We start from the raw sequence: 288358 nt of genomic DNA on the forward strand, positions 1-288358 counted from the left end.
AGAGGGCACTTGACTTTAGATTTCTGGGTTTCATATCTACATCTTTTTTATTCTAATTCAGCAACCACTATTTAGTATCCATACCATGTCTCATGAGAAACAGAATAACAGAAACAGTATTAATTCTCTAAGTTGTCTCTGTTGGTTCCTCTAATTAAGATGTGGCCAATAAAGCAAGAGACTCTGTGCACACTCTGATAGAGGTTCTCAGAGCAACAACAATACCAAATATGTTTGATTTATTATTATTTGTATTCAACTAGTTCCTAGAGGCTCAACCAAGACTGAGTACCCATTGTGCAAGGTGCTGTGTACACACATCATAGGAGACAATCCTTGCTCTGCAGAGCTTACAGTCTAAATACACGAGACAATGTAGGAGAGAAAAAATAGAGGCAAAGAGGATGAAGTGACTTGCCCCAAGTCACATAGTAAATCAGTGGCAAAATTGAGAATAAAACCTCAGTGTTCTGATTCCCAGTCTAATACCCTAGCGACTATATCATCCTGTTTTCACTTTGTAATTATTCCTTTATCCTTGGATTTTAATTAAGCGTAAGCTTTGTTACATATTAGTAGCCAGTAGCAAGGAAATAGAGATAAATTAAAATACAGGAAATACAAACAGTTAAGATCTGGATGGGTCACTCTAAGTAAAACAAGTAGAACACAGGCTGGGTTGCGGGGTGGAATAAGATCAGAGAAACATTAAAGCCTAAAAACAAGTAGGCAGAGGACTGCTGGACACTTGAGCATGAAGCAGAAGAGACTTTGCAGATGTGCATGATGATAACCCTAATGACTGAAATGAATTACACCCAGTTACAAGAATGGCTGGATCTCCCTTGAAGAAATACAGACTAGCCTGCAAAAAGGAATGCCATAAGACATTAGGGAACCACGTCTCAAGGAAAAACTATTCTTGAATTAATACAACCAGAACCACACACTCTAGGACTGTTGCTGTTGCCTATTAATTGGCAAAGCAAGCAGCACAAGTGGCTAGAGACTGAATTGCACTGATAAATGTTGCCTACGGTAGGAAACAAAGATTAGCTTTTCAGCCCCAGTGCTACAAGGGTGAAAACTGTAGTGTAGATAGTGCACAGGCATTTTTACCACTGGATCATCTAATCCCCTTCTAAGCCTCCGGAAGAACTAAAACAAAATGTAAAATGTTTTCTGTAACCAGTTTCCCAATGCAATAGCGTTGCTGGAACTGAGGATTAATTCAGAGCCTAAAAGCCCGGGAAGGAAGGAAACAGAGAGTACATTAGTATTTATCTGTCATCAGCACACACAGAAAGTTGTTGAAACTAGAATATTTTTATGAAGACCTTTGGTTAATTCTTTGATTGCTGATATATCAATGGCTAAGTGTAATTTATATTTATGGCAGCAGCATTTCTACAGTGCTAGCAGTGGGGATATTAATCTTTCTTCAGTGGTAGATTGGCCAACAGTAACTTGATGCTTTTATGGTTGCTCTCTCTTGCTTTCAGTTCTAGATAAATACTTCCTGCTAGATAGTCTCTCTTAGCTTGTCTTTCTGTAGCACCTTTCTTTGAAGAAAGCCCTTTATAAACATTAAGCCCCAGAACCTTCCTGCGAGCTAGGTAAGGGGAAATATAGGGATAGTGTCTTCTGTCACTGACATGATGCTGCCACTTCTGGGTTAAATGCATCAGTAGTCCAGCAATTCACCTCAATGCTACACAACAGGTTAGGACCAAAAATGAAGAATAGTATATGTAATAGAAACTGTAGCAGCAATTATAAGTAGGCAAAGTATAGTTTTTTGGAATTTAAAATCTACCTAACTTATGAAATTCCAGAGTGGGGGAGTGATGAGGAAGACACCAAAACTCTTATGAAAATGCCATGGAAACTGTAAAGACCAAAAATAGTCCTAAAAATATCATCACTAGTAGCACAGGGCCCCTAACACCAACATCACCAGAGGTTCCTTAGAGGTTGTCTAAGTACTGACTTGGGCTGACACTGTTTAGCTTTACTGCTTTAACAGGATCACAGCACCATGGGCCAGATGTTTAAAGGTCTTTAGGCGTGTACAAAATGTAGTGAGGTGCCATGGGGATTTTCAGTGTGAGTTAGGCACCTAAGTGCTTTTGAAAATCCCACTAGGTGTCTATCTGCATCTTTGGGCAACTAAATACCTTGAAAAAATCTGGCCCATTAACTTAGTTTTAAGATGGAGTTGGAGCCTAAGCTTTTGCTGCCCTGTGTTCTTCATAACACTAGTTAGCGTGTTCCATTGTTTTGTATGTTAATGCTTGCTCAAGATTCCACACCGACAGAATCAAGAATGGTTTGTATGTCTCAGAATGCTGTTCATGCTGTGCAGAGCTCACGGCTCGATTGGCATGGCACACCTGCAGAATCCAGGCTTTTTCCTTAGATCTTCTTTTCCTATTTACAATTCTGCCCAATGTATCCATTCACTCCCTGCCCCACAGTTGAGAGGAAGCTGCTCAAACTCATTTGTAATTGTTAACAGTCTAGAAACTACCACCAGCATGTTGCCACATTATAAAATATGTATTATTTTAAAACCATGGAATACTGTGGAATTGAAAACCAAGTAAAGTGCCTGAGCAGATTGAGGCAAACATGAAACATGATGAGAATTCAAGGGGGACAAAATGTGATTTGTTAACTCCTGCAGTAGCTGAGCATAGAAGAAATCCGTCAGTCAGTATCTCTTATATAGGATGCCAGCAGAACCCCTCTCTCAGAAGAATCATTTGAGAATAGGTTTATCACAGGCTATAGAGATTATTCAGTTTCACAGCAAGGTTTCAAAGCCCATTAAATTAAGGCTTTATTTAGAAAAACAGCAGACGGTATTTTCAGCAAGCAATGATGGGTGTGCATCCTTGATGCAGAGTTAGTAGGTGGAATAATGTATCTTCATATTTTGTCTGGCACCCAAAAACAATTATTTTCCATTGTCCATTCTAAATGGCAAAGAATTGTTTCCATGTTATTTATGTGACTGCTAATACATTAGAAATGCTCAATATCTGCCGCTTGAGATGACAGCAAATTATTCTCAAAGTGATTCTCAATAGCTGGCTAAGAATCTTAATAAAAATTCAAATTCTTTTTTGGGAACATTATTGGATTTAATGATTTCATCTTTTAGAACTCTATGCATGTTTGATAAGGGCTTCTTGGCTTCAGCTGGCTAATAGATTTAGGACTAGCCAGTTTGTTCAATCCATATTCTTAGCTGAAATACTGAGCTTTGCTATTGCCTATGGCTGGCTAATGAGAATACCATAATACAGGAAGAATAATTGTTAGAAGTGGGGTAAATTGTTTTCGCTGTGCTTTATGCTACCATTATTGTTTTGAGTTTTGTATCAAACAAAGTTACCTAAACTGCCTGTGAAAGCCTTATTGCAATGTGATGGATTCCTACAATTTACCTGACAGAACAGATTGCTTTGTGGTTGTAACATAATGCTGTACATTTTGCCCCATTCCATTCAACAGCCTTTGTCTTTTAGTTTCCGAGTACAAGTTACACTTGCATTACTTCACCTTCACTGCAATGCCATGACTGGAAGCTGAGCACTTCAAGCAGACTTAAGTTGTTTTTTTTTCCCAGGAGAAAACTCAGTTCATGCAGATTTTATTGTAGTTATTGCAAACTAAGTTCTAGAGAGCAGAGACCTTTATGAAGAGGGAGACTGGCCCTAGTTGAATGAAAATACAAGTAAATTGAGCTCTGAATTAAGTCTTACAGTTAAAACAAAGTGCTACTCTGAAAAGTGATTGTTTAAAAGTGGCCCCCTACTTGCACAACAGAACAGATCTATCATGGGGCATTTGCCCCTTATGAGGAGTTAGGATCCAGTCTGCCCATGCCTGTCTTGTGAAGGCACTACCTGGTGGTAATTGAGGGTATGTCTACACTGCTATGTAAGGCCAAGTTTTTGAATGGCTCCCTTCTGTCTACGCACAAATTGTGCTAACCTAAGGCTTGAACCTAGGGTCCTAGGATACCATGGAGGTGGAGGATCCAAGCCTGAATCAAGCTGGGACCCAGGCTTCAACCCTTATTGCTTTGCACTGTAGACACAGCCCCACTGGGCTCCTACTCTGGGAGGTCACCAAAAATATCCCACAGGCTGACTTTCTTTGTCCTCTGTTCAGTCAAATTTGGTGGAAAGTCAAGTTTTCCCATACTGCACCACAAACAAAGGGCTAGAAGGTGATAGGAAGTCTGGGATATTGGTAGTTGGATTCAGGCCCACATCATGCACAGTGGATACTGGAGACCCAGCTTGTGATCTGGGTGTCAAAAATTCCTAACTTGGGGTTACAAATGAGTGTAGACTCTCAAGACCAAGGTTAACAAACCCTGGGTCTGCTAACTTGAGTTCTACTAACGTGAGGCTTACACTGCAATATAGACATATCCTGACTTCCCCAGGTGGCTGATCAGTAAATGAGCCCCAGGATCACCTGCTGTCCCTGAAGAAGAGACAAAGTGGATGGACCTCTCTGGACCCCTGACTCCAGTGAAGAATCTTACTCCAGTAGAGGCAAGAGGCCCAACACCAGTGTCATAAACTGGAACTGAGAGAACCCCTGGGGAAGAGTGTCGGTCGTAGTGAGCACTAGACTCAGGTGGGGGGAAGATGGGCTAGGAATGAACAAGTCATCCAGCTGAGATGTTGGTGTGAAAGCTTTTGTTTGTTGTGCATTGGCTTTTCTGTTAATAAATGAGACTCACCACACGGAGATGCTCTTTAGCATCTAAAGACAGGTTTCAGAGTAGCAGCCGTGTTAGTCTGTATCCGCAAAAAGAACAGGAGTACTTGTGGCACCTTAGAGACTAACAAATTTATTAGAGGATAAGCTTTCGTGGACTACAGCCCACTTCTTCGGGGCTGTAGTCCACGAAAGCTTATGCATCCGAAGAAGTGGGCTGTAGTCCACAAAAGCTTATGCTCTAATAAATGTGTTAGTCTCTAAGGTGCCACAAGTACTCCTGTTCTTTTAGCATCTAACAGTCTGTTTCGACTTGCTGGGTGAGGAAAAATCAAGTAAGAACTCACCTGCAAGACAATGTCTGCCTGCAAGGGGGAGCACCGGAGCAGCCTGGAATGATGACCTGTTTTGTGTGTGTGTGTGTGTGTGTGTGTGTGTGTGTGTGTGGAGTCACATCTGCTTAGTTCAAAAGACAGAAATAAGTTTTTATTGGCTCTTACCCTTGAGACACAATAAATATGGAATTCCACAATGCCATTTAAAAGTCCTTTCAGAGCAAAACCCCATTTTAAAGCTATGGGGGTGGGGAGAATCTCTGAAAAGACCATCTTTAATATGTTTTGTAGTGAAATTTGTAATTTCTCTGATATAGCCAATGAGGTAAAAATCTCTCAATCACCACTCTAGATATAAGAAACTACATGATCTAAAAAAAAGTATTTTTGCTGAATATGGTGTCTAGACATGGAACATAAGGACAGTTTTTCAGCCATAACCTTGAAATTACTAGCTTTAACATGGATTTAACATAGACCCTTAACGCTAGTGTAATACATTTCTTTTAGTAATGACATACAGTATTACTCTGTTACGTCTTAAGGAAGTGTGACCCAGGGACCTCCTGGTTCCAACTGGCAGAGGAGTGCATAAGGATAACAGGGATTCCCGGCTCTGGTATCTACATAATAGTTTGCCAGAGTAAGATCTCTGCTGAGAGCCTCTCTCACACTGGTCCTCAGAATCATTGAAAAATGTATGCACAGATAATATGTACAGAGTTATGTATCGATACTGAAAACTGTTCTTAAGGTCTGTGAGTTGGGACTGGTTACCAGAAGTGATAAACAAGTGAATTTCATGCAGTGTGGTTGTAGTCAGGGTGAAAATAAAATTGAACTCTTACTGGTATGGGGGCCGGCTCCGCCCCTCCCCCACCCAATGGAAGGGGGGGCCTCAGGCAGAAGGGGCAGGGCTAGGGGGTCAGTGTCCCCCAGCCAGTCCATCCACGCTGGCTGGCCCATGCCACCCGGGGCTCCAGTGGCTATTTAAAGAGCCTGGGGCTCCAGCTGCCGCCGCGGTAGCAGCAGTGGTGGCCGGAGTCCCGGGCCCTTTTAAATTGCCGGACTGGGGGCAGCTGCTCCTTTTGTCCCCCGCACTGGTGGCGACCTGGGGGGAGCAAAAGGGGCAATGACATGGCAGCGCTTTAAAGTCAGCTGTATGGGCCAGTAACGGCGGCCACTTTTTACCGGTACGCCGTACCAGCCTGTACCGCCTTACTTTCACCCCTAGTGGTAGCTGTGTTAAGCCAAGAATATTGGAGAGAAAAGGTGGGTGAGGTAATATCTTTTATTGGACCAGCATCTGCTGGTGAGAGACTCAAGCTTACACAGAGTATCCATTAAAAGATATTATCTCACCCACCTTGTCTCTCTAATATTCTGGGACCAACACTGTATACAACAAAGGAAGATATCAAATTTTGCCATCTGAAATAGAAGCTCCACGATATGAAGAAAGAGGAAGGAAAACGCAGCCATGAAGAAGAGCTCTGTGTAAGCTCAAAAGCTTGCCTCTCTCACCAATAGAAGATGGTCCAAAAAAGGTATTTCACCCAGCTTCTCTCTCTTTTTCTTTCAGGCAGGAGATGCTTATCTACCTGTCTGGCTACATGTAGACTGAGTATTATATATTTCACAATAATTGCCTATTTACAGTCTGAGCAAAATGCTAATCAAGTGATTGCAAAGTCTCCAGGGGAAATTCTAGACAGGAAAAAACAAGCAGCAGGTCTTGCCCTTTTACAAGTGAAAGCAATATATTGTTGGAACTATATCTGGGGGTGCAAAGGTATATCTAGTTATCCTTCACTGAGGGGACAAATTGCCAGCTGGCTTGTCTTATGAACAGAGGATCACAGTCTGTCTGGCTGTTTAATGCTGGGTGAGACACCTTGGGTGAGCTAAACTTTATGAAAGGGGAATGTCTTGTTAATTAAGATTAGGCTCTAGGAAGCGTATTATTTTATCTGTAACCATTTATTTCCATTAATTCTACTTGCATTGTCTCAAATCTCTGTTAAATAAATGTATAGGTTTTACTATAAACATATCTAAGTGCTGTGTCCTAAGTGCAGCTGTGATCTAAAGTGTAATTGGTAAGCTGGGATGATTTGTTACTTTGGGAGCAGAGGAGATGGGAATTCTGTGAGTGTCTAGTGGATCATGTGCTGGGCACATCAGGGGATGCTTGGAGTGTACCTATCATTAACCAGTAAAGACAGAGCAGGATCTGTGGAGGCCTGAAAGGCAGTGCTTGTGTTGCCAGAGGCTGATGGCGTTGGAGAACTGACCCATAGCAGGCTCAGACAAGGGTCCCTCATCACTAAGGGCAAGTGATGGCAAGGTGCCCCACAACCCTGGGTACTCCCGGGAAACATCACTGCAGGGTCTTGGAGTAAATGAAAATCGCATTCATTGCCTAGAGAATAATACTGTTGCCTTTCTAGAGAGTATAAAAATGAAAGCTGGGTCAAAATATAGGCATGGTTGAATGAGCTAACAGCAATGGAGTTGTGCTGTTTTGTACATTTTTTTTTGAGGATTTAGAAATTAATATATTTGAAGTGACAGTTTAAGTGCAATTGTTTACATGATTTGAGTATTTCTGTGATGAAACGAAGGACTCATCAATGTATGAACTTGAATGAAGAGTTGAAAAGGTGCCTTTTATTTTAGATGTCCAGTGAAAAAAATTTCTTAAACCATAAAATTTGGTTTCTAAACACACACACAATAAATCAGTTTGTTGTTGTGGGCTTGAGCCTGTTCCCTCTGCTATCTGGGTGAAGAAGACCAGGTCTTATATGGTCAGGGCTATGGTAAAGTTATCTGTTAGTATTATGAAGTAAAAGATAGCTATAAAATACTATTGGTTGATTGAGGTCCTATCAGGGCAATTTGCCTGAGGAAGGTGTTGTGGATGACAGCCTCTGCTTGGAAAGGCACTGAATGTCTGATGAGAAGAATCAATGTATGAAATATAGTAAGAAAAATAAAACTATTCATTAACTATGGACTGACTTGTATTGACCAACTCCAGGAAGTGCCTGAAGGGGAGTGTGGGTGAGGAGAATGTGGGTAACGATGAGCAATAGTGAGGATTTGTCTGCAATGAGAGAGAGAATAGAAATGAAATATTTGGTGAGTAGCAGAGCGCCATGGGATATTTGTCAGCCTAGAACAGTTTCCAAATACATATTTGGAAATTGACGAGTTGGAGGAATTGAGGTTTAAATATCACCCAGATTGTTTACTTACAGGTCTTTTAATCACGTTTTCAAAGCTGTGTTTAAACTGGAAGAGGAATATTTTTGTGTAACAGAGCTGAGAGCGCCTTGCTAGAATAATTACACGTGGATTGAAAAGAGATAAACTAAGTGACAATACAAATTTATCAATTGAATTATTTGATTTATTCCTTATCTAACAACCTCCTAATGTAATTAAGTGATGATTGTGAGCAAGGATGGGTAATCAGTGTGAAAATTAGCTTTTTTGTTGAATTAATCATCTGTTTACTCTGCTTCCAATCTAGTTTTTAGCTATTATTTATACTCTACTTAAGAAGATTGCAACTCTTCAGCAAAACCACTGTCTTCAGTAAAACCACAGTCAGAAAGAGCAGCTTTTCAAACTGAAATATGTGTCATTTCTCGTAGCAGTTGGATGTGCTATCCTTACTTAGTTTTGGCTTGGAAAGGAAATCATTATATTCAGATAATACTTTTCCCAGCCAAAATTATGCACTCATATGGAAAAGATTGACTGTTTAACTCCAGTAAGATCCTGTAATTTATGCATTGTGAATTTATAATAGAAGCCTATTGTAAGAAAAGGTGGTTTTCTTGGGAGAAAAACACACTCTTGAGAAAACAGATGATCTAGTGGTATGAACAAAAACTAAAGTCCTAAATTCTAATCTCAGTTCTGGCAGTGACTCACTTGAATGGTATTCTGGGCAAGTCATTTAACCTCTCCCTGGGCAATGTCCCCATCTGTAAAACCTATCCCTTACAAGGCTGTTGTGTGGATTAGTTAACATAAGTGCTAATTTATTATTATTACCAAATTATCTGGGATTCACTAAATTAGATTGAGGTAAAGGACCTGGCTGCTGCCTGGACCGGAGTCACTGTGCAAATGATTCATTCTCTCCATGTTTCTCGATTCAGAGGACACTGCAGTCAGGCACTAGCCACACAACTTTGGCTTGTGCTAGAGCTCTAGTGAGGTTTCACCAAAGTTACATCTTCAGGAAACACAAATTGGAGATGGAAAATACCTACTTATAGCTCATCCCTGCCCCTTCTCTCCACCACTCTGTGATTATAGTGTGCAGCCTTCCCTAGGGCTTGCTACAGTTAAGTTTTAAATGACTCAGATGATGGCTGCTGTTGCTTTCTTTGACAGACTATTCTACAGTTTAACACAAGGAAAAATACTGAGACACACACTTCATGGGGGTAATTCCTATATTACATTCTGTCAATAGGAGAATACCAGAGTAGTTTTTAAATTAGAAATGAGTGATTCTAAAGTAGCCTTATTAACCAGATTGATACTTCATGCTTTAGAAGTAGCAGTTCGGGCCCTGGCTAACAAATGTAGACTTTTGTTTATGGTCAGTTAGAAAACATTGTTTATTCCTCTAATCAGATTTATTAAAGAATTATACATTTTTTCAGTAATGACTTAACAAAGAAGCCAATTGTGACAGGCAGAATACAGCAGATTCTAAAATTAATTTGAAGAGACCTAGGACCACCAGGCAGTTGAGTCACAGGATGAACACGAGCCACTGCCCCGTTTCCATGTAGCCTCAGCACATTTTTTGTTACTAACATTTTTGTTCCATTGAGAAAATAAAGCTAGTACAAGCCTTTACTTCATATGGTACATGTTGATCAAACGGGTGAAGCGCCTAGAGATGCTACGTTTAGGACCATAGACTTTAGCTGGTGTTAGTTCATTGTGCAACTGCAGGGAGCATGGGTATGTCTATACCTCAAGCTGGGGGAGTAATTCCAGCTGGAGGAGACTTACTCGCCCTAGGTCCGACAGAGATCACATGCTAAAAATGTGTAGCTATTTCAGCATAGCAGCTGGAAGGGCTAACTGCCCAGACACTGTGACTATCACCTCATGAGATTATTTATCCCTCTCACTGCTCATGCTGCACTCTATATTCAGTCAGAGCTAGTGAGAGTATCTCCCCTCCCCAGCTCAGACTGCCGATATGCGTGATAGATAGGGAGAAAAAGGACTCTTGCTGCAGCCACCATGTAGCTGGTGACAGCTGATTTCCAGACTTCTGCAGAATGCTTTAAATTAAAAAGAAACACCCTTTTCTGTGCTCTCCAGAGCAAGCACAGTGAAGATGAAAGAGCCTTGGGCTTTGTAAAAACTTCATTATAAAACCTTAATGGGGGGCCAGATTTGACCTGACAGCATGTCTTGCAATGAACCCATAGTGTATCTAGTCCAGAACGTATTTATCTTTCCCCAATGGGCGGGCATGTGTCCACATCTCTCCATGTGGTTTTGCAACTATAACCTCTATTTCATGTGAGGGAGCAGTTCCATACAGTATGCATCTGCTTATAGCTGTTGGCTTCACAGTTGCTGTTTAGTCATAATTCTTCTGCTTTGCCTTGGGTTTCTAAGACTGTAGATGATTCCCCTTGACACGTATCTCAGGAGCAGCTTTTTTCCAAGGGCCTGCTGTGAAGAGTTAAGTTTTGGCTGGAGATAGTTAAAACTAAAGATACTCTTATAGAAGTAAGAGAATTTTGCATTCTTTTGCCATCTCTCTATTAGCTGAGATGCCCTGTATTTGAGTCCATGAACTCTTAGACATTAGATGGCTATTCAAGGGCAAGACTAATAGCATGGCATAAAAAAGACAAATTGATAAGTATTATAGGTCATGTAGCTTTTCTCACCATTACCATTCCTTTTTGTGGATTAGAAAAATTTCCTTGTTCTGCAGTGTTTAGATTACTGAAAGACATTACAAGCCTGCACTTGTTTAATTGCAGGTCATTAGGGAGTGATCTGGGTTCAACAAGCAAGCCTGAAGTTGAAAGCTGACTTCTCTTCCCCACCCCGACCCCAGATAAAATTTATTATGTATGCTTGGAAACATTTGCAGTCTCACTGTCTTCTAAGCACACATATTCTTTAACCTCTTGCCAAACTGAGTATCACATTGAAAAAGTGCACAGCAGTAAAGCCCTGTCCTATATCAATCCACTAGTTCATGGCTAAACTCTCTTGATACTTCTTTTGATATCAGTCCTCCTAGAAAGCCATGCATTTAGCTCAGAAACATTCTTCACATTGCTGTGAGCCAAAAGAGAACATTTTATAAAAATCTGTCCTTTGGTTTTTGTGGGTCTGTGTTTGCAGTTCTGGCTAGGAATGAATGGGTCTGGATCCACAAAGGGACTTAAAGATTGCAATACTCAGCCTCGCAATTGCTAACTTTTAGGTGACTTGAAAAATCACTGGAATCCACAAACCTTGAGTTAGATGCCCAGCCTCCCTATACAATACATGGGGAGAGAAAGGCACCCAAAAATGGGGCCCACAAAAGCCAGCACATTAGGTAGGGAGCTGCCTAAACTAGCCACTGGGCGATGCCAAGAAGGGGGCTGTGGTGGCTAGTCTACACCGGCAACGCTAAAGCGCTACCGCGGCAGCACTTTAAAGTGGCTTGTATAGTCATGGCAGAGCGCTAGGAGCCAGCGCTCTAAAAAACCCACCTCCACGAGGGGTGTAGTGCCCAGCCCTCGGGTACTGTTTGCACTGGTGCTTTACAGCCCTGCAACTTGCTGCACTCAGGGGTGTGTTTTTTCACACCCCTAAGTGAGAAAGTTGCAGCGCTGTTAATTGCCAGCATAGACAAGCCATCCAAACTCTGTGAGGAGGGCAGGGTTTATCTCTGCCTGTGATCCACAGCCCTGAACCCCTCTCCTGGAGTCAGGTGGTTGAGATGTCCAAGCTCCTGTGATGGAAAAAAAATCAATAAATGGAAAAAATGATATTAATAAACTTCTTATAGCTTATTCTTATGCCAGGTCATGATAAACCTTCCTGTGTCTTTACTGACGCTTAAGAGCTATTTATCATCTTTCATACATACGATGAAAAGTACCTCACATGCATACATTTTTGTTTAATTATATGAAATATTCAAGCTATTCAAGGGAATTCCAGAAGGCTTCTGCTTTCTTTTACCCTAGGGACAAGCAACTGTCAGGAAGAAAACCCCTCCTTAGCCATAAAGGCATGTTTATTACCTCTAAGAGTGTTATACAAAGTCAGAAGAGCTGCATTCTAAACCTTACCTTGCTTTAACTTTCTATGCCAATTTCTCTTATACTACATTTTGAAAAAAGGATGTAAGCTTGGTTGCGACTGGGGTGTTGTACAGAATGTTTGATAGTTTTAGTTAGAAAGACTGAACCTGGTAAACATGATTTGGTCTAAAGGACTTCAAAGAAGTAGCACTGAAGATCCGTATCAAACCATAAAACCTATGGGTAAAGTGAGCCCTGTCCTCCCCCTCTTTGCAAAGAAAAGTCTCTAAGAAAAACATATGTAATTGGAAATTTGTATATGAGAGATCCCCTTTATCCTTAGAGCCTAGGCAATTCCCTGCTTCCATCCCCCGGGCAGCATCAACTTCTCTATTCTTACAGATTTGTATTTCTAGTATTTCCATTTTGGCAGTTCTGGCTCCAATTCTCCCCTCTACACCCTGGGATTTCCAATGAGAAACCTCAGATGGCATTAATGCTGTTTCAGCTACTTTAACACTCATAGAATTGCTTCTGCAGTTGCTACTGTGCAACTTTGGCAGTGAGTTTACTTATTTTTCCCCCTTCAGGAACAGAGGGAGTGGGGTTGCAGGATCTCTGTGCATCTTGGAAGACCCACTAGTTAGTTTTGGGTGCCAAGTCCTCTTCTCCTATCAGAATAATAAGCAGGAAACTCTGCACGTCAATATTCAGTTTGCTGCCACTCCTGAGGAAAAGCCCACACAGGAGAATTTGGCATTTAGTGTGGGGTGTGTTTTAAGATTCCCTAGGCTTTCCTCTGATTCTGCAGATAACATATGGAGTAGTGAAGCCTACCATACAGCAGGTCAGCTGTTTATTCTGTGATTGTGTTGTGAATCTGACAGACAATCAATGTTCATATGGAATCTATGAAAAAATTATCATTACAGTGTGTGGCTGAGAACAGTCATTAGAGGTTAAGTGATTTATGCTTCTCTAAACTCGTACAAAAAGCCACAATTTTTTTGTGTTGTAAACATCAAGCTGGAACTGAAAGCAACATTCCATAATTCCTCTGCCAGTGACACATTTATGCAGCAGAGCAGTATCATAAAGGATGAGAAGTTTGTTCTCAAGACAGATTTTCAACTTTACAGATGATTAAAATGGTCAGTAACTCACTCCAAGGCCATTGAGAACAGAGGTATTGCTATACTCAAACAGGTAGTCAGGCTGTTAAAAGAAATATTTAGTTCACCTACATACACAGGACGAGTGGTAGTAGCCCACAAACTGTTCCCTGCACTAATCTCAGTGATTGTCAGATTCAGGTTAGCAGCAGGGAACTCCTCCGCAGTTATTCTCTTAACAATCCCTACAGCAAGCAGAGAATATCATAGGTCAGGACTGTGCTAGTTACATAGAAAGTGCACCTCCTCTTGCATTTGCACAAGGACTAACACAATAGGTGGGACCTGGCTGAGGCCTCTGGGCAATACTGAAATATACATTTGAAAAGAGATACAGGGTAAAAATGTCAGTACTGGCTAAGTGATTTGGGAACCTACGTGCCATTTTCCCAAATGAACTGGGTCCTTCTGAGTTTTTCAAAAGCACCTAAATGCCATTGAAATCAGCAACTTTCTAGAGGAGTTAGTCACTTAACTCAATATGGCACTTTTCTAAATCTCACTAGGACCTAGCAGCTGTGATACACATAGCTGGTTCAGGTGGCCCCTTGAACAAGCCAACAATGGTTCAAGTCAAATCAGCAAGAAAAGAGCTGAGTCTGTACACATAACAGTCAGAAGGCCCCGAATCCTCAGGACATTCAGCTCTGTTTACCTCTCTTGCCCCTTCCATGCAGTTACTAGCAATCCAGTGCTAAGGATGTAGTGTGACTCCAGATTCCCAGGGGTGTCACTGAGACCAGAATCAGGCATCTCTATCCTAATTTCTGTGGTACTGACCTGAAGTACAATGGAACTATTTGGCACTGTTGCACACTTTGTCCTGTTTATATGCACAGGAGGAGTAGGGTTCTAGGCAGCAGCCCATAAACTGTTCTCGTCTCTGGGATTAGCATATGCAGGTGGTGGGGGTTTGGACGATCAGCAGGGAACTCCCCTGGAACACGTTACTCCTTTAAAAACAAACTACTTTTAAATTATATAAACGATTTTTAGTCAAACTAAAGCAGACATATTAATCACAGCTGTTTGAGCTGCATTCACTTCTGTTGCGTGTCTCAAGTTTCCAGAGTCAAACTGTAACTGCTCTGAGGAGAGAAACTGGTGACTTTTCTAAGCGGAATAGTGGAACAATGGAATAGAAAAATTTGGCTTCTTTCTTATCAACGGTGTCAATCAAAATTTTGTCTCTGGTGATGCAGTCAGCCTGAAACTAAACATGAAGCTTCAGGGCTTAGCAAAAAGAGCGAAGAAATGAGAATTCCAGGGCCTTTTAGGTTCACTTCTAACATTGATTTTTAAATGTCCTAAAATGAATTAAAAAGGAAGGGTTTAGAACACTTGTGGATGCTGTGAAGTCACATGCAGAATTTGAGGCTGGCAACTGCTCTAAAAGATACTGTAAATCTTAACAGGCTCATGACCAAGAATTTGCAGTAGTGATCCTTCATGACTCCCATTCGAGCAGTTATGTACTTGTTGTTGCCCTTCTTGCCTCAGTGCCCTGCAGCTCTTGTGAAGAGTTTAAGAAACTTGGGGTTGTCATTATGCAAATCACAGCATAACCCAATTGTTAGCTGTCTTTTGTAGCTCAACATCTTAACAATGATCAAGATGCCTGGTAAAATGTAAAGGGGAAAGTTATTTCATCTTAGAATATTTATGCAGTGTTTAAGGTTAAATGAATGTTCCAAAAATCTGTGCATCTGACAAGATGATGAAGACTTGTTTTTTCCATTAAGAACACAACTACTTTGAGATGTTGTACAGTAATTTTTGCCAGTGGCCAATGCAGAAATGCTAGCTAGGACTGCCCTCCTGTGGCAATAGAATGCTCAACCTTGTTTGCTTATAACAAGTGAACAGGACTAAGCACAGGGGTAGTCAATAGGCAAACCACAGGCCAAATCTGGACCAGCAGATGCTCTTGAATGGACCCCAAAATTTTTATGTATTTATTATTATTTTCATCTCTGGAGTCTGGACCTTGACCAAGAAATTTGGACCTTGACAAAAAATAATAGACTACCCTGACTAGTATGTACACAAAACTATTAATAAGTAAGGCCGGGGGCCATTGTGATTATCAATTCTGATCTGCATAACAGGTAATTCCCCTGAATTAATTTGTTTCTGAACAGGTTTTTGAGAAACACATCCAATCCTGCTTTTAAAAATTGCCAGTGATGGAGAATCCAATACATTAATTACCATCACCATCACCTGAGCCCTTTTGACTGCAGTGTGGCAATGGGAGCTCAAGTTCAGCTGATGATCTGCCCCAACTCATTTTCAGTCATTGCTTTCCAGGATAGAGTCCCACCCGTGTGTAAGTCTGACTTATATTCTTTGTTTCTACATGTATAATTTTACATTTTGCTTTATTAAAATTCATATTGTTTGCTCAAGCAAATTTACCAAGTAATCCAGATTGCTCAGTATCAGTGATCCATCCTCTTCCTTATTTACCACTCCTCCAATCGTTGGATGAGCTGCACATTATCACTGATGATTTTGTTTTCTTCCAGGTAATTGATAAATTAGATAGTGTAAGCTTAAGAACCAATTCTTGTGGGACCCCACTAGACACCCCCCCCATGACAATTCCCCATTTACAATTGCATTTTGAGATTTATAAATTAGCAAGTTTTTAGTCCATGTAATCCACCATGTTAACAGAATTATTTAGATAGCAAAGTCAAGCACACAAATGTTTGGAAATGCCAGATTTATGGCTTTCTGTGTAATCTTAATTCTGCCTCGTCTACACTGAATTAGGCAGGGGTTCTGTAGTAAATGTGATCATGTGATTAAAGATATCAGAATGTACACACAGGTTGCATGGGCAGCAGTAAATCTGACACTTAACATTTGAGTGCTTGACTTGGCAACCTAAATAGTGTTAAGGTTTTTTATTTTGCAGGACGGGGCGCGGTCTTTTAAAAAGAAAAAGCTTAAATATTCTTTTATGTGCAAGTGGCAATCCCCCATCAGATAGCAGCCGCACCTTTAACACTACAGCACAGACTGCTATCACTTATTACGTTATAATATAAAAAATAATAGCTTGCAGAAGCTGTTATCCCAAAGAGGGATTGGATGTTGAATCCTAGGTGTGGTCACCTGAAAGGATGGGTAGGAGAGCCCAGCCTGGCTTGTTTGTCTTCCTCTCCTACCCCTGAAGTTAAGGATGTGCCTGCCCTCTTTGTAGGGCCCTACCAAATTCACAGCCATGAAAAACATGTCACAGACCATGAAATCTGGTTTCCCCCTGTGAAATCTTTTTTCTGTGCGTGTTTTTACCCTATACTACACAGATTTCACAGGGGAGACCAGCGTTTCTCAAATTGGGGGTCCTGACCCAAAAGAGAGGTTATTTTAGGGGAGGGGAGGTCACAGTATTGCCACCCTTCTGCGCTGCCTTCAGAGCCTGGTTGTCAGAGAATGGCAGCTGTGGTCGAGCACCCTGGCAGCAGCAGCGCAGAAATAAAGGTAGCAGTACCACAACTCCTCTTACAATAACCTTGTGACCTCCCCCCCCCCACCACACACACAATTCCTTTTTGGGTCAGGACTCCTACAGTTACAATACCGTGACATTTCAGATTTAAATAGCTGAAATCATGAAATTTGTTATTTTTAAAATCCTATGACCGTGAAATTGACCAAAATGGACCATGAATTTAGTAGGGCCTTACATATGTGATATACTGGGGAGGTGGATGGGGTCAGAAGACTGGACGATTGGGATCAGGGGTGTTTGGTGGAGGGAGCTTAGCCCTGTCCCTGCCCCATTAGGGTTCCCAGAGAGGGTGTGGATACTGGGGCCATGTGCCAAGTCCAAGGGAAGCACAGCCTGGATTTTTTCCCCTCTCCACTTCCCCACTACAGCTACTCTGGCAGCTCCGAGTCCAGCCCAGCTGCATAAGCCCAGCTTTAGAATGTTTGTGATTAGTTATTTCGGCACCGTGCCAAAACTTCCCGGACAAATTCAAGTGAGAGAGGGGCTAATAATTTCTCTCTCAGCAAAAGCTGATTTCAGTTGGTGGTACAACTTGTTGCCAGTCAAGCTCTAAATGTAGGGGTTGCCAGCAGCTTGCATCATTCCATCGGAAAAGACTGGAGGCTTTGCCATAGCTTCAAATAACCTGTTTTACTTTTTTTTTTTTTTAAACTGAATTGAATACATGGAATACCCCTCATTTCATAGTAAATTAAATTTTAATCACTACTTTAAAACTTATAGTGTACTGCATAATTTAGTATTTAAAATGCATAATTATAATAGAAGCTACAAGAGGGAAGCTGGAGGTTTTGGGGACTGAGCACCTAGGGAAGATGTAAAATGCAATTTGTATTTGAGCAGGTGGATGTTAAAAGAGCCAGTAGTGTAATATTTAATGTTGATAGTAAAGTTGACATTATTCAGTTTCAAAATCTACACTCCCCTGAGATGAATGGGGCAGTTCGCACATCTTACAGCTATTATTTCAGGTTGTCTCCAGACTCAGGAAAATATCACTGCATTAAGTCTTAGGCTTGGTCTACATTTGGAAAGTTTTTCATCACAACGATAAAGGCCAGAAGCAATTTTATAATTGAAAGTTAGAAACGAACAGCTGCAATTCAACAGGCACCATATCACAGCATTCACAGTGCACTGACTTCATCAAAGGAAGTTCACAAATGTCTCTATTCCCAGAGAGTGAGAATAAAGAAAATATTTAATTTGGTCTCTTTACTAAATATCTAATAAAAAGTGAAACAATCTTAAAATGGCAGTAGAGAAAAAAATTGCCTTATAAAGTCTATTTTGCAAAATGAGTGATCAGAACTGTCTGCTGGGAGTCCCAGGGCTAGCTTAGAGTCATAGCATTTAAGGCCAGAAGATAGAACCAGATCATCTAATCTGACTTCCTATGTATCACAGGCCACTAAACACCACCCAGCCACTGCCACATCAAGCCTAACCAACAAAATTAGACCAAGTACTATAACCCTCAGGAGAATTAATTAGTATGTGCCACAGGGAGTGAGGTACACCAATGCCTGAGGCCTCTGCAATGCCAGGGAAATTATATGAGATATACCCAGATGATCCTAGGAAGCGATCCGTACCCTATGTTGCAAAGAAAGGTGGGCGAAAAAATCCAAGATGACTGCCAATTCCTTCTTGACACTGAATTTATAAGCAAGACCCACCTGCCAAGTATCTGAGGACCAGCTCACTGCATTGATTGTCATCTCTCCAGCTGGGCCATCTTTGATGCTCCAGAGGAAGGAGACAAAACCAATACATTGTGGGAATAATACATATCATCATGAAACTTCCTGATAAGCAGCCTCCTGACTTTTTTGTACAAAAATACATTTATAAATTTTTTATGAGTTTTCTGGTCCCCCATTTATGCTTAGAAGCATCTTTTGGATAGGTTTTTGGACCCCATCGTCCAATATACTCAGGTCCAACCCTTCTGGACTGGCTGAAAGTCTCCCGGAATTGATCTCCTGGTGGCTACTGAAATCAGTCTGGGAGATTTTAATAGGCCGCTAAGTCCGATTGGTGGCACAGCAGGGCTAAGGCAGACTCCCTACCTGTCCTGGCTCTGCATGGCTCCCAGAAGCAGCCAGCACGTCCCTCTGGCTCCTAGACACAGGGGCAGCCAGGAGGTCTCTGCACGTTTTTCCCCACTCCAAGCACTGACTTCACAGCTCCCATTGGCCATGAACCGCGGCCAATGGCAGCTGCGGGGGCAGTGACTTCAGGCACAGGTAGTGCACAGAACTGCCTGGCTGCCCGAGCCTAGGAGCCCGACATGCCAGTCGCTTCTGGGAGCCGCCCGGCCAGAGCCCACACCCCAACCCTCTGCCTGAACCCCCTCTCGCACCCCAACCCCCTTCCTGCACCCAAATTCCCTTCCAGAGCCTGCATCTCTGCCCCAGCCCTGAGCCCCATCCCACAGCCCACACCCCGTCCTGCACTCCAACCCCCTGCCTCAGCCCAGTTAAAGTGCATGAGGGTGAGGGAGAGTGAGCAACAGAGGGAGGGGGGATGGAGTGAATGCAGGCGGGGCCTTGGAGAAGGGGCAGGAGGCAGGGCCAGGGTGTTAGAGTTGCCAAGTGTCTAATCGCACAAACCCAAACCCTTCCATATTTGTGTGCACATTTGCCTGCTCCTTGCTGTTCATTGTCACTTTCAGTTCTGCTCTGGCTGCTGCTGTTACTGGTACACACCATCTGTGGAGCTTATTGGAGGGCATACATCAAACAAAAAATGAAACTAATATACCCAAATTGCTGTCAAATGCACAGAAACTAAACTGTTCTAACAGTACTATGCACCGAATTTTCAGACAATATGTTTGTCAGATGGGGAACATCCTTTCTGAATAGAGTAACTGGGTACTATACAATACAACGAAACAAGATGTACAGATCACATTCAGTAGAAAACAATTAACCACTAATTTAAAAAAGAGTCAGTTTGATCTCTTTCAGGAGAAATTTGAGTAGTTTATTTTGCCCAATCAGAGCCCTTCAGCATAATGAGACATTCATATACACATATATGAACATTTTTCTGACACATTCATGTATAATACATCTTTCATTTAAAATACCAGCTGCACAGGTATTTTTTATTTACAAAAATATTCCATACTTAATTTTAACTGTTTTGTTATGATGACAGTTGAATTCAAGTACAAGTAAAATAACTCTACACAATCTAACATGTGTTTGTAACAGTACAATTTGCAGTTCATATGAAACTATATTTGTAGACAGATGGATTTGCAACCCTATCTAAAATGCATTTCCCAGTAATAACCCTCAAGAGCTAGGGGGGCTCAGCAAGACTTAACTGAAAAATAAATTGCAATGAACAAAAAACCAGACCAAAACAAAATAAAAAAACCACCATACACATGTACAAAGATATACATAAAGCAAGAACTGTACCACAAGCATGCTTACCCAAAAAGTGGGCAATATTAGAAAAAATTACCGATGTTTTTCATTTTTCCATTGTGCTGGTACAATGAAGCAGTAGCATAACTAGAAAGCAGCATGTTTCTTCTAGTTCTAACCACTGAACCATAATGGAGCTCAGGTCTACAGTAACTTAGTACAGTTTATTTACATTTTTAAAAAGGGAATATTTAAAATATGTTCCCCCCTCTTGCATTGCCTGTTGCTGAATATTATTGGTGCTCCATATACACCTCCTTACATGTTTTAAACAAACAAAGTTTAATGTCTATGAATCACTCTTGCCTGGTACTATATAATAAGTATTAATAAAAGGCATGCAACTGTCAAAAGAAATTACTACAGTTGCATAACAAAATTAAAATAGTTTTTAGTGCTTTAACTTGAAAAATTAAAAGTAATACTGATTTAGTCACATCTTGTAGTTGATTTTCTGATTACATCTCTACCGTTAACTGCTATCTGGATCTCTGGGCCTGGAATTCATTACTCTTTCCTGAAGTGTAAAATATTCCAGAAATACACTGCTATCTTGAAACACTATAACCAAATATAAGGTTTACAGTACATTTATACAAGACACATGATGATTAGAAACGGGCATAATTTAAACAGCTTTGCTTTTCAATGTAAGTTAAACTGTCAAAATGGAAATAAAGTTAAATCAGTTACTTCAGCAGATCCACATACATTTTTCACTTTATCTTCACCCCTTCCCCGTCCCAAAAGTTAATTTCTGTCTACAAAGTATTTAAATTTTTTGAAGTGGCAGCAAAGTCGTTAAAATCCACAGGAAAAGATTCACATAAGACTATATAGGAAACTGGTTAGAATGAGGAAAAAGTGCAACTGAGAAATTACTCTGTAAAGGAAGGCAATCATTGCACACGATTCCAACACCACACATCAACACAGCACTGCAATTGCAATCCAATTTCCACCCAGGTAAATCAAACCATGAATAGAAAGAGGAAGGCACTTCAGCCACAGACAATATGCTTTTTAAAACATTCTGAAAACAAATAATATTGATCAGCAGGTACAAAACTGATGAAGAACCAAAATTAGTGAACTAGAAAAGGAAAACTTTAATGACAAAAATACATAACTCCCTTTTAATATTTGGAAATTTATTAAAAAAGCTGAAAAAAATACCTGAAAAACTAGTAGTTTGTTATATATAGATATATCTATATATATCTATATATATATCTCTTAAAACAAAAAAATTATGGTAAACATCCAACAGCAATCTGCAGCTATTGAGAGAGGTTTTACAGTTAGGTTTTGTTTTTTGAAAATAATACTTTCCCTTCCCTTTATTTTGAAATGTTCCAAAAGGGAGGTTACAGTAAGAAAGAATGATTAGTTTCTGCAGAATATTTCTAAAGAAGAAAATGGGCTTTTTTTTGTTTAGTAATTGTATCTCTATATGAGATATGAATGTATTTTCTTATTATAAGCTTAAAACATAACTTTTTGTATGGATAATATACATACTTTTTAAGTACTTTGACTTAAATTTTAACACAAGTTTTTTAAATTAAAGGTAAAAGTGTACATATATAAAATCTTCTTTTAAAACTAAAAGTATTTTATAACAGTATGTATAAATATAACAGATTGCCACTGTATGATCTTGAAACAAATCTGAAAGTGTTGTTGTAATTTAAAAACCACAGATGCTGACACAGGGTAAGTGCCTTTCATTAGATTCTATATTGTATATATTTATATACACAATGTTTGCTGACTTAAAAAAGCACACATTTTCTAAGCTATATTCTAAACTGTAATTATCAGTTGTGAAGACTAGTCTGTTCTAAGCATTGTGTATTATATGAGTGTTTATATACAAATAATGAATCAGAACTACAGAAATATGGAAAGTAAAATTGAGGAATAAAATACCAAGCTTTTAAAGTGCAGGAAATAATTTCAAGTTTAAAGTTCAGGTCAGATCAGTGCTATTTATTAAGCCAGGAAAAAAAATTCACTGCCAAAAAAATCACCTTTGGATATAGCTTTCTAATGTAATTGTCATGCAAGGAGTATCTCAAGCAAAACATATATATAAAAACAGACAAAAATAGACTTGTAAATTAGTGTAAAACTTTCCAATTGACCATTTCCAAAGAACAAACCTCTCTGGAGATGTGGGTGGTGTAATAGTTTCAGACTTATTTGGAATATGCTTATGTTTATATGAAATAACATTCAGAAAAAATTACAACTTGGCAGGATTTCTAAACTCAAGAAACGCTTCTTCAGTTTAAGATAATTAAATTAAATGTGATACACAACATTTAACACAAGTAGCAGCAGTTTCTTGCACTTCCATAAAAAAAAGAGAAAAGTGTAATAGTTCAGTTGTATTCTGATATTTTTCCAAACACAGAAAAGCTAATCAACAGGATAAAAGGTGATGTCTCCCCTCTGTTTGAAATGTGTATAAAATTTGTCCAATAATAGCAAATAAAATGCCACATAGCTTCTGTATCACAAACTTCCTTCCAAGGAAAAACACTGACAAGCAACATTTTAGATTAAAAAGCAATTAAAATTGGCTATGTAGTCCCTATAATTGACTAAAGAGCCATTGTGCGTTCATTTTGTAAGCAACGATCATTTCACTAATTTTTCAAACTAAGTTTTATATACCATGACACATGAGAAACAAACTATGCTAAAGAAAATATGAGACTCTTCAGTGCCTAAGAAACAGACATCTTCCCTGTTCTAGTATATGCTCTCTCATTCCTTCCTATTTTGCTTTGCTTGCTGATGGATGTCAAATGCTTCATTCTGGGAAGACTAAGCAAGACTTCCCTCTTAATCCGATGGGAGCGTCCATGGATCTGACATCACAACTTAGAGCATCTCTCCCAAAGACTGATCAGAGTATCTTCTTGGATAGATTCCTGTTGCCCTGAAATGCAGTTCCACTGGGCGAAAGTAACAGGGTGAATTTAAGGGTGAGGGAAAAATTAAACAACCACTTCAGAATTTCTTTTTAAATTGATCTAATGTAAGTTTATCTGGTTTTCTGCTGCTGGATTGCAAGCAAATACAAAATTAATTTATATTTAATATACAGTAGGCAAACTGACTGCAAAAATGAAACAGGTAACATATAGAAGAGATGAAACAAATATGTGGCCAAAATAACTGGAGCTAATATAACCCTTATCTATATGGAGAACTATCAAGAATTTAGGATGCTGCTGCTTTGCATTTTCATGTCCACATCAGTAACTGCTTTCTTTGATGCATCATTTTTTTCCTAACAAAAATTTAAATACATAGTCAGACTTGTTATTTTGTGTGATACAGCACAGAATGGCAGGATGTGTGGTACACCCTCAAGTGCTGATAAATCAAAAGGCAGTCAGTGAATTCCATTAACTTCCTCACCCCAAAATAAAATTAAGTTATTTCACCAAAGCATACAAATTCTGAACACATTTTCTGGGACAAAACTTACAATCTTTTGAACTGTATTAAGAATAATTAACCCTTCACATCTTGCATCTCTCAAATAATAAGCCAAATTTACTGTAAACTTGTATACCCATGACAGCATTTTTCAATTAGATATAAACATAACAAATTTTGCCCTGCGAATACCTAAAGAGGAGTGCATGACAAACAGATAGAGCTCTGGTGCTAGAAGGACTTTATCTTAATGATTCAATATGGAAAACTTTTCAGAAAACTTCTCCGCTGTTATTTTCTAACTATGCCCCTTGCAAAACACAATTAGTCACTATTTCTAATTTGAGATTAAAATAATGAAATCACTCAGTTTTTACAATGCAAACATTTTCTTCTAAGGAATTTTTTTTCTTTCTTTCCAACTCTGTTCATCCTTACAGTTATGGCTTTGGTGCAACAGTCATATGCTAACAAAATATGCTGCTTTGATTTAGCACAAATGCTTAAATTTTTTCCTGCCCAAATTTAAAGAGTGGTCCTCCACTCCATGAAATACTGAGAACCTCTTAATTGTTCATTTTTAGTATCACACTCATTTACTGAAAAGATGGTTTTGCAGACTAACTCCAATTTTTAAGTAGGTCTTGAATGTTTGAAGCTACTAAAATACAGACTTGTACAGTAGCTCTACAAACAGGATTTAAGAAATAAACTAAAAGACTTATAGCTACTTAACATTAGATGCTTGCCCTTATCCTTGAAACAGCATTTTCACTGAGTTTAAAACTGTTTCAAACCTGAGTCCAAGGTTATTTGATTTGGTAATGAAGAACTAAAAGGGGATATAAGTTAGCTACAGTTTTTGCTTAGAACCATCTCAACAAATTTAATTAAATGGCTGTAAAGATATTCTGTTAAACATTTATAAAAATTCACAGGATGAATGAAACCGATCGCCAATGCCAAACATTTTACAAACTGACCCAATAACTAGTTGGTTATTTTTTGGGTGGGTGGTTGAGGGTAGTGGGAGGGGAAGTGGGGAAGATTTAGCTGAATGAAAGAAGACACATAAGAGACACTGAAGTATTCTTCTCACTACAATGGAGATGTTTTCACTTTTCACTTCGCACAGCCATAACACAAATGAAAACTCCCAGCATGAAACACAATTCAGTCATGTTATTCACTTGATTTTTGTTTAATGCAAAAATGTTTTATCCTTTTGTTTTGTACTTGACAGAGTATGATGTGAATACAAGAATACTAGATCAGGGGTCCTAGAAGAGACTATGAACAGGTCAACTGTATATACATTTTCAATATGGATCTTTCAGACTTCCAGCTTGTCTGATCAAAGAGATGGTAGCAAACAGAGTATAACTCTTCTTCAGTAATAATGGAAGGGAGGGTAGGTGAAGTCAGCTATTTATAGTTCAGTAAGACAAACACAACTTTATTTCAGCTCTTGGACCCCTGATTTATTGCCTCTCCTCACAGGAGGGTGAAACATTGGCAGCAGTTACAACAGAAACTTTTGGCATATGACATATTAACACAGGCTTGATCCTGCATTGCCACTGCCCATCTTGCATCTTTTTCCCTTTGCCTCTCTTCTCCAAGTGTCCCGTGTCACCTGCTCTGTTCCCAAGCTCTGAGCAAACCCACAGCTACGACAAACACTCAAGTTTTTGTGTCTGTCTGTTTTAAATATAATGCTCCTCAGTTAAAGCCATATGACTGAGGTAAAACTGTGTATGATTTGTGCTAGGAAACAACACCATCCAATAGACAGTGAATACTCCTCCAACTCCAATGGTCCTGCAGAAATTAATTAAAAGAAAAAAAGGACATTTTTCCTCCTCAAGAGAAAGTTAAATTGATCTATTTGGATGTAGGTTGTCAGAACTGGTACCACTTCTTATCTTTGTGCTTCATCATCATCTAAAAATAAACAAAAAAGTAAAGATATAAATACGATTAACATTTCCATACAGTGCCACAGACATGCAGATACACAATTACAAAAAAGATAATCAGTTCTTTATTTTTCATTATCTCACAAAGCTTTTTAACATTGAGATGAATTTCTTCAACAATAACATCAGCAGATTCCATCACAAATCTGCTAAGCGTGCATATGCTGCTGCCTTTCTGGCTCCTGATTGTGAGGGTAACAACTCAACAAGGACCGGAAAGTTGAGTGGCAGGTAGCAAGACAGACAGAGATCTGGAGGGCCAGCAATGAGGATATCTGTTCCTGGTGGCTGCTCAGAATGATCAAACTGGGATTTCTGCAATTGTTTGTATGCAGTTGGTCTATCTGCAGCTAAGGTCCTCGGGGCTCATGTGCATAGTGTAAATAGAACATGTACATAACGTAAATAAAGTACAGTTAAGAGACTCGACTCCATGACATGAATTCCTTTAACAATGGAAACTAACCTGCAGTATCCACCATGACACATGCCAGATAGGCACAGTTCAGCTCTGTAAAAAATTCCTATATGGTGAGGCTGGTTACTTTAATAGCAGACATTGTCAGCTTAACCATTAGGGGGAAACGTGATGCGCCATAGGAAGACAAAGGAAGTGTTAAGTATTAATCATATTGATTCCCATTTCTTGCACATTTCTCTTTTTCAGTGAATATAAAGTTACTTGCACATCTTACACAACTCTGATATAGTAACATGTTGATGCACTAAAAGGACTCACCTCATGAGCATGTTTGGAGAAAGAATCAGCACTACTTAGCATAGCAGCTGTTCTTTCGTCCAATTCTCCTAGTTTCTGCCCTCTTTCATCTAGTGCAATCCTGGCTCGTGCTAGTTCACCGATTACTCCAGATGCTGATCCTTTAACACCTTCAATACCACCAGGCCCTGGGATATGCTGAGCAAGACTTCTTGATGCCTTTCCAGATGCTGATTCTCCAACTATATATATTCAAGGAACAAGATACCCAAAACAGAAAAATAAGGCTTCCTATAAACTGATTAACTTTTCAGTGGTAACATTAGACACTGTTTAACTCCAACTTCAAAGCAGAAAAAACTAGGAATTTAACTCAAAATGATCATCCATTTAGTCGTTCTGTTTGCCTAAAACAATACTACTGTTTAAAAAATTCTATTAACCTCACATCATATGCTACTGTAAAATTACTTTTTTCATTAGCCAAAAGAGGGGCCAAATTATTTTTCACTTAGAACACCAAATAACTAATGGCAGACCTGACTAAAAATTATACTGATTATTTGATATTTGTGAGGTCAATTAATCAGAGAAAAATAATTTTTTATAGTAATCTGTTTAAGTCTTAGCTTAAGAAAACAAAATGGTGTCAGATATCAAAAAGAAAAAAAATTACTTGTCATTTCTGGAGCATTATTTTTTAAAATTTCCATTTCAGTTTATTCTTACTGCGATCGAAATATGCACATTTCAGGTTGAAAGGGTTCAGGGCCGGCTCCAGGCACCAGCCCACCAAGCTTGTGCTTGGGGCGGCACCTGGAGGGGGGCGGCGCGGCGCTCCGGCTCCCTGGCCCCCGGGGAGAGCGGGGCCACGGCCGGGCTCGCCGCCCTCCCCCCCCGGCGCCCTCCCCCCGGCCGCCGGGGGGAGAGCGGCGAGCCCTGGCTGGGGCTCGCCGCCCTCTCGCCGCCCTGCCCCCTGTACTCTGGCCGCCGGGGGGGAGAGCGGAGCTCCGGCCGCCCTCCCCCGCCCCCCCCCCCCCACGGGAGGGAGGGGGGGGCAGCCGGCGGCTTTTTTGCCTGGGGCAGCAAAAAAGCCAGAGCTGGCCCTGAAAGGGTTGTTGCAATATCTTGAGATCTTCTGGTCAGATTTTATATCTCCATACAGAATGGTTCTCATTCCATTTAACAATATAGAATTATATTACTGAGTGCTTATCAAAAGAATGGCATCAATGAATTGTTTCATTTAGATTACAAGTGGAACCTGTAGTGAGGCCTATAGTTAAAAACTACTATTCTGGAGACATTTTCAGATACTTCTATATTTTTGTCAAACTTTTACGTCTCATTCAGAAATTTGAGCCAAGACAGGTTTGCTGTTTTTGAAAAAAGCGCGAGTGAAAACACAAACGTTTGCAGTTATAAAATAACAAAACAAAACAAACTTGTGAACATTTTTATAGATAGGTTTAGAGTAGAGGTGGGCAAACTACGGCCCACAGGCCACATCCAGCCTGCGGGACCCTCCTGCCCGGCTCCTGAGCTCCTGCCCCAGGAGACTAGCCCCCGGCCCCTCCCCTGCTGTTCCCCCTCCCCCACAGCTTGCCCTGCCACCGGTGCAATCCTCTGGGTGGCAGGGCGGCGAGCTCCTGGGGCAATGCAGCTGCAGAGCCCGGCCTGTCCTGGTGCTCTGTGCTGCGCAGTGCGTGGCTGTAGCGCCGCTAGCCACTGGTGCTCCAGGAAGCGCAGTAAGGGGACAGGGAGGTTGGATAGAGGGCAGGGGAATTCCGGGTGGTGGTCAGGGGATGGGGGTGTGGATAGGGGTCAGGGTGGTCAGAAGGCAGGGAACAGGGGGGTTGAATTATGGTTACCATATGTCAAATAAAAAAAAAAGGAGGACCCTCCATGGGTCCTGGCCCCGCCCATTTCCCCACCCCTAGCCCCGCCCCAACTCCACCCCTTCCACACCCTAACTCCGCCCCCTCCTCCCTCCCATTCCCAGCCAGGGGGAAAGGGCTGCCCGAGCGCTACCGGCTTCACAGTTTGCTGGGCAGCCCCCAGACCCTGCGCCCCCGGCCGGCGCTTCCCCAGTGCAGCTGGAGCCCGGGAGGGGAAGCGCCCAGCCGGGGGCGCAGGGTCTGGAGGCTGCCCAGCAAACCGTGAAGCGGTAGCGCTCGGGCTTTGGGCAGCCCCCTTACCTCCGGACCCTGCGCCCCCAGCCGGGCACCTCCCCTCCGGGGCTCCGGCGGCTCTGCGTAACTTACACTGTGTAAGTTACACAGAGCCGAAGAGGAGCAGAGCTACCGCGGCTGGAGGCTCTGCTCCTCTTCGGCTCTGTTTAAGAGCCAGGCTGCCCCAGCGCTACCAGCTTCGGGCAGCCCCCGGGCCTCCAGACCCTGCGCCGCCGGAGCCCGGGAGGGGAAGTGCCCGGCTGGGGGCGCAGGGTCCGGAGGCACGGGGGCTGCCCGAAGCCGGTAGCTCTCGGGCAGCCCGGCTCTTAATCAGAGGCGAAGAGGAGCAAAGCCTCCAGCCATGGGGGCTCTGTGTAACTGACACTGTGTCAGTTACACAGAGCCGAAGAGGAGCAGAGCCAACAGCCGCGGCGGCTCTGCTCCTCCCCGACTCTTCGGCTCTGTTTAAGAGCCGGGTTGCCCGAGAGCTACCGGATTCGGGCAGCCCCCCTGCCTCCAGACCCTGCGCCCCCAGCCGGGCACTTCCCCTCCCGGGCTCCGGCGGCGCAGGGTCTGGAGGCATGGGGGCTGCCCGAAGCTGGTAGCGCTCGGGCAGCCCGGCTCTTAAACAGAGCTGAAGAGTTGGGGAGGAGCAGAGCCGCCATTTTCCCGGACATGTTCGGCTTTTTGGCAATTCCCCCCGGACGGGGGTTTGACTGCCGAAAAGCCGGACATGTCCGGGAAAAAGAGGACGTATGGTAACCCTAGGTTGAATGGGGCAGCAGGGGTTCCGGGGGCAGTCAGGGGATAGGGAAAAGGGGTAGTTGGATGGGGCAGAGGTCCGGGGGGTGGGGGGAGTTGGATGGGGTGGCAGGGGGCAGTCAGGGGCAGGGGTTCCAGGGTCGGTCAGGGGACAGGGAGTGGGGGAGTTGGATGGAGCAGGGGTCCCGGGGATGGGCCGTCAGGGGGCGAGAAGCGGGGAGGGGGACGCCCCCTCCCCTAACTGGTCCTCCATACAATTTCCAAAACCCAATGTGGCCCTCAGGCCAAAAAGTTTGCCCGCCCCAGTCTACAGTTTCAGTGGAAAATTGAAAAGACTTGAAATATGGCAATGATGTAATCCCTATCTTACAAATATGCTCTTCTGTGGCCTGGTGAAAATTGTTTTCCTTAGTTGTGTTACAATGGTTTAATAAACATTCATTATGAAAATACTGTTTTTTGTTATGTGATAAATGATCTGCAAACATTCTACTGGGACTATGCATAAGTATGAATGGAAATGTCAACCCAAAAGATGGTCTCTCAACATTCAATACATGAAATATGTTCATGCGTGGATGAGAAAGTTAAGATGAATTTAGTTTTTAAGATATAGATCCATGTGATAATGGACTTCGATAATGCATAAAAAAAGTAGGAATCCCAAAGAGCCTTGATTCAATACAATAAGTAACAGTGCATATGGAAAGAGACAAACACTCCTACCTCTGATTGCATATCCATCTTAAAGAGTTTTACAGTGCTGCCTAGTAAGTAGTTGTACATGATGGAATTAGATTTTCTTCAAGCAACTACAAACAATCCCTCCCCTCTTAAAAGTCTAGATAAAAATTGCAGTAAAAGACTAGTAAGGTTGAAAATTGAAGTACTGGGGGGGGAAATTTGAAACAAAAAAAATAATTTGTCCCGCACATTCTTAATTATATATCCTTGTACATGTGTATCACAATACAGTTTTTAATTACATGGTCATGGCTCCCCCCCACTGCCCCACACCATCTTTGCCTCTTTCAGTGAACAAGTTGAGTGGTGAGACAGAGATATGTAATGAATGAAGCACAGAGAACTCCTGCCTCATTCACTGTAGTAGAAGTTAGATGGTGTGAATGAATAAAGAGATGGTCCTGACCTCAGCCTCATTCACAGATTATAAAGCCAGAAGGAAGCACTGTGATCATCTAGTCTGATGCCCTGTACAACAGTGGTTCTCAACCATGGCTCTGGGGCCTCTGGGGGGCTGTGAGCGGGTTTCAGGGTGGCTGCCAAGCATGGCCGGCATTAAACTTGCTAGGCCCAGGGTAGAAAGCCTAAGCCCTACTACACGGGACCACAGCCTGGGTCCCCCAGCCCCACCACCCAGGGCTGAAGCCAAAGCCTGAACAACTTAGCTTTGCAGTGCTCCCTGTGGTGTGGGACCCTGGGAAATTGCTCTGCTTGCTACCCCCTAATGCCGCCCTGGCTTTCATATGCAGAAAAACTTGTTATGGCACAGCTGGGCCATGGAGTTTTTATAGCATGTTTGCGGGGGGGAGGGAAAGGGGGGATGGCTCAGAAAGAAAAAGGTGTACAACACAGTCCATAGGACTTTGTGAATTAGTTACTGTTTGAAATACAGCAGATCTTTTAGAGAAACATCCAATCTTGATTTAAAAATTTCCAGTGATGGAGAATCACCAAGACCCTTGGGTCAATTGTTTCAATGGATATTGTCCTCACTGTTAAAAAATTATGCCTTATTTCTACCTGAATTTGTATAGTTTCAATTTCCAGTCATTGGATATTGTTACATTTTTGACTGCTAGACTGAACAGCTCATTATCAAATTTCTGTTCCCCATGAAGGTACTTACAGAATGTAATAAATTCTCAGCTTAACCTTCTCTGTTAAGCTAAATAATTTGAACTCCCTGAGTCTATCACTATAAAGTCTGTCTTCTAAACCTTTAATCATTCTTGTGGTTCTTCTCTGAATTCTAATATCCAAATTCTGAAATCTAATAATCAGCATCCCTTGAATTATAAAACATTACAACTAGACACAGTATTCCAGTAGTGATGGCATTAGTGCCAAACAGATGTGACTATATCATTCCCTACTCCTACTCATTGTTCCCCTGTTTATATATCTAAGGATCACATTAGCCCTTGTGATCAGCATTGCATCGGGAACTCATGTTCAGCTGATTCACCACTAGGATCCCAAGGTGGTTGGTTTTTTTCCCCCACCAGAGTCACTGCTTCCCAGGATAAAGTTGCCTATTTTATAAGTATGGTTTACAGTCTTTGTTTTTAGATTTATAACTTACCATTTGGCCATATTAAAATGTGATCCAGATCTTTCTGTATTACTGACCTATCCGCTTCATTATTTACAACTTCCCTCCCATATTTGAGTATTCAGTACAGTGGGTGGATGGTGCTCAGTGAATCAGGTATGAGGCCACATATGAATGGCGATGATGAATATAATTATGTATCAGCTGTTTTATTTATTGCACCATTCAACCCCTGCATAAATGAGGCAGAAGATTCAGTGAAAAACAATATGTGGTCTTGTACTTAAGGATTTCATTATGTTGCATATAAATAAGAGAGTCATGTTTGCACAGGAAATCTTATTTCCTAGTTTCTGAGCGCTTCTCTTTACAACTTTATCTTCTTTTAATGTAAAATTTGTACAGAATATTTAAATACATTCTGCATGGTTCACCACTTTCCTCAGGTGGAAATACTTTTCAGAATAAAAGAAATGAACTTACAGAGTTCTTCTCTGTCGAGTGACTGTGCACCACCTCCAAACAGGCCTTTAAAGAAACCCCTATTTGGGGCTTCTGGTGTTTCTACTGGAGTGAAGAGCTCACCCAACATTTCCTTTGTAATGAAAAAAAAAAAATTATTGCTAGCAACAACGTATTTCCTTTTTAAGACTCTTATAAGAACACAAGATTACTGTAGTCCATTTTCACTTTAACCAACTACCTTTAGGGTTTGCAATTTCATAATACAACATATTCACACTAGGACAGAACTTTTCAGCAAATATTCAGAACAATTTTATCTTCTATTCAGGCATATTGCCAAACATAGAAGTCAAAAACAGATCAGGAAACTCTTCAAAGTCATCTGCTAAATAATAATTTGAGCTTGTAATACAGGAGTACTTGAAAAGTAATATTTGAGAATAGCCATGTCTTCCCTCAACTAAAAAATTGGGCAACACTAACTATTTTCCTGCTGAAACTACATTTACCACATTTGGAACATTAACATGTCCTGTTTATGTCCCAACTTATGTGTAGTTCATATTATTCTGCCTAATTTTTAAATATTGGATAATTTCAAGACATCAAGTCATTTCCATAGCTTCTGATACACAAGTCTGTGGCTATCTAATATTTCATTGTGGCACCATGTCTTCATTATATAACGAGTTGCCTTTACGATTTTTTTTCCTGACTTCTAATATGCAAAACATACAAATTCAAGAACATGTAAATCAGATTCAATTAAAACAAACACTCAGCTTCTTTTCTTTTGACTTACAGCTGTGGCTGAAAAGCTGTCTTACTTCTGGAATCTTTAAAATGAGAGAACATTAGGATGGACTGCGATTGGATACTCGTGGATTCACTTTTTGGAATTCTAGGATGAAATCCTGGCCTCACTAAAGTGAATGGGAGTTTTGTCATTGACTTCAATAAGGCCAAGGTTTTACCCCTATTGTGTTACTTGAAAACGCCTGCAAAATGTTATCCTTTCAGGGACATTTTTCTCATTTGGCTCTATTTCATCCAGAGACTCAGGAGCATGGAAAAAAACTAATCCAACAGCAAGGGAGCAACACTTCTCATGAACTTAACTATAAAATAGATAGGTATGTAATAGTAGAAGAAGATGTACAGTGCACACATTCCTGATGGATGTCAGAGGCTAGATTTCTTGTGGTTTCTATCCCAGAATTTCTGTTTCTACAGTGATATTAAAATTTGCACTTAGTGGCATAAAGGTATATGGAAACACCCTTACCTTTGATTGAAGTTCTGAGATGCCGGGTCCTCTCTAGATCCCCACTCTTTGGTCCGATCCCTTTTGTGGGAAGTAGACATAATGGCGGAATTTTCAGGAACACTTGGTGCTCCTTAACTATTCTCCCATTGAAATTAGCAGTTAAACTTCCACTAACTTCAATAGGAGCAGAGTCAGGACAATGCTGACTGCTTTTGAAAATCTCACCCAAGATGCTTACATGATATTCACAAGGCAGCCAACACACACACTGAAGCATACACAGTATACAACACATCCTGGTATTTAATGGTCAGTTCCATTTTATCTAAATTATTCTTATGAGAGTTATAAACCCAGAACAGATGACTAAGTGGACTAAGAATCAGGCTCGTATGCTTACATGCTTCCAACTATGCACTGATGTTGAAGATCCCACAGTACTTTTCCAAAAAAAAAAAAAAAAAAAAGATAATGACCTAATCCTGCAACATGTTGCTTGTTGCATGTGCATCTCCCAACACTGTGGGAATTCTTCCTCATCCAAAACTGGCACTTGTGGAGTCCCTTTATGCTGGTCTGGGCCTTTTATTTGTCATGAGGCCAAAAGAAGAGATGAGAATCTCATTCGTTGTCTCTGAAATTTCTGCAACATAATGCGTCAATCAAAATGCCTTGAGTTTGTGCTCCCTGCCTCTGACAGCATGCATCTTTGATTACTACCATTTTGCCTGGAGGAATTTTGAAGTCCTTAACTGCAAGAATTATCAAGGAAGTTTCACATGGAACATGACTGACAAAAAAAGGAAAAGACTGCCCCACAGATGTACAAGGGATGTTTCACACCACCATTTGAGAGAAAGGGAACTGAAGCACGAGAGATCATGATGTGTTATATACTGTAAAGCCCTCCAGTGCACCATAGCTTCTTTAGAAGGGGTTTTAATCTACCATGTGATTATCAAGAATTAAGATCAGGGACCTGTAGAGGATACCTACTTATGAAAAACAACAGTATTAAGAGTATAATCTTTACCTGTAGGTTTTCACAAGTTTCTTGACTGTATGTGATTCTCTGGATTTCTGTAGGTGAGACAAGATACGACGCCTGTCCATTGTTGGTGAAGCAGAATGTTCTGGCTATCCGCATGTTGGTAAGTGGCAGGTAATATACATCCAACAATGGCCTTAAACTTGGCAAACTTGAGAAGAGAATTAAAAGATCATTTACATTAAGGAGGACTACCTTTATTATTATTGTTCAGTTTCTCAACTTATATTAACAAACTATAGTACACTATTCTTCTTCTTCTTCTTTTCCTTTTTAATCACATTACTAACAGTACTGCAGTAGACTGGTAAGTATAATTCAGTGGGGACATGCAACCTCAGTGATAAACACAACATGTAGTGAACCAGGTAGCTCCTTGATTTTAGACATAACTCCCCCCCCCACCCCCCCGAGTAGTACAAAAGTTTATTGCCTAAAATTTAAAGTAGCATTGAACAATTAATTTCTAGCACAAAATTTTACTGCCCTTCCATATTAATACAGACACACACACACTTTTAAACGTACACTATAAATTCAAAATAGGTCACTTTTGGAAGAATTAGAGTTTCACTAGAAGAGACTTTATTTCATTGTGTAATTTTTTTTTTAGAGCATCTATTCTATTCAGAGGGAAATGGGCATGGAAAGTACTCTCAAAAAGAAAAAGATTTCTACCATCTTGGTGTGAACTAGTCTCCCCTTTTCCCTAATTTGGTTGCATTTCAAGAGAAAACAAAACTTACCTACCTTGTACTTTTTTTTTATATATTTTTTTTAAATATATAACCTTGCAGGATTCTCACTTCTTGGCCTCACTAGAACAAAGTTAACAATAATGGGCTAGACCATAAACCATGCCCTGTACTGATGATCACATACAATCTCTGGGCTGTAAACATCATCCTTGGAACTTTTCAGTCAGCTTTTTGTGTTATTGGGAAGCATTGCTTTCCTGCAACCCCACCCCCTGAAATAAGTTAGCCAGTCATAAATAAAATGACTGAAAGGATTAATTACTCAACGCAAAAAAAGACAGGCCACCATCTTAAAGTTAGAAACTTGGGTGAGAGAGCAAAAGTCATGCAAGAGATTATCTTCAGAGTTGAAGAATTACATGCCAAGTAGTTTCCTCCTACTCTAAAGATACCTGCTGTGTAGGATTCTAACTCCTGGAGATCAAAAAAAAAAATGTAAGGCAAAAATGAAACTATAACTAGCAGCAAACAAGAAAAAGGGTAATAGCAACAACATGTACAAGTAGGTTTTTTCTTCATATGAGATCTCTCTTCAAAATATCAAGCTTATCAAGCCTGATAGCCTGTTGAAAACACAATTTCAAAAGCATAGCCAACTAAAGGAACATATCTTAAGAAACATATCAAGGAGGTGGAGAGTTTGGGCTGCCCTGCTTCAGAAATAGGTTCTGCAGGAGAGAGACCAGAGCAGGATTCCTCCGTAGGGGCTGAATTCAAGCAGCATTGCTTTGTAAATATGTGGTGCAGGGTTGAAGTGGCTGGCCTGCATGCATCTGAAACAGAAATAACTAAAGACAAAGAGGAAGTTGCTCTAAGGTTAACTGAGCCAACATGTTTTTCCAGCTTCAAGCTAGGTCAATCACAGATATCTTAGTGATAGATATCAAACAAAGCAATACATTGGGGGGACTTTGTGTGAGGTATTTAGCCTGCTCCATTAGAATGGAAGGAATTTATAACATTATGGACCTAGAAAGGGCTTCACCAGGGCATGTGAATATGAGAAAAACGATGTCCTGTCAATATGCTCAGTAAGGTGGAGCTCCACAGGGCCGGCTCCAAGCACCAGCTTGCCAAGCAGGTGCTTGGGGCAGCCACTCCGGAGAGGGGCGGCAGGTCCAGCTGTTCGGCAGCAATTCGGTGGACGGTCCCTCACTCTCGCTGGGAGCGAAGGACCTTCTGCTGAATTGCCGCCGCAGATCGTGATTGCGGCTTTTTTTTTTTTTCATTTTTGCGCCACTTGGGGCGGCAAAAACCCTGGAGCCGGCCCTGGAGCTCCATCACTACTTTGAAGATGACTCTGCACCACCAACTTATCCTAGTAAAGCTTGGTCTAGGAAGATCAGTTACTAGAGTCTGAAGTTCATGCACTCTGCAAGCTCAAGTCTCTGCCATGAGGAAAATAATCACTGAGTGTTTTAAAAGGAACATAATAATTTGTCAGGACAATATTAACATTCCATGACACAGGAGGCATTTTAATTGGAAAGGGTGGTAAAATGTGTCAAGCCCTGGGCCCCTGCATAAACCTGATGATGAGGGGCTGTGGAAGCACTGATCTATCTCTGACCAATGAATGAATAAGTCAAAGCAGCTACCCAACGAATGTAGATGGAGCTAGACTTTAGATTTGACTCAGATAGGTGAAGGTGGTTGTTCAAGCAGTTTCTGCAATATAGTGTGAACAGGTGGCATTTGGAAATCTATTCCCTAAAGAAGATTGTGCCTGGTCTGCTACCAGGCCACTGAGGCCAGAATATCATACTGTGTCATACTAATGGGATGTGAAAGGCCATGTGTTGCATGCTTCAAGGTCCACTGCAGCTGCCTCACAAGGCCAAACATTTGTAGCATCATCCAAGATGTGACTTGCTGGCTCTTGCATATCCTTTCTGCCAGACCAGCGGTCCCAGATCCTGCCAATCTATTTTAAATATTTCAAGTTAAATGACATATTTATGATCACTTTCTTTGACATTTTAATTAGCCATCATTTTGGATGAATTTGTTAATTTAGAAATAGTTATATCTTGTGACTGGGAGAAGACTGGATGATAAGATGAACAGAATAAACTTCTCCTTAGTAATTCTCTTCTTGCAAAATGACCAGCACTTTTATTTTGAAATCATGTAGGACTAGTGATATTCTGTTCTTATGGTTCTGTAGGCTAGGAGTTAAGGATTTTTGACAGAGTATATCTACCTTAATCTTATTTTAACAAGTCCTTGAAGAAATATCTGCCTCACACTAGAGAGTCCTAGAAGGACTTATGAGAACTGTTTGGCTGTATGTTGTAATTATAGGCAGGGCTGGTTGCCTGACACTTCCCATTATAAGACCCTATTTTCAGTTGCGTGTATTAGTGGTTCTTAACTTTTCCAGACTGCTGTGCCCCTTTCAGGAGTCTGATTGGTCTTGCGTACCCCAAGTTTCACCTCACTTAAACTACTTGCTTACAAAATCAGGCATAAAAATACAAAAAAAGTGTCACAGCACTTTTTAAAATAAATTCATTGGAATATAAATATTGTGCTTACATTTCAGTGTTATACTTGAGCTGTTTTTTCATTTGTGAGCCTTGTCTGAAGCCCAAGCGCCAGGTGGCGGGGCTGAAGCATGTAACTTAGCTTTGCGGAGACTCTGTGGGGCCCCAGGCAATTGCTGTGCTTGCCACCCCCTAATGCCGGTCCTGCACTTGTGATCCCTCTAAACCCATGCTGTGACTCCCCAGGGGGCTGCAATCCCCAGGTTTAGAAACACTGATCTAGATTAATTGAATACCCCCTGGAAGACCACTGCCTACACTCAGGGTACATGTACCCTTGGCTGAGGATCCACTGACTTATATCTTTGCTAAACTTTAACCATTTCAGCTGAAATTTTCTATGCCAAGTGTCTGCCTCAGGCCATGTGTTTTTTTGTTTTTTTTTTTTTAGTTCCGCCAAAATGGTTCAACAGTTTCTGAGAATGAGGCTAAGAGAAAACGTATTCTTTCCCCATGTTAAAATAGTCTGGCAGCCATCTCTTTGAGTATGTCTATATTGGAGCTGGACGTGTAATTTCCAGCTTGGGCAGACATACCCATGCAAGTTCTGATGGAGCTACCACTAAAAATAGTAGTGGAGCCATGGCTGCACAGCTACTTCAAGTACATACCTAGGGTCTTGGACGGGACTGTACTCAGAGCAGCTAACCCATCCTGTTGCCTATGCAGCTGCGCATACCCTGTTAATTTTAGTATGCTAGCTCAATTGGAACTAGCATGGGTATGTCTAGCTGAGATGGAAATTACACTTCCAGATCCACTGTAGATGTACCCTTTGAGACGCACTAGTGCCTAGCACAGAGTTTAGAACAATGGGCCCCGCTCTTCGTTGGTCTTTATGCACTCCTGTAATAAATGTTATTAATCACAGAATCATAGAATATCAGGGTTGGAAGGGACCTCAGGAGGTCATCTAGTCCAACCCCCAATCAAAGCAGGACCTAATCCCAACTAAATCATCCCAGCCAGGGCTTTGTCAAGCCTGACCTTAAAAACCTCTAAGGAAGGAGATTCTACCACCTCCCTAGGTAACCCATTTCAGTGCTTCACCACCCTTCTAGTGAAAACGTTTTTCCTAATATCCAACCTAAACCTCCCCCACTGCAACTTGAGACCATTACTCCTTGTTCTATCATCTGCTACCACTGAGAACAGTCTAGATCCATCCTCTTTGGAACCCCCTTTCAGATAGTTGAAAGCAGCTATCAAATCCCCCCTCATTCTTCTCTTCTGCAGACTAAACAATCCCAGTTCCCTCAGCCTCTCCTCAGAAGTCATGTGCTCCAGCCCCCTAATCATTTTTGTTGCCCTTCGCTGGACTCTTTCCAATTTTTCCACATCCTTCTTGTAGTGTGGGGCCCAAAACCGGACACAGTACTCCAGGTGAGGCCTCACCAATGTCGAATAGAGGGGAACGATCATGTCCCTCGATCTGCTGGCAATGCCCCTACTTATACAGCCCAAAATGCCATTAGCCTTCTTGGCAACAAGGGCACACTGTTGACTCATATCCAGCTTCTCCTCCACTGTAACCCCTAAGTCCTTTTCTGCAGAACTGCTGCCTAGCCCCTCAGTCCCTAGTCTGTAACAGTGAATGGGATTCTTCCATCCTAAGTGCAGGACTCTGCACTTGTCCTTGTTGGACCTCATCAGGTTTCTTTTGGCCCAATCATCTAATTTGTCTAGGTCCCTCTGTATCCTATCCTTACCCTCCAGCATATCTACCACTCCTCCCAGTTTAGTGTCATCTGCAAACTTGCTGAGTGTGCAGTCCACGCCATCCTCCAGATCATTAATGAAGATATTGACAAAACCGTCCCCAGGACGGACCCTTGGGACACTCCGCTTGAAACTGGCTGCCAACTAGACATGGAGCCGTTGATCACTACCCGTTGAGCCCGACAATCTAGCCAGCTTTCTATCCACCTTATAATCCATTCATCCAGCCCATACTTCTTTAACTTGCTGGCAAGAATACTGTGGGAGACCGTATCAAAAGCTTTGCTAAGGTCAAGGAATAACACATCCACTGCTTTCCCCTCATCCACAGAGCCAGTTAGGTTAATAATTATTAAAAATCTACCCCAAATCAGCCAATTTATAAGCCTTTAAAAATTTGTGTCACATGCTTAGCAGAGACTTACTAGACCTTTGCACTAAGATCTAAGAAGATTTTATCTGCACTGAGCAGGACTTTCCCCATAACTGTATCTTGAGCTGCTGGTGGCTGGGTGGTATACTGGGTCAGGGCACCAGAATTGAAAACAGGGAGCCTGTCTCTCTTGTGCGCTCAATGCTCCTCCTGCAGGGCCCAGGCAGGTGGATGAAGTTTCCTGATTTGAATGCTGAGGAGGGCAAGGGCCAGATCCAGGGGAGGGTAAATGTGGTCAGTAGATTGGGACAAGGAGCTTAGGGGAGGGGAAGAGTAGAACTGTAGGATAGTGGGAGTAAGGAAACTGGGATTGGGAGTTGGGATTGTGAGAAGAGACTGGGGCTGTCTAGGCAAGAAGACTGGGAGCTGGGGTATGAGAACTGGGGCTGGGAGTCCTTGAGGAAAAAAAAGAAAGGGATTGTGAGTGACTTGCTGTGTGTTCACAGACATGCTGAGATAAATAATGTCATCAAAGATGTGATTAAAGACTGCATCATAATGCATACATACACAGGGGACTAAATTAAAGTAACAAGAGCAACCTTAATTCTGGCATTTCCTAACTTGAGTGCTTGACTTTGCAATCTTAATAATGTTCTTTTGGCTTTTCTTTTCTTTTCTGTGCAATACTTTAGACAGATAAATAGTCCAGGTTTCATGTTGTGCAGCAGGTCAGACTACACTATCATAATGGTCCCTTCTGACCTTAAAGTTTATGACTCTATGACAAGCACTGTTGGGAAGAAAGTAATTCCTGAGAATATTAAAGAAAAAAAATCAATCAATACATAAATGAACAAACTGAGGGAAAAAGATAAATTTAAAATAAACCAAAACAAGGGATAGGAATAAGGAAAAGCAGGTTTTGGCTTTCAATATGTAATGTTTTTACACAAGTTTTGTAACAAATCATGAAATCAGTAAACTATGGATTTCATTTGAGAAAACTTAAATAATACAAGTTTATATTTTAGTTTAGAGGAGTTTAGCCTATGTTATTTGTTAACAATTCATCTGAACTATAGCTTGAACCTAATTCATATAGGAATAAATTTCAAGTTCAATATTATCCAGCTGCCAAATTACCCCCACCCCCAAGACGTTACTATTCCTACAGGTTTATCATCATCATTGAATATATATTTTTTGTTTTTTCTGTGGATTGAGGAAACAGGGTGCATTGGGGGACAGGGTAGGAGGTGGCAGGGAACTATAATTTATCTCTTTTTAATGTTTAAATCATGATTAAATAGATCTTACCTAAAAGTCATAATGTGTCCATTGGCACAGAAACATGCAAGGCAGCTACTATTACTCAATGCTACTATATCTCCACGAAGAACAAAAGAAGTCTCTGTTATGTTTTGTTTATGAATACAGTTCTGTGATGGCAGTGAGATAACTTTTGCTTGCTTGTCAGAACAGATCACTGCATATTGGTTTTCACTGATTTCCTGAGAAGAGGAGGAGGGGGACACTGAGACAGGCCGCCGTTTTTTCAATTTGTCCTTTTCATCTTTGTCTTCAGAAACATTGTGTTCTCTCCACGGTTCATATGCTGGTGGAACTATAGATCCTGTGGTGTCCAGAAAAGCCATTCTCAGGATTGCCCCTTTTAGCCTCAAAATGGTTCCTAGGATATAGAATTTGACATGATATCTAAAATAATTCTCCTGAATTGTCTTCCAAACTACATACTAATTGTCTTTGCCAATTTTTTTAAACATAAAAGAGATCCTTCCAAACAAAACCTTCAGATTTGCCTTCTGTCTCTTCTACAGTAAAACTCAAATTGGCCAAAATGTTCGTTAATTTAATTAAAAAAAAAAACATTTAAACTTGTGCTTAAGACCATCCCTATTCAGGAAAGCATTTAAGCATGGACTTAAGTTTAAGTGTGTGTATATGTCCCATTGACTACAATGGAAATTACGCATATACTTGAAATTAAGCACATCGACCTTCCTAAACAGGGATGTTTTCCTGAATCAGAGAGACTGACAAGAAAGTGCTAAGAAATAGCTGAGGCTTTTAAAGGAGGACCAAGCTGGAACCCATGTGTTTTAAACTTAGATGTTAAAAATAAACAGCTTTCACTCTTTTCCTCATAGGCATTAATGCTTTCCTAAACACAGCATCAATAAATTGTACTGTGTGTTTAATATCATCTATGATGAATACTATTAACTGTCAGAAGTGTCAACCTGTGTTTCCTTCTTTGAATTAGACATGCTTAGGTATAAGCGAGCAGGCTCTCTTGCATCTTCCCTCGTTGGCTTTGTGATAAGGGGAATTACAAAATAAGGTCTGTTTAGCAGGGAAGAGGATTTTCACCCACCATTGTTATTAACTGAATTGCTGTCTCCTGCATGTGTTAAAACTGAGGCATCTTTGTGCTGTGCTGCTTCTTTTGTCTAATGTCATTTTTATTTACATATAGTTAGATCCATTTTGATTTGCCATCTACAGAGGAAAGCTTACTTAGGTCAAAATTCTCCTCTTAGATCCACACTGCAGATCTAGTGACTGACATTGTATTCAGTCTACAGCCTGGTCTATATTACAGAATTTTACTTTGTCTGAATATAGTTGCCAACAATCATGTTAGCTGAACAGCAGATGAATGCAATGTAGCAGTCAACAAAGGCCAGCCACATTCAGCATTGCACATGATAAACCATATTCACCCTAACATGCTTGTTGGCAGAAGTCCTCAGGCACATCTGTGTGTAACTACCATTAAATCAACTGGATTTCTATAGAGAAAGGACTATATAAACTTGAAATGGTATGATAGGAGATGGTGTTATAGGATAAGTGTTGCTTGTGTACCTATATGATGGGGTATGTTGTCGGACAAAGACCAAAAGAACATATGCCAGGGGGTGCCCAAGACACAGAAGTTCGGACTCCTGGACAGAAGTTCCAACCAGACTGCTCCTTCAGAACTTTGGGATTCTGAATTTGAAGAGTGGTGTGTTGGCTCGTGATGGGGGGAGAGAGCAGGATTACAGAGAAGGCCAGGGAGCAAGACTGATCAGGAAGGGGAGCACTTCCGGGCTCTTATAAAATTAGGTTTTCCTTCTGGGAGTAAGTACTATAATGGTTACTGAAAGCTATTATTATGTTATGTTTACTCAGATTAAATATAAGTTTTTGTTTTTTCCAACCTGTAAATCGAAGGCATAATCAATCAGGATTTTTTTTGAAGAGATGTAGAGGGCCCTTGAAATAGAGGTAAGAAAAGCAGTCAGGCCAGATATTCACAGGCAAGTGTTCTGAGAGGATGCTGAGACAGGCAAAAGGGCTATACTAGTGACCCGAAGACACTGGTGTTGAACAAGGTGTGTGCCCAGGAAGGAGCAGGTCATGATAGTTTCTATGCATTGGGGGAAGGCAGAATATTAGAGCTGAAATCTTCCACATGGGTCTGAGAAAAGAATTTTGTCCTTAGCACATAGTACCAGCCGGTCCAATCTATGTAGTCATAATCAACTTTTATTCTTTTTTGTAGTGGGAAACCCTAATATGAACTTCATGAGAGCTAGGTGAATAAAAGATTGTGGCTTCTAACAATATTCTTCTCTTGCTGTCTCCCTCTAGTTATACTGTTAACACTGTGTGAGTTGCAGTAGAGCTACTCAAATGTCATTCTTTCTACACAAACAGTAGTCCATTTACCTGATATTCCTATACCAGGTTGTAAACTTACAGTTCAGACTTAACTGATATGCAAAATTGCTAATCAGGTTATCTCTAACGCACAAGTGACATAGAAACTTTCTAGAATACCAAAACACTACACTGTCCTGACCTAAACAGTGAGCATTGTATAATTATTTATGGAATTACAGACACTCCCCAGGCTATGCAAGACCTGACTTACGCAAATTCGCACTTACGGAAAAAGTTCCATAAGCCAGAAATAGGATTTTTGAGTAGCGGAAATTTTTGTGTAACGTACGGGTATACATTTCCGACTTAGGCAAAATGTGAGTTATGCAAGGCTTTCCAGAACGGAATGATTGCGTAAGTCGGGGGGGGGGGCATCTGTATTACATAATTGAGAAAAAACAAAACCACATTAAAAATCCCTCAAGAATAATAATGCAGAATACCAGCTACGTTATGCAGCAAATCTCCTGTCTTGTACATACCACTGGGAGAAACAATTACTGGCTGAATTAGTCTTTGTTCTCCTCCTGGGGGTAGGTTCAGTACAATGACTAGCACTGTACCCAGAGTAGTCCCGACCCATAAACATGGAGAAGGGGATGTATCTGCTTTCCGCGTGAAAGTCTCACAGAAATGAAGAGCAGAAATTGCTTCTCGGGATTCCTTATCGATGCTAGTTACACTGGAACTCCGGGATCGACTGAAGGAGTTGTCTCTGACATCTGAAACAAATTAATTTTTACATTAATTAAAAAGCATTGCAAAATACAGTATAAAGTTTCAAAATAAACTATAGTTAGGTTTTGTTTAGCATATTTTGTAAAGATAGTTCTTTAAAAATCAAGCATGTAGTAACTTTCACTCCATAGATTACTTCCTTTTGCTAAATATTTCCCTAATTACATTTCCTCTCCTGCCCACTGACCCCATTTTCTATGCTGTATTCTAATTGCAACAATCTCTTCAACTGCAGAGTACACCACTATATAATTGTTCTGGATGGTCATTGTGTGTGTTCATCTTGTGTGTGGGACAAAAGACAGCAGTCATTTATCAAACAGTAGAAGCCTTTTATTATCTTACTAAGAGACAAACGTCTCCGTTTAAGCTTGTAAAGGGACCCACATACCATGGCGATAAATAGCTTGTCATGTTTTCCGACTTTAGGAGATTGATGGAAGTAGAGCTCATTGGCTATTCACATAAGCCTGAACTTCTGGCATAGGTCACTTAAAAAACCTAAGGTTCTTTGATGGTGATGTTCAAAAACAAAGAAACTGGGCAGTTGAAGAGTTTTTTCTGGAGTGCTATAGAAAGTGACATTGATAAGCTTTTCCGGCAGTCATCCCTGGACTAAAAGAAGGTTGAACACAAAGTAGCTCCACAAATGGGAATTCAAATCATAAGCACAAAGTAATTTTGTTTTAATTTAATTCAAATTTACTGTGCAACTCCTTAAAAATAGGATATTACAATGGAAATGCTACCAACATCTGCGTCTGCATGTTATCAGCTGCACACATTGTAAATACCAGAGGGGTCAACATTTTTAGAGATTCTCTTCTGTACTCAAGCATCAATGTGATTTTTAAATTCCTGACAAATCATTCTCTTTCAGCTTGCATCTCCCAATGCTTTTACTAAAAGGCAAACCAAGTTTATCCCTTTTAAAAATATGGTGTAATTTACACTATGGCTTTGTTTAGGCCTCGAGTATGCTGGTTTCAAGCCCTCACTGGTGCATAGATACAGTTGGCAACTCTATGCACTAGCAGAATTGAGATTTAACCAACAGAATTTACTTATGTAAATTATTCATAAAGGCATTACAGCACAGCATAATGTGCCATTTCATTAATGGGCTGCATTGTTTTCCCCACTGAGAAAATCTCCTAGGGCTTTATTTGAAAAATTACTACTTTCTGCATTATAGTAAGAAAATATGGTAGAGTCAGATAGCCAGTGAAAATAAGGTGTAATGCACTATGAATCATTTGTTCTGCTAACTTCAGCTACTGATCATAGCACCCTCTTCAAAAAGATGCTTCTTCAGATTTTAATATTTACTGGGGAAGAAAACAAATCTAAGGGTTTTTCCATTTAAATACCTGTAACACCCAAATTAATAATTTGTAAACGTGATTAGCTACAGATTAATTTTTTCTGTCATTAACAAGATTTTTTGAAAATCAGGAAAATCAGCTTAAAAGCCATCAGAATTTTTTTTTTTTATAGAAGTGCCTTAATTATACTGTCTCCAACTGAGCTGCATATTGAAGATAAAATTGAATTGACCCATTACCAAGCGTAAGAGAAGCTAACCAAAATTCTGGTAACTCACTGAAGAGTTGGTAAGACAACTCCCACCTGTTTATGCTCTCTGTATGTGTGTATATATATCTCCTCATTATATGTTCCATTCTATATGCATCCGAAGAAGTGGGCTGTAGTCCACGAAAGCTTATGCTCTAATAAATTTGTTAGTCTCTAAGGTGCCACAAGTACTCCTGTTCTTCTTTTCACTGAAACTGGGGGTTGCAAATGACTTCTTGAATTCTGTCCCTTTGACTTTTGATTTGCATGTACCTTTCTTGTGTGCATTATATAAGAATTCTCCAGTTTCTTTTTCTGAGCAAAATAGGATTGTTGTGACAGATATAAAATTAAACCTATATTTGTGGATTTAACATTCAAGTAAGATGTAACAATGTGCTGAAAAAAAATGCTTATTTTAAGCTGATTTAATTATGCAATGGAATGATCATTTGTGTTTCTAAACTTTAATATGCAAGCAGTACAACTAGAATGTTTACTGTGAAATTACTGTACTATGTCTCAAGACACAAAATCGTAAAATAACATTTTCTTATAACAGTTATACATCAACTTAGCTCTACACATTAGCTTTAAACTTGTAGTCAACTACAAGTTTAACTGTTTGCAGAATGGGATCTTAATTAAAATCTCCTGTGAGGTCTGTAAAACTTCATGTTCCAATTTTTTCCATGTTATGTGGTTCCAAAAAGACATGAAATTTTTCTGGTAATATTCCTCTTGTAATATTCCTGACATCACAAGGTAACTGACATAACAAGAATTACAGCAGCCTCAGAAAATTCAGATAAAAATTTAACAACTACACACAAATCTGTGTGCTGACATTAGGATGTCAACAACTGAGATTTTACATGTCTACTTAAACACAAATTTAGGATTCTTACTTTATGGAAATTTACTCTTCCTATAAAACACAGTTGCAATATGGGTCAACCTTTATTTTTGAACTTACCTAAATCAGGCTTTAGCTCAGTTGGCAAACTTAACTTTCTGGACATCTTTGCTGAAAAATAAAATATATCTTTAAAAGAAATATGATAGTGCTGGCCTTCTTATTAACAGATGCCATTTTCCAAATGTTTAATACATCACAATTTATTACATCCAATTTCAGTACTAAGCAATTAATCCAAATTCTGTATGACTGAAACCTTGCGTTAAGCAGTGTTTCCACTAGAGTTGAGCCTGACTCAAAATCCCCACATCCAAAATCCCATTAACTTTTGGGGAGGAGAGAACTGAAATTCAGACTCAAATTTTTAAGCTTATGCCATCCTTAAGATCTTGCCTGAAACTTGACAAAACTTATGGATTTTGTTTGCATTTTTGGCTTTGTTCAAACCCCAAGTTTAGACCAAAACTGATGTGGGGAGAGGTTGTACAAAGCCCTGGCAACAAACACCGTTCACACAAAGTCCTGTACATGCAAACAGCTGAGTTTTACACAACTTTAGTGTACACCACTTTTTCTCAATGTCATCATAATCTTGACATATATAAAAGGCAGAAGATGTAATTTATAATTATGCCACATTAAGATAAAAGATTTTACAATTTGTATAGATTTTTTTTAAATAAGCCATCTTAAATATTCTGAAATTTAGGGGAACAAACATATGAAAATACGGAAACAACAAGCAATATATTGTCTATATACAATATGCACAATGTTTTCTGAGGTAAAATATAGTAGAACTTTGATAATTTGCACCAATGGGGGGATCATTGTGAAATATTGAGTTTTGCAAATTAGTATGTTAAAAAGGAAAACACGATGCAGTACTATGTAATTTGTTCATGTATTTCAATCATTTATTTTAATCTTAATTATATAATAGGTAGTCTTGGCTACTTTAATCCTTTTCTGCTCTTTGGGGTGAAGAGGAATTCCTGTAGGATAAGAGGAATTCCAAGTGACTAGGGCTACAGCAGCACACACATTATTTTGTTTAAAAAAAAAAAAAAAAAAACTAAGTAATTAAGTCCTAGTAAAAGAAGATTTCACTACAGCACCTTGTATATAAAATGGTGTTTTCCCCACATAAGAGCAAAGATTGGAATGAATTATAAGAGTAATCTATTAGCAAGGGTCTACTGTGAGAGTGACAGGTACAGCTGGATAATTTGTCAGTCATTCAAATTTTGATATATTTTATGCTAGTCACATAAAATGCAGATTTGAAAATATTATGCCAGTCACATTAACTACAGATTTAAATACTGTAAATTTAAGGAAAACCTAAAAGTAGTCCTAAAGAAATGCCTTTTAGAGAGTTCTTTAAATTACTTCAGTTGTTAAGATGCTTTTCTAACTCAAGCATAGCTAACATCTAGGATCCAACCGTAGGTTACCTTACAGGAGACAAGGTACCAGTAACTTTTTTTAATATAAAAACAACTTTTAAAAAAAGCAAGCCTTATTAAAAATTAATTTCTGGAACAATTAGGTTGATATTGCTAGATGTCACAGTAAGTGGTGCACTACCAATACGTAGACAGAAAATTGCCCTTTTTATGGACACTGAAACATTGCAAAATTAAGGTACCAGGAGTGTGAAACAAAGTAATAAAAAGGTGAAACCATTTGTAACAGGTGAACTGTCCAATTCCTCAACTTGTCTCAAATTCTGACAGTCATTCACACACACTGTCTTCATACGTAACAAAATTTAAAAGCCTACAACTGTAAAGAATGTAAATCCTTAAACACAACACAGAGCAACTAAAGAGTCTGCCGTTCCATACACAGTAAATAAATTTCTCTTCGCAAAAAGTTTCTTCTAAAGAAATAAGACAACCATTAATTCTCTCTTATCACCACAAGCAATACTACTGATAGATTTTTAAAACCACTCATTCAGGGATTCATAGAGCTGCATAACAAAACCTGATTTTTTATACATCTCTACCCCGATATAATGCAACCCGATAGAACATGAATTCGGATATAATGCGGTCAAGCAGTGCTCTGGGTGGGGTGGGGTGGGGACTGCGCACTCTGGTGGATCAAATCAAGTTCGATATAACGCGGTTTCACCTATAACGTGGTAAGATTTTTTGGCTCCAGAGGACAGCGTTCTATCGAGGTAGAGGTGGACTATAATTGTTCTAATATTGTTCAGAACTATCAGTCTTGTAATGAAGAAATGAAATTAAGAACATGGTGAAAATTTATTTATAGAAAAAAGTAATTACATACAGCCTATTTATAAAGCAAGTATACAACTAAAATACTCAAGTTATAACTAACTGCTACTAGAACAATTAATTATCACACTTTTGTCTTTCTTATTATCCGAAAGGTGCTGTGTCTTAGGCACAGGACTGGAACTCAGGGGATTTGGATTTAATTCCCAGCTTCATGTGTTACCTTGGGTAAATCACTTAAGGCTTGTCTGCACTAGCTGGCATGTAAATTCTAATACACACTAGCATGTCATGCACTAACTGGCATGTGTGTACTCTGCTGGTGGGCACTAAAAGTTTCCTAGTGTGCATTAATGTGTGTACTGGGGAACTTTTAGTGCATGTCAGTAGGGTCCACATGGACCAGTTAGTGCACATCATGCTATTGCACATTATAATTTATACTCCAGTTACTGCAGACTATTACACCAGGTAGACAAGCCGTTAATAGGGATACTACTTCCCTACCTAAAAAATGTTTAGAATACCCAGATACTATTATGATAGACTACGCAGATAGACAGACTCTTTCCTCTCAATTCCCCGACTTCCCTTTGCTGAAAAACAGCTCATTCTGACTTGTCATCTTTGTTGAAATTAAATAAGTGTTCATTTTTTGCACCCACACCGATGACACGTGTGAGCTCCCTACTTTTGTAGGGTACAATACCACTCAGTCTTATCCTTCTGAATTTTCTTTCGACAAGGAAAAAAGTCTCAGATTTAACAATTAAGTATATTCTAGTATAAGTCCCAATCATTAAAGTACATTGAGGCAATTGTTTCACCATGTTGCAAAATAAATCTAACTCAAATCTCTTGAATCTATTCTTTGAAATATTAGTTAATTGTAGGTTTGTAAGCAGAGACTTATTTCCTGGTATACCTATATACGCTATTAATCAGAATCTTATTTTTAAAAACAAAGCGAATTATAGCCAGAAAACTACAGTAAAGAAGTGTTTTTCAGCTTTTCTCAGCCTTTAGGCTGCATAAATTACTCCTACTCTTTGGTCAAAGGCAATTCAATTTAACTTCTTCAAAGACATGAAAATCTTCACACATGGGAGTTGTGGACTTTCCATAACAGAAACCCAGAAATTCTGGAAAACATCTGCACAAGAGGAGTGGTGTTATGTATTCTGTCCCTCATTGACTCAATAGGGATAATATTTCCCTATCCGAAGAGATGTTTAAAATACTCTGATACTACTATGAAACAGGCCATATAAACACACAGATAGACACTCCCTCCCCTTCTTCCTGCAACTTCCCTTTGCTGCAAAAGAGCTCATTCTAACTTTTCTTCAGCTAAACAAAAAACATTGGGTCTATGTATCTTAACTCCTTTTTGTACATATTATATAGTATGCATAGTATGAGATTTGTTGTGCAGAGGAGTCCCCTCTAAGATTGTCTACATTAGGGTATTTTATAAAAAATGCTCTACTGGCTGTAACACAGTATACCTTAAGAAAACCTTCCTTGGCTGGGTAAATTTTGATCATTATTTAAAAATGTAGAATAGCAGATTTAACTAATTCAGCAGTAAAAGCTCTAAAGGCCACATGAGATTATGTGCACTGCTGTGTAGTAGCAAATATTTACCATGCCTCACTGCACATGTGGTTGTTTTGAGCAGTGGTCAAAGTATTTCCTATAGTATAGTTTGTAGAAATAGCTAGTAAACCATGTTAAGTATTTGGGCTCCATCTGGATAAATAGAGCTATATAAATATAAGAGCATTATAATTATTCTATAGAATCATAGAAGATCAGGGTTGGAAGAGATCTCAGGAGGTTATTTAGTCCAACCCTCCCCCCCCGCTCAAAGTGGGACCAACCCCAACTAAATCATTCCAGCAAGCCAGGCCTTAAAAACCTCTAAGAATGGAGACTCCACCACTTCCCTAGGTAACCCATTCCAGTGCTTCACCACCCTCCTAGTGAAATAGTGTTTCCTAATATCCAACCTAGACCTCCCCCACTGCAACTTGAGACCATTGCTCCATAGTTAGCTTTTCATACAATTCAAATGAACGTTTGGCTAAAATAATGAGCCTACAGAAAGGGATATTGCATGTACTTTGGTGTCTGAGTCATGTTCATTCCTGAAGAGTTCTGGGAGTGTTACTAAAATAATCAAAATACTAGATAACTAGAATACACCTGGCAAATTTGGAATGGTGACTGACTCCAGATTATTTTATATTCTTTGTGCTAACATTGCACTTGTGTATGTTTAGGCAAGATTTTTCAACAACCTAGATTTTTCTTGATCCTGTAACAAACCAAGAATTCTGACTCTGACATCAATTTGTTGCTATAGATATGAATCTGTAGGAATGAAGAAGCTTTACATAAGCACATATCTTCAACAAAATGATTAAAAGGAGAAAGATTTGTTTTAAGTAGAGCTGTTGATTAATTGCAGTTAACTCACGCGATTAACTCAAAAAAATTAATCGTGATTAATCCCACAGTTAAACAATAGAATACCAATTGAAATTAATTCAATATTTTTGGATGGTTTTTCTAAATTTTCAAATATATTGATTTCTATTACAACACAGAATACAAAGTTAGTGTTCTCTTTATATTATGATTTTTATTACAAATATTTGCACTGTAAAAATGATAAAAGGAATAGTATTTTTCAGTTCACCTCATACAATTACTGAAGTGCAATCTCTATCATGAAAGTATAACTTACAAATGTAGCTTTGTGTTACATAACTGCACTAAAAAAAAAAATGTAAAACTTTATAGAGCCTACAAGTCCACTCAGTCCTACTTCTTGTTCAGCCAATCGCTAAGACCAACAAGTTTGTTTACATTTACAGGAGATAACGCTGCCTGCTTCTTATTTACAATGTCACCTGAAAGTGAGAACAGGCGTTCACATGACACTTTTGTAGCCGGTGTTTCAAGGTACACTTCTACCCCGATAGAAAGCTGTCCCTGGGAGCCAAAAAATCTTACTGCGTTATAGGCGAAACCGTGTTATAACAAACTTGCTTTAATCCACGGGAGTGCGCAGCCCCCCCACCGGAGCGCTGCTTTACCGCATTATATCCGAATTCGTGTTATATTGGGTTAGAGGTGTATTTACATGCCAGATATGCTAAACATTCGTATGCTCCTTCATGCTTTGGCCACCATTCCAGAGGACATGCTTCCATGCTGATGATGCTCATTAAAAAAATAATGTTAAATAAATCTGTGACTGAACTCCTTAGGGGAGAATAGTATGTCTCCTGTTCTGTTTTACCCGCATGTTGCCATATAGTTCATGTTATAGCAGTCTCAGATGATGACCCAGCACATGTTCATTTTCAGAACAATTTCACATCAGATTTTACAAAACACTAAGAAGGTACCAATGTGAGATTTCTATAAATAGCTACAGCACTCAACCCAAGATTTAAGAATCCGAAGTGCCATCCAAAATCTGAGAGGGACGAGGTCTAGAGCATGGTTTCAGAAATCTTGAAAGAGCAACGCTCCAATGTGGAAAATACCAAACCCAAACCACCAAAACGAAAATCAAACTTCTGCTGGTGACATCTGACTCAGATGATGAAAATGAACATGCGTCAGTCTGCTCTGCTTTGGATCGTTATAGAGCAGAACCTATCATCAACATGGATGCATGTCCACTGGAATGGTGGTTGAAGTATGAATCTTTAGCACATCTGTCATGTAAATATCTTGTGATTCCAGCTAAAACAGTGGTATGTGAACGCCTGTTCTCACTTTCAGGTGACGTAAACAAGAAGCAGGCAACATTATCTTCTGCAAATTGTAACCAAACTTGTTTGTCTGAGCAATTTGCTGAAGTAGGACTGAGTGGACTTGTAAGCTTTAAAGTTTTACATTGCTTTATTTTTCAATGCAGTTATTTTTTGTACATAATTCTACATTTGTAAGTTCAACTTTCATGATAAAGAGATTGCACTACAGTACTTGTATTAGGTGAATTGAAAAATACTATTTCTTCTGTTTTTTTACAGTGCAAATATTTGGAATAAAAATAAATATAAAGTGTGCACTGTACACTTGCTAATCTGTGTTGTAATTGAAATCAATATATTTGAAAATGTAAAAAACATCCAAAAATATTTAAATAAATGGTATTCTGTTATTGTTTAACAGCACGATTAATCACGATTAAGTTTTTTAATCACTTGACAGCCCTAGTTTTAAGATTTAGACATATATAAGTTTACTTTAGGGAGACATTCCTTATGGTCCTGTCACTGGAATAGTATTTATTTTTGTCTTCAGTTAGATGGGACCTAGATTTTCAATTATCCTTTCATGAGTGACAGCTCCTTACCCTTAATTGCTGCCATGATGGCAACATGTAACTGAACACAAGGACAAGATTATTATCTTCCTCTGAAAATAATACTTTGCAAGTTAGAGCAATGGGAAGCGTGGGTACTTTCACCTTATCTAATAACCAAGAGTAGCCTCTCTAATGGGACAAATCTGCAACAGGTTGGGGCCAAAGAATTCCAGAAGCTTATTTCTGAACTCTGCAGTTCATTGCATTGCCACACAAGGAACCCTCTCATGCCACAAGACAAGTCCCATCTGATTATACATTTGATAAACTGAAATGATTTGTTTTACAATAGATAAATAAAATTGTTACCAATAGATGGCACACGTTTTACAAAATATCCCAATCCCCATCCAACTGATCACAATTCATTTTGATACAATGAAGTGATAAAACACGCAATTATTAATGTCAAATAATGACAACAGTGACATTCTGCAATATGACACAGAAAAGGAAGAGATTAAAGTAGCACCATAAGCTCACAAATTAGCTGTGCAACATAAACATACCACATACAATGTACAGTAAATGGCAATGCAAAAAAGTATTTTTGTTTTCACTGACAACAAAATAATTAAAATAACAAAATAACTCACTAGTAAATAATTATGAGTGAGACGACAAAATTTTCAAAATCTTCTATGTGTATAATTTATTAAACTGATAACAGAAATTTCAGTTACAATGTGGAGTTCATGGACTGACTATGTGTCAAGCTAAGATTTTGTCATGGATATTTTTAGGAAAAGTCAGGGACAGGTCAGTGGCAATAAAGGGGGACTTTAACTTCCCGGATATAGATTGGGGAACAAAGGCTAGTAGCAATAATAGGGCTCAGATGTTCCTAGATGTGCTTGCGGATCAATTCCTTTATCAAGTGGTAGCTGAGCCGACGAGGGAGGAGGCCATTTTAGATTTGATTCTGGTAAGTAGTGAGGACCTTGTTGAGGAAGTGGTAGTGGGGGACAACTTGGGCTCCAGTGATCATGAGCTAATTCGCTTTAAACTAAATGGAAAGAGTACCAGAATTAAGTCAAAGACTAGGGTTTATAATTTTAAAAAGGCCAATTTTAACAAATTAAGGGGACTGGTAAGGGAAGTGGATTGGGCAAACGTATTAAGGGACTTAAAGGCAGAAGAAGCCTGGGATTACTTTAAGTTAAAGATGCAAGAGCTGTCAGAGGCCTGTATCCCCAAAAAGGGAAAAAGATTACTAAGCAAGAGACTTAGACCGAGCTGGATGAGCGACCGGCTGAAAGGGGCGATTAGGAAAAAACAGAAAGCGTACAAAGAGTGGAAGAGGGGAGGGATCAGTAAGGAAACTTACCTTAGTGAAGTCAGAGAATGTAGAGATAGAGTGAGAAAGGCCAAAGGCCGGGAAGAGTTAGACTTAGCGAGGGGAATTAAAAGTAATAGTAAGAGGTTTTACAGCCATAGAAAGCAAAGAAAGAAGAAGTGGGACCGCTGAAGACTATAGCCGGAGAGGAGATTAAAGATAATCTAGGCATGGCGCAATATCTCAATGAATATTTTGCATCGGTGTTTAATGAGGCCAATGAAGGTATTAGGGATACTAGCACCGTTACAGAGGGGCATACGGGATGGGGGATTACCGCATCCGAGGTAGAAACAAAACTAGAACGCCTTAATGGGACTAAGTCGGGTGGACCGGACGATCTTCATCCGAGAATATTGAAGGAATTGGCGCGGGAAATAGCAGGCCCATTAGCGACTATATTTAATGAATCTGTAAACTCGGGGGTAGTCCCATTAGACTGGAGAATAGCCAATGTGGTTCCTATTTTCAAGAAAGGGAAAAAAAGTGACCCGGGTAACTATAGGCCTGTTAGTTTAACATCAGTAGTGTGCAAGGTGCTGGAGAAGATTCTGAAAGAGAAACTAGTTGAGGACCTTGAAGTTAATGGCAAATGCGATAAATTACAGCATGGTTTTACGAAGGGCAGATCGTGCCAAACGAATCTGATCTCCTTCTTTGAGAAAGTAACGGACTTATTAGATAAGGGAAATGCGGTGGACCTAATATACCTGGATTTCAGTAAAGCGTTTGATACAGTACCCCATGAGGAACTATTGGTTAAAATGAAAAACATGGGGATCGATATGAAAATCCAGAGGTGGATAGGGAATTGGTTAATGGGGAGAATGCAGCGGGTCGTATTAAAGGGTGAATTGTCGGGTTGGAGGGAGGTTACTAGTGGAGTGCCTCAAGGTTCGGTTTTGGGACCCATCTTATTTAATCTATTTATAACTGACCTCGGGACCGATTGCAAGAGTGGGCTGATAAAGTTTGCGGATGATACGAAGGTGGGAGGAGTTGCAAACTCGGAGGAGGATAGGGATACTCTGCAGGGAGACTTGAATGAGCTTGTGAATTGGAGTATCAGAAATAGGATGAAATTTAATAGTAAAAAGTGTAAGGTGATGCACTTGGGGACGAATAATAACAATTTTAGTTACAAGATGGGGACGCATTGGTTAGAAGTAACGGAAGAGGAGAAGGACCTAGGGGTCCTTGTGGACCGCAGGATGACTATGAGTCGGCAATGTGACGTGGCGGTGAAAAAAGCCAATGCGGTCTTGGGATGTATTAGGCGAGGTATATCTAGTAGAGATAGGGAGGTCCTGCTTCCGTTGTATAAGGCGCTGGTGAGACCTCATTTGGAGTACTGTGTGCAGTTCTGGTCTCCAATGTTTAAAAAAGATGAACTCAAACTGGAACGGGTGCAGAGAAGGGCGACTAAGATGATCAGAGGAATGGAAAACCTGTCGTATGAAAAGAGATTAGAGGAGCTTGGGTTGTTTAGTCTGACAAAGCGAAGGCTGAGGGGGGATATGATTGCTATCTTTAAATATATCAGAGGGGTTAATACAAGGGAGGGAGAGGAATTATTCCAGTTTAGTACTAATGTGGACACGAGAACGAATGGATACAAACTGGCCGAGGGGAAGTTTAGGCTTGAAATTAGACGAAGGTTTCTGACCATCAGAGGGGTGAAATATTGGAACGGCCTTCCGAGGGAAACGGTGGGGGCGACGGACCTGTCTGGTTTTAAGATTAAGTTGGATAAGTTTATGGAGGGAATGGTTTAATGATAAAACATAGTAGCCAAGGAAAACCAAGCAATGGTACATGAACAGCATAATGGCCAACAAGGGTCAGGCTAGAGACTCTTGCCTATATGCTCGGGGTATTACTGATCGCCATATTTGGGGTCGGGAAGGAATTTTCCTCCAGGGTAGATTGGCTGAGCCTCTGGAGGTTTTTCGCCTTCCTCCGCAGCATGGGGCAGGGATCACTAGCAGGAGGGTCTCAGCCGATTGAAGTCACTAAAACACAGGATTGGGGACTTCAACGGTAGAGTCCAGGGAAGGGTCTTGCGGCCTGCAGCATGCAGGGGGTCAGACCAGATGATCATAATGGTCCCTTCTGACCTTAATGTCTATGAGTCTATGAGTCTAAGAAAAATTCACAGAAACCAATGACCCGTCCCTGACTCTTCCTAAAAATATCCATGATAAAATGGGAAGGGACTGGGCAGCTGCAAGGTGGCTGGGAACTCTGGGCTCCAGCGGCGGAGGGGAGCCTCAGGGTCCCCCTGCCCCCTCCCCAGTGGCAGGGAGGTTCGGGGGTCCCCCTGCCCGTGGCGGCTGGGGCTGCAGGGGTCCTCCTGCCCCCCCCCCCCATGGCGATGGCTGGGGAGCTGCCAGGGTGCCCCCGCTGCCTGTAGTCGCTAGGAGCTTTGGGGCTGGCTGCCTCAGGCGGCGGGGATACCTCACAGCTCCCTGCAGCTGCGGGAGGCGGAACGACCCTGCAGCTCCCAGCTGCCGGGGCTGAAGACACGGAGGTCTTTGGAAGTCCCAGATTCTGTGACTTCCGCATCCTTTGTGACAAAAATCGTAGCATTAATTAATGCATATATTACACATAAAGAACAGGAGTACTTGTGGCACCTTAGAGACTAACAAATTAGTCTCTAAGGTGCCACAAGTACTTCTGTTCTTTCTGCGGATACAGACTAACACGGCTGCTACTCTGAAACCTGATATTACACATAGTTAAAATCAGTCTCAACTTAAATCTGCACATCACTTTGTTCCTGAAAGATGCAATTCTTTCAAACTTGTTCTAGAAAGTTATTTGAGCTGTGAAGCAAATTCAAGACATTATTCTATTTCTTTAGAAAGAAAAGAAGACTTTAGGCTGGAACAGATGTCTATAATTCTGTATAATTATCACTGATTTGTTTTATTAATATAATAATGCTGCAATATAGTGATGACAGTAGAAATTACATCATCAGAGTCAAATTAAACAGCTCAGACAGCCTGGTAAACAATTAACATAACTAAAGGCAATTTTTTGCATAATATAGGTCATTTTTTTAAAATACGGAAGAGAACACTCCTTTTGGAACACTTAAGAGGAAGACAATTTACCTCTTTACCAGGTAAAGATAACATGTAAAACATCAGGTAAAGTTTTTCAAGGTTTGTCAGATTACTCTACCATTGTGTTATAAAACGGACTTTCTATAGCCTTCTTATTTCAGTCCTGGGATGTTCAGAACAGAGAGAGCCTGTTACATCTGATGCTTTTATTATTGTGGCCAGCTCTCTGATCAGGATTGGGACAAAAATACATCCTCTTTCCATCTTCCTGATGACTCTGGTATAGAGTCTTTTTACTAGATTGAGAGGCCTCTCTTACTTTCTCCATATGTAGGACAGGGTAAGAAGCCTTCACATCAACATTCATACAGCTCTGAATTTTGAGTGCTATATTTTTCCCTTTAGTTGCTGCACTGGCATTACTTGTTGGTCTTCCTTTGTTCCATTCAGGTGCAGAAAAAGTTGTGAGTTGCCAAAGGTCAAACAATAAATCAGAGCCAGTAAAAATCCAATTATCTCAATTCCTAGTCTTATACCTTATTCAGCAAACTCTGCTGTTTGTAGATTACTCAGAAAATACTATGATGAAGGTAATGGCAGAAACTACAGATTCTTGTGTAAAGAGGGTTCAACCTTTTTGGTGCTTAGCACTCACAATTAAGATAGGTAGGGTCCCAGATAGATTCGTTACCTATTAAACTACAATAGCTAGTAATTTGCCAGCCAGGAAGCATTAGAAATCCTCACCAGCCACTTTTGTCTCCACAGTACTATGTAGATATTACTTTATGAAAGAGGTCCAGAAAAGATCGTAAATGTGATAGCTAGGTACCAAAATCCTAGGGTGGAAGTTGGACGTGTCATTCTGTATGGTCACTTTCAAACTTACTTTCACTCATTGTCTCAACAATTTCTTTATCTTTGGTAGATAATTATTACTACACTATTAGTTATTCTTTCTATAAAGTATACTTATATTCTAAAGACATTATAGGTATACCAAACAATGTTGTTATATATAACAACACAGATTAAATCTTTTGAATAAAATATCTCCAAAGGAATATAACTAAATCTTATTGCTACCATATAATGCAGATAAAACAAATAAAAACCTTAAGGTACTAAAGCTGAAATAAGAATAAATTAGAAAAATGAAGAGATCTTTTCCCAGAATTTACCAAATATCCATTTGCCATACTTCCTTACTGACCATGTGTTAGGTTATCAATCCATCCTATTTCCATTCTGACCATAAAAGGGTTCAATTCATAGCTTGCATACAACATAATTCAAACCATTTTTGTCAATTAATATGCAACTTTTATTTAAAAGAATTTATAGACTGGTGACTTGTCATATTATGTCCGGATAGCATATACCACTCTGGGTTATAGTATTGATAATGAGGATAGGTATATATAGCTATCGTTCATTTTTATGTTGAAGGAAAATGCACTCCTACCACTATCTTGAAAACTTATAGGGGAAACTAGGCCTTATGGATATGGGTGTAATATTTAGAAGGAAATAAATCAGCAACATTTTCTAAAGTATACTGCACCACGACAAATGTGATAATATTATGTTGCAACATGCATAGACTGAACCCTTCTAATATTTCAGAATAAAGTAGAACCTCTTCTCCCAAATAAATAGGAAGGTGCACATCATATAAATTAAAGTATTAAAACACCGTTTCTCCTTGATTTTGTTAATCATTGTGCCCAATATATTTAGCACAGAAGCAGCCCAAAGGATTACCATTTAGCACAGGGAAAGATAGATTAACTAAATAATGCAATGCAATTTGAAATTTTTTGCTGTCGGGTTAGTGTTGCATAGAGTAAGGCACTAGATTAGGAAGAAAGCAGAATTTTTCTAGCTCCTACCTATATCATTGGCTACCATCTTGGAAAATTTTCTGCCTTTGGTCTTCACTGTAAATAATATTTTAACAAAAAATGTCAAAAACTATAAATGTACTAAAAGAATGAATGAACAAAATAAATAATGCTGTTAAAATAAAAATACTGTACCCTTTTCTATAAAATTATTCATTTTTTGATCATCATCATCAGAATTGTTTGGAGAACCAGAACCTATATGAGCGAAGACAGAGTGAAAAAGACATGCAAAATGGACATTCACAAAACAAGATACATGTACAACACTGATTTGACAGAAAGACTATCCATTATATTTAAAAAGACATGAGACATAACATACTGTCACACTGACTTCACAGCTAAGATACATCAAAGTACCGATCAAAGATCAAAAGATGAGTGAAGCTTTCTGTTATGTGATGGCACTAAAATGCCAAACTCTTTGCAATAAAGGAGCAAAAACAAAAATAAGCAGATAGTCTGAAGCAAAATTACTTAGTGCAAGACACCACCACAACACAGTGTATCTGGGTTATTTTGGTTAGAGACATTTCTTTTATTTAATATAAACATTTTAATATGTGGACACCCAGTATGTTGGTCTGTAAATAAGAGGACAAATAATTTATCCGAATTTTGATCTATAGAGCAAATGCAATATGGAGCATCGTTTGGGCTCTAAAAGTAAGAAATCTGTTTAGAGCAGCAATTTTATTCTGCAAAAAACTCCTATCCCAACACCACAATAGAGTACTTGATTCTGCAAGCAGTAGTTCTAAAGACCACTAATGGTGAATGGGCTACGATTTGTGAACCACTGTTTTAGAGAGATTTAACTTGGCGGCTTTTTTAATCTTATTAAAATGCCAAACACAATAGGTTTTTATACCTCTAAAAAAAAAATCACCAATAAAAAGGACATAAAGTGTTACAAGGGTATTATTTTCTTACTATTTTAGGTATCTGAGCATGGCACTTTGTATATGCTATGCAACTTTATCCAGGGCACTGTATGAGGGGAACCAAGTTTAAAGCTTTTATAATCTCTTTGTTTTGGTTTTCATTTTATTTCTGCTGTAATTTAGTTTTTTGTCTCCCAAAGCAAGAGGATGCTCTGCCAACTAGCAAGGGCATGGACCCTTTTCTATAGCTGTCAATCTGTGTAACTACTCAGTGGAGGAAGTTAGAGAGTAACTGAAGTTGCAGCTCTGTTCATTTGGAAGATTGAAATTGTCACACCATTCATGCTGTAGCTTCAGTTGCCCTCAGATGTCTCAGACTGTCAGTCCCAAACACTGATCTTCCAAACTGTTGTACAACCAGTCTCCTAATCAAGTTCTAGTTGAGCATTATTTTATAAGAGTAAGTTCCAAAACTATATTCACTGAATTTTTTAAAAATGCAAAGCTTAATGAAGTTAATTACAAAATTATGTTTGGATATTGCAGTCTTAGCCCATAGCTAGTCTCTCCCTAACTAGATAAATTGTAACCACCGAAATCTCCCTTCTCCTATTCTCTGTAGCTTTAGTCCACCAGTGTCTGATCCTCTGATTTCTCCTGACACTCCTAAGTTCTGACAATATCCACTCCCCACCTTCCCAGCATCTCATGGCTCTTCCCCAGTCTTGTTGCCCTCTCTAAGGCCTTGTCTACACTACTGTGGTAAGTAGACCTAAGTTACGCTACTCCAGCTAGGTGAATAATGTAGCTGCAGTTGACGTAGCTTAGGTCGACTTACTGCGGTCTCTACACCACGCTGAGTTGACGGGAGACGCTCTCCCATCGACTTAACTTAATCTTCTTGTTCCAGTGGGGTACCGGAGAGCGCTCTGCGGTTGATTTAGGGGTCTTCACTAGACTCACTAAATTGACCCCTTCTAAATCGATCGCAGTAGCGTCGATCCCCGGTAAGCGTAAACATGGCCTTGGAGTCCCTCTGTGAAGCCAACAACTTCTTAAATCCAGCCCCATAGATCCCATTTCTCCATTTTCTATTACTACAAATTAATTTTTAAGTTATCTTGAGAAGCCCACTTCTGAATGTTAATCTAATTCAAGACAAAACGTACCCAGGTTTTTTGTTTTGTTTTGTTTTGTTACTCACCCAGTAGAGTGTGTTAAATTTCTGCACTATGCATGCATACTCTTTGGTTCTTCTATGGCAGAATACAAGTTGAATTTATTTAAATACTGTACCTGATCTCAAATTCAGATTGAAAAATTTGATGGGGGGGGGGTGGGAGAGGGAAGAAATTATATTAAATTAATTTACTGAAATTTTTGAATTTCAAATTTAAGTACAGTGTTGAATCCAGTGTTTTTTTTCCCCCTCAAAAGTCTTTGAAGGCTGGTGATAATCTGGAAACACTGATCAAAAAACCTACCCTATTTCTTTTCTTCTTTATCACCTTCCCAGTCTTCCTTTCTTTTGTTTTTCAAGTTTTCCTTCCTAAGGAAAGTTAGTTTAAGCTTTTCTATATTCCTTCCACCTGCGATGTCTAAATAAAGATTTTTCTGGGGACCATGATACCCGACTTTCACAAAAGATGCTAATCCTTGCAGGACAAATATTTTTGGGTGTCTCCTTTCTTATTTCTCTACATTTTCTTTCCTCCCCATATGTTCCCCATGCTTGTTTCTCTTTGCTTGCCCTATCCTCATCCATGAAATGTCTCCTCTTTCCCCTCTTCTGGTTGTCAGTCTATTCTTGTGAACCACACCCATTTAATTCTAAAATTGCTATCTTTTGAAAAAACAAAAAACAAAACAACCCATACATACCAAATAATTATATATCAGTCAATATTTTAAAGTTCATTTATATTAATCCTTTTATATGAATTATCTCCTTAGTTCTATTAATTGAATTTTTTTTTAATTCAAAACTTGCCTTAAATGTAAGTGTCCAGGTTAGCTCATTTTACTTACTCTACCTGTCAAATTCAAATAGTTCAGTTAGAACTATCACCAGCATCACCTAAAATGTGGGAGGAAGTGCTTCACTGCAACAACAGCAGGATACAGTAGGTGGATCATAGATTTTTCACATTTACTGGGCTTTGTGGTGTTTTCTTCTTTTGTAACACAAATAGGAAGCACATCTTTGAATCCAAATGAGGGAAATACTTCTCTACACCACAGGATAGGGTAGCCCAAAATTAGGTTTAACACTTCAACAAATTCTATATTTAGGTAAGTATTTATATCATAGCAACGCACTTCTTTAGTAGAAGTTTGTTTTTAAATGTAAAGCAGAATTAATCTACTAATCATGATGTCTTGGCCAAATTCCAATTCCATTCTCAATTTGCCCTTCTGAAAAGGAAAATCTTAACAGAATGACAGTCTGATGATGTACATTGAAACTCTGAATACAGTTTGAATATGTGTCAAAACAAAATTGCCAACTCAAACTGTCAATTCAGAAATTAAGTTTAATACTTTATAAAAAGTTTTCCTGATAAAGCTTAAAAAAAAGGGGGATATTTTGTTTTGTCATACATTCATGTGGGTGATAAAGATGACATGCCTCTTATCTAAGTGTGCGGGAACAATGAAGAGGTGTTTTCAGTTAATGGCATTCAACTTTTGAACTTGCATATTCCATTGGTCCAATGGGGAGCCATCTACACTTACTGCACTGCAGCAGAGCTCCTGTAGTGCTTAGTGAAGATGTTACTTATGTTGACAGGAGAATTTCTCCCATTGGCGTAGGTACTCCACTTCCCCAAGAGGTGGTAGCTATGTTGACGGGAGAAGCTCTCTCATTGATGTAGTGTCGTCTACACTGGGTATAACTGTGTCGCTCAAGGGCATGATTTTCTACACCCCGGAGCAACTTAGCTATACCAACGTAAGTTTGTAGTGTAGACCAGAGCAGAATATGCATTTGTTGACATTCTGGATCTCTAAAAGGCATATCCTTTTTACCCAAGCTTTCAATAAGGGCTTTAGTCTATAGAGGGTAGGATCAAAGACTTTGGTATTTAGTATTCTTTATAGGCTGTAGTGGGAGGATCATACATAATGGCATTAGTTTATTCATGAGATGAATTCATTTTAATATACATGTTCCCACCCGGTCCTTTTAGGCCCTTTTAAAATATCCGGATAAAATAAATCTGCAATTTTAAATCCTAATCTACCTCATCAGACTAGAGTTTCTGAGGGAGAATGAGTAAAATGATAGATCCCATTGAGAGTCTGATCAAAGTGATGGGAAAGTGAAACAGTGCCAGGTATTTCCAGACACTTTTGAAAATTCACGTTAATACTATATATATTCATTATCAGTGCATTCTTAAGTATTTGGAAGAGCAGGGCCCTAATAACTTAAACTTTTGAGCTATTAGAGCGGAGTGGGCAAACTTTTTGGCCCGAGGGCTATATCGGGGTTGCGCAACAGTATGGAGGGTCGGGTAGGGTAGGGAAGGCTGAGCCTCTCCAAACAGCCTGGCCCCTGCCCCCTATCCGCCCACTCCCATGTCCTGCCCCGACTGCCCCCCTCAGAACCCCCAACCCATCCAACCCCCCCTGCTCCTTGTTCCCTGACTGCCCCCTCCCAGGACGCCTGCCCCCTATCCAACCCCCCTGCTCCCTGTCCCCTGACTGCTCCCTCCCAGGACCCCTGCCCCCTATCCAACCCCCCTGCTCCCTGTCCCCTGACTGCCCCGACCACTATCCACACCCCCAACCCCACTGCTCCCTGTCCCGACTGCCCTGACAGCCCCCCCCCAGCACTCCCACCCCCTATCCAACCGTCCTCTGCTCCTTGTCCCCTGACCACCCCCTCCTCCCAGGACCCCCGCCCCTAACTGCCCCCCAGGATCCCACCCCCTCATCTAGCCCCCGTTGCTCCCTGTCCCCTGACTGCCCTCCTGACCCCTGTCCACATCCCCGCCCCCAACAGGCCGCAATCTCTAGCCAAGATCCCTTTTCCTCCCTGGCTCTGGTGTGTGTGTGTGTGTGTGTGTTTGTGTGTGTGTGTGTGTGTGTGTGTGTGTGCACACACACACACACACACACAGTGGTTTGACAACATTAATAGGAAAAGCACTCACAAAATATACTGTAGCATGAGAACGTCACTTTCCTCACAGCCTCATAGATAGCATGCATTTCCAATCTAAGAATATCTTTGCCTGTGTGCTGTCTCCCTGAAGCATAAATATTTGAAACTTACACATGCCACTTGACTCATCCTTACTAGACACTAGGTTTATATTTCCGAGTCATATAAGTTGTCCTTGATTTAAACCAGAATTCTGCAATGGTTAGTGAAATCTTAAATGGCAAAATGAATACAATGTGATGGAAAGAAAAATGCTACCATAGACAGTTTCTATATAAATTACTTAGCAAACATTTCTGGCACGATTTAGAACAATGCATGTCACATTCTGTGCGATTATAATGTTAAAGTATTTGAAAAAAACTGTAGTTTTATAGTTACCTGAAGTGGGTGACTTGCAGCGATCCTCTGGCACTGTGGTCCCTTCATTAATATCACAAAGACCTGCTGAAAAATACAAAGAACAATTTAAAATAAAAAATAAAATTGCTGTTTACAATCTTTCCTGAACTAGAACTTCAGTGAATTTTTAGCCTCTATATTACACTAAGCAAGTTTCTCTCCCCTTTGGGGGGGGCGGGGGGTGGGGGGAAGAAGGGGAGAAGATTTTTATTTATTTATTTTTTTTTACAAGTCTCTCACTTAAGAGGCTGACCTCAACTACAGCACTAAAATAGTCTGTTTGACAAAAGAATTTCAGTATTACCTCAGAAATATTGAAACTTTTCACTTGATTTTTTTTATCAATTCATCAATATTTAATCAGAAAAGTAATATTTGGCAAACATTTAAGAAAAAAAGAATAGCCTTATATAATCAGAGAAAATTGTTTATTTTATTAGAGGTAGGTATGTGCATTAAACATGTATGCTGTCCAAAACAAAAGAGTAAAGTATGACCTAAAATTTTATTTAAGTGAAATAAGAAAACTAATTTATGTTTGTGATAAAATCAGATGAAAAGGAGGATTTCAATATTAAGGAATTCTATAAAATACTTTAAGATTAACATGTGACCACTGTTGTGTATTTTTAAATAATTTCTACTTTCCCTTTTTTGGGTAAAGTTATACTATATTTCTGCAGCCACACTTAGGTGATCCTGTACCATCAGTTTTTCAACAGAACTCACTGATTTCATTTAAGAAATGGACTGATGATATAAGGTGGTTATGGTTTATTTTTGGGGAGTGAAATGATTTTTCCCCTGTTGAGGACTTTCATATAACACTCAATATGACACCATCATCAGACAAATCACAAGACTGTAGTTACAAGATTCTTTCACTGAAAGAAATGATAACTTTGCACACTTAAAGAATGCAGAATTAGATGCAAAGAAGGAAGTCAAACCATAGGGATCACAGATATTGCATATTGCGAACTGTAGATACAAATGGAGTTTTTGATCCCCCATTTTCTTTATGACTTGACAAAGGATGTGTTGAAATTTAAAGTTACCAGTTAGACCTTTTAATTTTTTTTTAATTAAAAGCTTTCATTAATGTTTTAAGAATATTAACTTGTTCTCAGACTTACTTAAAAATAATTTACTCTTTAGATCTGTTATGATGTACCATGCTAATCTAAATACAATGAGTACTAATTGCACAAATTAAACACAATTGAATCATTTGTTGGGGGAAAAGTATCTGCCTGTGCAGAACAAGATTTTTAGCACAGTGCAATCTTAGTTCTTAGTATCTGAACCTTCTGAGGAAAAAAAAACCACAAATGTGTTGAGACTGTTGAGGAGATTGGGTGGGTTACACACGCCAAGTCAGAACAGACGGAATCAAATTGTACCCACTTGCACCTGTGCAACTCTACTGACTTCAGTGTGTTTGCATTGTTGATAGAGGGCAAAAGTAGGTGCAAGAAGCAGTTTTTCTATTTCAAAACTCTGGGGTACTAGTTGTTATCTTCTGGAGTCTGGGCTAACAAATGAATATTTTCTGAATGCCAAAACCAAAGACTTATCCTGTGAGGGAAAGAAGAGTTACTTAGCCTTACTGTAACTATGGTTCTTCAAGATGTTGTCATCAATGTGGATCCCACTCAAGGTGTGCAATCGTAATCTCTTGAACTGCCTTTTCCGTTGGGCCACACCTGCGCTATCCATGTTCTCATAGAAATCACAGAACCGGAAGGAACCTTGAGAGGTTATCTAGTCCAGTCCCCTACACTCAAGGCAGGACTAAGTATTATCTAGACCATCCTCAACAGGTGTTTGTCCATCCTGCTCTTAAAAATCCCCAATGATAGAGATTCCATCACCTCCCTAGGCAATTTATTCCAGTGCTTAGGGAAAACTTCCTAACAGTCAGAGTGGTTAATGTCCAATCTAAAGTGCCCTTGCCGCAATTTAAGACTGTTGCTTCTTGTTCTATTCTCAGAGGTTAAGAACAACAATTTTTCTCCCTCCTCCTCCTCCTCGTAACCTTTTATGTACTTGAAAACTGTTATGTCCCCTCTCAGCCTTCTCTTCTCCAGACTAAACAAACCCAATTTTTTAAATCTTCCCTCATAGGTCATGTTTTCTACACCTTTAATTATTTTTGTTGCTCTTTGGACTTTCGCCAATTTGTCCACATCTTTCCTGAAATGTGGCACCCAGAACTGGATACAATACTCCAGTTGAGGCCTAATGAGCACGGAGTAGAGTGGACTTGCTTACAACACTCCTGCTAATATATCCCAGAATGATGTTTGCTTTTTTTTGCAACAGCGTTACACTGTTGACTCATATTTAGCTTGTGATCCACTACGACACCCAGATCCCTTTCCGCAATACTCCTTCCTAGGCAGTCATTTCCCATTTTGTATGTGTGCAACTGATTGTTCCTTCGTAAGTGGAGTACTTTACATTTGTCCTTATTGAATTTCATCCTATTTACGTCAGACCATTTATCCAGTTTGTCCATATCATTTTGAATTTTAATTCTATCCTCCAAAGCCCTTGCAACCCCTCCCAGCTTGGTATCATCCACAAACTTTATAAGTGTACTCTCTATGCCATTATCTAAATCAGGGATAGGCAACCTATGGCACATGTGCCAAAGACGGCACGTGACCTGATTTTCAGTGGCACTCACACTGCCTGGGTCCCGGCCACCGGTCTGGGGGGCACTGCATTTTAATTTAATTTTAAATGAAGCTTCTTAAACTTTAAAAAAACCTTATTTACTTTACATACAACAACAGTTTAGTTATATATTATAGACTTACAGAAAGAGATCTTCTAAAAACGTTAAAATGTATTACTGGCACACAAAACCTTAAATTAGAGTGAATAAATGAAGACTCGGCACACCACTTCTGAAAGGTTGCCGACCCCTGATCTAAATCATTGATGAAGATATTGAACAGAACCGATCCCTGTGGGTCCTCACTCGTTATGCCCTTCCAGATTGACTGTGAACCACTGATGATTACTCTCTGAGAACGATTTTCCAACCAGTTATGCACCCACCTTATAGTAACTCCATCTAGGTTGTATTTTCCAAGTTTGTTTCTGAGAAGATCATGCGAGACAGTATCAAAAGCCTTACTAAAGTCAAGATATACCACATCTACCACTTCTTCCCCCCCCCCTCCACAAGGCTTGTTACCCTGTCAAATCCATGCTGACTGTTATTTATCTCTTTATTATCTTCTAGGTGTTTGCAAATTGATTGCTTAATTATTTGCTCTGTTATCTTTCCGGGAAGTTAAGATGACTGGTCTGTAATTCCCCAGGTTGTTCTTATTTTCCTTTTTATAGATGGGCACTATAGAAGCCCATAGAAGCACTATGCACTTCTACCCCACTACAGTGATGTTAACACTGCCTTTTCAAACTTGGCATCTGATCTTGTAGCTAGGTCAAGAGTATAGGTCTTAACAAAAGTCACAGGATTACTCTAGGTAGCTTGCAGCTTGTCTACTAACAGAGTGATCTTTGATATTTGGAGGGAAAGGTTTATCAGCCATTTCGTAGCAGAATGATATGCACTGTGTGATCCATTTTGATATTCTCTGGCAGAGGAAAGCTTGACCCTTCAAAACATCAAAGATGGCAACAAAGAGATGAGAAGCCAGGCTGAAGAACTCTGTAATATAACAAGACCCTTTAAATGTCCAAATTGTGTAGTTTTTTCCCCTCCAGAAGCAGAATGAAGTTTAGGGGAGAAAACAGGTAAACTGATGGACTGGTTCAAACGAAATTCCAAAACTGCTTAAGGGATAAATTTAGGATGAAGTCTCAATACCACCTTATGTCTGTACAATGTTGGGTAAAGGGATATCAATGATAAGAGCCTGGAGTTCACTGAGCCTGCAGCCGACGTGATAACGACTAAGAGTATCATCTTGAGAGTGAGGTCATGTAAGAAGCATTCTGAAAGTGGCTTGAAAAGGGGGCTCCATGAGGTTTGCAAGGACAATATTAAGATTTCAAGTAGGTGGGTTCTTGAACACATGAGTAAGTATGCAGTAGCCCTTTCAGGAATCTGGTTACTGTGGGCTGTGAGAAAACTGAACAAGTGGATGGTATACAGAGACTACTGGTAAGGTGGGGCTTTATGGAACTGAATGAAAAGCCAGGTTTGTAGGGATTCAGACCCAAAAGGAAGCACTGGGAGGGGCTGAGCATGGGTCACATGCAGGTTTATGGGACTGCAACTGGGAAAGGCACGTCCCTGCATTTCCTTCCCTGGCTGCCATCTTGCAAACCTGCCTGTAGAGCTGGGGCATTTTTTTCTCAAAAAATGTTGTCAATAAATGGCATGCTGTTGCCAATACCTACATACCATTTACATTAAAGTCAATGGTCCAGTATTGGTTCCTGGCAAAATATTGTTATTAACTGGATGTTGTCAATATCCAAGTAGCTATTAAGTGGACTCCACTGTAATATGTTGCAAATGTGCTGTTTGTTAAGGGTTGAAGCGTGGAATTCTGTACCACAGGCAGCAATGCTATGCAAGCTAACCTGATCACTTGCAGCTCTGGCACGTTTTGTGAAGGGACACATCTTTTTCAGACTCTATTTCATGTATCTCGAGGGGATTCAGATGGGCACCCCAACCTGTTCCAGACACATCCATAGTCAGTGCACTTGTGGGAGGCAGGGTAGAAAAGCCCCCTCCAAATGTTTTTGGGATTAACCACCAGGTCAGTGCTGATAGGACCACTGACAGTAATGCTGAGTAGTATGGTGGGACCACAACTCATGCTCACCTGATGTTTTGTAGGAGAATGGATGGATTTTAGTCAGGCTTATAATGGATGTGGATGAAATCTGGCAAGCAGTGTCACATAAATGCAGGCTGACATATGCTAGGCCATATGACATCAGGTCTTTTGACTTTTCACCAACTTTTTAAAATATTCCAAAAAAACGTTCATCTTGTTAATTCATTAACTGATACATTTTACATAGTACATCAATGTTCTTTCTACAAAAAACGCATACATATAAAGAAACACCACAGACATAAGGCTGCTAGGGAGATAGGGCAGCTATAGCTCCTGCCTTTCATAGCTAGTTTTGTTCCTTCATTTGGTCGGAACATAATGGAAGAGGTTGATGAAAATGCAAGGGATTTCTCCCCTCTATCAGCAGTTCTCATCCCTACCAACCCTGGAAGAAATAGATTGACGTACAATAGCAGTATGTTTTGCTGTCACAAGTGCACCATGCTGACTGAACCTAGTTTGCTTAAAGGAGATAAAAGGACAGAAATCCTCTTGGCTACATACTCAAAGTACACACATCTATGATGTGATGCCATGATTTTAAAATAAGTTTTGAAATTGGTGCTCCCATTGCAGAGAATAGCAAGGTATTTTCAGTTTCTCTTCACGCAGCAATAGCATCAGTGAATTTACATTAATGGTTATCTAAAGGAGATGGGTAAGAGGATGACTACCAAGAAGAACATAAGTGTTAAGAGGTTATCAGCACGCTATTGCTGCTGAAGATGTGCTATGCATAAAAATGCATTGCAAGTACTAAATTTTTAGATCATTTAAAAACATCAAATTTCCACATCAAAAAACACTTTCCAAATAAATAAATAAAATTGGAGAAGATATTCTCCCTTTCAAAGCTCAAACAAGACCATGTTAATAGTTTGCATTTTGCAAAAACACTAAACCAGGTTATACCTGAGTCAGGGATACTGCAAATAAAAAAGATTCTGATAAATTCACAAGTTTCAGAGTAACAGCCGTGTTAGTCTGTATCCGCAAAAAGAAGAACAGGAGTACTTGTGGCACCTTAGAGACTAACAAATTTATTAGAGCATAAGCTTTCGTGGACTATAGCCCACTTCTTCGGATGCATATAGAATGGAACATATAATGAGGAGATATATATACACACATACAGAGAGCATAAACAGGTGGGAGTTGTCTTACCAACTCTGAGAGGCCAATTAATTAAGAGAAAAAAAAAAAAAAAACTTGTGAAGTGATAATCAAGCTAGCCGAGTACAGACAGTGTGATAAGAACTTCTTATCACACTGTCTGTACTCGGCTAGCTTGATTATCACTTCACAAGTTTTTTTTTTTTTTTTTTTTTTCTCTTAATTAATTGGCCTCTCAGAGTTGGTAAGACAACTCCCACCTGTTTATGCTCTCTGTATGTGTGTATATATATCTCATTATATGTTCCATTCTATATGCATCCGAAGAAGTGGGCTATAGTCCACGAAAGCTTATGCTCTAATAAATTTGTTAGTCTCTAAGGTGCCACAAGTACTCCTGTTCTTCTTTTTGATAAATTCACGCAGCTCTACCTTATAAGATATTTTACTTCTTTGATAGTTCTATTTAAACCAATTATGCAACACTATTGCTGTGTAATTTTTTGCAAGTAATAAGACACTAAGTTAAATATAACAATCTCTGTACTGATGAATCTGATGAAGTGGGTTATAGCCCACAAAAGCTTATGCCCAAATAAATGTGTTAGTCTCTAAGGTGCCACAAGGATTCCTCGTTGTTTTAATCTCTATACTGGTATGCATTGTGTTTCTGTCTTGGAGATGACAAGCCATAAAAAAAACAACAAAAATATGTTAATGGTGTGTTTGGAGGAAACCCTTTCCATTCTTTAAAATATTCTTGTATAAAATCTGCATTAGTAGAGATTAAACATTTGGCTTCAATTAATTATCCGTACTAAGGCACGTGGATTTATTTATCAGAGATGATGGTAGAGGATACAAAGGATTAGGTAATTGCATGGTTGCTGGAACAGTTTCCTCTCTCCCGGCAAAAAAATACATGCCAACCGCTGGAAGCTAAAGATTAATTTAGCAAGCAAACAAGTTTTAAAAAGTTAAATTTAAGTACACCTCTTTCTTCTCATAAGACAACAAAGTCTTCTATGTGGTCAGTTATTCTCCTCTCCCTCGTTTAAAAAATAAAATAAAAAACAAGAATGAGATTCTGTGTTATGCCTTTTTGAAGTGCAGCACAGAATAAGCTGCCCTGGGGAAGGGTTTTTTGCTTGCTTTGCACCCTCTTGATTATGGAGTATTCTAGGGGCTGGAGCAGGTCTAACATTTTATTCAGTTCTGTGGGTCTGTCTAAGTCATGGCAGCCTCCTGGGCTATGTGCTATAGCGCTGCCTTGAATCTCTGCAGTGCTATGTGCTACGGCCCTGACTAGATGTACTGTGAGCTCCAGCCACGTATGCTTGGGCTCATTAGGAGTCCTCAGGAGGCAGTCTTTTGACCCTCTTTCACAGTTCCTGTATCTGGAGAATCCTCTCCTGCACTCAACCAAACATATTTTGGTGGCGCCACAAGTAAAAGATATGGTACACATATATGATTGAACAGATCATGCCAAAATCAGTTTCTAAAACTAGAGACATAAGGTGGGTGAGATAATATCCTTTATTGGACCAACATCTATTGGTGAGAAAAGATATTACACCTCATCCACGTTTTGTCTCTAATATCCTGGGACTGACACAGTACACCACCACTTTCTAAAACTAGATAGTTATTTAAATGGACTAACAAAAAATCCATGGTGAGTGAACAGCAAGTTATTTACCAGTACATCAAATTCAGATGTTCAAAAATATTTTATTGCCATTAAATGACTTACTTATATGAGAGGTACGAAGTTTTTTCACAGACTCTGAATATAAGTTAGAAAGGCCACACATGCAAGAAGCCACAGTCAGCATACCTTAATGAAGCAATGAAAAAAGGAAAGACGAGACACCAACATAGTATGTTTGAGACAGAAAAACCTACCGAATAACTTGAATAATCAGAGTTATACAATGCTTTTGCCAGGCAGACAAACTGTTAGTAAGTGCAACTAAAATCTGAAGAAAAAAAAAAGTCTAAATATCTGAATTCACACAGCAAGTCAAGATTCACACAAGCAAAGATTCTCTTTTCATTAACTTTATGAGCTGTACTGGATATTTCAGCTAATAAGCATGTACACAGATGTGACAGAAGGGTACAGTTAATCATGCTGACAAGATGTTACAGTGACAAAGGCCAATAGTATTAAACAAGTAGTTTCTAATGTCTCCCAGAGTGACTTGTAATCTGACTATATAAAAGCAGAATTTAAGATTACTAACATTTTTCCCTAAGAACCTAAAATATTAAGCCTATCAGACTGCCTGTCACATGGACGTGAAGAGGGAAGTTTCTGTTCTTTTAAAATGGAACTTTTATCCATTAAGGAAAATCAAAGACTAAAAATCTTTGAAATGCTTTATAATACAGCAGGTAATATAAGCAGCAATTGGTGCCTTTTTTTAGTTTTGTGTTCAAAGTTCAACTATTGAACTTCATTTTGTAGTTATTTTGATGTTTCTCAAACCAATAATTTACTATCAAGAAATACCTCTCTCAGTTATAGCATCTACAAATCTAAAAAAATAATAGTGTGTATGTGACACTGTACCTCAAAATAGCAACCTGGAGCCCCCATATTCACCACTGTCATATGATTATGATATGTTTTGTACAAAGTATGCCTTGTGAGGTATACTTTTAAAAGTATTGACCTTAATACCCCATCGGACTGAATATACTATCATTGTATATGAAGTGATGAAATTTTCCTATATGTTGTGAGAAACACCCACAGCTTTCAGTTGCAACAAAGAAGCAACCATCATAGTCCAGACAGGTGTTAATGGCTCATCAAGAAGAATTTACTATCCCAGAGGCTTCTCAGAGAAGGCAGGTATGCAATGGGGACTGTCTGACCAATAGGGATTGCCTGACCTCCATGTCACAGCAAGGATTTTTCTAGCTGCAGGAAGTATAAAAAAGGGACAGTGACATCATCACTTCTCTCTCTCTCTCTCCCCCTCTCCATACCCCCCCACCCAGTCTCAACACCTGTACATTTGTCTAGAAGACAAAGACTTGAAAACTAGGGAGACTAGTCCCAGGCTTTAAGGGAGTCCAGTCTGCATATTGAGGAACTGTAAACATCTGGTAGGGTGTGACAGAGCTTGATTAAAATCTTGCTTAGTCTGTTGAAGTTAGAAACTTAGTGTAAATTCTATTTTTATTTCTTAGGTAGCCAACTTTGATCTCTATGCCTGCTACTTATAATCACTTAAAATTGGTCTCTCTGTAGTTCATAATCTGTTTTATACTGTATTTTACGTGAAACTGTGTTTTTGTTTGAAGTACTTGGGGAATCTCAGCTCAGATTACAAAGGCTGGTGCATGTCAACTTTCCTATGAAGAAGTAGCAAACTTATTAATGAGTTTGCACTGTCCAAAGGAACCTTGAGCAGTGTAAGACGGTATATTTCTGGGGTGCAAGGCTGGGAGCTGGGGTGACTTGCTGGTGCCTCTCTGTAAAATTCATGAGTGGTTCAGGGATTATTCTTGCAATTTAGCTGGGTGTGTGGCTTCACATGCTGATGGCTGTGTGATCACAGCATCTGGAGGGGTTTTGCTACTTATCACTGGCATAGAGACATTAGGTCGGCAAATTAAGGGGGCGCAGCAATCCCACAATTCCAGGTTATACCCTGGGGATCCTGTCACAGCCTGAAACACTTGAGATAAAATAAAAACATGCTTGAATCTTCTCCTGGCCCACTTAATCTGAACCAAAACTATCACTGGATGAAATTTTTCAAAAAATTTCTTTTTCATTGAAAAGTGGCCATTTTGAGGTAACAATTTTTTTCATGCACACTATCATTTATCATTTTCAAAATAACGTTTTTTCATTTAAAAAATCCACCATGTAACTAAGCTGAACAACATTTTTTTTTCAAAAATATTAGCTATTTTTATTTCAGAAATTATAAATGAAGAATTTGAACAACAAAAGGTCACAGCAATTTAAGAAAAACAGAATAGCGATTTCAACTCCTCCCCTCCACATCTAATTTTTTGACCCGCTCTATTTTACAAGTTTGGATTTGCAAATTTAAAACATCCATTTATATTTCATACACTGAGGTTTCCCCTCTAAGCAGCACACAATATTCTAAGAGGCCAGATAATTATGAATATTCCTAGTGATGAGAAACTTTAAACTAATAGCAGCAGAAGCAAAGGTAGCCAGTTGTGATAACCCTTCTATGCTGAGAAAAGGGGTATCTGTAAGTGTAAGAAGATCTATGGGAGCAGATGTGACATGGAAATTGCAGGATATTGCGTAGGCATATTTACAAAACTCTGACAATTATAAAGCGATGTTGGTTATTTAATTAAGATCTTTTAAAGTTCATATAACTATTTTGTATTTAATTTATACTTCTATGAATGTGTACAACACTTTCCTATCTGTTGCTTAAGGTGCTTTTAACACAAATTAAAAACACTACTGACCAAAATAAAAACAGCAAGTACCTCCCCACCATAAAGCTCAGTCTACAACAAAGCTTAGACTCATATCACAAATACAACTTAACAACAAGAGAAAAATGAAATCTGGGAGGCTGGGACAAAAATGCAGTATTATACTTAATCAGCAGGAATCTAGGATAGAGCCTCTCAGATACTTCTGATTCAAGATATTGAATTGCGAAGAATCATCAGGCAGGAGAATGCGAATACAAACCGATGTTCCATTAATTATTCTCAAAGATCAGACATGTAATATTCATACAAAAATATAGGTTGTGTGTTGCTAATGTGCTTATATTCGAAGTAGTGACTGACAGCACAACTATGAGTTATGGAGAAAGGTACCATTGTTGAAATGCAACATCCAGCAATTCTTACCTCCTGATGGTTGCCGAGATTTGCGAGGAGATCGAGGTTCCCTACGATAAGGATCATTAGAGCCATACAATTCAATGGTGCCAAGGTTCAAGAGCACTGTCTTCTGCAGGTAATCAATCATTGCAATACCATTACAATTGCCAAAAACTACTCTGGAAGAAGAAGCGTAGGAGGAAAGATTAAGGCTCCAATAAAGTTGCTAATAAGTCAAAAGTTGCTATTGTTTTTATTCTTGTATGTAGTACTGTACTTGACAAAGAATTATAAACACACTTTTTATTTTAAATTGATCTTTTAAATGAGCCTGAAAAAGGATTAAAAAAATACTCGTGTATAAAGTGCAGTTCACTGCTCTAGAAAGTGACTAAAAATAGTACTTCCTCCTCAATAAATCAGCTTCCTGTAGCTGTAGAGTTCACTTACTAAAGAGACAATTTGAATAGTTTTTACTCCTGTTTGACTCTGCAGAGCCAACATAGCTCTGTGAGAATGAACAAGTCATAATTAAATCCAGTTAATCAACAGCACAATTGCTAACTAAGCTGTAATTGTAGAAACTGGTGATGTTTGAGTCTAAAGGACTCTCCAATAATATCCAGATTCTAAGTTGGGTTTGTAGAGCTGGCATTTAGCAGAACAATCATTTTATTTGCAAAATGAGCAAAATTAATCAGAAAGAATGTCTACAACTCATTTTATACAATCCACTTTTTGCAGTAGATGCTTTTTTCCCCACGGTTAAGTTTCATCTCTGGAATTTACATTTCCCTGTATATCTTTTTTTTTTTTTGGAAGTCCAATATACATTTATGTTGTTGTATATATAGATACAATTACCATAGGCCAAATAATTGGGCAAATTGCCTAATGAAAGATTCTCTTAAAGAAGTCGCCCTACAACCACCGGGACTCTCTCCCCTTCACTATAATGGATGCAAAATGTAATACTGCTGCCTATACAATTCCTTTTGGTCATTTACTTTATTATTTTATTGACAATCACTACAATTACGATGAGGAAAAGATGGACTAGTGTTCCTATTATAAATCTCTATTTTAATGAACTTATAACTTGCTCTTAGCTAAAACAAGGCAGCTAGACAGGATTCTTTTAAATATATGACGCAAACTCACATACAACTCTGTTCATTTTAAGATTTTTGGTGCACAAAAAAAATCTGAAATTTCTTGTTCATATAATTAAAAACATTTAAACTTTACATGTCTTTTTGTACATATAACTTTCAAGTTCTGTTCAGAGAATCATCAATGCTTTATTATTATTTTTTTTTAATATAAATTCAAATAGATTAGTTTAGGATATTCAGTAACAGTTTATAAATCCAGGTTTATAAACATACTTTAAATGACTGATTACCATGGTTACCATTAAAAAGTCAAAATGTGCCAAAAGATATCACCAGTTACTATACAAATATTGCAGCTATTTATTTTAAGTACACCTCTACCTCGATATAACACTGTCCTCGGGAGCCAAAAAATCTTACCGCATTATAGGTGAAACTGCATTATATCGAACTTGATTTGATCCGCTGGAGTGCGCAGCCCCTCCCCCCCCCCCCCCCCGGAGCACTGCTTACCGCGTTATATCCGAATTAGTGTTATATCAGGTCGCGTTATATCGGGGTAGAGGTGTATAGGGGAAAATTGATAGCATCTCCAATATTCCTATATAGTGGGTATAAAGAAATGTTGACTTTTTAAATGACAGCCACTCTAGTGACATTTATTAGAAAACTAGTAAAAAGTACAGAATATACTTACAGACCATAGGCGGAGTTCACTGCCAAACTGGTTATCTGCTGCGGAGGTTCTCCACTCACCCATACCAGCTGAATAACTAGTTCAATCTGGTAGCCTGCAGACTGTTTGAGGGGAGAGCTTTTTATTCTGCAATATAAAAATAATGTATAATGTCTTTATATTCATCTCTCCACTTTGATACAATAGGATCTAATTAACTTGTACAAGACAGGGAGACTGAGAATTATTGAATTTTACAATCTACCAAATGAATACACACAATATAAATAAATAAGAATAATGCACCAAAAGTGTTCATTTCACCTTAGTTCCCATTATTTGTGATGATACTTAGATTTACTACTTAAAACAACCTGAGTAATGATTCTAAAAACTGAGGGATGGGACAGTGCAGAACAAGGGTTAACAGCACTAGTATCATATGATGACTTTAATAAAGAAAACGTGTCACAGATTCTGTGTTTCTAAGAGGGGAGAATTAGGAATTGTAGCTTTAATGGAAGAAGTTTATATTGAAGAGGGATTTGAATATGGTGTGTAAGTACGGTTAACTGAGGTAGGCAGGGGCTTTCAGGCTAAGGTTGCTGGTATGACAGAAGGGCACAAGAGTGCAAGGTGAGAAAGTGGATTTTTAGACAGATAGCTTGCCTGGAACAAATATCGAGAATTGGTTGCACCAGAGGTTTTGAATACCGTCCCATTCAAGGGTCCCCCATTTCTCCACAAGACACGGGCTCTGTGTGTGCCCTCCATTCTCTCTTTTCTCCCCCACTTTAGGGTTCCTCAACCCCCCTGCTGGGAGTTTATGTCAGCATAGTCTTGTCAAGGTTATGATCAATGAAAATAAGAAGATACAACATTATAAACAAAAGTGCACCATAAACTTTCCATGTTCTTACACTTACTTTAAACATGGGACATTATCACGGAGCCCATCAGATGAGCTGCTGCTTGTAGATGGATGTGACTGGGGGGCAATGGACTGAGGATTGGAACCTGTGCCTGGAGTTGGCAACGTTGGTGCTTGCTCACCATCTGGAGATTCTACATCATTTATTTCATACAACAGCCGTACTTCAAGCATCTGTAAATTAAACCAAAGCAAAAGCAACAATAAAATACACTATCTTTCTTCTCTATGAAAACCACTCTCCTTTGATTCCCACATTTGCCTCTTGAAAGCCAGAGAAACGTATATGTGAATTAAGTAAAGTGCTAATAAAAACCTCAAATGGACGATCAATATGTCAGGCCAACTTTTGTACAGAAAAGCAGTTCAAGAATATCCCCACTTTTTGCAGTTCTTTGCTGAACAAAAATGAAATACTACATATATAAGGGGTAAGGCTCAGATTTTTAAAGGCATTTAGGTGTTGCTGCACTCAGTGTCAGGATGCCTAACCGATTTGCCTAAATCTCATTTTCAAAAGGGATTTTGGTACTTAGAAGCCTAAATCCCTTATGAAACTGAGATTTAGGCTCCTACATCAGCTAGGCATTAGGGCACTGAGCACGCAGCAACATCTAAATACCTTTAAAAATCAGGGCCTATGTGTTATTCTCATACTATGTCAACAGTAAAATTTCTCAGTCATGAAACAGCACTTTCTTTATGTAGTTACTGCAATCTCTTTTAGGAGAAATAGGTAAAAAGAATGGAACTCAAAGTTAAGGGTGAACTGTACCATACAGTAACACTGGGTAGAACTGGATACATGAAAACAACATAATGAGTTTTCCCACTGTGCTGATCTCTACACTTTAGAAAACATTAGACAGGTTTCACCCTTAATTCAAATTTCTCTTGCTTAGTTCTTTTCCTCTATTATAGCCTTATTATCATTTTAGTACAGTTTTTGGAGGGTGGATTTCCCCTCTTTTCTATTTTTTCCCCTCAACCAAATATTTTTGTCAGCTATCAACCAGAACTTAACACACAGGTTGATATATAGCAAGTTTTACCGTAATTTGTAAAACTATACTATCTTGAAGAACAGTTTAAAAACTTTTTAAACAATCATTTAGAAGCATGTACCTGCTAAAATAACCTTTGTGTTAATTACCCATTGTTATACACAGGTAACGTCAAAAGATAGGGTTACCATATTTCCACAAGCAAAAAAGAGGACACGGGGGGGGGAGGGAGGAGCCCTGCTTTAGCCCCGCCCCTGCCCCACCCCCATCCACTCCCTCCCACTTCCCACCCCCTGATTGCCCCCCTCAGAACCTCCAACCCCCCCCTGCTCCTTGTCCCCTGACTGCCCCCACCTGGGACCCCTGCCACTAACTGCCCCCTAGGACCCCACCGCTTATCTCAGCCGCCCTGCTTCTTGTCCCCTGACTGCCCCCTCCTGAGAACGCCCTACGACCCTACCTGTCCCCTGACTGCCCCGACCCTTATCCACACCCTCACCCCATATTCACACCCCCACCCCCAGACAGACCCCCGGGGACTCCCATGCCCTATCCAACTGCTCCCAGCCCCCGACAGGACCCCCAGAACTCCAGACCCATCCCACCCCCTCTGCTCCCTGCCTGCCTCGACCCCTCTCCACACCCCTGCCCCCCTGACAGTCCCCCCCAAACTCCCGACCCATCCAACCCCCCCTCCCTGTCCCCTGACCAGGGCTGGCTTTAAAGAGCCCAGGAATCGGGCTGCGCTCCGGCCGGGGTTGCGGGGCTTGGGGCCGGGCCGGAGGTGCTCGGCCGGCGCTGCTGGGGCCCGAGCCGGGCCGGGTCCAGGCCGGGGGTGCTGGGGCCCGAGCCGGACCGGGTCCGGGCTGGGGGTGCTGGGGCCCGAGCTGTGCCGGAGCCACTGGGGCAGCCAGAGCCACTTGGCGAGGGCCACGCCTCCCCGGAGCTCTCCTCCTCGCACCACCCCCACCCCAGCTTACCTGCTGCTGCCTCCCGTTTGCCCCTGCTTCTTTTCAGACTTCCCGCGAAGATCTGATTCGCAGGAAGTAGGGGAGGGGAAGGAGCAGGGGGCAGAGCGTTCAGGGGAGGGAAGGAGGGGGAAGACAGCTGCGGGCCGGACAGCATGGTAAGGCTGCAGGGGATGGGGGGAGCCGGGAAGGGGCTTTGGGTGCCCAGCAGCGCTTGGCCGCCGCTTTTCTATCTATAAATAGCCGACCAGGGGGAAATCCCGGACATTTTTAGATTTTTAAAAATCCCCCCGGACGGCTATTTATAGACTGAAAAGCCGGACATGTCCGGGGAAATCCGGATATATGGTAGCCCTATCAAAAGATAAATAAAAGAAAGCATGTTTAAATCCTCAGAGACTTTACCCAAGAAATAATATTAAAACTAGAAGAGCTGCATTGTGATTAAACTTTGTTTAGGACACATTATAAAGAATTTAAAAACTAATGATATCATATTTGTTATAGAGTTCAAAATAATTTATCATCTCTTAACAGTTTTGTATATGGGTATGCAGGCATACAGTATAACATTAATTCAATAAAACTCTCACCTAGATCTATCTTTGAGTTTTTGTACTGCCACCCATCACCCTAGTACCTGAAAGTCATCCATGTAAGATCAGTAACAATAGCAAAATCTCTAATGGCCTTCAGAGCATCTCTGGCAGTTCTCCATCTATGGAGTTGTAACTCTGCTTTGGGTAGGTTTGTTTTTGGTGTGGGGGGGAGAGGTTAAGAGTGGAATAAAAGAGGTGTTTGAATGGCGAGTGTCATTTACGGTGCAGAGGCTTTCCCAAAGAGAAAGGCATTGCAACAATTTCCCAAAGAAATTCGGAAGACTGTTCTATAGCCGGATCCCCTTGAGAGTACTCTGTCTCCTGCTCTCACCCAAAGCAGTGGTTTACGGATTGAAATTTGACCTTTGATGCAGCCTGGCCTTGATTCATCAATTGCTTTTAAAATTAGAACCAAAACCTTTAACTGGTATAGGAACCTGACTAGGAACCAGTAGAGGAACTTAAGCACATGCTTAAGTGCCAATGAAGTTAACGTTAAGCAGGTGCTTTAGTGCTTTGCTGAATTGGGCCTATTAAAGACACACATTCAACTCCTATAAAAAGATATAAATAGGGAAATAAAACTTTTATTCAATTTTTTTTTTGCAAAAAGCTGCTCCTAGTTTTGAACATCTCCTATGTATGAGAATTTAACCAACAGGATGAATCATAATAAAAATCCAAACCATCAATATATTTCTATTACAGCCAAAATCCATACAATAAAAAAAGTGATACTATTACCGGAATGACTTCTGTTGTCACTTCCTGTTTGCTGAACCTATAAATAATGACATGTGCAGAAACTCCTGCTATGCACAGCATCCTACTTTCTGGACACCACGAGATGATCTGAATGGCATATGGATCTTCATCTACTATATCTGTGTTTGGCTTGTCATCCTTATTTCGTGATTTTTCAAATACTTTAGCTGTTTTTAGCTTGTAAAGTACTTGCAGTGTTACTAGGAATAAATAAGAATATATAACAAAGTTAGTTTTCAATTTAAACAGATATCTTTCTGTAATTCATTTCTCCTTTTTGGTGCCTTTTTCCCTTTACAAAGGTAACCAAACAATTTTCAGTAAGAGGGAAACACAGAAGCAGGGTTACACAGTGTTAACATTCTCAGTTCTTTCATGAAAATATATCCACATTTAGACATTTAAAAAGGAAAAAGTCCTTAGAACTTCATAAATCTAGGCTAAAATCAGTTAATTTCTCCTAGAAAGAAATCAGGTGAAGATGGAAGAGTTACAAAACAGGATATCCATGCACTAGGAAATGTAGTACTCCTACAACATATAAAGGATGAATTTCTTCCTTCTGAGCTGTGCTTGAATACCAATGACACAACATGACTCTAAATATGTGTATGTACTTCTTTGCATACTAGTGTCAACAATGCTCTTCTAATTCAAAACCGTATCGGAAATAGTTTACTCTCTAAACTTAGGACCACTGAATTATTTGGGTGCATTTATAGAGGAACTTAATTTTTTTCTGAGCTTTGCTAGCAAGAACTGTGGGAAACAACTATTTCTAGCTGCTATTATTTAACATGAGCTTATATTTTGTAAATATACACTTGTTACTTTTTGCATTAGAAAGAATAAAATATAGACAAAGAGGTACCTCACTAAAATTCATCTGTTTTTCTGCCCTTCTCCTCTCTCCTTTCTCCTATCTATGTGCCAAGAGAGGAGAACGCCAAGAAAATAAGACAGAGGTTTTAAGAATGTCAAAATTCCCATTTCTTGTTCCAGCCTGCTCTAATAATTTGTTTTCTTTTGGGGAAGTAAAAATCAGTCAAACACTAAACTATTAAAAAAAATTGATAGACCCAAGTTAAGTCTATTACAATTCAAAGATTAACATAAGGCACTGACAGTGTGTGAAGCAGATAACATGAGAACAACTTGCCAGCAATTATACTACAGAAGCATGCAAGTTTAGGGAACTCTTTTGCTGTCTGAGTAAGTTAGGATCATTATTCAAAATACTTACTTGCGGAAGCATCCCAAAATTTGATTGACCCATCAGCATGCCTATGAAATAAAATTAAAAAAAATTAAAAAACACATGTTCCTGGAAAAAAATAAGGGGGTTAGCAATAAGTAGGGGAGATTTAGACTAGATTACATTAATGATTTAGCATAAACCACAGAGCTAGCATTAGTATTATGACTCTGTTGCACTACCAGTAAGTACCATGGCAAAGATTTTAAGAAGTGCTTAGTAATTTCAGGTGCCTCAATTTCTGGTACACAGCCTGAGACATTTTAAGAGTTCTGAATTTTTCTAAGAGAGTTGCGTTCCCAAATCAATTGAAGTTCAATAGGGATTAGGCACAGACATCTAATTTGCTTAGGCCCCTCTGAAAATGTCAATCACAGACTAATAGGGAGACAAGGTGGGTGAAGTAGTACCTTTTATTGACCCAAGCTTGAAAGCTTGTCTTTTTCACCAACAGAAGTTGATCCAAGAGAACATATTACCTAACCCACCTTGTCTCTCTAATATGCTGGGACCAGCATGTTCTACAGAAACATTGCATAAAGTCACAGACTAAGATCTTCTAGGCAGCGACAGCATCCTTCTGAATTTCTGTGCAGTGCCTAGTTCAATGGGTTCCTAATTCTGACTGGTGCCTTTGAGTGCTAAAGAAATATACAATAAATGTTTAGTTCTGGCTCACGTTCTTCCAATGCTGTCCTGCCTGGTCTTTCAGAACCCCTTTTGACCTTTTCCTGCTACTCCTTTAGAGTGGAGTTGTTGGGACTTATTCTCATTTAGAAGAAAAAGACTGACAGGTTGGTAATCCTTTGATTACTGAACTCAACAGCTATCTAAATATGAACATATATTTAAAAGCAGTGTTTCAAGAAAGCCTATGATGTCAATTAAAATAGTTTAAACATTATCAAAGAGTTATAAATAGCAAAGGAAAATATATTTAAGAATTAGTGACAACAAGCAAATGTAATATGTTTGAGGTGGCAGCTTATTCTAGTGGATACACTTCCTGACTGGAATTATAATATTATAGTTATAATTATAACAATAGTTATGCACTGGATCAGGTTAGCTAGGGAGGTTGTGGAATCCTTGTTGGAGGTTTTTAAGAACAAGTTAGACAACTACTTCTAAGGGATGGTCTCTGTATGCTTGGTCCTGCCTTAGTATGAAGGGACGGACTAGATGACATATGGCATCTTCCACCCTACAATTCAATGATTCTGTTATTATAACAATGATGGATACTAGAGACAAGAAAGTACAATGAAGGAATCCAGGAAGAAAAAGTGTGTTTTTTTGCAAAGAGCATAAGTAACTGTTGTTTCTAGCTATATTATGCAATATGCATATAGGTATTTTAGTAATTGTCTACAAATTATGTGACAATGAGATGAGAATCTCCTACAAAAGCAAGTTGGTAACAATGACTCTGCTCCCATCCTGCTTTTGCATGAGGTTATGGTTCTCTTTTCAACATATAGTTGGCTTCACTTTGTTTTAACTCCAAACACTTTGAGAGCGTTGCACAGACAGAATATCATCACCCAGTGTACGTAATAGATACATATCAACCATATTTTTTCAGTGTGTTATACAAAAGCTATTACTTGTAGTTTTTTGTATGATGAGTTTTTTATACATTCCATTAATTATTCACCCCCCCATACAAATTATTTTGTTTTCTACAGGTTATGTGAATATGAACTATAAAAATGCACTCTAGTTATTTTAGTTATCACTTACCCTGTAATAATGATCTCAGGGTAGCTCTGAGTGACCAAACCCCAGTTGCCTCCACTGATAGGCCATTCCTAGAAGGTTAATAATAACAGATTGAAATAAATGACACTTTACACTGGCATTATCAAATAAGTATATGCACACTATACCATACCTTTTTACTGTAACCTTGACGTTTCTGTCGAGCCCCAACTGAATAAAGTGCAGGAATGAGGTCCACAGGACAATCAGCAAAATATTCACAACAGGTAACAGGAGATTCATGTATATTCAAAGGATAGGGATTCTCAAATATAGGATACCTTTATTGGAGGAAAGGGAAACATTGTTAATCCAACAAAAGAAAAGTGATCAATTTAATCCAGAATATAAATGAAGAACTGAAGCCTGTCAATTTACTTAAAAAATATTTGTATAACTTTACTATCTGCCAAATAAGTTACAGAAATAGTGCAGATTGGATTGTCCGCTTCTTAGGGCAGGAACCATGCCTTCCTGTCTGTCTGAAAAGTATTTAGCACACTCTGGGTAGCATTATGCATAAACCACAAATAATAAATGTGCCTACAGTGCAAAACAATTAAATGCAGCTACTGCACTCTGCAAAGGTTGCTCGCTCAGCTGATGAAGATGCTTACAAGGATAGTAAATATCTTTTCATGTAAGTTTTTAAAATTGTCACTGTAGAGACGACTACTTAATGGTTCTGTAGCAGCAGAAATGAAAAAGTAAGTTACTGAGCTCTAGTTCTTGTGCTCTGCAGATAAAAGTTGATTTCTGACTCTTGGGTCTATGCTTCCAGAAGGAAGGTATGAAGTCTCAACTCTCCTTTTTTAAAATCTTGTTCTTTTTTCAGTCAGGTATCTTAGACTGCCTCACTCACCCTCCACTCTTCATTACCTAGCAGGCTTTGCCCAATTTCTCTAAATAAATAGAGACACAAAAATCAATTCCCCTAAATAAAGAAAATTATTTCCATGTGTGGACTAAGGATGCTGACTTTAAGATTGGGGTTGCCAGGGAACCTGGTGGCTCTGGTCAGCACTGCAGATCGGGCCATTAGAAGTCTGGTTGGTGGTGCAGCAGGACTAAGGCAGGCTCCTTGCCTGCCATGGCTCTGCATGGCTTCTGGAAACTGTGGCATGTCCTCCTTCTGGCTCCTAGCGTAGGGGCAGCCAGGGGGTTCTGTGCGCTGCCCTCATCCCAAGCGCCGGCTTTGCAGCTCCCATTGGCCAGGAACTCTGGCCAATGGGAGCTGCGGGGGTGGCCTGTGGACAGGGCAGTGGGCAGAGCCGCCTGGCCACGCCTCCACCTAGGAGCCGGAGGAAGAACATGTGGCTACTTCCAGGAGCTGTTTGAGGTAAGGGCCACCAAGAGCCTGCCCCCTCCCCCACCTCCCGTGCCCCAACCCCCAGCCCCAGCCCATATCTCCCTCCTGCCCTCTGAACCCCTCAGTCCCAGCCTGGGGCACTCTCCTACATCCCAAACCCCTCACCCCCACCCCAGAGTCTGAAGCCCCAACCGGAGCCCTCAATTCCTTTCCCCTCACAACCCAACCCCTCAGCCCCAGACCAGAGCCCCCTCCCACACCCCAAACCCCTCATTTCCGGCCCCACCCTGGAACCTGCACCCCTAGCATAGACTTGTATCCCCTCCCACACCTCAAATCCCTGCCTCAGTCCAGAGCCCCCTCCCATACTCCGAATCTCTTGAGGGCAGGGGACTGGACTCGATGACCTCTCTAGGTCCCTTCCAGTCCTAGAATCTAAGAATCTAAGACTCTGGTTTGCTAGACATTATACAAAAACAGAACAAAAAGGCAATCCTTGTACAAAGAGTTTACAATCTTAGCAAACTACTATGATGCTCTGCACCTAGCAGCCAGTAGTCTGCTAGCATTAAAGAACTTTCTCCTGATGGGCTTAGCATGAATGAAATCACTAGAAGTTCTCTCTTATTAGCTGGAAGCCAATAAACTTGGCAGAAATAGAACAATATGGTACTCAATTATAAACGTATGCCATGTTACACCTACCTGCCAGAGAGTAGGCCATACTCAGAAGTTGTGTGATTATAAAAATATGGAAGTAGAAATTTTTTAAATAAAATCTAGTCCTTAAAACCAAAATGTAGAACAGAAAATTAGATGCTCTTTAAAAAGGATTTGCTTGTCAAGAGTCCATTTGGGAGTTTTAGTAAGGCAATAATCTCAAACATAGTTCCAGTAAGTCTCATTAAAAATTATTTTCATTTGCAAGTGGAATGTTGATAGGTGACATCAAATGGATACACAGCGGCCTGCCATTAAGTTGACACTCCATATACCCTCCAATACACCCTAGATTCTTACCCATTTTGTGCAAGGTCTATAAGTACTAAATCCTTTTCTAGAAGAACCACCACAGCATATGGTTCCTGAAAATCTAAAAACAGACAAAAAGAAAGGTTACATATTAGTCATTTTAGTTCTCCTAACATATAGGCTCAGCAGTTCACATTGCAGGAGATTGCATACCACACACTTTACTAGCCATAAGCAGTAACACCATTAGAGCATGCACAGGTATTCACAAATCTGTTATGTTCAAAATTGAGGTTGTAGACCTTATCCACCTATCTTCATTTCCTCTCCCTCTCAATTAAATCCATTTCAAAAGACTGAGAAGTGGGAAGGAATGTGTTTTGATCTGCGAAAGCAATATTTTCAGTTACTAACAGTAACCTTATTTCCCCTCACAGAATTGCTTCTGCAGATCTTCACTGTGAGAGATTAGGAAACAGTAAATGACCTAATTTACAAAAGGAACTGAAGGACTCTCCATCTGAAAGGAGCACCAGTGTGGTACCAAAATCTGGAGAATTAAAAGGCAATTCCAGAATTTTAACTTGGAGTAGGCCAGACATTCTGAGCCACGAATGCCAGCAAACTAGAATTTCTGTGGAGAGCAAATGTTGGAGACATGAGCAGTGTGTAATACTTGTTTGGACAGATCTTGTTCTTTCTGGATGGTCAACTGCACCTCTATCCTTTCAGCCTTTGGCAAAAAGTTTAAAGGTAAGAGTGGGTGAGCAAGATGCAAGTCCCACCACCAAGACATTGAACATACTCATCTGCTACAAGTATATAGCTAGTACAAAAAGTACTCTTAACAGAACCTTGCTGTGTCTCAATGTCCACCATTGGGACCTCTGAGGTACACCTATACTCAAATTTATGACTGAGAGTTCACAGTAGTTCAGTATTAGCCTACCACAACTCCAAACCCACATCCAGTAAGAACTATAAATAAAAATAGCTGTTAGTAATTAATCAACTAGCAAACAACAAGATGAGGAAAATAGAAATGAACCAGCAAGTTCAGTGGTTGCTCTAGCTAATGGAAAAAGAGGCACTACAGAAGGATGTGTGACTGGGGTCTTTTGTAACCATGGTTTAGAACATTTAGATCTGTGGATGTCAGACATATATACTAAAAATTTTACTGCTTTGAATAACTCTGGGTCTTGAGACATGACAGGTGACTTCCTAGAGTGGGGATATGCACAAACTTTTCTCCCTTATGAAATTTCATTTTTTTTTCCAATTGCAAGCCCTGGAACACGCACAAAAATAATGTAATGCTTTCATTTAAAACATTAGTTGGAATATATTGCGGACATGATTCAACAACTCATTTTTACAGTGATCTCTATTCTGAGCATGTGATGTAATATCTAACATTTCAACACTGAAAATTTATACATTAGATGTATTGACATACTATTCTAATGATCTACAAAAGGTATTTCTTCAATAGGTACACTTCTAATAGACAATACACTTCTAATAGGCATTTCTAATAGACAACAAAGAGGTGTATTCTAATGGCCTGAGCACAGAACATAGTACCAGAAACCAATTTCTAATCCCAGATGAAACATTGTGCTTTCTCTGTCCATTTGGGTAAACTACTTAATCTCTGGTGGAGGTTTCCTGCCTATAAAACATGGATAACTTAGCAACAGAGGGTCCTGTGGCACCTTTGAGACTAACAGAAGTACTGGGAGCATAAGCTTTCGTGGGTAAGAACCTCACTTCTTCAGATGCAAGTCAGTGAGGAAGTGAGGTTCTTACCCACGAAAGCTTATGCTCCCAGTACTTCTGTTAGTCTCAAAGGTGCCACAGGACCCTCTGTTGCTTTTTACAGATTCAGACTAACACGGCTACCCCTCTGATACATGGATAACTTACTTACTAACCTCACAGGAATGTTACAATAATTAGTAAATATTTACACAATCACTGTAGATTAAAAGACTTGGGTAAGTGCTAATCATTATTAATATTATTTATAACTGTCTTTGCATTGTAATGCATATAGATGTATTTTATAAATGCTTGTATGCATGCACATTTAATAAATTGTACTATTTTTTAAAAGAAGAAAAACCACATGTAATTACTAATTCTTTTCCAGAACATTATAATTGATGTTGGGGTTTATTATGAAACCTATTTCACCTTTAAAAGAATGCTGAAACAAAACTTGACAGACAATAGCTACAACAGATGTTATTGTTCCAGTCCTGTCCCTCACAGAGATATAATAGTGGGGCAGAAGCAGTAAGGAGTATTCCGGCAGAGTAAAGCTACAAAGAGAATGGGTAAAAGTATAATCTTTACAGAACCTACCATTAGGGTACGGAGTTTCACAGAGGGTTAGAAAATCAACAATAGAATAATCCATTTCTAGCACAGCAGTGCTTTTCCCATGCATGACTGTTAAACAGGGTCTTCTTCCTACAGTATCATATGACAAGCCTCCCGACAGAATGATAAAAGGCTCCCTGGAAATAAAACAGGCATTTATGACAATGAAAGGTACTGAAAAGGAAAGAGTGATCAGTTTTCCCATTGCCCCATAATATGACTTCAAGAGGACACAACTAATGGTAGATACATTTAGTGTAACTGGAAATAGCTATCCACACAGTGTGTACTCGGTCTGTAGCTTTGACTATTGATGGAGGTCAGAGTTAAGTGCTACAACCTGAGCAACTGAAGGGGAACGGATTGTCAGATGTCAGAGACTAACATTTTTTTTGGTTTTGTTAACACCACATAACAATTTCCTGACACAGGCTTGGGAGAAGAGTTCTCTGCAAAAGACATTGTCTATGTCCTCTCAGTTAATGGCAGAGCCAGTTCAGATGCGCTGTCAAACATCTAGTTGCATGGACATCCCACATCAGAGCTATCAGAGATGAGTTGAAATAGTACTATGATGTTTACTGCTTAAATCTCCTTATTGTGCAATTTGGAGTATGAACTATTTTGTGCTTACAAAGCTCTGTGGTCATAATAGCTTGAGCCCTTTGAAGTAACAGGATATCTCCTCCTTTATAACTGCCCTGCCTGATAAACTTCACAGATGTCCCTTTCTTTCCAGTTAGCAGAAAACCTTTATCCAATGTACCCCTAAATCTCTACAAACACTCACCTATTCTGAGTACTTTATCTCTTCTGCCCTGTAGCACATCACATAAAGCTCAAAGATAGTATATGGATTTGGGTTAGGAATCAGAGAGAAAGTTGCACGTTGAATCTTATTAGCACTTACAGAGTAGTTCAGGACCCTGATCCAACAGTTATGCAGGGAGCCCCTGATTTGCTAGAACCAGCACTGCTTGGGGCGAGGGGGGGAGGGGCTAAGAATACTTGTACTCCAGTTTTTTTAACTTGCCAGCAAAGACAAGACTTGATATTCTTAATATTTCCTCATAAGAACGGTCATACTGGGTCAGACCAAAGGTCCATCTAACCCAGTATCCTATCTTCTGACAATGCCAGGTGCCCCAGAGGGAATGAACAGAACAGGTAATCATCAAGTGATCCATCCCGTTGCCCATTCCCAGCTTCTGGCAAACAGACTAGGGACACCAGCCCTGCCCATCCTGGCTAATAGCCCTTGATGGACCTATCTTCCATGAACTTATCTAGTTCTTTTTTGAACCCTATTAAAATTAAAAATTGAAAAACACAAACACAGCAGCTTCCCCTGCCCTCTCTTTTTAAGTCAACTTTAGGAAAAAGGAAGTGTTGTAATACTGAGGGGCTCATAAACCTACCCCAATTGTAAGCCTAATTGTGGGAAAGCGAATAAACATTTATAAAATGTTCCAATCACCTATAACAACAGATGTTGATAGGTACCAATGAGATACAAAGACTGAATTAATCCAAACAAAATATATACTAATATAACTCAAGAATGGTGTTAAAATGATGTTTGGTAAACAAGACAAGTGTGGGACCGGATATCAATTAACCAAAATTGGTGTGTTGGAAATTAGGCTTAATTGGTGGACAAAATAATGAGCAAATGAGCTATTCCACCCATCACTTCTTTTTGGGGTCCTTAAAGACTTTGGGGGAGAAAAATCTAACCAACTGTTAGCTGAGAGATGAGTGAACCAAAACAGGCAAGCTTCACCATCAAGGCTGCATAACACACCCTCTCCTGGGACCCCAGGATCCACTGTGGCAGTTAGCCCTTTGTTGTCCTAATCTTGAGAGAAGTCCAGATGAAACCAAAAGTCAGAGAAAGGAATCCAGAGGACACTGCCACCTTCACTGGCTCTGGCTAAATCCCAAACATCACCTGGGATGTAAGACTGATTCCTGTACCATGCCGCCCCCTTCCCAACTGTGTCATTTTCCTTCCCTACCTTATTTCTTCTCTTTCCTATCTCTTTGCATTTGTCTTCTGTTTAGTAAGAGTCTGGCTTAGCTAGTAAAGACTGTATATTTTGCAACACTGCTGTGAACCTGTGACCAAAGCAGCAATTCAAGACAGTGCCCTAAAACAGCCAAATGCAGGTACCAGTTTGCCAGGACTTGCAGTGGCTGATCAGAATGTGTGCTGGGCCTGTGTTTCTCCAGCAGTGAGGCTGCAACTCACTCAATCAGCCACAGAGGTGGAAGCTCAATTTTTGTTGCTCTTTTCTTTCCCCTTTTGTGTAAGCTTCTCGTTTTGTTTTCTAGGAGTGGGATCAGACGTTAACAGTAGCAACAGCATCAGCCCCAGTCCATCTCAACTAACTTCTCTTATCCCAAAAGGTCAGTTATCAACATATTTAATACCATCTAAAAAACTTGTTAGAAAAGGTTTTTCTTCCTTCCTCTACAGCTAAAAGGAATAATATGAAAATGAAAGCCTTGCTTCATACCTTACTTTTCAAAAGCTTTCCCTCCCCCCCCCGTATCTTTAATACATAATTAAAAACAATTTTTAGCTATGTGTTTGCCATAGGACTAAGCAGGCTGACGTCACTGTATTCCAATATCCAAAGCCTTTTATAACTGTTTAATGTTGTGCAGTGACAGTCACATTAACACCTTTAACTCTCTGGGCCAAGTTAGTCCCCCCAAATTAATAAACAACAATCAAATCTCAAACCAGATGATGTACTGCTGACCACCCACTGGTTAAAAAAACATTTTTCTCCCTTCCGTATGGCATCATGTTTTGAACTGTGGAACTAAGTGCTTTAAGTTTCCCTTCTTCCTAAGTATCATATATGGGGCTCTATGAAAGGCAGGACACTGTACCTGAAATACTAATAGATCTACTGTGGTATGGTGATGTTGCTAGCTTATATTCACAAAGTATTTCAAAGTACAGCAATATAACTTAATAAGAAGGAATAAATACTTGTTTTTCTCTTACATTCTGTAGAATGGCAATAGAACAGCAATGTTCTCATACAATTATGGAACATCAGGTGCTTAATATGTAGGTGATAGAAGGTCAAAGAACTTCATTTTGAATGAAATGGAAATTGATTAATTGACTACATAGTAAGCTAATGTACAAACTGTATTACTTGAGGAAAAGTTATACACACTACATTGAGATAATATTAGAGTACATTGCATTTACTGAACAGGCCAATGCTGGCAACAAAAAGTTTGTTACAAATACGAAATAAAAATATTTAACTTTTTTTTAATGTAATGCATAAATATTTTAGAGTGATTTTGGGAGTAAAACCACAGATATTTAGGATTTTCAAACATGAGAACATTTTTTTCCTTCAAAATGCTGACAACCCTTTTTAATTTCAGCAAAAGCTTTCCACCTGTATCCGAGGACAGAATATTGTCCAACCATTCATAATTCAATGACACTAACACATTGTTAGGTATACTAATCCATAAAAATACTGGCAACACCAATACTGGCAACACCACTACTGTAATTTCAATTTCAATAATTGCTTCATTATAACAATTACATAGGTGATTAAAAATCCATTTAGTTGTTTTGTTATTTACATCTTTAAAATAATACAGTTAATTTTTAACACAAATATGCAAAGTGGTCTTGAATTATAGAAATATAAGGTAAACCCATTTCTCTAATTGTTTGTGATTTTTTTTATTTGAAGTGACAATTTAAAAATCACACTTTTTTAAAACTTACCATGAACATCTAAGTTAACTATAGTGTAAAAGATGAACAAAATATTTTACTATTTCTCAATTTGTTTTCTTGGTGTATTTGACAGTACGGTATAATGTTTAGCCAAGTTTCAATGTTTTACTTGTTTGGACTTTTCACACAGCTACAGGAGAAAAATATTTTGAAGATAAAGTATGATTATAAAATACAAAAATGGCAGCAAGATTTAAGTGGAAGTATATACCAAAAACAACTTGTAGGCTATTTCTTAAGTGGACATTTTAAAATTTTGAGTTGACAGTGTCCCTTTAAATAAAGGCCCACAACAAAAACTTGAGTATTGTAAAAACATTCAATAACTAAATAAATCTACTAATGCTCTCTTCAAGTTGCTGATTCCGCCTTTTATGATTGTTTGATTAATTATAATAAAAATTAATAGCTTTTTGAAACAGAGTTAGCTCACCTGATCTAATTCTAGCCATAAATCAGTTTTATACTTATCTGGAGATGGTGTGACTATCACGTAAATTAAATTCCTACTGCTTAATTAACTTCTTTATAGGACTGAACAAGGCAAAGAAATTAGTTCTGCTTCATGGAAACATTTACTCTTCCCATTGGGAAAGCAGATTATGGACTTTCCATTGAATTACTGGAAAGTGTTTTTTCACCTATATTACAATATTTTATATTTTTACACACACACACACACACACACACACACACACACACACACAGTCTTTTCTAAGTAAATATGCATAAGTTTACATTTCATTCAATAAAATTGCAAGAGTGAAACAGTTGAATATGTCTAGGAAATGGGATACTTTTTCTTTCTTATTCAACCATCATCAAAATCAGCAATAGTTTTAACACTAGATACAATAAATCCCTTTGAAAAAATAAATCACACTAGATTGTCAACACTTTCTTGAAGGAAGGCAGATTGATGGCTTCTCTTACTTCAATATGGCCACTGCTCAAGAAACCATAGCTTGGCATGGGCTTGGAGCCACAAAGAGAAAGGCACTGCAACATGCAACTTTTAGACACTTTGAAAAATCATTGAAATCCAAAAACCCTGGGTTAGGTGCCTACGTGCCACACACAATGCATAAGTAGAGATAGGCATCTGAAAATGGGATCCACAAAAACCAACAAGCCAGGTGGGATGCTGCGTAGGTCAGTCAAAGGGAGATGCTGAGGAGAGGAGTGTGTCTTAAATCCTGTGCCTCTCCCAGAATTAGATACTTAAGTGAGAGCTGAAGGGAGGCACCTATCTTTGTTTGGGATCCACAGCCAGGAACCTTCTCTCTTGGAGGCAGACACCTATCCCGTTCTTGCAACAGCTTAGATGTCTGCCTCCCTTCACACAAAACTGCCAGGGTGGGATAGATGACAGAAGTGGCCTCCTTTATAACCTTTAGCCCAGTGATTAGAGTACACACCCAGGATATGGAAGACCCCAGTTCAACTCCCCCCTCTGCCTGATGAGGAAAAAGGATTTAAATAGGGGTTTCTCACCTCTTAAGTGAGTGCCCAAACCACTGAACTATGGAATATTCTGATATGGGTCTCTCAGTCTCTCCTGCTGAAGCCATTCCATTTTGTATTAAACAATTACATATTAATTGGGCTAGAGACAGAGAAAGGATGCCTCTATAGTCCAGTTCTGAGCATGCCTAACGGATCAGGCCACACAGGTGAGACACATGTTACCCTGCCTATCTTAACCTAGTTTGAGGATTGCACTGTGTCTTAGGCATGAGATAGTGTCTGGACATCTGCCTGACCCAGCAGCGTACAGGCCCAGAGGCAGAAACCATTACAGCAATAACTACGGCCCTACCAAATTCAGGGTCCATTTTGGTCAATTTCCCTGTCATAGGATTTTTTAAGTTGTAAATTTCATGATTTCAGCTATTTAAATCTGAAATTTCACATAGTGTAACTGTAGGGATCCTGACTCAAAAAGGAGTTGTAAGGTGGTCACAAGGTTATTGTAGGGGGAGTTGCAGTTCTACTAATCTTACTTCTGCACTGCTGCAGCCAGCGGCGCTGTCTTCAGAGCTGGGCAGCTGGAGAGCAGCAGCTGCTGGCCCTGGACCCAGCTCTGAAGGCAGAGCCACTGCCAGCAGCAGCACAGAAGTAAGGATGGCATGGTATGGTATTGCCACCCTTATTTCCATGCTCCTGCCTCCAGAGCTGGACCCTCAGTCAGCAGCCGCTACTCTCCAGCCACCTAGCTCTGAAGGCAGCAGCGCAGGGGTAAGGGTGGCATGGTATGATATTGCCACCCTTACTTCTGCACTGATGGTGAGGGGACGCACTGCCTTCAGAGCTGAGTGCCTGGCCAATGGCCAATGCTCTCCAGCCACCCAGCTCTGAAGGCAGCACAGAAGTAAGGGTGGTAATACCACAACCCACCTAAAATAATCTTGTGACCCCTTCTCTGCAACTTCCTTTTGGATCAGGACCCCCAAAGTGAGAAACGCTGGTCTCCTCCGTGAAATCTTTACAGTATAGGGTAAAAGCACACAAGAGACCAGATTTCATGGTCCGTGATGCATTTAGGGCTCCTCCTAACCCTATTGGTGCCCAAACTCATTCAGCATCTCCTATTGCTAAGGCTGTGAATTTGGTAGGGCCTTAGCAATAGGAGATGCTGAATGAGTTTGGGCACCAATAGGGTTAGGAGGAGCTAAGTGGGGGTTTTGTGGATCCACAAAATTTAGGCACCTAAATCCCTTGATAAATCTGGCCCACTGACTAGCCTGCTACCACCCTGTAAACCCAATCTTCCATTTTTTGGTTAAGATTATTAAAAACATTGTAGCAAAACATCTCTCACATTAGATACTACAGTGATAAGCTCAGTACAAAAACCTATCTAGAATAGAATATAAAGTAGCTGTCTCAGAGCTCTGTAACCATGGTCAATGTTTGTACCAACCTGGGTCTGGGACAGAGAGAATGCAATAGTTGTATTGGTAACTCTCTTCTTGGTGATGGAGCTGATATCATTAAATCTATCAGCTGATCATGAGATGATTTTGACTAGTTTGTGGATCAACATGATTAAACCCTTTCCTTATATGTAATGTATTCTCAGAAGGCAGTGCTGACAAACTCTCCCTCTTTGATAGTGTGTGTGTGTAGTTTTGCAGGGTTTCATTTTGTCTCCTGTCTTGTTCAACATTTATATGGGGCCATTGGGACAGTTAGTAAGGAGACATGGCTGCAGTGTTTTCACTGTGCTGATGACATTCAGCTTTATGCCTAGATTTCATCTGACCTGGCCAAAATAGTTAATAGGCACACACTGTGTCTGGACGAAATTGGTAAAGATAAGAGCTAGATGAGTGCTTAATACAGGCAGTACTGATCTGATTTTATGTTTTATTCTAAATAGGTTCTTTTGCCATGCTCATTGTCATAGAAACTAGACATCCAATAGCACTCATTTAGTAATATGACTAACATCTCACATGTGATTCGTTCCATTTCTCGTCCTCTCTCTGGGGCAGAACTTAACATGTTATCACCTTACAAGCCCTGAAATGCTCACTGGCTGAGGGCCGACTGTAATACACGTCTGGCCTGACACACTCATTACCCCAACACACTGTTGTCATAACATGTATATAAAAGGTGTCTGGTAAAGGTATTATATGTAAAAAACAGTTACTACAGTTCCGTAACTGTTGTTCTTTGATATGTGTTGTACATGTTTCTTTCACACTTGGTGTGCGCAACCTACGGAATCAGAAATTTTTCCCGCAGTAGTACCAGTTGGGGCTGCTTGAGTGCCATGTATTTTTGTGCAGCACTTTGTCCCAATATAAAAGGACCCAGCTGCCCCAGAATGTACTCTGCTCCTTCTTGCTGGACAACTCTACTGCAGAGAAGTAGGAGCAGGGGTCATGGAATGGACACACATGCAACACATCTGGAAGAACAACAGTTACAGCAGGTCAGTAACTGCTTTTTCTTCTTTGAGTGATTGCACATGCCCACTCTACTCTTGGTGACTCACAAGCCATAAAGCAAGTGGAGGATCGGAGTCTGTGTGTACACAGACTGGAATACAACTCACCCAAATTTAGCATCGTTTCTATGAGTGATGGCATAATGGGATGCGAATGTGTGGACTGCAAACCAAGCTGCCACTCTACAAATATCCTGGATAAGGACTTTCGCAAGAAACGCCACCGAGGCTGCTTGTGATCTTGTCAGATGTGCAGATACTTTGCTTGATGAGAAAATGCCAGCCAGTTCATAACATACACAAACAAACACAGGATGCTATCCACAATGAAATTCTCTGTGAAAAGTGTGGGAGAACTTTTATTCCTGTCTGCGATGGACATCAATAGTTGAGCTGACACATGAAATTGTTTAGTCCTGTGTATGTAGGACACCAAAGCCCTTCTTCCTTGTTCATCTCTGTTGAAGTGCTGTGTCAGGTAAACTGTAGGTAAGTAAATGGACCGCTTAATACAAAACTAGATACCATTTTAGAGAGAATTCTTGGATTATGGTGCAGATATACTTTGTCCTTAAAAGGAAATTGTATAAGGAGGTTCAGATATCAAAGCACGCAGCTCAACCACGCTCCAGGCTGAAGTGATGACTACCAAAAAAGCCACTTTCATTGATAGATCTAGCAAGGAGCATGTTGCTTAAGGCTCAGACGGAGGCCCCATAAGCTTTGACAAAACTAAGGTGAAGTCCCAGGGAGGACCAGGTTATCGAATCTGTAGATACAGTATAACATTTCCAGGCTTTTCAGAAATCTGATTGATGTACCGCTAGAAAAAATAAAATGGTTGTCCATGTGGGGTTACAAAGATGATATTGTTGCCAAGTGGACCTTGATAGAACTATTTTGCCCAATTTTAATGTTTTAGGTACAATAGATAGTCCAGACTATGCTGGATTGAGGACTGTATTGGTGAAACCCTGAACTGACAAGAGCAAACGGAGAATCACTTACACTTGGCAATGTAAGTAGCCCTGGTGGAGGACTTTCTATTTTTTTTTTTAGCAAAAAATCTCAAACTTGCTCTGAGCAAGACTCCTCTCTAGAATTTAGCCATGAAGCCTCCAGGTTGTTAAATGAAGTGCCTGCATGTTCAGGTGGAGCAGCCAACCGTGATTCTGCAAAATTAGCTCTGAGTCCAAAGGAAGCGATATTGGAGGCTCCAACAGATCCAGGAGAGTGGAAAACCAGTGCTGCCGGGGCTACTAGTATAACTTGGGCACTGTCCTGTTTGATCTTTAGCAACACTCTGTGAAAGAGTAGAATTGGAGGGAAAAGCGTAGCAGAGCTTGTTCGACCAGGATAGTACGAAAGCATCTGTGATGGAATATGGACTACGACCCTGTAGGGAACAAAACAAAACTGATGTCATTTCCTATTGGTTTTGTTGTGAATAGATCTCTCTGGGGAGTCCCCCACTTTTGGAAAATGCATCTGGCTATATCTGGGTGTAGATCCCACTTATGGTGACTTGTAAATGATCTGCCTAGGTGGTCTGCAAGCTCATTTTGCTCCCATAGAATGTAAGAGGCTTCAAGATTGATTGAACTGGCAATGCAGAAGTCCCACAGGTGAGCTGCCTCTTGACAAAACAGGGAAGGGCTCCTCTCTGCCAGTTGAAGTATAACATTGTTCTCATAGACCACAGCAGCAAACAGATTTTTCCTTTGATCTGAGATAGGAAAGCCTGACAGGCTAAACAGATAGCCTTTGGCTTCCTGACACTGATGTGTACAGACAGGTCCTGGGAGAACCATAAATCCAGGAGATGTGTGTCCATCAACAATGTCAGTGAAGGCTGAGGGCAGACAAAGGGAATGCCTGCACTTACACTGATCAGGTCTGTCGACCAATCTAGAGAAGTCAGAATGTGAGAGGGCACATACAGCACATAGTTCAGAAGGTGACGACTTTGCAAATAAATGGAGGCCAGTCAACTTTGAAGAATCCTGAGATGGAATCTGGCATGCTGGGCTATGTATATGCACAAGGCCATATTCCCCAGGAGCATCATACAGGCTTTTGCTGTTGTGACAGGGTGAGCAAGCTGAGATCTGCAACAAGAGATTGAATTGTTTGGAACCATGCCTCTGGAAGAAAAGTTCCAGCACGAATAGAGTACAGTACTGCTCCTATAAACTCTATCCTCTGACCTGGACAAAGGGTAGATTTTTCTAAATTGACCAGCAGACTCAGAGCCTTCATAGTTGACTGAATGAGAGACACACCGGATAGTGCCTGAGCCCTGGACCAGTATCTTACTAGCCAGACACCCAGGTAAGGATAGATTTGTACTCTTAGTCTCCTCAGAAAGGCAGTTACCACTACCCTATATTTTGTGAAAAACCAAGTAGCTGCTGACAGGCCAAGAGGCAGCATGGTGAACTGGTAATGAGACTGTTTCACTATAAATCTGAGACACTTGTGACCTTGATAAATCACCACATGAAAGTAGGTTTTTTTTAAATCAAGGGCTGCATACCAGTTTATAGGATCCAGGGATGGAATAACAGAAGCCAGAGTGACCATGCAAACAAACTGTATTTTTTCAACATCTGTTGAGTTGGCACAGGTCTAAAATTAGTCTGAGACCTCCCTTTCCTTTCTGGATTAGGAAATAATGGGAATAAAACTCCTTCCCTCTGACATGCTGGGGAACCTCCTCTGTGGTTCTCACAGAAAGGAGAGATTGCATCTCCTGGAGGAGGAACTCCTCTTGAGAGTGCTCCTTAAAGAGGTATGGGGATGACCCTTCAAAGGCCAAGTCTAGAATTGTTTGTTTGACCTTGTGCAGAAGCCCTGAAGTCTGCACCTAAAAGCTCCTGTGCATGGAAACTAAAGAAGACACAGTTATAGCAGCCAAGTCCAAGTTCTCATTACGAACTTCCCTCATCAGCTAAAGAGGAGAACCCTGGTTTCGCGTCCTCCAGCAACATGTCCTTAAATTTTAACATGGCATCCCAAATGTGAAAATCATAACTCCCAAAAGAGCTTGTTGGATGGTAATTCTGAGTTGCACAACCACAGCAGAATAAACTTTTCTACAAAATAAATCAAGTATTTTAGCATCTTGTGACTTGGGGGTTGCTGTCTGCTGACCCCGTCATTCTCTTTCCTGGGGAAACTGCCTCATCATGAGAGGACAATGATAAAGCCAGCACAGGTTGAAGGTGCCCCTCTTCTGTTAGCTGCCGAGCATGCTCCTCCTGAACCACCTTTTCCTGCTCACCACCAGTCCCAGTACTGGACTCAAACAGGTGGTCCCTGGTCGGTAGACTCTCCATGCCTCTCCAAGGACACAGAGCAGGAACCGCTCATGTAGGACCTGGAAACTGGTGGAATTACCATGGGTTCGAAAACGGCCACTGGATGGGGCTGGGCCCTAATAACTCTCTGGCCAAATGCCTGATCCCATTCCAGCTGGAGAATTTCAAGGCAACCCAGGGTAGTAATGCATCGGTTGGGAGTAGTGTGACAGGCTCCAAGACTAGGAAACATAAGAGCCAATCTCAGATTCAGAGGAGAACAAAATCACCATCTGCTGACCTAGGGGGAGCTCGCTCCTCAGTGCCAGAGACCAGTGCTGAGTCAGTGAAGAACCAACATTGCTCTGTCTGTACCATTGAAGGGTAAACCAGCGTGAAGTCTGAGGCACTGAAGGACATCAAGGTACCGAGTACTGCACTGACGATACTGGTAATGGGAGTACTCTGTCTGCCGGTACTGGGAGTATTGTATCATGCACTGTTGGGGATACCGGTACCAATAAGCTCAGCAGAAGTCTCACCACCACAAACTCCTCCAGCGTGATGGTCTTGGGTTGCTGAAGTACCACAAAACATAGAAGGTGCCACTTTGGGTGCCTGCCTCGATGCTGGCATGAATAATGCTAGTTTTTGTAGTTCTCTTTCTGAGAAGAGAAATGTTTGGATTTTGGCTGCACTCTACTCAACCACATGCTTAGTAAATGTAGGTATCAGTGATCCTCCTCTCAGAGTCTCTAGAGACCTTATGTCTCTTTTTAGACAGTGAAGAGGACAAGTCATGCCAGGTCTCAGATTGCATAGAAAATGTACTCTTAACTGAAGCCAAAGTGCTCAATGCCAAGTCACAATGGCTAGGCTCTGACGGAGGTCTCAAGACTGTCTTCAGGAGCAAACCCTTCAGCCTGGATTCTCAGTCTTTTTTAATCCTTGGGTTAAAGTCTTTGCAAATTTGGCAATGATAAGCAAATCTGAGTTTCGCCCAAACACTTCAAGCAGCTTGAGTGTGGGTTGTTCATGGGCAATGGCTTAGAATGAGAGAGAGAGGGCTTGAAGACTTGTCACCGAGGTATTGTTCAGTACCAAAAAATGGAAACGCCAGATCTGGGGACTGAAAAAGAAAGTAAGTGCTATAGATAGAATTAGCTAAGTACTAGATAACTATTTACAAGAAATTTATAATGAGTACACAGAGTACTTGCTAAGGCAAGCCCAGCAATTCTAATGATCATCACAAGCGGTAAGAAGGAACTGAGGAGGCTGGAAAAGCTTTCAACAGAGCTTACACCTTTGACAGCGGGTCTGCCCTCAGTGTCACATTTCTTTTGATATGTTGAGACCACCATCTTATTTCCCAGAATTATCATGAATCAAGTCTTCGTATATCCTTAGACAATGAAGAATGTTTATAAATAAGGAAAAGAATATGTTTAAGGACAGGTGAAAACCTGTCTGGTTATTATGAATAACCAGCCAGTTTATAGATGGGCAAAGTAAGCAATCGTAACTAAATCCTATGGAATCGAAAAAACAATTGAAATCAGTTACTTAGAACAGTGCTTCTCAAAGTCAGGCCACCACTTGTTCAGGGAAAGCCCCTGGCGGCCCGGGCCGGTTTGTTTACCTGCCGCGTCTGCAGGTTTGGCCGATCGCGGCTCCCACTGGCCACAGTTCGTCGCTCCAGGCCAATGGGGGCTGCGGGAAGGGCGGCCTGTTCAATATCTTCATCAATGATTTAGATAATGGCATAGAGAGTACATTTATGAAGTTTACAGATACCACCAAGCTGGGAGGGGTTGTAAGTGCTTTGGAGGACAGCATTAAAATTCAAAATGATCTGGACGAACTGGAGAAATGGTCTGAAGTAAATAGGATGAAATTCAATAAGGACAAATGCAAAGGACTCCACTGAGGAAGGAACAATCAGTTGCACACATACAAAATAGGAAATGACTGCCCAGGAAGGAGTACCGCAGAAAGCGATCTGGGGGATCACAAGCTAAATAAGCGTCAGTGTGACACCGTTGCAAAAAAAAAAAAAAAAGGGGGGGGGAGGGAGGGGCAAACATCATTCTGGGATGTATTAGCAGGAGTGTTGTAAGCAAGACACGAGAAGCAATTCTTCTGCTCTACTCCAGGCTGATTAGGCCTGGACTGGAGTATTGTGCCCAGTTCTGGGCATCACATTTCAGGAAAGATGTGGACAAATTGGAAAAAGTCCAGAGAAGAGCAACAGAAATAACTAAATTTCTAGAAAACATGACCTATGAAGGAAGATTGAAAAATTTTATTGCTAAAATTGTTTAACTGGAGAAGAGAGGATGGAGGGGACATAGTTTTCAGGTACATAAAAGGTTGTTACAAGGAGGAGGGAGAAAAATTGTTCTTCTTAACCTCTGAGGATAGGATGAGAAGTATCAGGCTTAACGTGCAGCAAGAGTGATTTAGGCTGGACATGAGGGAAAAACTTCCTAACAGTCAGGGTGGTTAAGCACTGGAATAAATTGTCTAGAGATGGTATGGAATCTCCATCATTGGAGATTTTTAAGATCAGGTTAGACAAACACCTGTCAGAGATGGTCTAGGTCAGTGATTCTCAACCAGAGGTTCAGGGCCTCCTGGGGGGTCGCAAGCAGGTTTCAGGCAGTCCTCCAGGCATGGCCGGTATTAGACTCGCTATGGCCCAGGGAAGAAAGCCGAAGCCCCACTGTGCAGGACTGCAGCCTGGGACCCCGAGCCTGACCACCTGGGGCTCATGTTGAAGCCTGAGCAACTTAGCTTTGTGAGGCCCCCTGCAATATGGGGCCCCAGGCAATTGCCCTGCTTGCTATCCCCTAACGCTGGCCCTGGCTTTTATATGCAGTTGGGGCCCAGCTGGGCTGTAGTTTTTATAGCATGTTTGGGTGGGGCCTCTGAAAGAAAAAGTTTGAGAACCGCTGGTCTAGGTAATACTTAGTCCTGCCATAAGTGCAGGGGACTGGACTAGATGACCTCTTGAGGTCCCTGCCAGTCCTACAGTTATAGGATTCCTGCATTCCTTTTTGGAGTATCCTGCATAAAGAACCATCTCCCTATTCTCCCTCCCACATAATCAGATCTTTTCCTACATGGTTTGTTTTCTTGAGGTAAGGATTACACTTGTACCAAACTGATACGTTATACAATAAGGAGGAGTTCTGGTCTAGATAAAAGTTTTTTTGGTTTGTCTGTCTCTTGACGTAAGCCTTAGAGATACATTCTGTTTGTTATAGCAATTCAACTGCTATTAAATAGTTTGTACAAAGCACAAATTTCAATACCCAATACATCTTTTAAACATAGCACAAAAGAACACAGTATGAAGTTAAAGCGAGTTAAAGTTTAAAATGCAGCTTTTCTGAATTTGTAGAACACTCTTAGGGGTAATAAACACGGTTTTATGGCTAAGGAGGGGTTTTCTTCCTGACAGTTGCTTGTCCCCAGGGTAACAGAAAGCAGAAGCCTCCTGGAATTCTTCTGGATATAATTAAACAAACAAATATATGCATGTGAGGTACTTTTTCCAAGCCTCATAGGTATGATAGTAATGATAAATATACCTTAACCTTCTGTAAAGGCAAGTTTAATAACCTAAGATTTAAAAAGTTATAATAATTCTATTAATATTTTTACATTATAGTGAGAGCTCTCCCTTACATTGGACTCTCAGGTGCTACTAGAAGATTAGGTAGCACCAGTCACCATATTAATTCTGCAGCATCATACCTGCAGAGGGCAAGAGTGTGACCACTCCTTTTGGATAGGGACCCTTCTACTGTCATCCATAATTTAATCTTGAAGTGACAATATGCTCTATGTAAAGCTACACCTTAAAGCCATTCAGAAACTGAAGCTGGTGCAAAATGTGGCAGTTGCTTGGTAAGTGGAGTATCTCACTGTGAGCTTGTGTAGCTGGCACAACAGGGAGGTTCTGAGTTTGTGTATGAGCCTGACAACTTCTGCTATGCATATGAACATTTACCTGTGTTAGACTATCTCTATACTACAGACCTTACAGCAGCACAACCGCACTGCTGCAGCTGCGCCACTGTAAGGTCTCCTGTGTAGCCGCTTTATGGCGATGGGAGCGAGCGTCTCCTGATGACATAGCGCTGTCCACACTGGCGCTTCTGTCATTGAAACTTATGTCAGTCGGGGAGGAGGGGGGGTGTACAACCCCCTGACTGAGAAAATTGCTAGTGAAGACATAGCCTTAGTTTTCACACTGCTAAAAAGGAAATGAAAAAAAATTATACAGTCAAGAAACTTCACCATATTGAAATTAATTGGTTTTGGTGAAAATGACCAATTTCAAATGGACATTTTACTGTTGTACTGCTACCCACAGAGACTACATACATCAACATACAATAATATATCTTGATTTGAACAGCATAACCTATCATATTATAATGAATGTTGCATATTGGTACCTGTAGTTTCTGCAGATTTCACTTCTGAGGTAAATTTGAGGGTAACTGGGCTGTACTTGGCAGGGTTTCTTGTAAACCAAAATAACTGTACAGTTAACAACAGTATCCAGGGAATCTATCAAATATATTTCTATCCCACAATCAACCAGAGGAGGGGAAAAAAGCAATGAATTTAAGGTACTTAAATGTCATTTGGAAAGGATGACATAGTAGCTCCAATATGAGAAAAAGGGAGTCACAATATAAAATCTGTTGCAACAATGTTGAGATTAGAAAAAGAATTGTGTCAAAAGTATTTGTATTGCATTACTTTGAATATTTTGATGAATAAAATTAAATCAAAGTTTACTACTAACAGTAGGTCCTAATATTAAAATGACAGTGTAATATAATTATGTTAACTAATTATGCACTTTGAATAAGAACATGAAATTGAGATATGCAATACTATAAAAATCAGAATGCATGATTACATAATTGAGATGCATGATTGCTGTAAACAACCTTTTATGAACCATTTTGGAAATTATTTTAGATGACTGCGAACCAGGTTGGGTAATTACATTCTGCCTACCTAATTTTCTCTGGTAGTTTCAATTAGAAATAAGTTTTTCACTTTGTGGAATCGCTGCTATGCAGGATTACTGGGAGCTGTTAGAAATTTGTGGTTTAGCTCAGAAGCGGTTCTACTTCAGAGACAGTTGAAGTGATCCTTATAAATGTACACATTATTTAATTTTACAAATGATTTTGGCATCTTTTGCTATAAATCACTATATAAACCTATGGAATTACACAATATCCTTAAAAATGTAATGGAAACTATTAAAAAGGAATCTAGACTGTATCATGCAGTTTGGAGCAAGAATACAGTACGACAGACCATACCATAGAGTAGCCCAACCTACAGGGTGTTTCTGCTGCAGTTTAGTGAATCCATAAGGGGTAAGCCCAATACAAAAATAAGGAAATCAAAGACTTGGGTCAAAACCCCATTGAACATATAGATGGGGGAAGGATTGGATAATGTGCGGTGTCAGGCCATTACCACTCTATAATTCACTTTTCAGTCTTGGAAGCATTTTCAATCTTTTTTTTTTTTTTGCTGAAGAGGGTAGAAAAAATGTGGATGGAAGGCCCTCATTTAAATCTCTCCTAAAACACACTTTTGCAATGATCAAAAGGTGTCAAAAAATTAAACTTAAGTGATCTCAACCTCTGTACTTCCCTAGTCTTCTAATCTTAAATTATACGTTCAGGGGAGGAACTGAATTTTTGTATTTCGTAGAACCAAACACAGCTCCTGGGCGCTTAAAGGTGAATGGCAAAGTGAAAAGGAAAGTTGAGTTAAGCCCAGATTTACATGCCGAATTCTCTACATGTATATTGTACCTGGATATTGTAACATCTGTATTGGTTACTCTACACACACATGCACATGACCACAGTAACAACTGTAAGCCAGAGTGGGATGTGCATTAGTAGGCTATTCCTGCATTTCTCTGGTGGTTGAAGTTACAAGGTCCTAAGGAGTGCTCCAATAACCTACTGAACATCCTCATAGCTTATTACTATATAAGAGAGACAAGCAGGTCAGTGTGATGACTAGTAAAGGAGCCTGCACAACAGAATTTCAATACAGATACTGGTTGACACAGTTTATTACTTAATGGATCATTTAAAGTGGAATGAAAAGAACCTCTAAGTTCCCCCCATTCTAGAGCATCAAATAGAGTTCCTTCAGCTAGACTGGGAGATCACTAACTTCTACATTTCTGCAGCCCTTCCGACTACTACTCCTGCCCTGCCGCTCCTATACAACCAGAACTTCGGGGTAATCCAGTGCAAGATGCCAACGGAACACATTAATTTTACCAAGAACTCCTGCTGGGCAGTTAGCCATGATAGCTGGACTGATTGCAGCCAGAATTCTCTCAGCAATCTTAGTTTGTGACTAGACTAAGAGTTTGGAGCTCTAATTCCTAATGTATGCAGCTCCACCAATGGAGGCTACAGTGTAAACAGGCTCAGGCAATTTTACCATCATGGCAATAAAATTAGATTTCATAGTGGTAGCTATGCCTGGACTAGGATGCACCTTTTCAACTCTACAGCTTTCACAAACACCAACTGTGAAGCACCACCTGTTGGAAACTACTGGTCTAAAAAATCCCTGCACAGACAAACCCTGAAGGGAAGGCAGGGTAGACTGGCTGTACGGGGCTATGTTTTAAGCCCCTGCTTGTCAGATATTATTGCAGATATACTCACCCAGTCACACGACTCAATAAGAAATGAATAAAGAATAAATCAGTGATTCTGAATTGGTTTAGCTAATGAACTACTGTATTTTTAAAAGGCTTTTGAAATCAAAGGGCGCAGTGAAGGAAGGTATGGACAGTTAGGAAGGAATGAAAAGCTTGCCCCACTATAAGGCTTGACATAGACAGCGGGTAAGAGAATACTTTTAAAAAAAATGCCATGTAAAAATCAGCAAGTCCCAATATATATTCCAGGGTCTATAACAAAATGAATAAACTTACTGAGCCAATGGCAATTCTTTTGAAAGATCATAGTGAACCTGATGTTGAAAAGATGAGAAAAATACTTGTTTTTAAAAAAGATGGTAATTACCATCCAGTAAGGCTAAGTCTATCTTCAATACCTACTGAACTAAAGAACAAATATTAAGAAAAAAATAACTAAGCACTGAAGTCAATATGGCTACTTGTGGAGCAAGGTACTACTCAACTAAGGAAAGGGATCAGAATCTGATCTACAGAAAATGAAATCATGAGCCACAGACCAAAAGGTTTATAAAAGCAACTAACAGCAAATTGGAGAGAGTCCAGTGGAGGGCAACAAAAATGATTAGGGGGCTGGGGCACATGAATTATGAGGAAAGGCTGAGGGAACTGGAATTGTTTAGTCTGCAGAAGAGAAGAGTAAAGGGTGGATTTGATAGCAGCCTTCAACGACCTGAAGGGGGTTCCAAAGAGGATGGAGCTCGGCTGTTCTCAGTGGTGGCAGACGACAGAACAAGAAGCAATGGTCTCAAGTTGCAGTGGGGGAGGTTTAGGTTGGATATTAGGAAACACTATTTCACTAGGAGGGTGGGGAAGCATCGGAATGGGTTACCTAGGGAGATGGTGGAATCTCCATCCTTGGAGGTTTTTAAGGCCCGGCTTGACAAAGCCCTGGCTGGGATGATTTAGTTGGTGTTGGTCCTGCATTGAGCAGGGGGTTGGACTAGATGACCTCCTGAGGTCTCTTCCAACCCTAATCTTCTATGATTCTATGAACATTACAGAATATTCTAATCAAAAGCAAAGGGAATGTGACATAAGTATGAATAAGTAATTTTTAAAGCAAGATTTTGAGTTAAGACAAAAACTAAACTAGTTAGAGCACCAATTGGAACCGGAAACAGCAATTTGCTAAACTAAGGTGCCCAGTGAACTGTTCTTTCAGAGATTAGTGTTAGGCCTTGCCTTATTTAAACTTCTCTATTATCAATATGAAAGAGTGTTGTCACATTAGTGACATTTTCAAACAGGGTGGATAAAAATCAAAGATTTAAAAAAAAATAAAAAAAATCAATTTTTTTATAAAGTGCTTTTTGAGGGAAAAACCTATCTAAAAATAGTTTTAAATTAAGATACATTATAGCTCAAAGACTAGCTATTATAGCTCATCATGGACTAGGGATTATAAATTCTATAGTATGAGAATATATTCATGTAATGTTTAAGAAAAGTTTTGTAAATGAGTTCTAATAGTTCATGGATTAAGGACCCAATCTTATGGGATTCCAGGGGCTTCTGTATAGATTATTTAGGTTAAATATTTCTATCTACCCAATGGGACTCGGTACTCAGTCTAGAATAGGGGTTCCCAAACTTGGTTCGCGGCTTGTTCAGGGTAAGCCCCTGGTGGGCCACAAGACATTTTGTTTACTTGTACCGCGGTCACTGGGAGTTGCGAGCAGCCGTACCTGTGGACGCTCAGGTAAACAAAGCGTCTCGCGACCCGTGAGGGGCTTACCTTGAAAAAGCCTCGAACCAAGTTTGGGAACCCCTGGTCTAGAAGATACCATCAGAGATGCTTAGTTTTGCAGTTCTCAAACTCTAGATTTGTGTCTCCAGAGATAATATGTTGTTAACAGCAAATATGTTTTTAATTAAATAAATAATATATAGAAGTGAGAAATAACAGACCTCAACCCTATAATAATATATGGAGATTTGCCTATCTCATAGAACTGGAAGGGACCTTGAAAGGTCATTGAGATCAGTCCCCTGCCTTCACTAGCAGGACCAAGTACTGTCCCTGACAGATTTTTTTGTCCCCTGCTGGTCCCTAGATGGCCCCTTCAAGGACTGAACTCACAGTTCAGCCTGGGTTTAGCAGGCCAATGCTCAAACCACTGAGCTATCCCTGCCCGCCCCCCCCCATTGTCCCTTTGCAAATTTATGTACACAGAGTCAATCCCTTACCTCTCTCTAAGAGTGCAAAGTTTCAAATAGTTCAATGAATAGAAGATTGTTGGGGGCAGAATAGATCTGGACAAGGAGAAGTCTGGACCTAAATGTGAGGAGGGAGGGACAGGCAGTAGAAAAAAAAGTGAAACTCTTTGAGCAGCATATTCCAGAAGTCTTGAAGTCTGAGTGTAGCCTTCGTTGATTTGAGATCTACCATACCATTCTCTCACTAGAAGGGAAAACCTATAGCAGCCTGTAAAAGAGATCCAGTTTGGGAATATTTTAATGAAGTTCCTCTACCTGTGGGTAAGAGAGGCATGCGTGCAAAATGCAAACAGTGCAACCAAAAAATGCAAGGCTTGGTTGCCCGAATGAAACAACACAATGAGAAGTGTTCCTTCTCAGGAGGAAGCTGCATTGAAGATAATGAAAGGAACATGTCTGAACATGCAGGATCTTCAGGTTGGTAAACTTTTTTATTTCATACTTCTTTCTTAAGGACTGCCGGTCTTCCTTCTGGACTATTCTTGAATTCTCATGTTTGAGCAAAAAACATAGTTGTTACTTTATGGTACTATCATTTTAGATTCAGTTGTGATAAAAAATAAATAGCTGAAATAGGTGATCTTCCTTTTACAATTCCACCTTTAAAGTAGCACTCAGTATCAGGGAATGCAATGAGTAATACTAAATGGTAATAATAATTAAATAACTGCATTGACTTATTTTGTTTAGGGGAATCCATCCTCAACATACAAGATTCTGAAGACTATCCACCTTCAAGGTCACCATCATTTTCTATAGTTTCAGAGTTATCTGCCAATAATAGTGCTTCAATCACATCACGTATGTCACATAGCCACAGTGTATCACCTGTAGCAAAAAGAAAAAAAAAAATCTCATCATCCAGAAACAATCATGGATGAATTTGTGATAAGAACCAGCAGATTACAAAAAGAGGTAATTGATGAAAAAATTGCCCATTTTGTTTATGCAACAAACTCTCCTTTCCGTATGATTGAGAACCCCACACTTCATTAACATGGTTCAGTTATTAAGACCAGGATACAGTCCACCCAACAGAGAAGATGTCACAGGCAAATTGTTGGATAAGCATATGAAAGAGAAATTGGTAATGTGCAAAAGGTCTAGAGGGTAAAATTGTTAACCTGAGTCTTAATGGGTGGAGCAGTGTCCACAATGATCCTGTTGTATGTGCTTGTGTGACAACAGAAGAAGGGAATGTCTTCCATTCAGAAACAATTGATACATCAGGAAATGTGCACACAGCAGAATACTTACAAGAAGTAGTAGAAAAAGCTATAACAAAATGTGGAAAAAAATTCAAAGGTCTAGAATGCAGCTTGGTCACAGACAATGCTGCAAATGTATCCAAGATGAGAAGAAATTATTTAGAAGAGAGCTAATAGAGAGTCCCAAGCTAATAACATAAGCTTGCAGTGCTTATTTGATGCACCTGCTAGCCAAAGACTTCAGTGTTCCAGAAATAAAGGCTAATGTTGTTGAAATTGCAAAATACTTCCGGAACCACCACCCTGCAGCAGCTACTCTGAAAAAAATGTGGGAGGAACCAAGCTAACTCTCCCACAAGCCTGCGATGGAACTCAGTAGTGGACTGACAAGAGTTAAATTACAAGCATTAAAAAAAAATGAATGGGACAAGCACAATCTCCAGCTCATTTTCTTGCAAATATTCTCAATACTTGGTACCAGGGTCAAACCTTAACTGCTGAAGAGGAGGAGTTGGCTATGACATGGACATCCAGCAATCATCCCTCCATAATGCCAACTATAATAAAGTTCAGAGCTAAGGGTGAACCATTCGAGAAATATATGTTTGCTTGATGATGTTTTAAAGAAAGTCACACCAGTGAACTGGTGGAAGTCACATAAGCACTTGGATTCAGAGACTGTTGAAGTGATAATCTCACTTTTAACAGCAGTAGCTTCTTCTGCCAGTGTAGAAAGAATATTTATTACTTTGGACTAATTCATTCCAAATTGAGAAATTGTTTGGGACCTGAAAAAGCAGGAAAGCTTGTTTTTCTTTCCCAGATTATGAACAAACAGGAAAATGAAGGTGAAGACGACTGAGTTAGCTGCAGAAGCCAATGTTTTACATTTCTCATATTGACCTGGCTGACATAGTTGATTTAAATTTTTTTTAAATACATTTTATTTAAAAACAATTTTAACAAAAACAAACCTTATTTTTAAAAACTTGAATATTTAACTTAATCCAAATGCTTGTTTTGTTAAAATATTATATGTTTGCTATTGAAGAAAAAAAATCCAGAATATATAACATTGTTATTTTAGTTAAATAAAACAATTTAAATGTCTGTCTGGTGATGTTCTCCTCCTAATACAACATGGCAAGAAAATCCTCCAAATATTAATGATTAACCTGTTGAATCGGAGATAGTTCACCTCCCAACGACTTCATAAATATCTGCTTCAATTACTGTTGGTAAATGAAATAACCAAACCATCATTCATTTTCTGATATAACTGTAAAACTAATCTGAAAAGTCTTCAAAATAAATCACTTTAAAAATGTATAGTGTGTACCTTCTAAAAATGGAACCTACATCTATCTCTGAGTTGTGAAGAATATGTATTAAGGTTATAACAATCAACAAGAATGCACTTTTATGTAGAAATCCATGATTAAATCGAGTCTTCCTGACTAGTGATTTAAATCAAATCCACTCTGTTTTCAAATGATAATAAATTTGACAGTGTTCTGAACACCATCAAGCATGAAAAATACCTTAAAACTGTCCTTTTATGGTAATAAATAAAGGTAGGGAACAAATTGAGACTCAACAACAAAACAAAACAATGGAAAAGGCAAAATAATCTTGGAAAAACGAATACAGTTGGAAAGCTATACTAACAGGAGAGGTTGCATACAGTTAAGCTTGTTTTATTGCAACTCTTATCTTGTTTAAACCATGTCAAAAATCAGTTAAAGTTTGCATGCTGTAAAAAAAAGTTACATTATGGAGATTTCAAATTATATTTTTTAAATGACTGTTCACAGTGTGAACACTTCAAATTGTAGAATTTTTATCTTGCTGCATGTTTGAGGCTGCTTTTCAGTTATTTATAGCATAATTTGGTTCAGAAGCTTGGACACAACAGTTGAGTTGTCAGTTTTTTAAAATATCGTGACTTCATGATTATTCAGTGTTTTTATTCCCTGTGGAAAGGAAATACTTGGACAGATGTAGACTGCTGCAAACAGTGCAATGGAACAATTGTTCTCTGACTGGGTCATGGCTTTTCAAAAAATTGGGAATTGGCTTCAAAACCTTAAACCTCTATTTAATTGACTTTTAGAGAAGGAAAATGGTTCATATAACCATTAAAATTAACTGTAGAGCATATCAATATATATATGGAAGCATTTGTTAAACTATCAGCAATTTTCAGTAGTCTTATTTACTTTGCAAACATTCAAGCAATACAGAAAGCCAAAAAGTAATAGAAGGTACAACAAATAAATCAACAGAAATAAAATGGAGAACATTATTTGAAAATTGAACATCTGCAAATAGCTCCAAGGATTTCCATGAATATTATGATTTTCAATAGCACCTTTCACCCAAGCATATAAAAATGCTTTACAACTGTAAATAAGAAACCCCACATTGTATATAAAAGGATGAAAAAGTCTTCCATTAAGTTCGAGTGACAAGAACATGCTACTCAATATGCAGTAATTTCATCAAAGCCTCTTGTTGGAATTACAGCTTCACCAATAAATAAATAAATAAATAAGTTACTGATAGGTCTCATTACTAGATAAAGTAAGTTTAATTCTTCAAAGAAACAGATTTCCCTAAAAAACTTAGTACAACTGAAAGTTTACTTAATGTGCTGCTAATTTATCAGTTTTTCCTTAATATTGCTAAAAGGTGACACGTAATAATGAAGATTTAAAAACAGCAACAAATACTATTTTATCACTTTTTTATATTTTTGCTAGCCCTTTGGTTTTAAAGAAGGAGCATATAGATAAGGAGCATTTATCAACATGTTGTTTACCTATTCTAGTCACACATATATTTTAGAGTAATGGCTATCTTTTACCCAACAGTAACTATAGTTCATCACTCACTACTGCTTTCCACAGGATCCCAAGGTCAGTGACACTGGGTACATATCCCACAAATGAGAAGATACAAAAGGACATTCTCAAAGACTACAAATATAGAGTTAAGAGTCAATTGACTTATAAGGAAAGTCTTACCCAGTTCTAGCTGTTTTGTATTCCACTTTTAGGATAGGTTTGCAAGGTTCTGGCTTCTTCCCATCTTTTAGCTGCTTTCCTAAAAAATATATATTTTCATATATTAAACATCAAAAAAAATTCTGTAATGTGCTGAAATCTTATGAAATTATTCTTTTAAATAAATTACAAATTAAAATATGCACACAATTTATTACATTGTCACATGCTGTATTTTATGCCTCGATAAAATGCAAAAGTACAGTTAATATTGCCATTCATCATATAAACATGGAATGTTTGTTTGGGACAGCCTTCAAAAAGCAATATGGCAGAAACCAAAAAAAATTTGTCCCCTATAATGTAGTTCTACTCTGAAAACTGATTAAAACAGACATTGGAATAAACAGAGGGAGCTGATCTAAAGACTAAAATTGCCATTTTACATACCATATTCTCAGAGAAAAAACACACTTATAACTTGATTTCCTACAAAATAGCAATGAAAACTATTTTATTTATTTGAACAGTCAAGATACCTTTCATTTGGCTACTAGTTTGGTAATGGGCATATTTGCTTTAAAATTCTATAAATTAATAGCACAATTTTGATTTACTTGCTTATCCACAGAAATATTTTAAACAATATATGGATTGCAACATTAAGCACAATGCAAACCATGCGAACTCTACGTTCATTCATCTGTCTAGCAATTGCCAAGAAATGCACTAGAGATGTCTCTGCAGACTTAGGAAGGCACTGATTTACACTATTCACATTCAGAAGTTTCTTTTCATAATGGCTGGAGACTTTTTGGTAAACAACAGCTTGGATTTTGCAGAAGTTGTTAGCATACACCTAGGATAAAACTCCTTTTGCTAGGGGAGTAGTTTTGCTAGAATTAAATAAAACAGGATTTTATAGAAACGTTTAATGACATATTTCCAGTGTAAGAACTGCCAGACATTGTGTGTATTCATTCTCTTACCATGTGGAGTGATTGTCTGAAGTGGCTTGGCAGGGGATTTTATATTCCATATAGTCAAGGTACCATCTGAATGGCTACAAATGAACTGTTTTCCTTCATGGTGCCAAGCAACAGAGTGAATAGCCTGTGTAAAGAAAAAGAAAAAAAAAAGAAAAAAAGAATTTAGAGTTTTCAGCAGAAAACCAGCAACTTAAGCCATGTCTCCACTACAACTTAAGTTAGGTTGACTACAGCCACCGCAGTCATTAAATTGGCCGTTCATGTCCACAATACACTCCTTCTGCCAGTGGTACATGTCCTCACTAGGAGCATTTGCACTGACTTAAGTGGGGCATTATGGGGGGGGTTGACAGCTCGGGGCTCTGGCTGTCAACTCCGGGGCAGCGGAACTCTGGCTGTCAAAAATAGCAATAGACAATGTAAGCAACACAGTGTCTACATGGACATAGAATCGACCTAACTACATCGACCTAAGCGCTACACCTCTCATGGAGGTGGTTATTAGGTCGGTGTAGTGGGCTACTTACATTGGTGAGAGCTACATTGTAGTGTAGACCAGGCCTTAGTGTAGTCTCAATTCCCTTTTCTTAAAGATCACACAAAAACCAAATTAAAGTGTTAGATAAAGTATTGAATAAATTATTAAAGTATGAAATACCAAAACAAGTATGAATTATCCATGTTTAATTTTTCTGTTACAATTCAGTATTTCTTTGAGCTGTTTCTCCTTTTAAGAGGTTGCAACATTGTTTGTGTGTCAAAAAGTTTTGATAAGAAAATATATTATCCTTATGCAGTATTAGTGTTTGCATAAAATTAAAGAAAATTCTATTTGCCAATCAAAAAGCTACAATAAGAAGCCTGAAGAGAATCAATCTCCCTTTTCAAGCAAACATTTGGAAAATAATGCCTGGTACGGTTATAAGATACTAAGCTTTATTATTTGAACATTAACACCTGTGCAGCAGTTTCTATTAGATATATTCAAATCATACATTACAAGGCAATTTTTTTAACATAGTTTTCAGAAACGTATTGGTTACTTAGGTGATAATGAGACTCTCAGCTATATAACAGTGTATATCAAATGGTTATGAAGTATGTAGTTATGCACACCAATATACTAGAGTTGTACTAAGCCTTTAGAAAAGGCAGTTTTATATTCCTTTGAAACAATTCAACACATTTTGAAAAATGTATACCCAATATTTTTCTCTTTACAGGATATGCTAGTCTGTATTATACAGCCTCACATTATATGGTTATACAATCCACAATCTTTGAAGTTTGAGAAACAAAGTAAAGGGCCTAAAATTATTTTGGAATAACCTTTCGGGAACAAACTGCTAGTGTGTCTTGGATACTGCTTGTTACTTGATATTGCCAGGCCAGTTAGAACTGTAACATACAGTCACACTTCTAGCTCCTAGTGGTCAATTAACATCATAAACAGCTTCACTGGAGCAACAAAACTGCGAACGGCATAAAACCTAGTTAACTGAAAACTGGGAATTGCCCTGATGTACCAGACCAACATTCATCACCACCTGGGTCACTATATACACATCAATTTGGACTGCTGATGCCATTTTTATACTAGCATTGCTAGTCAAATCTTCTGTAACAGAAATGAAAATCTGAAGTGACATTTATGACAGAGGATCAGCTGCAGTCTAAAAAGACTATAGCAAAATTATTTATGGCTGCTTTGATGTTAAAAAAAACCTAAAATTATAAACTCACCAACACACTTACACAGCACAAAAAAACTATATAGTTCTTCAGTTGATTTATAGCACAATTCTCTAGCAGGCTTTAAAACTTCAGTGCATCTCCAGGTGGGTTTCAGAAAGTTGGGGTATTTTTGGTCAGAAAATTGTGAGTAGGTTTCAACCTATTTTATATTTTTTAAAGGCACCAGTCACCATAGAACAGAGGTGGGCAAACTACGGCCTGTGGGACCGTGCTGCCCAGCCCTTGAGCTCTCAGCCAGGGAGGCTAGCCCCCAGCCCCTCCCTCGCCGTCACCTCTCACCCATTGCTACGCCGCCATGCGGGCAGTGCTCTGGGTGGCAGGGTTGCACGCTCCTGCTGAGCAGCGCGGCAGTGTGTCTGGCTCCAGCTGGGCGGCGCGGCTGCCAGACATGCTGCTCTGAGCAGCATGGTAAGGGGGCCGAGGTGTTGGATAAGGGACGGGGGGTCCCGGGGGAGCAGTCAGGGGGCAGGGGTGGTTGGATGAGGCGGAGGTTCTGGGGTCAGTAAGGAGACGGGGAACGGGGGGAGGGGGGGGAGTTGGATAGGCATGGGAGTCCCAGGGACCTGTCAGGGGTGGGTGGATGAATAGGGGTCAGGCAGTCAGGGGACAGGGAGCAGGGGGATTGGATAGGGGGTGGGGTCCCGGGGGGCAGTTAGGGAACAAGGAGCGGGGGGGTTGGATGGGTTGAAGGTTCTGAGGGGGGCAGTCAGGGGATGGGAACTGGGAGGGGCGGATAGGGGGTGGGGGGCCAGGCTGTTTGGGGAGGCACAGCCTTCCCTACCCGGCCCTCAATACAGTTTTGCAACCCCAATGTGGCCCTCGGGCCAAAAAGTTTGCCCACCCCTGCCATAGAACCTAGGCATCAGTTGCAGTTATACATCATAGGCATTTTCAGTGCAATATGATGTTATTTAGTCTACAGCTGTAATGTACCAGAAATTTTGCAACTGCAAAACTTAGTCCAGTGGCATGCAACATGAGGCACCTGAATGGTGACCAGACCTTGTAAAGAAAATGTATATTTGATTATGAATTAAAAATGTGTTTCCTGAGTCAAGCACCACAACTTTTAAAATTAAGGGTTTGAATTAATCCTACTGTGGTAGGTGAAGAGATAGGGGCGCAACCTCCCCAATTGCCTCCCACCACTCCTTTGGTAGCCTGACCTGGTAACTCTGCTATGAGCCAGAACCAGTCTGAGCAAACCCACCCAACCCCCTAGGCCTGAGAGCCTGAGCTGCAGTCCAAGTTCCAATGTCCACTCTATAGATATTTTTAGTGTGTTAGCGTGAGTCCCTGGGCTTGGAGGCTCACTCTCAGCTGTAGTGTAGACATAGTCTAACTGGCTTTGCATGTGCCTAGTGGAGCACCTAGAAAAGGACAGCTCCTTTCCTTCATACAGCCACCCAGGGGAAGAGCAGGAGAAACTGATAACCAACCACCAGTTACAGTCACCTGATTTTCTGTCTCAAACCAGGTTAAAGCCTGCTTTAACTTCAGCCTGTTGGTGAAAGTTCACTAGGAACCAAATGCCAGCTGGGGATAGCTAGACGACAGACAGTTCAGCCACTCCCCAACCACCACCACTGAAGCATTTCTATGCATCAGAAGCTACATGGAGGAGACATAGAAGCCAGCTACATTGGTTTTGGATAGAGAACAACTGTGTACTGTAGCCAGGCACTGAAGCGAATTCATGATGAAACTGGGATACGACCTTTAGTAGAAACTTGGGATGTAGGCAGTATGTAGTCCCACTTCTCCGCCCCCTTGGGGGTAGTCGTGCAAGTGGCCAGGGTATGCCAAACTGCTCCAAACCAGTTATGGAAGATGAACCACTTAGGCCAAGACACTGTTTGAGCTGCTTGGATATGGGCATAGTTGATCAGTTGAGCAACCCTGCTCAGTATTGAGGAATGAAGGATGTCCAGGAACTGAGCTGCTTGTCTTGTTCTTGGAATATGAAGGTTGTCTGCCATCCTTTGCAGAAGTTCTTGGAACTGCTGAAAGTCATCTGGGGATGAAAGGGAAGCCGAAGTAATTGCAGCATCTGGAGAGGACATCTTTTATTCCTCGCTACCTCTACTGATCAATGATGCCATTCTCCAACCAGCTCAAACAGTGACTCGGACTGAGTGGTTCATCCTTCATAACTGGTTCGGAGCACCTGTTGGAGGACACTCTAAGCGGGGATAGTGGCGAAGTCTCCCTTGCTGAATGGGCGGGTTCCAAGGTTGAGTATTGAGGCCAGGATCCCCAATAGGGCCAGCAGGACGGATCTAGCAGATGCTGTGGAGGACTCCATAGGATGGGAAATCAGTGACTTCCCTGCTGCTGGATAGGGTCCCTTTGGATACCCAGAGAATAGGCAGCCCTTGTACTCCATTGGAATCCTCAGATGATCATTCAGATCCTAGTTCCAGTGGCTGTACCATCGGAGCCGGTGGGAGTGTGTGTGTAAACCATAGGATGATGAGTTGAGGTGTGACTTCACTGTGGTAGGTCCTGGATAGGCCATCAGACCTTCCTAGGCATCGATGGCAGAAGGAAGCATGGAGATCTCAGTTCTCCTAAGGTGAATTGTTCACGTGACTCCAGTGCTTTCTCTAATCTGCCTGGCATTAATGGTACTCGTTCCATAGCCAGAACTGGCGCCAGAATGGAAGACTGTCTCAGAACTGATGGATCCTTTGGTTTAAGGGAGGCAGACATTGAGGGTATGCTCAGCTCAGCTCTGGAGGATTCACCGGTCTGCATGGTTTCTTGTCATGTTTGTGCGTCCGTGGCTGGAACTTGTGGAAGGTGCATTGTCCTTTTTCGGTTTGGAGGAAGACTTACTGCCATGTTTATGCGCATGCTTCCTTGCCTCCCGACTAGGTCATGGCACTAGGCTCGTAGCAGTGGTACCATCAGAGCCAGACTCTCTCTGTAGCCTTAGGTGCACTTCTGGCTGTCTAAGGCCAGTGTACCCAGAGGGGTTGGGAGGGGGGCAGGAGGGGTTCCCCTGGCCTGGATCTGACTGAGGCATCATGGCGGTTTTCATGAAGTGCTTTTTAAGGCGGAGAGCCCAGTCTTCTCAGATATGGTTCAGGAAGGACTGGCAGATACTACACCTGGATGAAATCTGGGCTTCTCCCAAGCAGTAGAGGTAGCTTTGGTGCTTGTTGATCAAGAAAGAATGTGGGCAGGTGGTGTAGATTTTAAATATTGGCGTCTTCAGCATAGTCCAGTACCTGTGTGTGGGTACTGGGATGGAGAAGAACTGAAACAGATTCCCCCAAATTCTCAGTTCCACTGAAACTATTAATAAAAAACTAAAACTATGTAAAAAACAGTAAAGACTAGAAGAAAACTAACTATATACAATTCTAAACATTTTTCCAAGTGCGTCAGAGACGGAAGATACTAGTAGCTCCAACTCTGATCATGCAGCAGTGAGAAGGAACTGGAGATGCTGTCAGCCCACCTCACCCTTTATCGCCTTGGATGAACCATGAGGCGAAGCAAGGGCACATGTGCGGACCAACAGACACTACTGCTTTCAAATTCTCTGGCTGTGGACGCATGTGAAATACAACAGGGACCATCACTTGAAAAAGTAGTTTAACATCTACTAGGGACAAAACAGTTTTAAGTCAGCAGGTCTGACTAATCTGCACCCAAGAGTACTAAAAGAGCTGGCTCAGTAGATCTCTGACCTACTGACGTTCATTTTTAATAAGTCTTGTTATACTGGAGAAATTAGAGAAGACTGTAGGAAAAGGGCAAACAGGATAACTCAGGTAACACTGGTTAGCCTGACATCAATCCTGGGGAAAATAAAAGGAAAAATTGACATGGGATTCAACTGATAAAGAATGAAAGGATAGGAATTGATATTTCAGACCCTCAAGGGGGGGCCCATGCCATCAGGTACAAATGCCTGTCCCCAGCCTCTCTCCACTATACTAGAAAACATGTTTTTATAGAAAAAAGTCTCTTCAAACAAACCTGATTTCATTCTTTGATAAGATTACAAGTTTGGATGACCAAGATAACGCCGTAGATGTAATCCAATCCAAAAGTTTAAGTATAAGGCATTGACTTTTTACTATGCGACATTCTGATAAAAAAATTAGTAGACAATATCAGTAGATTTCAGAGTAGTGAATAGAGTACATGTTACATTGATTAAGAACTGGCTAACTGAAAGCTCAGACAGTATGGTAGTCATCAGTGGGGAACCATAATCAAATGGAGATGTTTCTAGTGGGGTTCTGAAAGGACTAAACCTGATGCTGTTCAATATTTTTATCCATAATCTGGAAGTAAATATAAACTCACTGCTGATAAGATTTGCATATGTCACAGAATTGGCAGATGATAAATAATGATGAGAACAGGGCAGTCATGCAGAGCATTCTGGATATCTTGTTAAGCTGGGCCCATGCAAACAAAATGTGTTTTACTACATACAAATGCAAAATTATACATCTAGGAACAAGGAATGCAGGCCATATCTACAAAATCGGGGAGTGTATCCTGAAAGCAGCAACTCTGAAAAGGATTAAGGTGTCAGTGGACAAGCAACTTAACATGAACTTCAAGTGTGATGCTAAAAGGGCTAATGCAATGCTTGGATGTATAAACAGGGGAGTAGCAAGTATAAGGCATTGGTGAGATGGACACTTGAATATTGCAGACAATCCTGGTGTCCACAATTTTAAAAAGATGGGAGTTTAGAAGACAACCACAATAGAACTCAATCTGTTTAAGTTTACTGAAAAGAAGATTCAGAGGTAACTTGATTACAGCACAAGTATGTTCAGGAGGAGAAAAAACAGGTATTGAAGTGCTCTTTAATTTAGAGGAAAAAGGCATGAACAAGAACCAATGGCTAGATACTGAAACCAGATAAATTCAAATTGGACATAAAATACACATTTTTAACAGTGAGGCCAATTAACCATTGGCACAAACTAACAAGGGGAATGGTAGATGCTCCATCTCTTGATGTCTTCAAATCAAGACTGGATGGCCTCTGGAAGATATGCTTTAGCCAAACACAAATTATTGGGCTCAATACAGGGTAACTGGTTAAAATTTAAAAGTCAGTGATAGACAGGTTAGAGTAGTTGACCTAGTGGTTCCTTCTGGCTTTGAATTCTATGCATGTTAATTTAGATCGCCAAGTCAACCACTTAAAAGTTAGGAAATGCCACATTTATGGTTATCAGTGCAATCTTAATTCTGATCCCTTGTGTACGTGCACACAAGTAAACAATCTTTACTTACAGGAGCATGTACTCTTTCTCCCCCTCCACCAGTTTCCCCAAGCTCCATGACTCATTCTGTGCACAGAATGGCCTCACAAAAGTGTTAAGATGGCAGGGTGACTAAATTTGGCACTGACTTTTGAATGCTTCAATTTGCAATCTAAATAATGATCTTTATGAATTTATGCAAGTAATATTATATAGAATAAGTCAATTTTTAAAACAGTATGCAGAAATGTCATTCACTATCTCTATAAATGAACATTTTTCAGTAGAAGCTGCTATTTTACCCATACCTGCTCTTACCAAAGAGTGATCCACTTTGATTCTGTACCAACAGAGTAGGGCACTAGTTCTTGTTCGAATGTACAAGAAAGCAGGATATTTTTTTTTAAATTTGTTTTAAGGCAAGGCGTATGCTCATGTACTATTATTTTGGGACTGAACAAAATTAAAATAGTATGATTAAAGTTATTCTGTTTCCACAAGTATTTATGGATCAGTTTTGACATATATAAACAGCCCAGCACTGGGCATTAGATGGAAGCAGACTGCCTGCTAGGAGCGCCGAGCAGCCTTGTGCTTCAGAAAGGTTCTCTTTCCTTCCCCATTTTCTCTCTTCCTCATATCCATCCTGTCTTCTCTTTTCTTCATTTCACCATCTCCATTCTTGTCCTGATGCCAGTTCCTTAGCTTCCTTCTCGCTTCCTCTCTCAGCTCAGTGTTTACCATCCTATATTTCCCTCTGTTCTTCCACAATATTTCAGGCCACAAACCTCTGACCCCATTCTACAAGATCTCTCTCATCTCTTCCACATCCCACAGGAACTAGCCCCCACCCAAATCTCTACCTCTCTCCTTTCTATTTGACACTGATGATTAACATTTCTGTGCAATTAAGTAGCAATTACATACTACTGGGAAGATCTGGTTTAGGAACTTTAGCCTTTTTTAAAATTAGCAATGTTTGCCTTTGCCTGTTTTTAGAGTGCTGTTCAGACTTCACAAATCAAAGACACTTGTCAGGGATGATCTAGAGAATACTTAGTCCTGCCTTGAATTCAAGAAACTGGACTAGAAGACCTCTTGAGGTCCCTTCCAGTCCTACATTTCTATAATTCTATGTATATGAGTACCCTTCTCATAATAGTATTTTCTGCTGTTCCTGGGTGGTAAATAGCATTGTTTCCCTATTTCTATGATCTTGCAAGAATGTATAAACTGAGCACAGCTTGGGAACTAGTTCAAAAGGTGAACCCAGTGCCCTTTCCCTTTACTAATTCTCCAAAGTAGTAGGAGAAGGAAAGAGAACTGCCATGATGAGGAAGAGAGATGGGATGGAATAAAGCCATTAATTCCTATTTGATAAAAATGTAAACAATATCTGAAAGCATTTAAAATCCAATAGTATCCTGTCGAGGTATTTCTAATGCACCACTCAATGTGACATCTAGGTACCAAGTGCATAATAAAGAATTGCACAACAAACTGGTAACACTGTCCCATACTCTAATCTTCCATTGTCTTTGGTAGAAACAGATTTACTTCTTAGCTCTTTTTGTATGTCTAACTTGCATGCAATTCTGACCTTTCTAAAAATACCATTTCCATTACTATGTGCATGAGAGATTGTGGCAGGGGGAAGGTTCCTGTCCATATCCATTCTTTTGTCATAAATAAATTGCTTGGTAGCTACTTTGTTGACTAAATGGCAACCCCTTGAGCTATTTTGATATATCCTCTATAAAGCTCAGGGATAAGCTCTGATATTTACCCTCTTATCAGAAGACTGAGCCTAAAAATAGTAATCTATAATACATTTTCTGAGTTAATACTATTAAAGTTTAGCTTAAAACAGAGCAGGCAAATTTTTTAATTTAAAACCTGACAATTTTAAAATGACAAAGTTACAACATTTTCAAACATTTATTTAAAAAGCAGTTAAAAATCATGCTCTAATGTCCTTGTTTTATTGTTTTCATGTCCACAAAACAGCAGAAAATAGAATTAATTTTATACTGTAAACATTCATGTTCATATTGTATGAATAAGGCATGAAAATGCTTTTTAATTACAACAGATATATTTGAACTTCAGAGCCTTTCAATACAAAGAAACTCACAAAGGAGACACAAAGAAAGCTAACATTTTCCATTCTATCATTTCACTGTGCATAAACATCTTGCAAGACGATGATAAGAAACTTACTGCACAGGATGGTTTGATAGGCATTATAAATAACTGCTCTAAAAAGTTAATTTATAACCACAGGTCTCTAACATTATAGCTATCAGATTCCAGACAAACTGTTTTTTCCCTAGCTCTGTTAAATATGAATGCTAGATTTTGTATTCTTTCAGATGATTCTCTGTCAAAGAAATAATGGATCATGCACTATTCTTACAACACTACAGTTTTAAAATCCAACTTGTCTTGCATGAAGGGAGCAATTTTTTTTAAACACGCATTGAGTGTCATTCTATGAACTTCATCTTGCAAAGAAAGGAAATTCCCTGGCAAACAGGTTTAATTCTAGGTGTCCATGACTGTAGTTAGAATGTAAAGGCAAAGATTATATTGGCAGATTTCAGGTATCTTTGCTGTTAAATGAAAGGAATCCATAACATCTTATTTCATTTCTGCCTGCAGAAACCTGCGCTATCATCCTCACTGCCTCCAAAGTAAAAATTGGTAGTGCAGAGGACGGAATAACTGACTCGACATCCCCTAAACAATTTTGCTCAATGACTACTTTCAAACTACTAGGACAAACTTAGTGTCCTAAATGCTAAGTATTCTGTTCCCTACTTCTCACTGTCGACTGGAATGCTTAAGCTTTGTCTACACTACACAGTTTTGGCAGCAAAAGGCAGCTTTTACCGACAAAACACGTGGATGTGTACACACTACAGAAGTTACTTTTGGTGGCCAAACACTGCTGTTTAGCCAACAAAATAAAACAACCTCGATGAGAGGCATAAAGCTTTTTGTGGCAAAGTTAAAGCAACAAAGCATCATTGTAGACGTTGCCGTTCATTTTATTGCCAGAACTGGTCTCCCCCAGTATCCCACAATGCCCGCACTGACCGCTCTGCTCACTGTTTTGAACTCAGCTGCCCTGCAGGCATGCGCCCCTCCCCTTTCAAAGCTCCGGGAAGTTCTGACAGCTGAGCATCTGGCAGCAAAGAGAAAATCATTGAGGTGGAATCCTCCTGCTCTTCCTGGTACTAGGAACACAGTGGCAGGCAGGCTGCTGCTGTGGGTGGAGCAGGGAGGTAAGAGGGGACTGCTGTGCTGTGCAGAGCCAGGGAGGGAGGCGGTGGCTAATGAACTCAGCTGCCCTGCATCTAGCTATGTAGGCATGCACCCCTCTCCTTTCAAAGCTCTGGGAAGCTTTGACATTCCTTTGGGTAGAGAGATCACAGGAAGCCTAATTCAAATGGAAGGGACCTCAAGAGGTCATGTAGATATCACCTCCTCATCCCACCAGCTGAGGTAGATCCAAGATCTAGAATACTTTTGTTCAGTCATTTTAAAATATTTCCCCCCCAAAAAAGTCATTGTTAGACAGTCTACCCTAAAAGCCACGCTCTTCTTTTTTACTACATGGACATCTCTGGGCAACGCTATACCGAACTTCAGGATCTAATCTATTATCTAAGCTAATACTCGTTATAGTACTTCAGCTGTTATTACGTTTACACTCGTCTGCATACAATTATTGGAATAAGAGTCTGCAGAGTAAGGAAATATTTTACACTTAATTTAAACTAAAAAAGGCTAGAGACTACAGTGATTTTCTGATTTTTTATCCTGCAGATTTAGATTGCTCCCAACCCTAACCCACAAAAGGGCCTTTCCTACAAGTTCCTGATGGTAGAAGAGAGATCTTAAACACCCATTGCATCACAGTTCCCTCCAAAGCAATTAATACACTGGCCCTCCCAGTGCATAAGTAACTGCATTCCGGACTGTTTTTAGCCTGCAGTATTAACTAGATCAATGGCTCTCAACCAGGAGTCCGGGGTCCCTGGGGGGGGAGGGGGTGGGGGGGAAGGGAGCAGTTTTCAGGGAGTCTGCCAACCAGGGCCAGAGTTAGTTTTGCAGGGGCCCAGGGAAAAAAAGCCAAAGACGCTGTACAGGGCTGAAGCCCAGCATCACGAGCCCTGCCACCTGGGACTGAAGCCGAAGCCTGAGCAACTTAGCTTTGCCAGTCTTCAATTTTTTCTGTTCCTCTCTACTTTGTGGTAATGCACAGTATAGAAAACAGAGACAAAACAAAAAGATTGTGAAAGTTTAAATTTAAACCTTTAATTCTCTCTATTTCATGATTTTCTTACATGAAAAATATGAAGAGTAGAATTATATTTTTATGCCTACAGATTTATACTGTGATTTTAAATGAGTAAGCCTGTTAGAATGTAAATTTTAGATTCACATGTAAATTTGACTAATTTATTTTAGCACTTTCTCTCAGTTTTCTCATCTATAAAATAGGATAAATATTTCAATATCAACTACAGTCCCTCACAGGACTGATTTACAGTGTTTACAATATGTGAAGCACTGTGTTATATGGGAGATGGGAGCTTGAAGATGAAGAAGCAACCCAATCTGGCCAGGCCTCCTTCCCAACCTGAAAAGTATCTCAGGTGGAGATCCAAATGAGCCCCCCACTTTTCTATAGCCAAGTAGGACTGTGAGATAGACAAAGACCAAGACAGATTTGCTTCTCCATCTGTTGCCGGACACAACTCCCATCTCCAAACCAGAAGTGCATCTTAGGAGAAGCATTACCCTAGCTTCCCCATGGTACATCCCAGCAGTCTTGAGAGCATGTCTACACTGCAACTGGAAGGTATGATTGCAGCTTGTGTAGACATACCCAAGCTAGCTAGATCTAACTAGGTCAAAGCTACCTGAAGTAACAATAGCAATAAAAATGTGACAGCCTTGCTTGCCACAAACCCTGGCTGCATACTTGAGAGGATGAGCTGTGCTGCTGTGGTTTCATTGCTATTATTACTCAAACTAGCTTTAGTTCAAAGCCAGATATAGTTAGATCAAAGCTAGCCTACATACGTCTACCTGTGCTGCAATCACACCTCCCAATTGCAGTATAGACATAACATGAGAGGCAGGTAGTAGCTGAACTCCACCTGCAGCCTGGCCCTTCTAATGAATCTGGGAGAAGAAAATCTGAGAACTATAAATATTTGTCACTGCTTTTCTCTTTTTAGTTAAACATGAGATAGATGTAAGACTGTTGCTTTACACTTACTGATACGTGCAAGAGACATATAATGGAACAAGTTTCCTGCCTGCTTATATCAGTACAAACTGTGTTGGCAGGCTCTGGTGGCCAAAATTACACAACCAGGTTGTGCAAACCAGTCACAACTCCACCTGAATGGGGGCTGCATGGGTCCTATGCAGACATAAAAATGCGAGGCATAGTCCAAAAAGTAAGCATTGCCAGGATGGCGTTAAACTGCACAAAATCAGCACCTCCCTTCACAAGATTCCATTGATTTAATTTTTGTGAAGAAATAAAGGATATTGAAACAGTCTCCCTGACACAAACCACAGCAGAGAATGGAAGAAAAACACTCCTTTGTGGCCTGGAGTATAATGGCTTTAGCTGACACAGGAAAAAGAGTACTTCATACCCCTGTGCCATCTTTGTTGGAATTGGCCCATTAACTATTGATTAACAAGGATTTTATTTTAGATAACAATAGATTATTATTTGTAAGTTGTTTTTATATATTTAAATTTTCACAGCTGCACAGAATTATGGATTATAGGCTTTTTCCCTATTTTTCTAAATAAAAATTTTCAGTTGCAGGAAATTTAGAGAAACTGAAAATATTTTAAGCATTTTAAACATATGAGTTGTATTTACCAAATCACTGCAAGAGAGTAAAAAAAAAAAAAAAAAAAAAAGGAATAGACCGTAAGATTCACTTACACAGGTTTTAAACAATTATGAGGAATACAGTATTCACTTCTAAACATCATTGTTCAACCATTTCCAATATTTAATGACTAAATCAAAATAGGAAAAACAAAAAAGACCCGCATTGCAACACAACTGGAAATCAGTCAACTGAAGAATAATGTCATTACCTCATCATGTGTGTATCTGTAATCTGCCTTCTTTGACTTGAGGTCCCATAATACTACTGTTCCAGACTCATAGCCAATCAGGAGCTGCAATAATCAGAGTAAAGAACGTTGAAAGAAAGAAAGTTACTTGAAATACCTGTAATTCTTGTTCTATGAAGTAGGTACTGCAGTAACATTAGATCCACCCTCTTGTATCTTTATTCCTACATGTGACAAGGAATCCTCCATGTGATGGGGCACACTTGCCCCGCACTGATACCATGAGGGTTAACGTCACTCTCTGGGCCAAGCAGCCCATGCACCCCCAGCTCAGCTCAGCTCATTCAGTGCAGACCGCAAAGAGAGAGAACGCACGCTGCAAGCTCCAGTTCAGGAACCGCAGAAGTCTCAGACATCAGGAGCCAGGGACGCTGAGGCTCCAGAGAATGCCCAAGGAGTGGCGGAGCTGTTGAGAGCCACCCTGACTGAGGAGCCCAGAGCCCATGGAGATGTTGGGACCCCAGTATCAGGAACTAGCTCAGGGAGACCAGTTATGGTGCTGAGCGGAGTCAGAGTATTACAGGCAGAATCCCTGCTGACTCGGTGGCAAGCATATTTGCCACTAGGTCATGCAACCCCACAGAAGGGACAGCTATACTGATTCTGGCTACTAGGCCAAACAATCCTGAGAAAGGGCAGCCCTACTGAATCTGACTGCTAGGCAATACAGCCCTTCTGAAATTGGAGGTCATGCTGACTCTGTCCACTAGGCCTTACAGCACTACTGAAGTGGGCAGTTCGACTCACTTTGGTCATTGGGCCATGCAAACTTGAGAGAGGGGGCAGCCATACTGACTCTTGCCACCCTGACTCTGACCACTAGGCCACATGGCCCTGAGAGGGACAGCCCTATTGATTTTGTCCATTGAGCCATGCAGCCCTGAGATAGGGCAGCCCTACTCATTCTTGCCGCTAGGCCATACTGCCTTGCTGAGCCAGGTGGCCACACTGACTCTGATCACTAGGCAATACACCCTGGCCGAATCAGAAAACCATTTTGATTTGGGCAATTGGGCCCCACAGCCCTGTGGGAAGGGGCCGTCACCCTGACTCTGGCCTTTGGGCCATATAACCTTGAGAGGAGAGCTGACAAATAAAAATATTGCTCAGGCATGCAGGAGTGAAATCAGGAAGGCCAAAATCACACTTGGAGTTGCAGCTAGGAAGAGATGTTAAGAGTAACAAGAAGGGTTTCTTCAAGTATGTTAGCAACAAGAAGAAAGTCAAGGAAAGTGTGGGCCCCTTACTGAGTCAGGGAGGCAACCTAGTGACACAGGATGTAGAAATAGCTAATGTATTCAATGCTTTTTTTGCCTCTGTCTTCACAAACAAGGTCAGCTCCCAGACTGCTGCACTGGGTAGCACAGCATGGGGAGGAGGTGACCAGCCCTCCGTGGAGAAAGAAGTGGTCCCAGACTATTTAGAAAAGCTGGACAAGTACAAGTCCATGGAGCCAGATGTGCTGCTTCCAACGGTGCTAAAGGAGTTGACAGATGTGATTGTAGAGCCATTGGCCATTATCTTTGAAAACTCATGGCGATCGGGGGAGGTCCTGGATGACTGGAAAAAGGCTAATGTAGTGCCCATCTTTAAAAAAGGGAAGGAGGAGGATTCGGGGAACTACAGGCCAGTCAGCCTCACCTCAGTCCCTGGAAAAATCATGGAGCAGGTCCTCAAGGAATCAATTCTGAAGCACTTAGAGGAGACGAAAATGATCAGGAACAGTCAGCATGGATTCACCAAGGGCAAGTCATGCCTGACTAACCTAATTGCCTTCTATAACGAGATAACGGGCTCTGTGGATGAGGGGAAAGCAGTGTTATCCTTTGACTTTAGCAAAGCTTTTGATATGGTCTCCCACAGTATTCTTGCCAGCAAATTAAAGAAGTATGGGCTGGATAAATGGACTATAAGGTGGACAGAAAGCTGGTTAGATCATTGGGCTCAATGGGTAGTGATCAATAGCTCCATATCTAGTTAGCAGCAGGTATCAAGCGGAGTGCCCCAAGGGTCAGTTTTGTTCAATATCTTCATTAATGATCTAGAAGATGGTGTAGACTGCACCCTCAGCAAGTTTGCAGATGACACTAAACTGGGAGGAGTGGTAGATACATTGGAGGGCAGGGATAGGATACAGAGGGACCTAAACAAATTAGACGATTAGGCCAAAAGAAATCTGATGAGGTTCAACAAGAACCAGTGCAGAGTCCTGCACTTAGGACGGAAGAATCCCATGCACTGTTACAGACTAGGGACCGAATGGCTAGGCAGCAGTTCTGCAGAGAAGGACCTAGGGGTTACAGTGGACGAGAAGCTGGATATGAGTCGACAGTGTGCCCTTGTTGCCAAGAAGGCTAACGGCATTTTGGGTTGTATAAGTAGGGGCATTGCCAGCAGATCAAGGGACGTGATCATTCCCCTCTATTCGACATTGGTGAGGCCTCATCTGGAGTACTGTGTCCAGTTTTGGGCCCCACACTACAGGAAGGATGTGGGAAAATTGTAAAGAGTCCAGCAGAGGGCAACAAAAATGATTAGGGGGCTGGAGCACATGACTTATGAGGAGAGGCTGAGGGAACTGGGATTATTTAGTCTGCAGAAGAGAAGAATGTGGGGGGATTTGATAGCTGCTTTCAACTACCTGAAAGGGGGTTCCAAAGAGGATGGATCTAGACTGTTCTCAGTGGTAGCAGATGACAGAACAAGGAGTAATAGTCTCAAGTTGTAGTGGCGGAGGTTTAGGTTGGCTATTAGGAAAAACTTTTTCCATTAGGAGGGTGGTGAAGCACTGGAACAGGTTACCTAGGGAAGTGGTGGAATCTCCTTCCTTAGAGGTTTTTAAGGTCAGGCTTGACAGAGCCTTGGCGGGGATTATTTAATTGGTGATTGGTCCTGCTTTGAGCAGGCGGTTGGACTAGATGACCTCCTGAGGTCCCTTCTAACCCTGATATTCTATGATTCTATATTGACTTTAACTATTATTCCTCACCACCCCAAGACAAAGGGTGATCTTAAGGATGCAACTGTGGGGAAGTAACTACCCCGCCCCACCCCACGAGGGGAAGAGGCGCACTTGCCACACGACACTCCACAACAAAGTTCTAAAACTATTAAACAGCAGGTACATGGTCTCAAAAGGAAACTCTTGGACTATCAAATGTCTATTGCACCATGCAAATTTCTGTAATTACAAAATATTCACATTTAATAACAAACTGAGTATTACATCATCACCAAACCATGTTCAACCCAAAGTTTCATAATTAAACATGTGTACATTAATACTGTGATGAAGACAATATTTTTCCTTATATTTTGGGGTACAATGGCCTTAGCTAATACAGGAAGGATTATTTAACTGCCAATTGTTTTTTGATTTATTCCATTAACTAACAGTGATTTTATGCAATAGAAAATAGATAATTTTAATAAAATTTGTATGGTGCTGAATGATTTTTCTTGATTCCTGCTTCTGTCTGGTCAGCATGCATTTTCTCAAAATTAAGTTTGAAGGACTGTTAAGCCAACCACTTTGCTCACTTTTAAAGTAAAGTTCCCTCCCAAACAACCAATTCTACCACAAATACATGCAAACTTTTCTTAAGCATGGTAGCTTGCTCTGTATAGACAGGTCCTGAATATGGTAGAAATGTAAATCTCTTTATAGGTAGGTCTTCCATAATTAGCCATGTCGCAGAATACATATCTGTCATGTGTGGTTTGTTCTCTCTTTCTCATCTTCTCCCCAGGAGGTATATTTGTGTATGCTCTGCAGCATTTTCAGAGGGTTTTATTTTGGGGAAAAGTTTTTTAAATGGACGCACTTCTACATGTTTGATGCAGAAGGTTGAAAAAAAAAAAAAATTTGCAAGGTCAAAGTAGTACACCTTTCCCTGGGAGCAGAAGGTGGTGAGATTTGTGATGGTCTTTTGTTTTGTAGGAATTCACCCCACACAGATGAGCTCTCTCTCTCTCTCGAGGCACCACTTACTACTGCCCCCTCTAATCTATCAGAACCACTTCAGAGTGAATTAATTCATTAATCATTAACTTTAACGTTGCAAGATAGAGCAGGGAATTCCAGTTAAAAACATTAGTTTAAAAAAAAAAAAAATCAGTAATCTACCATTTCAGGTTCTATACAGAGAGTCAAACTTCTCCCCAAGCATGTCTTGCAAAACTATATTAGTGATTAGAAAGAAGCAGATATTGAAATATATCTTGAAAGGAATGCTCTCCACTTCTTTCAGAATAAATTTATATCTTCCATAGATTGCGTAACTAAATTTACAGCTGCTATTGTAACCCTTTCCCTCCAGATAGCTCTGGTGTTCTGAACACACACACACACACACACACACACACACACACACATAGAGAGAGAGAGAGACACACACGCCTATCTCTCTCACATATTCCTCCATTCTCTGTCCCTCTTACTTTCTTTTCCCCCTATAGGTGCACACAAGATGACGCAATCTTCAGTACTCTAGTGGTAGCAGAATTGTCACACTCCCTTTCTGGCTGCTACCAAAAAGCACAGCACTACCTAATTCTGCAAAGAAAGGAAGCCCTGCAAGGAGAAACTTTGTCGAGGACAGCAGGAGGTGAGAATCACTGATCAGTAAGGAGGAAGACAAACACAAAGTTACCCAATGACTCTGCACTGTAACTATGGCATGGGGAGGGTGGGTTTACTGAATGAATGGACGGACATGTGTTACCTGAATTATCCAAAGGCACCAGCTGCTTTTAGTGGCCAAATCCACTAAACATTTTATAAAATCATGCCGTCACTGATGACAAGAGCCCTAAAAAGCACATGCTAAAGTTTATCTATTTTGCCTCTGACTGTTTTCAGTCGCTCCATTTCTTTCACTATCTCCCTAATGCCCACCACAGTAAGCTCCTTCCTCATTTATACCTTCTAGGATCTTCACAACTAACCTTTCTCCTATCTCTGCTTTCATCCTTGCTTCAGCACACACACTCACTTCATTTAGCCCAAACAGCTCATCTGATCAAACCCTTCAAGCCATTTTACTATTCCTGTCTCAATACTTTTGGGCTTCGCCTAGCCCTGGATATCCTTGCTATATCCTTTCCATCATGAGTTTTTCCTCATTTATTGAGTACTTCTGCAAAATGCATGGCACTTATATCGGGTTGTCTTTGGTTTCTTTCTTTTTAAAAAAGATAAATAAATACACTTTCACATCATTCAATCTCGCTCTTTGAGATTTTTTTTATTCATACAATTTTCAAATTCAACATACCTTTCCTTCATCCATTGGATTGTCACTAATATGGACAACAGGTCCTGGATGAGATTTGGATGACCTGAAGGGGAAAATGTTTCCATCTTAAATAAAAGAAACACATTTTTCCCCCAGAATATATTACAACTAGTTCCTATTGAGATGAGATCCTGTTTATGCATCCCAGGTTCATATTAGCTCTTTTGGCCACAGCGTCACACTGGAAGCTCATGCTCAGCTGATTATCCACCATGACTACCAAATCTTTTACAGTCACTGCTTTCCAAGTGAGGGTCTCCTACATTCTTTGTTCCTATATGTATACATTTACAGTTAGGCATACTAAAACATACTGTATATTGCTTGCTTGCATCCAGGTTACCAAACAACCCATATTGATCTAAATCAGTGACCTGTCCTCTTCATTATTTACCATTGCCCCAATTTTTGTGTCATCTACAAACTCTACCAGTGATGATTTTATGTTTTCTTCCAGGCCACTGATAAAAATGTTGTGAACAACTAAATATTGCAATTGCTGCAACTACAGTGAATCTGTTACTATGTTATGTTTATTTTATTTACCTGTATTTTGATTTTTTTAATTGAGAAGCAGTGATACAGCAGCCTTTATTATTTTATCCCATAGTAGAAAAGTAGTCTTAATGTTGATCATTCAGTATGTGTAAACAATGCGCAAAAGTGTATACTACCACTAACTAATTTATTAGCTGCTAAATCACAAAGTGGCAGAAAATGTAGGACTCTGCATCCTCACAAATCATTAGCCCCAGCCACATCTCATTTTTTGGGTAATAGTTTGCATTTTATTATTGAAAAAAACGTTACACATTAACTGAAAGGCCCATAGATATACATTTGTGTGAATCAAGGTATTGCATGCTCCATTTTTAATCCATCAATTAATTATCAAATAAGAAAGCTTTGAAAATAATTTACAAATATGAATTGCTCTGCAATTCTCTACTGAAGCACTGGCTAAACACCAGTTTATTTTTGGATTTCTTTTCCATTTCTGTCAATACACTATCATCATCTGTTCCTTTCAGTTCAACCGAAGCATCGGGATCATTTATTAAAGACAATTTCAGATAAGTGTTTTATTCCTAGCTATACTTAGTATGAGACAACTGTTAGTTCAGTAATGAAAGAAATATTTCAGGATCAATAAAACTGAATTTACTTATTTTAACTAATATTATTTAAGCCCAAAAATGTATTGTGAGCACAAAAATAATCCTGCTGAATTGTACAGTTAATGACTAATGAGTTTTATTGTCTATGGGCCCATCCTGCAGCTCATTGCATTCAAAAATGCTATTTAAACAACGGCATTTTTGACAAAGTGCATGCATGGGTCCAAAAGTTGTGTCCCTAAGTTAAAGTTACAATAAATGTTCTGTTGCAATGGCTGTTCCATAAAAGATCTGAACTAAAAAGAGCCCCAGAAACCTTTAATTAAAATTACCATTACGATATGCCATCTGACATTGGACTACAACAAAAGCTACCAGACAAAGTCATCTGGATGAGATAAATTAACACTTTTTGAACAGTACAATCCTGTAGTCAAATCCTTGAATACCAAAAAACTGGTTGAGAATCAGGCAGATTCAAGCTTCAGTCCCCACCCCCTGGGGTTGTGTAGTAATTTTTGTTGTCAGAAGTGGGTTGCGGTGCAATGAAGTTTGAGAATCCCTGTTCTAGGAACATGCAAGTGAGGATATAATATAGAAAACTCTAAGCACTGTAGATAATTCAGGGAGATTTACATACAAAGTGAATTGTACTGTACTTTAAGACTACTCTCCTATTAAGTGAAACTGCAGCTGCCAGACTAAGAACTATAAAATAAAATTATGTACTCCAAATTGAAGAAATCAGACAAATGAAATCCATACTGTATTTCAACATGATCTACATACCCATCCTGGCAATGCTTCTCACATCACATAAAAGATTTAAGGTTTTTTTGTCCCAACACTCATGTAGAAAAGAATTTTAGAACAGAACAAATGTATATGTTTCAGATTCTATTTAAATTTGTTATTTAACACAAATGACATTTCTATAATTAACAATGGTATCTGGGACAAAAAAAATTGTTTTCAGCTAGGCAATACTTAACCAGACTCACAGTTCAATGGCTTTATTCCACATGATGACATAGCCTGAGAGTGTAAAGGACTCCACATTGACAATGTGAATGTTTCCTCTTTCGGTACCCACATATAGCCATTTACTTTGGAAAGGCAGATGGCAAAATGTTATCCTGCAAGATACAATGCATTCAAAAAAAGTAATTAGGAAGATTGTTTATAAATCCTACAAATACTTTGTTAAAGCCCAATATCAGAAAACCCAATCCAGGAAGAGAGAACTATTTTATCTTTATCCTATTTTATTTGTATTTATAGATCACTCAGCCATATGAAATTTTAAACTTCAGAGACCTGGTGTAATTCCTACATAAAAGAGCATGCTTCAGAAATTATGATGTAGTTAAACCTGTCTATAACAAACAAAAATTGCAAGTGTGAAGGTTAACCTTGGAACAAATGATAAATCTTCATTTAAAATTTGAATATCTTATTTGGGATTTATTTTAAAGATATTCTAAGTGTACGCTGAGTTTCCAACTGCTTTTTAAAATTAATCTCACCATATTACATTTTTTCCAGTTTCAAGGACCCAATGCATTTTAGATGTTGCCTTCTGTTTTATATATTGGTTTCAAGAGACACTAGGTTAATAAATCAAATACAATAAATATAAATTGTGACAAGTAATTTTAATATTATACCAAAAGTTTTTCTTCCAAAAATATTTAAAATAATGCAATATTGAATTATAACAAATTTCAAGAAAAGTTATTTAAAAATAGTTTTAGGTACTGAAGTTGCTCCAGTACTTCGCGGCTGAATGTCAGAGTTTTACAACCATATTTTTTTCCTCTGGCTCCTGTATTTCTGTCTCAAAGACCTACATAAACATGGGGAAAAGCTAATGGTCACTTATACCTGCACAAAGCTGCTTCATAAGAGACAACAAGTATGAGAAAACAGAGTTTTGGCCTAGAACTGCTTTGGGCAGGGAGACTGGGATGAGAAGCATGAGGAGTGAAGACAGACTGGATAGGCAAGGAGAATGGGATTAGGGCAAGGGAAATTGAATCGGAAGGCCTGGGAAAGGGAGAGATTGGAGAGGACAAGGCAAAAAGTGTCAGGCTGTAAGACACAGATTAAAGAATCTGTGTTCATTTGAGTTCACATTCCTTCAGTCTGGAATGGAATCCAAGATTTCCTAGAGTTACCCTTCCTTTGCAGTCAATAAATAGCTCTGACACCCTGTGGGCAAAGTGTCTAGCCCTTCACATTCCCCAATACTACTTGTCTAAACAAAACTGTCAGCAGAATCTTGCACTTTAGGTTCTTTGGACTCAAAGATACACATCATCCAGTCATGTGAATTTACCGTGCTGTAAGTTTCTATAGGCCTTAATATCTGTTAATTCTATACTATGACACCCTAATAAACAAATGCCCTTGTGAGAGAAATTTCCCAATCATCTTCTACAATAAAGTAAAATTGAGCTTCATTGCAACCTTGTCCTTCCCTTTTAATGACACTATTTATTTTTGGTGGGTTTGAGAACTGGCGTTATAATGTAATATACGCTCTAAAACCCTTACAAGACTTACACTTGGTCTGCTTTTATTTGAGCTGTTAATCTAATAGAATGATAACCACAACATACCTCCACTGCAGTATTTCCTTCCTAAAGAAAGATGGCCTTTCTATGTGGTCTACACAAAGGGCAGTTAATATAGTTTCACTCACTAACACCTTCAATGGGTAGGCCTCGAAGATGCAGGGTGCTATAATAAGTGTAGGGATTATGTGGTTACTTCACCTAGAAGTAAGGTTATGTTTTAGTCACAGGTATTTTTAGTAAAAGTCACAGCAATAAACAAAAATTGATGGCCGTGACCTGTCCGTTACATACTGTGACAAAGTTCCTCCTCTATCTTGGTGGGTCCTGCGCTTATTGGTGGATTTTCTTGCCTCAGAGATTCACCATGTGGGTTGGGGAACAGCCCAGAGACCTTCCCCTCTAGAAGAACCCACAGTCCAGGTCAATTGGGAGGTTTGGGGGGAACCCGGGCCCGCCCTCTACTCCGGGTTCCAGCCCAGGGCCCTGTGGACTGCAGCTGTCTATAGTGCCTCCTGTAACAGCTGCACGACACCTACAACTCACTGGGCTAGTTCCCCATGGCCTCCTCCAAACACCTTCCTTATTCTCACCACAGGACCTTCTTCCTAGTGTCTGATAATGCTTGTGCTCCTCAGTCCTCCAGCAGCACACCCTCTCACTCTCAACTCCCAGCTTCTCACACTCGCACCACAAACTGAAGTGAGCTCCTTTTAAAACCGAGGTGCCCTGATTAGCCTGCCTTAATTGATTCTAGCAGCTTCTTCTTAATTGGCTCCAGGTGTCCTAATTAGCCTGCCTGCCTTAACTGGTTCTAGCAGGTTCCTGATTACTCTAGTGCAGTCCCTGCTCTGGTCACTCAGAGAACAGAAAACTACTCATCCAGTGACCAATATATTTGCTCTCTACCAGACTCCTGTACCCCATTGTTCTGGGTCTGTCACAATACTAAAATAGCTGTGTCTAAATATCTTGTGTGTGTGGAGGAGGGGGGTACCAGCTGCTTGGGACTGCTGTCTGGGGCTGTGGACTGCAGCTGCTCTGGCTGACCCGGAAGGGACTGCTGTCTGCCCAGAGATTGCTGCTGCTGGGGGCTGGGGCTGCTCCGGCCACCCACTCAGGGACCATTGCCCACGGCCACCCGAACAGCGGCCAGTGCACCCGGCTGCAGGGCCACTCCAGCGTTGTCCAGTGTGGGTGTCCCGGAGCCAGCTGCTTGGGCGGTCCAGGGATCACTCTGGTCTCTGCAGAAGTCAGAGAGGTTGTGGAAAGTCTCAGGTTTGAAATATTCTATGTTCCAGAGTTTAAAAAAAAAACTTCACTTGGCAGGCTAAAGTTAATACAGTCTGAACTCAAGAACGAAGTTGGGTTGCATGTAGCTTGTAAGTAAGCATTTCATTTATCTTATTTCTGTTATTTTGTGTTCTTGTTATTTTCATTAAAGTCACTACAGCTAGACAAACATGAAACTCTCCTTTGCCGTGATGCCACAAAAAAGTTGGGCAACAGTTAGGCTGTTGATGTGCTGAGACCACTGCCTATCACGTGATCAATATTGTCTCACTGTTGACTTTTACTCCCCCCATCTACTGTCTTGTATTTAGATTGTAAACCCCTTGAGAGGAGTTGTCTTTTCTTGTGGTCTGTACAGTGCCTATCGCAATGGGGTACTGGTATATTACTAAGGACCCTAGGCACTACAACAATACAAATAATTTTCATCATCAGGATCTGGAGACATAAGAAAACCTTCATTTTCATACCTACAGCACCACATAGCCCTTCTCATTAAAAAATGTACATAGGTTGAATCCATTCTGTGCATTGAATAAGACTGGGAGGTTTCTGTGGAAGTTAGTATGTGATCCAGCAGTTAAATATAATTATCACAATGAATACAGACACAAAGTGGGTTAAAGTAAGATTGATCAGAAACAATTCTGGCATTTCCCAACTTTTGAGTCCTTGATTTTGCAACCTTAAAATATTTTTGTAATTTTTATAAACTAATAAATATATTCCTGTATGGGTCAGAGTTAACATAAAATATCAAGAATCTGATCCTTATTATTTACTCAAAGTATATTTTTAAAATCCTTACACCACAAAAAGTGCTCAATAAACTCTTCATATAATCTATTAAAATATGCTTGTACCACTGTAACAACTTTAAAGGAACAAAAATTGGAAAAATGCCATACAGAATATAAATTCACTATACTAATCATACTACACCCACATAAAATAATCAGTTGCTTTGTTTCAGTTTTGTGTTGAATGCAGTAAATGAGCTGTTACATTTTCAAGAATGTTTCTTTTTTAATCTGTTCAAGAAACAAAGTCATGTTTTTAATTGCAATGAATGTCAATTAAATATTGGTACTACGGGGGCAAGGGCTCAAACCTAAAATATTTCAATTATACTAGTGTCACATAGAAAAAATAACGCATTCAACCTATGTTCATTTTCTTCCACTTCAAGCAATAAAATCCTTAAGGGTTGATATCAAAGAGCAACAATTCTATGCTAGTTATAAACCCTAATCTTATTAAATGCAAATGTCAAATCAACATTATGGCTGCACAGTTTACACTGAAGTAAGGAAAAGCAGAAAATAAAGTTCTAACAGCAACATTGGCTATATTGCAGATCCTGTATATTTTACAGCATAGGTACTATAATAAATTTTCAGTTCCCAAACCGGAGTGTATTTAACTGTTTGAATTACTTATTATTATGACGTCAATATTTTTCATTGAAAAAAAAATTTCTCAGATGTGCTGCAGCCTCACCAAAAATAGGTTTGAAAATCTGGCATGCAAGCATTTATAATAAACATCTGATCTTCCGGACAATTATACATATTTAGGTGCCAGCAATGTGATGCTGTTCCAGTCAACTTGAACATACAGGTAAGTGCAATGTAAAAAATGTGCAAGGTTAGAGTGTGATTAAGACTTATCAGTTTGAGAGACTGAAATTGCCAATTTAACTATATGATGAACACCAGGTGGTAATATCACAGCATGGGTACCACATACTATTTCCTATAGGGTATTATTTTCATGGATGGATGCGCACAAATGTATAAAAAGCTTAATTTACATGTGATAATACCATACCTGCATGTGCAAATTTATTTGTATATGGCCAGGTAGATGCCTTATCTGCATGTGCAAAAATATGAATCTATTTCAAAAGTCAAGGCATCATCAGTTAAAGCTGGAACAATTAAATTGTTCCTTTAAAAAAAAATTTAAGTCTTTCCTGAAGAGGTGGTGGTGTTTGGGGGGGGGGGGGGGAGGGGGGGAAGAGGGGATTCTTCTCTTATCAAGAAGTTTGGCCTGCATTATTAATTTAACACAAGGATCAGTATCAAGTTATGCAAGTAAAGCGCAACAGTTTCATTGTATTTTCACCCCTTGGGAATGTTTTGACATATTGGTTAGTAAGTAATAGAAAAAAATCCTAAGTGAACAGAGCATTGCAAAGAATGGAGTTTTTCAGACAGAGCAGCTTGACATAGGTTCCAAACATCCTGAAATAAGTAGCAACTGCTACAAAAGAAAGCTACTGCAGGATCCAAGGTAAACTGATTTGGAATATATCCAATACACAAAAAAAGGCCATGGCAGACATTTATTAAGTGGAAATGGACATTTTCACAGAAGAGCAACAAATTGATTAGCAGATGCACTGTCAGAAGGATGCAAAGGAAGGCATACTAGATTGAGCAGGTATTTACAGATGCACAGGAAATCTTATTTCCTTTGAGCACTACAGGAAAGTCCATAGTACACATGAGATAAAAATGGTACATGTTGAAAGATGGAGAAATGAAGATATCATGGAAGTGTAACTAGTAGGAAGACCAAAAAGGAAACGAATACAGAGCAATTTTGCATTGATGCAACTTTAATAAATTGCCTTCAAGAACTGGAGAAAGAACAGGACTCAAGAGAGGTCAGCAGTCTAACTATTAATCACAAGCCAAGCACTAAAGAAAACGGGAGCCATCACAAGGAAGTAACAGGTAACTAACTGATCAGTGCCACCATAGTGAGAAGACTGGAAAAAGACATCTGTGGCTCACAAAGAAAATAACTTGGCATGCTACCTCCCAAGTGCCAAGATAAATGATGTCATATGATGACACTGATGGGAAATTCACAATATTTCTAGTCCACATTAGAAAAACCACTCACTGGTGCACTTTATTCCTGGGGCATAATATTGGTACTTTGTTAGGAGTATAGTTAACAGACTCTTCAGGTGCACAATTTAAGAACTGATCCCCTAATCCCGATAACATTCATCCATTCAGATTTAATCTCCACTCATGAGTTCAACCTGTCTGTGATGGTGTTTTCTTTTACTGCAAGATAGGTGAGCACTATAAATGATGCTAGAGAATTAAATTTGGCACCACAGATAAATCATGTGTTATAACAAGTGTTGCACAGCCAAAACGCTGTGCAGACAAATGTTTAGTGTTACAGAAATGGTTGGTGATTTCAAATCCGAAGTTCAGCACTGAGAACTGCTCTGGTGACACGAAGAGTAGAAAAGTAAAGTGCTCAATAGCACATTGTTTTTCATGCTCACCTTGATGCAGTGGATTCTTCAAAAGGAAATAGGACCAGAGCACCAAACCCAAGGAAGTGTGTCTCATGCATTTGAGAGAGGAATTCCTTGGTTCAGAGGAAAAACCTATACAGTTTTTGGAGGGAGGACAGGGAAGAGGGGAGAAGGATGCAATGTTTTTTAATTATTTAAAAGTTTTTACCAAAGACTACTTTTGCTGGAAACAGTGTAACGATATGGTGTAGTGGGAGCAAAGGGCACTGCATGAAACTTGGAGGAGTATTGCTAGTTGGAATGGCACAGACCCAGAGGAACTCAAACTGAACTAGACCGCTGACGGCAGCATGAGGCTTCCCCAGTAGAGCCAATGACTTGAAACTTTGAGCTGTAGGAGTGGGAATCCTCTAATATGCATATCTTTAGTGACAGAAAGACTTGTATCATGTCCTGCCTCATAACTTTGTATCCTTGTTTTGTACACTTAAAGACAGGATGATGGCAGACAGAGTGGGGCAACAGAAGCTAAAAAACAGAAGCTAGTTATGGAAGGGAAAGAGTAGGATTCCAAGACACAATCTTTCTATTGAAATTTGCAATAATTAAGATCCCAATTCCATCCACCCCCATTAAGAGTTGGCAAACTATTTCTGGTTTGAAGCCGCACTGGGACTCTGAAAGTACTTCCTCCGAAAGAGGGAGCAGGCGATTCAGTAAGATTCTAGCAAGAATCTCCCTAGTGATGGAGAGGAGGGCAATGCCTCGATAGTTGCCACAGTTGGACGTCTCCCTTTTTGAAAACGGTGACGATGTTAACAGAAGTCGGCAGGGATTTCTTCGGTATCCCAGATTTTGAGCAGCTTGATAGTCGATGTTTCTCCCCCCACTTTCAGTACTTCAGTTGGTATGCCATCAGGACCTGGAGCTTTATTGTTCTTCATTTGTTTAATTGCTTTGCAGACCTCCTCAGGTGTCGGTGGGTTGGCAAACGTTTCCCAGACTGGGTGCTGAGAGATGGAGTCAATGATGTCATCAGTCACAGTCGATTCTCAATTTAGAAGCCTTTGGTAGTGTTCCTTCCAGTGCTCTTTGATGGATTCATTATCTTTAAGACAGGTACTAGATCTTCGTATTTCAGAGGTGTGAGGCCACATGAGCTTGGTCCATACAGGGTCTTCGTCTCACAAAAAAACTCCGCATTTCATGTCTGTCAGCGAATGTGTGGATTTCTTTTGCTTTGTCCTCCCACCATCTGTTCTTGATTTCTCGGATCCTCCTTTGAACTTCAGCTTTGAACTGATGGAAAGAGCTCTGATTCTGACTGGAGAGTGATTGGTTTTACCAGTCACAGAAAACTTTTCTCTTCTGGTCCATAAGGGCTGTAATCTCACCGTTGTTGTTGTTGTCAAACCAATCCTGATGGCAAGGCCAATGGATTCCTTGCAAACCTCATGGATGATCTGTTTTCTGGCTTCTGAGTCTTCTTCAAAACACTTGAGCTGTCATTTCCAGGTGTGCGTATGACCAGTTTTTCCACTGAGGAGTGTTTGGAAGTTCTCTTGATGAACTGAGGATTGAAGTCGTTGGATTTTTATTGCCATCTGTGTGATTTGGATAGCTTTCTATGTTTTAGTGCAATCCTGATGGACATGACTGACCTCACCAGGTGATGGTCAGTCCAGCAGTCGTCAGCTCCTCTCATGAAAGGTGATTTGGACATCTCTTAGATTCTGTGTTCCTACAATGACAGTCTAGGAGGTGCCACTGTTTTGAGCGGGGGTGTTGCCAAGTTGCTTTGTACTTTTTGCTTTGTGTGAAGTTTGTGTTTGTGATCACAAGATCGTGCTCTGCATATTTGCTGAATAGAAGGATGCCATTTGAATTAGTCTTGCCCTCTTCTTCCATCCCAATGGTGCTATTCCATACATTAGAATCTTGGCCAACTCTTGCATTAAAGTCCCCTAAGAGGACTTTATCTTTATCTTATCTGTTTTTGGAATGGATGAGAAATATTTATCAAGGTCAGTGTAGACGGATTCTTTCCGTTCTTCTTCAGCATCAAGAGTTGGTGCATATGCACTGATGATAGTGGCAAATGACTTATTGAGCAATTGGATGCGGAGGATCATAAGGCGCTCGTTAATGCTGATGGGGAGCTCAGGCAGGTAGTTGACTAGCAGGTTTTTGATTGCAATGCCAACACCGTGTATTTGCCTGTCGCTTGCTGGTTTTCCTTTCCAGAAGAAAGTGTAACCACCGCCCTCTTCCCTCAAGTGGCCTTCATCTGCACATCTTGTTTCACTGAGAGCAGTGATGTCGATGTTGTACCTTGAGAGTTCTCAGGCAACAACTGCTGTTCTGCATTTTGGTCTTTCACTTTTTGATCCATCCAGTAGAGTATGACATTCCAAATTACATGAAACATTTTTGTTTTTCAACTGCACTGGGAGTGATCCCTCTGGACATGGTTATCCAGTCAGGTATGGTGGGCTAGCCTATGTTTGGGGCACTTTTTCTAGCCCCTTCCCAGTATGGGGTGAGCAGAGGGGTTCCTAAAAAGGCCTGCTCAATCATGACCACTGCTTCGAAAATGCCCCCCCATCTCAGTCCACGGGCACATGATGACCATCTTGCAGTCATCGCCTGCATGTGGGTATGTGACTAGGGACTCCTGGTGATTACTTCACCTGTTCCCTTCGCCACTTGCCCATCATCACAAGACTCTTATGGGTAGGGGTGGGGAAAAAGTTCTTCCTGTGAAAAAGCCTGCGTGTGAGTAGTTTAATGTGTGGGAGTGGATGCGCACCAGCAGCCACACAAATCTGGGAGGAAGAGGCACTTGTGTCTGGTGGCAAGGAGGTCCAATACGACCGGGGGTTTCTAGATTGAAATACAATCTAGCACTGGGAAAAACAAGCAAAAGAAATGGTGTAGATTGTATCACTACCAGTAACTACAGGACAGCACCCCACATTTCTTTCTTTTATGTAATTTGGGTGGGTGGGGGTGTCTTGTAATACTGCTCTTACAATTTAGCACTTGGAAAAAACATCACATTTTATCTAGAAGTAGATTGTGCTCTAGTTATCCATGCCTTTATCATCACAACATGTTCTACATCAGTGGCTCTCAACCATTTCAGATTACTGAGTTGTCTTGCATACCATTAAGTTTCAACTCACTTAAACTGGATTTTGGGAAAGGGAGATGAAGATATTAGCCTCAAAAGAAGAGCTGAAAGAATTCTAGCTAAACACAGTCTGCACACTTTCAATGGACAACCATTTTCTTTTCATGTTTAGCTCTCACTATTGGCATATATCCACTAAATAAAATAAAACAAAACAGTTTCTTTGTTTACCTGAAAAACTATGCCCGAGAATGTGCCTTTCAGCAAATCAACAGAGTACAATTAATTATTATTTTTTCCTTCTGTTTTTTTATTTCTGACCAGAAAAATCTTCCAAACACAGAGGTATTTATAAGGTAGGTACGGCTGTGAGATGTTTCAATTTTGTATATTGATGTTTAACATGACTAAAAATGTAATATTTTTAGATTGGATAAATCAAGATAGTGCTTAACACCTTTAAGAACATCCTAGCCCTTTCCTTCCCCGAAAACACAGATAAAAGGTTACCTACATATTTGTGTTTAGGGTCAAGACCAAGCATACTTGTCAAATCTATCTTTATGGATATACTTTTGACTATTTAAAAACATAGCAGCCAGGAAACAAAACTAATGCACCACTGACACAGAGCACCGATCCAAATAAACTTAATATATTAATTTTTCCTTATTTTACATTAATGAATTTTAAAACATAATTTGCATAATTGCAGATTGTAATATATTAACAGTGACAGGCAGATCACTTGAGAAGAAATTTACAAACATGCTCCAAGGATTTCCTTTGCTAGTTGCATACCATATGCCTCTGATAAACTGTCACAGTTATTTAAGAAAAATGTTTATCATGATCCGACCACAATACATATCAAAACACTAATTATAACACGAGACAGTTACTGAAAAGAACAACTTCATTATAGAAGTCTCAAAGAAGGATCACTGATATTTGTACTAGCTTTTTAAAAATTGTATTTTATGCATATTATGGAAATCTTATGTAAAGTACCAAATAGATAAGACTTATTCTTTAACAGTTTTTTATTAAAAAATCAAGTCTCCTTTAGTTTCCCTACAGTACATCACACTTTAATTGCTTGTCAAACCAATCAAATCAAAACTTCTATTCATCAGGTTACTCCCTTGCTTTGTTGAAGGACAGAGTGATAATATTTTAATCAATAGAGAACACTGATCTATGGAACTGTTTTTCATTCAGAGTAACTAGATGCATTTCTAAAATGAAAACTGCAGTGAGTCATTAAACTCATGTAATTACTTGTTACATCATACATTTAGATCATTGTCACTTTACATGTAAAATGCCTTTGATCTTTCAAAAACAAACATTAAACAATAATAAAGTTGCCTTTTAGATATTCACGTGTACTGTAATCTGAATGATGTCAACAAAATACTGGTTCAAGTTTACAGTTTGAAAATATACTAGTGTAAATTATTTTGTATTGGTTGAATTTTTTAATCCTAAATTGCCAAGCTAACCAAGCAAAATTTTTCATTTACCATAATTTCTGTTCATTTTCAGTACAGCATTTGCATATTTAAAATGAAAAAGGGACTAAGTACATTAAAGTTAAAGAGCTAAGCAGTAGTTACTGGATAGGAGTAATGGGATTATTCCCAAATTCATTGCAATAAAAACTTTACACGCCACATGACACAGTAAAAAGGTTTTTATATACGGACACAGCAAAAACATGATTTAACATTCAAATTCACCTGCATGACAGTTAGTCTAAGCAGCTGCTTTTAATATAGATATCTGACTTCCCCAGCACTAACTAGTAAAACTGTACTTGGTGTCTTAGTGCACAATGTACAAATATTTTAATTATTTTTACTGCATATAGACTTTAAAATGCATGTGCACATACACGTGTATTATATACACATACACCTGTACATACACATATGTAGAAAGAAAGTATTGTATATTTCAATTTCAATCATCATCATTTGGGATACTTATGAGTAATACAAGTGGTAAAGTATCATGCAGGAATCCTTTGCTGCAATGGGAAAAGAGACTGAAGTTTCAAAAGTCTCCATCAATCTTATTTAGAATACGAAGCAGCTATAGTCCTAATAAAAGGGTAAATTCATCTCAATGAAAACCAATTCATTTGATAGCCAGGACAAAATTTGAATTCTAAACTTAAGTATAACAAGGGTTCTTCAGAGTTAACTAGAGGGCAGAGATCTTGACAGGTTTTTATTTTTTTTTTATTTTTTATTAAAGACAGTGGTTGAAGATATTGGCTCAGTTCAACCTATAGTTACATTAGTTTATTTCTAAGCCTTCTTTCCAGTTATTGTGTTGCTATAAAGTTCTATCAAATTATCCAACTAAACAATCCTATTCTTGAGACATCAAGAATTCTGCATGGTCTGAAATACCATGTTTGCAACAGCAGAATTTTTACAAAATAAATGGGTAAGTTTTCGTTTTATGGAGTAGAAGGGAATACCTGCCTCAAAAACAGTATTTTTGAGAATTGGGATATGTGTGCGTAGCCTCTAGGCTAGGTTTTGGAATCAGTGTAATAGACAACTATCTTGATTGGCATCCTGATGAAGCAACTATGTATGATCAGCATTGAGAGAAAACTGAGGAAGTGGAGATTGGACACAAAAGGGACTATGAAGGTGACTTAGTTTTCTACACTTTGCCTAAAAAGGCAACTAAGATGGGAAAATTCACCAGATTCAATTTGACTCAGCTTAAACTTCAGAAAGTTGGACTATATTTGGAAATTGTAGATTCATGTTTATACACAGACTTCTTATGCTTCAGTGAATTTACTGTGGACTCTTTACAGTATTTTATAGGAAACCTGATTCAAGAGCGTTAAGGGAATTTTTATTTCTTGGCACTAGTGGAGGTCCCTGGGATATCTAGCACTTTAAATGGTAGAAGTATAATATGTTAAGAAAACTAAATGCCAACAAATAAACTTCCTATATTATCAGATTTGCTACGAAAGGTATTCATCTACAGACCTTTCAATTCGAAGCTCAGAATCTTTGACAATCTGGCCACTTTGATTAAAGTATCTGAATATGAATTTAGGTGATTAACTTTATGGACAGAATTTTCAAACTTGGATGCCTAGTCTGTTATTTACTTTCAGGACACTCACAATCTTAGCAGGAGATAAAAAAGTACCCAAAATACAAACACTCCTTACCTAAAATACAAGAATTCAGTATGACTGAGGTTTTACCTGCATATAAGTCACTACATTAAATCCATGGTGATGTAAAACCTCCAATTGCAGAACTGAACTCAGTAACAAAAAGTATTAAAAAAAAAAAGGAGAGGAGATTCAAATACCAAACTGTAAATTCCGTCGTCCAAACAGGAACTAGTATTTAGTAAGCGAGTGTTTAATAAGCAAGAGCAATCAAATTGTTTCATCTCCTGCCAATATAGCGCTGGTATGGACAGCATGAAACTTGCGCTGTTCAGGGTGGGGGGCGCGAAGTGGGCAACATAAGTTAGATCGACTTAAGTGGTAATGTAGACCTGCCCATAACCATTCAGTTTTCCATCTTCTTTCTAACACCAGAACTAGCATACTCACCTGACAAATGGATAAACTACTACAGAGGATGAGTAAATTGCTCAAGACTACACAGTCAATTAGTGGAAGAGACAGGATTCAAACTCAGGAATCCTGATTTTCAGTTTTCTAGCAATACTGCTTCCTCTCAAATATGGGAAGGGGACAGGAAGGAAAGAACAGATTAAGCCCTTGTGACAAAGTGGGACTGTTCTTAATGTTTCCTCTGAATACTGTGTGGGTGCCTCAGTTTCTCCTATGCATTTCTTAAGTGTCTAGAGGGTGAGATTGTTGCAGAGCAAAAGGCCAGTGCACATAAATGGCCGACACTCTATCTCCTGGCAACTAATGGCCGGGGCCCTTCCCCCCTGTAAGGAGATAGCTAAAGGTGTTGGAGAACAAAGATCAGGTGACCTCTTGGCCCGGGAAAGAAACAAAGCCCATAGGAGGAGGGACTGGAGGGTGAGTTAGTTAGTTTGGAGCTGGCTAGGGACGTGAAGTGAGTGCAGACGTGGGTGTCTGACTCACTGGCCCCCAAAATGGACCCGGCTGAGGGGTCCTGTTCTCTGTACCTACAAGCTCTGTTTTAGACCATGTTCCTGTCATCTAATAAACCTCCGTTTACTAGTTGGCTAAGAGTCACGTCTGACTGCAAAGTTGGGATGCAGGACCCTCTGGCTTCCCCAGGACCTCGCCTGGGCGGTCTCGCTGTGGGAAGCGCCTGGAGGGGCAGAGGATGCTGAATGCTCCAAGGTCAGACCCAGGAAGGTGGAAGCTGTGTGAGCTTCTTGTCCTGGAGACAGTCTGCTCACAGAGAGGAGACTTCACCAGAGACCTGACTGGCTTCGTAGGGAGCAGTTCCAGAGCATTGCCTGGGGACTCCGTGACAGCCCTTCACCCTTGCTGGCTGGATTGCCATTCGCAATGCACACTACTAGAAATGGCCGTAACAGTTCCAATGCCAAGTTAATGTCCATTTTCTTTGGGTTTCTCCTGTATTTTGAACCAAGAGGCTAGCCAAAAATTCAGGGTCTTGATAGGTGTTCCAGTTAAGAGGAGAAAGTAATGATGAAATAGGTACCTTTAATGCAATCTTATTTACAAATAATGTACAAAGTCCTGCTCCCCATAATCCCAGAAGGAATCAAATAGGATATAGTGTCTTTGCTTACAACCCCAACATTTTTTAGGTAGCACTAGACCCAAAAGCCCTCTCTCTATGCTTTTCAAATACTGCTTGTCCAGCCGGATTCCAGCTTCCTTCTCTGTCTGTTTCTGTGTACTTCTCTGAAAGAAAATCAACCACAGGGTGGGATGGCAGTGGTCTCTTTCAACGAGCCCTTGAAGCATGTCTTATTTCGGTGGAATTTACTGACTGACACAGAACATGACCATTTTATTCTAATCGGGAATTCACCACTCTGAATTTTCCACCCTCAACTTCCACAGCAACAGTCTCAGTTGCAGGTGTCAGCCATGCTGAAATCATGTCCCCACCTTCAATAGTCCTTAGGGATAACTTTGGGCTTAGTCCTGGGACCCAACTGTATCCTATACAGAACTTCATTTATTGTGTCAATACTGTATAGGGCCCCTCCAAAAGGTTTATATAGCTTTGACTCCTCCCCTTCTTTCTTCCAGGATTTTGAAACCAGACCAGGTTTAAACTCTTTAAAAAGTTTCCGCATATGATCTTTTCATCTTATTAGAAGCTATAATTAAATTCTCTTTAGCAAAGGTGTGAGCTTTTCCAGTTTTAAACTGTAGGGTTTCTACATAGTCCAAATTACTTTATTCTTCTTCAGGATCTCCATACAAGAGGCTGCTGCTGTCCTTAGTGCAAGCCCAAACATGAGGAATACTGGGCTAACCATAACATTCTCCTAAATGAGTTTTGGAACAAAAATATTAGTCTACTATAAAATCAGGAAGCCAACTATCTCGGCTCCTCTCACAGCACAAAGCAAAATTAATGAACTACTATAGAATGTTTACCCAATCCACTTAGGCATCCTTTAGTATTGCATAGCACTTAAAAGATTTAGAAATAGCACTTCAATAATCAATGACAGTCTAGTTTTCTAGGCCACAAATTTTCAATTTTTGTACTCCTTTTAATTTCAAAGAAAGTTTATCACCCCCTTCTACTTTTCTCCAATACATATTTTGGATTTTTCAATAAAAAAATGAAATCCCACTTTGAAAGCCAACTCAATGTCTACATAAGGATGATTTAAACCATCTAATGAGATTAGTAACACTAAAAATATTTTTAGTACCAGCGTTACTCTGATACACTGAACATGTAAATACAACTAATTATGAAGTGTCAAATTCAAAGCCCATTGACTCTATGAAAAGATTTTATTTACTTCAGTGTGTTTTGGATCAGGCTATAAGTAATTTTGATCATGGTGACTATCTTTAGCACACATTCTTGTCAGACAATTGAGCTGTAAGTAACTGTGCAGAAAATAAAAGGGTGTTGAATCAAGTAGAAAAACTAATGTATTTAAACTAACTTAGGTCCCAATTATCCTGCATCTCAAGCCCACGCAGTCAGTTGTAGGACCAGAACCTTAATCTGTAGCAGTTTAGGTCAGATATTCTTGAGATGGTTTGCAGTTCATCAATCTGTTCTTTAAAACATATTACATACACTTACATATACATACTCCATTTACTTTTTAATATATACATATGACAGGTGACTATGACCCAATTCTTACCTTTCTCTGTTAAATTTGAGTGAATGAAGTATAGCAGGTCTCTTCTGACGCAAATTCCATAGGTGTAAGGTGTCATCAGCCAAGGCACTCACAAGAGCTCCCTTGAGAAAAAGGATCATTCAGATGTTCGTCTACATTTAAAAAGTTTATACTATCTTTCACTTGTATAATATTTAGTTTCCACAGACTTGTTTACCAATATCAATGTGAAGAAATTTTATAGCAAGACCATGATTCAAACTGAAAAGTGCTATAACAAATTTATACTACTACTTAAAGGAACAGCTTCAACTTTAAAAATTTACTTTTGGGGTAAATGTAATAAGAACATTAATAAAATATAGAAATTAGTACCAGTTTTATTTATTGAGAAGGTACATATTTTAAGCTACTGGATCACATTAAATACAATATACAATGTGTATTTCACCACAGAAAAAATGCCTAATTCTGAAATAAGTCACATATTGCTTTGTAGAAAGTAATGAAGCTTTTGGGGATATTCCTGATGGAGTATTTAGAAAAATATTTACCATTTCTTTTTAGAAAACTAGTTTTTTTATATCCCTTATAACTATTAGTGATTTTACATCAATGTCTTAAGAAAACAGTAGTTTGTTTCATAAGATCCCAGAACTACTGTATCACATTTTATGAATATTCTTGAAACTAACACAAAATTTATAAAAAAAAATAAAAAAAAAAAACCTAACAGTTCTGTCTGAAAATACTCACACTTACTAACTCTTACAAATTACAGCTCAGAGTACATTATTTAAGAGACTACAGGAAAACAAATATTTTTATTTTTCCAACTTGTTTACTTCTCGCATATGACAGCATTTTTGTTAGTTTCCTCTGTTTGAACTAAGCAACAGGAGAGAGCAAAAAATATTTAAAACTCAGAATTGTGAAGCCACAAAAATTGGCCATGTGTTTCTGGAGCAGGTGTAGATATGTCATTTAAAAGAGATTAATTTATCTTTCATTTTAATGGTGTCCCTTGAAATTCCACGTGTAGCTACTCAATTCACAATGTTTTTTTAATAAAAGGTCAGACTAAATAGCTTTGGCAATGTTTAGAAAGAGAGACGATGAGTGAGGTAATATCTTTTACTGGACCAACTTCTGTTGGTAAAAGAGACAAGCTTTCGAGCTTATCCATTCTGCAGTGTTTGACCATAGTTTTTCTAAGAAAAATTAACAACACTATTATCTTGTTTACTGTGATAAAGTACCCCAAAGAGAAAATTACTTTCATAATAATTTATTTTTGGACACTTGTATTTTTTTCTTGGAACAGAGCAAGAAAAAAGTTAACTTATTCATTGTCCTTATATATTATTACTACTCATTAAATTATATGAAACAATAATTCATATTCTTATTTGTATTCAAATGCTTTAAAACACAGCCATAAATATACGATGTAAGTTCTTTTTGAATTACAGTAAAGATTAAACTCTTTACTAACCTCATTAATCAGGAACTGGAGCTGGATTACTGCAGATTCACTGTCATGCTGGCAGTAGCATTCAACTCCTGGCCGACCAAAACTGACAATGCTATTAAGGAATAACTGTTGTATGTAACAAAAAATTAGTAAAATGAATATTATAAAACGCTTGATGTTTGTGAATGGGTCCTAAATAGCTTTGAAATTTGGTGCTTGTATTATTACTACCAATTATAAAACATGCTTCTGTAATAACCAGAAAGGTTATAAATCACAAAGCCATTTCAAAATGCAGATCAGACACTTTATTCCTGTTGTCGTTCTTATTTAGAATATAAGTTCAGACCCATCTTAATGATGTTCAAAAACTATTACTTAAACTTTTCACAAATTTGGCTGAGGAAGTCTCAAAGTGGCAAGGGAATGGCAGAGAAGTACTGTAATTCCAAAGGGCAATGAGGTATTATGGCAGTTGTGAAGTCACTGTGACCCCCTCTATTCTCAGAGGAGGACTGAAAGGCTTTCATATTGGTGGGATTGAGGTAAACCCAGGACTAAACCACAGAAGGTTAAACCTAGACTTACTCCTCAATGAGTCCTTTATTTTTTCCTTAAGAAATAAAAATTCCTCCTTTTTGGTGCCTTGCAGAACTGTAGGAAAAACATTACTTGCTAGTTAATTTTGATCTTTAGCCCTTTCCACTATCTCACATTGAGTTACAGAGCAGTGAGGAAACAGAAAAAGCTGACAGTGGCAGACTAATCAAACCAAATCAGTAAAGAAATGCAGGGCCATGTTTAAATTAGTATTTAAAAGATTATTTGAAAGCTCTCTTTGAAGGAAATTCTAGTCTTCTTATGCTCTCAAGTAACAGTCTGACCCTCCTACTTCAGTTTAGGGTTAGAGAAACAATCAAAGGGGCTCTTCAGTGGACGGAACTTAGGCCAAAATATTATAACACTATCATATGTAATATATCGGTGGAACACCACCTTGAATACTGTGTTCGGGACCTGTCACTTCATCTCAGAGGAGATATAGCAGAAAGAAAAGAGAGCCAAAGATGGGCAAATATAATGACTACAAGAATGGAAAGAATTCCATGCAAGGACAGATCAAAATATTGGGTCTGTTTAGGTTAGAGAGGAGATGAATAAGAGGGAATGCTGTAGAGATATATAAAATAAAGAATGGTATGGAGAATGAAAACAAGACAATCCTATTTAATACAAAAACAAGAGGACATTACATATTGTTAAAATTCTTTTTTCAGTCTTTAGTTCCCTTTCAATTTAATTTAATTAACCTGTGGAACCCCCCGCCACAGAAAATTGAGGAAAAGATGCAAGAAAAGATCAATTATATGGAAGGTTTGGACAAGTTAAGAAGTCTGGCATAAGCCAACTACTAACTGCTTGAGGGCAGAAAGAAGTTTTCTCTGTGGACAAAATTGTTCAATATTTGTCTACTAATGGTTTTGTGTGCCACTTTCTAAAGCATCTGATGACTCCTGTCTCTGAGATGGTAGTCATTTACAGTACACAGAGAGCTAATCTGGGCCAGTACAGCAATTCCTATCTGTTTTAACTCTTTAGGAGCTCCAAATTACACTGTTTGAATGTTCAATCAAAATTACTTCCTAATTTGATTCAGCTATGGTGCAGAAAACTTGCATCACAATAAGATAGACAAGAATAAGAAAAGAACTAATTGTGGCTAACTTAATTTGACATCTAAAGGTTTCATAGAGCACCCACGACTGTAGTATTGAAGTGACACTCAGTACCATAAGTCAGTTTACGGCCACAACCTCATGAAATGTCAACTTTTTGAAGGAACAGCCAAGAGAAAAACACTAGTTATTTCACAAAGAAACACATGGACTGTTAGTTGATAAGAGATTGTAAAAAAATGGGAGTTCTTAATCTCACTACAACATGTTATAAATGTCTTATTTAAAAATGTCTTTTCCTTTCTCAGAGCAAAAATCATCTTAGCCTTTCCAGTGTGAATGGTCTGACAACAGAATCTGGTTTACTCCTAGACAGTCAATTAAACTGTTAGGATAATATTTTCTGCTGCCAAAAGACAAAAAAAGGAGGATTTAGCATTCGTGAAAGTTATCAGAGAAGCTTTTATTTATCTTTTAAACAGGTTCTTCAGGAACAATAGTATACCTCTACCTCGATATAACGCTGTCCTCGGGAGCCAAAAAAATCTTACTGCGTTATAGGTGAAACTGCATTATATTGAACTTGCTTTGATCCGCCAGAGCGCACAGCCCTGACCCCCCAGAGTGCTGCTTTACCGCATTATATCCGAATTCGTGTTATATCGGGTCGTGTTATATCGGTGTGGAGGTGTATATCCACACATCCACTACTATGCTAACTACTGAAAGAAGGTTGTATTAAAAAAAATGTTTGTCATTTACATAGAACTATACATCTCAAAAACACTCTACAAACACTGAATATTTATCACAGGTACTATAGGGATAGCAGTAATTACCCCTATATTAACACTGCCAACCCATTACCTTATAAAAATTCTTCCAAACATTTTTTGAAAAGCTGCAGGACTGGCACCAGAAAGGCCCAGTGACAATCCAATCATATCTGGGCAGGTTATAAATAGTCAAAAAAAAAAAATCACTATTTTAATTTTGTGTTTTGCTCACTACAGCTTCTTCCTGGTTTGCTGCCAAAAGCATCAAAATTCCATCAGTACAGGTCATGCACAGCTCCAGTCGCGTGCTTCGGCAACTCAGAGCGCTAAGCCTCTGGAGAAAACAAAGGCAAATCATGATGCTTTTCCCCACCAAAATACCTTGTGCCCAAGGAGGTGGTGCACAAAGCTGGTAACTAGAAAACTGATGTCTAGATACACTTCTACTGATTAGTGTTGATTCAGTGTAGTTGTAACCTTTATTATTAATTGAGGTCTAATGCCCCACTAAAAAGTCACATGGCTGAGAGCCTGCCTCAAACATAGTACATTCTGCACACTGTTTTAGTGTGTTCCATGTGCTCCACTAATGCCTAGTTCATATAGGATAATAGTCTTCTGCTGCTAGCTAATGTAGTTACTACTTTAACCTCAGCAGTAGAGGTTTGTATTAAAAAGTACTGAAGGTCCAAGGTACCTTGATGATATTTATGATGTGAGGGCGGACTGTGAAGATCACTACAGTTGCAAATAATAAAATTTGCTTTTATTTTTTTTTAAATCTACATAGTTACACACAAAAAACTACATTAAAAATGTTAAGACTGCAAAGTCAAGAAATCAGAAGTCAGGAATTACCAAAATTAAGATTGTTTGTACAACTTTAGTGTGTATGCACAATGGAGCAGAATTGATACAGTCTTTAATTAAATGGGCATATAGCATTTTATCCAGAGGACCATTGACTTATTCAGTACATAAAATGGATGGTGGTGAGGCACTCTTACTTTCTGGAGATGTTACATAGTAGAAACAGAATTAAATGAGAAACCTCAAATAGAAATTGATTTGGCACATCCAAAAGTATAAAGAAAAAAACCCACAATCATGTACGTATAATTGCGTTCAGAGCTATTTTTGAACATCTACTGCTGAGAAAACGGAGTTGTATAAAGTCTGATATACTGAAAAAGTCTGGTAAAAGTTACTAGCTGAGTTACTGGTTCATATCCAAATATCATTAGTGGTAAGCTATTAAGCAGCACCATCACCAGTAATGTAACAATTAAAATGATCAAGCTTTGTATGCTATGATTTCCTGGGTTTACGCTAACAACAACAAAAAATATTTGCAACAAAGGGTTTTTGCAAATAGCACTAAGCCACCAGAATGAATATCAGACAAATGACAGAGATTCTCTGTCTCCACACCAAGTATTTCAGTTGTTTTAGTTTAGAATTTGCAACAATATGTTTCAAAAGTTTCTTTCACACCACCAATTTCAAGTTTAAATTAATGTAATTCACAATTTCACTTATAAAAAAAGATTAAGGGTTTTCTTCCACCCCAGGAGAAAGAAACACACTTACAGAAAAATAATGAGGAAAAAAGCAATGAAGAATACAAATGCTCTGTGTGAAGTAGCCCAGAAAGCAAGCTTGCACTTGTGAGGTACTTAGGGTTACCATATTTTGTGCCTCCAAAAGGAGGACACTCCACGGGGCCCTGGCCCCGCCCCTGCCCCGCCCCCTCCCCCGCCCCAACTCCGCCCCCTCCCCAAAGTCTCCGCCCCCTCCCCTGCTTCCCGCGAACATTTAATTCGCAGGAAGCCTGGGCAGGTAAGGGGCGGTGTGGGGGGAGGAGGTGCGGCCCAGGCTGGCCCCCCGGCGGCTCCAGCCTGGGTCGGCTGCGGCCCTGGGGTGCCGGCCCCGGCCCCCGGCCGACCACCCCCGGCCCGCCCAGCACTGCCAGCCGGCCCCTGGCGGCCCAGCACACCCCCCGGCTCCCGGCCCCGGCGGCCCAGCGCACCCCCCGGCTCCCGGCCCCGGCGGCCCAGCGCACCCCCCCGGCGGCCCGGCTCCCGGCCCGACCCCGCGGCCCAACGCACCCCCCGGCGGCCCAGCTCCCGGCCCGACCCCCCGGCTCCCGGCCCAACGCACCCCCCCCCCCCCAGCGGCCCGGCTCCCGGCCCGACCCCCCGGCTCCCGGCCCTGCAGCCCAATGCACCCCCCCGGCGGCCCGGCCCGACTCCCCGGCTCCGCGGCCCAACGCACCCCCTGGCGGCCCGGCTCCCGGCCCGACCCCCTGGCCCCGCGCACCCCCTCGGCGGCCCGACCCCGCGGCCCCGGCCCGGCTCCCGGCCCGGCACCGCGCGCCCGGCCCCGCGACCCCGGCCCAGCCCTCCCTCCCGATTTTCCCGGACATGCCCGGCTTTTGGGGGATTCCCCCCGGACGGGGATTTGAGCCCCCAAAAGCCGGACATGTCCGGGAAAATCCGGACGTATGGTAACCCTAGAGGTACTCCCTTCTCTTCATGTGTCATTATATAATGCTGCATCTGTAACTTTCACTCCATGCATCTGAAGAAGTGAGGTTTTTTATCCACGAATGCTTATGCCCAAATAAATCTGTTAGTCTTTAAGGTGCCACCGGACTCCTTGTTGTTTTTGTGGATACAGACTAACGCGGCTATCCCATGATACTTGACACCATGCAAGGCACTAAATTTAGCCGTAGGGAGTGGAAATCCATCAACCTCAACAACAACAACAAAAATCACACAGATATGATCTTCCTCTCCAAGTGCAAACAGATGGACATCATACCAAATGGACTGAAGGTAAAAATCCATTGCAACTGACATACTACACTGACTATGGTGAGAGCCTGTGCCACACACTCTCAAAGAAACTGAGGAACCACCTGATCAGCACCCTGTACAGCAGACAGGAGACCAAGAATGAGCTCTCAAAACTGGAGACTCTCATACAAAACCAACCTTCCACACAAACTTCCATGTGTCTGGACTTTACAAAAATGAGACAAGCCATTTACAACGCACACTTCACTTCTCTACAGAAGAAAAAGGACAGTAAACTATCTGAACTCCTACATGCCACAGGGAGCTACAACCGTGGTACCCTCAACTCACCTAACAATATTGTTAATCTATCCAACCACACACTTAGCCCAGCGGAAGAGTCTGTCCTATCTCAGGGACTCTCTTTCTGCCGCACCATCCCCATGAACATGATACAGTTCTGCAGTGATCTGGAAGCCTACTTTCGTCGTCTCCGACACAAGGAATATTTTCAACACGCCTCTGAACAGTGTACTGACCCACAGGTACCCTCCTACCAACACTACACGAAGAACTCTGCATGGACTCTCCTGACGGTCGAAATGACAGACTAGACCTCTACATAGAGTGGTTCTGCAGACGTGCACAGGCTGAAATTGTGAACAAACAGCATCACTTGCCCCATAACCTCAGCCATACAGAACGCAATGCCATCCACAGCCTCAGAAACAACTCTGACATTATAATCAAAGGGGCTGACAAAGGAAGTGCTGTAGTCATAGTGAACAGGTCGGATTATAAACAGGAGGCTGCCAGGCAACTCTCCAACACCACATTGTGCACGCCACTGTCCTCTGATCCCACTGAGGGATACCAAAAGAAATGACACCATCTGCTCAAGAAACTCTGCTACAGCATGGGAACAAATCTACATGGATACACCCCCAGAGCCCCAACCAGCGGTATTCTACCTGCTATCCAAGATCCATAAATTTGGAAACCCTGGACCGCCCCATCATCTCAGGCATTGGCACTCTTACAGCAGGATTATCTGGCTAATTGGACTCTCTCCTCAGACCCTACGCTACCCGCACTCCCAGCTATCTTCGAGACACCACCGACTTCCTGAGGAAACTACAATACATTGGTGATCTTCATGGATGGCCAGGATGGTGTTTTCAGGGACGTAGAAGCGCTTTACAGCAATATTCCACATGAGGATGGACTACAAGCTGTCAGGAACAGTATCCCTGATGAGGCCACAGCACACCTGGTGGCTGAGCTTTGTGACTTTGTCCTCACCCACAACCATTTCAGATTTGTGGACAACTTATATTTTCAAGTCAGTACCCGCATGACCCCACAGTATGCCAACATTTTTATGGCTGACTTAGAACAACGCTTCCTCAGTTCTCGTCCCCTAGCGCCCCTCCTCTACTTGCGCTACATTGATGACATCATCATATGGACCCACGGAAAGGAGGCCCTTGAAGAATTCCACCTGGATTTCAACAATTTCCACCCCATCATCAACCTCAGCCTGGACCAGTCCACACAAGAGATCCACTTCCTGGACACTACAGTGCAAGTAAGTGATGGTCACATAAACACCACCCTATACTGGAAACCTACTGACCACTATACGTACCTACATGCCTCCAGCTTTCATCCAGGACACATCACATGATCCATTGTCTACAGCCAAACCCTAAGATACAACTGAATTTGCTCCAATCCCTCAGACAGAGACAAACACCTATAAGATCTTTATCAAGCATTCTTAAAACTACAATACCCACCTGGGGAAGTGAAGAAACAGATTAACAGAGTGAGACGGGTACCCAGAAATCACCTACTACAGGACAGGTCCAACAAGGACAATAACAGAACACCACTGGCCATTACATAAAGCCCCCACCTAAAACCTCTCCAGCGCATTATCAACGATCTACAACCTATCCTGGAAAACAACCCCTCACTCTTGCAGATCTTGGGAGGCAGGCCAGTCCTCGCTTTCAGACAACCCCCCAACCTGAAGCAAATACTCACCAGCAACTACACACCACACTACAGAAACACCAACCCAGGAACCAAGCCCTGTAGCAAACCTCGTTGCCTACTCTGTCCCCATATCTACTCTAGCAACACCATTACAGGACCCAACCCCATCAGCCACACCATCAAGGGCTCATTCACCTGCACGTCTAATATTATTATATATGCCATCATGGGCCAGCAATGCCCCTCTGCCATGTACATTGGCCAAACCGGACAGTCCCTACGTAAAAGAATAAATGGACACAAATCGGACATCAGGAATGGTAAGGTACAAAAGCCAGTAGGTGAACACTTCAATCTCCCTGGTCATTCTATAACAGATTTAAAAAGTAACTATTCTTGAACAAAAAAACCTTCAGAAACAGCCTTCAAAGAGAAACAGCAAAATTAAAATTCATTTGCAAATTTAACACCATTAATTTGGGCTTGAATAGGGAATGGGAGTGGCTGCCTCAACACAAAAGCAGCTTTGTCTCTCCTGGAATTGATACCTCCTCATCTATTATTGGGAGTGGACTACATCCACCCTGATCGAATTGTCCCTGTCAACCCTCTCCACTTGTGAGTTACTCCCTTCTCTTCATGTGTCATTATATAATGCCTGCATCTGTAACTTTCACTCCATGCATCTGAAGCTTATGCCCAAATAAATTTGTTGTTGTTTTTGCACTAGAGTAGAAATTTTGACAAAGGGCTATGTAGCTTGCTCTCAAAAATAAGTCAACTATTTAAAAGCACAAAGCAGCTCAGAATGTCAATTAGGAAAAAATGGAAAATATGCAATTTATTCTTTGTACATCCAATGTAACCTAAAAGTTCACTACTGGAAACTGGCAGAACCTTGCGCATTCTGCAGTTCTGCAACTAGTTCTTGCGTGTACTGAAAAATGTGCAGTTGTAAAGTGGAATGCATACGATATATACATGTTTTGTGTACTGTCATAGAATAACAGGGTTGGAAGGGATTTCAGGAGGTCATCTTGTCCAACCCTCTGCTCAAAGTAGGACCAATCTCCAACTAAATCATCCCAGCCAGGGCTTTGTCAAGCCTGACTTTAAAAAGCTCTAAGGAAGGAGATTCCATCACCTCCCTAGGTAACCCATTCCAGTGCTTCACCACCCTCCTAGTGAAAAGGTTTTTCCTAATATCCAAGCTAAACCTCTCCCACTGCAACTTGAGACCACTACTCCTTGTTCTGTCATCTGCCACCACTGAGAACAGCCGAGTTCCATCCTCTTTGGAACCCCCTTTCAGGTAGTTGAAAGCAGCTATCAAATCCCCTCTCATTCTTCTCTTCTGCAGACTAAATAATCCCAGTTCCCTCAGCCTCTCCTCATAACTCATGTGCTCCAGCCCCCTAATCATTTTTGTTGCCCTCCGCTGGACTCTTTTCAATTTTTCCACATCCTTCTTGTAGTGTGGGGCCCAAAACTGGACACAGTATGCTAGATGAGGCCTCAACAATGCCGAATAGAGGGAAATGATCATAGAATATCAGGGTTGGAAGGGACCTCAGGAGGTCATCTAGTCCAACCCACTGCTCAAGGCAAGATTAATCCCCAGACATATTTTTGCCCCAAATCCCTAAATGGTCCCCTCAAGGATTGAACTCACAACCCTGGGTTTAGCAGGCTAATGATCAAACCACTGAGCTATCCCTCCCCCCCACGTCCCTTGATCTGCTAGCAATGCCCCTACTTATAAAGCCAAAAATGCCGTTAGCCTTCTTGGCAACAAGGGCACACTGTTGACTCATATCCAGCTTCTCCTCCACTGTAACCCCATGTCCTTTTCTGCTGAACTCCTGCCCAGCCACTCAATCCCTAGTCTGTAGCAGTGCATGGGATTCTTCAGTCCTAAGTGCAGGACTCTGCACTTGTCCTTGTTGAACCTCATCAGATTTCTTTTGGCCCAATCCTCTAATTTGTTTAGGTCCCTCTGTATCCTACCTTTACCCTCCAGCATATCTCCCAGTTTAGTGTCATCTGCAAACTTGCTGAGGGTGCAATCCACGCCATCCTCCAGATCATTAATGAAGATATTGAACAAAACCGGTCCCAGGACCGACCCTTGGGACACTCTGCTTGATACCAGCTTCCAACTAGACATGGAGCCATTGATCACTACCCAGTGAGCCCGATGATTTAGCCAGCTTTCTATCCACCTTAGAGTCCATTCATCCAGCCCATACTTCTTTAACTTGCTGGCAAGAATACTGTGGGAGACTGTATCAAAAGCTCTGATAAAGTCAAGAAATAACACGTCCACTGATTTCCCCTCATCCACTGAGCCAGTTATCTCATCAGTTCCATTCAGTGTGGAACCTGCATATTAAAAGGATGACAACAAATTGCATTTACAGCATTCACTTTGGCTGGCTGCTAAGATCAGGAATGCTGTGGATGTAAACTGGCTAATCATGTGCTTCTGACAACTTTCAAATGGGTGGTCGAGGGGGGGGGGGAAGAAGAGTGAAACATAAGTGAGATTTTCAGGCAGAAATGTACAAATAGTAAGGGAGTTGGTCTTTGCAAGTCTTTTTAAACACTATACTTACAGAAAGTACAGAAATTAAAGTATTCTAAATTACCATCTGCTTCAATACACACAAATATTGTGTTGACTGCTAAACTTCAGTTCATTTGTTTTTCCTCTACTACACTGATGAACCAGTACACAATTGACTAAGTGATGCAAAATGCAACGAACAGATGTCAGAATTCAGCATCCTCCACAATGCCAGCTTTATTCCACACAGAATTATTAGTTTACTTTAACCCCTCAGGGTGAACAAAAATGCAACAGCTAGCTAGGTTTCCTTCCCAATCTTTTTACCAGGTTTCATCTGAATTTACTATATATTAGTATCTTTACTATTTATTATTGTAAAATATCAAATTACTCAAACAATTTTTGGAGTTGGTTCACACAACCAGGCATACAACGATAATACCCTAGCATCAAAAACTGTACTCTATTGTGTCCCAAACAATTTTTTATTTATACCAATATTTTGCATGGATGAGCACAAGAAATAGGAAGATACTGTAAAACACAATTCCCAGAGACATTAACTGAAATTCCAAAGTAAATTTGCTTCAACCATGCTCATATCCCTTCTGTCTTCTCGAACTAAAATTTTACTTGCATGAATGCTCAGAAAGAAAAGCAGGTTTTTAACTCGCAAACTCAAGTGCTCATAGCTAGTGAATTTTCAACTCATGGATACGTATCTGCACTGAACTCAATATGCTTTATATGGAACAGGATACTATTCTACAAAGCAGGTTACAAGGTTTCCAACCCTTCCCACCTCCCCCCGAGCTCAAAGCAGCAATTAAGTGACCCCACAAGGATTTATCTTCAGGTGTTGTGACTTCTATTGCACAAAAAGACACAATCACAAAGCTGCAGGGGCAGAGAAATGGTGCAATGTGAGGCAGCATGCGGGGTCATGTGCGCCCCAGATTTCTGCCTTCCATTTAGCACAGAGTTTTTCAAACTGTCACCTTCAGCAGGTTGGAAGCTGTTGGGAAGATGTCTGGGACTATCCGGCAGATAAAAGTGTACAGTGCAGGTAACCCCATGTTTATTCTGTAATTATCTGGTGGGCTTTTACTAGCTCCCCCTCTTTTTCCAGCCAGGTCTCTCCAGCAAATCCATTGCTTGGACCTTACTATCCACACTCCACCCTCGTAGGAGGGATAATGGGGGTTGGCTTCCTGCCGTACCAATCATGGCAGTCCCCAACTGCCTCCTCCTCCCCCATTCCTTTACCGAACACCTCTTTTTAAATCCTTTTCCAAGCCATTTATCCAGCCACTGTATACCTTTCCTATGCAGTACCTGCACTGGACATCCACCCTACCCTTAAATAATGAGTTGTGACATATAGCCTATCGCCCTTCATGCCATGCATGAACAGAGTCCTTCCTGAACCTGCTGTGGGGAAGGCAAAAAAAACCCAATGCCATTAGGCCAATATGGTGGCAAGAGAATAACTCCCTCCCAGCCCCCCTAAACAAAGGGGCAGCTAGTGTAATGCCCACAGCAGCTCTAGACCAAACCTGGTATTTTACCACCTAAAGGAGAGGGAGGGTGCCGCCTCAGCCTGCTCCATGCAACAGAGAGGGTTAAGGCACAGAGCTGCCCCTTTTAAATCCCTCATTCCCAGGGGATGAGTCAGCAACCATGCTGACCCTTTTTGCAGCTGTTTTCATCTCCCCTCCCCCCCTTCCATAAAGCACAGTTCCCTTCATTGGGTCAGCCAGTCAAATACTTCCACAGCCCCTGCTTAAAGGTGCAGGGCAGTCATTCCAGCAAAATTCACCATTAGCCACGGACTACGTTCAAAAGCTTTGTTAGAAAATGAATTAAAATGAGTTTTGAAATTAAACCACTATGTAACCCTAACTTTGAAGCTTGCTACAGTTCCCACTTCTAAACGCCTTACGAAAAGTACTTACTGCAAATGTGTACTAGCCATTTTATACTAGTAAGTGTCATTTTTCAACAGAAAGCTATTATACCCTAAAAATTAACATGTCACATGTAGTTTGCTATAACCACAGCAAATAAATAAATAAATCTAGAGTTTTTGCAGAAAAAGTCACATCTAGACTGAGACCTTGAAAATCAAGTTTCTGCTCAGAGTAGGTAGTCTGGATTTAAAGTTTGATTTATAAACCCTGATACCACCTTAATTATAGCTACCCTAGAGGCTGCAGTTATAACGAGCAAGAGCATACAATAGATAGGTCCGATATTAATCATGTTCAAGAGGGAAAATGTTGAAAAAGCTGGACTCCTCATGTTAGCAGGTCTATCTAGTCTTCCTTAAAAGAAACTACACATCAGAAAAAGAAATATTATTGCTTCAATGCACAAATATATAAGTTCTGAAATCAATGAACAGACATCTGCTTATTGGGTTATAGTAAAAAAGAGAGAGACCAATTAAAAAAGCAAAACAAGTTGTCAGGGTATAAATGGCACAGTATTTAAATGTGCAGAAAACCAAGAAGAAAATATTTGAGAATTTATCTGACATAACTGATATTCTTTATCCAATTCTTTGCTGTAACTTTTCCACAGGGGAACTCATTGCAACATGGGAGACGGGAGAGATTCCAGAAGACTGGAAAAGGACAAATATAGTGCCCATCTATAAAAAGGGAAACAAAAACAACCCAGGAAACTACAGACCAGTTAGTTTAACTTCTGTGCCAGGGAAGATAATGGAGCAAGTAATTAAGGAAATCATCTGCAAACACTTGGAAGGTGGTAAGGTGACAGGGAACAGCCAGCAGGGATTTGTGAACAAATCATGTCAAACCAATCTGATAGCTTTCTTTGATAGGATAACGAGCCTTGTGGATAAGGGTGAAGCTGTGGATGTGGTATACCTAGACTTTAGTAAGGCATTTGATACGGTCTCGCATGATATTCTTATCGATAAACTAGGCAAATACAATTTAGACGGGGCTACTAGAAGGTGGGTGCATAACTGGCTGGATAACCGTACTCAGAGAGTTGTTATTAATGGTTCCCAATCCTGCTGGAAAGGCATAATGAGTGGGGTACTGCAGGGCTCTGTTTTGGGACCGGCTCTGTTCAATATCTTCATCAACGACTCAGATAATGGCATAGAAAGTACGCTTATTAAGTTTGCAGATGATACCAAACTGTGAGGGATTGCAACTGCTTTGGAGGACAGGATCATAATTCAAAATGATCTGGACAAATTGGAGAAATGGTCTGAGTTAAACAGGATGAAGTTTAACAAAGACAAATGCAAAGTGCTCCACTTAGGAAGAAAAAAATCAGTTTCACACATACAGAATGGGAAGAGACTGTCTAGGAAGGAGTACGGCAGAAAGGGATCTAGGGGTTATAGTGGACCACAAGCTAAATATGAGTCAACAGTGTGATGCTGTTGCAAAAAAAGCAAACGTGATTCTGGGATGTATTAACAGGTGTGTTGTGAGCAAGACACGAGAAGTCATTCTTCCGCTCTACTCTGTTCTGGTTAGGCCTCAGTTGGAGTATTGTGTCCAGTTCTGGGCATCGCATTTCAAGAAAGATGTGGAGAAATTGGAGAGGGTCCAGAGAAGAGCAACAAGAATGATTAAAGGTCTTGAGAACATGACCTATGAAGGAAGGCTGAAAGAATTGGGTTTGTTTAGTTTGGAAAAGAGAAGACTGAGAGGGGACATGATAGCAGTTTTCAGGTATTTAAAAGGGTGTCACATAAGAAGAAGGGAGAAAACTTGTTCACCTTAGCCTCTAAGGATAGAACAAGAAGCAATGGGTTTAAACTGCAGCAAGGGAGGTCTAGGTTGGACATTAGGAAAAAGTTCCTAACTGTCAGGGTGGTTAAACACTGGAATCAATTGCCTAGGGAGGTTGTGGAATTTCCATCTCTGGAGATATTTAAGAGTAGGTTAGATAAATGTCTATCAGGGATGGTCTAGACAGTATTTGGTCCTGCCATGCGGGCAGGGGACTGGACTCGATGACCTCTCGAGGTCCCTTCCAGTCCTAGAATCTACGAATTGGGACTCTGTTAGCTTTTAGAGGCAATGTTATATTTATCTCAAAGCAAACTAAAGACTAAATTTAATCCAGAATATTTTCTGCATCCTAGATTGCCTCTTCCTTTTGAAATACAGTACTTAAAATAACCATGCCAAAACTTTTCCTGGAGGTCAGGATAGCTCAGATGATCACCTGCAAGTCACTAAACTCAAATCCAGCCAGAGTAATTTCCGAGTTGAAACTGTTGTCAGCAGGTTTCAGCGACATCAGAAAAATCATTCTAACATTTGATAACTTTGCTGGCAGTCTCAGCAAAGACGACAAGCAATAAATGAGCAGACACTGGTTTTCCTCTCCGATTATGAGACAATGACAAGATGGTGTAGTGTGGTGCAAGCATGTACTTGCTACCTATACTGCAGCTATTCTGTGGATGCATTAATGCAGTATTAAAGTTGTGAGATCTACAATTTTTCCCACCATTGCCAGATAAGAAACAAAATAATTTTTTTGCTTAAATACTCAAAAAACCCAAACAAAACAAACCAACCATCTTCAGGAAGGCATTAAGCATAGGGAATTTCAGCCAAAAGGTCATTGTTTCAGAAAGCTATAAATATGTGAAAACCATAGCCTATAAGCGTAATTTTTTCTCCCCAACTGTAACTACGTTGGGAGCTGTTCAATGCCTGCTAGAACAGATTTTGTTATTAAAAAATAATGTAATTTAAATAAAAAAACTGATTTAAATCTATTTTTAAATTGATTTTTATCCACCCTGCTGAATTCCAACCCCTATCTTACCTCTTCCTTGCTGAATCCCTTATTAATCTTAATAGAGACTGCCTGGCCAACAAATCCACACACTGTTATAGCATTTTGACGCATCTTGCAATCCTTTAATTGGTTTTTAACACTCAGAGTCAAGGTATCAGATGCTTCAGATCTCTAAGATCCTTAAATTCCAAAGACCTTTTTAAAAATCTCTCTTTGCTCAAGCCCTTACTAAACCTGATAGAGAAGTAGAACACCCTCTAAATATATACACCTGAATATTTAAAGTACTACCTGCGTTACACTCAGACAAAATTGGCCAAACAAGATCCAAGTTTCCAGAGGTCTAGCTGTGCCCTGGCTCTCAGTACCAACTATCAAATTCCACCCACCTCAGACTTTAAGTGACTTGAGCTGGCCTTTATCAATGTAAACCACTGCCTGACTCTCCTCCCTGACCCAACTTAAGTTCTTGCAGGTAGCCACTGCCACAAGGACAGGAGAGAGCCACTATCGGGTTATGCTCCCATCCCTTTCTGAATCCAGTGAGCACCGCTCAACTTTCCAATCTGACTCTGACATCCAATCCTCCCTTCCAGGAAACCCTTTTGCATTAAGATTGACTGTTGGGAAAATAAAATCTCCATCTATTATTTTTCCCTTCAATAAATTGGGTCTGCTGAGGAAGCAGCCTACTGCCAAGTGTATAATACCCACCCCAAGGTGTGTGAAGTTGAAGGTGGCCAATCTTGTAGTTCATGCAAAGTAATCTCCTTGGATGGCCCAACCCTCCTAGCCAACTCCTGCAACCCTGCCAGTTTAACAAGGGGGAGTACAGATATCTACCTACTTCAGTCTCTAACCTGTTTCCAGACAAGAAAGCCTACTGGGGAGAAAACTTTCTGTATTTCATCTGCTGATGATGCTTCTATCCTACCAGCCAATCTGCAATTAAGTCACTGGGCTTGAGTCTTCTTGAAACCACCCTTGCTGCAAAGAAAAGTGTATCTAGGTGGCCCACCACAAGCAAAGCTCATTTTAATAAAGCTAGAATACCTGGGCTTCAATTACTCAGTGTCAGGTGGCAAAGGGATTTAAGTCCTCCTCCCTCACGCTATGGCATATCCTCTCTATGGAACTCCCAAACCAACTCCCCTCCACAGGTTAACCATGCTCCTCTCCTAAGGACAACTCCCTCTGGGCTGGGCTAAAACTTACATCAACCTAGCTATGTCACTCAGGAGTGTGAAAAATTCACACCCATGAGAGCTGCAGTTACACTGACCTAAGCCCCCATGTAGACACCACTAGGTCAACAGGTGAATTCTTTCTTCAACTGAGCTCTCACCTACAACAATGGGAAAACTCCCTTCAGCTGTTGTAGAAAGCGTCTATACGACAGTGCTACAGCAGTATATGTGCAGTACCATAGCTGTGCCACTACAGCGTCTATAGTATACACAAGCTCTCCATTTGGCTTCTGTGTGGGCTGAGAGTCAGTACCCCTTGACTGTGGTGTCCCCCAATATCCATGGACACCCTCTGTACTGGGTTCCTCTATTGTAGGTCACAGCCTCATGGCTGCAGCCTGTGTATCTTGGACACCATGCCTCAGTTTCCCTAATAGCTACTGCAATCTTGTTTAAAGCCATCCTCAGCTGCTGATTGGTAACTGACATAAGAGAGTTCCTTGCCAAATGCATGGGGCATAAAGATCCTCCCATTCCCACAATGCACACTGTTGATCACCTGATTTGGCCACTTCCTGATCCCTCCTTGGTTCCATTCAGATAAGTGGAACCCAAATGCAGTAGAGACCCTTAAAGGAGCCAATCGCCTTTTCTTTCACTTGTGAGTGAGCACTTAACAAAAGCATCTCTTCTTTTAAATCTTTATTCCTTTAAGAAAAGGGACATTGAAATTATACACTCACTGTTCTGTGTCACTTCCAAGCCCCACTGCACATTTTTCATGAGTGAAAATGCCTTTCTATAAAGGCATTTATAGAAATGGTTCTTATGCCTTTCTATAAAGCACAAAACATACAGTTGATGCTATAAAAATAAACTTCTTTTCTAGTACTCTAAATTCAGCAAATTGGCCCAAAATGCCAGCTTCCATTGTCCACTGACCACCCCCCGGAACCTTCGCCCCATCCAACCCCTCCTCCCTGACTGCCCCCCAGGACCTCCCGCTCCTTGCCCCCTTACCAGCAGCAGGAGCTCACAGCCGCGACACCTGGCCAGAGCCAGCTGTGCTCCCCATGCTGCCCAGAGCCAGCTGTGCTCCCCACGCTGCCCAGCGGGAGCGGCGGGCCAGAGTGCGGCCTGCGCAGCGGTGTGGCTGCGGGAGAGGGGGGACAGTGGGGGAGGGACAGGGACTAGGCTCCCCGGCCGGGAGCTCAGGGGCTGGGCAGGACTGTCCCGTGGGCAGGATGTGGCCCGCAGTTTGCCCACATCTGGACTAGAGAAAGATGGAAAGGGGAAAATAAATAGGAAATGGAATTATAAGAGAGTATGTTCATGCACCAAGAAAGCTGGAAATGTATTAACATTTTATTTTAAATTGTAACAGAAAAGATTACTAGAAAGCAGAAAAAGTTTCTACTGAAGTTACCGTTGAATTTGAACATACTGTTTTCCTTGTGAAAGTCATTGCATTAGATGGTTTAAAAAGTATCCTGTTTCAGACTGCATTGATTAAACTATACCAAGGTTTCCATTCAAATACAGGTTTCTTGAGACTTTCCTTTAGGTTTGTTGTAAAAAATATTAATGTTTCATATGCATTTTATTGGAATTACGTGGTTACATTTGAATTCAAGAACTTTTAGATAAATGGAGATATACAAGTGTCAGTGTTTCTCCTGAAAGAGACTAACCCATCAAACTGGAATTTTACACTCTGTGTACACTAAAATTAAGATATAGTGGTTACTCTCTCCCTATAGATGCGCAATAGGGGGTGGATAAAAATGGATTTTAAAAATATCAAAATATTTAATTTAAATAGATTTATTTTAAAAAAGAAAATTGTGTTTAAATTTTAAGTTTGACAACCAATGATAATGCTAAAACTTACTATAATCTATTAAAATCATTTTAATTTAAAATACATTCTAGCAGTACATGTTTGCTGCAGAAGTTATAAAAATAGCCAAAGTGCTGAGCTGGTCAAAGTCACCTGATAAGCACCCAGAATTATAAATTTGTTGTTGTGCTAAGCCATCTTTTTGACAGCAGAAGCCTCTCCTGCAGATGCAGAGAAGGTTTTCTTCATTTCAGCTTATTCAACTAGTTTAGTTCGATGACTAGCTCACTCAAAGTAAAGAAACCAATGGTAGTTGAAAAAGCAGGAAAGCTTATTTTCCTCTTCCACTTGATGAATAAAAACTAAATGTGAAAGGATGAGATCTACTACAGTAGTTCTAAAATTCTGAAGAAAAAGTTGACAAGAAAAATCAGTTCTATTCACTAACTATAGATAATTATTTATTAAACAAAGATAATATTTTAAATGCAAAGCATGTTTTGATAAACTTACTTTCTCTCCTTATGCATACAGAACATTTAAGGTAGGTTTTGTTGTTGCGGTTGTTTAAACCAATTTTTTTAAAAAATGTAAAATGCTGTTTATGTGCATTTTTAATTGAATTGTAATTTTCATCCAAAATGTAGCTTGACGCGATCACCAGTAAAAAAGATACTCTAGTAAATAAGAAATGCATTATCCACCATTTTCTAACATAGCAAAAAGAGTAAGAATTAAGAATCTGAATAACTGCTAAGTTATATAATTGCTTAAATAAACGTGTATAGATTTTGCTAACCAACAGGATACAGTAACCATCAAATTTACATAAAAGCTATATTTGATTGCAAATCGACATGTTTTAATGGTTACCAACAACCTTTCTTTAGGAAAGTAACTAAAAAGTACAAATGCAAATCAAGATTCTCTTTTTAGTGATTTAAATATTGATCAAAATTAGTGATTTAAATCAATCCATCCTGAGCACAACACTCATTGGTAACAGGGCACATCACTAATGAAAAGGTAGAGACACACTAATGTAAATTTAAAAATGGTCACAATTTTATTCAAAACACTAAACAAAATAACGCCCACTTGTAAGCCACCTCCATTATGGCTACCCTACACACCAGTCTATGAAACAAATATAACCCATGATCGGCAAGTAAATTCACTACAGAATATCCTGATCTATGCAGTATTTTAAACTATTGCTACAGTCAAACAATACAAAGAATGCAAAAAATAACACTAGTTTAACACACAACAGATATGTCAAATTGCTGATAATCCATTGTTCCATTTATAGGATATATTTTTTGCATTTCACCCAGAGATATAACCATAACACATCAATTCATTATGGTAGCTGCATACCTAAATCCCTGACTATAGCCAAAAAAAATTACATCTGATAGTCTGTCAAATAGCAATAAGCTGTGGAAATCTTGGAATACTTTGGTGCTTAAGAATTCCTGAATACCAGAGAGAAAAAACAAAAACACATTAAACACAAATATAAAATAAAAATTTGGAGTCAATTTATGCCTAAAAAAAGAGTCAGTCAGAACAATAGCAGCCATCCTAAACTAAAATAATTTTGAAAATAAAAACAGTTTTTAGGGCAATTTGTATATTATTCTCCTCCCGTGACAAGGGGAGGAAAAAAGTACATAAGAAGCCGGGAGGACGGGGAGGGATGGATAAACCACAGTGGTTATGTGTAGGTTTCATTAAAAATAACTGAGTGCTTTTATACAGAACTTTTTAAAGAGGGTGTATAATATACCAGTAAAATGAGTAGTCTACAACACTGCTGTTGTGTCTACTAAGGAGGGGAAAAAAAGCACACTCACACTTCTGTCTGATTTCTGGAAAAATCATATACAAAGAACTAAGACTTAGAACAAATCAGTGAGTAATAAAAGCAAAGAGTCATAGATTAACTCAATATTAATTTTACATTCATGCTAGCCTAGGCATGTTGGTGAGCCAAACAATATGTGCACCCAGTTCTCTCAAAATTGTTATTTAATTTGACACTAAATTTCCTATTATAATAAACACTTTCCCCTCCCCCTTAACTATCATCTCCTTCTTGGTCTTTCAGCTTCTCATTTGTCATCACTCTCTGTAGCCTGATGACAACCCAGCTCACTGGACACTTAACCCTCTGTTCAAGCCCCTTAACCAAGACTGAGAGAGGAGATAGAAGTTTCAGAAGCCTTTCAGCACCTCTCCTTAGAGAAGTTCTGAAGGTTTATTTTCCTTGGGACACCACCATGAAATTACTCAGACAATAGTAATTTTAACCAAAAAAGATTAAGAACAAAAAGAGCGTATTTAAAACAATATTAACAATTTGCTTATCACTAGATATACACTTTTCATATGGTGAACTAGATAAGGAATGTTCATGTTAAGATATATGTTCCATGTGAAAAACAACAGTAATATAGTTATATGCTGCAAACAAAATCACTGTCAACATTTTGTAACAAAAAAATTGGGTTTAGTTCATTTATTTTTCAAAACCTTAGTGCATTTAAGTTCAAATGTTACCAGGTTGAGCTACTAAAAGTTTGTTATTCCACAAAACAGATACAACAGAGAAAATAATCAACTATTTCTTGATGAGGAAAGGGGGACAACCACCACTAGGGATGAGAAGGATTAGAAAAGTAAGGATTATTGTTGTGTCTTATGATACTAACCATCCTACCATAGGATGAAATGTACATTAAATATTTAAAAAATAGCACAGGGTTATTTTCTTGGAGCTAATTATTCAAGGAAATTTTTAATAATTTAAGACAGTGCCCTGTTTACAATAGAATGGTATCCTCAGCTAAACATAAGGGCTGAAGGCAGGGTAGATTAGTACATCCTATTAATTAAATAATAACTATATTGTGAAGACCTCCAAATCATCATACTAAAAGCTTCTTACCCTTCCACTCTAATGTTACTTTAAATCTGTGACGTTTTGTACCTCGTGGGAACACCCTACACCCCCATCTTCATCCTTATAATATGACTGTGTGGTATCTAATGCAAAGTTTGTCACGTTGAGTGTCTTCGGAAGGCTCATGATGTACTGGGCATTGTTGTTATGGTAATTTTATAGTAATCGTTGTTATAGTAATGTTATAGGGTGTAATTTCATGTATATAGTTATGAGGCTGAAAATGTGTCCTCATGGCTTAAAGCAAGCCCAGGCAAAAACTCCCCAAGAGCAGGGGGGCAGTTCACACCTCATCGGGGCATGTATCGGACAAACCCAGCCCAGCCTCACAGGAACAAAGGACACTGACTCTCTCTTCCATCTCCATCTGCAGACGTCACCACCAAGCGACTAAAGCGCTGATCAAGGGGAGAGCCTGGTTGAAGAGCAACCAGCCAGCCTGTGGTGAGAAGCATCTAAGTTTGTAAGGGCAATGAAAGTGTTAAGATCAGCTTAGAATGCGTTTTTCTTTTATTTCATTTGACCAAATCTGACTTCTTGTGCTTTGACTTACAATCACTTAAAGTCTATCTTTGTAGTTCATACATGTGTTTGTTTATTCTACCTGAAGCAGTGTGTTTGGTTTGAAGCGTGTCAGAGACTCCCCTTGGGATAACAAGCCTGGTGCATATCAATTTCTTTGTTAAATTGATGAACTCATATAAGCCTGTAGCATCCAGCGGGCATAACTGGATACTGTAAGACGAAGGTTCCTAGGGTTGTGTCTGGGAATGGAGATCTTGCTTAGTGTCATTCGGTTGCACAATCTAAGTAATTTACATGTCAGAGGCAGTGCGTGAACAGCCCAGGAATGGGGGTTCTCACAGCAGAGCAGGGTAAGGCTGGCTCCTAGAGTCAAGGATTGGAGTGACCTAGCAGATCACTGGTCCACATAACACCGGGGGAAAAAAATCACAAAGTCACTCTGCTCCATTTAACTACTACCCTCAACATATTAATAAACATACATCCTTAATACTGATTGTGATGGGTTCCCCCTGGGAGGCCACCGAGAACTGGGGTACCGCTGAGCCCTCTGACCCACCAGCCTGGGCTCCCTCTCACTCTGTGCTGCTGTGACAAGCTGCAGACATGCTCCCAGTCTTACACTTCCACCAGCATATACTAGGGTTACCATATTTTAAGGGTCCAAAAAGAGGACTCTCCACAGGCCTTGACCCCGCCCCAACTCCGTCCCCTCCCCTGGATGCTTCGCCCCCCCGCCCCTCCCCTGCTTCCAACGAACATTTGATTCGCAGGAAGCCTGAAGCAGCAGGCAAGCTGGGGCGGGGGGGCGCGGCCCAGTTCGGCCCCCCCGGCCGAGCAGCTCCCTCCGGCGGCTGGCCGGCCCAGGCCAAGAGGCTCTGGCCCCAGCGTCTCCCGCCCGGCTCGGCTCGGGCCCTGGGGTGCCGGCCCCCGGCCCCAGCACCGCCCAGCCCCGGCCCCAGCACCGCCGGCCGAGCACCCCCGGGCCGAGCACCGCCGGCCCCCGGCCCAAGCACCACCGGTCCCTCCCTCCCTATTTTCCCGGACATGTCCGGCTTATTGGGTTTTCCCCCCAGACGGGGATTTGAGGCCCAAAAAGCCAGACATGTCCAGGAAAATCCGGACGTATGGTAACCCTAGCATATACACAGATAGGGACACAACAAGCTGCCGTTACATGCAGGCTCTCTGACCAGCCATTGCATGTGAACCAACAATAGAGAGGTTACAGACAATACTCTCCCCAGCCTAAGACACCAGAGCTGTACGGTCCTGCCCTGGTCAAAATGACCAGTATGACCATTTATTCCCCAGTTTGCCACTTCTGCAAAGGAAAGTGGATGTGCACCAGCTCTTGTTCATGAGCTGAGATTTTTCCACTTTGCACTTCAAACATAGTGTTTTAGCTAAAATATAAAGTAGATTTATTAGCTACAGAAAGATAGCTTTTAAGTGATTATAAGTGATAGCAAACAGCTCAAGGCAGATTACCATAAGAAACAAAACAAAACCACAATCTAAGCCTAACATACTAGTTAGCATTTGAATCAAGCAGTGTCTCACCCACTTAGATAGTACAAGCTGGTTAACTTTTTCAGGTAGGCTTCCTTCTTTCCTGCCTGGGATCAGCACTTTCCCCCAATTCAGTCTTTGTTCCTCAAGTGTTTCCAGGAGTCTTCTTACGTGGGAAGTGAACAGATCATGTCACTCCCTGCCTTATATAGCTTTAGCATATGGCGGGAACCCTTTGTTTCAAAACTTGGTTCCCAGACTGCTTTGTGGAAAAATACTGACATCCCAAGATGGAGTCCAGAATCATGTGGCCTGGCACATGTCCTTGTAGAGTCATAGCAGCCATTACTTACAGGCTGTCTCGAGTGTTTTCAGGAAGGCTCACCAGATGGGAGATAAGCTTCTTCTAAGGCCTATTGTCTTCCCAATGGCTCATTGCCCTGAATGAGCCCTTCCCAACCAGCTATCCAGACTGAAAGCATCTTGTCTAGTGGGCGTTACCCAGGTAATCATATTCAGCAAATCCTAACTTTTCCAATGACACTTCACGTGACTTATCTTGTACAGAATGCATCATAATTATGCCAAAACCATATTATATTACTACTATGACAAATATGGGGTGCAGTGTCGCAATGGTGACAAAAGGAGCAAGTTAGATCAGATTCATGGGAAGTCTTCTTTCCTCCCATTCCTACTAACAGTAGTTTCTTTTTAAATTAATTTAGATTTATTAATTGGGGTTAGGTGGTGATAGGCTCAAAAATTTAATTGAAGCCCTGGTAGTTCATATGAAAAATGTGAAGGATGAGATAGTTTGATGGTTCCCTTTTAGTTGGAGCAGCACATGGCTGGTGTTTTGGCCAGCTTTGGCTTTTGTTAGCTATTTTTACGCATGCACACACTCTCTCTCTCTCTCACACACACAGTCCTCCCCAACACACACACCCCAGAGCTCCCTGCATCCAGATCACTTCCCCCAACTGGGCTGTGGTGTGAGGCATCAGGAGCTGCTCCTCTTGTGCCCTCTCCTTATGCAGCCCAGGCAGGGAAAGTGACCTGGGTGCAGGGAGCCTTGATGTTGCTCCTGACCACCCCTCCCCCCCCCCGTGTGCCGGGCAGAGGAGCAGCAGTCGGGGGGGGGGGGGGAAGCAAGCAGCAATACCAACTGCTTCATGCATCCAGGTCAGTTTCCCCATGTGGGTGCAGGAGGGGGATGCAGGGGTTAGGAATGAAGGTGGTGCAGGAATTTGGGGCAAAGGAGGGGGAGCCTCATTCTTAGGAGCAGCAGTTTGATCCATGTCCTCCGTATAAGATAAACAGTACAAGGGATAGGTTAAATTTTAGTAGACACCAACTTAGGCGGAGAGAAAAACCAAATCATACATGAATGATGAGGGTTATACATTTCTTACTAAGAAATTACATACAAAGCAGTGTTTCTGAACTCTCGTATACTTGTGAAAGACAAAAAGGGGTTGCCAGAACTACCAATGTTTAAGGATTCCAAAACGGGTATATTAGGCCTCCTCAACCAATAGCTAGCTCTCAAAGTAGCAGAGACACACACACACACAGTTATCTGTTAAAAACAAACATTTCTTCTGTGTTTGTACATCTTCCTTTTGATTAACAGAGTTCTGGTCTTGCCTTTTTCAGGAACATACTTCTGCAACTCAGAAAGGCAGCAACAGTGAATTCAGTAGAGAGGTCAGAACATAAAGTACTATGCAAAAAAAAAATTTGGCACAATTTTTCCTCTACCTATCACTCATGTGCTGCTAGCACCTAACCAAAAGTTCCATAACTGCATATCAGAAATTGAAGCACTGCTTTTTTATATTGTATTTTATCATGTTGCTCTTCTAATATGTGAAGGGAAAGTATAAGACTTATGGAAGCTGAATAAAGGTTTTCAAATCAAATGTCAAAAATTCATACAAACTGAATATAGGAAGTAAAAATAAAATATAATTTTCATTATTAGTTTTCCTTGCAGTCTTGTACAATGCAGTTTGAAATTTACAGTTTTTTTTTTGTTTTGTTTTTTAAGAGCAATTGCTGAAAACTTTTGGTATTTCTCGTGTCCCATACCATGGTTTAAGCACCAGTCAATGAATGAGTATTTCTGGGGCCCTACTGAAACCAGAAGGTCAAGAGAAGAGGCTGAAGTCACACCAGCAGAAAATTTGGCTCTAGGGTTTTAAATCCCAGTTTCTGGAATGTTTTCATCCTGCCAAGGCAGGCTGTGAAACTGCAGTCATTAGTACTAAAATGGAGCTATTAATACTACACTAGACATCCAGCTATCAGCTGTTCTAAATTAAATTAATCCAGATAATGCAGAAGATGAGCTAGACCATACACTAGGGGCCCTTTCCAACTGAAATGTTGATTATGTGATCCTTGTTTATTGTTGGCATTTACATCCATACATCACTTCTCTAATATTAAATACCTTAAAACTCTACTCCAAAACATTAAAGCATAGTTTCATTCTGAAGAGTGCCTATGTAAAAATTGCAGTCAAATCCAGAAAGCAGATCCGTTATCAGAGTCTTATCTAAATGTAGTAACAAAAAGTTTTTACTGCTTTTATTACCAATAAAGAGCCAACAGAGCTAAAATTGAGTGTGCTATATAGTTTCTGTTATGTCTCATGCATCAACAGAATTGTTTGCCAAGGTCCAACCAGTTAAACCTATGAAAACCTATTTAAGGTAAAGCGGTTACAAAAAGTCTAATTTGAAGACAATCGAGTAGCACACATATAACTGAGGACAAAAATCTCATCTACAAAAATTTTATTTCTGGCCATGGTGAGTGAAAGGTAAAGAACCCAGTTAATCCCTCAGTCAAGGCAGACTTTACAGGGCTGGCAGTTTGGGAGGAAAAAAATCTTTCTACCTGTAAACCAAATATATTTGATAGGGAAGTTGATGTACAAAGACGGGTTCTCACAATGGCATTTTTGCAGAGTGACTGTTCAAATTAGTTTCTATCCACTAATACTCAATACAGCAAAATCTGTACAAGAGACAAAACTCGTTAAACAACTCCCTGATTTATGAGTCTACTCTAAAGCATCCTCAAAAACACATACAAGTCTGCTCCACCTTTATTATCCATTAAGTTACCAAATTTTGCAGGTCCATTGAATGGTCACTAAAAATGGGTCTACTGCAAATACTGCTCGCATGGGTAGAATATGAAATAGAAAGAATGAAGCAGTCAAGTAATAGGCAGCTATATATGCTGCAGAAAATGGAAGATTCTTCAGGACAGATTTCTAAAAGAATGGGAGGATAGAAACTAGAAGGAAAGCAATTCAGCAGCAGACACAGTTAGCTGAATCCACTGGATCTACAATCACCTTTGGCGGGGCACTGTTGTAGAAAAGCAGACATTGCCAGTACAAGAAAAGACTATGTATCTTCAAGAGAGAGGTTGCTGAACTAATCTCTCTCTACAACTTCTTATCTGGAATTCTTCCAAAAAATACTGTTTTGAAGAATGAGAGTATTAAATACCTTACCATGTTAGTGACAAAAGAGATTACAACTAGTTACTTAACAGGAACTCTAATTGAAAAATTCTATGTTTACTTTCATCCATTTTTCAATTGATTTCCTTGCTATAACCCAGTGGTTCTCAAACTTTTATAGTGGTGACTCCTTTCACACAGCAAGCCTCTGAGTGCGACCCCCTCCCCCCCCATTATAGATTAAAAACACTTTTTTATATATTTAACACCATTATAAATGCTGGAGGCAAAGCGGGGTTGGGGTAGAGGTTGACAGCTCGCGACCCCCCATGTAATAACCTCACACCCCCTGAGGGGTCCCGACCCCCAGTTTGAGAACCCCTGCTATAACCCAACTTCAAATTGAGATTTTCTGGCTTTATTTGTATTGCGCCAGTTTGATACACAAGTATCATGTGACAAGTGCAATACAAAGGAAGGCTGCAAAATCAAACTGTTATTTTAATATTACACGGGCAAAACATTGCATATGAGTAAGCATGACAGGTAAGTGGGGAACATGGAGACCTGGGAGATGGGTCGGAAACAAGAGGGAGTGTGGGCTATAATGGCAGAGAGAAAGGAGGGTCAGGGCAAAACTGGGAGGCAAGATCGAACCAGTATCTTAGATGCCTATATACAAATGTGAGAAGTATGGGTAATAAGCAGGAAGAACTGGAAGTGCTAATAAATACATACAACTATGACACTGTTGGCATCACTGAAACTTGATGGGATAATACACATGATTAAAATGTTGGTGTGGATGGGTACAGTTTGCTCAGGAAGGATAGACAGGGGAAAAAGGGAGGAGGTGTCATATATTAAAAAAAGACGGTTACTCACCGTTGTAACTGTTGTTCTTCAAGATGTGTTGCTCATATCCATTCCATTAGGTGTGTGCGCGCCGCGTGCACGATCGTCGGAAGATTTTCTACCCTAGCAACACCGGCGGGTCGGCTGTGGAGCCCCCTAGAGTGGCGCCTTCATGGCGCTGAATATATACCCCAGCCGACCCGGCGCCCCCTCAGTTCCTTCTTGCCGGCTACTCCGACAGTGGGGACGGGGGGCGGGTTTGGAATGGATATGAGCAACACATCTCGAAGAACAACAGTTACAACGGTGAGTAACCGTCTTTTCTTCTTCGAGTGCTTGCTCATATCCATTCCATTAGGTGACTCCCAAGCCCAACTTAGGTGGTGGGGTCGGAGTGAGACATTGCTGTGTGCAAAACCGCTGATCCGAAAGCAGCATCGTCTCTGGACTGCTGCACTAGTGCATAGTGAGCTGTAAATGTGTGGACTGATGACCAAACCGCCGCTCTACAAATGTCCTGGATCGGAACATGTGCCAGGAAAGCAGTCGAGGAAGCTTGGGCCCTCGTGGAGTGAGCGGTGAGGTGCGGTGCTGAGACACCTGCCAGGTCATAGCAAGTCCGGATGCAAGACGTAATCCAGGAGGATAGGCGTTGTGAGGAGACCGGTGAGCCTTTCATTCGGTCGGCCACTGCAACGAAGAGCTGCGTCGTCTTTCTAAAGTGCTTTGTGCGGTCAATATAGAAGGCCAGGGCCCTTCGTACGTCCAGGGAATGCAAGCGTTGATCCTGGCGAGTGGCATGTGGTTTGGGATGAAAGACCGGGAGAAAGATGTCCTGGTTGATGTGAAAAGGAGAAACCACCTTAGGGAGAAAGGCAGGATGTGGACGAAGCTGCACTTTATCCTTATGGAAAACTGTATAAGGGGGCTCGGATGTCAGCGCCCTGAGTTCAGAAACGCGCCTTGCTGAGGTGATGGCTACGAGGAAGGCTGTCTTCCAGGATAGGTACAGAAGTGAACAGGTGGCCAGTGGCTCGAATGGAGGACCTGTGAGCTTGGAGAGAACCAGGTTGAGGTCCCACGTCGGGACGGGCTGACGTTGTTGTGGGTACATCCGGTCTAAGCCCTTGAGGAATCTAACGACCATCGGGTTAGAGAATACCGAGGACGCGAGTTCCCCTGGGTGAAAGGCCGATATAGCGGCCAGGTGAACCCTAATTGAAGATATCGCCAACCCCTGATGTTTTAGGGAGAGGAGATACTCCAAAATGAGAGGAATGGGTGCCTGCAACGGGGACGTGGCTCGTTGTTCACACCAACAGGAGAACCGCTTCCACTTGGCCAGGTACGTGGTGCGTGTTGAGGGCTTCCTACTGCTCAGCAGAATCTGTTGGACAGAGTGCGAGCATTGCTGCTCTGCCTGGGTGAACCATGGAGCAGCCACGCCGTGAGGTGGAGTGATTGCAGGTCGGGGTGACGCAGCCGGCCGTGGTCCTGCGTGATGAGATCCGGATACAACGGAAGCGGGATCGGTGTCTGAACCGAGAGTTCCAACAGTGTGGTGTACCAATGTTGTCTCGGCCACGCTGGAGCGACCAGAATTACCTGTGCCTGGTCTCTGCGCAATTTGAGCAGTACCTTGTGGACCAGAGGAAACGGAGGGAAGGCGTAAAACAGGTGGTCTTTCCAGGGAAGGAGAAACGCATCCGAGAGGGAGCCCGGAGCTCGACCTTGTAGGGAGCAGAACACGTGGCACTTCCTGTTGTCTCGGGATGCAAACAGGTCTATCTGGGGAAACCCCCACCTCTGGAAGATGGAATGTATGATGTCCGGACGGATAGACCACTCGTGCGTCTGGAAGGACCTGCTGAGTCGGTCCGCTAGAGTGTTCTGGACTCCAGGGAGGAACGATGCCGTGAGGTGGATTGAGTGGGCGATGCAGAAGTCCCACAGGCGAATGGCCTCTTGGCATAGGATTGACGAACGTGCTCCTCCTTGCTTGTTGATGTAAAACATGGCCGTGGTGTTGTCGATGAGAACTAACACACATCGGCCACGTAGGAGGTTGAGAAATGCCTGGCACGCCAGGCGCACCGCCATCAGTTCCCGAACATTGATGTGCAGGGCTAGCTGGGATGCAGTCCACAGGCCCTGGGTATGGTGTTCGTTGAGATGGGCGCCCCAACCCAGAGATGAAGCGTCTGTGACCAGGTGCAGAGAGGGTTGTGGGGCGTGAAATGGCATCCCCTCGCAGACCACATTGTGATCTAGCCACCAGGTAAGGGAGGTCAGGACCGAGATCGGGACCGTGACCACCATGTTCAGGCTGTCCCGATGTGGACGGTATATTGATGACACCCAGGTTTGAAGTGGGCGAAGCCGAAGTCTGGCATACCTGGTTACGTACGTGCAGGAAGCCATGTGGCCCAGCAGGGTAAGGCACGACCTCACCGTGGTAGTTGGGAACGCCTGGAGCCCTTGAATGAGGCTCATGATGGTGCCAAATCGGTTGTCTGGCAGGATGGCTTGTGCACGTCTGGAGTCTAGAACTGCGCCTATGAATTCTATTCTCTGGGTAGGTTCTAGAGTGGATTTGTCCTTGTTGAGTAGGATGCCCAACTCGTTGAATGTGTGCACTATTATGTGGACGTGAGCTTGAACTTGCTCCTTGGTGCGACCGCGTACCAGCCAGTCGTCTAGGTACGGGAACACCTGTATCCCTTGCCGACGAAGGTACGCTGCCACGACAGCCATACATTTCGTGAACACTCTTGGGGCCGAGGATAGGCCGAAGGGAAGGACTGCAAATTGGTAGTGCACCATGTTTACCACGAATCGCAGGAAGCGTCTGTGAGGTGGGTAAATTGAGATGTGAAAGTATGCGTCTTTCATGTCGAGGGCGGCGAACCAGTCTCCAGGATCGAGGGAAGGGATAATGGCCCCCAAAGAGACCATGCGGAACTTCAACTTTACTACGAATTTGTTGAGTCCGCGCAAGTCCAAGATGGGCCGCAGACCTCCTTTGGACTTGGGGATCAGGAAGTAACGGGAATAAAATCCCCTGCCCCTTAACTCTACTGGAACCTCCTCTATGGCCCCCATGGCCAGGAGCGTAGAAACCTCCTGAATAAGAAGTTGCTCGTGAGAAGGGTCCCTGAAGAGGGACGGGGAAGGGGGGTGGGAGGGGGGGATAGAAGAAAATTGGATAGCGTATCCCCTCTCCACCGTGCGGAGGACCCAACGGTCCGAAGTTATAAGGGACCAAGCACGGTGGAAGTGGGAGAGGCGATCCCGAAAGGAGGGGGTTGGATCCTGGGGGATGACTGGGGCGCCGTCCTCGACCGCACCTTCAAAAGTTCTGCCTGGGGCCTGAAGGTGGTCTAGGTGGCCCCTGGTTTGGGCCGGGTTGAGGGCCGGTCCACCTTCTTCTACCACCTCGCCCTCGCCTCCTGGCCGAGTCCTGTCTCTGACGAGGTGGGGGGGGGTAGAAGCGCTGAGGCTGCGGCCTAAACGGCCTGCGCTGAGGGCCCACAACATGCATCCCCAGGGAGCGCATGATTGTTCTCGAGTCCTTTAGGCTCTGCAGGCGAGAGTCCGTTTTGTCTGAGAACAATCCGTGTCCCTCAAAGGGGAGATCCTGTAGGGTTTGCTGCAGCTCCGGAGGCAAACCCGAGACCTGAAGCCAGGAGATCCTACGCATAGCGATACCCGAAGCCAGGGTCCTCGCAGCTGAGTCTGCTATGTCCAAGGAGGCCTGCAAGGAGGTCCGAGCCACCTTCTTGCCCTCCTCTACCATGGCTCCAAACTCTTCCCTGGACTCTTGGGGAATCAGCTCCTTAAACTTCCCCATAGAGTTCCAGGAGTTGAAACTGTAGCGGCTCAGCAGCGCCTGTTGGTTCGCTGCTCTAAGTTGTAGCCCTCCGGCTGAGTAAACCTTACGGCCAAACAAATCGAGCCGCTTAGCCTCTTTTGATTTAGGCGCTGCAGCCTGCTGGCCGTGGCGCTCTCGTGCGTTCACTGATTCCACCACCAGTGAACACGGTTGGGGGTGGGTATACAAGTACCCATAGTCCTTAGACGGGACAAAGTATTTCCTTTCCACCCCTCTCGCTGTGGGTGGGATAGAGGCAGGAGTCTGCCATATCGTATCCGCATTCATTTGAATCGTGCGGATCAGGGGTAACGCTACCCTCGATGGGGCATCCGCTCCAAGGATATTCACGATCGGGTCGTGAACCTCCACTATCTCCTCCGCCTGCAGGTCCATATTACGGGCCATCCTGCGCAGAAGATCCTGGTGAGCCCGAAGATCTATTGGAGGCGGGCCTGTGCACGATGTGCCCGCCACTGCCTCATCGGGAGAAGAAGAGGAAGATGCCTCCGGTGGAACAGGATCCAAGGGCTGGTCCTGGTCTCCCTGTTCCTGGGCTGGAGCATCACCTGTGCCTGGGTCCAGGGTGTCAGGTGGTGCGGACCCAGAGGCCTCCATGCCCCCTGGCGGAGGCCGAGAGATGGTGGACTCCGGGGCCCCTCTGACGGAGTGACCGGAGCGAGAGGTCGACGCAATTGGAGCCCCTTGCGCCTGATGGTACGCCCACGGGGTCCAGAACGACCAGTGAGATGGGCCATGAGCAGGGTCCTCTGCTACCTCCTGCCAATGGCCTATGTCCTGCTCCTCGGCTTGACCCTGAGGGGGGTATGCCGATCTCGATACTTCCTCAGAGGAGCGGGACACCGATCTCGATGGCCATGGCGGTGCCGAGTGCGTCGAGACGAATCCCGTGGGATGCGGTGCCGCACGGTGCCGGTCCGGGGATGTTCTATCTCCACGCGGTGCCGGCGATCGGTGCCGGGACCGCGACCGGTGCCGATGACCTCGTCGGTGCCGGGAGTCGGATCTGGACCTCGACGAGGACCTGGAGTATGCCCGGTGCCGGGAGCGGCCTCTCGACGTCGAGCGTCGACCGTAGCGGTGCCGAGAGCTACATCTCGACGTTGATCGGTGCCGACGATCATATCGGTGCCGAGACGTAGAGCGGTGCCGCGAAGAAGATCTTGGCCGCGAGTACGACCGGTGCCGAGATGATATTCGGTGCCGGGACTGCGAGCGGCGTGGGGACCTGCTTCGGGACCTGGAGCGGTGCCGAGGTTCCAGTCCTTGTGGAGGGCGCATCAAGGCAGGTTTCCCCCTCGACTGGACCGGGCGAGTCAGCGGTGCAGTCGGTGCCGGTGGTTGAGGCGGTGCCGGCTCCGTGAGAGCTATTAAGTCTCTCGCCGCCGCGAAGGTCTCTGGAGTCGACGGTAGGCACTGTATCACCGCCGGCCTCGGTGGAGACGCTATCTGCACCGGACTCAACGGCTTCGGTGCCGGAGTCGACGGTGCTGGAGGCACCTGTTTCCTTTGCTCCACCGGCGGACGCGGCTCTACCCCCGGCACTGGGGGAGCTGGCGTCTTCGGCACGGACGTCCCCGTTTTATGGGCTTTTTTATGCCCCGGGGATAATGATCGGCGCCGAGGCACTGCTTGCGGTGCCGACGAGGTCCGGTGCCGGGGAGGCTTGTCTGACGCCACTCGCGTGGTCGTCAAAGCCGGTGCTGCCGGTGCACTGCGCACCGAGGTGCTAGGCGCCGGGGTCTGGCCCGTAGAGGGAGTGTCCGGGCTAAGTGCCGCCTCCATCAGGAGTTGCCTGAGCCGAAAGTCCCGCTCCTTCTTGGTCCTTGGTCTGAAGGCCTTACAGATCTTGCACTTATCTGTTTGGTGGGACTCTCCCAGGCACTTCAGACAGGAGTCGTGCGGGTCGCTCGTGGGCATAGGCTTCGCGCAGGAGGCGCACTGCTTGAAGCCGGGAGCGTTGGGCATGAGCCCGGCCCCGCGGCCGGGGAAGAAAGGGGGAGACGACCCCCTTAATCCCCTGAGCTACTTAGAACAACTATAACAACTTTTTTTAAAAACTATTTAACTATTTAACTATAAACACTATAACTATAACTGCTAATAACCAACAAAGCTAGGGAGAGTGGAGAACAGCTAAGCAGCGCTCCACAGTTCCAACGACCGTCAGGGGCGGTAAGAAGGAACTGAGGGGGTGCCGGGTCGGCTGGGGTATATATTCAGCGCCATGAAGGCGCCACTCTAGGGGGCTCCACAGCCGACCCGCCGGTGTTGCTAGGGTAGAAAATCTTCCGACGATCGTGCACGCGGCGCGCACACACCTAATGGAATGGATATGAGCAAGCACTCGAAGAAGAATGTACACACTTGGACTGAGGTGGAGATGGACATAAGAGACGGAAGTGTTGAGAGTCTCTGGGTTAGGCTAAAAGGGGTAAAAAACAAGGGTGATGTCGTACTAGGAGTCTACTGCAGGCCACCTAACCAGGTGGAAGAGGTGGATGAGGCTTTTTTTAAGCAACTAACATAGGGTTACCATATTTCCACAAACAAAAAAAAGAGGACACTGGGGGAAGCCCCGCCCTAGCCCCGCCCCACCCCATCCACTCCCTCCCACTTCCCACCCCCTGACTGCTCCCCTCAGAACCCCAACCCCCCCTGCTTCTTGTCCCCTAACTGCCCCCCCCCCCAGGACCCTACCTGTCCCCTGACTGCCCTGACCCTTATCCACTCGCATGGGTGGCAGGATTGTAGAAATTTTGGTGGTGCCCAGAACCCCCCACCCCACCTGCCTAAGGCTCTGGGAGGAGGGTTGGGTGGGGGGAGGAGGTCTGGGGTGCAGGTCCTGGGCTGGTGATTAGGGTGCAGGAGGGGTGCAGGTTCTGGGATAGAGTTTGGGTGCTGGGTGCAGGCTCCGGGCTGGGGCAGGGTGTGCAGGAGGGGGTGAGGGGTGCAGGCTCTGGGATGGAGTTTGGGGGTGAGAGCCGGTGCAAAGGGAGGGGGTGCAGGCTTTGGGAGGAAGTTTGAGGGCAGGAGGGGGTGTGTGGGAAGGGGGAGGGGGATTGGGAGGGAGTTTGGGGATAGGAGGGGATGCAGGGGTGAGGGCTGTGGGTCTGGGGATGAGGGGTTCATGATGCAGGAGGGGGTTCAGGGATGGAGCAGAGGATTAGGGTGTGTGGGGATGAGGGCTGGGGGGTTTGGGGTGTTGGAGAGGCTCAGGGCTAGGGTGGAAGGGCAGGGTAAGGGCAGCCTGTCTTCCCATTAGTGGATGGGGGCACTAGGACCCGGGGGCAACAGACAGCAGTTGCTGCTGGCTCTGGCAGTACACGCAGACAAGGGAGAGGCAGACAGGGAGGGGGGACCCACGGAGGTGGGGGGGATGCGCAGAGGGGGGATGGCAGGTGGAGGCTGGGGACCCATCCAACACTCCCCCGCTCCCTGACTGCCCCCCCCTCCTCTTACCATTCTGGCTCCACGTGGGTCGGTTTGTGTGCTACACAGGACTACAGAGAGAGGGAGGGGGGAGCAGGGGAGGGCTCTGGCTGCTGGAGGCCAATGGGTGTGGGTCAATCGGCCTAGCCGCCCAATCAGCAGCCACACTCTGCATGGAAGGGAGGGAGGGAGGCGAGGGAGAAAAAACCCGGACATTTTAACCTTGTTACCAATTCCTCCCGGACGGCTATTTAGAGACGCAAAAGCCGGACATGTCCGGGGAAATACGGACGGATGGTAACCCTAAACTAACAAAATCATCCAAAGCCCAAGATTTGGTAGTGATGGGGGACTTCAACTATCCAAATATATGTTGGGAAAATAACACAGCGGGGTACAGACTATCCAACAAATTCTTGGACTGCATTGCAGACAACTTTTTATTTCAGAAGGTTGAAAAAGCTACTGGGGGAAGCTGTTCTAAACTTGATTTTAACAAATAGGGAGGAACTCATGAGAATTTGAAAGTAGAAAGCAGCTTGGATGAAAGCGATCATGAAATCAGAGTTTGAAATTCTAAGGAAGGGTAGAAGGAAGTACAGCAAAAGAGACAATGGATTTCAGGAAGGCGGATTTTGGTAAGCTCAGAGAGCTGATAGGTAAGGTCCCATGGGAATCAAGACTGAGGGGAAAAACAACTGAGGAGAGTTGGCAGTTTTTCAAAGGGACACTATTAAGGGCACAAAAGCAAGCTATTCCGCTGGTTAGGAAAGATAGAAAATGTGGCAAAAGACCACCTTGGCTTAACCACGAGATCTTGCATGATCTAAAAAATAAAAAGGAGTCATAAAAAATGGAAACTAGGACAGATTACAAAGGATGAATATAGGCAAAACAACACAGGAATGCAGAGGCACAAAATGAGCTCAAACTAGCTACGGGAATAAAGGGAAACAAGATGACTTTTTATCAATACATTAGAAGCAAAAGGAAGACCAAAGACAGGGTAGGCCCACTGCTCAGTGAAGAGGGAGAAACAGTAACAGGAAACTTGGAAATGGCAGAGATACTTAATGACTTCTTAGTTTCGGTCTTCATCCAAGAAGTCTGAAGGAATGCCTAACCTAGTGAATGCTAATGGGAAGGGGGTAGGTTTAGCAGATAAAATAAAAAAAGAACAAGTTAAAAATCACGAAAAGTTAGATGCCTGCAAGATGGTCTAGACAGTATTTGGTCCTGCCATGCGGGCAGGGGACTGGACTCGATGACCTCTTGAGGTCCCTTCCAGTCCTAGAATCTATGAAAGTCACCAGGGCCTGATGAAATGCATCCTAGAATATTCAAGGAGCTAATAGAGGAGATATCTGAGCCTCTAGCTATTATCTTTGGAAAATCATGGGAGACGGGAGAGATTTCAGAAGACTGGGAAAAGGGCAAATATAGTGCCCATCTATAAAAAGAGAATTAAAAACAACCCAGGAAACTACAGACCAGTTAGTTTAACTTCTGTGCCAGGGAAGATAATGGAGCAAGTAATTAAGGAAATCGTCTGCAAACACTTGGAAGGTGGTAAGGTGATAGGGAACAGCCAGCATGGATTTGTAAAGAACAAATTGTGTCAAACCAATCTGATAGCTTTCTTTGATAGGATAACGAGCCTTGTTGATAAGGGAGAAGCTGTGAATGTGGTATACCTAGACTTTAGTAAGGCATTTGATACGGTCTTGCATGATATTCTTATCGATAAACTAGGCAAATACAATTTAGACGGGGCTACTATAAGGTGGGTGCATAACTGGCTGGATAACCGTACTCAGAGAGTTGTTATTAATGGTTCCCAATCCTGCTGGAAAGACATAACGAGTGGGATTCCGAGGGCTCTGTTTTGGGACTGGCTCTGTTCAATATCTTCATTAACGACTTAGATATTGGCATAAAAAGTACGCTTATTAAGTTTGCGGATGATACCAAACTGGGAGGGATTGCAACTGCTTTGGAGGACAGGGTCATAATTCAAAATGATCTGGACAAATTGGAGAAATGGTCTGAGGTAAACAGGATGAAGTTTAACAAAGACAAATGCAAAGTGCTCCACTTAGGAAGGAACAATCAATCAGTTTCACACATACAGAATGGGAAGAGATTGTCTAGGAAGGAGTACGGCAGAAAGGGATCTAGGGGTTATAGCTGACCACAAGCTAAATAGGAGTCAACAGTGTGATGCTGTTGCAAAACAAAAGTAAACATGATTCTGGGATGCATTAACAGGTGTGTTGTGAGCAAGACACGAGAAGTTATTCTTCCGCTCTACTCTGCGCTGGTTAGGCCTCAGCTGGAGTATTGTGTCCAGTTCTGGGCACCGCATTTCAAGAAACATGTGGAGAAATTGGAGCGGGTCCAGAGAAGAGCAACAAGAATGATTAAAGGTCTTGAGAACATGACCTATGAAGGAAGGCTGAAAGAATTGGGTTTGTTTAGTTTGGAACAGAAAAGACTGAGAGGGAACATGATAGCAGTTTTCAGGTATCTAAAAGTGTGTCATAAGGAGGAGGGAGAAAACTTGTTCACCTTAGCCTCTAAGGATAGAAGAAGCAGCAATGGGCTTAAACTGCAGCAAGGGAGGTTTAGGTTGGACATTAGGAAAAAGTTCCTAACTGTCAGGGTTGTTAAACACTGGAATAAACTGCCTAGGGAGGTTGTGCAATCTCCATCTCTGGAGATATTTAAGAGTAGGTTAGATAAATGTCTATCAGGGATGGTCTAGACAGTATTTGGTCCTGCCATGAGGGCAGGGGACTGGACTCAATGACCTCTCAAGGTCCCTTCCAGTCCTAGAATCTATGAAATCTATGACTTTTTAAAATGACTAATAATTGTATCTCTAAAACAAAATAGTTCTCAACTGCAACAAGGTGAATTACTATTCTGTAAACAAATTAATGTATTTGAAAATATAACAAATGCTAACTGCATGAGGGGATACATACTAATGGCACCCAAGTACATTAATCCAGTTAATGTAAAATTAATGAAAATTAATCACAAAATCTATTACTGTATTCTCCATGATACCCAAATACAGTAACAAACAAGTAAACAAAAAGCAAATTAAGCACTTCTGTCCATCTATTGATTATAGATATCAGAACAAGTGCTGCCTCCTTCACAAGTAAGACCAGAATTTTGTTGTTTGTTATTACGACTTGAAACCACCATGCTGCATTAAATACAGGTTGGATTGATACTTCCACAGCTCTGCTGTTCTATTTAGTAATATATTATGACTCAATTTGTGTGTGAATTAAAGATTTTATTGAAAACTAAACAGTAATAACAGCAACTGTGCAATCAGTTGAAAGAAGTACATGACCTTCATAACTGCCTGCAGCCAAAATCTGCAAAAAAGTTAACAAAAATGAAGAACTCCTGCATGGTCTTCAGTGATTTAATGGGCACATTCATTTGTGCTTTAGTTGGCTGCTATTTACATCAAGATAAAAATCTCTTCCTTTTCTGTGATGGCCACAGTCCAGCTTCTTGCCTTCAGCTGGGACAAACTGTGGCTTAGCACTTGCTTTTGCAGATTTGCAAAACGTATATCTGCTCTTCACCTTATCAAATGTCCTAAGACCAGCCCTGGCATCTATTTTTAAAGAAAACTGTATTCAGCATCATTCTTATTATGGAAAGCCAAGTTTTGGACACTGTAATCGGCATGATCAGCTTTGCTTGACATTGCTTAAAAACCTTAAAACAGAACTTCTTTTACACTTTATTCTCTCTGTATTAATGAAAAGCATATGTTTCAAGACCATTACACATTAACTCCTCAACATTTCAGCTGACAGAATTCACTTGAATGAAAAACATCTATGCTTAGAGCCTCTCTCCGATACAGCAGAAATACTAAAAGCAAAGAGATTAGGAGAGGCCTATCCCTGAATTCCAGCAATGCAAAATTAAAAACAAACATTTTGAAGACCTATAAGGTAGATAAATTCTGACTGACTTGTATTGCAGAATCTCTTTTGGCAGAACTACTGCAGCTATCTAGCATATACTTTTTAAAAGGGAACGTGTTTGAATCCAATATCAAATCAAAAAATTGTCTTTGCAAGTGGTGGCTAATTACAACAGTGAGTGACTCACCAGCTGGTGCACTGCACTGTGGCTAGCTGCAGCATGGCCAGGTTTTTTCCCCCTCTATACACCTATTGTCTTGACCCACTGATGGTCCCCTTTTGCCTTGTGACTTGGCCCTCCAGCCAGGTCACTTTCAGGTAACATAGCGTTTTCACCCAGTAGTCCTAGGATCTCAGACCAGGTTGATGGCCCTGGTCTAGGCCCAACAGTCCTTCTAGCCCTTTGAGTCTGAGGTCTTCCAGTTAGTTTTCCAAGAGATGTTGCAGGGAAAACCAGTCCATCCCTCTACTCCGGGTTCTGACCCAGCTACCCTTGTAGCAAGTAGTTAAAGTGTCTGGTCAGACATCTTGCTTCTTCCATGGACTACTTCCTACGCTGGTCTACCTTCTAATCAGAAGGCTCATATTCTCAGTGGGAGTCTGCTCTGGAGCAAAACCCTTAGTCCTCATTCTCAAGGCCACAAAGGAAAGGAAACTAAATTTAACATAAATAAAGAGCAGTACCAACTTCTCTGTCCTATCACGATCCTCCAGCCATTTGTCCTATCACTCTGTGCCCATAGGTAAGGCTGCGATTTAGTCACGAAATCCGTGACTTCAGCCAGCGCTGGCTGGGAGCTGCAGGGTTTAAATAAAAAATGAGGGAAATCAGGTTTCAGGATGAATCCCTATGCTTATCTCATCCTATAAACACTGTACATAGGAGTCATCACAGCCTACAGATTTACACTGCTTCCATTCAACAGAATTAGTGGTCCAGAAACTGGCAAGCACAAACTGGGAGGTATCAGCATCAGTGTTACGGACATCAGCGATGGCCCTTGTGTACTCCGTAGCTGAGTACTGTGCACCGGTAAGGACCAGAAGTAGTCATACTCAGCTTGCTGATGTCGAACTAAACACTGCAATGCAATCACTAGAACCCTGAAGTTGACCCCAACATCTGGGCTGCCAGTGGTGTCACACATTGCTCCCTCATCCATTTGCCGCAATCCTCTGGGAATCCCAGAGGGTCATGGAAAATGTACGTCTTCCCATCTACCAGGACCTTAACAACATCCTTCACCATCACTTGAAGTCGCTTAAGCCCTTTTGGACCCACACATTTAACCTTCAATAATGCAACTTCAATCCTGATGAAGCTTGGAAAGCCGAATGGCGTTCACAAGAAGTCAGAAATAAACGCCTTATGAGAGACCTGATGCAGAAGATCCCTGGCTTTGATCTCCCATGAAGCTCATGAGCTACCCTAAACCATATCCGCACAAACTGTGGTAGATGCGGATACTTGCTGCACAAATGGAAAATTAAAGACTCTCCAATATGTGACTGGTCACCCAGAACAGACCATGGATTATATAACAACTCACAAATATGAAGGAGGCATCACTGTAATACACTCTGCTACTCCAGATGCAATTATCTGGCTTAGCCATCTGAACGTAAAATTATAGTGTTGCTCTACATTTACATCAGCCATACGAAGAAGAAGAAGAAATGGATGATTGCTTCAATTTTAACTATTTCCAGGGCTTTGTTTCACACCAGGCCATTTCCCCCAAGTTTTTAAAGTGGTGTACAGGGTGCGACTGTGATGGATTGTCAATGGTTTTTATGCCAGTAAATCTTTACATAACCCTTTAAAAGGGTAGGTGCTCACATTTGAACCAACAGTGAAGGTGGTTTGTGAACAAATATTTTAATTTACAAAGCAAATAAAGTAATAAGAAAAAACATTTTAATGCAAGATCATAATTAAGAGAGTGCCTAAGTCAAATGACACAAATACAGGTCACCTCACACATCACTAGCTGACCTGAGCATTACAACCACTGGCATAGTCTCACTATGACTGTTGATCTGATAACACAACTCAAGAACCTACTGTGATTCAACATAAAATGAAATAATCAGGAATTATATTTAAGAAGTTGCTGCAAGACAGTCTGATAGCACTGGCAAGGCAATGTACTGCCATGCAGACAATTCTGGTTCACAACCAGACATGGGTCTCTTGTTCTCCTAGCCAGTGCAGAGTGAATACATCAGGTCTCCTAGTGAGTGGGATCATGCTTGCATGCAGAGCACACCTTAGTGAAAGATAAATACCAGCATTCCCTTCTCAAAAAGGAAAGCACAGTCACCTTGTGATGGGAATGGGCCAGGCACAGCAACAGAACAAAACGGGATTAAAATATGACATCCATTAAAAAAACCTAATGTAACCTTTATTCTCACAAAGTTACCCTAAAGGGCGGTCTGCATCCTTCAAATGAGAATCAATTAGCATATAATTATTATGCAGGAGTGAATGAAAACTTCACCCATGGTCTTGTATTATACAAATATTTAGACAGCATTTATCACTGTACTGTCATTCAAATACTAGCTACTACAGAAATAAGGTTTTAGTTTATAAATTTGATTATCTTCTCTTTTCTGACAGACACTGTTCTAAGTAATGGGACTCTATTTAATATCCTTTCTCTCATTGTGTCTGTGCCTTCTGCAGTGTGAGGTCTCATCTTAATGTCACCTCATATCTGCTTACTGGACACATTAGCAAGACCAAAACTATAGCTTTCTAGAAAAAAGGAGTCCATGCTGACATCAGGCTGCCAAAACTCTGTGGCTCTCATTCAGCAGTATATATGTCCAACTACCACACTGCATGTGCTGCTTTTCAGGAGTCCCACACTGTAACATACAAGTTGAACATACTTCTATTGTTCCAGGCCCTTAATTCAGAGATAAAGCAAAAACATACTAACTGATGCAAATTCTACTGCTTTTCCAAAGCTAAGTGAGGACATCCTCTTCTAGAATATGCTCCACCCTCATAAACCTCTTCTGTAACCATGTTGTTTGGACTTTGAACAAATATGAATAGTAGGAAGGAGTACAAGAGTTTAAACAACAGTAGCAATAGAATAGTATGTCATGATGTCAGAACATGCTCTGCAATTACCTACCATATTTTTGAGACGTATGTATTGCTCAGTGCTATTACATACTCATCCAAAATTGTGTTGGCACACACACAGATTCTGCTCTGAATAAGAAAGGACCTTCATCAGACAATTATAAAAAAAAATGGTTATTGCACCACAAAGTGGCAAATTAATTTGACATTCTTGAATCCTCAAAACATATTTTTTTAAAACATTAGAAGAAAAGATCTATATGGAAAACAAAAGTTAGTGTTTTACTCTGAATATATAGAGCCACTAATTCTATGAATCTACTAAGCCCTTTCCATTTCCCTGGAGACAGTGGGAAAGAATTAAAGCTATTTAATACAAGAAAAGCATCAGTCTGCCTCCCTGAAGGGGGGCAAAAAGTGGGGATCAGAACTGTATATCTTCACATGCACAGGGAATGTAAGGGGATATTAACAATGTTCTTTTAAAATACTTTCTATGATCTGTAAGAAAGTTAGTGATTAGTCTCTCTTCAACACAAAGAATAAATCAATACCCAAAGATGGGAGGAAATAGTTTGGCGGATGTAGATGTTCAGAGGAAAGCACGATATGCCATTTCTTCCCTCTATTACACCCAGGACTATCAGTCAGAACAATGAAATCTTAATAGCAGTGGAACTCTGAAGGAGAATTATACATTTAGTCAAAATGTTTGTACAAAAAAAAAAAAAAAGGAAGATTAAAATCTAGAATAAGATTATTCAGGTACTACAGCATGAAGCATTCTTTTGCCAGAAGGGGCATCAAAAACTTCACATTCAGCTTAAAATGTTTTGAAAACACAAGTGTATGTCTTTTTTGCCTATGTTGTAGATGTGACTATTGCAGAGGGACCTTAAATCAACCAAAATAAGTTTTCTGTGCCTCAAATATGTAAAAGTTTAGCCATTCACTTACTGAAGATTTGGTAGTTTTCTTCTCTTTCACTGCCAGAAAGAAGAGGACAAGAGAAGAGTCTGGCATTTGGAAGAACTTGGACCTTTCAATGTATATTATTTTGACCATATGATGAGCATCCAGATCTCCAATTTTTTACTTTTTGGGTATTGTGTATATACACCTGAGGAAGAAAAGTCTCCTGTGGTTAATAAAAGAAAGAATAGATATATAGAAATCCCATGGAGTCCTAGACACAGTTTTGTCCATGCAGAAGACACAATGTTGTAATTCCACTGAAAGGCCCCTACTTCTGCAGATCTTCTAGAGTAAATAACCATAGTCAGGAAGAGTATCTTGAATGTTAGAGAGACTGAACTCTGAGATGCAACTGAAGGCTTTAAGGCTTGTAAATAATAATTTTTATTTATGGAGTACTTGTCCTGAGAGAATCTCAAAGGATTTTACACAGCTAAAGCACAGAAAAATGCCCAAGTTCATGGAGCAAATAAGCAACAGTGAAGCATGGATCCAGGTCTCCTCACAATCTCCGGCTCTAACCACTAACTTTACCTTGCCTCCCTTAAAGGAACCAGATCAAGTTTTCAACAGATTGGACTCCCTGGATCTTTTGTGCTGTAGCTTTTAATGATCTTTAAAATGCATGAACGAAAGGGAAAAAGGAGCAGGTTTATTCACTAAGACACTGGCATGCCTAGGGCCTGCAACAATTCCATTATTGAATTAGACACCAAAGGACCAGTATTGAGAAAGCCTAGCAGCTGTGTTTTATTTTTTGGTAGTGTATTATCAGATAAATATTAGACAAATCTGAGTATGCTAGATCTGTAGAGTGATTTCTGAACAAAAGGCGTTTGAAATGACTGAGAAAGGTAAAAAATATTCTAAAAGTTTCCTTGCAGCATCCAGGATACTAAGAAAAGTTTGTCTAAATTCTTAAGTATTTCTTAGCAGATTCTTCCATCCAGGGAAGGGAAAGAATCTACTGAGTTATCGAGTGCAAGAACTAGGGTCTCATCTGTGAACATGGCATACTATTAAAGATCTTTCTCTATCTTTCATGAAATTCTGGAAAGGAGAGAATGCATAGAGAAGTTCCTGTGCTCAGGACTAAGACAAGGCAACAAGAACCATGGTATCTTCTGCCTCGATCTACTAAAAAGTCATGTGATTTTTCTGAAAGGTCTAGAGTGAGGTCACCACATTTCTCTGTCCATAGCTGTCAAACACAATTACGGAGACTCCATTCTGACTGATTCACTTGTTAACAACTCAGTCTGCTATAGAGCAGAGTTCCTCTTATTTGAAGAGCTGAGATAGATAATATAGTTTTCTATTTCAGGTGAATAATAGCTTCTCAAACTAGCACAATGCTGCACAAGGATATTTACTTAACAAAGTTTATTTTTTTTTAATTAATCCTGTTAGAAATGTTCCTGATTCAAATTTTGCTAACAAACTCCTATGGAAATATTAATAAGAACCAATAGGTTGCATATTTAACCACATTTTCAGAACTATAGGGTGGAGTGGTCTTGTGCACTAGTCTGTCACTCTGAAGACACTGCGTAAGGTCACAAGTAGAAGTAAGTTTTGTGATCTCTTCCTAGTACCTTATGGACAGCTCTGTTTCTCAAACTACAACAAGATCAAAATGCAATTGATGCTCAAGGAAGGAACAAGCTGGCCATGGAATAGCAGAGCCTTGTGTGAATAAGCCACCTGCCTAGGCAAAGTAAGTTACACCGACCTAAGCACTGGTGTGGACACTGCTAGATTGGCGGGGGAGCTTCTCCCACCAACATACCTCTCCCGCTGGCATAATAAAACCACCTCCATGGGAGGAGATAGCTCTCTCCCGTCAGCATCGAGCATTTTCACCAGACGTGCTACAGTGGCACAGCCCAAAAAAAGGTGCATTTTTTTAATGCTACCATGTATGCTAAATCCTGATATTTAAACAGTCATTTAATGTGCTAAAAACATACCTTTTATTCCAGGTGCACACATGACCATAATGGACAGATATTAAATGGCAAAACTTTAGGGAAGGTGTCACACCCAGCCCACACTATGCATAGCTCTAACCAGTACTGAGTTTAAAACTTGGAGCAGTTCAAAACTACTCACTAGAACAGTTTTTAAAATGGTTTAACTACTCAACGTAGACATGTCCAAAAAGCATTAAAATTGGTGAATAATATTCATTACTAGATAGTCCCATGATTTGTAAAACATTTTGGCCCCATTCAGTTTTAAGCGTTAAATCATGTTACCTTTTTAAATTTAAAGTCCCTTAGAACCCTGTTTAAAACTGCGTCATGTAAAAATTTTAATAGAAGCAACATTGAGTCCCTCTCATGAAAAGGAATTTCCCATATAAATTGGTAGAGAAATGCCTAAAAACCTACTCATTATACCTCATATTGGATTTAACTTGATATTAGACTGATTTGATTCTTTAAATGAGCTACAGCAGTCATTACAACTCCAGAGTTAGAAATATGCAACGAGTAATAATGAAACACTAGAAAGATTTCATAACCTAAAAATTTACTTAGTATTTACTAGTTAGAGGCCAATACAAAAGACAAGGGGAAATCTCACCAATTAGATTCAGGACAATGTGGTGGGGAGACTTCTCATCTAGCTGAAAGACACCCTACTTCAATCTAAATGGTATCAGAATGTGTGGAGACAAAAAGACAGGTCTTTTTCAATATGTTATTCAATACCTTCACTTAGGCTCCATTTTTGGGTCCTGTTCCCCTGTGAGTAGCTCTGGGCCATGTTTCTGTTCAGAGTATTCATTAAATCATCAACAGTGAAAGATATTCTTGTCAATTTCATTGCCCTCTGCAAGGTTCTGAGTAATAGCAGTGAAAACTAACAAAGGTCAACTTCCCTCTCTTTTAGAAGGCTATTAACAGCAGAATCATGCCTATGCACTCAGGAAGAAAAACATTGTTTTATATTTGGAATGCTTCTCCTCTCTAACAAATAAACAAACAAAAACAAAAAGTGAAGATTTAAATTCTGCAGAGACTGGTTTATCCCTCCACTCCAATTCAGACAAAAATTAAGTGCCTTTAGCAAGTGGATTTTTCAAGCCCTGTAAGTAATATCAAACATTAGCCAAAGATTTACCAGTTAGATGTTTCAGATAAGAACCACATTTTGAAATATTTTTCTCCATTTCACTAGTTCAGTACAGCTGTTTCAACATTTCCATTAAAATATCAAAAGAGTAAAACAAAACATTTGCGTTTATACTGCTGCTCAAGCTAAACTTGCTTGTCCTCCAAGAATGCTTACTCTTGCCTATTAAAAAGCAAGCACACTCATAAGGCACTATTACACTGATATTAGATATTCTTCATTTAACCACTTTTACAGATCACCCTCACTATAATCCTAGGGATGCCATGTATTGCTAATTTATTTATAGGAAACAAATAGCAACCTAACTGTAAGAGATATCTTCAATAGATAACTAAATACATACTATTTACATATAAGGGCATTTTATTAAAACTATCCTTATAATATGATGCTCCCATGAACAATGCACTATTCATCAATAAATAATAAAACATCACCTTTGTATGTTTTTACACATTTTACCTCATTCAGTTTATATCTAAAATTCTCTCCTCTCTGAATCTCTCAAATAACAATTAACTTTTTGTAAATGTAACTTAAATTGAAAAGAGAGCTTAAAAAGGACTGAAAATCCATTAATATTGTATTGTATTGTAATATTGTATTTCATTTTTAGTTGAAGGAGATAGAGTTATGTTACTCAACTCCCAGAATACTATAAGCAGTAGCAAGGAGTAACAAAGTAGCAGCAGCAACAACAAGAAAAAGATGAGATTTACCTGCAGTTTATAAAGGGATTAACTTACTTTTCCTAGAAAGATGATTTGAAGCTTCTAGAAATGTCAAAACTTAAGTAGATTTCAGGATAATAGCAAATTTAATTGACTACATTCCCCTATTAAGTGATGTTCAGGTAATTCCAATCTATTTTTGGAAAGACATTTAGGCCCCTTCTCAACCAAATAAATGCAACTAATTGTTTATTTAGTTAGCACTGTTAAGCACAGAAGAACACAGTCATTGTTGGTTTAGGCTACAAATTCCATATGCTAGTTTGAAATGTACAAGTTACTCAGTGTTGAGATAACTGTTAGAAGATCAAATGGTGCTGCTAAAACAATCTTTTGGTGGCTTAAAAACAAACGGCAAATAATTACAGCATTAGAAAGCAGCTCCCCAGAAGAAAATCCATGAACAAGCATGAAGCCAACATTTCCCTCTGGAAGATTTTCAAGTCCAAAAAGACAACACCACCACAATCTTTAACACATCTTAGTACAGGCCTCTACTCAGATTTGTGTTTAACTGCTGTAAAAATGCCAACGCAACAGAGACTTCACAGACACATATACCAACCCAAGATAGTGGAAACTGAGGAGCCATACATCACAGCACTGGCATATCCTCAAAAGATGTGTGCACACACAAAGACACAAAAAAGACAGAACCCAGCAACAGCAACCAAGAGTTTTCCCTCTTCCCTCTCCTTCAAATGCAAATGCATATCTGATTTCCAGAGTGCTTCCTTACACTAGCTCCAGCAAAGCAGAAGAATAAGCCAGGACCGGACTCCAATCAGCAGCACAGTGATTTTCTTTTTATAACAGAATGAAAGGATACAGCCTTAAAGCTCCAGTCTGAGTCCCGATTGCCAGTATCCTCTGAACAGGATCAAATGCCAAGGCTGAAGGCTGATAGGGGAAACCATGGCGTACGGTCTAACAAGTCAGAGCAGTGAAGTAACGGTGGGTCAAGCAGCAGACCAAAAATAAATAAAATCAAAAGTGTATTAGGAGGAGGGGTTCAGTTTTAATGGCACTTCAGTAAGGAAACAAGCATTTAGGAAAAAAGATTTGATGCAAAACAGCACTTTAGCCTGAATTCATTACAGAAAATTTCTGGTAGAGAATCTATTCCATTCATCCTTGAACATGAAATAAGAGATGGTTACTGAAAATGGATTTGATTTTTACCTCTTTTCTTAAAAAAGCCACCAACTACTTCCATTTCATTTTGTCCCTTCCCCTATTCTCTGGCTTCTTGTTTATAGCTGTGTACAAGGCATTTGACAATTAAAATATGAGAGGTTTCCTGGGAAGCTTGACAACGCAGCCAGGACTGTAAATTAAACTATTACAAATCATTAGAACTGCTCTTCAGAGAGCCATCCCCATTTCTCTCAAGCAGAACAGTACATCCTCTCTCCAGGATAGCATTTTAAAAGAAATCACACATCCCACCCCCCAAAAAACCAATACTTAACATTAAGCTATTGGAATTGCTACCATTTTTGACTAGCCAGGATTTTAATTACTACTTGGGCAGTTATCAAATTAACTGTACTGTCGGACAATAATTGATTCAAATTAATGAATTGTGCTGTTTCACTGAATGACTCACTTTTCACACAAAAATATTTAATATAGTGATCTAACCTTGATCACAGCTATGCAAATGAAAAAATAAAACCATACAAATGCTAGCTTTTCTATTTAAAAAAAAATCTTATATTAAAATTACAAATAAATATACAAATGCCAGTGTGGTGATTTAGGACCTCAAAAATGCACACACACAGGTTTTACTTTAATGAGGTTAAATAGGTTACGTTAAACAGCCATGCCTCTCAACTTTCAATAATTTTGCAAGTGATAAGGGATTACAATGTAACTGTAAACAAGGCCATTTAACTCAACACTGCTTTTTCCTTTCCAGATCCCTTACCTCTTTTAAATTGCTGATAAAAATGCCTGGAACACTAGATAAAATGTAAAGCAATATACACAAACAAGTCCAACCAAATAACAAGTAGGCCCTGGATGTTGTAAAGATAAAGATGGGTGTTAATATTCAAATTAGTTTTTATTCCTCTTCGTGCAGCTGCTGGATTAATTTGCTGCATCATCCTTTTATATATGTATAGACTCAACTGCAATAATTATACCAGCAATTAACAATATTAGCTTCTCTCCCACCTCAAGTTGAGAATATCAGAAGTGTCTACTTGATAACAAGCTCCAACAAATCCAGCATAAAGGTCTACAGCCCATTTTAGGTGCAAAAGGATAAATGCACTTCCAAATAATGTGAAGGGTTAGGTTCCCCATACGTCCAGTCCATCACTCAAATGCAACAGCAATCAGATTTCCATTATACCCAGGTACCATTACTCTCCTCCCTACTTTCCACTTTCCCCCTCCCCAGCTTATTCTGAACAGACACAGTATTATGTGCATGAAATAGCCTAGAGGCAAGAGATTCAATCCAGAAATTGTCAAGGGAGGGAAAAGATGATCGAGCAAACCCTTTACAACTCCCCCAGCATTCCCTCCCCATCCCTAAGGAGTGGAGGGGTTCAGATAATTGTAGGTATTGAAAACCAAAGAGCCCAAAGCCTGCAGAGCCCATCATGGCTACATTATCTCCCCCAGGGCTGCGAGCGGGGCTCCTGGCTACAGTCTTCACCTTACAGAGCTGGAAGTGCTCAGACTGGAGCGTCTCCGGGATGTCGCTCTCCCGGTTCCCGGACTGCTGTTGCTGCGAGGAGGAGGAAGCCGAGGAGGAGGACGAGACCGCTGTCAGGCCGTCCAGCACCTTCCTGATGTTAAATTTCCTCATGGTCTCGGCGGCGGGACTCCCTGTTCTTCTGCCTGCCTGCCGCCGCCTCCCCCTTTTCCGGGCGCTCCCCGCCGCCTCAGCCCCCAGCGCACAGAGAGGGGAGCGGAGAGCCCTGCAGCGCAGGCGGTGCTAGGCGAGTGGTGCTGTCCAAGCGGTTCCCCTCATTCACAGGAACAGGGAACCAGAAGCAGGGCGGCGGGCGGACCCAGGCAGACGGCGAGCCCCTGAGCCGGCAGGGAAGGAGAAGTCCTAACGCAGGGGGAAGCCTAAGGCGCGGTGCGGAGACGGGGCACCCCAAGTGACCCCTAGAAGGTAAATCTGCTCCCCCCGCCTCCTCCTCTCGAGGCCTCAGATGACCCCCTCCCCCCGACCTGGTCCCCCTTCCTGCAGCTGCCGAGGCCCCAGACGCGCACACAGCCTTGGCCCCGCTCCGGGCCCTTCCCGTTGCCGAGGCCCCTGGCCCCCGCCTGAGGCTGCCTCTCGGTACAACTGCGACGTGACAGCGACGGCCTCGGCCCCTCTCGCCCACCCCGCCTCACATAGCGGTAGCGGTGGCCGCGCTGCTAGCCCTCCATGTGCCCCGGCCGGCCGCCGCAGTCCCTGCCTTTCACGCTCGCCCTTCCTTCGGCTCAGCAGCCTCCGCGCGTCAATTTCAGTGCGGCGCGTGCCTTAGGAGAGAGCTTCTCGCTGGTGCTGCTGCTGGCTGCCGGCCCGCCCCCCAACCACCATCCTCCTGCCCTGCTCCTGCTCCAGCCGCCGCCGCCCCCTGTCTAGTCCTCTCGCCCCACAACGCGGAAGCGCAGCGCCCAAGAAGCAGCTGTCACTGCTACTGCTGCTGCCTGCCGCCGCTGCCTCCTCACCCACCCAGCGGCGGCTCTGTAGAGCATGCGCGCAAAGGGCGCCGGCACCCGGATGTCGGAGTCCCTCTCCCTACTCCTGCTCTGGGGGGAAGCTTGACGGCCCGGGGAGGCCACCCCAGGAAGGGGTGCACGGTGGGATGGCGAAAGGCACCCTCTGAGCAGAGGCAGAGCCTCCCCCAGAGGTTATGGATGCCTGCTTTGAGTCCTCTGTGCAAACACCACAACAACCTTCTGTCACTCTGATGTGGCACCGGGGATCAGATGGCAGGTCTCGAGAGGCTGTGGTTCCTTCCCTCTGTGTCTGTGTGGTATCAGTGGTTCAGCCATACCACAGGTACTGGGGTAAGGCACTCATGGTTTAACCATACCTATTTATGGTCATGGCTGGATAGCAGCTGTGGTGAAGCTGCACACTATCTCTTCATATTTAACCCATCCACCTGGGGAGATGGACTAGACCCCCCGATGCTACATATCTAGCTACAGATCTAAAAACACTGACCACTGCCACTTGATCTCAAGAAGAAGCTACCTTAACAATGAACTTCCTTGTGTTCTTAGGAAGCGGCAATCAGACAATAACAATATGATCAGAGATCAATGGCAAAATTTTACTGTTCAAATCACTGAGAGCAGGATTTACAAAATCACTGAGAACTATTTAAAGAATGGTAGCTAATATTTTTGCCTAATTACATATATTTTCGTACTACAGGTGCTTCATTGGTATTCAAGGAAATGTAATGTAATCTAGAGCATAATGGAAGCTGGCTACAATCTTAACTATGGAGGAGCTACTGTTTCTCCATAACAAGTAAAGCAACTTAAATTAAGATAATAAAGAAAGTATTGGTAAGGGCTGTCCAGCCTCATTCTATAAAGCATAAAATGATTGATGAGGTTAGGAAGACATTTCCTTTCATTGGTGCTATTACATAACTGAACAATTTAGATGGGTGGAGCAGAGTTACACCATTCTTTGAAATATCAGACACTGGCTATTGTTGATACAAAATATCAAAATAGACTCAATTTCTCTGTTGCAATATGATAGTTCTCATCTCTCACTTGTGAGTCATATACCCAACCATGAAGGGTAATGTCATTATCCTTGCCTCAAACATTAATTCCTTTATTTTTAAAAAAATGTTAAAATATCTTCTGAAATGCAAATCATCCCCAGGTCTTCAGTTAGTGAATAAAGAGGGAGAATCTATTATAATTATGACTTATGAGGAAAATAATATCAGCATGCAATCCTGGTAATGTTAGCCAGTGGCATTACCTATCTGTAACAAGAATACCTTAAGAATAGCATTAGACCAACACACAGCACTTACATAATATCTCTACATTATACCTAGAATAGAGGTTTATTGGGGAAAAGCACAATAAATTTAAATGCACAGATTATATATATAAAGGTTCCTCTTAGTCAACCTGAATGTGCCATAGCAGCGGTGGTGCAGGTGTTGTATAACTTGGAAAGATTATCTCATGGATTCTCCATGGCATCTCTGAGGTAACATAAATGAAACTTCTATTCATTTTTTTCCCTGGGATTATTAACTCAGTAGGTCAATTTGGAGTTGTATGCCAAGCAGGTCTATGTTGCATGAGTAGTTGGGAAAAGCTAAGATAGTTCTCATAGTTTTAGGAAATGGTTGACAGTCCTTAACTGAAACAGTTGCTTCCTTACATTACCTGTGAGAAGAGAGGGGTGAACATTGGAGTTCCTCAAATCATCCTCAAAGGAGTGCTCTCAGTTGACCCAAGAGATGGCATGAGTCTGTTGGAAATATTTAATAGAAATAGGCTTAGATAAGGGCCAGGGTACATTTTATATAAAACATTAATGTGTTGTTGTTGTTGTTGTTTTGTTCCTGTTTATAAAACAAATTCTGTTCCTTTTGTAAAACATGTGGGTAGTTCCAACTCCTGTTTTATTATCCATTGCTCTTATACATTGTTAGTCCATATTTTTTAAGTTTTTTTGATTTCCTCCATCTTCTGACAATTGTTTATACTATAAACAATAAACTGGGAAGGAAAATACTGCAACTTGACAGCTCTTCTTGTATGGTTACATGTATAGGGCTCAATATTGCAAAGACTTAGGCTCATAAGTAATTTTACTTTAGGGATGTGAGTAGCCCCATTGTGTTCACATTACCAGCCCTAAGCTTGCAAATACTTAACCATGACCTTAACTTTACTACCATGAGCAGTTCCTTTGAAGTTAATAGGACTATTCACGTGTTACGCTCTGATGCACCTCAGAATAGCAATCTAAAAACACAAAAAAACCTGAAGCGGGACACACAGGTGGATTGTCAATCAAAACCTGTAACAACCATGAACTGGTGAAGTCAGCAACAATCTGAACAAAACATGATGACAGTCCGAACAGCAGGTAGGTAGCAGGAAAACCGGAAGGGGAACAGGAAGTAGGAAGCAGAAAGGCAACACACACCAGTCATCTCATCACAGTAGTAAAGTTAAGAATGTGCTTCAGTGTTTGACGATTTGAGGCCTGTATAACCATTTTTTCCTACTATAGTCACCTTCATTTCCTGACCCTCTCTACTGTGTGCCCTCCAGTTAAGTAGTAATGTCTTTAAGTATATGGTAAGGTCTTTGGAGCAGAGACTGTTTTGCTGTTTTTAATACAACCCCCAGCACAAGAGGAACCTGATTCTGACTGGTGTCTCTCAGAACTACTGTAATACAAATAATAAATTATAATGATATATGCATTGTTGCTATTTTGTGTAGTACTGTAGTTTTCCACACCCCCCACACCCACCTCTACGACTGATACCTTTCACCAACTTGACCCTTCCTGCTACCTTAACTTCTGCTCCCATTGAAGTCAATGGCAAAACTCCCATTGACTTCCATGGGAGCAAGAGTAGGCCTTTCATTTTATAGTGCAGCAAACATCCTCCTTATCTCTTCTCTCAGGCTTTAGTTGCAGTATTTCAAAGCTTCCTCCCTCCCTGCTCCTCTTACCCAATAACCACATCCTCTCTTTGCAAACTAAACTGACTCTGCCCAACCTCCTCCTTGTGCCCTACTCAGACCTTTCTGCCCTGATGTCTGAACTCTCTTTCCAATGTTTGACACTCCAGTCCCAGTCAGGGACATCATTTGCTATGGGGCAAGAGGGCAGTTGCCCCACCCCCTGACTTTGGTTTGTCCCCTCTCCAGATTTTTCATAGCTCCAATGCTCCATTGTGACTTCCACTCCTCTTCACCCAACTCTGCGGATATAATGTAATCATATATAATACTCCATATGCTGACACAGTTTTGACCACCCCACCCCACCCCACTCTGAATTATTCTGAAATGATGCTCCTGGTCCCAGTCCCAAATCTTTTACACGGCTGGGGATAGGGCAACCAGACCAGGTTTCCTGGAAGATCCTTGGGCTCACCCCAACTGTCATGGAATCTTGTGGCTTGGTTGCTACGGCACCCTCTTTAGAAGTGAGCAGAATTTCACTCAGCCTAACACTGCATTTTAATGGGCCTTATAAATTCCCCATCTGTTATTATGCCACATGGGGCCCTTAGTTTTACTGTCTTCAGCTAAAGACTCACTCATCTGCTGCCCTTAAAAAGGGAAGAAGGAGCTCTCTTACTCAATACTGAATGCTCCACTCTTCAGTTATAAGAACTGAAACTTTTCTTTTATCTCCATAATAAACTGAAGCTTTTATTTCAAAATTTCTGTTCCTGGAAAGGGACTCTCCTTCCATGGCCTTATTTATATTTAAATCCCCAAACAGACTACTTTTAATTATAACATTCTTTATTATGGAAAAATTCTGCTGTACTGGTATAAATCTGAACTAATGCCAAGAGATCACTGGAGCTACTCTGAATTTACATTAGTATAATAGAGCAGACCTTCACTCTACATTAGCACAATAACACTTTGATTCGATAATGTAGATTACTTAACTATTTTAACTTCTTATAGATGTTTTTATTTTTTCTTATTACTTCACAATGGAATCTTGTAAAAAATACTTAATATATTTTACACATTCACTTGTCTCCAAAAAAGTCTTTGGCTTTCCTCATTGTATATTACTGATAATACATACTGTTTTTATTCCCTCAGTTAACTATTGCTGTTTAAATCTCCATCTCATTTTCAGTAGATGAGTACCATATCAATAAATATAAGTTATTTTGAAGAAATATTTAAAATCCAGATCTGCTGTCTACATTTTCTTCATTGTCAGTCACTTCTTCAGTTCCTAAAGTAAGGTTTTCTTAGCAGCACGTTCTTCTGGTTTGGCTCAGCCACTCCTTTAATTCTATCACTGTCCGAAGAAGTAATTTATTTTTCTGCTTATCCAAATCTTCCTTGGCCAGTGAAAGCACTTAATTAATTTCCTTCCAATGTTGTTCTAAGAATGCATAGTACTCTTCCTTTTATTTACATAGTCCAGGGGTCGGCAACCTTTCAGAAGTGGTGTGCCGAGTCTTTATTCACTCCTATTCATTCTAATTTAAGGTTTCATGTGCCAGTAATACATTTTAGCATTTTCAGAAGGTCTCTTTCTATAAGTCTATAATATAACACGAAACTATTGTATGTAAAGTAAATAAGGTTTTTTAAATGTTTAAGAAGCTTCATTTAAAATTAAATTAAAATGCAGATCTTATCAGTTTAGTGTGATCCTTGCCCTTGCTTTTCCTTGCTGAGTTTTCCAATGTCTGGCACATATTTGGATATTTTAAGCTGCACACAGGCTTCTGAGTGATCAGTTGTTAACTGGTTCCGAGAGGGATAGAGGACAGATTTCATGTGTGAAAATACCTGTTCACACAGGTATGTGGATCCAAATGCTGAAAGCATTGCAAACGCAATTTTCTTCAAACAGTTAAATTTCACTGGCAGGGAGTTCCAGCGGGTGAGAATAGAGGCCCCATAATCTCTCTCAGTAGCTTCAAGTGCACTCTGCAGATCTTCAAACTTTGATGCCCACAATTCTGAGCTTTTTAACTGAATGAGCTACATTTCGAAATCTTCAACACCCATCCACTGAAATACAGACAAATCCAGGTTGCTTTCTTTGAACTTTTCAGGTTTAATTAGAAAAGAAAGCATTGGGCCAAATCGCTGGAAAGCTTGAAATCTGTCAGAAAATTCTGATTCTAGTTCTTGCATGTACATTATAATCTCAACATCAAACGGAGTGCGCTGTTGCATGTGGTGTGATAGTGATGTAAGCAGCAAATCAGGACTTAAAAATATCCCACTACAGTGCTCTAGAACAATTTTTAAGATCGGAGTGCTGAGCTGCACCCCCTCTTGCCCCTGTCTGCACCCCTCACTGTCCCCCAATGGGCCACAGCTGGGGATGGCTGCAGAGCCCCAGGCCAGAGGCTGGGACCCCAGGCCGGCAGCAGAGCCCCCGAGACCGGTGACCGGATCTGGGGCCGGCAGAGGGCTGAACGGGGCCGGCAGACAGAACCCCGGCTGGCAGGAAGCCAGTGGCTGGTACTCCAGGCCAGCAGTGGAGCCCCCAGGACCGGTGGCCAGGCCCTGGGGCTGGCAGCGGGCTGAGTGGGGCCAGTGGACGGTACCCCAAGCCAGCAGCAGAGCCCCCAGGAGCGGTGGCCAGGATCCGGGCAGTGTGAGTGCCACTGAAAATTAGCTCACGTGCTGCCTTTGGCACACGTGCCATAGGTTACCTACCCCGACGTAGTCTGTCAATATCTTCTTGCTTTCTATGTTCCAGTAAGCATGAGGCTTGACCAGAACAAATGCAGGAAGTTTGTCCTTTACTATCTCCTCTTCTGGTTTTTGTTTAGTATTTACTGTAGCCTTTTCAATTTTCCTAAGCTCTTTCAATAACTCACTTAATGAAAATCACCCACTTTGTTTAATATACACAATATTACTTTATAGAAGTAACCAACCATCAAGGGCTAGATCCACGAAGGTAATTTATACTCAGTGTGGCATAATCTTAGGTTAAATATTCCTAATGGAATTCACAGCATTGACTTAGGTGCCTAGATTCCCTATACAAAGTATGGTGAGAATTAGGTGCCTAAGAACAGGAACCACAAAAGCCAGCAAGGTGAGCAAAGAAGCTGCCTAAACTAGTCAACAGAAAATGCTGAAGAGAGGGGTGGAGCATAAACTGGTTTTAGGTACTTATTGCTACTTGGGAGTCACAGCTGTGAACCCTTTTCTGGAGTCAGGTACCTAAACCCTTTCTTACAAAAAGCCCCGTGACAGTGGTACCCTTATATCAGTTAGGTCATTGATTAGAGCACTCACTCAGAATGCAGGAGAATCAGATTATTAATCCCCCTTTGTCTGATTTGGAGCAGCGATTTAAACCTCTCAGAAGCACACCCTCACCACTGGGACATGGGATATGCTGGATTGGGTCTCTCTGCTCTTGAAGCCATTACAGCCATGAACACATTTCTTGAAGACATATCAGGTCCCTCCTCAGTCTTCTTTCTTCAAGATTTAACATTCCCAGTTTTTTTTAAAGCTTCCCTCATAGCTCATAGTTACCTCCCACGCTTTACATACAGCACTCCTATAATAATATAACCCAGAATGATATTAGCCTTTTTTGCAACTGCATCACATTGTTGACTGTATTCACTTTATGATCCACTATAATCCCCATATTCTGTTCAGCAGTACTACTGCCTAGCCAGTTATTCCACATTTTAGTGGTGTACATTTGATTTTTCTTACTAAGTGAAGTACTTTGCACTTGTCTTTATTGAATTTAATCTTGTTGATTTCAGACCAATTCTCCCATTTTGTCAAGATCATTTTATATTCTAATCCTGTCCTCCAAAGTGCTGTCACTTCCTCCGATTTTAATTGTATAGGCATTTTGTACCCATCTAGTTTGTTCCCTTTCCTAAGTAATGATATTTTCATGAAAGCAGATTATTTCTCACTAAGGAATTCATCTCCTCATGCTGGTTATGATGTCAATTCTTTGTTTAATTTATGCTTGAATATGCATGTATAAGATTATCACTCTAGTGCAAGAAACAGGCAACAAAAATTAAAATGTGCAAATTGTGTACAACAAGAATGTTTAATAAAGCTGCTATTTATCTTCAAATTCAAGTCTACTTAAGGTGCATGGTGGTGGCTTCAGAGGTACTAGTAATGAATGATAATAGTAAAGAGCTTCAAATTTTGGCCCTGATTTAGGATAACACTTAAGTGTACTCTTAAAGTTAAGCATTTGCTTAAATCCCAATGAGTTCAAAGGGACTTATACACATACTTGACATTAAGCCACATTCTTGAAATTTAGTAAATATTTTGGATGGTTTTTCTACATTTTCAAATATTTGATTTCAATTTACAACCAAGAATACAAGATATACACTGATAGCTTTATATTATTTTTATTACAAATATTTGCATTGTAAAAATGATAAACAAAAGAAATAGTATTTTTCAGTTCACCTTATACAAGTACTGTAGTGCAATCTCTTTATAGTGAAAGTCAAACTTACAAATGTAGGGTTTTTTTATTACATAACTGACAAAAACAAAACAATGTAAAACTTTAGCGCCTACAAGTCCACTCAGTCCTACTTCCTGTTCAGCCAATCACTAAGACAAACAAGTTTGTTTACATTTACGGGAGATAATGCTGCCCACTTCTTATTTACAATACACCTGAAAATGAGAACAGATGTTCGCATGGCACTGTTATAGCTGGCATTGCTAGGTATTTACATGCCAGGTATGCTAAACATTTGTATATCCCTTCATGCTCTGGCCACCATTCCAGAGAACATGCTTCCATGCCGATGATACTTGTTAAAAAATTAATGCATTAATTAAATTTCTGACAGAACTCCTTGGGGGAGAATTGTATGTCTCCAGCTTTGTTTTACCTGCATTCTGCCATATATTTCATGTTATGGCAATTGCAGATGACAACCCAGCACATGTTGTTGGTTTTAAGAACACTTTCACGGCAGATTTAACAAAACTCAAAGAAGGTACCCTTATGTGAGATTTCTAAAAGTAGCTACAGCACTTGACCCAAGGTTTAAGAATCTGAAGTGCCTTCCAAAATCTGAGAGGGACATAGGGTTACCAGATGTCCAAATTTTACAGGGAGAGTCCCGATATTTGGGGCTTTGTCTTATATAGGCTCCTATTACCCTCCCTACCCCTTGTCCCAGTTTTTCACACTTGCTGTCTGGTCACCCTAAAGGGACGAGGTGTGGAGCATGTTTTCAGAAGTCTTAAAAGAACAACAGTCCGATGCCTAAACTACAGAACCCGAACCACCAAAAAAGAAAATCAACCTTTTATTAGTGGCATCTGACTCAAATGATGAAAATGAATGTGCGTCAGTCTGCACTGGTTTGGATAGTTATCGAGCAGAACCTGTCATCAGCATGGAAGCATGTCCTCTGGAATGGTGGGCGAAGCATGAAGGGACATATGAATATTTAGCGCATCTGGCACGTAAATATCTTGCGATGTCGGCTACAACAGTGCCATGTGAAAGCCTGTTCTCACTTTTAGGTGGCATTGTAAACAAGAAGTGGGCAGCAGCATCGCCTGCAAATGTAAACAAACTTGTTTGTCTGAGTGATTGGCTGATCAAGAAGTAGGACTGAGTGGACTTGTAGGCTGTATTTTATGTTGTTTTATTTTTATGAGTCCAGTTATTTTTTTGTACATAATTCTACATTTGTAAGTTCAACTTTCATGATAAAGAAATTGCACTACAGTACCTGTATTAGGTGAATTGAAAAATACTATTTGTTTTTTACAGTGCAAATATTTGTAATAAATAAATATAAAGTGAGGACTGTACACTTTGTAATCTGTGTTCTAATTGAAATCAATATATTTGAAAATGTAGAAAACATCCACAAATATTTAAACAAATGGTATTCTATTATTGTTTAACAGAGCAATTAATCGTGCAATTAAAAATATTAATCACACAACTAATCGTGATAATTTTTTTAATTGCTTGACAGCCCTATTATCAATACTAAACATGCATTTTACTAGAATATATTGCTTTCATAATTAGGTTTATTTTAATACAGATTTAAAACATATTGATGTATTAACGAAAAGTTGAAATTACATTAGAAAAAAGTGACCACATACTGTACTTCTCTAGTGTCCCAGTGTTTGCATTAAAAGTTGTCCTGGATAAGAATTAGGTCTCTGTCCTGCAATCTTAGCAGGCAAAATACCCACTAAAAGTTATGGAAGTTTTATCCAACCAAAAAACAGCAGGATCATACTTCTTCATTTTTCTGAATGAGCATTGTTTCATATTTATTAATCATAGAGGTTGTGTTGCATTGTATTTGCCACATAAGTACCACACAATGAGATGAAATATAATCTGTCTCCATTTAAAAGGAAGTAATATATTTTAAGTCAAATGAGCAACAGCCTTATAACAATGATATAAGGATGAAATATGATTATCTGCTAAGTGAGGAGGATTTTCTGACTAAATAAATTAAACTTAAAATACGGCCCAGAAAAGTAATTTATATACTCCTAACCAAAATTATAATGCTACAATTTTGAAAATGGCTTTCCCGTATAGTGCTCAGTGCATGTACAGTATTTTACATAAAGTATACAACTCCAGAAAAAGAATCTTTCATCAATGACTCATTGTAAATGACTATCCACCTACAAGATTAAAAGAAGTGCCTCATTTTTAAACCGTCATAGTAATAAAAACACATCTCATGGAAGGTTTCATATTGTAGTGTAGATTCAAAATTCAGACAAGTAAACATATGTCAATCACAAGTATTTTTCATTTATTTCATTTTGGTATATGGGTCTTACATCTAGAATATATATAAGCAGTGATCACTGGAATGCTGCTATTTATTTCCAACACTCTATAAATGACTATATAACTGACAGAATGGAACAGGAATCAGAAGTACAGTATAATAGGCCATTGTAAATAAGCAAAAATAAACAGTTTATTCCTCTATTTGCTATTTACTGCACATTGTATTTGTAACACGTTCAGGAAAAATGTCCATGCTTCAAAAAGAAAGTAGTAGTTCTATTTTCACACAATGATAATACAAGGTTTCTAAAATCCATTTGGGTGGAACAAGAATTCTGATCTTCCCACAGAAGTTGCCACATATTTATTAATATAATGAAACTGAACACAGTATAATACAGTAATTACACAACTGTTCAACAGTTGTGTACTGAATATAATTGCATTTTGCATTAAATTACAGCTTGATGGACAGACAGGAAAATATCATTCCCATTATATATAGCTTCTAATTCTGACTGTACCTTCCCTTGCAATTTGTTCCCCTGAGATGGTCTGAATCCATGCTTTATCAAGAAAGATTATATTCATATATAAATAATGGGCTAGATACTTGACCACTGATACATCTCCAATAAATAAAGACATCCTAACAAGACATTTGGGGATTTCCCTTGCTTAGAAGCAGCCGTGGCTGCCTCTACACCACTTCTTCTTGGCTACTACCATCATTTCAGGAAGCATGTCTCAATGGTTCACAGCAGCTTTTGTGACTTAGGAGCTCAAGAAAATTATTATTATATAAATACACAGAAAATTTTTTCTTCCTCCCTCTTTTTTAAAAAAATATCATACCCACCAACTCATCTCTCTAGGGTTTGATTCCTTATGACATAACACCTATGACTATGAAAGTTGTCAATTATGGGTAGTCCTCTTGAAAGAACCTACCCCCCAGGAAGAATTCTTCCAGAGTTGTAAAATAACAAAACTGCAACTGTCCACAAATACAAAATAGTAGCATTAAAGAACAGGAACAAACAGGATGTGCAGAAAGAATAGCAAATATGTCAAGCTACCAGCTTGGCTTAACAGAGAAATCTTCAGTGAGCTTAAACACAAAAGGAAGCTTACAAGAAGTGTAAACTTGGACAGATGACTAGGGAGGAGTATAAAAAATATTGCTTGAGCATGCAGGGGTGTAATCAGGATGGCCAAAGCACAATTGGAGTTGCAGCTAGCAAGGGATGTGAAGGGTAACAAGAAGGGTTTCTACAGGTATGTTAGCAACAAGAAGGTCAGGGAAAATGTGGGACCTTTACTGAATGGGGGAGGCAACCTAGTGACAGATGATGTGGGGGAAAATGCTCAATGATTCTTTTGCCTCGGCTGTGGACGGCCATGCCTTTGGACGGTCAATGTAAACATTGTCTTGCGGCCCGCCAGTGGATTACCCTGACGGGCCACATTCGGATTGTGGGCCACAGGTTGCCCACCTCTGAGCTAGGCTGTTCTCAGTGGTGGCAAGTGACAGAACAAGGAGCAATGGTCTCAAGTTTCAGTGGGGGTGGTCTAGGTTGGATATTAGGAAAAACTATTTCACTAGGAAGGTGGTGAAGCACAGAATGGGTTACCTATGGAGATGGTGGAATCTCCATCCTTAGAGGTTTTTAAGGCCCGGCTTGAGAAAGCCCTGGCTGGGATGATTTAGTTGGGGTTGGATTAGACAACCTCCTGAGGTCTCTTCCTACCCTAATCTTCTATGATTCTATGAACACTCCTTTCTAATAAAAATAACACAGTACAAAACTTTTTAGGATGAGTAGATATGTTATTTCTGAGCAAAGAAAATGACTGGTAAAGTGGAGTAAGCATTGTAACTTGTATTATAGGTTCTTATTCTGCCCTCATCACTGTAGTATCCGAGTGCCTTCTAGTAGTGCATTAAGTGACATGACTAACATCTATTATGTGCAGTTTGTTCTTTGTCTCAGCCTCTGGAGAGAATTGTTTGTGCAGTATAGTGTGTTGTTTTTGTTTGTACACACTGCTATGTGTTTATATAAAAGGGAGGGTTGAAGTAGTATGCCTTGCACTTGGAGCAGAGGGTGGTGAGTTTGTGATGGCCCTTAGTTCTTTAAGGTACACTGTAATATGTATTTGATGCAAAAATTAGAATTTTGTAAAAAATACGCATTAAAAAAACCACAAAACAAAAAGAAAAGTTTTTTTTAAAATAACCCCATCCCCAAAAAATAAAGGAAAAAGTTTTTTTAAACAAACATTCCCTTACAGTGTTTGAAGCCCAAGCATTGACCTAAATGCTGAGCACTGCTGAAGATGAAACAAGAGGGAAACTTTCCAGTTTATTTTCATTGTGGGAAATACAAGGTAACAAAAGAGTAGACAATGAAAAGTAAAATAGATTCTGCTTTCTTTTTAAAATATAATCAGGGAAGGATTTTGCCACCAGTACACGTGTTGATTAATACCTTACTACTCAGGTAGTTCTACTGAAATAATACAAAATAAACCAATGTCAATATATGAAATCCTCCCCAAACCACACAAATGTTGACTTTCCTACTATCTAATACAAACTACTCAACTAAGAATCGCCTGGGAAAAAGATGATCTTTGCAACATGACCCGAAGGTCAGCAAATTTGGGATCTAGTAAATTAACAGAGAAAATATGTTCCAGAACTGAAGATCTTTCAGTGAAAACATTCTGCCTCTAGCCCCTTCCTGTTTCAACCAGGGGGCTGTTAGTCTGAGCACTTCATTGGATCTCAACTGTAATGGTACTATATGGGGATAGAGGCACATACAGAGGTGAAAGTAAGCCGGTATGCCCTGGTACAGCATACCGGCAAGAGCCGGTGTGCTGTACCGGGGCGGCCTGGCTTCCCCAGGCAGCAATTTAAAGGGCCTGGGGCTCCCAGCAGCGGCTGGGGCTCCCAGCAGCGGCTGGAGCCCCAGGCCCTTTAAATTGCCACTGGAGCCCTGGGGTAGCAGCACCAGGGCTCCAGGGGTTATTTAAAGGGCCATGGCTTCCGCTGCCTCTACTGCCTTTAAATAGCTGCCGGAGCCCCACCGCTGCTACCCCAGGGCTCCAGAAGCTATTTAAAGGGCCTGCATGGTATAAGCAGGGGAGTCCTGGGTCCTTTAAATAGCCCCCAGAGCCCTGGAGTAACGGCGGAGCTCCGGGGGCTATTTAAAGGGCCCGAGGCTCCCGCTGCCTCTATGGCCCCAGCCCTTTAAATAGCCCCTGGAGCTCTGCTGCCAGAGCCCTGGGCTAGCAGCGGCAGCCGGGGGCTCTGACAGCGGTTTAAAGGGCCCGGGGTGGTAGCAGCGGCCGAGCCCTGGGCCCTTTAAACTGCTGCCACTGCTACCCTAGTGGGGGAGGGGGAGGGCACTTAACAGTACAGGGTGCGCCAGGGCTGGCTCTGACCTCCCCATCCCCACCCCTTCCGCCCGAGGCCCTGCCCCTTCCGGGGGCCAGAGCCAGCCCCAACCCAGCCCCGTACCAGTAAGTCCCTATTTCTACTTTCACCCCTGGGCATAAACTAAAGACAATTAAATTATATATAATTTTCTCATTTGGTTACAAATTCTTTTCTTCTGAATTGTTCTAATCAGTGTCCCTGTCCCCCATTTAGTTCTGTTTGTTCATATAACGTGTGGATACTTTAAAGCTGGGGATAACAGTACAAGTAATTGTTAATGGTTTATGAAAACTTTTGGGAATATATTTGATACAGAAGAGTTTTTACAGAACAGTGGAAAGGGATAATTTTGCATGCAAATTTGAGAACTTTCCACTGACATGGAAACGTGCATCTGCTATATCAGTGCATATCAAGTAATCATCGGAGAGAGACAATAGGCCTTTAGTGATGCTATCCTGTCCTGGTTTTTCTTCTGTTGCACTGTCCATTCTTTCTGCCTCTCTTTTGGTCAGTTCATTCTTTTTCTCACTTTCAGTGAGAGGTACCCCAAGACACTGTTCTTGCCCTTTACACCCTGTCTCCAGGCAATCTCATCCATTTAGATGGTTACAACTGCCATCTCTAGGACTGATTTTCAAGTTTCCGTCTCCTTCCATCCAATCCTGAGTCTCAGCTCATCTATTTCATGTTTCTCTGTAAATGTTTCATTGTCATCTTAATGCCTTACCTCAACATAATGTGTTAATAATCAGACTACTGATTTCAATTCCCAAACCTGCTCTACTTTCCCCCTCCTCTATTACAGTTGAAAACCCCACCTACCACCCCATCACTCAGGTCAGCAACCTGGATGTTAGTTTTGACACTCCCATCTCCCTTGCCCCACACAATTAAGCCAGGTCCAAATCTTGCCTCCTCTTCCTCTTCAGTATCATCAAGATCCACCCCTTTCCCCCCTCCCTTACATTTATATTACTCATTCAGGCGCTCACACCCCACATCCACTACTGTAATATCTCTGCAACCTCCCTAAAATCCATATTGCTTCCCAGGTCATATAAAATGCTGCACTGCAAGTTATCTTCCTTGCTCATCTTTTGATCATGTCACTTCCTCTCTGAATTCCCCCACTAACTCCCCATCTGATATTACATCAAATTCAAGCATCTTGTCACCACTTTCAAAGTTCTATATGCCTCTAACCCTCCTTACATGTTCAAATTCACATTTGCTGCTAAAGTTCTTACCTTTCATCACTTGTTTGTCACCTTCTCCCATAAGCACTTCAGTGTCTTCTCCCATGCTGCCCCACATGCATGGTATGACACTGGCAGACTAGGTGCCAGCTCATGTCAAGGCCCCTAGACCTCATAGAACACTGACAAGTGCATAACTAGAAACCAGTCTGGCTCACCTGTGTGTTAGCAGTGTTAAAATAGAAGTTAAGTTGATAAAAATGTGTTCAGTATTTAGACTTGATGAAATGCTTTTAGGATGCTGAATGTATTGATCTCACTTATAACATCCATAGCCCATGGTAAAAAATTATATTGAGTGTTTGCATTGTAAATCTCTAATTGTGTGACTCACCAAACAGGAAAGAAGCATTACTTAGTGTAAAGTGTTGGTTCTGCACACAAAATGGCCCTCTGAAACCCTCTGAACCATTGTGAAACATCAAAAGACAAAGACTTTGTTGATTGCCCTGTGACACTCTGTACCTCAGAGTAGCACTCTGGAACCCCCATATTCACCACTTCTTATCATTATGATGTATTTTATACAAAGTATGCTTTGTGAGGTATCATTTTAAACATCTTGATTTTTTAACATTAATATCCTGTTAGATTGTATGTGCTATCACTATATGTGATGTTATTAAGTTTTGCTATGTGTGTGTAACTGAAATATGTTGTGAGGTTGGGAACTCCCACAACCAGCCTTTCAGGTACAAAATGGAGTAGCCAGACATGCTGATGGCCCATTAAAAGGAATCCACTTTACCAATAGTCATTCCAGAAGACTTCTCAGAGAGAGCATGTAGACAATGGAGACTGCTTCTGATCCCCACGTCACGGCAAAGATCTTCCCAACAAGCTGGAATAAATTATAAAAGAAAGGAAGTGACATCACTTGGCCTCTCCCTCACCCCTCCAAACTCAACACCTGGAAAAAAACATCTGGAGGACAAAGATTTTGAACTGGGGAAGGATGGTCCCAAACTGGAAGACAGTTCCAGCCTGTATATTGACGATCTGTGACCTGTTTGTACCATCTGTCAGGGTGAGACACTGTTTGATTCAAATCCTGTTTAGTTTGTAGAACTCAGATTGTGAATTTATTTTTATTTCTTAGGTAACCAACTTGATTTCTATGCTTGCTACTTATAATCACTTAAAATCTATCTTTCTGTTGTTAATAAAACTGTTTTATATTTTACCTAAAACAGTGTCTTTTGGTTAAAGTCCTTGCTAAATCGCAGCTCAGTTTACAAAGGCTACTGTACGTCCTCTCCACATCGAGGGAGGGGCAGACTGGGTAATGAACTTACACTGTCCAGGCTTCTGACCAATGTAAGATAGTACAGTTCTGGGGTGCAAGGCTGGGAAGCTGGGGGGAATTGGCTGGAGCCTCCCTGTTGATATTAATTAGTTCATGAGTGCCTGGGAGATCATTCATGTCACTCAGTTGGGTGTGTCCCTGCCTGCAGATAGCTGTGTAAGTGCAGTGCCTGTAAGAGGTTTCTGGCTTGACACAGCATCACAGTGTGAGAGGGATACCCTAGGTTGGTGGGACAGAGGGATCATCAGTCCCACATCCAGGTTGCACCCAGGGGATCCCATCACATGCCCACTACACATACCCATGAAGAGGAGACAGGTGCTGACACTTGTTCCATCAGTGTGAACTCTGGGGGAAGGGAATAAAAATGCCTAACCAGAAGGAACTGTATCAACATGTTGCTTGGAATTTAGAGAGGGCAATATTTCTAAGCATAAGCAGGGATCTCCAAAACTGCTTAGCTTGGGTTAGTCCTAAAGGGCATATAGAGCTTGTATATTACAGCAGTTTCTATTACCTTTTGAAACCCAAGACTAACTCATTTGTGTACCTATATTTACCTGCTTTAACCTTGTATATAACTCTCATTTCTTTTTTGTAGTTAATACATTTTAGTTAGTTTATTATAGTATTGGCTACAAGCGCTGTCTTTGGTGAGAGATCTAAGGTATAATTGACGTGATGTAAGTGACTGATCCTTTGGAACTGGGATAAGTTTAATATTGTTGTGACTTTTGGTGTAAGGGACCATCTATCACAAAGGAAGTTTGCCTAGGTGGCAAGATAGACCAGAGTACCCAAGGGGATTGTCTGTGACTCCATGTTAAGTCTATTTTAGTGCTTGAGGAGGTCACACTTGATACTTGGTTGCTGAAATCTAAGTATAGAATACACAACCAATTTGGGGTTTGTGTCCTGTTTCTTAACAATTTGCCCTGAGGTTGGCACTCGTGGTCTTAGAATCATAGAACTGGAAGGGACCTCCAGGGCTCATCTAGTCCAGTCCCCTGTGCTCATGGCAGGACTAAGTATTATCTAGACCATCCCTGACCAGTATTTGTCTAACCTGCTCTTAAAAGTCTCCAATGATGGAGCTTCCACACCCTCCCTAGGCAATTTAACCACTGTGACAAAGTTCCTCCTCTATCTTGGTGGATCCTGCGCTTATTGGTGGATTTTCTTGCCTCAGAGATTCACCATGTGGGTTGGGGAACAGCCCAGAAACCTTCCCCTCTAGAAGAACCCACAGTCCGGGTCAATTGGGAGGTTTCAGGGGAACCCAAGGCCACCCTCTACTCCAGGTTCCAGCCCAGGGCCCTGTGGACTGCAGCTGTCTATAGTGCCTCCTGTAACAGCTGCATGACAGCTACAACTCCCTGGGCTACTTCCCCATGGCCTCCTCCAAACTCCTTCCTTATTCTCACCACAGGACCTTCCTCCTGGCATCTGATAACACTTGTGCTCCTCAGTCCTCCAGCAGCACACCCTCTCAGCTCCTTGCACCTCTTGTTCCCAGCTCCTCACACTTGCACCACAAACTGAAGTGAGCTCCTTTTTAAAGCCCAGGTGCCCTGATTAGCCTGCATTAATTGATTCTAGCAGCTTCTTCTTAATTGACTCCAGGTGTCCTAATAAGCCTGCCTGCCTTAACTGGTTCTAGCAGATTCCTGATTACTCTAGTGCAGCCCCTGCTTTGGTCACTCAGGGAACAGAAAACTACTCATCCAGTGACCAGTATATTTGCCCTCTACCAGACTCCTGTACCTCACTGGTCTGGGTCTGTCACACCACCCTGAGAGGAAGTTTTTCCCAATGTACAACCTAAACCGTCCTTGCTGCAGTTTAAGTCCATTGCTTAGTGTCCTATCCTGAGAGGTTTAGAAGAACAATTTTTCTCCCTCCTCCTCCTTGTAACAACCTTTTATGTACTTGAAAACTTATCATGTCCCCCCTTCAGTCTTCTCTTCTCCAGACTAAACAAACTCAGTTTATTCAATCTTCCCTCATAGGTCGTGTTTTCTAGATCTTTTATCATTTTTGTTGCTCTTCTCTAGACTTTCTCCAATTTGTCCACATCTTTCCTGCAATATGGTGCCCAGAACTGGACACAATACTCCACCCGAGGTCTAATCATCACAAAGTAGAACAGAAGAATTGCTTCTTGTGTCTTGCTTACAACACTCCTGCTAATACATCCCAGAATGGTCTTTGCTTTTTTTGCAACAGTGTTACGCTGTTGACTCATATTTAGCTTGTGATCCACTATGAACCCCAGATCCCTTTTTACAATACTCCTTCCTAGGCAGTCATTTGCCATTTTGTATGTATGCAATTGATTGCTCCTTCCTCAGTGGAGTACTTTGCATTTGTCCTTATTGAATTTCATCCTATTTACTTCAGACCATTTCTCCAGTTTGTCCAGATCATTTTGAATTTTAATCCTATCCTCCAAAGCACTTGCAATCCCTCATCCACAAACTTTATAAGTGTACTCTCTAAGCCATTATCTGAATCACTGATGAAGATATTCAACAGAACCAGATCCAGAACTGATCCCACTTGATATGCCCTTCCATTTTGACTGTGAACCACTGATAACTACTCTCTGGGAATAACTGGTTTCCCAACCAATTATGCACTCACTTTATAGTAGGTCACACATCTAGGTTATATTTCCCTAGTTTGTTTATGACAAGGTCATGTGAGACAATGTCAAAAGCCTTACTAAAGTCAAGATATACCACATCTACCGCTTCTCCCCATCCACAAGGCTTGTTACCCTGCTAAAGAAAGCTATTAGGTTGGTTTGACGTGATTTGCTCTTGAGAAATCCATGCTGACTGTTACTTATCACCTTCTTGTCTTCTAGGTGATTGCAAATTTATTGCTTAATTATTTGCTCCATTATCTATCTGAAGTTAAGCTGATTGGTCTGTAATTCCCTGGGTTGTCCTTATTTCCCTTTTTATAGTTTGGCATTATATTTGCTCATGTACCACTCTAGGCAGCTTGACACATGGTACAAGCTTCCGGAGCTTATCTGCTAGGCTTCTTCTCTGTCTGCACTTAAATCCCTCTCACATACCCAGTTCTGCTTTGATATCTCCAACAAAACATGTTAACATGTATATTAAATGAAAAGGTTATTTCCCATTCAATTTGTTTATCTCTCTATCTGATTGTGAACTCCTTGGGACACAGACTGCTTCTATTTATCTGTCTGGAATGCACCTAACATATAGTTAACACTACCACAAATAAATACATAAATAAATACTTATAATGATGAAGAATATATTTGTAATAGTGACAGAAATGATAGTGACAGATCCAAAATCTATATCCCTTATGCTTGAAAACCTTTTGACATCTATGGGAAATTTTCATGTATGAGGGGGATTGAAATGACTCCTTCTGAAACAGTTTTATAAACTTAGATATCTACACTGTTCAAAGACTCTTTGATTTGGACATCACAAAGAGTGTCAAGAGGAGCACTAAACATTTCTAACTCTGGTTCTATCTCTGTGGGCCCTGTTTTATCTGCAGGGCATAGTGTTTGGCCATGTTTATAATCTTTTACTTGGTTACTTAGTATTGGAGACTACTCGAGGTATCCCTACACTACAGCTGTGAGTGTGATCACTGTACTCTAGCTAGCTGAGTAGAAATGAGGATGCCATGGTGCAGGATTTGGTACAGACAGCACAAGTGTGCCTGACACCCCCGCCCCGGGTACATGCTTCCTTGTGCAGCTCCTGGTGAAGCCCACACCATGGTGTCCTCAATTCTGTTTTTAGTGCGCTAACTAGAATACAGCTGGCACAATCACATCCACGCAAACTGTCTTTCATGCCACCAGCTGCAACATAGACATATCCATAGTTCCCATTTCTTGTGGCTCTGAATACAAAAAGAGTATTTCTGAAACTTTCTTAGGCTAAAGGGATAAAAGTAATTCTTAAACCTGTTTGGGGTTTTGAAATCTCTCTTGCCTATTTTGTAAGGAAGGCCCTTTAATTCACTACTTCTTGGAACAGGTATTTCTAGAGGTACAAAAAGAGAAGCTATGCTTGAGTTAGCCCTAAATAACACAGAAGAGTTATATCAAGAAATAGCTATAGCTATACAGTGACCACAATATAATTAGATTTCACATCCTTGGGGGAATCAAATCAAACACTCGTATTATGGTACTACACTTCAGAAAAGGAAATTTAAAAAAAGTTACTCAAAAAAGTCTAGGGTTGCCCAACTTTCTACTTACACAAAACCAAACACCCTTGCCCCGCCCCTCCTCCGAGGCCCCACCCCTGCCCTGTCCCTTCTCTGAGGTCCTGCCACCCGCTCACTCCACACACAGCCCCGTCGCTTACTCTCCCCACCCTAACTCACCGGGCTGGCTCAGAGGGTTGGGGTGCAGGCGGGGGTGAAGGCTCTGGTTGGGGGTATGGGCTCTGGGCTGGGGCCAGGGTTGAGGGGTTTGGAGTATAGGAGGGGACTCCTGGATAAGGCAGTGGGTTGGGGTGTGGGAGGGGGTATAGGTTCTGGGCTGGGGGTTCTGGGGTGGGGCCAGAAATGAGGGGTTCAGGATGCAGGAAGGGGGCTCTAGGCTGGGGCAGGGAGTTGGGTATGTGGGGGGGTGAGGTCTCTGGCTGAGGATCAGGGATTTGGGGTGCAGGAGAGGGGTCTGGGCTGGGATCAAGGGGTTCAGAGGGTAGGAGGGGGGGATCAGGGCTGGAGCAGGGGGTTGGAGCACAGGGGTGGGGGGTGCTTCAGCTGTGGGTGAGAGCTCTGGGGTGGGGATGGGGATGAGGGGTTTGTGGTGTAGGAGGGTGCTCTGGGGCTGGGACCGTGGGGTTCGGAAGGTGGGAGGGGGCTCAGGCCTGGGGCAGGGGGGTGGAGATGCGGAGGAGGTGAGGGCTCCGGCTGGGGGTGCTGGCTCTGGGTTGGGGCCAGAGATAGGGATTTGGGGTGCAGGAGGGGGCTCCAGGCTGGGATTGAGGGGTTTGGAGGGCAGGAGGGGGAATCAGGTCTGGGGCAGGAGGTTGAGGTGTGGGGGAGGGGGAGTGAGGGCTCTGGGGGGGTAAACTCTGGGGTGGGGCTGGGGATGACGGGTTTGGGGTGCAGGAGGGTGCTCCAGGTTGGGACCGAGGAGTTTGGAGGGCGGGAGGGGGATCAGGGCTAGGGCAGGAGGTTGGGGTGCGGGAAGGGGCAGGGGTGCAGGCTCTGGGTGGCTCATACCTCAAGCAGCTCCTGGAAGCAGCGGAATGTTCCATCTCTGGCTCCTACGCAGCGGTGCGGCCAGGTAGCTCTGCGCGCTGCCCCCGCCACAGGCACTGCCCCTGTAGCTCCCATTGGCCACGGTTCCCAGTCAATGGGAACTGCAGAGCCGGCACTTGGGGCAGGTGCAGTGTGCCGAGTCCCCTGGCTGCCCCTACATGTAGGAGCCAGAGGTGAGACATGCTGCTGCTTCCGGGAGCTGCATGGAGCCATGGCAGGCAGGGAGCCTGCCATAGCCCCGCTGTGCCGCCAACCAAATTTTTAGCGGCCTGGTCAGCAGTGCTGACTGGAGCTGCCAGGGTCCCTTTTCGACCCAGCGTTCCAGTCGAAAACTGGACACCTGGCAACCCTAAAAAAGTCCCTAATATCAGAAAGGCATACAATTAAAATCCTAGAATAGAGGCTACTTGAGTATTCTACAATAGTCACAGAAGGGGTGCACACGTCAAAAGAATAAAGAAGCAAAGAAAGCAAGTAAAAATCCACTACAGTCAAATAGCAAGATTCAAAAGTGTGAGCCAAACATCATCATCATTAATATTACTCTATTGACCTAGAGCTTGTCAGCTAAATAGTGGATAAAGGAAAACTGGTAGACCTGCTTTATTCAGACTTTCCAGAGTCTTTGACAAAGTCCATCACAAATGGCTATTAAGAAAACTAAGTGGCCATAGGAGGTAAAAAATTATCAAATTAAAAACTGGCTAAAAAGTAAAGAGCAAGAGTAAAATAAGACAGAGTAGATATAAATAGTAAATTAAAAATAATTAATATTAGAGTGTCCAAAGCGATGTTTAATATACTTATCAATGATCCAGAAAAGAGAGTTAACAACAGAATGGCAAATTTTTCAGATGACATGTTTAAGTTATTAAGGAGACAAGATGGTAATATCTTTTATTAGACCAACTTCTGTTGGTGACAGAGACAAGCTTCCGAGCTACATGGAACTCTTCTTCAGGTCTGGGAAAGTTATTCAGAGGATCTTTCCCCAGACCTGAAGGCAACCTCTGTGTAGCTTGAAGCTTTTCTCTTTTGCCAATGGACGTTGGTCCAATAAAAGATGTTACCTCACCCACCTTGTTTCTTTAATATCCTGGGACTGAACGGCTACACCACCACTACAAACAATTATTTTGGAGAGCAAAGACTAGAAAAGAGGAATGTCAAATGGATCCAACAAAGCTAAAAGAATGCAGGGTTTGGTGGACATGAAAATTCAGTGTTGAAAATTTAATGCACAGTGAATAGAAGAATTTCAAATTCTCATATCTATTTCCAGGTTCTAAATTAACTGTAAACACTCAGGAAAAGCACCAGCATGTTACTGTGGACAGCTCAATGAAAAAATCTGTGCAGTATGTAGTGGCAGTTAAAAAAGCAAATGAGCTTTGCATAAGGATGTATGAATAATTAATAGAAGATATTTCTGAAAATATTTTAATGCCATTATATAAATTAATGGTATGGTCTTACCTTGGATACAGTGTTGATTTCTGGTCACTCTTAAAAAAGACAACATATATATCGAGATGGGTGATAAAATGGTGAGAGAGATGGGGAGACTTCCATACCAAAAGAGATTGAAAAGCGTGAACCGATATTCAACTATTATTCATAATTCAAGAATAAGGTGAGATTAAATGAAATTGAAATATAGCAAATTAATGAAAGGAAATGTCTTTTTACACCACACACAATTAACCTGTGGAGCTCATTGCCAAAAAATTCAAGTGAGGTCAAGACCTTAGTAAGATTAAAAAAGGACTAGAAATTTATATGGCAAGAATAATCACAATTAAATTAGTTAGGATAACTTAAAAAGGGGGAGGGGCATATAAACCCTCATTTTCCAGGGATAAGGCAATCAGAAGGAATCTGGGATTGGGAAGAAACTACTTCTATAAGGAGTTTATTTGCATTTGTCTGTTATGGGGCTTCTTGTAGCGTCATCTGGAGTGTCAGATATTAGCCTCTGTCAGACTGGACAAGATGAACTACTGATCTGATCCAGTATGGCAAATTCTATGCTCCTTAGTTTCAGGTAAGGCAGCATTCATTTAGTCTGAGATATCTTTTTTCTTCACTGTTAAAGGGTCTTCTTTCTACTCACATCTTCTGGCAGGCACCTCACACACTTTTTCTGGGGGTAGTGGGGGTGAAATGGAACCTTGGGGCCTCTCTTGCCTAAAATTTCCCTCAGAGTCTTGGGACAAACATTTACTGCACTCTAATGTTGGTGGGAGGACACATCATGTTCTAAGTAATAATAAATAAGAAAAAGGACCACTAGTACATTGTGTGTGTGCGTCTGAGATTTTATCTTAAGCTTCATATATATTTGGCAAACAACACCTGACATTTAAAATCTTATTAATATTTGTATTAGAATGCCAGAAGACACCTGAAACTTATGCAGCCAATATGCCTAGTCCTCTGTAGTAAGCTTTTTCTAGGTACAGAGTAGCCACTTTTTCTGTGAAGCATTTCCAAGATTTTGATCCAGGATTGGACAGAGTTACAGGAGATGTAAGCACTCATAATCATAACTCAAAGCTTTTTAACGGTTTTCTTAAATATAAGAATTCCCTCATTATTTCAGCACCTAATAAAACAAATTACACATTCTAATTTATTTTTCACAATTAGTAGTGTTTATTTTTTGCACTATATTCAGGTTAGAAAATGAACACCAACAAGCTGGTTCAATTTCAGATTTTCACATTTTAGCACAATGCATTTTGGGTCACAGACAATGCAAGGAAATATTTAAATCCAAACACACACACCCTTTTTTTCCTTTGATTTTTATATATTCATTGCTGTTGATCAGAGCTTTTATCTAAAAGCCTAATTTGGAAGCATTGGGATAGGTAGGTGCCTTAATTACCGAGATTAAAAGACAGAACAAGAAAGAAAAAGTGTTAGTCAAATGCTAATCAGAAAAATTGCATCTGGCTTCATGCCCTGAAGATTGCAAGATTCAGGCTCTGCAGGTCTATTGGGGACTGCAAATCCCAATGGCAGGATCCCTCAAGTGAGAAATTTCTGACACTGGCCATGGTGGCTGGATTTAGCCTCGAACTCCAGAGCTGTTCAGACACTGCAATGATGGGGACTATCTAAGGCAGGGGTTTCTCAACCTTTTTCTTTCTGAGGCCCCCACAACATTCTATAAAAACTCCAAGTCCTACCTGGTGCCACTATAACTGGTTTTCTGCATATAAAAGCCAAGGCTGGCATAGGGGGTAGCAAGCATGGCAGTTGCCTGGGGCCCCAGGTCACAGGGGTTCCCGCAAAGCTACATTGCTCAGGCTTTGGCTCCAGCCTCGAGTGGTGGGGCTCAGGGCTTTCTACCCTGGGCACCTACGAGTCTAATGCTAGCCCTGCTTGGTGGCTCCCCCTGAAATCTGCTCGCGGCCCCCCAGGGGGCTTTGGACCCTGGTTGAGAACAACTGATCTAAGGTATTTAGATCAGTAGAGTGTCGTTGGTATTTCATATACACTTGTTAATGTCAAGCCTGTAACTGGCACAGAAAGTTTCAGTGCAGGTTCTAATAGATAACGCTTCCAGCTGCCATGATTGGTAATATGCTTCCTGACCATCCAGAGCTTTAATTATCACCAGCACCTTCAATCTAAAAAGAAATGAGTGCAGAGACCTGAGCCGGGCTACTACATGTTCAGACCAGTTCATGCCTCTCACGAAGCAGGCAGCTCCATTCTACACTTGTAGTTTCTAGATAGGATTTAAAAATGTTATTTTAACTAGAGTATATTATATGAGTGCAACCCTAGAGCAACAAAACCTCTGGATCCACATTTGTCAGGCACTGGTTCTTTTTGAGCTATAAAAGGTGAAAAGCACAAAGTACCACTGGTGACATCAGGGAATCCGGGAACAATGACTGGCCCAATAAGATATTGAGGCTGAGAACCTTTTGTTAAAAATTGGTTATTCCTTTAATTGATGTGGCAGGAACAACTTCTATATCCTCCCCCAACTGGCTGGGAAAACCGAGAGGTCTGCTGCTTGCCAGGAGCTAGGATTCACGATGTGACGAAGAGACTGTCAAGACTCATCAAGCCCTCAGATCATTACCCCTTCTTACTTCTCCACGTGGGCACCAATGATACTGGCAAGAATGACCTTGAGTGGATCACTGCAGACTACGTGGCTCTGGGAAGAAGGATAAAGGAGTTTGAGGTGCAAGTGGTGTTCTCGTCCATCCTCCCTGTGGAAGGAAAAGGCCCGGGTAGAGAACATCAAATTGTGGAAGTCAATGAATGGCTACGCAGGTGGTGTCGGAGAGAAGGCTTTGGATTCTTTGACCATGGGATAGTATTCCAAGAAAGAGGAGTGCTAGGCAGAGACAGGCTCCACCTAACGAAGAGAGGGAAGAGCATCTTCGCAAGCAGGCTGGCTAACCTAGTGAGGAGGGCTTTAAACTAGGTTCACCGGAGGAAGGAGACCAAAGCCCTGAGGTAAGTGGGGAAATGGGATACCGCGAGGAAGCACGAGCAGGAGAGTGCAAGAGGGGAGGACTCCTGTCTCATACTGAGAAAACGGGACGATCAGCGAGTTATCTTAAGTGCCTATACACAAATGCAAGAAGCCTGGGAAACAAACTGGAAGTCCCGGCACAGTCAAGGAACTATAATGTGATTTGAATAACAGAGACTTGGTGGGATAACTCACATGACAGGAGTACTGTCATGGATGGATATAAACTGTTCAGGAAGGGCAGAAAAGGTGGGGGAGTTGCATTGTATGTAAGAGAGCAGTATGACTGCTCAGAACTCCGGTATGAAACTGCAGAAAAACCTGAGAGTCTCTGGATTAAGTTTAGAAGTGTGAGCAACAAGGGTGATGTCATGGTGGGAATCTGCTATAGACCACCAGACCAGGGGGATGAGGTGGACGAGGCTTTCTTCCAGCAACTAACAGAAGTTACTAGATCACAGGCCCTGGTTCTCGTGGGAGACTTCAATCACCCTGATATCTGCTGGGAGAGCAATACAGCAACACAGACAATCCAGGAAGTTTTTGGAAAATGTAGGGGACGATTTCCTGGTGCAAGTGCTGGAAGAACCAACTAGGGGCAGAGCTCTTCTTGACCTGCTGCTTACAAACTGGGAAGAATTAGTAGGGGAAGCAAAAGTGGATGGGAACCTGGGAGGCAGTGACCATGAGATGGTCGAGTTCAGGATCCTGACACCAGGAAGAAAGGAGAGCAGCAGAATACGGACCTTTGACTTCAGAAAAGCAGACTTTGACTCTCTCAGGGAACTGATGGGCAGGATCCCCTGGGAGAATAACATGAGGGGGAAAGGAGTCCAGGAAAGCTGGCTGAATTTTAAAGAATCCTTATTGCGGTTGCAGGAACAAACCATCCCGATGTGTAGAAAGAATAGTAAATATGGCAGGTGACCATCTTGGCTTAACAGTGAAATCTTTGCTGATCTTAAAGGCAAAAAAGAAGCTTACAAGAAGTGGAAGATTGAACAAACAACCAGGGAGAAGTATAAAAATATTGCTCAGGCATGCAGGAGTGAAATCAGGAAGGCCAAATCACACTTGGAGTTGCAACTAGCAAGGGATGTTAAGAGTAACAAGAAGGGTTTCTTTAGGTATGTTATCAACAAGAAGAAAGTCAAGGAAAGTGTGGGCCCCTTACTGAATGAGGGAGGCAACCTAGTGACATAGGATGTGGAAAAAGCTAATGTACTAATGCTTTTTTTATCTCTGTCTTCACAAACAAGGTCAGCTCCCAGACTGTTGCACTGGGCAGCACAGCATGGGGAGGAGGTGACCAGCCCTCTGTGGAGAAATAAGTGGTTCAGGACTATTTAGAAAAGCAGGACGAGCACAAGTCCATGGGGCCGGATGTGCTGCATCCAAGGGCGCTAAAGGAGTTGGCAGATGTGATTGCAGAGCCATTGGCCATTATCTTTGAAAACTCATGGCGATCTGGGGAGGTCCCAGAGGACTGGAAAAGGGCTAATGTAGTGCCCATCTTTAAAAAAAGGGAAGGAGGAGGATCCGGAGAACTACAGGCCAGTCAGCCTCACCTCAGTCCCTGGAAAAATCATGGAGCAGGTCCTCAAGGAATCAATTCTGAAGCACTTAGAGGACAGGAAAGTGATCAGGAACAGTCAGCATGGATTCACCAAGGGCAAGTCATGCCTGACTAACCTAATTGCCTTCTATGACGAGATAACTGGCTCTGTGGATGAGGGGAAAGCAATGGATGTGTTATTCCTTGACTTTAGCAAAGCTTTTGATATAGTCTCCCACAGTATTCTTGCCGCCAAGTTAAAGCAGTATGGGCTGGATGAATGGACTATAAGGTGGATAGAAAGCTGACAAGATTGTCAGGTTCAACGGTCGTGATCAATGGCTCCATGTCTAGTTGGCAGCCAGTATCAAGCGGAGTGCCCCAAGGATTGGTCCTGGGGCCAGTTTTGTTCAATATCTTCATTAATGATCTGAAGGATGGTGTGGATTGCATCCTCAGCAAGTTTGCAGATGACACTAAACTGGGGAGTGGTAGATATGCTGGAGGGTAGGAATAGGATACAGAGGGACCTAGACAAATTAGAGGATTGGGCCAAAAGAAATCTGATGAGGTTCAACAGAGTCCTGCACTTAGGACGGAAGAATCCCACGCACTGCTACAGACTAGGGACCAAATGTCTAGGCAGCAGTTCTGCAGAAAAGGACCTAGGGGTTACAGTGGACAAGAAGCTGGATATGAGTTGACAGTGTGCCATTGTTGCCAAGAAGGCTAACGGCATTTTGGGCTGTATAAGTAGGGGCATTGCGAGCAGATCAAGGACGTGATCATTCCCCTCTATTCGACATTGGTGAGACCTCATCTGGAGTACAGTGTCCTGTTTTGGACCCCATACTACAAGAAGGATGTGGAAAAATTGAAAAGAGTCCAGCGGAGTGCAACAAAAATGATTAGGGGTCTGGAGCACATGAGTTATGAGGAGAGGCTGAGGGAACTGGGATTGTTTAGTCTGCAGAAGAGAAGAATGTGGGGGGATTTGATAGCTGCTTTCAACTACCTGAAAGGGGGTTCCAAAGAAGATGGATCTCGGCTGTTCTCAGTTGTGGCAGATGACAGAACAAGGAGTAGTGGTCTCAAGTTGCAGTGGGGGAGGTTTAGCTTGGATATTAAGAAAAACTTTTTCACTAGGAGGGTGGTGAAGCACTGGAATGGGTTACCTAGGGAGGTGGTGGAATCTCCTTCCTTGGAGGTTTTTAAGGTCAGGCTTGACAAAGCCCTGGCTGGGATGATTTAATTGGGGATTGGTCCTGCTTTGAGCAGGGGTTGGACTAGATGACCTCCTGAGATCCCTTCCAACCCTGATATTCTATGATTCTATGATTCAACATTACTCCTGTTTTATCTGGACTGAGCTTTAGCCCGCTCATCTAGATCCATATCTATCAGAGCCTGGCCAGATAACAAAAATGTAGAATTTGCGTTTGCTGAAAAGGAGAGACAGCTGAATTTAGGGGGAATAAGACAAAACGCCACATTTATTAGTAACACATGTATTCATTAACACTGTATTATATGCATATAATATATTACACTTACACTCACACACACACACAAACACACTCTGTCTTGTTGTTGCCAATTAGTTGCTCCCCTTAACTTCACTGGCCAGGTGAGTTAGATGGGGGAGGGGGTGGAGCCGGGCTTCTGCCGATCCGGATCGATGCTCCCATGTTGACAAGACGAGACCCGGGGTCCTCTGCAAGACACCTCACTTTTATAGCAGCTTTCCTCTTATGCAAATCTATACCAGATTCAAACTCTGTGTCTGTGTCCATTGGTCCTTTGTGCTGCTTTCTTTTGAGTGTTGTCCCAATGCTGCAAAAAGGATGTTTCCAAAAGAAGGTGCTTGCTTCTAACCCCCGAGGCCGTCGGTATGTCTGCTTGTCTTTAATGAGCCCACTTGACACGTTTTATTGTCCTTGGGTCTGGCTCCCAGCCCCTCTCCAACAGTTGAGGCTGTCTGGAGGTGCTGCCTTCCATGCCTTGCTCATCCACACCTCATTCATTCAATAGGGCAATTGATTAAGAGTGGGGTGGGAGAGCTCTTGTTCTACTGCTAGCAAAAAGAAATTTTTCTTCTATCTTATTCTATCCTTAGGGGTTATAATATTATACCAAGGGCAATGCAAAGTTTCTAAATGAGGCTTTGATACAAAGTCCCATGAAAACAGAGGTCACACGTGGGTAGACCCACCACAAGGTTCTATGAAGAGGCACAATGTAAAGTCATATGAAAATTATTAGAGATTGATCTACAATTTCAGTATATTAGTCTCACTACAGTCCAGAATGCCTTGTGGCTTTATATAAAACACTGAACTAGAGAGGTAATAAGATGGAATGTTGCAGAACCTTCAGGAAAAGCCTTTGAGGACAGGAGCAATTGTCCAGCACTACCCTCTAGGATTCCCTATCCAGTGGTGAGCTGGAGCCGGTTGTTAAATTTAGAAGCCGGTTTAGAACCGGTTGTTAAAGGGGTGGGCAAACTCTGGCCCATGGGACCGTCCTGTCCAGCCCGCCTGAGCTCCCGGCTGGGGAGGATCCCCAGCCCCTCCTCTGCCTTCCCCCGTCTCGCAGAGCCTCAGCGTGCCGTGCCGCCGGCACCAGCGCTCTGGACCGCTCCTGGGCAGCTCTGCAGCTCCTGCCACTTTGAGCGGCATGGTAAGGGGGTGGGGCTGTGAGCTCCAGTGGGCCGTGTGGCTGGAGCTGGGTCGGGGCTGGGAGGAGGGGTTAGATAAGGGGCAAGGAGTGGTTGGACGGGGTGGAGGTTCTGTGGGGGCGGTCAGGGGACGAGGAATGGCGTTGGGTAGGCACGGGAGTTCCGGGGGTCTGTCAGGGTGGTGGTGGATGGGGTCGGGGCAGTCAGGGGACAGGGAGCGGGGCGAGTTGGGTGGGAGTGGGGTCCTGGGGGGCAGTTAGGGTAGGGGGTCTCGGGAGGGGTTGGTCAGGGGACAAGGAGCGGGGAGGGTTGATGGGTTGTGGGTTCTGAGGGGGGCAGTCGGGGGCAGGACACGGGTGGGGGTCGGATGGGGGGGACAGGCTGTTTTGGGAGGCACAGCCTTCCCTAACCGGCCCCCGATACAATTTTCAATCCCGATATGCAGGGCCGGCTTTAGGAAGTGCGGGGCCCGATTTTGACAGGGCCCCGGCAGGGATGACTAAAAAAAAAGCACTTAAAAAAAACATGTGGGGCTTGTACTCTCCGGGCGGCGCTCTGAGTCTTCAGCGGCACTTCGGTGGCAGGTCCTTCACTTGCTCCGGGCTGGGCCGGCTCCAGCATTTCTGCCGCCCCAAGCAAAAAAAAAAAAAAAAAAAGAAGCCGCGATTGGTGGCAGCAGTTCAGCGGCAGGTCCTTCGCTCCTAAAGGGAGTGAAAGAGCTGCTGCCCCCGAATTGCCACAGGTGTCGCCCTCTCCCTTGGCCGCCCCAAGCACCTGCTTGTTAAGCTGGTGCCTGGAGCTGGCCCTGGCTCCGGTCTTCAGCGGCACTGAGGGACCCGTCGCCGAAGTGCTGAAGACTCGGTAGGGAACTGGTTGTTAAGATTTTGGCAGCTCATCATTGTCCCTATCAAGAGGCAGTGAAGTCCTTGAAGAAGCATTGTGACTGAGAACAGCTCTAACAAATCAGGATGGACACTTTATCCCTGTTTCTTGCTGGAAAGAGATCAATTTTAATACAGCTTAATTAAGATTAAAGAAAACTAAGTATGTGTGTGTGGCTAGACTTGTCCCAATAACCCCTTCCAGAGACAGCTCTAAAAGTAGGACGTTCTAGAGTAGCCAGTTATTGGTGAGGATGTTAGTATCCAAGGATAGCACCATCTAACCAATGAGTGCTTAAGCATGGTCAGCAGCTTGCCCTCATGAAGGGAGGCATTAACAATTCTCAGCAGTAATGTGTCTCTGATTACCAGTGTGTCTCTGCTGACTTTAATCAGCCATGAAGAACACACTTAATGATGAGATACTACATAATGATGTAGGTTTGAAATTGTTAACAGAAGACCTCTCTGAGTATGACACATGATGTATTAATTTAAAGTCATGTTGGATCTTCAGTACCATGCCCCACGATGAAATCAGTGTTTTTGAATGGTAGTACCATTTCCACAACTATCTCTCTGATAATATTAAGGATAATGTAATCAAAGTTTGTGCTTCCTCTATTTTATAGTTACATTTGAGTTCAGTTTATAGTAAGGTGACCAGATGTCCCGATTTCATAAGGACAGTTCTAATATTCAGGGCTTTGTCTTATATAGACACCTATTATACCCCACCCCCATTCTGATTTTTCACACTTGCTATCTGGTCACCATACTTTATAGAAATTGGCTCAATTTTAGATCGCATCCTCACCTGTCTTAATATATTTTACTTCCTTAAATGTACCAAGGTATCAATTTACTGGTTACAATGTCTGGACTGTAAATGGAATGTACAGCATTTGGATGTGAAATTAACATCAAAAGGAGTCTCCCCCCTTGTTGGTTTTCTGCAGGGCCGGCTCCAGGGTTTTTGCTGCCCCAAGCGGCGCAAACAAACAAACAAAAAAGCCGCGATTGGGATCTGCGGCGGCAATTCGGCGGGAAGTCCTTCACTCCCAGCGAGAGTGAGGGACTGTCCACTGAATTGCCGCCGAACAGCTGGACCTGCCGCCCCTCTCCAGATTGGCCGCCCCAAGCACCTGCTTGGCAAGCTGGTGCCTGGAGCCGGTCCTGGTTTTCTGATAGGGAAATAATCTTTTGCTACATACAGTTTTTAACTGTGAAAGAATCCCTTTTAACCAAAATGCAAACACTGCAAAAGCTGTGCATTTTGATGTCTAGGTTATAAACAGTTTTCAGAGTAGCAGCCGTGTTAGTCTGTATCCGCAAAAAGAAGAACAGGAGTACTTGTGGCACCTTAAAGACTAACAAATTTATTAGAGCATAAGCTTTCGTGGACTACAGCCCACTTCTTCGGATGCATATAGAATGGAACATATATTGAGGAGATATATATACACACATACAGAGAGCATAAACAGGTGGGAGTTGTCTTACCAACTCTGAGAGGCCAATTAATTAAGAGAAAAAAAACTTTTGAAGTGATAATCAAGATAGCCCAGTACAGACAGTTTGACAGTGATTCTCAAATAGTGTGTGGGCTGGTGTCTCATTTGGGTTTTTCAGATTTAAAGAAGCGTGGTTCCACTCAGAAAGTTGATTGTAAAAAGCATTTTGGGATTTCATGTTTATTGAATGATTTCCCACTAAAATCCATTCAGTTTATAAGAAAAAAATATTCTCCTCTGCTCCCCCAGTTGCTAGCAATGCAAACTCCAGGGAGATGAAAGGCAAACTAGATTCTTTCTGGCTCATGTGTTGTAAAAATGGGCACCCCACTTGGCACACTAAAAAGAGAGAGCTACAAATAAAGTCTGCAGGCCAAATTTTGCTTTTATTTACATCTTTGTAACCCCATTGTTCTCAACGGCAGAACTCACATGTCTGTTAGTTACTGCCAGAATAGAATCCAGCTCATTTTCCCATAACTGTATTGGTGATGCCATGATAACAGAAGTAAGGAGTGGGCAATAAAACTTAAACTTCCTTACAAATATAAGATGATCTGACTGAATAAACACAAGGAGCAGAACTGATAGGCCAGGAGGTGCCATATATTATATCATAACTTTTCAGAGAAGAATTGCACTTTAAACCAAAACACAAAAGCTAAACTATAATCCTTGCCAAATCAAAACTGAGTTTCAGGTTATTTGCAAATCTGGGATCTTGGAGAGTAATTATGAGGTGTGTTTCACCCACAGAAAGGAACTGTAAGTACTAAAACTCATTTTGGAAATGGCGTAGGCCCAACACTGCATAGTTGCTATGTTCTAAAGCACCCCATATCTTGGCAACATAGAAAACAAGGGATTGGTCTTTTCACAGGTAATGCAAATCTAGAGTTATACACGTGGGTCTGCGAAAGTGGGCATACTATTCCCATGTGCCATGTCCACTCAGACTGGCTACCCAGACACCATAAACTAAGATTATATACCTATGATAGACAAATTATGGACCACCAAGGAGTTTCTTACTGTTAACTGGTGGCTCCTCCTTTTCTGCAGAATTTAAGATTTCATTTTTTAAAAATAATTTCTAGCCTTTATTGTTGTGAAGAAAACAGTGCAAATGCCAACAGATATAATTTTGTCTTACTCAGTGTGTAGGCAAATAGCCTGACACAATAGTTATGAAAAGTGTAACTTGCCACATTCATTCCAGGTAGATGTTAACTCTGAAGCCAAATGAAGTATCAACATTAACTACTTAAGCAGAAGAATACATTAAGCCATCACAGAAGCTAGACAGAGAGAGACCCAAAAGATCTGAGGTATACAGCCTGTAGTTTCACTAATAATCTCTCTCTGCAAGAGCAGAGTTCAAGTGAGAGCTGATAGGGTAGGAGAGTAGAAATCTCCTGTGTGTACTGGATAAACAGAATCATTTCTTGACTTTTGTGAAAATATATTTCAGGCACTCAAATATTACACTTCTGAGAGAGCAATGACTTTTGTTTGCAGCTGCCAGGAAGAAGTGACCTTTGCTTGCAGCCTGTCAGTGGAATGACCTTTCCGACTTGCCAGTTTATGCTGCAGAAATATAGGTGTGATAGTTGTTCCTTTGCTGAATATTTCAAGATTCTTCTAATTTTGTTTGATCATTGGGTCAGCAACTTTCAAGCAGAAATAAACAAATTCAGATTTTTTTGCAGACTCATTTTCAGTTGGACCTGAAGCAGCTAAGGCTAATGTCCATCTAGAATTAATCCATGTTTAATTAAGGAAACTTATTGAATTTCTATAAATGTCTGCCATATGACAGATATCTAGAGTTATGTAAGAGGACTGATGTTTGTACAAGCCTCTTTGGAAGTACTTATATTTGTGTTTAAATGTTTTCCTTTATGAACATGAATAAACTAAACCCCTGTAATTGCCTAATGGACAATTATCTGCAGTCTGTAATGCATATAGCCACCTCAAAGGTAAAGTCTTACATCAAAAGTTACTTTCAGAGATGCAGAGCTGGTCTAACCACTGATGCTTTTCTTCCAGCTATCTTCAAAGGAAATGTTGTCTTTCTGTTCTTTATTATTGTATAATATGTACACAATTAACACTAATTATATATAAAAATTATATATAAAATCCGATGAAGTGGGCTGTAGTCTACGAAAGCTTATGCTCAAATAATTTTGTTAGTCTCTACAGTGCCACAAGTGCTCCTGTTCTTTTATATATAAAATTGTATTTATCAAATTAAAATAATGAATCTCTAGATTTGGTTGCAGTCTTATCTGTATCATAGTCTCTTTTCCAGTTGAGAGGAGATAAATAAATATAGTTAGCTGCTATTGTGGTGGGCTGGGCATGAGCCTGTAATGGGTGTGGGTATTTACTCAGGTACATACCCTACAAGGCTCTCTACTCATCCAAGCCATGTCTGCACTTCTATACTGCTATTTTTATCAATGTAATGTCCCTGCTTCTCCTACTGGAGCCTTTCCCTGCTGCAGGAAAAGACTTCAGCAGTGGGGAGAGAGCAGGGAAAGGTTCCAGCAGTAGGGGGAAGGCTTTGCCAGCTCCCTGCTGCTAGAGCCCTGCCCCACCACAAGGAAAGACTTCAGCAGTGAGGAAAGGCTGTGATACCTCTCTGTTGCTGGAGCCTTTCCCCATAGCACGGAAAGATTCCAGAGGCAGCAGTAAGGAAAGACTTTGGCAGTGGGGAGGCAGTGGGTAAAGGCAGTCTGACGCTCCCTGCCAGAGCCTTTCCTTATCCCAGTGAAAGGCACCAACAACAGGGAGACACCGAAGCCTTTCCCCGCTGCCTCACCTCTTTCAGTCTTTCATGGATATGTGTATAGCTACCCATATGCTACACCTCACCAGCCATGGTGTGTCGTGTAGATATAGCCTAATGGGTTGCACATCAATTAATCTATGTAGACCCAGGTGGTGCACACTAAAAGTTCCCTAGTGAGCTTTATTGTAGAGCTATTTCAACTGTAGTGCTGATTCAAGAGTTTTTGACTAGGAATAGAACCACAGTCAATATGATGACTTTGCGTAGATTAAAACATCTAGGATCATATCATAGTGGCTTCCCTTTTATTTTGATATCCCCCCCCCCATTTTTGTTCTTATCTGATCTCTTCTTGATATTTTTTCTTCTCTCTCTCTCTCCTTCCTTCCTTCCCTCCCAATTGCATTAGAATATCTCAAAACTTTCAGGAACTTTGCAGGAAGATCTTCTGTACTTTTAATTTCACATCTGCAGAAGCTGATGCCAAGAACCTCCACCACCCACCTTCAGTCAATAAATATCATTACTGCAAACAAGCATGAATTGTAGGAGCAGAACAAATCAAGATGCGCTTTTGACAGGTTCTCTTGGCAGTGTAGGAGGATATTCTACAATTCTAAAAATAGCTTCTATTTTCACAGACATTTTGGGATGTTTCTGTAAGTTCTCACTACAGAAGATGGCCCCAGATCCCACAAGGTAAAAGTCAATCTGACAGATATTATATAATAATCCTTCTTGATTAGACTAGAGCAAGATATTCTCTTCACCTCACCTCCCAAACAAGGAGCAAGAAAATAAAATCAGATCCAAGATAAAACAACATAGCCTAGAAACCACAACAGAGAATAGCATTACCTCGTGTCGGGGGCTCTGTGTCCCTCTATGCCACATGAACAATTTCAGATGAGATAAAGTAACAAGCAGCACTCATTGATTACAGAGCTAATATTCAATGTTACTACCATGAAAACAGAAATAAGGATGAAGAATAACAGAAGTGTAAATAATTATTTACAAAATAAAAACAAGGGGTGAGCAGAATGCTAGAGAATGGCACAATATTTATTGTAGATGTTTTGCTGATTTATCAATATTGCCAAAGTTTAATTAATTTTTAGAGAGGGACTGGAAGCTATCCAGTTACATAGAAATGTTGGGCTACATTGTGGCACACATTGTCTCCTTTTTTGCTTCTGTGTCAGGACAAGGGGAACTTAAAGCTTCCCAAATGGACATCAGAGGATTCCCCCGAGGCAGAGCTATTCTCCTGTCCCACCACCATTCTACTTTAGGGGGCATATTAAAGTACATGGCCAGCGCACAGTGTACTCAAGTGACCATGGCCATCTGCGAGTCCTTAAAGAGGCTGTTACAAGTCAGCAAAAGATAGAGCAGCCCTATGGCTATTTTAAATTTCACCAGAGGCTAAACTGTTCCTTCAGATTTTTGATCAGGAGGCAGAAAGGTTCAGTGAGACCACCTTTACCTCCTGCCCCTTCAGTGTGCTGAGAGTACCTCTCGCACAACTGAAGACTGGCCTCTTAAGTAAGCACAAACACTGCAACCAGGGCTGGCTCCAGCTTTTTTGTCGCCCCAAGCGGTGGAAAAAAAAAAAAGAGAAAAAAACCACCCCGATTGAGCTGCTGCCGAAGAGGAAGAGAGGGAATGAAGGACCAGCCACCGAATTGCTGCCACATACCTGGACGTGCCGCCCCAATAACGGACGGAGTGCCGCCCTTTTCTATTGGCCGCCCCAGGCACCTGCTTCCTTCGCTGGTGGCTGGAGCCGGCCCTGACTGCAACCTCTTTTATGGTAGCACTTATAACAAAAGACTGGGAGTACTTGGACATATTAATTTGATTTCTTTACGTCAAAACAGCTCAAACATTCTGTTTAGTAAGGACTGGGAGACTTAATATCACCATTGATTTACAGTGACACAGTGTACTATACATAAAACAATACTGGTCACATTCTGTCTACAGGCAGGGTCACTGAAAAAGCAGTTTGAGCACTGCCAGCAATTGCAGACAGGAGAACACTTTGCAAAGTGCCAGTTCAGTGCAGAAAAAGAGTGGCCATATCATAGCATTTTTCACTTTGTTTATGAAGCCCCTTTTTGTAGCCTTTTCGGACAGTGATATACTCTGGATTGTGTGCCAAATCAAACTAACTATATACACACAGGAAAGAGTAAACCTTATAATATTTGCAATAGAGCACTTCACGCTGTGTCTGGTGATGGTGGTGGTAAGTAGCCACAGCAGCACTGTAGGAGAAAAAGGAAAAGACACAACCTTGAACCTTTTTAGTCTTCAATAGAAAATGATAGCCTTCTTCAACTGAGATTTAAATAGCCCAAAGTGTGGAATTTCCTGGTAGTCAGAGGCAATTGTGAGTACTCATACAATTTCTAGCCTACTTATGTAAGGATAAGACCTTTGTCTGCAGCCACATTGAAAGGCCTAAAGACTTCGTCTGCAGCCAGATTAAAAGAGCAGCTGAGCAGCAGCCATTGGCTGAGAAGCAGGAAGTCACATCCTCACATTCCATCTAAATGACATTAAAACAATGTAATATCAGGCTGTTAAGAAGGAGACCCTGTCCTAATAACACCCACTGTCACCAGATACAGAAACAGATCTTAAGATGGCTGAAGAAAACTTAGTTTGACACCATTCTGTCTGCCAAGAAATCACTTATCAATAGTTGTGGTTGTGAAACCCTCATTTCTTTATTGTTTTGTCATTATGGTCCCCACTTCCCTATTGTTTATTTGTATGGTCTCTGTACGGTTCTTTAATTGTTTCTGTCTATTACATAATTAATTTTGGTAGGTGTAAATTAATACGGGTAGTGGGATATAATTGGTTAGAGAATTATGTTACAATATGTTAGGATTGATTAGATAGATTTCAGATGTACCTGTTTCTGACCGGCCATCAAAAAAAATTCATCTGTCTTATTGGGAGTGGTGAGCACTGTATGTGTAGCGTGTGCAGTCTGGTTTTGGTGATTGTTAATAAATAGAGGTTATGTAGTATATTACTGTGCAAGGCTCTTTCACTGGTAAAAGGTCCTGCAAACCTGCAGTAGTAGTATACACCCGGAGCCCTACATATTGGGTACAGATGGCCCTGAGCCCTATGGATTGGGTAAGGGTAGGTGCTTTTCATCTGGAGCCCTATGGACTGGGAAAAGGTGGGGTGCCCTAATGTATGTAGGTTACACTCGAGACCTCAGTTCTTTCTCTTTTGGGTTAATATTCGCCACTCACTAGAACTGTCAGCATCTTGCTATCAATTAGTGTAATAAACCAGTGGGAATTTTCTGAGGTTAAGGCTAAGAAGCCTAATCTCTGGCAGCTGTGAGGCTTTTGTCTGCCTGAGACAGGTTTTTATTCCCACCTTCCTTTGGCTTGCTAGAAACTGTACTAAATCTACCCACTCATCATTGTCAACATTTAAAAAAACTCCTGGGACAATTCTTCAAATTTGGTGGGAGATCCAGTGAAAGCTAATGTTGTGCCACTATTTAAAACGTGTAAATGGGATTGTAGGGATATTAAAGAAGGTACTAACAGTGATTCCCCCAAGTGACAGTGACCCCCTCATAATTTGTCCCCAACACTTTAAAATCCAACAGTTTCACCAAGTACAAAAATCTCTTGGGTCTTCTGTTAAAACTTGTAAGCTACTGTCTGTAGAAACCATTGATTATATCTATCCTGTGAAAGATACTTTATTATTATGTAAAACTTACAAACAAGTTAATTGACTTTGTTCTTGAAGTAACTGATACAATGTAAACAAACACTATAAGCTGTTAAGTGATTTTCACTTCATTCAAGGACTCCTAGGACAGACCCCCATCCTCTGTGATTAAAGGGCCGGGAGTCTCAAATGAATTAGCACACACCCTGAAAGTGGTGGAGACAGTAAATTAAAATATGGTTAAGATATGAAATGTATGTTGATGAATGCTTGATGTACATAAATGGTTAGGGAGGTGCCAGCCTAGAAAGGGAGTATCCATCCTCTGAAGAATGTGTCAAGTAGGACCACCAGACAACCCCCTGAGGGTAAACTGGGATCCACCCCATCACCTGAAAGGATGAGAAACACAAACTTTGGACAGTGTGAAGCTACCAGGAATGTGCCACTTTGGACAGGAATGTGCCATCTGCTGATTAAGTCAGCAACAGCAGGATAAAACAGTTCCCATAGACTAACATAGGAATTAATTCCTATAAGAATGGACTCTAAAGACTGATGACTTTGAGTCTCTGGTTCTGCTGCCAGCCTCCAGGAGCATCAGGTGCACCTGACACAGAGTCGGCTCCATCCTCATGACCAAGATACCTGGCCAGTAACTTGGCATGAGCAACTTCTAGGCTGGTAACTATAACACCTATACAGAACTTGAATGAATGATTGTGTGAATGAACCTCTTTCTCTCTCTCTCTCTCTCTATATATATATATTTATATAGGTGTGTGTGTGTATATAAGAAATAAGTAGTCAAACAACGTTGTTTACTTTTATCTTTTGCTTTATCAGTATATTTACAATAAATGTGGCATCTTTGCCTTATCCCTCTTAATAAGATCCTGGTGGTTTTTATTCTATTGGTATAACATTTTGGTGGAGAATTGCGAAAGGGGGAATATTGGTAAAATGCCTCAGTTATTGTAAACATTGATGTGCACACAGCCGGCTCTATAGAGAGCGGTTCTATTTTTGGTTAACCAAAGCTTACTGACCTCCGGAGGGTAGAGGCTTCATATCCCTCTTAATAAGATCCTGCTGGTTTTTATTCTATTGGTATAACAGGATGACCTGGAAAATTCCAGGCCTGTCAACTTGACATCAATCCTGGGAAAGATAATGGAGTGGGTGATACAGGACTTGATTAATAAAGTACTAAAGGAAAGTAATTAATGCAAATCAATGTGGGTTTATGGAAAATAGATCTTGTCAAACTAGCTTGTTTTTTTTTTTTTTGGATGAGATTGCAAGCTTGATTGATAAAAGTATTAATGTTGACGTAATATATCTGGACTTCTGTAATGCGTTCTACTTGGTACCACATAACATTTTGATTAAAAAACTAGAATGATATCAAATTAACATGGCACACATTAAATGAATTAAAAACTGGCTTATTGATAGCTTTCAAAATGTAATAGTAAATGGGGAATTGTCATTAAGTAAGGGTGTTTCCAGTGGGTCTGGTAGGGATCGGTTCTTGGCCCTGCACTATAGTTAACATTTTTAATCAGTGATCTGGAGGAAAACCTAAAATCATCACTGCTAAAGTTTGCAGATGACACACAAATTGGGGGACTGGTAAATAACGATGGGGATAGGTCACTGATTCAGGGTGAGCTGGATCGCTTGGTAAACAATATGCATATTAATATAGCTAAATGTAAATGCATCTAGGAACAAAGAAAGTAGGCCATACTTACAGGATAGGAGACTTTATCCTGAGAAGCAGTGACTGAAAAAGATTTGGGGATGGGGGTGGATAATCAGCTGAACATGAGCTCCCAGTGTGATGCAGTGGCTAAAAGAGCTAATGCAATCCTGGGATGCATAAACAGGAGACTCTTAAATAGGAATAGAGAAGTTATTTTACCTCTGAATTTGGAATTGATGTGACCACTGCTGGAATACTGTTTCCAGTTCTGGTGCCCACAATTCAAGAAGGATGTTAATAAATTGGAGAGAGTTTAGAGAAGAGCCATAAGAATGATTAAAGGATTAGAAAACATGCCTTTAGTGATAGACTCAAGGAGCACAATCTATTTAGTTTAACAAAGACAAGTTAATGGGTGACTTGATTACAGTCTATAAGTATCTACATGAGGAACAAATATTCACTAATGGGTTCTTCAAACTAGTAAAGAAACATGATATAACATGATTCAAGGGCTGAAAGTTGAAGCTAGACAAATTCAGACTGGAAATAAGGCATAAACTTTTGACAGTGAGGATAATTAACCACTGGAACAATTTACCGAGGGTCATAGTGGATTCTCCATAACTGACCATTTTTAAATGAAGATTGAATGTTTCTCTAATAGATAGGGTCTCAGAATTATTTTGGAGAAATGGACCTGTGTTTTACAGGTCAGGCCAAATGCCCACAGTGGTCCCTTCTGGTCTTGGAATCTATGAATCCTGATGAATTTTGGATTCTTTTAACTTCTTAATTATTTTACTTATTTATTTTTGTTTAAATAAATTAAAAGACTCCTATCCATAACACAACATTAAAAACACAGTTAATTGTATGGGTTTTAAAAGGTTTCACGTTTAGACAAATATCTAGAGTTTTGGATGCTTATTCTACCATATGGAAGCCCTCACAAGTTCTCATGATCATCTGTCCCCAAAACACTTCTGTCCTTTAGAAAGAGAGGAGAGTGTGTGGGAGCCCAGCTGGCTACTCCCCATGTTATCTTCAGGGGGAAAAGCAAGCCTTATCCTTCCTTACAGTATCTTTAGAAGGTATCTTTCTCCTTTTCGCTTCCCAGGGCATGGGTTATATGGCTTTTCCCAAATATCCATCAGAGCTGAGAGCTTGTCAATTTTGTTATCTCCTGTCTAAGGGGGAATGTGTGGCTGAATGCACCCCCTACACGCCACTGTAATGATCTTTGTACAAAATATGCCTTGTGAGGTAGCATTTGAAAACTAATAACTCACTGGTCAATAATATCATGATGAAATGTGTATAGCAACATTATATGTACAGTTATGAATATAAGCTGAAATCATGACTGAAATGTGTTTACCAGACCTCTTCCTCAAAGACAAAGGACAAGCTAAAGCCTCTAGCCAGGTGTCAATAAAGTTGATATGCAATTGCCTGTCAAGTGGCCATTCTGTGGCAACATTAGTGGGGCAGGAATAGATCGATCTAGATTTTAGCAAGCAACAACATGAAACCTCTTTTACCATGAGACTCCATGTCGCCATCCTCACGGCAGGAAGGAACTTTATCTTGGGGTGACCCTCAGGACAATGCATTTCAAAGGGTGACTGGACTATAAAAGAGAGGGCAAAACCACCCAGGGTTTTCTCACTCTATCTCTGTCACTCTCTTTCATCTAAGACGACAAAGGAACCAGCCTTTGGATCCTGATGTGAAAATTTTGTCAGCAATGTTGCTGGAAACTTGTGGTAAGCCTTTTATCTTGAATTGAGTCTAGTTTGTTAAGTTTAGTTACTAGAAAGCATTTTATCTTTTTTTCTTTTGTAACCATTTCTGACTTTAATAGCTTATACGTGTACTCACTTAAAATCATTATAGTTAAATAAACTTGTTTTATTCTTTAATCAAAAGTAATTAAGTCTTGTGTTTAAACTAAATTGTTTGGTAGCTCCAGTTAAAGTAGCAAACAATTGTATATTGACCCCTTATAGGCAACAGCCCTCTAATTAGCCGAACAGTCCAGGAGAGGTCTGGACAGTGCAGCACACGTGTTTTGGGAGTAAATCTAGGACTGGGAATGTATTGAGGTCACCTTGCAGGTCGTAACCAACGCTGATGGAAGCCAGAATGTGACTGGAGTGTTGCACGCAGGCTGCAGCTATACACAGACACTCAGGATGTGACTGAAATGCTGTTCAGCTGTTTGTGAGTGGCCCAGGTTGGGAGCTACAGCAGCAAAGCATTGTGAGGCACCCAAGGTTGCATGGTGGTGGTGACACAGCCCTTCACTAGTCTGAATTGCACCCTGGAATGCAATAGAATGTTTGGGGATTTCCCCCTCAGTATGCTCCTTTTTTTCATTCTCTTTTTATTCCTTTACCTCGTCTTCTTGTAATTCTGTATGTCTGCAGTGCACCGTGTCGCATCCCCACCTCCTGTATTACTAACACTTGCAATTTCATTTTAAGTCTTGTGATATTTGGAGCTTAAGGGGTCTCATGAATTTCTGATTTCTGTCTTCAGCTATAGTGATGAGGGCAGTAAATGAAACTTTACGGAGTAGAATTTTGCCCTCATTCAAAATAACTGCCATCTCCCACTAAGAACAATGAGATAAAATCCCCAGATAGTCCTCATCAAGATGGCCACCATTTCTCATTAACTTTTGTAGGTGAAAGTATAGGTGACCACATGCAAAGATAGATGCCCGATTGTTTCCAACTGGGCTGAAGCCAAGCTGCCTTTGGGAAAGATGGTGGCCTAATAGCTTCTTTCTTGAAGGACAAAAACCGGTGTGTTTTTCAATCTCAATTGAGTTAGCTTAACACAATAGAAAATCCCTGTCAAGACATGGGCTAACAATTGAAAAACACACCCTTTTTTTGGTCAAGATAAGGCCTTATTCACTATGCAAGGGATGGAAAATTTAAAATCTCTCTTGTTGAGAATAAGACTGTGAGGGCAAGAGAAAGAGGGGATGTGTTAGGAAAAAAAGACAGAAAAGTATAAGGAGTCAGTGGAATATGGAGGTAGCAGGAGGCAGATTTGGGGGGCAGTCAGGGAATGTGGCATGATAGAGAGGAAAATATGATAGTTAGGAGACTGTGGGAGAAAAGGGAGGGAAACCTGGAAGCAAATGAATATAAGAGGCAGATATGAGACAAAAGACCATGGTGAATCATGGAGGGAGAATGTGAGTAGGGCAGCTGCCTATCTTGTCTAGCAAGGGAGGGGTATAGAGAAGAACAGAATGGCAGCTCTCCACGGTGATGTACCCTCCAATCAGTGAACACGGAGGCTATATTTGTGTGTGTTTGTAATGTTGAATTTTGACCCTGAGATGATCACACAGAAATTGGGGGTAGGTGCCTTCTATCTGAAGATGAAAATAAAATAAAAGGAAAGCAAAAAACAATGTGATTTAATATTTTAGAAAGTCTCAGGATTTGGGGGGGGGCCTCATTAGATTTTTTTTTTAATGTTAGAGGTTGGCATCTGTCTCCCTTATTTCCTTTTTCCGAACTTCATCCCCTAAATCTTCCCCCCTTATTTCTCTATTCCCAGATCCAGTGTGGGCCTGATCTGACAGCACTGAAACTGAGGCCAGAGGAGCAGTACAAAGTGGCTGAGGTAGGAAGTGCAGCAGTCTCCTACCTGATAACCACTGTCATTAGCTGTGATCCACTTCATCACATAGTTCTCTATAAAACACAGGTTATGTGACTTTCAAAGGTTTAGTATAGTTGAAAAATACTTTCCATGGTATGAGTGAAAAAGCCAAAAAATAAGCCTCAAAAAGGTTTCATCTTTTTAAAAATTGTGTAGATATTAGCTTCTGCTTTCTATATCTAATAGCTCTTCATAGCTTTTTCAAATTATTCTAAAATGTATGTAATTTCAGGCTCTCCAAAGATGATTAAACTTTCCAGGGAGAGAGAAGTAAGGCATAACTCAATATTTCAAGCACACATGAGGGGGAAAAAAAGTCCCTGTTTTTATATATAATAAAAGACCACACTTGTGATGAGGACATACTTTTTTCTCTGAAACCAATGATATAATTGAGATACATTGATGATATTTTCATCCTTTAAACAGACAACTTAAACTCCCTCATAGACTTCCACCCCAACTTCAACAACCATCATCCATCCACTAAATTCTCTCTGCAGCTCTCCCACACTAGCATCAGCTTTCTGTATACCACAATTAACCAACAATGGAACCCTACAGACAACTATATACATGAAACCCACAGATCACCACACCTACCTTCATAGATCCAGTAACCACCCCCAAACATGCCAAGAAATCTATCTACAGCCAGGCACTCATGTACCACAGAATATGTTCTGAGGAGAAAGTCTGGGATATACACCTTAACACACTCAAAACTGCCTTCAACAAACAAGGACACTCCACCACAGTAGCAGATTGCATCATGGAACGGGTCACCCAAAAACCCCGAGAGAACCTGCTTCAATACAGAAATAAAACCCCTTTGACTGCATACTTCTAGTTTTCACTTGCTTCCCCACACTGGAACCCACATGGGACATCATCAAACAACTATAAACAATATTCGATGGGAACCCCATCCTGATAGAAATTTTTCGTGAACCATCACTTCTGGCCTTCAAACAATCCCCCATCTCTTCAATTCATCATCAGAAGCAAGCTCCCCACACACCAAGACACACCAAAGCAGCACCAGACCCTGCCAAAAGAACAGATGCAAAACCTGCAGACATATCTCCACTGTTACTGTGATCAACAACCCCTACAACATACCTTTCAAGATTCATGGATCCCACACACACCTATCACAACATGTGGTATACTTCACTCAGTGCACTAAATGCCCAATATTAACTATGAGGGTGAAACCAGACAATCACTACATTCTCGAAGGAACTCACACAAGAAAATGATGAAAGACAAAAACACCCTATCACCTATGGGTGAACACTTTTCACAAAGCGATCATTCTATATTTGACCTATCAGTCCTCATCCTCAAAGGAAACCTGCACAACACTTTCAAAAAATGAGTCTGGGAGCTTAAATTCATAACTCTACTAGACACTAAAAATGATAGTGTGAACTGAGACACGGTTTAGTGCAACAAACTGTAACCCACTAATCCCGATCTTTTTGTCCTATGACTGCTGATGTGTTAATGGGCCACTCTACCTTGAATGGTTCATTAGAATATGTGCTAACTACCCATGTCAATCAATCTGTTCCACCTTGTATTTTGCTGTGACGCTCGGAGTACCTTTCCCAGACCCGAAGAAGAACTCTGTGTAGCTCGAAAGCTTGTTTCTCTCACCAACAGAAGTTGGTCCAATAAAAGATATTAGCTCACCCACCTTGCCTCTCTGATATCCTGGGACTGACACAGATACAGCTACACCACATACAAGCTTTTGAGTGTCACAGCTAAGTACAAGGTGGAACAGATTGTTTAGCATAAGGAGTTAGGATATGTGTTTAGGGACTATTCAAGCTGAAGTCGGCAGTTAACACCTCTGCAGTCATATGACAAAGAGGGAGTTAGTGGGTTACAGCTTGTTGTTGCAGCTCTCTAACACCACATTCTACAGGCCATTACCCTCTGATCCCACTGCGGGTTACCAAAAGAAACTACACCATCTGCTTAAGAAACTTCCTGAAAAAGCACAAGAACAAATCTGCACAGACACACCCCTAGAACCCTGACCAGGGGTATTCTATCTGCTACCCAAGATCCATAAAACTGGCAATCCTGGACGCCCCATCATCTCAGGCATTGGCACCCTGTTAGCAGGACTGTCTGGCTATGTAGACTCTCTCCTCAGGCCCTACGCTACCAGCACTCCTAGCTATCTTTGAGACACTACTGACTTCCTGAGGAAACTACAATCCATTGGTGATCTTCCAGAAAACACCATCCTGGTCACTATGGATGTAGAAGCCCTCTACAATACCCACCTGCTGACGTGAAGAAACAGATTGATAGAGACAGAAGAGTAACCAGAAGTCACCTACTACAGGACAGGCCCAACAAAGAAAGCAACAGCCCCCAACTAAAACCTCTCCAGTGCATCATCAAGGATCTACAACCTATCCTGAAGGACGATCCCTCACTCTCACAGATCTTGGGAGACAGGCCGGTCCTCAATTACAGACAGCCCCCTAACCTGAAGCAAATACTCAGCAGCAACTACACACCACACAACAAAAACACTAACCCAGGAACCTACCCTTGCAACAAATCCCGTTGCCAACATATCTATTCAGGGGACACCATCATAGGACCTAATCACATCAGCCACGCTATCAGAGGCTTGTTCACCTGCATCTCTACCAATGTGATATATGCCATCATATGCTCACAATGCCCCTCTGCCGTGTACATTGGCCAAACCAGACAGTCTCTACGCAAAAGAATAAATGGACACAAATCAGACGTCAAGAATTATAACATTCAAAAACCAGTTAGAGAACACTTCAACCTCCCTGGTCACTCTATTACAGACCTAAACATCGCAATTATTCAACAAAAAAACTTCAAAAACAGACTCCAACGAGAAACTACAGAACTGGAATTGATTTGGAAAATGGACACCATTAAATTAGGCTTGAATAAAGACTGGGAGTGGATGAGTCATTACACAAACTAAACTATTTCCCTATGCTAATTTCCCCCCTACTGTTACTCACCCCTTCTTGTCAACTGTTTGAAATGGGCCATCTTGATTATCACTACAAAAGTTTTTTTCTCCTGCTAATAGCCCACCTTAATCAATTAGTCTAATTAAAGTTGGTATGGCAACACCAATTTTTTTTTGTTTTCTGTGTAAATATATATATATATATATATATATATATATATATATATATATATATATATATATATATATATATATATCTTCCTATTGTATTTTCCATTCCATGCATCTGATGAAGTGGACTTTAGCCCACAAAAACTTATGCTCAAATAAATTTGTTAGTCTCTAAGGTGCCACAAGTACTTCTCGTTCTTTTAGCCTGTTGTAATGAGCTGTAAATCCAGTGTCTTTATCAAGTCCATGATTTTAATGTCTAGCAAAGTTATGAATTTAAGCTCCCAGACTTGATTTCTGAAGGTGTTGTGCAGGTTTACTTTGAGGATGAGGGCTGAGAGGTCAAATATGGAGTGACGGTTTTGTGAAAAGAGTTTGTCCCAGGTGATGTGGTGGTTTTGTCTTTTATCCTTTTCCTGTGTGAGCTTATTTGGCAGTGTAGTGATTGTCTGGTTTCACCCATATAGTTGTTATTGGGACATTTAGTGCACTGGATGAGGTACACCATATGTGGTGATAGGCATGTGTGGGAACCATGGATGTTGATAGGCCACTGGACGATTGAGGTGTTAAAGGAGCACTCAAAGAAGCAGTGGCGAAATAGCCACTGGGCCCACGGAGCCCAGGGACAGGGTCCCTGGACAACTGGGAGCCCCCGGCTTCTACCTGGTGGGGAGGGTGGGGGAAGCTCCCGTGTCCCCATACCCCATCCCTGGGAGAAGCCGTGGGATGGGAGAAGCCCCCCGGCAGCATCCCCGAACCCATCCCTGGCAGAAGCTGCAGGCAGCAGCACCCCGCTCCCCGTTCCCATCCTTGGCAGAAGCAGGGGCACAGGGGAAGTGCCCCCAGCAGTGTCCCCCCTTACTCCATCCCCAGGAGAAGCCACAGGATGGGGGAAGTCTCCCCAGAAAAAGCCGCTGGATGGGGGAAGCCCCCCCACATTTTCCCCTTGACCCTGTCCCCAGCAGGATGGGGGAAGTCCCCCAGCATTGCCCTCCTGACCCGTCCCCAGCAGAGGAAGCCCCTAGTTCCATGACCCGACCCTGGCAGAAACTGCAGGGCAGCAGGGGAAGCCCCTGTGACCGACCCACTCTCTGGCAGAAGTGCTGGGTGGGGCAGGAGAAGCCCCAGTGCCCTGACCCTGGTCCCCTGCAGAAGCACAGCACCTGGACCCCCGTGCAACCTTAAGACTGGAGGAGCTCTCACTCCCTGCTACAGCCCCGGGGCTGTGGTGCAAGGACAGAGCTTCTCTGCTCTTGGGGTGGCAGGGGCGTGCGGGAGAAAGGAGCAAATGGGTTGTGGGACAGGTGGAATGGGGGGGGACCCTGGGTGGAACACAGGCGGGGTCTCGGGGAAGAGGCAGAAAGTGAGGCTATGGGCAGGGTCATAGACAGAAGGGGCGGAATGGGGATAGGACTGCAGGCGGAAGAGGTGGAGAGGGGGAGGGCCCTGGGAAACCTTAATCTACCTTGGCAAGATAGACAAGCCGTTGAGGAGAAGCTAAATGAATTCTTTGCATCGGTCTTCACTACAGAGGATATGGGGGAGATCCCCACACCTCAGCCATTCTTTTTAAGTGACAAATCTGAGGAACTGTCCCAGATTGAAATGTCAATAGAGGAGGTTTTGGAACAAATTGAGTAATTAAAGAGTAATAAATCACCAGGACTAGAGGCTATTCACCCAAGTTCTGAAGGAACTCAGATATGAAATTGCAGAACTATTAACTGTGGTATGTAACTTATTATTTAAATCAATCTCTGTACCAGATGACTAAAGGGTAGCTAAGCTAACACACATTTTTTTAAAAGGCTCTAGAGGTGATCCTGGCAATTACAGGCCAGTAAATCCAACTTCAGTATCAGTCAAATTGGTTGAAACTATAGTAAAGAACAGAATTATCAGATACACAGATAGACACAATATGTCGGGGAAGAATCAATATAGCTTTTGTAAAGGGAAATCATGCCTCTCCAATCTATCAGAATTCTTTGAGGTAGTCAACAAGCATGTAGAGGAGGGAAATCCAGTTGATATAGTGTACTTGGATTTTCAGACTGCCTTAGACAAGGTTCCTCACCAAAGGCTCTTGAGCAAAGTCAGCAATCATGGGATAGGAGGGAAGGTCATCTCATGGACCAGTAACTGGGTAAAAGATAGGAAACAAAGGGTAGGAATGAATGGTCAGTTATCACAATGTATAGAGGTGAATAGTGGGGTCCCCCAAAGATCTGTACTGAGACGTGTGCTGTTCAACATATTCACAAATGATCTGGAAAATGAGGAGAATAGCAAAGTGGCAAAATTTGCAGGAAATACAAAATAACAAGTTATTTTGAGAAGTTAAATCTTCGCAGTCAGCTTTGGACTTACACAGGGATCTCACTAAACTGGGTGATTAGGTGACAAAATGGCAGATGCAATTCAATGTTGATAAGTGCAAAGCAATGCACGCACATTAGAAAAAATAATCCCAACCATACATACAAAATTATGGGGTCTAAATTAGCTATTATCATTCAAAAATAGCAATGTTCAAGTCATCATGGATAGCTCTCTGAAAACATCCAGTTAATATGCAGCAGCAGTCAAAACAAGCTAACAGAATGTTAGGAACCATTAGGAAAGGGAAAAAATAATAAAACAAAAAATATCATTATGCCACTGTATAAATCCATGGTACAACCATGCCTTTAATACTGCATGCCTTTTTGGTTGTTCCTTGTCAAACAATATATATATTATAATTGGAAAAGGTAAGGAGAAGGACAACAAAAATGATTAGGGGTATGGAAAAGCTTCTGTATGAGGAAAGATTAAAATACTGGGACTGTATGGAATATGATAGAAGTGGAATATGATAGAAGTCTATAAAATTGTTAATGGTGTGGAGAAAGTGAATAAGGATGTGATATTTACTCCTTCACATAACACACAAACCAAGAGTCACCAAATGAGATTAACAGGCAGCAGTTTTAAAACAAACATAAGTAAGTACTTCGTGAAACAATGCACAGTCAACCTGTGGATATCTTTGCCAGGGATGTTGTGAAGGCCAAAAGTATAACTGTGTTCAAAAAGGAATTAGATAAGTTCCTGGAGGATAGATCCCTCAATGGCTAGTAGCCAATATGGTTGGGGATGCAACCCCATGCTCTGGGTGTCCCTAAACCTCTGTCTACCAGAAGCTGGGACTGGATGACGGGATGGATCACTTGATAAATTGCCCTGTTCTGTTTATTCTCTCTGAAGCATCTGGCACTGCTCGCTGACAGAGACAGGAAACTGGGCTAGATGGACCATTGGTCTGACTCAGGCCATTCTCATCTATGTATCATCATAGCAATGGAATTATGTCTGCAGGTTTTGCATCTGTTATGGCAGGATCTGGTGCCACTTTTAGTTTGTATGTCCTGGTCTGTGGGAAGCTTTCTTCTGATGATGAGCTTGGGGAATCTGAGGGGTTGTTTGAAAGCCAGAAGAAGGGGCAGGGGAAAGATTTGTTTCCGGACCCGGTCCCCACTGAGTATGGATTGTAACTGTTTAATTATAATCTGTATGGATTCCAGTGTGGGGTGGTAGGTGACAACTAGTGGAGTTTTTTTCTCTGAGACATTCATCTTCTATAGTTCTTTAAAAATTAACTGTTCTTACACAGTTTTACTATTTAGAGAGTCAGAAACAGCTTATCCAGGCATGCAGTTCATCTCCCTGCCAGTGTTAGATTGTGCCTCACAGTTCATATTTATTGTTTTGTTCAGACATAGTTTTAAAACTCCCAGTAATGGAAATTCCACCAATTTCTTAGTAGATACCAGGGGCAGGAAGCTTTTCCCTGATACTCATACTAAATTTTCATTTTTGTAGTTTAGTGGTAATCTTAGTTGTTAAGTCTGACAAAGAAACCTCCGACTACTTTGATTATTGTGTCAATTTTCCTGGGAACTAATCACAAGTCTCCTTTTATGGAAAAATATATGAGCATAGATAGAGTAGAAGTTTACAAACAGGGTGTGTGCTCACTTTGCCTAGGTCCATTTTTGTAGCCTACAATATTGTTCACAGCTGCAAACAATGCTGCAAACATGAATTACATAAATTGCTGCTCTGTTGCCAAAAACAGAGTTCAGTACTTTGGTTACTTTATATCTTTTTATAAAAGCAAATAATCTCATTAAATTGAGTACTCTCTTCCAAGTGAGTAGTATGATAGAGCCGTAATTGTCTTCTCCATTATAAGTTTTGTATTTGATTGCTATAAGGTCTGTGTTCATAAAATGAATGCTATAATCATTAGATTACATTCAAGTCTCTGATTCAGCAAAGTACCTAAACATGTGCCTAATTTTAGCACTTCAGTAGGATTGCTCCAGGAGTGGGCAAACTATGGCCCAGGGGCCGCATCCAGCCCTCCAGATGTTTTAATCCGGCCCTCGAGCTCCTGCTGGGGAGCAGGGTCCGGGGCTTACCCCGCTCCGGTGCTCCAGCAGGGGAGTGAGGTCAGGGGCTTTCCCCACTCCGTGCAGTTCCTGGAAGCAGCAGCATGTCCCCCCCTCCGGCTCCTACGTGTAGGGGCAGCTAGGGGGCTCTGCATGCTGCCCCCGCCCCCAAGCGCTTTCCCCGCAGCTCCCATTAGCCGGGAACTACTGCCAATGGGAGCTGCAGGGGTGGTACCTATGCACAGGGCAGCTTGCAGAGCCGCCTGGCCATGCCTCCACGTAGAGCTGCAGTAGAGACATGCTGCTGCTTCTGGGAGCTGCTTGAGGTAGGCACCCCCCAGAGCCTGCACCCTGACCCCCTTCCGTGCCCCAACCCCCTGTCCCAGCCTTGATCCTCCTGCAACCCTCCGAACCTCTCGGTCCCAGCCCAGACCACCTGCCTGCACCCCCAACCCCTCATCCCCAGCCCACCGCATAGCCCTCACCCCCAGCTGGAGCCCTCAGCCCCCCAACCCCCTTGCCCCAGCCTGGAGCCCCTTTCTGTACCCTGAACTTCTCATTTCTGGCCCTATCCCAGAGCCCGCACCCCCAGCCAGAGCCCACACCCCAACCCCCAATTTCATGAGCACTCATGGCCCCCCATACAATTTCCATACCCAGATGTGGCCCTCGGGCCAAAAAGTTTGCCCACCCCTGGATTACTCACACGCTCAAAATTAGATGTGCTTAAATACCTGGACTAGTAAGGGTCTAAAGCATCAACTACCAATAATCCAGATAATGAAGTGCAAGATAGGTGAGTACATTCTGGTTTTTGAAACTTTAGGGCATGCGTGGGTCACATTTTCAAGCTTTTTTCTTGCAACCTGGGGTCTAAAAACTTGCTTTAAAAAAAAGTTGGGATTTTCATTTTATTATGATTCCAGGAACTAGAGTTTTAAACACCAAATATTGTGATACTCATGGTAAAATCATGAGAGTTGGCAACATTGCAATCCAGTACCCTCCGTAAGCTTACTCAAGTGCTTGAAAACATGAACAAAGAACATTAGAACATTACAACCAAGGAGACAATAGGAAAGTAGCACTAAAAAAACACATTAGGAGAATACTAAGATTGTAAAACCCTTTTCTCACGTTATTTAATTCACAAAATTAATCTTGGAGCTTTCCATACTTTTTCAATGGTAATAACAACAGTAGGTTCAATTCTGAAATCTTTATTCAGGCTTCAGTGGGAATTTTTGTCCAAGGACTGCAGGGATGGACCTATTGAAAACAAGAGGCATCTGTTCTGAAGGAGGTGATTGAAAATATGCTAAGAGGTACATTTGTGAAGTGACAATATACCATTGATCCAGTATAAATGATAGGTATCAGGGATGCCCTACGTCCTATTCCCAAGAATCTATAAAACTTCAAGTGCTTTAGCACAACCAGCAGTGTCTTAGGAACACTATAGAAAGATTAAACTGCACCTTTGAGCCTGACCCTAGCCTTGATAAAGAGGGTGTGTCAGATATATTTAAACAGCCACTCCTTAAAACTAGAGTCAGTAGAAATTGTAGTGAACGAACAGGATTGACTTACCACATTTGTCATGCTTGCAAAAGAATTACAGTAATAATGCAAATATTGTCATAGATTTTCCCTTTCTCAGAAAAATATTTATTTCACTAATATAATAGATATAAGTATGACACCGCATTGCTCATTATGGACCTGAACCAATGTCTTTGAAGTCAATGCAGTCTTTCCTTTAACTTCAATATGCATTGGCTCAGGCCCAACAAGAAGGCATAATGAAAGAATCTTAATTATTCAAAACAAGAATTCTGTGTTGTGTATAACTCTAAGAGGCCAGTCCTTGCTTACAGACAGCCCCCAAACCTGAAGCAAATACTCAGCAGCAACCACACACCACACAACAAAAACACTGACCCAGGAACCTACCCTTGCAACAAAGCCCGTTGCAAACTCTGTCCACATATCTATTCAGGGGACCAGGGCCGGCTCCAGCATTTCTGCCGCCCCAAGCAAAAAATAAAAAAAGCTGCGATCGTGATTGGCAGCGGCAACTGAAAAAAAAAAAAGCTGCGATCGGCGGCGGCAGTTCAGCAGCAGGTCCTTCGCTCCTAGAGGGAGTGAGGAACCTGCCACCCCCAAATTGCCGCAGGTGCCGCCCCTCTCCCTTGGCTGCCCCAAGCACCTGCTTGTTAAGCTGGTGCCTGGAGCCGACCCTGTAGGGGACACTATCATAGGACCTAATCACATCAGTCACACTATCAGAGGCTCGTTCACCTGCACATCTACCAATGTGATATATGCCATCATGTGCCAGCAATGCCCCTCTGCCATGTACGTTGGCCAAACCGGACAGTCCCTCCGCAAAAGAATTAATGGACACAAATCAGACATCAAGAATTATAACATTCAAAAACCAGGTAGAGAACACTTCAGTCTCTCTGGTCACTCGATTACTGACCTAAAAGTCACAATATTACAATAAAACAACTTCAGAAATAGACTCCAACAAGAGACTGCTCAATTGGAATTAATTTTCAAACTTGACACCATTAAATTAGGCTTGACTAAAGACTGGGAGTGGATGGGTCATTACACAAAGTAAAACTATTTCCTCATGTTTATTTTTCCCCTCTACAGTTCTTCACACCTTCTTGTCAACTGCTGGAAATGGGTCATTTTGATTACTACTACAAAAAGTTTTTTTCTCTCCTGCAGCTCACCATAACTAATCACTCTCATTACAGTGTTTATGGTAACACCCATTGTTTCATGTTCTCTGTGTATATATATATCTTCCTACTGTATTTTCCACTGCATGCATCAGATGAAGTGGGTTTTAGCTCACAAAAGCTTATGCTCAAATACATTTGTTAGTCTCTGAAGTGCCACAAATACTCCTGTTCTTTTTGCGGATACAGACTAACACAGCTGCTACTCTGAAATCTAAGCAGATGTTTATTCGGTTTTCTCTGCGCCTTTAAATGCAAGGAGTGTTTCTATCTGTTCCTGCAGGAGACAGTGCAGTCAGGCAAGACAAAATGGAGGATCTTAGATTGACTGTACTGTGTCATGTAGAAATGTTTTCTTTCATTGTTACTTCACTATCCCATTGTCATTTCCAGTTCTCTAGTAGGCAACGTGCTTTAAGTTTAGGTGACTTTCATTTTAGAATTCTGAGAGTGTAAGCTCTTTTGTTCAGGGGGTCATGTCTTCATGCAAGTTTGAACAAGCAGTGGGGCTTCCATCTTGAGTCAGGCATCTGACTAAAAACATTTACACTTTGTTCCAGAATAATATATCAAATATGCTGATAAAATAGCACAGTGATCAACGTGTGTATTTTGTGGTGTGGGATAGAGATAAAAAACTTGCCCATGTCCTCATCCAAGACATTCTTTAAATATACTTGCTTTTATAGCAAAATGGTACATTCCAAAAGTAAAAGTTTGCTGTTTAGTAGTATACTTATGAGTAGATCGATTCTGATCAATTTCACGGCTGAGGGTTTTAAAATTAGTCAGTTTCACATTTTCAGGTGTTTACATCTGAAATTTCACAGTGTTGTAACCATGGGGGTTGCAACCCAAAAGGTGGTTAGGGTGGTATGGGGGCTATTGTACGGGGGTTCTGGGATTGCCATCCTTACTTCTGCCCTGCTACCGGCAGGGGCACTGCCTTCAGAGCTGAGTAGCCAGAGAGGAAGACTGCTGGCTGGGTATCCAGCTCTAAAGCCAGCACCATTGCCAGCAGCAGTCATAGGTGCTGGAGCTAGGGGTTCTGGGGGTGTTGCCGCACCCCCCGGCTTGAAGTGGTTTTCATTATATACAGGGTTTACAGTTTGGTTCAATGGCTCTCAGCACCCCCACTATAAAAATTGTTCCAGCACCTCTGGCAGCAGTGCAGAAGTGAAGGCCACAGGGTATGGAGGGGTGGATTACCACATGTCCGGTTTTCCCAGCAGTATCCTGCCTGAGTGGGGGGCTGACAGCTGGAGTTGCAGCCTCTTCACACCGAGGAGGGAGGTGGTGTGTGACAGCTGGAGCTGCGGCCTCTCCACCTGGGGCTGTGTGTGTGTGGGGGGGTGACAACTCGAGCCGAAGACTCTCTATGCAGGGAGGCAACAGTTGGATATGTAGACTCATGACCAGGTCAGGGGGCTGACAGCTGGAGCCACATAGCTTTCGGCAGCTGGCGAGGTTCCCAGAGGTGGGTCTGATCCACTCAGGAGAGGCCCCTGCAGGGTAAGGGGAAGTCCCTTCCCTCCCCATCCCCAGCCAGGACTAGCAGCTGGAACCCTGCATGGATAGGAGCCCCTGACAGGGCACCAGATTTTATGGGGAGATCAGATTTCACAATCCCTGATGAATTTTTCACAGCTGTGAATGTGGTAGGGCCCTACTTATGAGCCCCCATGAATATATAGAGGGATAATTTAGCTGTACCCAGAGTAGGAATCCTTCCATCAGAAGTAAAGAAGTCATCTGAATCCCCCTTCAGCTTGTTAGCAAAAGTTTTAACCTGGGCTCTGGAGAACTCCCAAGAATACCCTCCAGCATACTGCCTAGCTTTGCTATTGAGCTATTTCATTTAATACCAGTTTCAAGCCAAGGGTTCACATTCCTCTGTAGTTTCAAGTGGGAGAGCTGTTTTTATTATTGCTCATAAAGACATTGCTATACAGCATTGTTGACACTACATGCAGTATTCCTGGTCTAGAATGATTGCAGTGTTCTATGCCAGAAGTAGATGCATGGCAATGGTGAGTGAAGGGAACTCTATATATCCCTGATACCTATGGAGATCTGTCTTTTTCAATAAGCAAACCTTGATGTGTGACAAGTGATTTTCAGAGGCTAATCTCTCTCCCTAAACAAAAAATAAAATCAAAGGTATTTCTCAATGGAGAATCATTTCCCTGCCAAATTACAGCTATCTACAATAACTCATTTTTATATGAGAACTTTTAAAAGTGTGTGTATGCATGTGTGCGCACATGCGCGCGCACACACACACACACACACACACACACACACACAGCCCAATTTCTGAAATCTTATTATCCAAACTTCTGGATTATCTGAATTTCTTTCTTGTCCCCCATGCTGGGGAATAACCAAGGGATTCTGATAATGCAGAGGTTTGGATAATAGAGCAGAGAACCCCCAGCCACGTGGAAGGCCATCCTGCTTCTCAATGTCTCTTGTGACAGTGCAGGGAGCCCTCTGCAGCCCCACTGTCATGGGAAGGAGGGACTGGTGCAAGGGAAGCCGTGGACCTGGCGGAGCAGAACAATGTCCTGGCCCCACCAGGACTTTAGCCTCCCGTACAACCCACCTTGTGACTGCAATTACGGGAATGCAGGAGCAGCAGCGCAGGGATCCCTGTGCAGCTCTGCTGTCACAAAGCCATGACAGTGCAGCTGCAGAGCTGCTGCTCCTGCTCTCTCGATTATCTGAACTCCCAATTATCTGAATAAAATCCATGTCTCTCATGCTGTTTGGATAATCTGGAGTATACCTATATATCCACTCTTTACTTTCACTAAAGTGCGGATCCTCCAGTGCTCAGATTTTCAGGGGGGAAATTATATATGTGCCATCCTTTGACAGAGAGAGCCCAAGCTTGGAAAATATCAGCCAGGGAAGTGTAGGTTTCAGAAAGTTAAAAGCAAATAAAAACATGGGATTGTAATGGAAATGATTATTTATATAGAGGCATTTCTATGGAGCTCATCATTGTAGTTGCTGAGCTACTCACAAACAATGATGACTTATGACTCACAACATTCCTGTAAGCTAGGGAAGAGTTATCATCCTCATTTGAAAGTTAGGGAATCAGCCATGGACTGGTTAAAGTGCCCTGCCTAGGAAGTTTGTGGTAGACACGTACTCTGATGCCTGTGCCTTCACCACAGCACCAACCTTCTTTCCTTGTCACTAGTGACTCAGCTATTGGCAGCAATGGAACCTAAGGCTTCTGTGTGTAAATTTTCAGAAGAAACTAGTGATTTTGGTTGCCTCAATTTTTAGTGCCCAACCTTAAAGAGACCCAATTTTCAGAGCTCAGGACCCAAAATTACTAGTCCCTTTAGAAAAATGAAAGTCCAGCTGATGTTTAAAGAAAAAGTTTGTAAACATCAGTGATAACCAGAGTCTTAATGACAACTAACTTATGTATAGTCCTTCTAATGAAATATGTGTTCTAATGATCAAAATAGTACAAGCCTTCTGAATGCCTGAGGGTTTTCAGGATCAGGGCCTTAATTGGTTTTAAGGAGGACAGTGTTTTTTAATAAAGAAACAAGATATTCAGGTATGAATAAAATATGTTTCAGAAGACCCTTGGTGACCATGTACCTAGCTGTTATCAGTTTCCCATAGGAAATAGGAAGTAGGAATCTGGTGGAGAGATATGAAAGAGGGACATGAAAATGGCTTTCTGGACTACTTCAGGGTAAGTATCCAGTGTTTATGGGGTAACAAGGAAGAAAACATGAAAATGCATTTGCTTTGGCTCTGTTAGAGATTCAAGTTCATGTATTCTTAGGTTTCTGATATTAAAAAAGAATGAGTTGAGGAAGAAGAAATTTTGCTGTATGAAAAGTAATCCTACTGCTAAATTCTCTTACACAGCCATTGACAAGAAAAGACAATGATGAAACTGGCAAAAACAAAACCAGGTCTCATTCTCCTTTCAATACTGGAACTATTTCAAAGTTATTCCTACAGGACTGACAGAGGGTTGAGTGACTTTCTTTCCTGCAGGCTGACCTTACACCAAGGCATCAAAAATGTTTGACAACTGTCAGAGAAAGGGCCATGCATAGCCTTAGAAATTTGCCAGCTATAACTGTTTCACTTCAATGATATCCTTCCTCCAGAATCATCAGCTTTAAACAGTTACAAGGTGTGGCTTCCCCATACTGTACTCTGATTTGATGAATAAATTAAACATTGATCCTGCAAGACAATCATTTTACAATAAGGAGAATGTATTCATCCTGGTACATATAATTTTCCTCACACATTCTTGCCTTTGTAACCTGAGAATATTAATAACTTTTGTTAAGCTACTGATAATGTTCATTATCCCTCCTCAAAACTCCACAAATCCCTCCTCAAAACTCTTCTCTGACATAAAGTTTACAAAAAAAAAAAAAAAGATTAGGATGCTAGTGTGCAAAAACCACTGACTATCATGCCAACCAATATTGCTTCATAGTTCAATTGTACTTCCCTGTCGGTCTAAACTAGAGTTGCCAACGTTATATTACAAAAACAAGGGACTGATTTCTTAGTACCCCCGCTCCACCCCTACATTCGCCAAGGGTATTTCTTGCTGCTTTTTGCAGCACTCAGCAACTTCAATCATTTGAATGGCAGCATCCTTGTGGACACAAAAGTTAAATGATCTTTTCTCACAGTAGGGAAAATGTATGAATTCTTCACAGATATACCACTTCACTGAAAACTATTATTCAATTTAGATAGGGGAAAAGACCTCTTATTAATATTTAAGTGTTATTAATGTATTCTGTGTACTACAAATGTAGGGGAAGACAAGTTCCTGGCCCTAACAAGCCTATTAAAAAACTGCAATCTTAATAAATGTGTCTTGTCTGTTGCAGATAAACTGATACTTGCTGGAAAAAAACAGAGATATAGCTCTCTCCATATTAAATTCCCTTTGTATCACTCCAGTGGCAAAACAGTCATATTTGGGCAGCTCAGAATTCCTCCAGGACTGAGGAATCCTTAGCTGCTATATAGTCAGTATAGCCACCACTACACCATCCCCTTATGGCCCAATTTAATAGACAGAGAAAGTTTGGTAAGGATATGACCAGAATGCCTGGCACTCCAGCAATGACAAGTTGGGTATTATACACCAATGTAATTAGAATAGGCCATAGGCTGCTCTTGACTACAGCTAAGTGAATAATTGATTTGTTGATTTGATGGACAAACTGGGAAAAAAATCAGAACAAACATTGTTTTGTCTTGAAATGATCTTTCTTTCTTTCACAAAATTTTGTTTCATTTTCAGGGGGTTTTGTTGTTGTTGAAGGTGGATGTTTGACAAAAATCTTCATTTATGCTCAGTTCACTTGTCAATATGCATATAACTCCTATTAATGCTAAAGTGAGTTATCTGCATGTAGTTGGTAGAATATGTGTCAGAATATGCTCTGAAAAAAACATGTCTGCAGGATTCTTTTATATACCCATGTTAGGTACCAACAATACAGAGAGGAGGCAGTGCTAAGGAATAGGTATGAAAGAAGAAGGACTCAAGCAACAAAGAAGGCTGTGCTAAGAAAGTACTCCTGACTAGTTAGCAAATGTTTCCCGGGACAACCCTGCAAATACCAATATTTCCTTTATCGGGCATTTAAATTGCCTATGGATTTAACCAACACATTTCAATCCAGATTTCTAATCTAATAGTTTTTTCTAGGTATTGTTATCCTCAGCTAACCCTTTCCCCAGCTAATTTGTGCCTCACCTGAGGTATAGAACTGTAAATCATTGAACATATTGGCTAATGTCCTCCAAGCCATCAGTCCATTCTGGAGCATATGGAATCAGAAATAGATTTTAACTTTTCCTATTTAAAAATTTGCAAAGTATATCACTTAGATAGCCCTGATATACAAATCTGAAGTATAAATAAAATTCACACCCTGCTATCATCTTCCTTTCAATATCACATATAAACATCCTATGACTTTAGAAACATTAGCAAATATTCGGTGTTGACGTGAGTGTGTGGTGCATTATGTGGTTGTGAAATTAATGTATTGTATGTGATTCCTTGAGCATTAGTGACAGACAGAAGTTCCATTGGAGGTGAGAAGTCTGGCACTGTCAGGGGAAATATGTAGTATGGGCACTGAGGTGCAGTTAAGAGGTGTCCCATAATTTGACATTTCCATACTTTTAAGGATTTGCATCATGTGGGTGTCACACTAACCAGCCTTAATGGATTTTAAACTAAGTTTTCCCCCATGAGAGTATTAATAAAGGGAACACAGAAGCAAAACTTGAAAGGGACATTGATGAAAGTAGTGACAACATCTGAAAACCCAGAGGGCTGAATTCAGCAGTGGTGTAATGGGTATCCACTAATATCAATGGATTTGTACCCACTTAAACCAAGTCCAAATTTGATGCAGACACATCCCATGAGTCACTTGATTTGAACACTTCTTATCCACTTCCAGTACTATATTGCAGTGTAACAGCAAACATATAACTTGTTCAAAAACTTTGTTACAAAGTATGCAAAACTCATCTGATTTCCTTACCAACTTGAACCTCAGTGCAGCTTCATGAACCATAAGAGTGAACCAGAGCCAGTTTAGAGTTCTATGTATCATAATTGTGTGAAATGAATGGGTATTATGTTTTTAAATTTGAAACACGGTTAAACTAGATGGAGTCTCACTTTGATATTTTGATTTCTGAACCCGAAGCTTATTGTTAAACCTGGGTTTATGCTGTATTTTGGGTGGTTTGCAAATGCATGCAAAGGGTCTGCACAAAAAACCCTGTGAAAGATGTTCTAATTACAACATCCCTCATTTCTAACCTCTCCTCCTAAAAGGAAGGAATAATATAATAAAATGTGAAATTAAAATGTTATAGTTTAGGTATAGAATTACATTTGCTCATTCAACTTGTTATACAAGTTCCAGAATGCAGGAAATAAAATGAAAATTTCAGGCATCTATACATTTTAATACACTTTCTGCATGTAAATATGAAACATGCAGATACATTAAATTCATCCCCAAATTTAGTGTATGCAGATGCCTGCCACCCTGGAATGAATCAATTACTATTTGCACTGGTTTATTGATGTGATCTGATAAAGCCTTAAGTTTACCTTTAATTAATTTTGAGATGAGCAGATAATTGTGTACTTTCACCTTATGTTTCTTACATTAGATTATTATGCCATCAGCAAAGGCAGTAGGTGACATAGCATAATGGTGTCTCCTGATTTCAGTTGCTCATAAGTTTAGAAAACTCACTTTTTGGCTGAAGTTTTCCAAGCTTGGTCTCTGCCCAAAAGTGAATTCTTTTTGAAGTGTTTGGCCAAAAAGGATTAAGCCATTCTGAGTATGATAGTGAGAAAATAGATTCCCCCTCACCTCTTATTAAAAAAAAAGATAAAATCTAGTGGTGTGTTTTTGAACAGCTCTACAGTTGTAATGGTTGGATGCGGGAAGCTTAAATTTACCATCAAAGTAGCCCTCAGTGGGAGGAGTACTTTTGAGTGCATACGTGAAAGTTTGTTATGATTTAACTGAGGTAGAGGCCTTCGAAAACAGTATCCTGCACATGGACAGTGCACATTTTACAGATTTATTCTCCCATGAAGGCTCAGATCCTCAAAGGTATTTAGAAACCTAACTCCCATTGAAATCAATGGAAATTAGGCACCCTAAGTACCTCTGAGAATCTGGGCCTAAGCTCATAAAGTGGCCATGCTGTGATGCTTGTATGGTTAGGATAACTGGATAATAAAGAAGTACGGGCTGAGAGAGAGTTCTAGGCAATTGGGGCTAGAGCTGGTGGAAAAATTTTTGTTGAAACTTTTTTTTAAATGGAAAATGGCTTTTTGATAAAATGGAAATTTTCACACACAAAAAATTGTTTGTTTACAATGTTTTCTTGTTTTGGTTGAAATACTGAAACCTGAAAACATTGTTGTTGTTTTGCTTTAATTTTTGTGTTTTGTTTTTTGGCAAAAAGTTAAAAAAAAATTCTAAAACATTTTGACAAAAATGAAATGGTACAAAACCTTGTGTGTACTTGTAATATTGTTGGAATACATAACATGGTGCTATTAAGATAGTTTAACAAGTTCTGATTAAGTGAATACATAGACAATTAGATTTTTGAGAGACATTGGTTATTAGTTGTGGTGCAGTCCTTTTTAGAAGCTGTTGTATATTTCAGTAAAGTGGTTCTGCACCTGACTCTGATTGGAATCAGGGCCGGCTCCAGGCACCAGCTTGCCAAGCAGGTGCTTGGGGCGGCCACTCCGGAGAGGGGTGGCAATTCGGTGGACGGTCCCTCACTCTCGCTGGGAGCGAAGGACCTCCCGCCGAATTGCTGCCGCAAATCGCGATCGTGGCTTTTTTTTTTTTTTTTTTTTTTGCGCCACTTGGGGCGGCCAAAACCCTGGAGCCGGTCCTGACTGGAATAATTTATTAAGTTGAACAGCTGCTGCCTAGAGGATATACTCGCATAAATAAACATAGGAACTGCCATAACAGACCAGTGGTCCATCCAGTCCAGTATTCTGTCACTGACAGTAGCCAGTACCAGATGCTTCTGAGGAATGTGCAATAAACACATAGTTATGAGATGCCCTGGGGGCAGGTTAAGTCTTCTGCAACCCTCAATGGTTAGGGTATATCTACACTTGGAACTGGAGGTGTAATTACTAGCTTGAGAACACATACCCAATCTATCTCTGATTGAAGTGGAATGCTAAAAATAGCAGCATAGTCACAGTGGCATGAACAGTGGCAAGGGCTAGCTGTCTGGAGTGTGCACCCATCCAAGATGCTAGAAGTTAGCTCATGCGCTGAAGCATGAGGGCTTATAACCTTTCCCAAATTCTTGACTGTTTTTAAAATTCTGTTTACTATTATAGTCCTGTAATGTGGTTCAGTCACACCCACAACTGCTCTGGGTTCTAGCCCAAGGATGATATGTCTAGCAACTATGGTCTACTTGCTCCCAGACCTTGTCACTATTTCCCTGAATTCCTTCTTACTTCTCTTCTCTATATTTGGTGCTCTGGGTTTACCAGCTCAAACAGACCTCCCTTCTCCTAGGGAGTAACTTCAAACTACTTTCCCTGCAGCCTCCCTTCTGGTCTCAGCTTCATCCCTTTATACAGGCCCAGCCTGCTCCTTCCCAGTTGAACTGCTTTTTTCATTAGACTTTAATCAGCCCTGGCTCTCCTCCAGATTCTAACCTCCTATGAGGTTAATTGACCTAATTTAATCTGCTCTGGGGTGGACATCCCAACACAAACCCTGAATATACTTCTCCACATAAGTGTCTAAGGTTTTTTGAATTCTGCTATACTGCTGGCATCAAATATATTCCGTGGCAATGAGTTCCGCAGACTAGTTGTGTGGAAAAGGTATTTCACATGAGGGCATACCACTGATTTATATAATGCCATATTTTTTGTATTCATCTACCCATTCTTTATGCATCGTAACATTTTGCCTTTTTTTTTTTTTTTTGGAATGCAGATGCACATTGAGTGAAGGTCTTCATTGAGGAGTAGTCCACAATGATGTAATAATCAGTTGCATTAGTTGTGTCCAACACAATGAAACAACACTAGTCCTCATGGAGAATTTTGATTCAGCCCGGTGTTAACTTTCACCAAGTTAAAAGTTGATCAATTTGTTCTTACCCTTTTGTTTCCTGTCTCTTAGCTTCTTATCCATGACAATACTTTGCCTCTCACAGCATGACTACTTAGCTTCTTTAGTAGCTTCAGAAACAGACATTACGTAGTTTCAAAATACTTTCACTGCTTCGTTTGGATTTTTTTATAGAATATATGACTAGTTATTAATAACTGAGTTATTTTTCTTGTCTGAGTCATGGTGTCTCTTACTTTAGTAACAGAATGTTTGTGTGACAGATGGTGGGATCACTTCCTGAGTTTAAGTCAAGATAAACTATTAATAGTTTGCATATAAGACCTGGGTTTCTCCAGAATATATTTTTAGATAAGTTACATAGTGCTCAGCACCTTAACTCATGCATGTTAACAACCTTCCTCTCCCACATCTAAACTGCAGAGAAAACCAGAGTTGCTAATTTGTTTTCATAGAGCTTTTAACAGATAATTAGCTTTTCAGTAGTCCTGGTGTGGGATTATGCCCCATATTCTTCATAGTAATATTATTATGATATGAATATGGCATAGTTATAATGTATTTTGTGCAAGATAGGTCATGTGAGGAATCATTGAAAAGGTTATGATTTACTGAATATGATTATCCTATTTGTTTGCATGTATCATTTTTGTATCTGAAGTTAGGAATATTGTCTATGCATCTACTACAAATGTGTTTACACCTGAGGAACGCCCACTAGACAGAATGCAATCAGTCTAGATGGCTGGCTGGGAAGGGCCATTAGGGAAAACAATAGGACTTTGAAGATGCTAATCTCCCACAGGGGAGCCTTCCTGACGACGTTACAAACAGCCTCTGTCTCATGGTTGCTATGGCCCTACAAAGGCATGTGATCAAGTCACCTGATATGGGACTCCATTATAATACTAGTGTTTTTCCACTGACCAGGCATGGGAATCAAACGGGGAGACAAAGGGTTCCCACCATATTCTAAAACTATTTAAGGCAGGTGAGTAGCATCATCATTGTTCTTCACTGACTCCCCGCCCAAGATGACTGCTGTAAACATCTAAGAAACAAAGACTGAACTAGGGGAGAAGGGCTGAACCCAGGCTAGAGAGTTTTCTAGCCAGTGAAAGGAGTACCTGGACTTTTAAGCTGAAAGCAAGTGTAGCTTGCCCTCAAGAATCTCTGCAAACTGCCCAAAACAACATTTAGGGTGAGAATTTGCTACTTATATCCAATTTCTTTAGTAAATTAAGCTTAGATTGTGTTTTGTTTTATTTCCTAAGTATTCTGCTTTGATCTGTTTTCTATCCCTTAAAATCTATCTTTTGTAGTTAATAAACTTGTTTTTGTTTTGTCTAAAACTAGTGTGTGGAAATTGTAACTTGGAGCAGAAAGCTGTGTACATTCCTCTCCACATTGAAGGAGGGGGCGAATTTCATGAGCTTACACTTTACAGTTCTCTGTATAGCGCAAGACGGTATGATTTTGGGTTGACCTTTCAAAGGGGGGGTGTGCACTTGAGTAACTTGGTAGGATTTAACTGAGGTAGAGGCCTTCGAAAACAGTATCCTGCACATGGACAGTGCACATGTTACAGATTACTTGAGTAACTTGGTAGTTCCTTAGCTGAACCTTCCCATGCACAGCTGATCTCAGCGTCTGTGTGAAGTTGCAGCTGGGTGTGTCCCTACCTGTATGTGTGCTGGGGGGAGGGATAGCTCAGTGGTTTGAGCATTGGCCTGCTAAACCCAGGGTTGTGAGTTCAATCCTTGACGGGGCCACTTGGGGATCTGGGGCAAAATCAGTACTTGGTCCTGCTAAGGAAGGCAGGGGGCTGGACTCAATGACCTTTCAAGGTCCCTTCCAGTTCTAGGAGATGGGATATCTCACTTAAAAAAAAAAAAAAAAAAAAAAAAAAAGTGCAGTCTGAAGCCTGGGAAAGGGCTTGGCAGGCTTGCCTCCACAGTACAGTGTAAAGGGAGCTCAGGCTGGTGGGTCAGGCAGGCTCAGTAGTACTCCAGTTCCAAGTGGCACCTCGGGGGCAACCCGTCACACCTGGTTCTAGTTTTGTTTTGTTTTCATTCTTCTTTTTTGAACACAACATTTTTGGAATTAGAAGAATGGCATGGAAATGAATAAACAGAGTTCAAAGTGATACAATACTGTCGCTTTAAATTACTTTCTATCACTTTAAATTAAAGCTGGCCTGAGGACAGCAATTCTGTTTCATGACAACTTTTGAGGTTTCAAATTTGTTCATTCCACATTGAAATGAAAACAAAAATCCTTTTAATGTTTCACAAAATGGAATTTTGTTAATGTCCATTTTTGGATTTTAAAAAGGCCAAGTTTTTGATTCAGGGGTTGGTCTATCTCTCTCTCTCCCACTCTCCCCTCCGTCTTCATGACCAGAGAGGCCACTGTAGGGCTCACACTTTCAGTTTCTGATAGAAAATCAATAGGACTCTGAAAAATTTCAGCTTTGATAAAACACCATTTTTCAGTGGGAAAAAAAAATTCACTGAAAAGGTTCTGAACAGCTGTACTTTAAATGTACTGTGGGCTCCAGTGGACCAATTGCAGGACAATGAAAGAGTTGACAGGAGTTGCAAAACGTTGGCTATCACCAGGGATTGTCTCCATTTATTCCCATAGTTGCTTTAGAAACCTTTAAAGTCGGGAGAATATGAGCTTTATCATATGAAATCATCAAGCCCCTTTCCTGCACAAAAAAGGAAGACAAATTAAACTTTTTAGAGTTCTGCTCCTTGCTGTTCTTGCCACCATCTTGGGAGATACTGCCTACCTTGTTGTCATGCACTACAAGTTCTGGCAGATCTGGGAGAGAAATGATGCAGAGACTGAATTAAAAAGGTGCTAAATACTATGTACTCTATTTTGAGAGGGAAAGTGGGACTAGACATATGGGAGACAATTTAATGGACTTTTAATTATCATAATTACTCTTTACCACTCAAATCTTTGTTTCTAATTTGAACCTTCTGATTAATAGCAATACATTTGTAACATCACAATAGCTTCTGTAGCAACACAGACAAAGGTTTATGTCTTCACTAAATGAGCAAGAAGCCCTGATGTGAGGAAAAATCCCTTACTGAAATACAAATAACAGCAAAGAGAATAAAGGAGATGGCTGGCCCTGTAAATAGCTCGTGTATAAATATTCCCCGGCACTAAATACAAACGTTTGCTTCACTCTGAAAAGTCAATCTAAATGTCAAAGTGGACCCTCTCTGTTTGGGTGAAGCATACTGGGTTCTTCTAAACCAATGAGTAGATCACCTCTCAGGAAGTAGTACCATTTTATTTCAAGACCAAATGATTCTTATTCCAACTGCTCAGAATTCTTAATTACTCCAAGTAAGAGCATCAAAATTAGTATGTATAAGACTAAAAGTGACATGACCTAAGTGCATGCTAATCAAAAATATATCATGCCAGGTGCTATATATTGTCCCTTCTGTAGATAGTGAAAAGAACAAAAGTAGTAAGCACTTTCATAGGAGAATAATATAATAAGGGAGTGTTGCAGGCTGGAATTTCACATGATCAAAAAAGCCTTCACACGGGAATATCGTTCTTGTAATTACTCTACATTTTCTGTCAGCTCCTGGGAAATTAATTCTCAAGAATGTGTAGAGAACATGCCCATCAATCTTTAGTATGCTACCATCATTTAATGACTACAAAGCTAAAGACTGAGCGTTGCTGACATGACTGGATTTACAGACATTGAAATGAAATCAGGTCCAACATCAAAACTATTTCAAAAATCCTGTAATCTGTTTTAAAAAACCTGGCTGTTTTATATTTAAATTGGTTGGTTTTCATTTTAATTACAGGCTTTAGTCTCCTTATGAGATTAGCCAAGATTCCATGCAAACAGAATAGGGTTCTCTAGTATACTGACCTTAGCTTTTGCTTATGTATTTAAGAAGTTTTTATTTATTTAAGGAATTCATCCAGTAAAACTGTTTCCTCAGAAGCAGCATGAATTCTGCTTTTAAGGCACAAAACCCCATCTAACGCCCCCATCCCCAACTTTAAATAGTGTTAGAGTTTCTTGGTAATATAGTAAGTTACCTCAATCCCAGTCCCGCAATGAGACTCCCTGTACCTTTGCAGTGGGACTCTGTCTGAGTCAGGCAGCACCCACATGGTTCTCAATGCAGGGTTGGGACAAGAAAGTATTTTACATTTTTGCTTAGTATCTACAAGGATAAAAGGTTAGTTGAGAAGAAAATTACATCAAACTAATGATCTGGTAATGAGCGTGGACTGAAATACAGTATGCGAGTAAAACCTGTTGGCAATTCCAGAGCAGGATGAAGTAGTACAAGTATTCTGAGAGTTCTGTCTGCGGAACTGTATCATCTGATTACCTGTAGTAGCTCAGTATTAGTTGCAATTCTCACTGTTTGAAAATGGCCCAAATCCTATTAATCAAAGAGAATACTGCTCGTAGATCCTGTGCCTAGAAGTAGATGTGGGGGCAAGGATTTGAAATTAATACAGCACCATAAAAATAGCCTACGTCAGCTATGTGCGTGTGTGTATACATGCATATGTACTATAGATGAAACTGCAGTGCTGCCTTAACACTTTCCATGATAAGATTGTGTTTTCAGTTGCCTGTAACTTTCCCAAACTTCATTTAGGCTGAAGTTTTGAATAAGTGTCTGCCTCGGGATGATTTTTTTGTGTGGGGGGCGGAGTTTCTGCAAAGATGGTTCAGCCATTTCTGAGCGTGAGATTAGGAAAAAAATACAATTTTTGTGTCCATGATAAAAAAAATCATCACTTTGTTTCATTGAGAAACACTAGCACCTCTATGCTTTGGAACAGGGACGTGAAATTTGGGAGGGGCGGACCACACTGGAGTCAGGGAGGTGCCCTTTGCTGTCCCCATGAAAAACCACCCAAATTTGTCCAAGCTATTAGCCTTTGGGAAAAAATCTCAGTTTATAGTTACTTAATAGAGACTTCATAAGGTATGTCTACACTGCAGCTGAGAGGGTGCTTCCCACTGTCAGTAGACAGATTCATGCTAGTGCAGCTAGTGTGCTAAAAACAGCAATGAAAACATTGTGGCACTGGCATCAGATCGGGTTAATCGCCTGATTCCAAGCCCACCTCACCCCCTGAATCTGAGCTTGGATGGCTAGCCTCAGCCACCACTCATGCCACAACATCAAAACTGCTATTTTTAGTGTGCTTGCTCAAGTTGAGCTAGAGCGAGTCTGTCTACCCACGCTGGGAATCAAACTTCCCAGCTGCAGTATAGACATAGGGCTGGTCTACACTGGGGGGGGAGGGCGGGGGAATCGATGTAAGATACTTCAACTTCAGCTACGCTATTCAGTTAGCTGAAGTTGTGTATCTTAGATCGATTTACCTCGGGTCCTCATGGTGCGGGATCAACGGTCACAGCTCCCCTGTTGACTCCGTTACCGCCTCTCGCTCTGGTGGAGTTCCGGAGTCAACGAGGCGCGCGTTCGGGGATTGATTTATCGCGTCTAGACGAGACGCAATAAATCGATCCCCAATAGATCGATTACTACCCGCTGATCCGGCGGGTAGTGAAGACGTACCCATAGACTGACAGTTTGCCAGAAAATTCTTTGAGGAGCCCATCTGTTTTGGGCACACTCCAGCCCAGAGATGCATTGGCTAAGTAGGATTTTCCCTGCAGTTACTGCTCCCAGCTGCTGTGGGTTGCTGAGGGACTGGGCACAGAACTGTCTCTCCTGTGCTCTCAATGTACCTCCCTGCCAGCTGGGGTCAGGCAGTGCTGAGGAAGAAGCACCCTGACTTGAAAGCATAGAGTTACAAGAGCTAAACTGGAGTCGGGTTGGTTAGAGGGAACAGACTGGGACAAGGCACCTGGCAGGGGACGGGGGACTAGGATTGGGAAGAGGGGTGGAAAATGGACTGGAGCTAGGGGAAAGAAACTGGAACTACCTGGGCAAGAAGATTGGAAGAAGGAGCTTGGGTGTATGTGGAAAGAGACAGGATTAGGACAGGGACAGGCTGAAAGGGACAGGGACAGAGGGAATCAGATTTGGGGAGAGTAGGGGAAGAAAAGTCTATGAACAATAGAGTATACATCCCTTCAGAACCTGCAGTGGAACCAAAGATTCCAAGTCGTATCATTCCTCTGCTGCTAGCTAATAGCTGTGAAACCCACTTGCAAACTGTGTGTCTCATCCCCCTCTAGTGCTAGTCCACATAAAGGATTGCCACCTACTACTGCTATCAGTTACTCCATCAGCTTAAGTGGCAAAAATCTGTGTGGTGGATCTAAAGGTTCCAACCCTGCCAATGAGCCATGTGAATGTCAATATGATTCAATATAATAGAATTTCTGCTTTTTTGGTTTGCTTTTTTAAAAAAACTAGAAAATTACATAGAAATAAATTACATTCATACATGCTAGAACTAGGGGGACTGGAAGTGCTCCCACACTCCTGGCTTTCAGTGGTTTCCATCATATACAGGGTTTACGGTTTGGTTCAAAGGCTTTCAGCATCCCCACTATACAAATTGTTCCAATACCCCTGACTACATTAAAAAAAATTTAAGGTTGCAAAATGAAGCACTCATTATTTAGGAAGTACCAGAACTAAGGTTGTGTATGAGGCCAGAGGGGATGAGACTATAGTAATCAAGATGAAAGGTGATCAGGACTTCTCTTCTTTCTCCATACAATTTTCAAAGTGCAGCTGTATCAGTAGAAGAAAGTGGAAGATCAAGAAATTTTCCTCCTATCATTCCAGCAACATGTTTGGTGTATTTTTCCCCCTCTCGCTCTGACCGTTATTTCAAAGAAGTAGTAAAATTAGACCAAATTAGCTGAGAAGTAAATTGAAAATTCCTCTTAGTGAAAAATGACTGTTATAACCTTGTGTTAGGGTCTTCCATGGCTGGGCAGCTTAGTGGCTGGATTGCTGGTCTTTCAATCTGTGAGGCTAGAGTTGAGTGACCAGATGTCCCAATTTTATAGGGACAGTCCTGATTTTTGGGTCTTTTTCTTATATAGGCTCCTATTACCCCCTCCACCCCTTGTCCCAATTTTTCACAATTTCTGTCTGGTCACTCTAGGCTAGAGGGGGATGATAGGGAGACCCAAACCCTTCCTCTCTACCAGGTCCCAGCCCAGAGCCCTATATAGATCAACCCCTAAACAGGGGAAATGAGTCTCCCTCCTGGCGGGGAGTCGAGACCTGATTCTCTGGGCTACTTCCTACAAGTGTCTTCAATTTGGGGCATGGACCAGCTAGCCCAGTTTACTGGGGCTCCTCTCGTCATTTGCCCCAGGTGCTGGGGCGTACTTGCAGCCTCCCCTTGGCAGAGGAGCCCTTACTTGCCTCAAGTGGCTGTGCTGGCTGGTCCCTGATCCGTCCCTTCAGGCAGGCAGGCAGCTTCTGCCTCCTCATCAGTCAGCTCCAAGTTGAGCCAGGTTCCCTTCTTTTTACCACCCTCCAGGCCTGGCATTGGCTGCAGGTATAGCGGGGTGGGATTAGCTGAACCCAAAGATTTTCTTTAACCTCTGCTGTGCCGGACGACAGGTTCTCTGCTCCCTCACACCAAGGCAGCCTGAATTAATCAGAATGCCCGCGATGCAGACTTACTCTCCTGATATGGCTTTCCCAGATGTTATGGAAACATTAGGAAAGGGGTAGATAATGAGACAAAAAGTATCATAATGCCACTATATAAATGCATTGTGTGCCCAGACCTGGAATATTGCATGCAGTTCTAGTTGCCCCATCTCAAAAAAGATATTAGAATTGGAAAAAGAACAGAGGAGAGCAACAAAAATGGTTGGGGATATGGAACAGCTTCCATATGAGGAGAGATTAAAAAGATTGGGACTGTTCAGCTTGGAAAACAGATGACTGAAGGGGGATATGATGGAGGTCTATAAAATCTTGAATGGTGTGGAGAAAGTGAACAAGGAAGTATTATTTGCCCATTCACATAAAACATGAACCAGGGTTAACCCAATGAAATTAATAGGCATAAGGAAGTACTTCACACAAATGCACAGTCAACTTGTGGCACACATTGCCAGGGGAGGTTGTGCAGTTCAAAGTATAACTGGGTTCAAAAAAATTAGGTAAGTTCATGAAGGATAAGTCCTCAATAGCTATTAGCCAAGATGGTCAGAGACGCAACCCCATCTTCTGGGTGTCCCTAAACCTCTGACTGCCAAAAGCTGGGACTGGATGACAGACGATGGATCACTTGGTAATTGTCCTGTTCTATTCATTCCCTCTGAAGCATCTGGCCACTGTTGGAAGATAGGATACTGGGCCAGATGGACCATTGGTCTGACCCAGTATAGGTGATCTTATGTTCTTTGGCCCAGGGACAAAATATTCTTTGCAAGAATCACAAATTATCTATGAGGTAATCAATCAAACTCAGATCAGGGTTGCGCCTTCATCTGTCAAATGTCATCTCCATACCATGGTGGCCTGTGAGGATAATCCAAGGTATGTAAGAAAGTGCCCAGTTATGTCAACAGAAACAGCCACCGGATGGTTAATGTTTCATTAGATCACCAACGGAGTGACCCAATGTGAAAGCCCTCAGAGCTTTATGGGATCTCACAGGGTTCATCAGTCTGTGAGGTAGTCCATAGAAATAGGTTCTCCACTTGATAAAAAGTACATAAAGGCCCTGGCCTCAGACTGGATTTGGATCTCCAGAGGGAGAATGTTTATTATTAGCACATTAGAGAGACAAGGTGGGTGAAGTAATATCTTTTATTGGACCAAATTCTGTTGGTGAGAGCATAGGTGCTAAACTAGGAGTGCAGGGGGTCCTGCCACATCCCCTGGCTTGAAGTGATTTCCATTATATACAGCAGTGGTGGGTAACCTGCAGCCCGCAGGCCTTTTTGTTTACATTAACTGTCTGCAGGCACTCTCAGTGGCTGCAGTTCGCCGTTACTAGCCAATGGGAACAGAGGGCGACCGTGCATGCGGATGGTCAATGTAAACAAACTGTCTTGCGGCCTGCCAGCAGATTACCCTGATGAGCCACGTGTAGCCCGCGGGCTGCAGGTTGCCCACCACTGATATACAGGGTTTACAGTTTGGTTCAATGGCTCTCAGCACCCCCTCTATAAAAATTGTTCCAGTATCCCTGGGTGAGAGACACAAGATTTCAAGCTTACACAGAGCTCTTCTTCAGATCTGGGAAACTAACTCAAAGGGTATGTCTACACATTGATGTAAGCCCGGGCTCAAGCCATCCTCACACCAATTGCACTATCCTAGGGCTCGGTCCCAGGACCATACAGGACTGGAGGGTCTGAGTCTGTGTTAAGCAGAGACCTAGGGTCCGAACCCTATTGCTTTCCTGTGCACACATGGTGCCAGCTTGACTCATGTTCCAGAAGTTCTCTGGATGTAGCCCAGAGTTACTGGCAGCGGAGGAGCAGCACTGCAGGCAGCCAGCACAGCGGCCGGAAGTGCCATTACTGCCTGGCTGAATGCTCTCCTCCTTCCTGCTCAATCTCCTCCTCGCTGCTGAGCAGAACTTGCCCAGAGCAGGGAGCAAAGCTGGCAGATGGGAGGCAACTCCCACAGGATGTTGTAGATGATGATCATCCCTCCCTCAGCCTTGCTGAGCCAGGAGCCCTGCCACTCCCCCTCCCTGCAGGGTGGTGCTTGGTCCCCACTTAGCTCTCTGGCCCTTGCTTTCCACCTTCTCCCCTCCCCCCAGCTATCTCTGGGACTATGTGTGCAGGGGCACCCAGGCTACATGAACTGTGAGGGCAGTGAGTGGGAGCCAGCCCCAAAATTTCCCTGCAGCCTCCCAGGGTGCAGTAGGGGCAGAAATAAGAGACCCCACAGGGTGCTGGAGCACACTGCACTCCAAGCCCTGGGGATGCATGTCAACTCTCCTCAGCCAGCAGTAGCCAGGCTGGGGTGAGTGTGTGTGTGTTTTTTCTCTGATACCTTCATTTTACGTCAAACTTCAAAACAAACAGACAAAAATAAAACAACCAAACAAAAACACCTTCATTGAACATCCCATTTTAAAAAATTAAGAATTGCAAAGTTTTATTTTAATAGGTTGACAGCCCTGGAGACTGATGTCCTCATTATCCTCAGAACAGGTGCACCGGGGCATTTTCCTGCCAGTGTGACTCAGCCTGGAGCTGGAGAGCCCAATTATCAGATTACATGGTAGTTCAGGATAAAGCCTTCTCAAACTACACTCATTCTACTGAGACAGCCACCAAAGGAGCTACTTATGTGGTTTAGGTACTCATGTGCTCCTTAAGGGCAGCTAAGTCCCATCAATACACTGCCACAATTAGGAAACAGGGTGGGCAGTAGAGTTTTCCCATACTGCACCACGTTTGTAGGGCTAGAGTGTCAACATGGGGGGTGAGTGGGTGCTAGGCACTTTGGGATATGTTTATTTTGACTTGGGTCTGTGCACTGAAGTGTGGAGGCCAGAGCCCTAGGTTCGAGCATAGGTCAGAAAATTCAATGTAGATGCTCAAGCCCAGGGTTCCCTGACACGGGTCAGCTGATTAGAGTCCCACTAACCCTTGACTTACATTGCTGTGCATCATATGGACCCACGGAAAGGAGGCCCTTGAAGAATTCCACCTGGACTTCAACAATTTCCACCCCACCATCAACCTCAGCCTGGACCAGTCCACACAAGAGATCCACTTCCTGGACACTACAGTGCAAATAAGTGATGGTCACATAAACACCACCCTATACCGGAAACCTACTGACCACTATCCGTACCTACATGCCTCCAGCTTCCATCCAAGACACATCACACGATCCATTGTCTACAGCCAAGCCCTAAGATACAACCGAATTTGCTCCAACCCCTCAGACAGAGACAAACACCTACAAGATCTTTATCAAGCATTCTTAAAACTACAATACCCACCTGGGGAAGTGAGGAAACAGATTGACAGAGCAAAACGGGTACCCAGAAATCACCTACTACAGGACAGGCCCAACAAGGACAAGGCCATCACATACAGCCCCCAGCTAAAACCTCTCCAGCGCATTAACCACGATCTACAACCTATCCTGGAAAATGATCCCTCACTCTCACAGACCTTGGGAGGCAGGCCAGTCCTCGCTTACAGACAACCCCCCAACCTGAAGCAAATATTCACCAGCAACTACACACCACACCACAGAAACACCAACCCAGGAACCAATCCCTGTAGCAAACCTCATTGCCTACTCTGTCCCCATATCTACTCTGGTGACACCATCAGAGGACCCAACCACATCAGCCACACCATCAAGGACTCATTCACCTGCACATCTACTAATGTTATATATGCCATCATGTGCCAGCAATGCCCCTTTGCCATGTACATTGGCCAAACCGGACAGTCCCTCCGCAAAAGAATAAATGGACACAAATTGGACATCAGGAATGGTAACATACAAAAGCCAGTAAGTGAACACTTCAATCTCTCTGGTCATTCTATTACAGATTTAAAAGTCACTATCATTGAACAAAAAAACTTCAGAAACAGACTTCAAAGAGAAACAGCAGAACTAAAATTCATTTGCAAATTTAACACCATTAATCTGGGCTTGAATAGGGACTGAGAGTGGCTGGCTCATTATAGAAGCAGTTTATCCTCTCCTGGAATTGACACCTCCTCATCTATTATTGGGAGTGGACTACATCCACCCTGATTGAATTGGCCCTGTCAACACTGGTTCTCCACTTGCAAAGTAACTCCCTTCTCTTCATGTGTCAGTATATAACGCCTGCATCTGTAACTTTCACTCTATGCATCTGAAGAAGTGAGGTTTTTACTCACGAAAGCTTATGCCCAAATAAATCTGTTAGTCTTTAAGGTGCCACCAGACTCCTTGTTGTTATTGCTGTGTAGACATATCCAAATGTCACTGATAAATACAAGGTTTGAACAGATTGTTATTTCAATGGAGAATTTTTTTATAAGCTGGGGACGCATCAGTTGGAAGTAACAGAGGAGAAGGACCTCGGAGTATTGGTTGATCACAGGAGGACTATGAGCCGCCAATGTAATATGGCTGTGAAAAAAGCTAATGCAATCTTGGGATGCATCAGGCGAGGTATTTCCAGTAGAGATAAGGAGGTGTTAGTACCGTTATACAAGGCACTGGTGAGACTTCATCTGGAATACTGTGTGCAGTTCTGGTCTCCCATGTTTAAGAAGGATGAATTCAAACTGGAACAGGTATAGGGAAGGGCTACTAGGATGATCCGAGGAATGGAAAACCTGTCTTATGAAAGGAGACTCAAAGAGCTTGGCTTGTTTAGCCTAACCAAAAGAAGGCTGAGGGGAGATATGATTGCTCTCTATAAATATATCAGAGGCATAAATACCAGGGAGGGAGGGAGAATTATTTAAGCTCAGTACTAATGTGGACACAAGAACAAATGGATATAAACTGGCCATCAGGAAGTTTAGACTTGAAATTAGACAAAGGTTTCTAACCATCAGAGGAGTGAAGTTCTGGAACAGCCTTCCAAGGGGAGCATGGGGGCAAAAGACATATCTGGCTTCAAGACTAAGCTTGATAAGTTTATGGAGGGGATGGTATGATGGGATAGCCTAATTCTGGCAATTAATTGGTCTTTGACTATTAGTGGTAAATATGCCCAATGGCCTGTGATGGGATGTTAGATGGGGGTGGAATCTGAGTTACTACAGAGAATATTTTCCTGGGTGTCTAGCTGGTGAGTCTTGCCCACATGCTCAGGGTTTAGCTGATTGTCATATTTGGGGTCGGGAAGGAATTTTCCTTCAGGGCAAATTGGCAGAGGCCCTGGGGTTTTTTTGCCTTCCTCTGTAGCGTGGGGCATGGGTCACTTGCAGGTGGATTCTCTGCACCTTGAAGTCTTTAAACCACGATTTGAGGACTTCAGTAGCTCAGACATAGGTTAAGGGTTTGATACAGGAGTGAGTGGGTGAGATTCTGTGGCCTGCGTTGTGCAGGAGGTCAGACTAGACGATCATAATGGTCCCTTCTGACCTTAAAGTCTATGATTCAAGGTGAAGTGGTCCATTAACACCCCTCCAGTTATAAGAAGGAAAGGAAGGGAGAAGCAGCTGGGGTGGGTGTTGTTGGTGGGTTAGATTGTTGTAATAAGCCATACATCCAGTCTCTAATCAGTCCGTGATTTTTAGTGTCTAAGGCCTGGTCTACACTAACCCCCCAATTCGAACTAAGGTACGCAACTTCAGCTACGTGAATAACGTAGCTGAAGTCGACATACCTTAGTTGGAACTTACCGCGGTCCAGACGCAGCAGGCAGGCTCCCCCGTCGACTCCACGTACTCCTCACGCCGAGCAGGATTACCGGAGTCGACGGGGAGCACTTCTGGGTTCGATTTATCGTGTCCAGACAAGACGCGATAAATCGAACCCAGAAGTTCGATTGCCTGCCACCGAACCAGCGCGTAAGTATAGACAAGCCCTAACAGAGTTACGAATTTAAACTCCCAGGTTTGTCTTTTGAAAGTGTTGTGCAGGTTTCTTTTGCAGATGAGAACTGATAGGTCAGATGTAGCGTGATTGCTTTATGAAAAGTGCTCACCCACAGGCGATAGGGTGTTTTTGTCTTTTATCATTTCCCTGCGTGAGTTCATTTGAGAGTGTAATGGAACCAAGCAATCATTTGTGTTCTTATACATATATGCATAACACACTCAGATAAAGAGATTTTTATTTCAATGTGCAGAACACAAGACATATTGGCATGCTTCCTAATTGTTCGCGTGCATTTTTTTGGCACATTATTGACCATATACAGGACTAGTCAGTATTTATTGTACATACATACTCTGCAATTTTCAGACATAACTTCATACTTTTAAAATTAAATATTTTGAGACATGCTAAAAGCATTCATGTTAACTATGGCCTATGTCCATGACTTGTTTTATTTTATTCTATTTTTTTAAATAAGGCCATTTTGGAGTTAACTGACTGCAAAAGCAGCACATGAAAAACTTCACTAATGAAAAAACATTTTTGTACTCTGTTAATGCACTCAAAAGCAGCCAAATGGAATTTTATCAAACTTCCCTTTGAGTTGAGAGTAAGTATGAGAAATGTGAGCACTAAAGAGCATTTTCCCCCTTAAAAGTTATAAGCACCTGAATTTACAGATTTTAATGACAATGTCTCATCAACCATAACCTGTTGTAATTGACAATCTGCTTAACGAGCAATGAAGCCAGAGAACATAGAGGACGAGATAAAGCGGGAGGGCCCCGCCTGAATTTTCAGTCTTCCAATCTGATACAGTGTCTCATGACTAGGACGACCTTTGTTCTAGGAGGAGAGGGTCCCTCTAAGATAGATTCTGAGCTCTCCTCTGAAAAGAATGGAGGCTAAAGATTTCAATCTCCTGAAGCAGGCTACTCAGGCTTTTACAAATCAAGGGTTCTGAGCAGGGCTGGCTCTGGCTTTTTTGTCGCCCTAGGCGAAAAAGCCACCCGCCGCCCCCTCCCAACGGGGCAGGGGAGGGCACCGAGCCCGGCCACGGGCCCGCAATCCCCGGCCGGCCGGAGCACGGGAGCAGTGCGGCCAGAGCGCCGGGAGGAGGGCGGAGAGCCCGGCCGGGGCCCCGCTCTCCCTGACCGGCTGGAGCGCCGGGGGGAGGGCGGCAAGCCCAGTTGCGGCCCCGCTCACGGGCTGGAGCCCCCCACCACGCCGCCCCCCTCCAGGCGTCGCCCCAAACACATGCTTGGTGGGCCGGTGCCTGGAGCCGGCCCTGGTTCTGAGCCTCTCCTATAATAGTGAGGAGGGCATTTGCTATCTCCACCTCCTTCTAATTTCACGGTCATAATAGAAAACTGGCTTAATTAAGGTAAAATATTTCTCCCACAAATTGAGATCAGGCCTGCGAAAGGTGGAGTTGAATTTTAGTTTTAAGATGAATATAATATTCATGAATGGATGGAATTTATCACTTGTGTCTAGGAAAGGTAATTCTATTTTGCAGACTAAAATTTCTATTTCTATGTGTATACATGGGATTTGTCAGCTTCAAGAGTGTCTAGTATGTATGGTGTATCTCCAGGCCAGACTCATTTGTGTAACTGTACATTTGTGATCCAGGATACTGAAAAACTGGTTTGATAAAATTGTAGATTTGTATTATCTTCTCTAAGATGGCTTGACCCCTACTTTAAAAGGGCTCTCTTGTCACTTTGTTAGCAATTAAAAATGTCAAACTAAAGGAGGAAGGAAAAGAGAACATGGAAGGGAGAAGAAAAAAAGAAGGAAAGAGCAGAACAGACAGACAGAGAAGGGAAAGAAAATAGAGGAGAAAGATCAACACAAAAGGGGCGCGAGAATGGGAAGAGAAACACCAAAGACAATATTAGAAAGTGAAGACAGAATGAGTGACAAAGAGAATGAGAAATACGGGAGAGGATGAGGAGCACTCGTTGCGTAATATAAAGCTTCAGAGCTATGAAACACAATGCCTTGGCAGCACTTAAGTACTGTAAATTCATGCATTTTCTTGAACTGTGTTTCCATAATATATTTGCCCATTTCTAATGTGAAAGAAGGTGCCTGTCCCAGTGTCTTTTCTGGTAACCCCTCTGAAAATCACATCAGCAAAATCAGCTTACTACCATGTTGATTAAAAAAACCTCAGGATCTAGAAATTCATTTTTCTACATTTTCTTTCACAATCCTATAGTTTTAGGAAAATGTGTCAGCAGTTTCCCACTGCCATAATTATTAATATCCTATTAAAAATATAGACAAATTCCTAGATATGGCACTGGATATTCGAGTTTTGAAAACTTCAGACCAGATCCCCGGTGGGAGCTAATAGGTGTAAGCCTTTCTTATCCATCTGCCAGCTAAAACTCTTCTCCAAGCTCTCATAATCTCATGACTCAATCTCCACTACATCCTTCTCTCTGGACAAATGTGATCTTGTCCCATTCACATCCATTTGAGAATGCTGCTGCAAAGGTCATTTTCCTAGTCCATTGCTCTGACCATGTCGCCCCTCTCTTTGCATCCCTCCTTTGGCTCCCCTTTCTCTATTGCCTCAAACAAACTGCTTGTATTCATTTTCAAGGTTAATCACAGTCACTCTGTTATATGCTCTTGATATGTTGACCCTTGTCTTTGACTAGCCCGGCCTCCATCACCCATTTGTTAAATTTTCTAACAAGCACCTTTTGGTTTTCCTCCCATACTACTCCTCACGCGTGGGCGAAGCTGCCTGTAAACATCCACAAAATTAACTCACTATCTTCCTCCAAAACCCCCAACCCACCTTTTCTGAGTTGCCTACATAGCCGTTGACAGCTGTTAGGCTGGTGGTATACTGTACATTGTTTTTCAGTTGTTGGTATAATTGTTTATTTTATGACAAAAGCATGCTTTCTTCCGAAATAGGACTTTGAAAAATAATTTCCAAAAATTTACATAAATTTCTGGGAGGGGGGGTGAGAGAGGAGGAAATAACTTTAATCTGAAGGAAAGAAACTCTACCCATCTGTGCTGTGGAACACGAAAAAGGTCCCCTGACCCCATTTGATATGTTTGAAATAAAGTAGTAAAGCCATGCTGCAGAGTGGGAAAAGCTTCCTTGAACCTGGAAAGATTGAGGAACAGATTTCACTATAAGCAATTATCATGCAGGTCTAATTCACCTGCACAGTGCTTAGATAGTACAGTGACAGGTGATATGGAAAAACAAGATGGACACTAAAGATCTACTGCCGGTCTCCAAATATATGGGTGCCTGTCCTGACCCTGGTTCATGAATACTGTGGGACTTGATCCAGCAAACCATCAAAGCTCATGCTTAACTTTAAGTAAGCAAGTAGTCCCACTGACATCAATGCTCAGATACTTAGAGGTAAGTATGTGCTTTAATGGTTTGCTGGATCAAACTCATAGTACCCAAATGACTACATCTTCAAGTTAAATATATATAATTGTAAGCTGGTGAAATTGATAGAATGCTTCATTAATGAAAAAAAGGTTGATTTTTAGTAGTTTTTTCTACTTGAGTCTTTATATGTATTGTACTAGTAACCAACTCATCTAAAACCACCACAACAAAGGTTTTAAATTATTAGAAAAAATTAGGAAACACCCAGCATGTGCTATTGCCCATCCCACACTAGCAGAGGGCTCTTTCTCTTCCAATGTATCATCTACCTACCATGTAGCTGTTTTATAGAGTTTTCTGCCTTCCCACATCTGAGCATATTTGGGCCTTCAATTTATGGTATTAATGCTATCCAAATAGCCATTTTTTTAAAGATTAGAGCTCTTTGGTGAACTAGATTTGGTTTTAAATTTGATTTTCTTATTTTATGAATGCATGTAGAGTCAAGTGGTTTGTGTAATATGGATTTTCCAGAAGGTATTTAATTTCTCCAAAGATAAATATTATTATAATTTTGTAGCTTGCAGTAGCTGACCCAGGATTATGTTGTATTCCCAAAAGGGGAATGAATGTGTGTCCTGGCTAAATTACACTTCAGCTGTTTGCACTGAACTTCTGCCTCCTCAATTATGTAAAATAAGGGAAAGTTTCACCTTTGCATTTTTTCCCAGTTTCAGTCAGAGTGCATTGCTGCTGCTAGCAATCACTTTGTAAGATAGGAACCTGCTCTTTATACGTATCTATGCAGTTTTTGGAGGAATTGGTTGCAAATCTGAAAGTAGAAGACAATTTGGGTGAAAGTGATAATGAAATAATATATTTCATGATTCTAAGGAAAGGAAGGAGTGAAAGCAGTGGAATAAGAACAATGGACTTCAAAAAAGAAGACTTTAATAAACTTAGAGAACTGGTGGGAGGGTCCCAGGGGAAGAAAATCTAAAGGAAAAAGGAGTTTAGGAGAGCTGGTAGTTTCTCAGAGACAGTATTAAAGGCACAACTTCAAACTATCCTGGTGCAAATGTAAGTAGGAAGAATAGTAAAAGGACAATATGGCTCCATCAGGAGCTCTTTAATTACCTGAAAAATCAAAAAAGGAATCTTACAAAAGTAGAAACATGGACAAATTGCTGAGGATAAATACAAAAGGATAGCTTAAGCATCTAGAGACAAAATCAGAAAAGCTAAGACACAAAATGAGTTACTCTTAGCAAAGGCCATAGAAGGCAATAAGTAGTAGTTCTATAAATATGTTAGGGGCCACAGAAAGACAAAGAAAAGAGTAGGTCCACTAAACTAATATGTATGACACCAAGAAGGCTGAGGTGCTTAATGCCTATTTTGCTTCAGTCTTCTTGAAAAAGATTGTGACCAGATGTTTAATACAATTAATATAAACAAGGGGAAGGAACAAAAGCCAGAATAGGGAACGAACAGTTATAGAATATTTAAATAAATTAGATGTATTCAAGTCAGCAGGGCCTGATTAAATTCACCATCGTGTACATATGGAATTAACTGACGCAATCTCAGAATCATTAATGATTATATTTGAAAACTCATTGAGAACAGGTGAGGTTCCAGAGTACAGAAGGGCAAACATAGTATCTGTCTTTAAAAAGGGAAACAAAGAGGACCAGGGGAATTACCGAGCAGTCAGCACCTGGAAAGATACTGAAACAAATGATTAAGCAATCAATTTGTAAGCACCTTGAGAATAACAGGGTGATGAGTAATAGACAACATGGATTTGCCAAGAACAAATGATGCCAAACCAACCTAATTTTCTTCTTTGACAGGGCTACCGACTTAGTGGATAGGAGGGAAAGCAGTAGACATGATATATTGATTCTAGTGAGGCTTTTAACACAGTCCCATATGACATTCTCATAAGCAAAGCAGGGAAATGTGGTCTAGTAACATTACTACACCTACAAACGGATTGAAAGACTATATTCAAAAAAGAATGGTTGTCAATGGTTTGCTGTCATATCTAGTGCCACCCTCTCCCCACCCCACAGCAGTCTGTCCTGGATCCAGTACTAGTCAATATTTTCATTAATGGCTTGGATAATGGGGTGGAGAGTATGCTTATAAATTTTGCAGCTGACACCAAGCTAGGAGGGGTTGCTAGCACTTTGGAGGACAGGATTACCATTTAAAATGACCTTGACAAACTGGAAAAATTGTATGAAATCAACAATGAAATTCAGTAAAGACAAGTGCAAAGTACTACACTTGAGAAGGAAAAATTAAATGCACAGCTATAAAATGGGTAATAACTGGGTAGAAATTTGTACTGCAGAAAAATGATAAAAGATGTAGAAAACCTGACTTATGAGGAAAAATTAAAAAACACTGAATATGATCTTCAGAAAAAAAAAGACTGAGGGGGGAATCCAATAACAATCTTCAAATATGTTAAGGGCTGTTCTACAGAGGATGCTGGTCAACTGTTGTCCATGTCCACTGAAGGCAGGACAAGAAGTAATGGGCCTTAATCTGCAGCAAGGAAGACTTATGTTAGATACGAGGAAAAACTTTCTAACTATAAGGGTAGTTAAGCTCTGGAATAGGCTTCCAAGGGAAGTTGTGGAATCCCCATTATTGGATATTTTAAAGAACAGGTTAGACAAACACCGGTCAGGGATGGTCTTGGTATATTTTCTCCTGTCTCAGCCTGGCAGGTGAGGGGTGGGGCCTGGACTAGATGACTTCTCAAGGTCCCTCCTAGACTTACCTTTCTATTATTCTTTCCTCCTCATTTTTAGCTTCTCTCCTCATGGCAAGCCATGCTGACAAAGGTTGCTGTATTTTCTGCATCTTTTATTTCATTGCTGTTGAATGAATGCTGTCTATTGCAGTAAATCTCAGACTTTTCCACACCATGACCCCATGTTACAAACACAAAAGTTTTGGGATTCCCTTTCCCTTCCCCCACATCTAGCTATAAGGAGAGGCAAGTGGTCATGATCCCCTTGGAGCTGTTTATGACCCCCTGTTTGGGAAGCCACATTCTATTGGTTTTACCTTAATAGTGAGGGTGAAAGAGTCAGTAAGGATATTTCCACCCACTCTTCTCCTGCTGTCTCAGTTAAGGCAGGGATTTCCACCCAGCTATTTAAACACAGAGGGATATTTTCTTGCTGGCTTGAGTTGCTACCACTGGCAATCTAAAATCAGCTATTAATCATCAGCTGGTTGGATGGTTCCTTTGTTTTAGTTTATTCACTTATGTTGCCAACGGGCCCCCAGCACTCTCAGCTGTTGTGTCTTGCTGCCAATGCTATTGTACCTCCTTCTTTGGCTCTAGTTTACAGCTTGTTTTTCTTCCTCATATGCCTGGCTTTATGGTAGGAGTGCATTTTGCTGCACCTCCTGCAAGCAAAAGAATGAGATGTGGAGTGGGGGGAGAAGGGGCAGGCATTTGTCCATATGTATGTTAGCCCATCTAGTTGTAAAGTTTTCCCATTGATATACCCAGCTGCCTCTCACTCTGCCTACTTCCTTTCTCCACAGAGGCCATGGCACATTTTCAGTAAAAATACTTCCAACCTAAAGCTGATGAGAACTATGGTGCAAGTATGTGATAAAACGTTGCGTCAAGTCTTTGGGTGACAAAGACGGCGGTCTTATCTCTTTTCCTTTATCAAGAGAGAGTTCTTTCCCCTGGTTCTTCTCCAGATTCCAAACCTGCTCACTCAGACAGGTATAAGTGTTTCAGGGCTGGCTATGCAAATCCTCAAGTCCATAGAACTGCTGTCCTAAATGGCTGCAAAGCAGAGTTTATTCTGAGGAATGACAGGCATCCTATTATTAGAGCTGGGGAAAAAAAAAATCAGGAATATCTGGTGAATACAGTACAATTCTGTTTGTATGAATGGCACTGGGGACATTCAAAACCTCCAATAAGCAGGCATTCAGAAAAATAGAAGTGCTATTTTTAGCTGCAGTTTCACAGATGGGGGAACAAAGAGAGTAATGTTGATGTCTGCTTAATAATAATACTTTAATAAAGAGTAAAACAGCAACAACTTCATTGAGTTCATTAACACACCATAATTACTTATCTTAAAAAAAATTAATCACAATCTGTTTGTCAGCATTGCTATTTTTATATCGCCTTCTGCCATTATTAACTCAACAGTAGAATGTGTAAGCTGTCTGCACCAGTCTGGTTTTCTGATCAGATGATAGTTTTCTCCAGGCAGTTGTCAGCCTCATAATCAGTCAGGATTCACACATCATCTGGTTCCACCTGAGTCTGCACCACTTTCATAACATTTGGTCTGCTCCTGCAATAATTTCACAAGGTCACTCTTGGACAAGTTGTTGTACCCCTCATCAGTTTTCTCACTCTGAACCCAGTTCTTCGCCTCCTGGGCATTAAAGAAA

The 288358-nt window shown here is 41.3% G+C and overlaps 1 protein-coding gene across 4 annotated transcripts; it reads right to left on the reverse strand.

Moving 5' to 3' along the window:
- Positions 1-20046: 20046 nt before the first annotated feature.
- On the reverse strand, positions 20047-202242 carry STXBP5 (syntaxin binding protein 5). 4 transcript variants are annotated; one of them, XM_054021714.1, is made up of 28 exons: positions 201804-202242; positions 199959-200056; positions 152915-152996; positions 151441-151541; positions 135839-135973; positions 133699-133762; positions 128384-128467; positions 115245-115368; positions 114277-114355; positions 89986-90140; positions 87664-87736; positions 85468-85615; positions 85317-85384; positions 83562-83602; positions 82298-82518; positions 78978-79156; positions 78073-78198; positions 76288-76439; positions 65444-65506; positions 60140-60202; positions 59993-60040; positions 47106-47156; positions 44299-44538; positions 41402-41774; positions 34671-34836; positions 32389-32500; positions 26698-26918; positions 20047-25923 (listed from the first exon to the last, which is right to left on the reverse strand). In XM_054021714.1, exons 1-28 carry the CDS (start codon positions 201954-201956, stop codon positions 25882-25884), a joined length of 3462 nt encoding a protein of 1153 aa, XP_053877689.1. In that variant the 5' UTR covers positions 201957-202242; the 3' UTR covers positions 20047-25881. The 4 variants fall into 4 exon arrangements, with proteins under 4 accessions (XP_053877689.1, XP_053877688.1, XP_053877690.1 ...); XM_054021713.1 differs by having other exon boundaries at positions 65444-65509; positions 201804-202241; XM_054021715.1 differs by lacking the exon at positions 59993-60040 and having other exon boundaries at positions 65444-65509; positions 201804-202241.
- Between the last annotated feature and the right edge of the window lie 86116 nt (positions 202243-288358).

Source organism: Malaclemys terrapin, chromosome 3 (genome assembly GCF_027887155.1).
Source record: "Malaclemys terrapin pileata isolate rMalTer1 chromosome 3, rMalTer1.hap1, whole genome shotgun sequence".
Lineage (NCBI taxonomy): Eukaryota > Metazoa > Chordata > Testudines > Emydidae > Malaclemys > Malaclemys terrapin.

Coding starts and splice junctions, on each gene's coding strand:
- STXBP5 (XM_054021713.1), bottom strand. CDS start 201,956: ATGAGGAAATTTAACATCAGGAAGGTGCTGGACGGCCTGACAGCGGTC. Junction 90,141..114,276: donor TACAAAACAGCTAGAACTGG/GTAAGACTTTCC, acceptor TTTTATTTCCAG/GGAGCCTTTTATCATTCTGT. Junction 44,539..47,105: donor TGAGCTAAAGCCTGATTTAG/GTAAGTTCAAAA, acceptor AATTTGTTTCAG/ATGTCAGAGACAACTCCTTC.